Source organism: Balaenoptera acutorostrata, chromosome X, assembly GCF_949987535.1.
Source record: "Balaenoptera acutorostrata chromosome X, mBalAcu1.1, whole genome shotgun sequence".
Lineage (NCBI taxonomy): Eukaryota > Metazoa > Chordata > Mammalia > Artiodactyla > Balaenopteridae > Balaenoptera > Balaenoptera acutorostrata.
The window spans coordinates 15,721,608-15,936,761 of NC_080085.1; the positions used below are offsets into that span (position 1 = coordinate 15,721,608).

At 40.3% G+C, this 215,154-nt stretch overlaps 2 protein-coding genes and 2 non-coding genes across 12 annotated transcripts; 1 reads left to right on the forward strand and 3 right to left on the reverse strand.

Moving 5' to 3' along the window:
* Window positions 1-6,809: 6,809 nt before the first annotated feature.
* On the reverse strand, window positions 6,810-28,219 carry RS1 (retinoschisin 1). The gene is made up of 6 exons (XM_007173565.1): window positions 28,168-28,219; window positions 19,359-19,384; window positions 18,643-18,748; window positions 11,458-11,599; window positions 9,046-9,241; window positions 6,810-6,962 (listed from the first exon to the last, which is right to left on the reverse strand). The coding sequence occupies exons 1-6, from the start codon at window positions 28,217-28,219 to the stop codon at window positions 6,810-6,812; spliced, it is 675 nt and encodes a 224-aa protein (XP_007173627.1).
* Window positions 28,220-30,287: 2,068 nt separating this feature from the next.
* On the reverse strand, window positions 30,288-30,360 carry TRNAV-UAC (transfer RNA valine (anticodon UAC)). Its single transcript has one exon. It is a non-coding gene; the product is annotated as a tRNA-Val (tRNA).
* A 535-nt stretch (window positions 30,361-30,895) lies between these two features.
* Window positions 30,896-187,662, forward strand: PPEF1 (protein phosphatase with EF-hand domain 1). Of its 9 annotated transcripts, XM_057538891.1 has the most exons (24): window positions 30,898-31,307; window positions 31,537-31,644; window positions 32,246-32,433; window positions 32,543-32,595; window positions 33,714-33,754; window positions 57,085-57,171; window positions 60,463-60,562; window positions 66,510-66,673; window positions 94,245-94,372; window positions 110,581-110,641; window positions 115,616-115,642; window positions 120,221-120,381; window positions 129,436-129,550; window positions 133,859-133,905; window positions 142,979-143,145; window positions 145,705-145,741; window positions 146,713-146,862; window positions 151,110-151,256; window positions 159,233-159,418; window positions 160,835-160,977; window positions 177,779-177,885; window positions 185,209-185,372; window positions 186,460-186,544; window positions 187,448-187,662. In XM_057538891.1, exons 8-24 carry the CDS (start codon window positions 66,625-66,627, stop codon window positions 187,654-187,656), a joined length of 1,983 nt encoding a protein of 660 aa, XP_057394874.1. In that variant the 5' UTR covers window positions 30,898-31,307; window positions 31,537-31,644; window positions 32,246-32,433; window positions 32,543-32,595; window positions 33,714-33,754; window positions 57,085-57,171; window positions 60,463-60,562; window positions 66,510-66,624; the 3' UTR covers window positions 187,657-187,662. The 9 variants fall into 9 exon arrangements, with proteins under 9 accessions (XP_057394879.1, XP_057394877.1, XP_057394874.1 ...); XM_057538889.1 differs by lacking the exon at window positions 32,246-32,433 and having other exon boundaries at window positions 30,898-31,343; XM_057538890.1 differs by lacking the exon at window positions 32,246-32,433.
* Window positions 48,149-48,255, reverse strand: LOC114236659 (U6 spliceosomal RNA). Its single transcript, XR_003622542.1, has one exon. It is a non-coding gene; the product is annotated as a U6 spliceosomal RNA (small nuclear RNA).
* Window positions 187,663-215,154: the final 27,492 nt, after the last annotated feature.

Consider the following 215,154-nt stretch of genomic DNA (forward strand, 5'->3'; position numbering starts at 1 on the left):
ATGTACTATAAAATGTCATAGACTTTTGTGCCAAGTCAGTTACTATGTGAATATTCATTTCCCATAGTGCTTTGTTAATACATCAGTGTTAGGCCTGGTCCTGACTCCACCTTTCTCCACTCCAGGCACTGACCCACCCTTCTGTGTTATTTCCTATAGGCTATTAAATATGATCACAACCTGCCTTGTACTTCCATTCATTAACTGTTTACTCCCAAGTTTGAGGGAGGTTTGTCTTTTGTTTTGCCAGAAAAAAATTTGTAATAGTCTACACGTTGGATTTCTAGGGCCAGAGAACTGTGGCAGTGAAACTGGTATCTCTTCTAAGGCCCTTCATTACCCACGAGGTTAAGCCCTCTGAACCCCATTTGATCCTTGGGTTGTATTTTGATCTTCCTTTGGAATCTTAAAAATCGGTCTCCATGTTGTATGCAGATTAGAAGTTGCCTTGTTCACTACTCTTCCAGCGCAGAGTATCAGGGAGAAAGAGGCCTTATCTGTTCCTCCATCCCCTCCATTTTGACAGACTGCAAAGAATTCCTCAGGACTTCCTTTGGTTTGGGATTTTACTTTCCCAAAAGCCTGATCTGATTCATTTCAGGCATAGACAAGCTTGTCCTAGTGCTCTGCTTCAGGGCTAATCAGACGAAACCCAGGAATAGAAAAGGTAGATGCCTTGACTTTTGTCCCTGTTAGGGGATTAAAGTGTTTATCGCCAGAGTTGTCAAAAGCTCCAGTTACAACGCGTTCAGTTTCAAGGGAAAAAAAATGATGCTTTTACTTCTGGAGAACTTTTAAGTTCTCCACAGCAGCTTAGATTTTCCAAAATGGAAAGTAAAGCTTGTATAAAATCTGTTTTCACTAGAGATACACAATCGATTATTGTCACCTCAGTCCATTTCCCTCTCCTTGTTTCCTCCTTGGTCACTGATTGAGTCAGGCTGGAGGGGTAATGCTGTGATTGTAAGAAGTAAATCCTCACGTGAACGTGGACTGATTAACAGAAACAAACCAAACAAAATAGTTGCCCCTAATTCCTATCTCCAAGAATTGCTTTGTGCCATTTTGAATTCAGGTAGTTATTCTGTATATATTTAGAAGACTATTCTGAGCTTCTTCAATCTCTAGGAAGTTTGAAGGGGGTATCTGGGAAGACACAGGGCAGGGAGACTTTGAGAACCCTGCTTGTGCCTGAAAACAAAAATAGGGATAAGCCAGAATGATGTAACATCTAAGTTTGTGGTAGATGAAGAATCAGTTGAAATTCTTAATTGCACAGACTTTATAATCCATAATATAAAGTGTAATTCCATACTTTGTACTGTGGCAAGGGTGTGACGTGGTGTTAACCTTTTTAATTTTTGAATCCAAGCTGAATTTAAAGTGTTGAATATTTAAATTCCTCACAAGCTAATTATGAACCATTTGTAAAGTGTTTATATAACTCTTTGTATCTATCATGTATTGGTACATCTTATCAAGTTTTTTCTGGCATGTATTCCATTCTAAACTTCTGTAAAATTTCTATTGTTGCTGTAAATATTATACAAATATCTATTCCGTGGTAACCTTAATTATCAGCATGAAATGGTTAATTTTTACTGAGCACAATGTATTTTTGAATGGATCTTCCCAAATGTCTTTAATAAAATGCAGATTTTGCACTGACTGATGTGATTGCAGGCCTTCCCCATCTTGAGCACTTGTGGTCCCTCGTGTTTGAACAACAAGCAGCTCCGTGGTAGTTCCTTCTTTGTAAAGAACTCGTTTGAATTCAAATGAGGGATAATGGGCCTTTGAAGTTGGAATCAGTTTAAGGGACAGAAATTATTGTAAAGCAGGGCAAATCCTGTTATTTACTGATGTTGATAATTTTTTTTTTTTTTGTATTTATAAAGCTTTTTTCCCCTTCTGGCATTTTGAAAACTTTGGTTTCTTTTACACTTGAGTGTTGCCTCATTTGCATGTTGCCAGACGCTCACTTGGTGGTTTGGGGAAGATGGGAAGAGATGTCAACCTCCTGCTTAGTGCCATGGAGGAAGCAAAGATGAACAGCTTAATAAGGATGTCTTCATGTTTTAGAGCAAGGGGTTGGCAAACTCTTTCTGTAAAGGGCCAGATAGTAAATATTTGAGGCTCCATGAGCCATTGGATCTCTGACTACTCAACCCTACTCACCATGCAACTCTGCCATTGTAGTGCAAAAGCAATATAGATGATATGTAAATGAATGGGTGTGACTGCGTTCCAGTAAAACTTTATTTACAAACACAGGCAGGGAACCAGATTTGCCAGCCTGTTTCAGGCCCTCACTTTTGTCTTTAAGGATAAGAAGACCAACTAAGTAAATGGGGTGGCAGGGGAGAGCTTAAATTTTGTGATAACATGTATAAATATTCTCCAACTTTATCTTTCTAAACAAAGGATAGGAGCTAAAACCCTCTGTCACCAAAATCTTCACTCCAAGTTTCTCAAGTGTCATGGAAACTTGTGGCCTGTGATTTCAACTATACTGTTTATCAAGACTGAATCAAAGTAACTGGGGCGGGCTTCCCTGGTGGCGCAGTGGTTAAGAACCCACCTGCCGATGCAGGGGATACGGGTTTGAGACCTGGTCCGGGAAGATCGCACATGCCACGGAGCAACTAAGCCCACGAGCCACAGCTACTGAAGCCAGTGCACCTAGAGCCAGTGCTCTGCAACAAGGGAAGCCACTGCAGTGAGAAGCCTGCGCACCGCAACGAAGAGTAGCCCCCGCTCTCTGCAACTAGAGAAAGCCCACGCGTAGCAACGACCACCCAACGCAGCCAAAAATAAAATTAAATAAATAAATATTTTTTAAAAAACCGCACTGGCCGCCTCCCCCTCCTCCTCGCCTCCAGCTGTGGGTTGAGCACGCCAACCAGCACACACAGCTGTTTAAAAAAAAAAAAAAAAGTAACTGGGGCTTGTCATTTTTTTATGTTCATAGCACTTACTATGGCTGGGCACATTGCCAAGTATTTTACTTTTATTATTACATTTATTTTTTGGAAGACAGCAAAGTGGGTAGTATCCCCATTTTGTAGATGAGGAAACTGAGGTTTATGGACTTTATGTTAACCTGCCCAAGGTCACCCAGCTAGGATTTGAAACCAAGTATGTTCACTGGAAAGCCCATACCCTTTAACACTACTATACAGTGTGATCACTATGTCTCCATGTATAGAAACTGACATGGGTTCATGACATGGGGTGATTCATGTACCACCCTTCTTCCCATCTCCCATCAAGTGGTAATTGAACTGATTTGAGAATAGAACATTTCATTGAAACAAGTCACTAGAGGTACAGAGACTAGTGAAATGGCTGAAAGCACAGGATCTGGGGTCGGATTACCGAAGTGCAATCCTAGCTCCATCACCTACATCTTGTGTGGCTTTATGCAAGTTACTTAACTTTTCTATGCCTCGGTTTCCTTATCTTTAAATGGTAATAATAATAGTGCCTACTTCATAGGGTTGTTGTGAGGATTTAATGAGATGATAACCTGCAAAGCACTTGATAGATTCTCAATAAATACTAGCTGCTACAATATTTTTGCTATTATTTGTGCCCCAGTTGACAGCCCTATGAAGTTAAAAAGGAATGTCACTGAATCTTGACTGCCACTTAATACAGAGCTCATTAAGCACTTTAGGTGCGTTTATCTTATTTGATCTTCGCATCAGCCCTGTAAAGTTCTCATGATTAAGAACCACCCAGCTTAGAGCTACTCTTGGGATCACAGGGGAAGCAATAGCCCTTACAGGTGTGCATTTGTCAGCAAGCCTCAGCAACCATGCTCCAGGCAGACAAAAAGATGGGCTTCTGTCGGTGTCTGTTCAAAGGCTCAATTCAGGGGTGCAATCTTCTGGGCTCTGAGACTGGAATCATAGCAGTACCTTTATTTTGAAATACCTTTTACCTCGTCTAAGTAACCTCCTCCCACACTGAATACCAAAATCAGCTCAGACTTTTTCTTAACCTTGCCAACACTTAATGCTACTTCTTTGTTCATAGGATTTCATCTAGTTGTTTAAAAATCTCCTGCAGTATGTTACGTATATTTTAACCACAATTAAAAAAAAAATGTCCTGCAAGTATAGGCCACACTCTAGAATTTCTGAAAATATTCTTCAACCAAAAGTTTCCCCCACAAAAGAAATAGTACTGCAAACATAGTTCATGTGTTTAATGGCAAGATTCTGTTGGGCTTCAGATGTCCCTCAATAAAAGTTTTATTTTTTATACATTCTGTCATGAATTAAATGAAGTAAAAAATTCATATGCTGTCATAAAGAAATTACCTACAGATAAATGTTTTATGAATCTCACTGTTTATTAAATTCTGAAGTACTGAGCAATTTCCAATAGGAAATCTCAGCTGACTTCTTTGCAGAAATTGACAAGTTGATCCTAAAATTCTCACGGAAATTCAAGGGACTCAGAATAGCCAAAATGATCTTGAAGAAGAACAAAGTTGGAAGACTCATGCATTACAATCTGACAACTTCCTACAAAGCTACAGTAATCAAAACAGTGTGGTACTAGCATAATGATAGACATATAGACCAATGGAATAGAACTGAGTGTCCAGGGAATTCCCTGGCGGTCCAGTGGTTAGGACTCCATGCTTTCACCACTGAGGGCGCAGGTTCAATCCCTGGTCAGGGAACTAAGATCCCACAAGCTGCGTGGCATGGCCAAAAAAAAAAGAATTGAGTGTCCAGAAATATAAACCCTCACCTTTCTGGTCAATTGATTTTCCATAACGGTCCAAGGTCATTCAATGGGGAAGGAATAGTCTTTTTGACAAATGTGCTGGGACATTTGGATATCCACATGCAAAGAATGAAGTTAGACCCCTACCTCATATCATACACAAAAATTAACTCAAAATCAGTCGAAGATCTAAATGTAAGAGGTAAAACTGTAAAGCTCTAGGGAAAAAAAATAGGAATAAATCTTCATGATCTGGATTTGGCAATGGTTTCTCAGATATGACACCAATAGCACAAACAACAAAAGAGAAAAAATAAGTTGGACTTAAAATTTTAAAATATGTGTTTCAAGGGACTCCTTCAAGAGAGTGAAAAGACAACCTATGAAATAGGAGAAAATATTTGCAAATCATATATCTGATAAGGTAATTGTATATAGAATATATAAAGAACTCTTACAACTCAATATTTTTTTTTTCCCTACCCTGAATTGATACCTTTATATGTGAGAGAAGATTGAGCAGAGAAAAGCGTTTTTCCAGGTTTAAGTATACAGCATGGGGATTGGAAAGATGCTAGGTTAAATAAGCTGTTATAAGCCCAAAAACACCAGGGAAGAGATTTGGGGATTTTAGGAGGCTGGCCGTTCACAGAGAAGGTGAATACGATGTCCAGGATCGTGTTGGTGTGAGTCCATTCCCTCGGCTTGGCGTTTGAAAACAGAAAGTAACTCAGAGAAATGAGCTGCTAGCAGAGGCTGCACTGCCTCAGGACCAGGACAGTCTTGGATTCCCCAGTCTCGCTGGAGGGCCTTCATCCTCTGATTCCAGCCCTTCTCGGCTCCTGCTTTCAAATCCTCTCCTGCCCACCCGCCCTGTCATCAGCCTCTTCCAGGGAAAGGCCTGAAAACTCAGGCTGAGCTATAAACGACAAAGGCGGACTGTCCTTCCCCCGAGCTCCCTGCTTACGGAGCTCCTCCAGGAGGGGAAGGCCAGGCTGAGCCCAGATGTTACGAGGCAAGGGGGCAGAGGTTGGAAGGTTGGGCTCACCAGCGGCCTAGCCGCATCACGCTTCTCAGATTGTAGGGCCTGACCACTTCCTGCAGACTGTACTCAGCTGATGGGCCTCCTCTGTGTAGCCAGTGATAGCTCCTGGCCAACTGTTTTCCAAGTGTTAAGCTTGTTGAAAAATGGTAGCCCTAGATAAAAGGAAATTCTGGTGTGTTCTGGTCATTTGGGGTTCCTAAATACAGGGAAACTTTGCTCCTTACATATGCAGCCTGTCCCGTGTATTCACCTAAATGGTGACCACAGACTGGGATCATTTGCCTGAGGGGACTGCAGAATGGAGCTATACGTGATGAGAGCTCTGGACCTCCCCCCATCCCTGTGTTCAGGGTTAGGTGTGAGGGGTGAAAGCTCAAAGCAGGGGAGGCCCTCCTACCTCTGGGGTGTTTGGTCATGCACGGCTCTCACGAGACTGGGACATGGGCTCCCATCCACCAGACTCATCTGCGCCACCCAGTCACCCCAAAACTCTGCAAACGCAGTGCTCTAAAGTCCTAAAAGGCCATGATTTAATGAAAACTTAGGAGAAACCACAAGCTTGCTCCCCCTCTGCGTTCAAAGGGAGGCTTTATGAAACTCTATGTTCCTGTTTTGAACGTGGTAAAGCAAAAGAATTTTCAAATTATCAGGGCTGCTTTGCATTCCCCTGGGACTGCACCTTTCACGGTGTCACTGAGACCAAAAACAAAAACAAACCAAAAAAACCCGAGAGCAGCAAATTACTCCTGCTACTTAGGCTTTTGCTTGAAAATTGCTTTTAGGGACATTTTCTTTGTTCTTATTTTCTTCGGCCCTGAGTGGGGAATAAGTTCATTTTCTTTTCCTTTCACTGAAATTGGAAACTATATCTTACAAAAAAGAAAGAAGTATTCTCTGTCCAGGTCCTCATTGAAAGGAGCCTGTAAAATCCAGCCCTTTTGGTCACGGTGGTAAGTCAGCGTTCCCCCATGGGCCGCGCTGCACCCTCCACCCCCTGGCAGGTGCTGAGCTGAGGCGGGCATCAGGTACACTTGCTGACGCACTCCAGCAATTCCATCCGGATGGCAATGCGGACGTGCCAGCCCAGCGGGATGAGCCGGATGAAGCGGGAGATGATGGGGGGCCGCAGCAGGTTCTGGACTGTGGAGGTTCGGTCCGAGTTTCCATAGAAAACCTAAAGAGAGGGAGGAAATCCTATCACCATCACAGAAGGGGAGAGAAAAGGAAGACAGGTTCCTGTCTGGAGTTGGCCCCAACTTTTAACTATGGAAAATCTCAGTGCTGAAAGGGCAGAGAATTTGCTGATGTCCCCCAAAATCTGACCTTGAATGACTGTCAGCACCTACATGCTCCAGGCATCAACTTAAATGAATTAAAATTAGGTAACAATTCTTCCTCAGTAACACTAGCTGCTGTTCAAGTGCTCAATACTGTATGTGATTAGTGGCTGCCATATTGGGTACTGCAGATAATAACATTTCCTTCATTGCAGAAAGTTCTATTAGACGGCGCTGATAGAAAATGCTACTTGATTCTTATCACCAATTTTGTGATTTAATCCTTTGCATTTTGACAAGAATTTTGAAAAGGAGCACATCACACTTAAGAGAGGAATGTTCCCATGTTCCGAAGGTAGCCAAAGTGGGGCTCAAGTGAAAACTTGTGAGCTGGCTCTAAAGTTGTGAGCCAAAGCTTAACTGTGTGTATCTACATTGATACAAACGGCAAGTACTTTTTAGACTTGGAAAAAAATGTTTTTAAAAAAGAAAAAGACATAAAAACTAGAGAGAAGATTCTCGAAGTGGGAGAGCAGTGCCCAAAATAGAAAAAGGGGTTGCTTCCTGTTTTTCGGGATGTAACATAGCAATTACGCAGTGGCTGTAACATAAGGTACAGTGGATATTTGGCTATATCTTCAAAGAAACTTCTGTGCACTTTTTCCAGAGTCCTAGTGCTCTGCCCAATGACACTGGAACATTTCACTTCCTTCTGGGATTATCTCCTGAAAAAAAATCTGGCTGCCACATTGACCTCATCCATACACAAATCAAGAAGGACCTCAGCTGCCATGACCTTGCCTTTATTTCTTCCCAAGAGCAACACCCCACATCCCCTTCTCTAAGCTGTTTGCCCTTGAACCTCTTTAAGTCAGGAGCCCAGTGAAGAAGGAGGATGGAACAGGCTCCAGATCTCACAACTGCTGGAGTGGAGCGCTTCTTTGCAAAGAACTATCAAGGCCTTCAGAAACACAGATAGAGCTTGAAAAAGAATTTTCGTATCTTTTTGAAAAGCCAACTAATAAGAACAAAAATGAAATAAAATATCCAAGTATCAAGATGGTTTTTCCTATTGTGTTCAAACTCCTTGAAATTTCAACCCATGAATGTCTTGCTGTACAAATTGTCATCAAGAGAGTACAGAGCCTTCTGATGTTCAGCTGCACATGTCTACTTAACCTGATGAAATGTCCAGATTAGCTGGGGGAAGTCCTCTCAGACAAAAGGGCAGTTAACATTTCCAAACAGCTGGTGAGTTTTTAATTCACTGCAGATAACATTTTATATATATATATGTAAAATATTGATTATATATTTATATGTGTATATATGTGTATGCATGTATGAATATACATATGTGTGTATATATGTGTATATATTTATATAAAATATATAAAATCAAAAGCCTACTGTGTTCAGTCTGTGATGAGCAAGACTTGGGTGGGTCTCAGCCCTCAGAGGTTAGTAGGATATAAAGTTGCTCAAAGGTTTAAGTGACTGTTTCTTCTCAGCTGGACTTGTTTTAACCATTTACACAGTTTAGTGGCTAATTTGTTGAGATTGTCGGTCTCAGTAGTAAGGAGAGGCCATATCTACATAAAAGGACGAGAACCTAGCCACATCAGTAGTAGATCAAGCCAGACCCATGCAGCAAAGTGTTCAAGGTCCAGTGACTTTCGCAGAATCCAAATGGCCAGTCTTGATTATTCAAGCAACTCTATGCTGATGTGAGAATTCAAAGACTTCTTTTGCACATACGATGGCACTCATTCACAAACTGTGCTAGACATGAGGGATACAAGAAAAGACCCTTGCCTCGTCGTCAGAGAGCAGATAGTGTTGTGGGGAGGAAGCACGGATGATTCACCATACCGTGGGGTCAGTGTTCTGACAGAGGGTGGCGACAGGAACACAGGGACGGGTGGGAGGGGTGTCCCAGAGGGGCTGTGTTGAAGTTGGTTTGGGGTAAGCCCGACATACCCGGTTGTTTCCGGTCTGGTCCTTATAGTAAATCCAGTTCAAGCTCTCATCGGTCCTGTACTGCACACTGTACTTGGTCATCCACTCGTCGATGTCACAGCGCCCCTGGGTGAGGATCCCCGAAATCACCTTGACCTCCTTCAGATCTATCTGCAACCACTGGCTGCTGTCCTGGAACTTGGAGAGCCAGGCGCACCTGCCGCGGACACAGCGAGTCACCAGGAGCCTTTCCCCGTGAGCGCCTCCAAAGAGCTGGGAGGTGCTGTCTTTTGAGGGGATGCCAGCACCTGAAGAGACCCCACAAAGCTCGGGCAGTCTGAGCTGCAATCTGTTAAGCACCCAGAGGCTTGTCTCCGAGAAGTGTCCGGCCTCTGGGATACTTGTATAGTTTCTCTCTCCCTGCACCTCCACCGCCCAAGGAAAAATTGCCAGATTCAAATAATTTTTCAAAGAAATGCCTTCAACTGTAGCTGAAATCACCTTTGGGGTGTGGTTGAGCATGTTTTTCTTCAAAACATGCGAATCCCTGGTAATCGCACCTTCCAGCCCCCTTCCCTTTTCATTAGTCTCTCCTGATGTTCTTTTTCCGTAAGTCTTTTTTTTTTTTTCTTTAATTTCACTCTCTTCATACCTATCTGCGTCTCCTTCAGGTGCTGTCATCCACGCCATGGTAGGCAGCATGTGCAGAACATGGAACCAAGTGGCTCTGGAAGGGCTTTTCACAATTGTAAAGCAAAGCAACCACTGAAGGAACTGATTTATTTTTTGGTTATATCCTCATAAGTTGTGGAAACCTATAGTTTCCCTTTGTGATGTGTGCGTGTGTGTGCGTGCCTGTGCGCATTAATAAGCTTCTCGGGGACTCGGCCCTTGGCTGCCTTCTCTTCTAATTCTGGACTTGCTCCTTGGGTGGCTCCTAACTTTCAGGTCCATCTCAGACTTTTTCTAAATTCTAAACCCTAAGAATCAATTGCTAGCTAGACAACTTCTACTGGATGCCATATTCATCTCAAATAAAACATGTCCAAAAAGAGCTCCTAATTATCCTCACCCCAACCCCTCATTCCAGTGTTCATCTCTATGAATTCTACCCCCTTCCTCTCTGTCACCTCAAACATCTAATCCATCTCTTGGCTCCATCTCCAAATTTCTCAAAGTCATTTACTTCTCTCCATTTCACTGCCACCACTCTAGCCCACGTCACCCTCAGTTCTTGCCTGGACGGCTGCCATAGCTTACTTAACTGGTCTCCTTGGATTCCTCTCCCCACCTCACCCCCCACCCGTACCCCACACTAAACAGCTCTTCCCACAAGATCCAGAAGATTTTACTTAAAACATAAATCCGATTGTGATACTTCCCAACTTTAAATCTTCCTCTGATAGAGTCTGCTCATTGTCTCCCAATATCCTCTTCCCATTTCCTTTAGTAATAGAACCCCTGAGTTTTCTCTGGGCAAGTGGCCACCCAGCTAAGATCACATTTCCCAGTCTCCTCTGTAGCTGGGTGGGACAGTCGGACCAAATTCTGATCAATGGGATGTAGGCAGAAGTGGCCAGCAGGATTATGTATGTATCCTTAAAGGAAAAATATATGCACTCCGCTCTTCTTTTCTCCCTCCTGACTAGAATGTGGATGTGATAGTGGAAGCTAGAACAGCCATCTTGGACCCCAAGGTGGAAACTTCATGTTAGGGTGAGAGAACAAGGTAGAAAGAGTCTGGGCCCCTGATACCATCCAGCTGCCATAACAACCCTAGACTGCCTAATCACCTCCAAGTTAAGTCTCTGTATTTTGGGGCTGTTTGTTACAGCAACACAAACCTGTATTCTAACTAATGCACATTCAGGGTTCTCCCATTATCCCTAAAATAAGGACCACAGTCCTTAACATGACTTATAAGGCCTTGCACCATCTGATTTCTTTCTACATCTCCAGCCTCATCTCACCTGTGCGCTAACCTCGCTGGCTTTCTTTACAGTCCCCATCCATGCACTTGAGGGATCTTCCGAACTCAGGGCCTTTGCACCTGCTGTACCCTGTGCCTCTCTCCCCCTTCCCCCCACCTGGCCAACTGCAACTCTCAGGTCAAAGATCTTTTCCTTAGAAAGCCTTCCCTGGTGCTTCAAGTGGACCAGGTCTTTCTTCTCCTCTGCAGCACTCATCACACTTGGCAGATGGCCAGTTGTGTGACAATGTGCTTAGAGTCCCTCCTCTAAACTGCGTGCTTCTCGAAGACGAGGAGCTCATTCACCTTGTTCACTGCTGTATCCACTGTCCTTGGCAGGTGGAAGGCACTCAGTCAGTATTTGCTGAATAAATAAATGCATTCTGTGTTGTTCCTTTATTACAGAGACCTACTTTTTCAAATCACATGAAAAAAAAATCGCCTGAGCCTCCTGCTCTGCTTACCCAAAGCCTTGACTATTGAGTCGGGCCTTGTTGGCGGTCCAGGAGGAATACCAGCCCACGTACTGCTCCAGGTTGGAGCAGGTGATCTGGTCTGGTGTAACCTCTCCTGACTCGAAACCCAGGGGCTTATGATATGGGCATTCTGGGAAAGGAAAAACAATGCACATTAAAACACTCATATCGCATGGCAAGACTCAACAAACACGACATGATCGAAATGACAAATCCAACCCTCTCGTTCGCACTTTGTAAGGTGGAGGATGTTTTCCTTATCAGCGCCGTTCGCAATGGGTAGGACTGGGTCTTCATCCTCTTCACTGCTCTTGCGAGAAGAGAGTGAAGATGAAGTAAAGGGATTGCCATAGAGACTCACAACATTCATAAAAGCAGAGGGAAGTAGTTCCATGGCAACCTCGTGGAGGGGGGGGGGAGAATTTTGAGAAATACTTCACATCCTCCACAAACTCAGAGACCTAAAAACCAAGAGGTTCACAGGAAAATATCATACTTAAATGTCATACTCTTTATTTTCCTCATTAACACGGGTTAGCCATCCCACATGATGACATGAAGGTCCCTAATTGTCCTCAGGCAGCATATGATGCCAATTATAGGAACAAAACAATGGTGAGAGGCAAGAAGGGCAGTTATATATTGAGACTGACTTTCTACTTGTAAATTGCAGTTTTTCACTAGTCTAATGAAAAAAAGGAGGGGGGGAATGACATGCGTCTAAGTGACTGTTGAATAAGGAACAGTTGAAAGGAACTGCTTTTTCCAAATAAGAGTAGCCGAAGCTGGTTCTTGTATATTAATTGCTGCTTCTCACAGATTTCCTCTCACTAATATAGCATTCAGTTACCTGGTCAGAGACTGCCAATTGCCAACCCAGTATCCATTCTCCCCTGCTTTTAGACTAAAGAACCCTAATTTTGTTGGGTGCAGCAACATAGCCAGCTAAAAAAACAAAACAATCTTTCCCAGCCACCTTTGCAGTTAGAAGTGACCACGTGACACAGTTTCTAACCCATGAGATAGAAGAGGATGTCTGCTGGGGATTTCCGATCAGATTTTGCTTGCCCCCTCTTTCTTCCTCTTGCCTAGAAGGAAGACCTGATGGTTGGTGCAACAGTAGCCATCCTGCACCCTGGGGGTAAGGCCAAGAGAACTGAAGAGACCTCAGCCCTGATATCTTTAAGCTGCTCCTTACCCCTGGTCTTTTTACCGTGTGAGTCAAAGCAAAACTCCTATTTCAATAAGCCACTATTTAGGGGGTCTCTTATTTATAACCAAACCCAGATTCTAGCTGAATTTCTTTAGAAGACAAATGATAAACTTAGGCAAATACATTCTCCTAGTTTCCCAGTTGTGAATGGTAAACTTCAAGTAAGGCAGATCAAAATACTTTCTTTCCATGTATAAATGTGAGTTCAGATTGAAAAGCCAAGTGTATTTACTAGGGCATCATCACCTTCAGCAATGTGAGTGCTGAGGTCTTTCTGGCAGATAATTTTCAAAAGTCAGTAAAACTGAATGAGGCATGTAAAAACTTGAATGCCATCCTGAGGCTCCAGAATGCCTGCGGGGATAGTCATGCCCTGTCCCCAGAGGCTGAAGACAGAAGGACAGCTTCAGGCCTCTGGCCAGGGCGACTTAACTGCCTTTCTGCCCAGTGAACCAAAGAAATAGGGCCAACTCCCACCAGTAACTGCAGCTCAGCGGGGCTGGGGGTGAGGGGACAGCATTTGTAGTTTATCAAGTACCCGAAGCTTTGGGGGGGCCTATTAAAATAATGTCAAGGGAGAGAGAATAGGAGCGCTTTCTGAGCCACTCCATCACGCCTTGTGTGGCCAAATCATCAGGGGGGCTTGTTAAGAATGCAGTTTCCAGGATTCCACCCCCAGAGTGGCCACATTTTTAACAAGCACACTTTGAAAACCTTGGTCTACCAGGGAAGGCGTTGGCTGGAGAATTCAGGGGGCCTGGTGCCTGTGGCCTTGGGGGCTCCTCCACCTCCTCAACTCCCCTCTGACCTGGAAGACAAGCTCAGCCATGCCACTGGAAGGAGGGACAAGGCCCCGGCGTCAGAAAGCTGGGTTTCAGTTGGGCCCTCGGTCGCCACTTAAATTCTAACTGTGGATATCTCTAAAGACCCTCCATCCTGAACCTCCCTTTTCTTGCTCCAGGGCCACCAGCTCAGAGGCAAGAGGCAGAGGGGAAAGAAAAGCCATGGCCACCTCTCCCGATTGCTTTATTCTTGGCATTTTGCTCTTTCTCTATTTTCCCCTCACATCTCTTTTGCCATCTCTTCCCAGTTAGCCCATCTAACAGTTAAGAGTTACACTGAAGGGACCTGGCCAGTGGCAATGGTCTTGGAGGCCTGTGAGGGCTTGTCCAGACGTGGATCCTGCCCACACTTTCCAGGGGAGGCGATGAGCTCACCATCCCCATGGTTTCAGCCAGTGTCTGAGAGCCAGTGCCCAACCCCCAGGCCCCAAGCTCCATCCCACTGCCGCCTGGATATTCTCTAAGTGAACAGTTCCATCTGGGTGACCCAAAGATGCTTCACACTCGTATGTCCAAAACTAAGCCCTTCAGCGTCCAAGCCCCAAGCCTACCCCTGTCCAGTGCTCCTGTCTCAGGCATTGGCACCTCCAGCTACACAGCTGCTAACCCAGAAAACGCAGTGTTTTGGCCCAAGGCACAGAGCAGAGACTCTGTGATGGGTCTCAGCCTGGGCGTCACCTGGAAAGTTATAGAAGTGCTGGTGTTCGGGCCACACCCCCAGAGATTCTGATGTCATTGGTCTGGGGCATGACCTGGGCATGGGGTAAATCTTCAGGTGATGGTAATGGGCAGCCAAGGTCAAGAACACCTGCTTAGAGCCAATTCGACCTAGGATTGGATCCCACTCTCCCTCCGGTGAGCTTTGGCAAGCTGCTCAACCTCGCTGGGTCTCAATTTCCTCATCTGTGAAATGGGCACAACAGTAGTCCCTGCCTCCATAAAGTTGATTTGGGATTACATGAAGCAGTGTTTGTAGAGTGTAGAGCCTGTAGTGCCTGACCAAAAATAAGCAGCTATTACTGGTGTAATAGGGTGAATTTATGAGAGTATATTAATGTCTTGAGTTGTGTATGTTCGTTTTTTATGGTGAAGACTCACCAGGGGAAAAAAATCTAACACCCCTCTACCCCAGTCTGTCTTGCCCCCATCATCCTCTCTACATCACCCTGAGAAGGTCAGCTTCCTATTTCTAAACATTTGGAGTCTCCTTGCATCAGGAGGGAATAAGCTGTTTGCACACGCATGCATGTGATTTGAGAGAGGAGAAACCTGTTGACAGCCTAGCATCTCTCAGGCTTATGGATTTGGAAGGCCTAGGCCTCAACAGGAATTAGCTGACTGTCCCAGAGGAGGTGGCCAGAGGCTTTGGGCTTTGACCCTTGCTGCGGGGTGGGGGGCTCGTGGTAGGGGCCTGATCTCAGTGGGGAAATGGTTCCTCTGAGGGGGCTGGACCAGGGATGGGGGGGCGGGAGCCCTGAACTCTTGACACCCTCAGAGACTTGGGAAGGTCCCAGGACTGAGCTTGGTTCAGAGGGAGAAGGGCCACCAACAAGGTGTCTGCCTTCCTCTGGGGGCTGCCGGCCGGGCAGGGAGCTGCCCTCAGCCTGAGCCTGCCTTTGCAGGCCCCTGGGGTGCAGGGGGGTGGTGGGTGGGGAGGTGTAGTCCAAAGGGGATGGACAGGATCTTCAACAATCCTCCTGTCTTTAGACTCCTGACAGCCCATGATAAAGGGGGACTCAAACCGGAGTTATCTGAAAATTGGAAAAATAGAAAATGTAACATTTCTCCTGCTCTTTGTGCCCTGGAGTGAAGGGCACTCCAGTTACATGATTACTATTTTCCCTGTCTCCTCCTTTCCCCTTCACCTGGACACCTCTCCTCATCCTTTGGATCTCTGCCCACTTCCCCAGCTCCCCCGGTCTGTCTAGCTCACCATGCTTTCCTGAGCCGAGCAGAATGCCTGCGTGTGCTAGGCACTCAATAGATATTGACTGGATGGATGAATGGAGGGATAAACAAACTTCATCACTCCATCTCAGGTGGCCACTGGGGATAAGCAAAGAAAATGGCAGGAACAGGAAGCAGGGAGGTCAGGGAGGAAGTGGGAGTTGACTGGCCCAGAGAACTCCCACTGGCCTAATCAAAAAGAAACTGTCAATTGAGTCTAAACTAGTATCAAGCAACATAAATAATGTTGCTGGAGGAATTAAAGGGATCCTCTGTACACACACAGAATATGTCCTTCCCAAGTTTTCTGCTCAGTGGAGGTTACTGTAAGCTATTAAGCCTGTTTCTACACTCATTTTACTCTTAAGGAAACACCTGCCTCTTCTGTGGCACAAGTGTCTCTTCTGAGCGATGATTTGATAATGAGATCGATAAAGTCATAGTCATATGTGTTGTTAATCCAGGCTATGTACACTTAACATACTAGCCTTTCTTATGCAGTAGATAATTTCTCGATGTGTAGACATATAAAGGCCAGACGTGCTTTTAAAGAATATTAACCTAAAGGAACACAAAGAGAGTTCAGGGCCATTCTTGACAAAAGACATGTGAACATTATTAGGCACATGTGTTAGACTTGAATCTATATGACGATGTAGTGGAATACAGAATAATATTTGTAGGAGAATAGGGTATAAACTTGAATATAATATGGAAATATAAAATCCAGAATATAAGTAAAGCGTTGAGTCATTAGATTTCTTATGCTTTGATACCTTCCCTGCCGTATTTCCCCCTCTCAGAGTGACGGGGTAATCTTGGCTCAACTGTGGAAAGGACAGACCTTTGAATATAATAGTGTTAAGCTGAAGATTGGGAGGCCATAATGCACCTAGCTGGTCACCTTCTGTTCTGTGGGTAGGGCCCCCTGGCAGTAACAGCCAGTGTGCACTTGCGAGCGTCTCCTGGCAGCTCTGAATGACCCTCCTGTCCTGTGCTTTCTAGGGCCTTCTTCCGTGCTAAGGCGGGCTCTGGTGGAAGCGCTGAATCTCAGGATCCAGAAGGACCAGGCAGCGTTCTTGACGTTCCAATGAGGATCTGAGGCATTGACAGGCAAGTGAATTCTGGAAGGTTGTGGCTAGTCCTGCTGCCCTGAATCATCTCTTTCATGGAAAAACAAATGAACATTAATGAATCAACCATTTAACACTAAGGTTGCATTTTTTTTCCTTCCTGGGAATATCTGTGTTGTTAAAACAAAACAAAACAAAAATGAAAACCCCAGTGGGGAGAGGAGAACACTTAAGCTAAAAGAATTTCTGATTTCCGAACTTCAAGTTCATGGCAACTGTGTAGGGGAGAGAGCCTGGGCAGCCCAGGTCATCTTGCACATTCCTCAGACACACAGCCCTCCTCAGCTGCACAGTTGATCAGGTCAATGAAACCAATCCGCATAAATAATCTCTTTTCAATTTCTTCTTAGAAAGAGCTTCCGTGGACTGGAATTCCAGTACGTCTCATGTCTCTAGTGAAGAGAACATTTGTTTCCACTAAATGGTAAACTCCTCCAGGGTAGAGACAATGGTTCATTTTTGTCTCCCCATCGGCACATAATACGCACATGATGACAGGGGGTGGAATTGAATTCTAAATGGATTATCAAGGAGGGTGCCTCAGTCTTGACTGGGCAGATCACCCCAGCACAGAATGGCTGCGGGAGCTCACGCCGTGGAGCTCAGTGAGACGTCCCTCCCGTGGGAGAAGCCCGCTGAACTCATCAGCACTTACTGCTTTCCTCGCTACTGCGCCCCACTGTTCCCTTCCAGAAGGCTTAGTTCAGAAACCAATTCCTACCCCTTTAGTAAATAGGAAAACAGGCAGAAAAGCCTTTGTGGACGGCCCCCTCCCCCACATTTGCTATTTTAATGCAAATTTAATGAAATAATGCAGAGAAGCTCACACGCTACACACAGACCTCTCTCCTGGAGCTATTATTAGGCGATTATGTAAAGTGAATGACGCGCCGCCACATGGCACCATCATAACCCTGGAAAGGGGGGGCAAGGACAGTTTCAGCAAAAGAGGTTCCGAGCTGTGGTAAATACTGAGCATGGCACATGTGTGGTAGGCCGCCTGAGCCTCTGAAAGTCAGAGTGTGACCTCTTAGGAGGCAGGAAGAAAAGGAGCTGCAGTGTGCCAGGTCCAGGACAAGATGCTTTAACGCCTCATCCATTTTATTCCTCGTAACAACTCCTTACAGCAGGGTCCGTTTTTATAAATAACGTTTTATTGGAGCACAGCCATGCTCGTGCATTTACATTCAGTCTATGGCTGCCTTCCATTTGAGGTGTTGAGGCCCTATGGCCCACAGAGCCACAAAGATTTACCGCCCGGTCCTTCACAGGCTAAGTTTGCTGGCCCCTGCCTTAGAGGAAGTCATTCATATTGGTCAGGAGAGGCTGTTTATGCTGCAGAACGAATTGTCACAGAAATTTCAGAGGCTTAACACAACAAAGGTTGATTTTTCACTCAGGTGATTCATTGTGGGTCAGCAGGAAGTTCTACTCCACTTAACCTCCCCGGCACCCAGACTAAAGGAAAAGCCACTTTCTCAAGCAGGGAAATGGACCTCATTTCAGAAGAGACACGGCTCCCATCGGCTGGAACTGCTCCTGTGAAGCCACCTGACTGGGAAGGGGCTGAGAATGTGGGGAAGCACGTGGTTGTTTGGTGAGCAATAAATATCCGGGCACAGTAGTATTGCCTCCATTTGACAGAAAAAGGCCAAAGTGGGAGTCCCAGAGTTAAAAAACGATGCAGCCAAGATTCCAACTCTGGTATTTCTGGCTCAAAAGCCTGTGCTCTTCTCAAAATTGCTGCCTATCATTAGTTTATTTTCGATAAATTCCATTAGTCTCTTTCATTGAAAGTTAGGTCCCATCTTACCATCTCACCGAGGCCAACTAGAGATCCAGGAAACTGTTCTGAACAATGACATCAGTGCAGTTTGTTGGAGCAGTGGCCATTGAGATTTGAAGTTCAAAGGCCAACTGGAGAAAACCCAGAGCATGGCATTCAGGGAGTTTAATTCATCAGGGTTGAAAGAGGAGAAACAGGGTGTTCCCAAGGATACCCCAAGGATCTGGTGCCCCAAGGAGAGGGGACACTCACCCGGTATGCAGTCTAAGGGGGTGGAGCCTGCAGACCACAGGGCATTGGCACCTCCTTGGCAATCGCACTTGCACGCTTTGTGGTACCAGGGATCCTCACCCTCATCCTGTGGGAAGCCAGAGGGGCAGGAGCTTCAGAAAAGTCACAGTCAAAGGCAACTGTGGTCAGCACCACTGGAAAAGCTCGCATTCAAAAACCTTGCTCATTCATTTCCTATTGTCTGTGGCAGCTTTCACACTACAGCAGCACAACTGAATTATAAACCCAGTTTAACCCACACAGTTGCCACTCATCTTTGAGTCTAGATAAACAAATATTTGCCACCTTGGGTGACCAGCTAAAAATCTCACAGACACACCCACGTAGAGAGCCATGTCCACCCCATTATATTTATCTTCAGGGGCTTGAGGAGCCCCAGTCCGAGGTCAGGCGCCTTACATCTCCTGGAGGTCCCTTCTGGGGATACAATTTTAAAAGGGACTGGATTCAAGATTCCGCCATCTGATTTAAGACCTGGTTTACTTGCATTCACTCATTAAAAAAACCAGTCTTGGAGCTTGTCCAGATAAAACGTGCTATTGCCACCACCAGAAAAAAAAAAAAAAAACCTTTAAAAATACGTTTTAAAAAAAGTGATAATCCTATACATTGTTTTGGCTAGGAAAATCTTCAAAAATAGTATCCATATGAATTCCAGCCTTCTTACTGTAACATACCTCAGTAGACGATAATCCCAGCGTGGCTGAGCAAAAGGACATGAAAGGAAAAATCAAGTTATAAAAAGAAACAAAAATTCAACAAATGATTCATTACATGGAAAAGCGAAATGATCACAGTCACATAAAAGTTAACAAAGCCCCTTCTGGAAGAAGTCAAAGTAGGTAAATACGTGCCAGGAAAAACATCCACAGATGCTGAGGAAGTAGGGATGTGACACATTCAGGTGATTTAGAATTAGGACATTGTTAAAAAAAATTTTTTTTTAATTTTTTTTAGGTTTGTCTATTATCTACAGGAAATATCAAACCACAATCAAAGTGTAAATACCGTATAAATGATGTGGAAAAATTGAAAATGTGTAAAATTTAACCTAAGACTAACATTTAACCTATCTTCATAGAAGTATGAATAAATAGAATGAATGCACAATTTAATAGGAAAGGAGTTTGTCTATATTAGCATAAGCTGATTGTTTACAGCTGCACTGTCCATTGTGGTAGTCACTAGTCCCATGTGGCTATTTGAATTTAAATTCATTAAATTAATAAAATTAAAAATTCAGTTCCTCAGTCACACCAGCCACATTTCAAGTGTTTGCTGGCCACACGTGGCTAGTGGCTCCCGTACTGGACAGCACAGATACAGAACATTTCCATCATTGCACAAGGTTCCATTAGACAGCGCTGGTTTAACACACCAAGTTCCATTTCCCATTTTCAACAAAACAAATGCCTTTATTTATTTTCTGATTATAAAAGCAGCACATACCTATTATAAAAATCTCAAACAAAACCTGAGTGTAGACAGTAGATATAAAAGTCCCTCCTTAACCACTTCGCTATCTAAAAATTGAATCTGATGCCCACCAAAAATTTTCAGATTGTTTTAGAGAGTTAAAGGAATGGTCTCATCCTTTTCATTATAATTATAAAGCTATTTTTTCAAATTGTGCCTTTCTTTAAATAATATGTATCCATTTCACATACCACTTTCACGTGTCCACTGTGAGCCTGGCCCTGCACCAGGGCCTGGGCCTTCTGAAATGGAAGCCTCGCTCTCTGCCCACAAGGGACTTGAGGACTCAGGAGAAGATAGACCACTGGATGACACACATGGTGAGTCCTCTGCTGGGTTATGCATAGGCTGTAAGGGGAGTCAAGGGGGCATATCTTTTCGCCTGGGCGGATTCAGGGCCATCTCTCAGCTGTGGTCAGCAAACTGCTGTCTCTCCTGGTCCCTTGTCCACTGATGATTCGTTCCTAGAGACTCCTTGGTTCACTTGCTATGGGCAGAATTGACCGTCTCAGGTAGCAATGTAGACTAGGGAGCACCATCTTGGTAGGAGGCCAAGCCCTGTGCTGGCAAAGGAAGTGACCAACGACTTCTTTTTGTTTGTTTGTTTATAATTTTTATTGGGGTATAGTTGATTTACAATGTTGTGTTATTTTCAGGTGTACAGCAAAATGAATCTGTTATACATATATCCACTCTTTTGTAGATTCTTTTCCCATATAGGCCACTACAGAGTATTGAGTAGAGTTCCCTGTGCTATACAGTAGGTCCTTATTAGTTATCTATTTTATATATAATAGTGTGTATGTGTCAATCCCAATCTTCCAATTTATCCCTCCCCAACTCTTACCCCCCCCGCCACATCGACTTCTTACTTTCACATCCAATGGACTCTTCCCAACACTAACCTTACATCTTCATGCTGCAATGTTGGGTGCTGTCAGTTCCTCCCATCTTCCTTTAGCTTCCATCACACTACTCACCTGCTTCTCCCACCACTCTAAATAATCCTTCTTAATCTCTCTCAAGAGCTCTGCTTCCTCTACTCCCGCCCCCAAGATCCCGACATGTGCATTGAATGGCTTATTGGATATCTCCCCATAGATGTCTCTTACTATCTAAAACTGGACCCAACCAAGTGCTGGCCAGGTCATGAAGAAACCTGAACTCTCATATGTTGCTGGTGGGGGTATAAGTTGGTCTAACCTATTTTTAAAACTCTTTGGTAATTTATACAAAGGCTGGACATATATGTGCCCTATGACCCAGCAATTCCACTCCTAAGTATTTACCCACTAGAAGTGCATACATATGTTCTCCAACAAAGAAAAACATGTACTAGATTATTTGTAACAACAGTATTTGTAAAAAACCCAAACTGGAAACACTCATATGTCCATCACGAGTAGAATGGATACGAGTGGTAGATTTACACAGTGGAACACTATACTGCAATGAAAATGGATGACCTACAACTCCATGCCACAATATGGCCACATCTCACAAACAATGCTGAGTGGAAAGTCAGATGATAAAGTGGACATACTATATGAATCCATTTAAAATGTACACAAGCAGGCAGAAGTCATCTATGCCGCTAGACATTAGGGTCGTGGTCACACTTGGGGTGGGGACTGGCAAGGAGGAAGCCCAGGGAGGGTGTCTGGGGAGCTGGTAAAGTTCTGTTACTTGATCTGAGTGTTGGTTACTTGGGTGTGTTTAGTGGTAAAAATTTATTGAGCTGTACACTTACCTGTACTCTTCTGGATGTATGTTATACTTCAGGAAAAAAATTTTAAACACTGAACTCATTACATCCTTCCTCAGATTGTTCTCCTTTCTCTATTTCTTAGCCTACTGATGGCTCCACCATCCCCCTACTACCCCATCCAGAAACCTGGGACTCCTCCTAGTTACTTCTTTTTCCTAAACCCCCACATCCAGTGTCTACCAGGAGCCATCTTTCCTCTCTACCCACATTACCACTTCCTCTCTCCTCTGGATATTCTCCCTGCTAAAGAGAGACCTTGCCTCATCCATCCTCCGTACTGCCAATGCCTGACTGTGTCACTTTCCTGCTCCAGACCCTTTGTTGGGTCCCCATTACCATGGCCCCAGTTTCACCTCTGACATTTATTAGTTGTATGACTGCATCTCTCTATTTCCTCATCTCTAAAATGGGTATAATAATAATGTGTCCTTCAGGGGTTGCCGTGATGTATCTCCTGGCTACCTCTCCAAGTTTATTTTTTGCACTCTCCATTACTTATAATTCATCAAATGTGCCAGGCTGTTTCATGCCTGTATGCCTTTGTGCATATGCTTTCTTGGCCTCAAACGCCTTCCCCTCCCAACTTTTCTGCCTACTTATCCCCTTCCCTATGAAGAGGACTTTTTCTGTCCCTCACGTAGAACTCACCACTTGCTCTGGCCTTTGTATCCTATTTCTTTCTTATCCACAGGTTTATCTAAGCACCCGTGCAATAATAGAAATTGATATAAAAGATAGCTGATAATGACTGGTCCCAAAGCATTCATTCATTAATTTTCTTTGAGCATCTGCTATATTCCAGGCCTAGCTTTAGGTGCTGGGGAAATAGCAGTAAACAAAACAGAAAAAACACCTGCCCTCCTAGAACTTAGAGTCTAATGTGGGGGGGTGAGGGGATAGTGAATGTATGAATAAAATATATAATACGTAAAATAATGATGACTGCTATGGAGAAAAATAAAGCAGGGAGGTGGAGGGACAGGGAGTGGTACTTTGGGGCTTAGGTAAGGCTTCACTGAGAAGGTGATATTGGAGCAAAGACCTGAAGGAAGTGAGATACCTGTGGGCAGAGCCTTCTGGGCAGAGGTAATAGCATGTAAAGACCCCGAGGTAGGCCGGTGCTTGGCATGTCATCTAGGGGAGACATGATGGTGGCTTGGCCCTGGGGTGGTGGCAGTGGAAGTAATGAGAAGTGGCTGGATTCTGACTGTCTTTGGAAGGTAGTGCCAACAGGATTTGCTGACAGATGACGTGGGTGTGAAATAAAGAGAGGTTCAAGGCCTGAGTGCCTGGGAGGATAGAGCTACCATTTACTAGGGGAGGAGAAGATTCCAGGGGAAGCAGGGATTTAGGGGGGATGGGGTAGAGATATTCCGTTTGAGAGACCTACGGGACACCCAAGTGTTGAGGTTGAGTGGGCAGCTGGCTAGAAGCTACTAGAGCTCAGGGGAAAGGCCAGATAGGCTGGGTGGTGCCGCGTGCTTCTCACAGTTAATGTGTACATGAAGCCATAGTATCAGTCCCACAGCTGCTCCCCAAGAACTGCAAAGTAGATGAGCAATTGGCATCTAGATGGTTTAAGGGCTGTTAATGCAGAAGGCACTCGGCTCTGCCCCATCTTCCAGAGAAGCTGGGTTGGCAGAAAAGCAGAAAGGCTTTGTCAGCTGTGCCAAGACTCTCTTTTGGGGGGACCAGAGGTGAGGTGTGTGGGTCACTGACAGAGCGGCCTTACTAACCAGATCAAATTGGCCCAGAGGACGTGCCCTGGCACTGAAGAGGGTCTATGCAGCTGCAACTGAACAAACCCAGAGTTCACGTGAGGCCCTCTAAATTGCCAGGGCGCTCAGGGCCTTTGCATTACCTGGGTCCATGGGTGGGCCCCCAGAGAGGCTCCAAATTGTGCAGAAACAAAGCAGAAGGCAAAAAGGAAAGGGCGGGGAGGTTTCTACCTGTGGAGAGGAAGAGGCCCAAGAGGGAGACCTGGTTTCAGAACCACCGCCTGTGCTCAATCAGATTTCTGGCGTTGTTTCCCCTCCCGGGCTCCTCTCCCCAGAAAGCGTTTGTCTGTAGGCAGCCTGGGGTTGTGAGGCACCAGATCTTATGGAAATGAGCAGAGAGAGAAGGAACAACAAGCCTTTTACAGGAAAAGCTGTCACCAAGGGAGCAGCAACGTGGCTGCTCTCGTCCCTGAAATGATTTAATCACCCCAAAGCTGGCGAACAAAAGCAAAAATCGTGTTGACGACAACGTCTTATGATACCAGAAAATAACACTGTTGGGATGAGCAAAAGAAAACAGGTCAGCCTTTAAAGGAAAAAGGACAAGGTTTCGATTACATGGTTGCCTATTCTTCTCCTCACTCAGATCGTCTTCGTGATTCCTCCAGGTTACGGGTTTCCACCAGAGGGTCTGTGACGTCTGCCACTCACCAGCCTTAGATTTATGCAATAGGGGACGATTCTGCCCTTTTGCTCAAAGGGCTACTCCATAGGGAAATGCTTGTTACCGCAGCCAGAAAATTCAAGCATGCCTATTTCTCGAAATGTACCTTGCAAGCCCAGTAAGCAAAGTGTGCATTAGACACACTTAGGGAAGACTATTTCAGTCTGTTTGCTTGGTTGTCACTAAATACGGAGTTTTCCTTTCCATGGAAACAGGTGAAGCCGAGGAGAAAAGCATAAAATTATGAATGATAGAAACTGTCTATAACTACCTTCCAATCTATTTGAGAAACAAGAATAAGACACAGGAGAAAAACAGCAGGCTGCAATAATGTCTCTCTGGCGAAGAAGAAAGAAGGAAATTGCTTCTGGTGTGAAAGTGTTACTCTTTTAGGTGACAGGCATATTCATGGGTAAATCTGTTATCTGTACATGCTTCAACACAGGTGAATGTCAAAAATATATGCTAGGGGGCTTCCCTGGTGGCGCAGTGGTTGAGAATCTGCCTGCTAATGCAGGGGACACGGGTTCGAGCCCTGGTCTGGGAAGATCCCACATGCCACGGAGCAGCTGGGCCCGTGAGCCACAACTACTGAGCCTGCGCGTCTGGAGCCTGTGCCCCGCAACGGGAGGGGCCGCGATAGTGAAAGGCCCGCGCACCGCCATGAAGAGCGGTCCCCGCACCGCGATGAAGAGTGGCCCCCACTTGCCGTAACCAGAGAAAGCCCTCGCACGAACCGAAGACCCAACACAGCCAAAAAAAAAAATAAAATAAAATAAATATAAATAAATAAATAAAGTAGCTATTAAAAAAAAATATATATATATATATATATGCTAGGGACTTCCCTGGTGGCACATGCCAATGCAGGGGACACGGGTTTGATCCCTGGTCTGGGAAGATCCCACATGCCGTGGAGCAACTAAGCCCGTGCGCCACAACTACTGAGCCTGCGCTCTAGAGCCTGTGCTCCGCAACAGGAGAAGCCACCGCAATGAGAAGTCCGCGCACCGCAACGAAGAGTTGTTCCTGCTCGCCACAACTAGAGGAAGCCCGCGCGCAGCAACGAAGACCCAACGCAGCCAAAAATAAAAAAATAAATAAACTTATTAAAAAAAAATATGCTAAGTGAAAGACAAAAGACCATATGTTGTATGATTCTGTTTAAATGAAATGTCCACAAAAGGCAAATCTATAAGAGACAAAGCAGATCAGTGGTTGCCAGTTGCTGGGGGGAGGGGGAAGTGGGGAGTGAGTACTTAATGTCTACTGGTTTCTTTGGGGGATGATGAAAATGTTCTAAAATTACATTGTGTGCTCCACAAATCTGTAAATACACTAAAAACCATTGAATTACACACTTTAAATGGGTGAATTTAGTGGTATGTAAATTACATCTCAATAAAGCTGCTTTGAAAAAAAATCTGCTATCCCTGATGCTTGATACACCTGATGCTTGATACACCTGTGTATCACCTGTAAGATGAGGCTTGGTGATTTTTTTTTTTTTTTTTGGCTTGTTTTTATATAATAGCCATGACCAAGCAGTGGAACAATATACTTCAGTAAGGTGGATGTTTTAAAAATCATCATCGGTATGTAACCCAAAATGTACAATGCAAGATAAGTAGAAGCTTGCCTCAGTTAAGAGACAGAGGTAGTGCTTTACTATGATGATTTGTGTATACCCAATGACCCTTCATCCAACGCATAAGTGGAGTCAATCCATTTACCTTATTTCACTGTAGTAAGGATCCACTGCTGCCGTGGAACAGAAACAGCAAAGAGTAAATTAGACAAAGAACCTTTGTCTTCAGGTTCCCAGTTGTGCAGGATACATCTTTCCCCTGTGCGTTGGCCTTATTTCTCTATCTGGATTGTAAACTGATTAAGTGCAGCAATTGTATTCTGCCTTTTTTCTCTGCCTCCTGGCGTATCCCTCTAACTCAGGGTAGAGCACACCTAGGTTGCCAAGCCAAGTTTTGGTGTGGCTGCTTTCCTTTGGTGCCGCGTGAGGGTGGAGGGCCTGGGTTAGGTGGGTAAGAGAATTTAAGTGTTTCAAGCCTACCTGCTGGACCACATTCCATTCCACCAGGACAGATGGGATTCTCTGTTCTTCGTGGAAATTTCTGGAGCTCCCCAGCCATGCACAAAGATTGATAAGCTATAGAACAGGAAAGAGTGCTGTGCCCTGTGCCTCCTGACAGCGTGTCTTTTATTATAGTTATCCCCTGACTGCGCAGGTGTAATTGAAAAGTGACCTGATAACCTTTTCTAGGGCTTATTCCCATTTAGGGGTCACAGAACAAAGATTTTAGAGTTGGCACAGCGAAAACAAGAATCTGCCAGGTGTATCAAGTTCTTACACAGCATTTAGCCTGTCATAGCAGGAACTCAGTAATGGATTCTTGAACTGACATCAATGGATTCTTGAATGAATCAATGGATGAATGAATCTCAATGCCAATCACAAATAAGAGGAGTCTGAGGGTGAGCCCTGTGGATGTCTGAGAACCAAGGGTATTGGGATCTAAGCCTTGAAAGGTTCTGTTTAGATTTTCTTGCTGAGGAAGAGGCACGGAGTAAAGGGAAAACAACAACCCCCCCCCCCAAAGCATCTTAGAGTAGTAAGAGTTTCTGGGACGAGTTGCTGACTCTTAATTGCAAGGGGGGAAAAATCCCAGACAATTGGTCTAAATGAGCCTTACTTAGAAATATGTCTTGGGGGTTTGCAAAATAACCTTGGGGTTATATTTTTACAGGTCTTTCCAAATATTGAGAAATGTGACTAACAAAAGTTTTGAGATTGGGTAATCATGAAAGTGAGTATTCTACCAATAAAATATAATGACAGAGTAGAGAAGAGAATGATTTAAACCAGGGATTCTGACTCTGTGTGAGTTTTGTCATGTCTGTCTACCAGGTCATTGGCAGAGCGGAGAGGTCTCCTTCCTGCCCTCCGTATTTATTTCCTGTAACGCACATAAATACACAGTGACCACAAAGAACCAATTTCTAATGTCTGGAATGAACCTAAAAAGGAATTCTGAGTTGATGGGTCCTTAAGAGTTGAGAGAGGCATGGAAGAGCATGATTTCAAAGATTGACAGATAATTTAAATGTTGAATTGGATGACATTTTAGAGATTTGCCTTTAATTTCTCCTTAATTAAGCATTTCACTCCCGCCAGGGCTATATTTAGAAATTTTAAAATGATTGAGTATATTGAGTCTTTGGGGATTCCTGACTCTCAGTTGGATTATGCTTTCTATTAGTGTCCAGTGGTATTCGGCGTGCTATGTTAATCCATATTTAAACTAGGGTGACCTTACATCCTGATTTGCCTGGGACAGTCCTGGTTCACACCTGTTGTCCCAGCAAAATTATTAATAGCATCCTCCACCACTCTCAGTAGTGTCCTGGTTTGGAAGATTAAATTCTATAGTCACTCTAACTTTGACTCCCAAAAACTTTCAAGAATACACCACACTTTCTTATTAATTGTTGCAATTTATAGCTATTTTATACGATTTTTGAGACCCTTCTTTCTGTCCCATTTTAAGCATCCTTTGAACGTTAGAAGGCTCCTCACAGAACCAGAAAGCCAGTGGTGAGACAAAGAGGACTGCATCACACAAAGACAACTGTTGTTCATTAATAACACATATTAATTAATTAGCATGCTTTGCTAATTAATAATATTTTAATTATTCTGGTTGCATTTCTATTAATCAGCTGTATGATTAAGTCAGTTGTATTATTAGGTATTTAATGAGTGCTAATGGTTTGATAGCACATACCTTCAGAGCCAAAGAGAAGTAAAAACAAGAAGCCTTCTATCTTGCGTGGCATTCTCCCCTTGTCCTTGGCTGCTGCTCTTCCTTATCAAAGTGGAGAGCTTTCCTAGGAACAGCAGCTTAACTTGAGCACTGGCCTCATTAAGCATCTTATTTCATTTACTTCTTAGGGCTTTGGCCAAGCCCCACTAAGTTAACCCACATAGTTACCTGCCTCAATAAGAAGTCTCAGAGGAGAAGCTAATGTCAACTGAGGTCGGTTTAGCAAAGGAAGGTATTGGCTTTATTCTATCTTTAAATGTAAGGGAAGCAGTGGAGGAAAATAGAAACTAGAATCAGAAGACCCAGGTCTTAATCCTTTCTCTGCCATCATCTTCTAGGGGGTGACCTTGAGCAATTTCCTGCCAAACAAACACTAACATTCTCGAATTCTATGAAAATGACATGGATTCCCCCTCTCAGAAAGCAAGTTGGCATCATGTTTACACCTATTCACTCAGGAAAATACTAAATTGGGAGGGGGTGGTCAGTTACACACAAAGATTTACATTGCTGTGTTATATATAATAAGACAAAATTGGAAACAATCTACATAGGGGATTCAGGACAGCAGGCAGGGTTAAGAGCACAGATTCCCAAGCCAGACTGGATGCAAATCCCGGCTCAACCAGTTGTTATGTAGCCTTGAGAAAGTCACTTAAGGTCTCTGTGCCTCAATTTTCTCATCTGTATGATGGTGATAATAATGCCTATTTCATAGAGTTAGTTTGAGGCTTAAATGGGATGATATACATAAAAAATACTTAGAATAGTATTTAACATAATTAGCTATTATTATTACTATACAGCCAATAAGAATAAAGTTGATGGGGTGGGGAGGGGAGTTGTTTAATGGATACACAGCTTCAGTTTTCCAAGATAAGAAAGTTCTGGAGATCTTTTTCACAACAGTGTGACTTTACTTAGCATTTTGGAACTATACACTTAAAAACGGTTAAGAAGGTTTAAAAAAAAAGTTAATGAAGTGATTGTAATAAAAAGGACAATCATGTGTTATACTCCTGAGTTAGAAAAGGATACAAATTTACCCGCTGTATGAACAAAACTATGTGGAAAAACTCAAAGAAAAATACTGAGTTTCCCCTTCCCTTTTTTTTTTTCGTATACATATATATTGCAAAATGATTACCACAATAAGGTTAGTTAACACATCCATTATCTCACAAAGTAACCATTTTTTGTGTGTCTGGTGAGAAAATTTAAGATCCACTCTCTTAGCAAATTTCAAGTATACAATATTGTTAACTGTAATCACCATGCTGTACATTAATCCGCTTCCCTCTATAGTTCTTGGCCACCACTTTAGCTCTTGACCTTTTTCACCTCAATCCCCCAGGGTCCCAGAGACCTTTACTTCACTCCTGTTGTCAAAGATGAAAAAGGTCAATATTGAAAAGATAATAATAACCCCTCAAAGCGAAGCTGTAATGAACTAATACAGAGGAACAAAAAGGAACTAAAGTTTACTCATTCAATCAGCATTTTGGGGGTGTCCACAAGCCTGACGCTTATTCTATACTATGTATGGATTCTTCATTAAACAGACAAAGGTCTATTTAACAAACCCTACTGCGGTACTAGAAAGAAAAGAACTATTTTTTTCTCTGCTCTGTATTTTAGAGTTTAATGAAAAAATTAAACCTTTAATAATAATAAACCTTTAATAATTTAACTGCAGTCAAAGCACCGCTGTACTGCCATATTTTAGTTGGAGGCTTTGGAGGGCCGGCCTGCCCTGGTTTGTAAGGAAGGGGCCGTGCTGGGTGATCTTGGTTCCCACGAGCGCCGGATTTCCCGAGGTCCCCCCGGAGCACCGAAGGAGAGGTGGGGGTAGGACCCTGGCGGGGCGGGGTCGCCCTCGGGACTACAACACGGCCAGGCCCCCACTTCTGCTGTTTCCTAGGTCGGGCGAGGGCGGCGGGGATGGGAGGAGTGACTATCTGTCATTACGCTTCTGCGATAAAGACATTCCAAAAAGTAGGCAAAGATTAAAAATAATAATAATAATGGGAGAAAGAAAAGCACTTCTTTAAGTAAAGAGTGAAAAATCAGCTTCTTAAGCTTGGTTCCACTGGGGCTCGAACCCAGGACCTTCTGCGTGTAAAGCAGACGTGATAACCACTACACTATGGAACCCCCGCGAAAACGTTTTTTATCGTTACTTTATTCATAGTGTCACATGAGAACAGGCTCCTCGGCTGAAACCCCGCCCATCCGCCGTAACTCCACCCCCGCCGTAGCCCCGCGCCGCCCGCGAGATTTGGTGTTCGCGGCCAGGTGGTGGGCTTCGGCTCCGGCGTCTGGGTCGCTCGTCCTCCTTCCTCGCCGGACTCGTCGCCCCTGCGACCACGGGGAGGCCGGGGCGAGGGGTTACCCTCCTGGCGAGAGCGCCGCCCCACTAGTCACCCTTCCCCAAACTTTCCCGCAGCCGGGGCGTCGGCGAGGTCGGCCCGGTGGGCGGAAGGGGACAGTGCCCGGGGCGCGGCCCCTTTTGGCAGCTTCCCTCAGCCTGTGAGGGACCCGCACTTCCCCACTTTCCCCACGGGCACACTGAGCCGCTTCCGGCAGCGTTGGAAGCCTTGAGTCCGGAGCAGGGCGCACAGGAGCACCACAAGGAGCCGAAGATTCAGGCAGCGCGGGGCTAGGGGGGTGGGCTGGGGGGTCATTTTTATATTGGCCTTTATTTTGCCAGGGCTGGAAAAGGCAGCTGGTCAGTCTGCCTCTTCCCCGAGGATACAGGCTCTTAATGGTCCCCTGACCTTTTCCACAACATTCTTCCCCTTCCGAAGCCCCAGAGGGGCTAAAAATTACTGGGCTTTTGTTTGATCTTATTTGTCTGGGGTAGGGGAGGGGTGAGGAGGCCGGTATAAACAGGCCGTCTCTTTGGCTGGCGCGGGGAGGGGGAAGCAGGACCGGCCACAAGATTTGAGGGGCCCAATGCAAAATGAAAATATCAGGTTCCTTGATCATAAGTTATTGAGAATTCCACAACCATGACAGCAGAGCATTAAACGCAGCGCGGGCCCGTGAGAGTGCAGCCCATGAGCCTGCCCCTGTGCTTCCAGGACTGTGGTCCCGATAAGGTGCTGGGACCCTCCATTACGAAGGGCGCCTGTATGGTATCGTTTCTTGGTTTCCATTGTCGGTGCCGTTTGCCCTCCCCAGTGCTTCTGGATGGATCTTCGTCACCATCCTGGGATTGCTCGCCATCCTCAAGCTTGAAAACTCACTTGAAACCATTTGGGTGGGTGGGGGGCGGCTCTTTCAGTGGTGAGTTGGAGTGGCTGAAGGCTGCGGCTGTCCTTTTCCCAGGCGTCTTCCTTTGAGGCTGGCAGAATGATGGAGAAGTGATACTAATTGTCTGAAAGCAACCCCTTCAGCCAACTCCTGTCTTCCTGGGAAGGCCCCTGGAAGAAACAGGTGGGTGGAAGGCGCACTAATCTGGGGGTGGTGATGTGGATTCTAGCGCTGCCTTGGCTACTCACTAGCTGTGTATTCTTGAACATCAGTTCACTTTCCAAGCCTCTGTATACCCCTTTGTGAAATGCATGGGCTGGACTAGACACCCCCTTTCCCCTCTGGGCCTAAATGTTATCTCTACTTTCCGGGTTGGGAAAATGGAGGCACTTATCTGCCATGTAAATTTTTCCACAGAAATAGTTAGAGGCAGGCTGGCTTAGGTTCTTTAGTACCAGGTTTCCTATATCCTAGTTAGCTCCCTGTAATGTTCATCATGGACCCCTTCCAGAATGCCTTTTTGTTGATAGGTTTCGAGAGGCCTCTTGAGCACTGGACGCTTAGGTTGTGAGCCATGAGATGACCATGGGTGGACAGCCACTAGCCAGAGGGTGAATTCATGAAAACTCCATGTTTCCTGCTAGTCAGTGAGCCATAATGACTCCCATGATGCCCAGTAATCAGTACATTTCACCCGTTGCCAAACCCTTGTCAGTTCAAAACAAGGCTGTCAAGAATTGGGCCTAAAATTACACTCACCAGTCGTGTTTTGGTTTGTCTCTAGGGAATACTTTGCCCTTCCTCGAGCTTTCTGTCTGCCCTTGCTATAAGGGTGGGTTCGCCACGTGCAAGCTTTCGCCAGGTTCCCACACAAAGAAAAGAGGCTGGTACACCTCTGATGCACGCAACACAGGATTCTGCCTTTAGCAAAAAAGAGGGAGACTTTTGTTCCACTCCTCTGCTGCCTTCAAGGTGTATTCACAATCTCTGTTGCTAGTAAAGTGCAATATGGTTTACAAAGCACTTTCACATACATTCCTGTGAGGTAGCCATGGTAAGTATTACTATCTCCATTTTTCAGCTGAAGAACTTGAAGCCGAAGAGTTCGAATGCCTTGCTGAGACCATTCTGCTGGTGAGTGGCAGGGCTGGGCTCATACTCAGTTAGTTTTCTGATACCTAAGTGATGTGGGGAGGCCCTTGTTCATAGAGGCTACATGTTGTTCCCATAAGTGCCATTGGTCTCTTGTAATATTTTGTATGCATGCCAGTGGATACCTTTTTTGTCTTTTGTAATTTTTAAATGAAATCCCTAAAAGCCAGAAGTAAGAGCCTGTCGTAAACCGCTGTTGATGACTTTCACCTTGATACCACCAGCGTCATGGCTAGTGCCGCAGCTGGCCACAGTTTCCCTTGGCACTTTAGTCTGTTCAGTCAGATTTGTGAGGCCTGTCACCCCCGGGTCTGCCCATAATCATCTGAACAACTACCAGAGAAACAAACAAACTAGCAAATAAAGACTAGAAGTCACTTCAAACTTTTTGAGTCCTCTGATTTCTCAGGTGTTTAGTGTGGCTTTCCCCAGCGTTTGGCTTCACTGATGGTTTCCTCACTGATGGCTTCCTTCACTGATGGTTTGGCTTTCGTCAACCAAGGAAACCATGGCCCCAAACACCGAGCTGACTTAGGAAGCTCCATTGACCTGATTTCATTTAGAAATGATTGTACCTTGTCTTTCAGTGTATATTCAAGTATTTACTAAGGAAAGTGAGTGGTTACCTTAGTATGGCAGAGTTCACCTTATTTTTCCCCTTTTACGGCTCATCAAAACATTTGAAACTAGCCTGTTGGAATGGGTATTCGTTACTTTTTGCCCACCTACCTTTTCATAGTTAATTACATCCCTCAGTCTTCTTACCCAGTTCAAGTTCTGTGGTCATTTTTATCACTCCTTTGCCCCTTTGTTGCTTGCACTTGTTGGCAAAACTAGTCTGTTAAATCCACCTGTTTCCCCACTCCACCTCTGAATATGGCCCCAGGAGGAACACACCTTCAGGCCTACTGGTTTCACATTAAATTCTTGAGTAAGTACCTCAAATGTGTTCTTAATGCGGCCTAGAATCATGTCTACTTTCCCTGTCCATTCATTTTCCACCTCACTTAGAGGACAGGTTCATGTCTTCTCTCCCTAAACTTCCTGTACCTCCTTCCCCAACCTCACCTACAGCTGATGACCTTGCTTCCTTATTTCAGTGAAAAAAAAAATGCAAGCAACCTGAAGAGAACTTCCACAGGTAAGCCCCACATCTGCTCACCTGCCTGCATCTGTGCCCTCCTAGATCTAGACCAGGGCCCTGCCTCTAGATCAGGGATTTCCTACCACAGCCCTGTTGACATTTGGGACCGGGTAACTCTGTCGTGGGGGGCTGTCCTGTGTATTGTAGGATGTTGCACAGCATCCCTGGCCTCGACTCACTAGATGCCCATAGCACCATTCCCCGAGTTGTGAGAACCCAAAATGTTCCCTGGGGGAGGGGGCAAAATCTTGGGGGCTATCTGCCGATGTCTGGAGACGCTCTGGGCTGTCGGGGTTAGTGTGCTACTGGCATCTAGTGCATAGAGACCAGGGATGTAGTGAAACATTCTGCAGCGCACAGAACAGCCACCCACCACAAGAAATAACTGGGCCCCAAATGTCAATCGTGCCATGGTTAAGAACTGCCCTAGATGACTTGTTTGAGTTCCTGTCGACACCCAGCCCTCCACCTGCGCTTGCCTACTCAAGGAAAGCCCTGCAACAACTCCCCTCTTTCTCCTGCATCTTTATTTATTTATTACTATTATTTTTTAAAATTTTATTTTATTTAAAAAATTTTAAAAAATTTTTGGCTGCATTGGGTCTTCATTGCTGCACGTGGGCTTTCTCTAGTTGCGGCAAGTGGGGGCTACTCTTCGTTGCGGTGCGCGGGCTTCTCACTGTGGTGGCTTCTCTTTGTTGCAGAGCACAGGCTCTAGGCACGCCGGCTTCATTAGTTGTGGCACTGAGTTTCTGTAGTTGTGGCACTGAGGTTCCATAGTTGTGGCTTGCGGGCTCTAGAGCGCAGGCTCAGTAGTTGTGGCACATGGGCTTAGTTGCTCCGCGGCATGTGGGATCTTCCCGGACCAGGGCTCGAACCCGTGTCCCCTGCATTGGCAGGTAGATTCTTAACCACTGCACCACCAGGGAAGTCCCTCTCCTGCATTTTTATTTACCTCCTCTATTGGATCATTCCCGTCAGCATACAAACATGCTGTAATTTTTAAAAAATTTTTATTTATTATTTATTTGGTTGCACCAGGTCTTAGTTGCAACTGGTGGGCTCCTTAGTTGTGGCTTGCCAGCTCCTTAGTTGTGGCATGCGAACTCTTAGTTGCGGCATGCACGTGGGATCTAGTTCCCCAACCAGGGATTGAACCCAGGCCCTCTGCGTTGGGAGCTCGGAGTCTTAACCGCTGCGCCACCAGGGAAATCCCATATTGTAATTTTATTCTCATCATTAAAAAATAATCTCTTAATCTCATTGCTGCCTCAACTACTCCCATTTCTCTGCTCTCCTTTATAGCAAAACTCTTAGAAAATGTGTCTTTAGGTGCTCTCTCCGGTTCCTCTCCTCCTCTTGGAAGCACTTTCCCCTCCCAGCTTTTAGGATGCCACCCTCCTGATTTTTGCTTCCTACCTCACCAGTCACCCTTCTCAGTCACCTTTGCTTTATCTCATCTCTTTGACCTCTAAACATGGGTGTTCCACAGGTCTCAGTTCGTGGACTTTTCTATTCATTCTCACCACTCTGGTGACATCATTTAATCTAATGGCTTTAAATATGGTCTGTAACCTAGATGAATTCCAAATTTATATCTCTAGTCCAGACTTTTCTCCCAAACTCCAAATCTACCTGCTATACATGTCCATTTAAATGTCTAATAGGTATCTCAGTCCTATTCTGTCTGTGTCTAAACTCCCGATCTCCACCCCCTCTCCTTTCTCAGTCTTCCTTGTCTCAGATAAGGGCAACCTCATCTTTCCAGTTATTTAGGCCTCAAACATAGAGAAAAATGGGAGAAATCATACTTGATTCTTTTTTTCCCCTCACACTTCAAATCTAATCTCACTAGCGAATCCTATTGGCTACACCTTCAGGATCTATCTAGAATCTAATCACTTTCTACCATCTGCCCTGCTACCATACTAATCAAAGCCACCATCACTTTTTGTCTGGATCATTGTCGAGAACCTCATATTCTGGCCTCCCGGCTTCTGCCGTTTTCTCCCTACAGACTATTCTCCACACAGTAGCCAGTGATCCTTTTTTTTTTTTTAAACTTAGGAATTATTACAACTTTTTTTTAAAAATTTATTTATTATTTATTTATTATTTATTTTTGGCTGTGTTGGGTCTTTGCCTCCGTGCGAGGGCTTTCCCCAGCTGCGGCAAGCGGGGACCACTCCTCATCGCGATGCGCAGGCCTCTCACCATTGCGGCCTCTCTCGTTGCGGAGCACAGGCTCCAGACGCGCAGGCTCAGCAGTTGTGGCTCACGGGCCCAGTTACTCCGCGGCATGTGGGATCCTCCCAGACCAGGGCTCGAACCCGTGTCCCCTGCATTGGCAGGCAGATTCCCAACCACTGCGCCACCAGGGAAGCCCGAGTGATCCTTTTAAGACCTAAGTTAGATCGTGTCACTTCTGCTCAAAACCCTTCAATAGCTCCCCACCTTAACTAGAAAGAAAGCCAGAGCCTTACAGTGGCTTGCAAGGCCCTACATGATCTGATCTTCCATTTATTACCTCTCTGATCATATATCCTATTACATTGCCTTTACAAGACCACACTTGCCTGCTTGCTGTTCTTCAAACACAGTAGGACTCTTCTGCCTCAGGGCCTTTGCACCTGCTGTTCTCGCAGCCTTTACTGCTCTTTCCCTAGGTCGCCCCATTGCTTGCTGTCTCATCTTGCTCAGGTATTTGCCCAAATATCTTCTCAGTGAGGCCTTTCCTGACTGCCCTATTTAAAAATTGCTATTTTCCTTTCCCCTTCACCCTGGAAACTCAGTATCCCCCTTTCCTGCTTTATTTTTCTCTACAGTGCTTGTCGCTGTCTAATTTTCTAGATATTTACTTATTTCTAGATATTGTCTGTCCCCTATCATTCTCAACTAGAATGAAAGTTCCGTGAGGCATGGATTTGGTTTTGTTCACTGCTGTATTCCACAGAACCTAAGTAGCGCCTAGTACATAGTAACCACTCAATGAATATGTCTTGAATGTATCTGTTCAGGGTTGGGGAATGACTCACGCCAGGTCAGTCCCAATCACAGCTAATCCTGGGCCTTTGTGTGAATTCCTGAGAAGAGACATTTCCGTGTTCACCCTGGACTCAACGTGAGCTAATCCAGAGGCTGGAGGTTCTGCTGCCATCTGATTATTGCATTGTATCAGACGGGGCTCTGAGTTGCCTACAGCAGAACCTTCTTGCCCAAAATATTTACTGCTCTTCCCTACGTGGGATTTTTACACAGTTGCCCCACTGATAGTCTTGACCGAGTGACTGACTTTTGCCAGTTGGGTGTGGGCAGAAGCGATGTGCCTCACTTCCAAGCACAGGTGTGAAGAGCCAGCTTGTAGGGTGCTGCTTTGATGTTTCCCCTTTGTTATGAGTACAGCAGTGCCCCAGAGAGAGGTTGGCCTGAGTCTTACAGGGAAGACCACATGTTACAGAACTGCAGCCAACCTGCGCAGGAACAGGAGTGAAAAATAAACCTTGATAAGTGTAAACTACTAAGATTTGGGGTATAACATCACCTAAGCTGATTCAACATTCCTACTAGTTTAAGAAGAAAATGAGTTTATTAAAGGATATACAGTGGCCCACAGGCTCTCCGAGAAGGCTTTGGAGATTCCAAAGCCAGGAATAATGTCTAAATCTCACTGCGGGGCTGCACCATCAAAGATGCCTGCCCACTGCTGCCCCTCCTGAATACAGAGTTAGCAGTGCAAGCCAGCGATGGGGCCCAGAGTCTCTGTCACTGCTGTATCTGCAAACTGGACCCTTCTGCCACTAACTCTGGCAGAGGATGGCTTTCATAACCCATTGACTCCTTGTGTTGCCCTTTTCTAAATTTAGGTCTCTGGCAGAGCCTAGGTCACATACCTGTGCTCCTGCTATGAGAGAGGCTGGAAAAGCAAATTTCTTGTTTCTCCTTCGAGGACTCAGATGTGGGGAATTACCAAAACATAGGGAGGATGTTGAGAAGATAGTGTGGGTGACCACAAAGTCTGGAAGACATCGGCTGCCTGCCTGAAGCCTGAGAATGGAGCCAAGAGCGAGGGATTAGAGCTGAGAAACAGCTACCAGGTGCTATCATTTAAGGCCTCGACCAAGTCAGACCTAAAGTATACTTGTTGACTCTTCAGCTATTTGAAGGGTGCATTTCCAGTTTTGCTTAGGCCAGTGGGAGTCGGGTTTACTGACTCTTGCAACTGAAGGAGTCCTGATGGTTCATGTCTAAAATGTTGGGCATCACCGCAGTGGCTGGCAGTGCTTCCCTGGCTCAGACACTGGAAAGTTTTGTTGCCCTCAGTTCCCAGGAAATGCGAAAAGAGGCTGATGGTCATGGGAATCGTCGCTTTGGCAGGTCAGGGCTTTGGTTTTCCGACGTCCTGGGCAGCCGTCAGTTCTCAGATGCAGCAGGGCACTTGTTCCCACGTATTACAGTAACCAGGAAGGTTGAGGTTACAGAGTGGGCAACACATCTGTGGCAGATACTGCTAGTTGCTTATCCAATATCCATTCTTCTTTTTGTCAGTAATAAAAATAAGAAGAATAAACATTTCTATAATGCTTGCTATGTATTAGAGACTATTCAAACTCTTTACTCATATTAACTCATTTAATCCTCACAAGAACCCTGTGAGAAAGGTATTGTTACTATGCTTAGTTTACAGATGAGAAAACCAAAGCACAGAATAATTAGGTAACTAAGTCACACAGGTAGTAAATAAAGGAGTGGGGTTTTAACACCCAGGCCATCTGGCTCTATAGGCTGTATTTAACCTTTACACTGCACTCCCTGATTTTGTTTGACTCAGCAATGTGTCCAGCTAAAACAGTTTGATTTCCCAGGTTCGCTTACAGCTAGAAGAGACTGTGTAACACAGTTCTGGCCAATGACTTGTATGGAAGTAGTTGGGCTTACAAAACCATTTCTTTAAAAGGAGGTAGACTCAGCTGGTATGCCCCATTTTGCCCTTAGCTTCACTTTCTCCTCAGAATGCAAATGTGATGCTGGAGGGAGAGCAGCCATTTTGTGACCATGAGTTGACAGTTATGAGGAAGAAAGCTACATTGCTCAGCAGAAAGAAGGAAGGTACCTGGGTCCCAGCCCCAAATTTACTACTTCCAGACTCCTGGTTATATGTGAAAAGTAAAATCCCTAATCTTTAATGCTACTGTTTAGTGGGAGTTTCAGTTATATGAGGGAAAATACAATCACTACTGATTCAGCATTTCCACATTTCTCTCCTATACCATTTTGACAGTGTCTTTAATCTGCCCACCAGCTACTGAGGGACTGCTCCTCACTGTCCCAGTCCCTTGATTGAAGTTGTTTATTGTCACATACCTGCAGTATGTCTAGGAGCTCAGTGTTTGGTAGTGTGGGAATTTTTTGGGTTTTTTTTTAAGTGTATGACATGGCCCCATCTCAAGGAGTTTGAAGAACATTAATTAACCCAAAGGACTGATTTATTCCAAGATATTAATGGATGATAATGGCTTGATGTGGTTTTTCCTAACTTTGGATGTTACTGAATTTTAATTAGACCCTGTCTTCTTCTTTCTTAAAGAAGAAACTCAAAAGAGAAGGCAGAGGGGCAGGGTGATATGCAAAAGCCTGTCTAAAAGGAAAGATGGCCTCGTGTAGTATTCCCCTCAACACCAGCTATATATAATCTACAAAATCATCTGCAATCACATTCAATGAGCTTAGATTTGATAGCCGCTCAAGAGAGAAAGAGATCAGCTGAAAATACTTTGTCTCCCCCTCCCTTATTTATGTGACTTGAGATGCCTCCAGTTTCTAAAGTCACTCCCCTGGGACTATGCGTCCAGCCAATGCTAATTGGTGACGGAAATGAAATTTCACTCTACTTCACCAAACTTACTGTCTTTAGATTTAAGTGGATTCAGCTGTGCACACAATGGGACTTGCCTCTAAGCTTTCCTCATAGTCTGATGGGAAGATTTCAAGAATGGTGGAGGTGTTAAACAAAGATCATCTTATCTGTTTGTATTACTGATTTTAAGTGTTTGTGATTTTTTGGATACAGTTAGGGTACAGTCTGAAGGCTATATATAATAATAAAACCAAAACCAATTAATAGGTTGTTTAACTCAGTTAGAGGCTGTCTGCAGGCTAGCAGCTTTCCTTTGCTAAATCCCGTTAAAATGCAGTGAGTTCTATTTTGTGCAGAATGAGCAGGCTGCCATGACAACTGTCTGTGAATATTATTTCAATATTAGTCATAGGTTTCCAGTGTCTGCCTCCGGGTCCAACGTTCATTCTAAAACCCAGATGCACATCTGTTCTTAAAGGAGTTCTCCTGGACGTGTTTACAAAAAACAAAAACAAAACAGTTTCAGCCGGCTGGGGTTTTTTTCTTTTGGAAGAGAAATTTGAATGAATTCACACACTTGCAAATGGTAGATTTTATTGCTGTTTCTTTTCTTTGGGAAAGGCGATTTGGATATGAATTTTTTATTGTACTTGACTGTAGATTTGATTAAATAGATTAAATAGGAGCCCGGAGATTACTCATATTGCCTGTCTTTAGTTACATGCCCACCTGAACACTCCCTTTTGCCAGGAGAAGAGGATGTGCGAGCTGCCTAGGCCTGTGTTATGTGCCCAGCCCTGGGCAGTCACTGTTGCTTGGGAAGTGGGCTCATGCTGATTGAATTAAGCCAGTCAAGTCTCACACTTAGAGTGGAGGGTGGTGTCAATCCCATGCAAACCACAGGGCTTAGAATGGGGAGAGGGTTGATCTCATGAAGGAAAATTGGGGTACTATTGCAAGGGATCGAGGGGAATACTTGTCGGCCACCTGGTTAGGCAACAAAATGCTGAGCAAATAATAACATTTACTGAATACTAACTGTAAGCCAGGCATCACTCAAATAGCTTTACGAGTGTATTGCTTAGAGAATGTTTGGCTGCGTGTGATGAGGTAAATGATGAAATAACAGGGACTTAACACAGAGGGGTTGGCTTTTATCTCATGTGATACGAAGTTAGGAAAGAAGCAACTTCACATCATCATCTGTGTCCCAGGCTCATCCTTCAGTCTTTCTGCAATATCATTCTCAGCATGAGCCTCTCTTCCTAAGGCACTCAAGAGGGCTGCTCCTCCTCCAGGCATTATGTCATGGTTCCAGGCACAGTGGGGGAAGGGCAAAAAGGAAAGGGCTCATGACAGCTGAGTCTTGTCTTTTTTATCAGAAAAATTGCTTTTCTGGGAGCCTCAGCCAGTAGATTTCAGCTTATATCGTATTGGCCAGAACAGAGTCACATGACCACCCCTAACTGCGAGGGATCCTAGCAAATCAAGTTTTGGTGGCTGAGTCCATTGCCACCTAGAATAAAATTGGGACTTTATTGGTAAGGAAGAAAGGAGAATAGATACTAGCTAGGCAACTAGCAGTGGCTGCCACAATATGTATGAACCCATTTATTCCTTACATCAACCCAGTGTGGGTGGTGCTATTACTATCCTGGTTTTTAAGAAACAGGCACAGAGAGGTCATGTAATTTTCCCAAGCTCACACACAGCTGTTAAGTGGTGGAGCTAGAAAATTACCCCAAGCAATCTGACTCTGGAACTGAATTCTCTGATGCTCCCAGACACATCCCGACCCACCGGTCAGACCACATTTCTTCTCCAGGATGTGTAACCACTCAGGAAATTTAGGCCTCTCCTAGAAATGGTAGCTAATATCTGTTTAGCACTTTATAGTTTATGAAGAATTTTCCACTTAGATTATTCCATTTAAATATTATTATCCCCATATTAAAAATGAGAAGACTGAGGCCCAGAGAAGTAATAAAAGTTACCTAAGGTGCCCAGCTTGTAAGTGGCAGAGCTGATGTTTCCTCGAAATTACAGGAACTTACTCCTGGTTCCCTTTCCTAATCCTCCTATTCTTCCACGCACAGAGACTTCATTTTTAATTTTTAAAAATGACAGTAGTTTGCTCCAGACCCTATATTAACTTCGCAACCTTCTCAGGAAAAACAATGCAGAGAAATCTTGGCTGTCTCACCAACTGGTTTTCCTAGTGTCCTTTTCATGTAGCCATACCAACAGGATCATGGCGTATCAGCAGGAATTGTGTTTAGTAGTGAGAAACAGAGACCTAAGCAGGGAGGTTATTCTTATCTCATGTAATGTAAAATCCAGAACTTCATTCAAAATGTGAGAGTATTCATTACAAATAGCTCTTATCTACCTGTTAAAGTAAGAGTCATTAAACGTATAGAAATTGCCTGTCCTTAGTTACATCAGGTTAATTTGTATTACATTTCCTTAAAACCACTTTGTAAATCAAACTTATTACAAAATAAGAATAACAGTCCACCTCACTGGGGTAAATTAGTGAAGTTTTAGTACATTACTGATACCTCAGTTTGCTTATAATTGTTATTTCTCTCATTCTTTCCAAATATTTGAAATCTTTAGCTTATGGCATTGTTTGATTTATACATCACAACATTCTCTTGTTCTGGTGATACTACTGAATTGACCGTAAAAATCACAAAAGCATTGTAGAATATAGTTTGACTTTAAAAGTCATGAAAGAGTGGGTTGAAAAAGAGAGATTTAAACAAATATCATACTGTGTTATGAGGCAGTGCCTCTCAAAGTATGCTTTACCATCACTTGGGAATTAATTAGAAATACAGATTCATGAGCCCTACTCCAGACCTACTAAATCAGAACCTCTAGGGGCTGGGCCCAGGAATCTGTGTTTTAACAGGATCCCCAGGTTATCTATAAGTACATCAGAGTTTGAGAAGCACTGTTTTAGAGAGTTTTATGTAAATGACACTCACAGATTGTGCCCTCTTTGGGATATTGGTGAAGATACTAACTTCAGCTTTAGTAAACTAAGACCTATATTAAACCCTAGATTCTCCTTTGAAAATCTCCAAATCATAGAGTCCAGTTATGTACTCCCAGTCACTGAACCTTAATTCAAGTGTATGCTTGACTCCATTCCCCTATCAGCACTTTCAACTAAGTAATCAGTATTTGTCTTTCCGATGTCAGTTTAAAGATCAACCTCAGGGACTTCCCTGGTGGTCCAGTGGTTAAGACTCCACACTCCCAATGCAGGGGACATGGGTTCGATCCCTGGTCAGGGAACTAAGATCCCACCTGCCGTGCTGTGCGGCCAAATGAAATAAAATTTAAAAAAAAAAAAAGTTATCTTCAGAAGCTTTTGCTTGACCTCCTGACTCACTCTTATAATACATGTACTTCTCCTTTGCAATTTCACATTTATTTTTATGATTATTTGATTAACGTTTACTTCCCCCACAAGGCTATAAACTTCATGAGGGAAGGAACCAACCTTGTCAGTTCTGTTGGTAGTATATCCCCAGGGTCTAGAACAGTGCCTTGCACACAATAGATGCTCAACAAATATTTGTTGAATGAATGTATGAATAAAACCAAGACAAGAATAAGTTTTTGTTTTGTTTTGTTTTTGGCTGCGGCTTGTGGGATCTTAGTTCCCCAACCAGGGATGGAACCCGGGCCCATGGAAGTGAAAGTGCCGAGTCTTACCACTGGACCGCCAGGGAATTCCCAAGAATAAGTATTCTTAAACTAAAAACTTTTCCACAGTCTTCACCATAAACTCTTAGTCATCTGAGGCAATACTAACAAGTGTTTTGAAAAGAAAGCCGTGGATCTTTCCTCGGCCTTGCTTTAGGTAATAGTTTCAACATTCCTCTAAGAAACCAACTGTTGTTGTCTGTGTTCATAAAAACAAAAATGGTTGAAAGGGAGGCAACGGTTGGCAAAAAGAAAGCTTGAAGAACCTGGGACCTGCCTTCCCAGTACGCAGGAAGTGGTTCTCTCAGCCAGGTTGTGTTGTTCACATTCTGCTGGCAGGTACTGTCATACCTGCCTCCATCATTGTGGGGTTGCCAAGGCAACCTATTAAAGAATAATTCTAGAATCTACCTCTGGAAAATTCCAGATGAGCCTGAGGAATCCTCTTCAAGTAAATCTGCAAGCGTGACGATGGATTGTGTCCTGAGCCTGCAGGTCAGACTAAAAGATTCAGCAACCAGCAAAGTGAAAATCTAGGAGTCTGTTTTTCTTCAACCTGTGTGGAACTGGTAAAACTTAGAGGGAAGGATAAAAACTCTTAAAGTAGCAGATAAACTGAATGAAATCTGGGTAGACATGGAACTATATGTTTAAAAGTTAACCTTCCTCTGTCTAGTTGTTTGGCCAACTCTAGTAGAGTTAATGTTTTGTGTATGGAGTTTGTCATACTTTAATATATATTGTATTGGAGCTATCTTTTAGAAAGGTATTTATTTGTTATTATTATTTTGGTCACACAGTGCAGCATGCGGGATCTTAGTTCCCCAACCAGGGATCAAACCTGTGCCTCCTGCATTGGGAGCACAGAGTCTTAACCACTGGACTGCCAGGGAAATCCCTGGAGCTATCTTTATAGGGTGGAATTGGATCACCTTGATGTAATAGAAAGAGTACTGGCCACCAAGTTGTACAACTATGATGTTGGGGAGGCTACTTAAACTCTTTGGGCCTGGTTTCCTCTCCCATAAAATGAAGGGCTTTCTGAACAAGTCCAGAGGACCAGAGTATCTTACCATATCACAGGCTCACCTGTTACAGAGCTCTGGGCCAAGGCCCTCGTGATGATCTTGCAAGGGGACTCCGTTGTCTGTGCCTAGGTCAGTTTTGCCCAATTCACAGTGCTTTGACATGAGAGGGAATTGCATAAATGTGTATTCTTTGTTTTACATTTGTCTTGGAATGACATTATAGCTCCTGCAGAAGGAAAAATAGAAGGAATTACATTGCTCTGCCATTGACTCATGCTAGATGTCAAACTGAGGCGCCTGCAAAACGCAAGCACATGCAAGCTAAACGAACAGATTGTGGCAATATTTAAAAATATCACAACTCTCTAAATAAGAAGCAGTTCTGATAAGCCTATTTGGAATTCATGCAAAACACCCATAAACTCTGAAAATCTGAATTGTACATTGCCAAGGTAAATTACTCTGTGCAGTAATTATAGATAAAGGCATATTGGATTATATGATAATATGTCTCCCTTGGTTTACAGATACCCCTCTCTCCTGGGCCTCTACCTTTCCGGACTGTTGCTTTTTTAGTCTCCTTTGTTTGCTCCTTCCTTCTCATTCCCTTTAAATGTCCCTATTCCCCCGGGCTTCTGATTTTGCCCCTATAGCCTTGTGACTTTACAAGCTCTCCCTGCCTGTTTTATCTTCTCTAATCACTTTAGCTGTTATCGGTAACCTGATGACCTCTTTAATCAGAATCTGCAGACCTGATTTATTTTCTGGGCTTTAAAAGGAGCTTCTACTGGCTATGGGACATTTTAACTCGTTATTTTTCTCCACCATAAACACCCCTGTCCCCCTTCGTGTCCTACCCCATACCCGGTAACACTCTACCGCAATTAATGGCGTCACTCACTAGACCATAAATGACGAGAGGGCAGGGACCATGTCTGTCTTATCCACCACTGTACCCCCAGGGCCCAGTGCAGTGCCTGGCACCCAGTGAGCATTGCTGAAGAAGTGATGAATCCATCTGGTATTCCAAACTAGGAACCTTGGAATCATTCTGGATGCCTCTGTCCCCCTTGCTACCTGTACCCAGTCTGGGACCTGTGGGACTTATTACCTAAAAGACTTTCACATTAAAAAGCAAAAGGCCTTCACATTTGGCCCCTCGTCTCCACTGCCACCGCTTTAATTCAGCACTTATCATCCATCTCCTGGATCCTTGCAGGAGCTTCCTCATTGGTCTTTCTCTGGCTGGCTTTTTCCCAGGTCATCACATCTGACCTTCAGAGTGATCTTCCTAAAGTGTGAATCTAATCAGATTACTCTTAGGCTCCCCTTCACTTAAACAGAGTTTGCAATCTGGCAGCCTCACCCCAGAGTCTATACAGTGTTTTGAGAAAATGAGAATTACTGCATTTCATTGATTCTAAGATGCACATTTTTTCACATTTTAGCACCTCTGAAATTGGAACGTGCCTTAAAATCGATGGAGTGTCATTGTTTGATGGGTGGCTTTTTTCTTTCTTATTTGTACATAAAATAATAATACACCTTGTAATCGATGGCATCTTATAATTTGTAGAAGTATACTCATACTGACATTTAAAAATAGGGAGATTTTACAGAAAAGTATGTCAGTTTCTCTTGAAAAATTACACTGGGTAACACTGGGCCAGGATTTCTGGATGGCAGCCTAAGAGGGAGCTACTGGTAAGTAGCAGCTGCCTCATTTAGACAAGAACTCTCTAGAATGTCCCATCATTTCCACCCAGGCTGCTTTATTCATTTATATTATGTACTCCAGCTTATGTAAGCATTTGAAATTGCAATCCCTAACTGACAGATTAAAGTATGAATTCTTTGCTGCGATTTTCAAGAACAGTCACACTTGGCACCAGTCTGCCTCCTCAGGTTCACATCCCCATCCTCTGCTGTATACACCCTCTATCCCCTAGTCTAAGGAAACATTACTCAAATGTAACCTGCTCCCGAGTTCCCTGGAATGCCTTTCTCCACTTTGTATGCTCTAGGAAGCATTACCTGACTTGCCCTGGCAGGGCTCATATCCTTCTGGGCTCCAATAGCACATGGCATATCTCTGTACCTACACCTCCTGTCTTGAAATTATTTGTGGACGGGCCCGTGCCCCTCATTACACTGTGAACCTGGTAGGGAAATGAATCAGAATGTGTTCATTGTTGTATCCCTGCCTCGTAGCTAGAACTTGCTCAGTAAGTATCTGTTAAGTAAAGGATGGATGGGGTGCGTTTTCTCACTGGGATCTCTGTTTTTTGAGTTTTGCCCATGTATAGAGAGCTAAAAGTGAAGTCAGAGGGAAAGGCAAGTGTTTTCCTTAGTGCTCGTAGTTTACAGCAGCAGACACTGCTTCTGGCTGTGCTTTAAGAAGGCCCTTGGCAGTCAGAGTCAGCCCATGGACACTTTAATATCTACAGACCCAAAGGTGCTAAGCCAGAGCCAGCTCTGAAGTTTTTTAAAAAATTTATTTTTAAATTAGTGTACAGTAAAACCGACTTGTACAGTTCTGTGAATTTTAACACATGGGTAGATTAGTGTTACCACCACCATAATCAGGATACAGAACATCGCCTCCAAAACTCCCTCTTGCTATTCCTTTGTAGTCATATCCCCCCCCACCCCATAAACCTTGGCAACCATTAATCAGTTCTCCATTACTACAGTTTTGTCTTTTCGAGAATGTCATATAAGTGTACTCAACGTTTTAAGCCTGGCTTCTTTCAGCATAATGCCTTTGAGATTCATCCAGCTTGTGTGTATCAGTAATTTGTTCCTTTTTATTGGTAAATAATATTCCACTGTATGGATGTCCGACAGTTTGTGTATCCATTCACTCATTGAAGGACATTTGGGATGTTTTCGGTATTTGACCATATGAACCTGTGTACAGGTTTTTGTATGAATATAAGCTTTCATTCCTTTGGTGTAAATATCCACGGATGGGTAGGATTGCTATGTCATATGGCAAGTGCCATATGCATGTTCAACTGTATGAAAAACTACCAAACTATTTTTTCAGAGTGGCTGCACCATTTTGCATTCCCACCAGCAAAGTATAAGAGTTCTAGTTGCTCCATATCCTAGGCAGCACTGGATATTATTAGAATTTTTAAAAAATCTAATAGGTGTACAGTGTTAGCTCACTGTGCTTTTTTTTTTTTAACGTCTTTATTGGAGTATAATTGCTTTACAATGCTGTGTTAGTTTCTGCTTTATAACAAAGTGAATCAGCTATACATATACATATATCCCCATATCTCCTCCCTCTTGCGTCTCCCACCCTCCCCATCCCACCCCTCTAGGTGGTCACAAAACACCGAGCTGATCTCCCTGTGCTATACGGCTGCTTCCCACTAGCTATCGGTTTTACATTTGGTAGTGTATATAAGTCCATGCCACTCTCTCACTTCGTCCCAGCTTACCCTTCCCCCTCCCTGTGTCCTCAAGTCCATTCTCTACATCTGCGTCTTTATCCCTGTCCTGCCCCTAGGTTCATCAGAACCTTTTTTTTTTTTTAGATTCCATATATGTGTGTTAGCACACAGTATTTGTTTTTCTCTTTCTGACTTACTTCACTCTGTATGACAGACTCTAGATCGATCCACCTCAATACAACTAACTCAATTTCGTTTCTTTTTATGGCTGAGCAATATTCCGTTGTATATATGTGCCACATCTTCTTTATCCATTCATCTGTTGATGGACACTTAGGTTGCTTCCATGTCCTGGCTATTGTAAATAGCGCTGCAATGAACATTGAAAAATATGGAATGCTTCACGAATTTGCGTGTCATCCTTGCACAGGGGCCATGCTAATCTTCTCTGTATCGTTCCAGTTTTAGTATATGTGCTGCCGAAGCAAGCACTCTCACTGTGCTTTTGATTTTAATTTCTGCTTCCTTGAATCCAGTCTGGGGGAATTGGAGGGGGAAAAGTGGTCAACTCACCACCAGCGTGGTGGTACTTCAAACCCTGATCTTCCTCAGTATGGCTTCTGCTATTTACTTTCTAGAGTCCTTGTGTTACTTATTTATTGCTGTATAACAAATTACAAAAAACTTAAGAGGCTTAAAACGCTCATTTGTGATCTCACAGCTTCTGTGGGTCATGAATCCGGACAAAGCTTACATGGGCCCTCTACTTCAGGATCTCTCACAAGCTGCTGCAATCAAGGTGTTGGCTGGGCTGCAGTCATCTTAAGGCTTAATTGGGGAAGGATCTGCTTCCAAGCTCACGTGGTTGTTGGCAAGATTCAGTTCCTTGAGGTCTGACTGAGGGCCTCAGTTCCTTGCTGGCTTTTGGCCAGAGACTTCCCTCAGTCCTGTGTCATGTGGGCCTCTCCAACACGGCAGCTTACTTCATCAAAAGCACACGAGTTGTGAAGGCAATAGAGAGAGTCTGCTAGCAAGACAGAAAGTCACAGTCTTTCATAACTTAGTCACGGAAGTGACAGGACAACACATTTGCCATATTCTGTTGATTAGAAGGCAGTCACTAGGTCAAGCCTTATACTGAAAGGGAGGAGATTACACAAAGGCATGAACACCAGGAGGCAGGGATCATTAGGAGCCATCTTGGAATTTGCCAGTCTTCAAATAGCTGGCCCATGGATTCTGTCCAGGTTTTGTTTTTTTTTTTAAATAAATTTATTTATTTAATTTATTTATTTTTGGCTGTGTTGGGTTTTCATTGCTGTGCACGGGCTTTCTCTAGTTGTGGTGAGCGGGGGCTACTCTTCGTTGCGGTGCACGGGCTTCTCATTGCTGTGGCTTCTCTTGTTGCAGGCGCACGGGCTTCAGTAGTTGCAGCTTGAGGGCTCTAGAACGCAGGCTCAGTAGTTGTGGTGCACCGGCTTAGTTGCTCCGTGGCATGTGGGATCTTCCCGGACCAGGGCTCGAACCCTTGTCCCCTGCATTGGCAGGCAGATTCTTTTTTTTTTTTTTTTTTTTTTTTTAAACATCTTTATTCAAGTATAATTGCCTTACAATGGTGTGTTAGCTTCTGCTTTATAACAAAGTGAATCAGTTATACATATACAATATGTTCCCATTTCTCTTCCCTCTTGCATCTCCCTCCCTCCCACCCTCCCCATCCCACCCCTCTAGGTGGTCACAAAGCACCGAGCTGATCTCCCTGTGCTATGCGGCTGCTTCCCACTAGTTATCTATTTTACATTTGGTAGTGTATATATGTCCATGTCACTCTCTTACCCTGTCACATCTCACCCCACCCCCTCCCCATATCCTCAAGTCCATTCTCTAGTAGGTCTGTGTCTTTATTCCTGTCTTGCCACTAGGTTCTTCATGGCCTTTTTTTTTTTTTTTCCCTTAGATCCCGTATATATGTGTTAGCATACTGTATTTGTTTTTCTCTTTCTGACTTACTTCACTCTGTATGACAGACTCTAACTCCATCCACCTCATTACAAATACCTCCATTTCATTTCTTTTTATGGCTGAGTAATATTCCATTGTATATATGTGCCACATCTTCTTTATCCATTCATCTGTCGATGGACATTTAGGTTGTTTCCATGTCCTGGCTATTGTAAATAGAGCTGCAATGAACATTTTGGTACATGACTCTTTTTTTTTTTTTTTTTTTTTAAATTTTATTTATTTATTTATTTATTTATTTATGGCTGTGTTGGATCTTCGTTTCTGTGCGAGGGCTTTCGCCAGCTGTGGCAAGCGGGGGCCACTCTTCATCGCGGTGCGCGGGCCTCTCACTATCGTGGCCTCTCTTGCTGCAGAGCACAGGCTCCAGACGCGCAGGCTCAGCAATTGTGGCTCACGGGCCCAGCTGCTCCGCGGCACGTGGGATCCTCCCAGACCAGGGCTCGAACCCGTGTCCCCTGCGTTGGCAGGCAGATTCTCAACCACTGCGCCACCAGGGAAGCCCCATGACTCTTTTTGACCTATGGTTTTCTCAGGGTATATGCCCAGTAGTGGGATTGCTGGGTCGTATGGTAGTTCTATTTGTAGTTTTTTAAGGAACCTCCATACTGTTCTCCTTAGTGGCTGTATCAATTTACATTCCCACCAACAGTGCAAGAGTGGTCCCTTTTCTCCACACCCTCTCCAGCATTTATTGTTTCTAGATTTTTTGATGATGGCCATTCTGACCGGTGTGAGATGATATCTCATTGTAGTTTTGATTTGCATTTCTCTAATGATTAATGATGTTGAGCATTCTTTCATGTGTCTGTAGGCCATCTGTATATCTTCTTTGGAGAAATGTCTATTTAGATCTTCTGCCCATTTTTGGATTGGGTTGTTCGTTTTTTTGTTATTGAGCTGCATGAGCTGCTTGTAAATCTTGGAGATTAATCCTTTGTCAGTTGCTTCATTTGCAAATATTTTCTCCCATTCTGAGGGTTGTCTTTTCGTCTTGTTTATGGTTTCCTTTGCTGTGCAAAAGCTTTTAAGTTTCATTAGGTCCCATTTGTTTATTTGTGTTCTTATTTCCATTTCTCTGGGAGCTGGGTCAAAAAGGATCTTGCTGTGATTTATGTCATAGAGTGTTCTGCCTATGTTTTCCTCTAAGAGTTTTATAGTGTCTGCCCTTACACTTAGGTCTTTAATCCATTTTGAGTTTATTTTTGTGCATGGTGTCAGGGAGTGTTCTAATTTCATACTTTTACATGTTCCTGTCCAATTTTCCCAGCACCACTTATTGAAGAGGCTGTCTTTTCTCCACTGTATATGCTTGCCTCCTTTATCAAAGATAAGTTGGCCATATGTGTGTGGGTTTATCTCTGGGCTTTCTATCCTGTTCCATTGATCTATATTTCTGTTTTTGTGCCAGTACCAAACTGTCTTGATTACTGAAGCTTTGTAATATAGTCTGAAGTCAGGGAGCCTGATTCCCCCAGCTCCATTTTTTGTTCTCAAGATTGCTTTGGCTATTCGGGGTCTTTTGTGTTTCCATACAAATTGTGAAATTTTTTGTTCTAGTTCTGTGAAAAATGCCAGTGGTAGTTTGATAGGGATTGCATTGAATCTGTAGATTGCTTTGGGTAGTAGAGTCATTTTCACAATGTTGATTCTTCCAATCCAGGAACATGGTATATCTCTCCATCTATTTGTATCATCTTTAATTTCTTTCGTCAGTGTCCTATAATTTTCTGCATACAGGTCTTTTGTCTCCTTAGGTAGGTTTATTCCTAGATATTTTATTCTTTTTGTTGCAATGGTAAATGGGAGTGTTTTCTTAATTTCACTTTCAGATTTTTCGTCATTAGTGTATAGAAATGCAAGAGATTTCTGTGCATTAATTTTGTATCCTGCTACTTTACCAAATTCATTGATTAGCTCTAGGAGTTTTCTGGTAGCATCTTTAGGATTCTCTGTGTATAGTATCATGTCATCTGCAAATAGTGACAGCTTTACTTCTTCTTTTCCGATTTGGATTCCTTTTATTTCTTTGTCTTCTCTGATTGCTGTGGCTAACACTTCCAAAACTGTGTTGAATAATAGTGGTGAGAGTGGGCAACCTTGTCTTGTTCCTGATCTTAGTGGAAATGGTTTCAGTTTTTCACCATTGAGGACAATGTTGGCTGTGGGTTTGTCATATATGGCCTTTATTATGTTGAGGAAAGTTCCCTCTATGCCTACTTTCTGCAGGGCTTTTATCATAAATGGGTGTTGAATTTTGTCGAAAGCTTTCTCTGCATCTATTGAGATGATCATATGGTTTTTCTCCTTCAATTTGTTAATATGGTGTATCACATTGATTGATTTGCATATATTGAAGAATCCTTGCATTCCTGGGATGAACCCCACTTGATCATGGTGTATGATCCTTTTAATGTGCTGTTGGATTCTGTTTGCTAGTATTTTGTTGAGGATTTTTGCATCTATGCTCATCAGTGATATTGGGCTGTAGTTTTCTTTCTTTGTGACATCTTTGTCTGGTTTTGGTATCAGGGTGATGGTGGCCTCGTAGAGTGAGTTTGGGAGTGTTCCTCCCTCTGCAATATTTTGGAAGAGTTTGAGAAGGATAGGTGTTAGCTCTTCTCTAAATGTTTGATAGAATTCACCTGTGAAGCCATCTGGTCCTGGGCTTTTGTTTGTTGGAAGGTTTTTAATCACAGTTTCAATTTCAGTGCTTGTGATTGGTCTGTTCATATTTTCTATTTCTTCCTGGTTCAGTCTCGGCAGTTTGTGCATTTCTAAGAATCTGTCCATTTCTTCCAGGTTGTCCATTTTATTGGCATAGAGTTGCTTGTAGTAATCTCTCATGATCTTTTGTATTTCTGCAGTGTCAGTGGTTACTTCTCCTTTTTCATTTCTAATTCTATTGATCTGAGTCTTCTCCCTTTTTCTCTTGATGAGTCTGGCTAATGGTTTATCAATTTTGTTTATCTTCTCAAAGAACCAGCTTTTAGTTTCATTGATTTTTGCTATTGTTTCCTTCATTTCTTTTTCATTTATTTCTGACCTGATCTTTATAATTTCTTTCCTTCTGCTGGCTTTGGGGTTTTTTTGTTCTTCTTTCTCTAATTGCTTTAGGTGCAAGGTTAGGTTGTTTATTCGAGATGTTTCCTGTTTCTTGAGGTAGGCTTGTATTGCTATAAACTTCCCTCTTAGCACTGCTTTTGCTGCGTCCCATAGGTTTTGGGTCGTCGTATCTCCATTGTCATTTGTTTCTAGGTATTTTTTGATTTCCCCTTTGATTTCTTCAGTAATCACTTCGTTATTAAGTAATGTATTGTGTAGCCTCCATGTGTTTGTATTTTTTACAGATCTTTTCCTGTAATTGATATCTAGTCTCATAGCGTTGTGGTCGGAAAAGATACTTGATACGATTTCAATTTTCTTAAATTTACCAAGGCTTGATTTGTGACCCAAGATATGATCTATCCTGGAGAATGTTCCATGAGCACTTGAGAAAAATGTGTATTCTGTTGTTTTTGGGTGGAATGTCCTATAAATATCAATTAAGTCCATCTTGTTTAATGTATCATTTAAAGCTTGTGTTTCCTTATTTATTTTCATTTTGGATGATCTGTCCATTGGTGAAAGTGGGGTGTTAAAGTCCCCTACTATGACTGTGTTGCTGTCGATTTCCCCTTTTATGGCTGTTAGTATTTGCCTTATGTATTGAGATGCTCCTATGTTGGGTGCATAAATATTTACAATTGTTATACCTTCCTCTTGGATCGATCCCTTGATCATTATATAGTGTCCTTCTTTGTCTCTTGTAATAGTCTTTATTTTAAAGTCTATTTTGTCTGATATGAGAATTGCTACTCCAGCTTTCTTTTGATTTCCATTTGCATGGAATATCTTTTTCCATCCCCTCACTTTCAGTCTGTATGTGTCTCTAGGTCTGAAGTGGGTCTCTTGTAGACAGCATATATATGGGTCTTGTTTTTGTATCCATTCAGCCAGCCTGTGTCTTTTGGTGGGAGCATTTAATCCATTTACATTCAAGGTAATTATCGATATGTATGTTCCTATTCCCATTTTCTTAAATGTTTTGGGTTTGTTATTGTAGGTGTTTTCCTTCTCTTGTGTTTCTTGCCTAGAGAAGTTCCTTTAGCATTTGTTGTAAAGCTGGTTTGGTGGTGCTGAACTCTCTCAGCTTTTGCTTGTCTGTAAAGGTTTTAATTTCTCCATCGAATCTGAATGAGATCCTTGCTGGGTAGAGTAATCTTGGTTGTAGGTTTTTCTCCTTCATCACTTTAAGTATATCCTGCCACTCCCTTCTGGCTTGCAGAGTTTCTGCTGAGAGATCAGATGTTAACCTTATGGGGATTCCCTTGTGTGTTATTTGTTTTTTTTCCCTTGCTGGGCAGGCAGATTCTTAACCACTGCGCCACCAGGGAAACCCTTTGTCCAGGTTTTATAGCTTCATTCCATGGGAGAGACAGGGTAGAGTGGGTAGAGTGTCCTTATTCCCTCTTACTCTCTGTGAAGCTTTTTCATTTGATTTATGAACATTCAAGGTTAATGTAAGGAGTTTTTTTGTTTGTTTTGTTTTGCTTTGTTTTAAACTCAAGCCATCTAGGACATAGCTAGGGTTAGATTTTCAGTGGTCAAAATTTAAATCCTGGTATCTACTAATCTTGTATTTATTAAGTCACAACCATGGAAAGCTCAACTTTTGTACCCAAGATGGAGCCTTTCAATGATGAATTTATAAATTTCAACACAGGATAGCTATTTCAGCCTGCCATTGTGGCTGCTGACCAGGTGACCCCAATAGACAGATCTGCCCAGCCCTGGCCTTTATGAATTTCTTTCACCTGATAGTGACTTATAACCCACCTTTGATTTATTTTAATAACTTTCTAATGACTTGCCAAATATGACCTCTCTTTTCTCCTACTTAATGTGGTTTTTCAGTACCCAGAACTCATCCCTGGAAATATGCTTGATCCATTCTCTTTATGAAAATGTAAAACTACTTAGTATTCCTTCCCTCTCTTCAAAAGAAAGCAGGCTCTTTAAATCAAGGTTCTTCAAATGTTTTTGATCATGAACCTCTCGCAGTGAAAGCTTTTTGAGAATGGACTTCTGATAGAGTTATATTTATTTATTTACAACTACTACTACTGAACTCATATTTTGTTTACATTACCAAACATAAACGAAAATAGAAAATTCAGAAAGAATAAGAAAATATGAGTTCTAATATTTTACTTTCTATTGTCCAACACACCTTCTGTGTATTTACTGTGGGGCAGGTACCTCAGTTTGGAGACTGCTAGGTGCTAGGAAGCTGGGATTGGGTGTGACTGCTTACCACTGGTCCTGAAATGGAACAGGACCCTGTGGAGCCCTCCCGGGTACAAATCCTTTCTGTGTCCCCTGTTTCTTGTTTGTACGAAATAGGCTTCATTCAGTCTCCTTGACCTTCCTGGAGTTCCAGAGGGCAGATTCAAACAGTTGCTAATCAGAGAAGGGAGGGAATGCAGAAACAGGGAAGGAGCAGTCAAGAAACTACAGTGCAGCAGGGTCCTGGTTCCTCCTCAAGTAATACACTAACAATACCTTTGAGTTCTTCTGCAGGGAACTAAGGCCCCACCCAGGTGGAGGATGGTAACTTCAGGCTGAGCACAAGCTCCCAGGAACTCTGCCCTGTTACCTCACCACAGACTTTAAAGTCTGAACACATTGGAAGATAAGGAAGACTCTGACCACCCTCCCCAAATGATTCTCCCTTTAAAAACTTTCATGGTTGAACAGAATCTTCAGAGTTAGTTTTTGGACACTAGCCCACCTTCTCCCCAGGTTGCCGGCGTCCTGAATAAAGCAGCCTTTCCTTTCCAACCAACACTCGTCTCTCGAGTACTGGCTTTCAAGCAGGCAGCTGAACCTGAGTTTGGTAACAGCCCCAGCACCAGAGGGCTAGCTGAGAGTTGTCAGAGCTGGGAGGCCAGCCCCATCTGAGCTCCCCACTTTGGCGCTATCAGGTATTAAGGTATCAGGGGCCATGAGTGGGCAGACACCTTAAGTACTCAGCACCAAACAGATCTGCACACATCATTTCTTTTCTCAGTCTATTCCCAAGTCCAGCTGCTTTGCCTAGATTCTAGCATATTCCCCAGGGTGTGTCATGACCAATTATAGGAGCTGCCCATTAGAATGACTTTTCCTTGGTAGAAATTGGAACTGTGGCCAGCTTCAGGAAGCTTGTGAAATAGTAGAGGTTTGCCTGCAATGCCCAATTTCTCCCTTGTGAGGAAACCAGTCTTCTCTGTTCCTCTCTGTCTTTCTATAGCTTGCTACTACCATAGACTAACCGAGCATCCTGGTTTGGGTTCCCTCAGAAGCTGACCCTGAGACAAGCATTTGAGACCAAGTTTATTTGGAAGGTGAAGGCAAACCCAGTAGGGGAGTGGGGAAGTGAGAAAGGAAGGAGAGACCACCAAGACAGCCAAGAAAGAGTAAGTCCAGCCTGCAGAGGTGGAGAGGCCACCATTTGTCAGTCACAGCAGATGGACAGTTTTCTCTATCTGCTTATAAGTCTAATTGCAGCATTGTAATTAGGGACTCACTTCATTCTGATTTTTGTTTCATCTCTCCCATTTCACATCCTTGTTAAGTACATACCTACAAGAACACTCTCTTTTCTCCCTCACCTCTTTTCTTCTGGTTAACTCCTAACTTCTGGCTGTGAAATCATCAGGTCTCAGGGCATCACTTCTTCTAGAAAGCCTTGCTTCATCACCCTTTCTGGGGTAGGGCTCTTTCTCTGTGCCTCATACCTGTCCTATTAGAGACTCTGTCATACTGTATTGCTTTCATTTATTCATGTAATAAATATCAATTATGCGCCTGGCACTGTTTTAGGTTCCTGGAGCTTATATTCCAATAGGGGAGTTACTTTTTATTTGTAATTTTATTTTGATTTCTTATTTACCTATGTGTTTACCTCACCTAATCATACCCATTTTGTTCACCATTTATGTCCTTGCTTCTCAGCACAGTGCCTGCCACATAGAGGGAGCTCAATAAAAATGTGTGGAATTTAGTAGAAGAGCCCAGTGCATCTTAGTTCAGGATGATTTGATATTTCTATGGCCTTTTCCAAGGGGGAAATTGAACTCTCACCTTTCCTATTGGCTGTTTTCATATGACGATGTGCCCATTGACAGATAAATTGACCCAACTTGCCTGTTGGGGGTATAAATCTGTTATTGAGTGAGTTAATGGTATTTTGCCCATCATTTTTTCTTTTTTCAGGCTGGGAGAACATAGCCCTGCCTAGCTGGAGGAAAGTCAGAGAGCATCTGCGAAGAGGCTGGAAGCTTCATTTTGCAGACACACAAGGTGCTGACTGAAGCGGTATAGTGTAATGATCATAAATAGAGGTTCTAGAGTCAAAGTGCCTTGAGTTCAAATCCCAACTCTGCCACTCGCTTGCTGTTTGACTTTGGGCTATAGTTCCTAATACGTAAGTAGGGATAATAATAGTATATACCTCATAGGATGGTGTGTGAATTAAATAAGATTAACACCTTTAAAATTAACAAGTGACTAGAATATGGTAAGTGCTCAATAAATGTTATTATCATTATTGTGATTTGTTCCCATACATCAGTGCTGGTTCATTTAACAATTGGAAGCTGGCTACAGGACTCTTTGTGGTGCTCAAAGTAACATTTTAGTGTTCTTCATACAGTGGGAAAATATGGTGAAGTTCTTCATTTTAAGCAAATTCTAAATTTTAGACAAATCACATAAAGGTCACAGCCAATCCAATTCATGGTCCAGAGACTGGCTGTTAAAATAACCACCTAAATCATGAGTTCTTTCCGTGATTAAACAAATATTTAGTGAGTACCGTAGGGGCAGAAAAATTTTCCCTTCTTCCCTTCTAGGTTCTTTGGCTAGTCTAATAGTTAAATTGATATAAGACAGATTAACAGGAGAAAAACAAATTAATTATGTACACATGGGAATCCCATAAAGATATGAAGACTCAAAAGGTAGCCAGATAATTGGAGCTTATATAACGTCCTGAGCTAAGGAAAAGGGTGGGGGTCTGGGGATACAAAGAAAAGGAAAGCCATTCGCAGGCAGGCAGAGGAGAGGTTTGGAAAACAGAGGTTGCCCTGTAATACAGGTAAGTTTGTTAGGTAAAAAGGTATCTCTGGTAATAGTTCTCTTCCTGGCACAGGGCCCCTTTTCAATGTAAATTTAGGCAGTTGAGGGGGAGGTAAAGAACTTTTCCTGAATCTGTTGGGTTTTTGATTGCCTTTAGCTCAAAATAATTCTCATGCCAAAGTGGCATATTTTGGGTGGAAAAACCTGCTCCCCTTCAGTACCTCTTATGCATTTGGAACTGGAGATGCCAAGAGGAATGAAATGGATCCTTTTCCTTCAGGATTTCACATGTAAAAGGACAAATTACAGCACACTTTGGAAAGTTCTATAATTGGACACACACGTGGCTTTGAGAGCCAGAAGACAGAATGACTAACTCCCCTTTGGTGATTCAGGAAAGGCTTCACGCAGAGGAGGTGACATTTGAACAACTGTAACTAGACATAGCCATCATTTAATCACGTGGATTGAATAGGCATTTGGCTGGAAACCCAGCCATATAGTGACATTGTCCACTATTTTTGGGGAGCCTGGGTAATTATATTCTCATTTACAGTTTGTATGGCAGCCTCACATCAGGTTCTAGTCTTGGAGTCCCTGCCATGGAAACCTGTATGTTTGTATTACCTCATAATGAGGCCCTCTGATAATATTTAATATGCTAATAGGAGTACAGAAGCCCAGAACTGCCTTTCCAGTTATTTTTAAAGTGACTCCATTAGATTGAATAGTAAGCTAGGTAACCACTTTACTGGATCTCCTGTGGTTCTCAATTGCAGAAAGGAATTGACTAAAGACCAGCTTGGGTGGAGTTATGAAATGATTATGGCTGGAGACCTTTAAATCCTAGCTCATGATGCCTAAGGCCAGTAAGCTCAAAAATACATATGCTGTGTAACCAGTTAGGAAGAGTTTGGGAGGAATATTGCTGTTGGTGCAGCTGCAGTCAGCATGAGACTCTAGGAACAAGATCACTCACCTCTGGATTGCCTCAAAGGACAGCAGAACTGAGGCTGGTGACATCCAGTACTGACACTGGCACTTCAGTTTTTCAGTCGTGTCTTCCTCCTCTTCCTTCTCAAACTCAGCAAAAATCACAGGTCAACTTTCCTTTTCCGTTTTGCTGATGATGGGAGGTGAATCTTCCTCTCACAGATATATTTTTTACCGAGCAAGGGCTCATGTGCCCGTGGCGCAGAAAGCCAAACTCTGACAGTGGGTGTTTGTAGCAAAGTAAGGGTTTATTGCAGGGCGCCACGCAAGGAGAACGGGCAGCTTATGCTCAAAAGACCCGGACTCCCTGATGGCTTTCAGGCAAGGGTTTTTAAAGACAGTGTTAGGGGAGAGGGTCATAGGATGCATGATCAGCTTGTGGAGCTTCCTCTGATTGGTTGGTGGTGAGGTAGCAGGGTGGTGTTTCGGGAATCTCAACCTTCTGATTCCAACCAGTCTGGGGTCTACATGCTTGTGGTCAGCATGGAGTCACCATCCTCCACTGGGTGAAGGGTCTTAGTTTCTGCAGAACAACTCAGAGATATGCATTAGATTATCTGTATCCCTTCAGGAGGAGCTAGGAGTCCTGTGACTGTTGTCCTCATCATTAACTGCTTGTGTCTGCTCTTTGGAACTCAGTGAAGCCTAGGAGACTAACGCCTTTTTCTACAAACAAGAAACAGGGGACATGGAGGGGCTTTTGTACCTGGGAGGTCCCCTGCAGGGTCCTGCTCAGTTTCAATCCTCCCTTTTCTTTGATACTCCTCAACTTGAGGGGAATAGGTGCGGGGCAAGAAAGGGAATAAAGTTTGGGATAGAGAGTTTAATCATAAACTCCACAGAGGAACTCAGTGTTAGGGGGACTCCATTTCACCTTCTTCAACAAGCAGCTAATTGAATAACTGGAAGAATAAAAATGTCATAGAAATGAATTTGCAGTATGGCACCCAAAGGCTACTTTCTTAAACCCATGCCTTTTCAAATCCTAAGGAGTAATGTTTAGTGTTCCCACTTCCTTTTCTTAATTGTGCCCAGGTTACTATAATGTTTCCTAAAAATTATCCTCAGTTGACCTAAAGATCAGCTACTAAGTGCTTTTCTGCCCTTATTTACCAAAATTTATTTTGTATTTTGTACTGATCAGATTGTTTATGCAAACAGTGGCCTGGTCCCCTTGGAAGCAGTCATGTGACCACAGCGCATTACTTGAGTGCATCCCTTTATCTCTTCACTGGGAACAGGGCAGGGTTGGGGCAGACAGCTGCGGCTCACGGGCCAGCCTAGCCTCTCCTGGATCTGCGGCTCTGGGCTCACCTTCCAGGCTGAAAGGCAAAGTCTGTTCGAGTTATTTTTTTGTGTGTATGCATGTGTATTTGTTTTTTGATTTGTTTAAACAAGAGCTCTCCCTGCAGAGAGCTGCAAAAATGTGAGATGTATGGAGTGTGTGTGTGTGTGTGTGTGTGTAAGTATGTGTAGGGGGATGCTCCAGAGAGAGCTGGAATTGTACCTCTTTTCTTTCAGATCTCTGCATCCCTCACAGAGAAGTTTTTTTCTGATTTTGTTTCTCTTGAAACACCTGGGGTGAGGATAAACCTCTGCATCGGCCAAGCAGAAGAAACAGGTAATATGTTTGTTTGTTCTTAGGTATTTTGGGCAAGCAGAAGTCTACATTATAAACATACATTGTGTAGCAATGGAACAGGAAATGTGTACTACTTGAAGTTTATTTTATTGCTTTGCAATTTCTCAGAATGATTTTTCTCAGATATGCTGATTACAAATCAATTGTCATCAGCTTAAAAAGGTATACAGGTGACTTTGCATTCTGAAGGGTTGTAGCCTATTTCAGATGAACTCGATACTTGGGAAAACTCTGTGGTCACTTGGGTGAGAGCTAGAAAATGAGGGAGGGGATACTTTGAGAAACCCTTCCAGGCCCCTCATGGGTCATTGCCCACTATACAACTTCATGTTCAGAAAACTTCCTTTAACTCCCTTGCCCTCTTGTTGGCGCAGAGGACCACAGGATTTCCATCTATCTGTAAGAAATGGAAACAGAATTCCTTCCAATGTTCAAGAATTCTCTTTAGTGATTTAGTGCTTCTGTAGATTGATCAAATTGGATCCTGAAACCAAGGCACAGCTAACTTTTTGGTGGACAGACATTTTTGTTCTTTAAGCATGAAACAGAATGGGTCTTTAGTTCTGCCACTGTTCAGCTGTGCCATGGAGTCTGATATTTAATTTCTTAGTCTTAGTTTCTGCATCTCTAATACAGGAGTGATGATATCCCCTTGAAAGTTGCTGTGAAGATTAACTGGAATAATAGAAATATAAAGTACCCACTGTGCTGGGTAAATAGTCCCTTAATAAATAGTAGTGATTTTAGCTGTTACTATTATTACTGGTAAAGCATTTTCTCAGATCTTAGCGGTCTCAGGGGAAAAGAGTCCTTTTCTCTGTGAGTCTATAATTATCCCAGAACCAGTAGACAGACACCTGTGGGGTTTAACCTCTGGGAGGTCCCAGACAGTGCATTCTGAAGGAAGAGATGTGAGCAAACACGTTTTGTTTCAACACGTCAACCACAGTGGGTACCACCCGTGCATGGCTCCTCCTAACTCATCAGCTAAGAAGAATTGCTCTTTGTTCCAGTCGGTTTTTTCCACCATTGATCTTCTCATTAGCCTTTAATACAAGTCTGTAAGGTAGGTGTTATTATCCCTATTTTCTTATGAGAAAACTGAGGTGCAGAGGAATTAATGACTAGCTGAGAAGAATTTAAACTCTGGTTCGTCTGACTTCTAAACCCCAGTCTCCATTGGGCCAGCATTAGGCAGTTAGGAACAATAGATGTTCTTGAAATGCTTTACCTCAAAAGTGTCCCCTGCTAGGCTATTTGGGAAAGAGTGCACACTATAGGTCTTTCTTAGAGATTCGTATTAGAGATGCATATTAACATCCAGGAGGCTCTGAGGAGTTCTGCAGTAAAGGAACCTGTTTAATCCTACTTCTCCTGAACTTATTTGATGGTGGGACTTTTTTTTTGGGGGGGGGTCTTATTTCTAGAATCATAAACCACATAGAACTCCTCTTCCACAAACACACTTTGGAAAACCTGGCGCTAGGCCTAGCTGCCTCCTGATTACAATCCTGTCTGATAGAACAACACACACCCTCAGATACATTCTGGTGGTCAGTATCGTTTCCTCCTTTTTCTTAGCCTTTCATGGACCCAGGAATAATCACCAGCTCCATCTTACAGAACTCCCTTTATTCATTTAAGACCCCACACAGGAGCAAATGCTACAGTGTTCTACTGGAAGAGTAGTGGTGGAAGGGACCTCTCTAGAGCGGTCTGCCAGGGACTCCTCTACCCAGCTCTATGCCCATTCGTTATCTTTAGTCCACAGACATCAGGCTGTAGAACCTCCGTTTCAATGAATGCCAAAGAGAATGTAGCAGGGTAAGCCTGAAGAGACATCTGTCCTCCATGCTTGTGTCTCACAGTCCAAGGGGGAGGAATTAGACCTGCTCACCTCCCACTCTGGGGGCTGGGGTATGGTGCCATTTGAATGACTATGGGTTCTGGATTTGGGTTTCTTGGGGGCAGGCTGGAGTACAAACTTCTCACAAAAGTCAGCATCTGTAGGAAAAGCTGAGCTTCTAGCATGGGAAACTACACAAGTCACATCTAGAATGCCAGAGGCGGAGCAGAATCAAGGTCAAGGTGGCTGAGCCAAGGTGTGGGCTTTCAATAGAGATGCACTTTGAAAGAAAATCAAGAATAAATAAGAACAACTTGGGGAGGCTGGGCTAGCACTTGGAGGGTGCTTGGAGACCAAGGTTGGGTTGGCTCCAAGGGCCATCTTTTGTTCTTTCCTTGTATTTTCACCTTGGGAAATGAATAGTGGTTAAGATGAAAAGAACTGAACAACGTCAAACAGTTCTCCCCCACTTTACCCTCCCCCCCACCCCCCACCCCCCCCACGCACAGTGAAAACCTTTTAGCAGAAGCATCGGAAGACTTTCCTTTTGCAGATTATAAGTGAGTGCCAATGATGAGTCACTATTTTACGTTTATGCTTTAAAACCACCCTTGGTATATATTGGTAGGGGCAGCAGGACTGAGCAAGTTTCAAGCTGTTTTTTGCCAAGATCCACCTTTTAAGTGGTTTATGTCACTGACTGTGGCATCCTTGGGTCTTTGTGAATGCTGCAGAGACTACCCACCTTTTGAGCTGGAGAACTCCTTTCAGGCCCTAGGGAAATCATTTCTTCAGAGACCTCTTTAGCACACTGTTTATCTGATGCTGACAGAGGGCAGGGAGTGGAAGAAGCTTAGTTTGTCCCAAATAATGGAAAATTCCCAAATCATTTTTATCAGCTTTGCACCACCCAGGGTTGTCCTCAAAGGGACATACACTGCTTACAAACGTGCGTCCCTCTCAGCCTTTAAGTGGGTGATTGCAGTTTAGCTTGGGTAGTGTAGGGGAGTAGTAAGTGGCACCTGGCCTTAACCAGCTCTTGTTTTGGTGAGAATTAAAATGACCTGACTCTTTTGTTTTACCTGTTACCTAAGGAAATTAAATTATTATTATTTAATAATGTAAAAATTCTAACAGCAAATTATTTTTTCTAATAACCCAAGAATTCTAGAACAATGCTTATTTCTTTCTATCATGATTTAAAGTTTTTCTTTAAAAATGAATATATAAGTACTACCCATTTTCTGGTTTAATAAAAGGCTTTTGTGTAATCAAATAGCGTGTATCTGTGCACGAAATGATGGACTAATAATTACTTTTAGCATTAATTTTTTAAAGGACCCTGGCTTAGAAATATGCATTCCCTTATTCATTCATTCATTCATTCATTTGGCATTTATCAAGCACCTGCTATGTGAAATGCACTGTGTAGGTGCCAGAGATTCAAAGAGTATTTAAAAATAAAGGTATCCATGGAGCTTACAGTCTAGCAGAAATATATTCAAGTTTGATGCTTTTTAGTTCCTAGTGAATCTTTTATATGGACTTTTGTTTGTTGTGTAATGAATTGACTGAGTGGCTGAGAACCAAATGCCTTTGGAGAGAGATTGCTTTTTTTTTCTGGAAAAAAAATTGAGTTTGAAATATATCACTTCCTATCGTAGCATCAGTGTTGCCTACTCAATGCCTAACTCTTACGTATTCATAAAAAGGGGTAGAAAAAAATAGCATAAAGATGGAAGCAAAGCCCAAGGGAGATATGGAGAGCAGTGTTTCTCAAACTGAGATATGGGGAGTGCTTGTGTCGAAGTCCCATGAAGGGTGCACTTTTAATTGCACATTCCCAGGCCCCCTTGGACTGCTTGAATCCAAGCATTGGCAGTAAAGCCTGGGAGTCTGCATTTTAAAATAATCTCCCCTGGTAAGTTTTGTGGTACTCATATAGGAGAGCATGGATCTAGGCACTTGGAGAAACTCACCAGGACCAAATGAACTACTTCAAAGGGTGAGGAAGAACCCAGCAGACGTGTTCTCATAGGCACTGCAGATAACCTTTGAGAAATGTCTGAGAATGGAGAGAACAGAGGTGATGGGTAAATAATGCCCCAATTTCAAAGACAAGCAAAGAGTAGATGCCAGAAGCCACTGCCTTATAAGCCTGACATGACCTCTGGAAAAATTCTGTTCCAAACAGATGGAGTCAGCATTTAGAGGAAAATGTGATGATCACTAGGCATCACCATGGGTTCCCTAGAACATTGTTTCCAGTAGAGAATGTCAAACTTTGCTGCACATTAGAATCACCTGGGGAGCTTTTAACACCCCCCCCCCCCCCCCCGATGCCCAAACCCCACTCAATACCAATTACATCAGAATCTCTGGGGATGGGACCCAGGCATCACTGTGTTTTAAATCCCCAGAGACTAATTTGGTGAGGTGCCGTCTGAGCATTGGGAGTTTTAAAAGCTCCCCAGGTGATGCTAATATGCAACAGAGTTTGACAGCCAGTTTGTCTATATGACTTTAGACAAGGGGCTTGGTTTTCTTGCACTTTGTGTAAATTCTGGGTAATTTTAAAAGTCTACCACCTTTAAATGTCTATAATTATGTTATTAAAAGTAATGGCAAACTGATTTCCTTCCTTCCTTCCTTTCTTCCTCCCTCCTTCCTTCCTTCTTCTCTTCCTCCTCCTCCTCTTTTTCTTCTTCTGCTGCTGGCTAGCCTGGAATGTCAAGGTGTCAAATTATATATCTTAATTTCATTAAAATAGCGAAATTTACGAGGACGTCTCATAGATAAGTAAGTGGATGCTTCCGATGGGTAAATTTACCACCTAACTGAAGGAGTAGGAGAGTGTGAATGTAATGGTCTGTAGTAACCCTAGAGATTGGTCTGGAGTGGAATGCCACAAGGGTTTTCTGCCCTTGGAGCTGACCCTGTTGACATTTTTTACCCCTGATGTAGATAAGAGAGATATGTAAGAAATGCCTGTCAAATTTGGAAATAACCCAAAGTTTAGGAGGGTTAATTAATTCAATACATAATAGAATCAAGCCTAGCTCTGATCAGAATATGTTTATTAAGGTTATTGTTGTTTTAAAAATATTTCCATAATTCAAATATTTTGCTCATTTTGTTTTGCCCCTTTCTTTCATTGAATCGCAATCTTGCAGCGTTTAGTGTAGTACTAACGAAAAATAGGCATGCCTGGCAGAGTCCCAAGTCAGTTGTTCTTTGACTTTGTTACTATCAAGAAATGCAAATAGATTAGCACAGGCTGGTTTGGAGCATCACGAAATAAAAGAAACATCACCCCAAAAAGGCATGAGGTGGGATTACTACAGAAAGGAATTTTGTTGAAAACTCCCATGGAGTGATTGTGGAAGATCCAATGTAGCAGTCTCAGCTGAGCCATCGGAAGGCCTGGTGAGTGTGAGGGCAGACTTTGGACGGGCCTCAGAAATGCCTGGAGAGCTTGTTTGAAAAGGGAACTTCCTGGATTCTGATGCTTTAGTTTCTGGGGAGGCCTTGAAGCCTCCTCTTTTTTTTTTTTTTTTTTTTAAAATAAGTGCCCTGACTGATTCTGAGAAATAGTGTCAAAGAACTCATTTTGATTTGAATTTTGGCATAGTTGTATAAATATGTTGTTGTTGTCTCATAGCCATTCTCCAATTTGTGTTTTTAAAAGCCCAGATAGATTTAACTATTTTGAACTTAAAAGCAAAACAGTTAAATTATGTCAGATCCTTCATATCCCATTCCCTTTATTTCAATTAGAAAATTGTATGATCTTACATTTCCATTTTTCTTTTCATTTTAATGCTTTATTTTATAGAGTATTGATCTGACCTAGACACGGGGAAAATGTAATTTATGTGTTGCAGAAAAGCAATCTATAGCTGCTCTGTTGCTGCTTCTGTGTTTTGGAAAATAAACCAGGATTAGACTATGTCTGATCACTTTCCATATCACATGATGAACAGCAGTTGAGAAGAAGCGTAAAATGAATCTTGCTGAGCAGCCCTTAGATACCTTGTTAACGGCCGCTTTCCTCCCCCCCTTGTGTGTCCTCCTCATCAGGATCTGTGACCGAAGTGGATCAGTCAGGAGGGGCTCCTCGCAGAGTAAAGGGAAGCACTTTTTACCCTGTTTTAGAGTGAGAAGTTGATTCATGAACATACATGATTAACAAGACATGGGCTGTGGCACTTCGTGTTCAGAGAAAGACAAGCAATCTGAGACAGGTGAGTGCTAGGAGTGTGCCTGTCTTCCTGGATCAAAAGGGGAGAGTGAGCTGGGTTCACCCTCTGCCCCTTTCTCATTTACACACACAGTTCTCAAGCTGCCCAGAGTGATTTTGCATGAGGCATCATCACTTGAACTGAAGGTTAAATATTGGGATAACATTGGAAACTACCTTTAGGAAGATGTAGCTTTGAATTTATGATGTGCCATAAAGTATTATCTGAGAGATATTTTATGTTTGATTTGATTTCAGTTGAAAATGTACCAATATAAAATCTCAATTTAAAACTCAGTGGCAGGGAACAAGAAAGCCTCTCTGTAAATTTATATCTGTTTATTCAGTACGCTTATAAACAGCTCTATCCATACCTATGTGACATTTGGTAGCACCATTGAATTTTTTTTTTTTTTAACATTACTTCCAATTTCCAATGTACTTAACTTTTTAAAATTTATTTATTTATTTATTTATTTTTGGCTGTATTGCACCATTTTATATTCCCACCAGCAAAGTATGAGGGTTCTTATTTCTCCACATCCTCAGCAACTCTTGTTATTGTCTGTCCTTTTGATTATACCCATCCTAGTGGGTATGGAGTGGTATCTCTTTAGGGTTTTTATTTGAATGTCCCTAATGACTAATGATGTTGAGGATCTTTTCATGTGTTCATTAGACATTTGTAGATCTTCTTTGGGGAAATATCCATTCAGATCATTTGCTATTTTTTTTTTTGGCTGCGTTGGGTCTTCATTGCTGTGCACGGGCTTCCTCTAGTTGTGGCGAGTTGGGGCTGCTCTTTGTTGTGGTGCGGGGGCTTCTCATTGCGGTGGCTTCTCTTGTTGCGGAGCATGGGTCTAGGCGCGCGGGCTTCAGTAGTTGCAGCACACAGGCTCAGTAGTTGTGGCTTGCGGGCTCTAGAGCGCAGTCTCAGTACTTGTGGCACACGGGCTTAGTTGCTCTGCAGCATGTGGGATCTTCCCAGACCAGGGCTCAAACCCATGTCCCCTGCACTGGCAGGCAGATTCTTAACCACTGCACCACCAGAGAAGTCCCATTTGCTAGTTTTTTAATTGAGTTATTTATTTTTATATTTTTTTGTAAGAGTTTTTTTAATATTCTAGTTACAAGTTCCTTATCAAATGTATGATTTGCAAATATCTTCTCCCATTCAGTGGGTTGTGTTCTCATTTTCTTGATGATGTTCTTTGAAGCACAAAGGTTTTAATTTTGATGAAGTCCAATTTATTTTTTCTTTGGTTGCTTGTGCTTTTGGGCCAAACTCAACATTATTTGTGCTTATGTTTTCTTCTAAGAATTTTGTATTTTTAGGTCTTACATTTAGTTCTTGATCAATTTTGAGTTAATTTTCATATATGGTATGAGGTAGGGATACACATTTATCCTTTGCATGTGAATATCTAGTTGTCCCAGCACCATTTGTTGAAAAGACTATTCTTTCCCCATTGAATGATCTTGGCACTCTTGTCAAAAATCAATTGACCAGGGCTTCCCTGCTGGCGCAGTGATTAAGAATCCGCCTGCCAATGCAGGGGACACGGGTTCGAGCCGTGGTCCGGGAAGATCCCACATGCCACGGAGCAACAAAGCCCATACGCCACAACTACTGAGCCTGTGCTCTAGAGCCTGCGAGCCACAACTACTGAAGCCCGCGTGCCTAGAGCCTGTGCTCTGCATCAAGAGAAGCCACTGCAATGAGAAGCCTGCGCACCACAACTAAGAGTAGCGCCTGCTTGCCGCAACTAGAGAAAGCCCACACGCAGCAGCAGAGACCCAACCCAGCCAAAAATAAATAAATAAATAGATGAATGAATGAATAAATAAATAAATTTATTTTTTAAAAAAATCAATTGACCATAAATGTCAGGGTTTATTTCTGGACTCTTGAGTTCTGTTCCATTGATCTATATGTCCATCCTTATGCCAGTACCACACTGTCTTGCTTACTGTAGATTTTGTAGAAAGTTTTGAAATTGGAGGTGTGAATCCTTCAACTTTGTTTCTCTTTTTCAAGATTGTTTTGGCTTTCTGGGTCCCTTGCATTTCCATATGAATTTTGGGATCAATTTCTCAAAAGAAACCAGCTGGAATGTTAGTGTGGTTTACGTTGAATCGGTAGATCAGTTTGGGAAGTATTGTCATCTTAACAGTTAAGTCATCTGTTTCATGAACACAGGATAGCTTTCCATTTATTTAGGTCTTTAATTTCTTTCAGCAATGTTTTGTAGTGTTCAGAGTTTAAGTTTTACTCTTCTTTTGTTAAATCTAGCCCAAGTATTTTATTCTTTTTGATGCTATTATAAATGGAATTGTCGTTTTAATTTCATTTTTGGGTTGTTCATTGCAAGTGTACAGAAAAACAATTGATTTTTGTATATTGATTGATCTTGTATCCTGAGACTGCTAAACTCATTTATTAGCTCTAATAGATTTTTAGTGGATTCCTTAGGATTTTCTATTTATAAATCATGTCATCTGCGAATAGAGGAAGTTTTGCTTCCTCCTTTCTATTCTGTGCCTTTGATTTCACTTTCTTGCCTGACTATCCTGGCTACAGTCTCAGTCACTGTTAACTAGAAAAGCAAGAGTAGGCTTCCTTGTCTTGTTCTTAATCTTAGGGGGAGGGCATTCAGTCTTTCACCTTTAAGTGTGATATTAGCTGTGACTTTTTTGTGGATGCCCTTTATCAGGTTGAGGAAGTTCATCCCTAATACTAGTTTATTGATTTTTTTTTTAAATTAAAAAGTGGTATTTAATTTTGTCAAATGCCTTGTCTGCATGTATTGAGATGATCATGTAGTTTTTGTTCTTTATTCTATGATGTACTGTACATTAATTGAATTTCAGATATTGAACCAACTCTGTATTCCTGGCATAAATCCCACTTGATCATGGTATATAATCCTTTTTTTTTTTCTGTTTGCAGTTGCCACCTGGTTTTATTGAAGAGGTCTTGCATGTATTACCTTTATAAACTCTTTTTTTTCTCTTTAGTTGAAGTATAGTTGATGTATAATATTATATAAGTTTCAGGTAAATAATATAGTGATTCACAATTTTTAAAGGTTATACTCCATTTATAGTTATTATAAAATATGGGCTATATTCCCCATGTTATACAATACATCCTTGTAGCTTATTTTATACATAATAGTTTATACCTCTTAATCCCCTAAACTCTGTTTTTTTAAAAAAATTATTTATTTATTTATTTGGTTGCACGGGGTCTTAGTTGTGGCAGGCGGGCTCCTTAGTTGTGACAGGTGGGCTCCTTAGTTGTGGCAGGCAGGCTCCTTAGTTGCAGCTCGCCAGCTCCTTAGTTGCGGCTCACCGGCTTCTTAGTTGTGGCATGCAAACTCTTAGTTGTGGCATGCATGTGGGATCTAGTTCCCTGACCAGGGATCGAACCCAGGCCCCCTGCATCGGGAGCACGGAGTCTTATCCATTGCACCACCAGGGAAGTTCCTAAACTCTATTTTTTTAAACAAGCACTGTTTTACTTATTCCTGAATATAATACACCTATATTCATGATGCATGAAAATACTGAGAAAGCACAAATGCTCTGAACGATAAATGTGGTTTGTTTTTTTTTTTAAAGATTTATTTATTGATTGATTGATTGATTGCTGTGTTGGTTCTTCGTTTCTGTGCTAGGGCTTTCTCCAGTTGTGGCAAGCGGGGGCCACTCTTCATTGCGGTGCGCGGGCCTCTCACTATCGCGGCCTCTCTTGTTGCGGAGCACAGGCTCCAGACGTGCAGGCTCAGTAGTTGTGGCTCATGAGCCTAATTGCTCCGTGGCATGTGGGATCCTCCCAGACCAGGGCTCGAACCCGTGTCCTCTGCATTGGCAGGCAGATTCTCAACCACTGCGCCACCAGGGAAGCCCCGATAAATGTGGTTTTATATAACATGAAGTAATATGTACAATGGTTTCATTCATTCATTCTGCCAGAAATACTTACTGAGAACATAGCAGGCACTGGAGTCTCTGTTCCATGCTGAGAATTTACAGGGGAATATGAAGGACGAAATCTCTCCCATTTTAAACATGAATCCAGTTAAAAACATTGAGGGGTCTTCCTGGTTATGTGGAGATCTTTCTTGTAATTTTGGGTGTCTGATATCTTCTGCCAGTGTTCAGTAGGTATTCTGTGAGACTTGTTCCACAGGTAGATGGATTTTTGATGTATTTGTGGGAGGAGATGAGCTCCATATCCTTCTATTCTGCCATCTGATTCCTCTCCTACATTAGACTTTTGAATGTTGTGAGGGACAGACTTTATCTTAGATGATTCCTAGTTTAGGTTAACAGATAGATTATCAGAAATGGAAGCTGATTTCAGAAAATAGCGTATCCTTGATACTTTTGTATTCTGATCATATATGTTATGCATAGAGCTCTTATTATAGAGTGTAGCTTCTTTCATCCTTGACACAACATTGTTCCCATCATCTTGGGAGAACACCACAGGAAAACTTCGTATCATTTCATGAGTTGATCTTGTGGCCAAGGTTATCTGATGTTTCTGTGAGCTTGTTTTTCCTTGAATTCCTCAGTGGTCATAGTGAGATGTGATTGGCATTTATCCTCGTGCTTGGGTGATCAAATAGTCATGCACCTTTGAACGTCTTCGAGTGAGCAAGTGGCCAATGGTGCACGTTGAGGCATCATGGCGGATGGACACCAGCCTCCTCCCAGTGTTGGCAGGTGGTCTGAGCTTTGTGGCCAGTGGGAAGCGGTTTATGAGAAAACATGCTTAGGCAAGGCTAAAGGAAGGGTGCGAGCTTCTGTGCCCTCTCCAAGCCACCATGAGTTCACCAACCTGGAAGCTCTCTATGTAATCCTTTTTATATGTTACTGGATTCAGTTTGGTAGTATTTTGTTTCAGATTTTTACATCTGTATTCAAAAGAAATGTTGGTCTCTATTTTTCTTTTCCTGTGATGTCTTTGTCTGGATTTGATATCAGGGTAGTACTAGCCTAAATGAGTTGGAAAGTATTCCATCTCTTCTATACTTTAGAAGAGTTTGTGAAGAATTGGGATTAATTCTTTAAATGTTTGGTAGAATTTGTCAGTGAAGCCATCTGGGCATGGGCCTTTCTTTGTGGGTAGTTTTTTGATTACTTATTCTACTCTTTACTTGTTATAGGTCTATTCAGATTTTCTATTGTTCAGTCATTTTCAGTAGTTGGTGTCCTTTTGAGAATTGGTTCATTTCATCTTAGGTATTTATTAGCACATACTTGTTCAGAGTATTCCCTTATTCTTTTTATTCTTCCATTATCTCTTGTTGAATATATTAATGTTTATTATAATTTCATAATAATAAATCTGCTGAAAACTGATGTACTGTGTTTACTTACATTTACCATCAAAAGTTTTTCTCATTCAGAATATTGTAAGATATAGAAAAGCAGTTGGAAATAATTAATAATTACTCCTCAGTCTACTACCCAGTTTTTTTTGGTATAGTATATATATATATTTTTTAGTGTATATTTTTGATCACCCTAAATAATTTTTTTATAGCCTCGCTTTTGGCACTAAGACATTGTTATGTAAACACTTCTCAAGTTGTTATAAATGTTTTGTAAACATCATTTTAGCCATTACTAAATGTTTCATTAGTGGATAGGCCATAATATAGTTAATTATTCCTTTAATATTGGACTTTTTTTTTTTACTAATATAAATAACACATTGAAGAATTTCTTCATGTAAATATTTTTCCTTATTTTAGATTATTCCCATATTCAAGTGATTAGACATGAAATTTCTGTGTCAAGGGCTGTGAATGTTTTGAAAGGTCTTGATAGAAAATAATAATTATTATTTCCTTATTACTAACTGTATTCCAAAGAGTGTGCTATATATATTTTACTTAATCCTTACAGTAAACCTGAGTAAAGTGTTATTCCTTTTTGTACTGATGAAGAAGCTTGTGCTCAGTAAGGTAAGTACTTGTCAAGGTTATATAACTAGCAATTGCCGGAGTTGGGATTTGAACCCAAAGTGTTCTGACTACAGTGTTTTTTGCCGTCAACCATTACACGCTTTTATCGTGCCTTCCAAAGTTGCTGTTCTTGGAAACTAGCTTCAATTAAATGTACTTATGTAAAGTACCTTTTATTTGCATAGTGCTTTTATAGTTGGACAAATCCTTTCACATACATTTGATCTTCACAACCTGTGAAGGGTTGTTCTCAATTTGCAGAAAAGGAAACTGAGGCTTTGAAAGGCAAAGTGATTTGCTTAAGAACACATAGCTAGTAAGTGGCAGAGCCAGGCCTAGAGCTTACTTCTGACTAGTGTGAAGGGTTTTTCCCTACTTTGGTCATTCAGCTGCACCACAGTTCTCTGCCTCTGGAGTATCATGGCATTTTTGAGAAAGAGTAGCCTGCATATAAAATTGAGACTATCCCTTTCTTATGGGCTATCCCCCTTCCATGTAGAGAGGTAGCATTGTTGTTGTATTATTATTGTTATTGTTGTTATTTTGATTCTTTTGTGATATGCAATAGGGAAGAGAGTAATAACAGCTATCATTTATTGAGTGCCTCCTACATTTATTATTTCTATTTCTTGCCAAAACTCTTGGAGGAAGCTTTAATTAATTTCTTTTTCCACATGAAGAAATCGAGACTTAAAGAGCTGCCCAAAGTCATGTACTAGTTGATGGCTGAACCTGAATTGGAACCAGCTTTGACAGATTCCAAAGTTCATGCTCCTTTTGATATGCTGCCCTGACTTGTAAAATTGGAATTTATCCAACACCCAGAAATTAAGCATTGCAGTTTCCTTCTTTTGAACTTCACTTTACACTTAAAATTTTATACCGATGGGTTTTGAATTAATAATCTGTTGCCTTTTTTTTTTCTTGTAGACCACTTTGAGAACACTATATTTTCTTTTATTTTTTCCCTTGAGACCACTTAGAAATGAATGCATTTATTCATTTTCTCTAAGTGCTACAAAGGCTACCTAGCATTTTTGGCTTTGAAGTTTGATGCTTTAAGCTATGACAAATGGAAATTTTCTCTAATGGACATTGTTCTCCTAAAGAATATTTGTTCTGTATTTTTGCTTAAAAATTTAAAAATACTAAACAGCAATCTGTTAAAAAATAAAATTCAACATAGCAAATTTGAAGATCTAATTGACTTTATTGAATGATTCATGAATCAGGCAGCATTCCATCTAAAAAATAGAAAGGAGCTCCAAAAAGCTGCAGAAAAGGAGAGGTTTTTAAAGGCAGAAAGGGAGTGGGACAAGGAAGTCATAAATGAAAAGAACGGAATATTTCAGGCAAGTTCACCTTCCTTTGGGGGAAGACAGGGGTCTATCAGGTTGATTACCTCACTAGTGCTGGCCAGGAAATTCCCCACTGGATAAGATTACATTCCTAGGAGAGGCTGAAACTGCAATTAGGTTAGGTATTAAGTCTCAGTTTGACGACATGGAGCTTAGCACAAGTAACTCCATTTGGGGCCTGTTGTTTCTTTTTTAACAATTCCCCCTTTTTCATCAGACTCTCAGCCTGAAAGATATGATAAAAATGTAAGATGTTAGTGCCACTCCCAGCTACTGCTCTGAGTTCTCACAATTTTTGTTGATCTTTTGTGTGCTATTCACAGATCATAATGTTATTTGCTTAATCTCTGTGATATACACAGGCCACAACTTCAGGTTCACAATTGTTAAGTTGGTCATTCTCTTTATTCCTTTTCTGATGTTCCGGTGTTAGGGAGATCATTTGCTTGGTGGTGAGTGGCTACAATCATGCATTTAAAGCTTTTGAGAGGGGACTTCCCTGGTGGCACAGTGGATAAGAATCCGCCTACCAATGCGGGGGACACGGGTTCAATCCCTGGGCCGGGAAGATCCCACATGCTGCGGAGCAACTAAGCCCCTGTGCCACAACTACTGAGCCTGCGCTCTAGAGCTAGAGCCCGTGCTCTGCAACAAGAGAAGCCACTGCAAGGAGAAGCCCGTGCACCGCAACGAAGAATAGCCCCTGCTCGCCACAACTAGAGAAAGCCCGTGCACAGCAACAAAGACCCAACACAGTCAAAAATAAATAAAATTAAATCTTATTTTAAAAAAAAAAACACTTTTGAGAGAATACAGTGTAGCAGGGAGACTACTATGATTATGATAAGCAGGATAATTCCCAGTGTTTGGAGTGTACTTCGAAGCCATGGTCCCCAGGACCCAAACCAATCAAAATCAAATAAGTCAAAGAAAGACCCTATTGAAGGAGTCACCTTTTTAAGTGACTTGTTCAGTGATCGTATGTAGCTGAGTTTCAACTTCCCCAGAAATGTTAATCCAGGTGCAGCAGGTGGTGTTGGCCACAGCAGACACCTCCTTACAAAGCTAAAAGATAATCTAGGGCTATCCAATTATCAAAAACAACTTGGGCCAGAGAGTCTAAGAATTTTCACTGAGCAGCTATTGCTTTAGCAACAGATTCTGCAGTATCTTCAAGAGTTAAGGAGAGGTTCCTGATCATAGCCTCGTTTGCATTTACTTCTAACCAGGGCAGTAGGTACCTGCCAAAGAAAGCAAATCCTGGATCATGAAAGCCTCCTGGTAGGTTCTTTCTAACTTGACAGTGCAAATTCAGGAGAGTTGACCAATGAGGTGTCTCTGTGGACAGTTAGGGGCACAGTTAGGTAACCGAAGAGGCATTATTGCCCAGTTATGCGCCAGCCATCTAGGTATTCATAGGCCCAAGGAGAATGATAATCACCACAGACAAAGATAAATCCTGTCAGGGCACAAACCACTCCCACTAAGGTAATACTATAAATGGACAGATCAGTTTTTTTGATAATGACAAATCTAGCAGTGAAAAGTTACCCCCTTAGCAATGGGCTGGGAGATACAGGTGATGGTGTTACCTTTCCAGGCCAATGCCAGGGTAAAGGAAAAAAAGAGAAGAAGAAAGTGTTTCATGTTTAAAGTATGAAGTCTTGATCCAGCATCTTGGGAGGAAGCAGTCCACATTGATGTCAGCTACTTCTCTTTTTCGTCGATTTGGTTTGGAGGTCTCTACCATTTGTGCAGGGCCAGATGTCAGGCGGAGCCTTCTTCAGCTGTGAGATGTGTCCCCAAGGTTCAAGTTCCTAAAGTTTGGCTGCCATCTGGGTAGTGAGGAAGACCTGGTATAGTCCATTCCAAGGAGATTCAAGGGCAGTCTTTGTTTTTAGTGATTCCAAATCAGAAGGGTAGGAGAAAATTGGAAACATTAGTTTGGTGAGTTATAGCCAGGTATTTGAGGAAACTAGAAGAATTCAGGATCCGGTCTAATTTACAGGTATTTAACAAAATCTCAAAGACAATTACCAGGATTAGAATCTAATATCTACAAAGATGCAAACATAATCTTTATAACTACCCCCATTTTTAAAAAACAAAGATAATCACCGTAAAACTAATTTATTTGCATTATACTTGACCTGATTATTTACATAGGTGTAGCAAGAATAGTGCTTGACCATATGAGTTCTTTTTAAGACTGCTTTGCTAGAACCTTGTAAGTAAGGTACCAGGTCGATTTTTCCAAGGGGCTTTATTGGCTCCATAAAGTCAACCTTAGTTCTTTAAAGCTATCTGGTCATATCTGAGTCTATGTACATCTCTCTCAAATATAACATTCCAGTTAAAGTTTTGGTAATATAACCAGTGTTTCCAGTTGTGTCCTGTTGCAAGGAGAACAGATTCTCATTGGACTTATGTAAATAACTAACTATTTTGCCATAAAAAGAATATTCAAGAGTTTCCAAATTCTGGAGGGATCAGGTAGGGAGAAAAAGTAAATGTTTCATCTTTGTTTACAAAAGTATACTTTACCAAATTGTTGTAAGTCATAGATAGCTTAAGAGAAAAAGTTTCCTCAGATCTGGAAAAACAAAACATTAAAGAACCAGTAGTGCTTCAAGCAAGAAGGAATAAAAATTATAATCACCCTTTTCGGTTCATTCAGTCCCATGTTATTAATTCTTGTTCTGCTTTAATCCAGTTTTTTTCCATTAGTTCTAGAAATTCTTATCCAGTTCAGTTTATGATCTTAAAGTTATCAGAAATGTGTGTTTGCCAGAGTCCTTTCCATGAATCTCCTTGAAGATGAGGCACTTTTGCAGCAACATTTTTGCAAAAGCATCTGAGTTAAAACAATAACTGTCTGTAAATGACAGAAAACTTTAAAAAATGCCCATTGTTAGAGATCTGATGAGAGTTTATTATAATAGAATTAGCAAGGAAATTTGTTTATTTCTGTGACACTCAATATTGTAAAATGATAACTGGAATTATGATGATAATATTATACCAGGACATACATATCAGACTTTAGGAGTTGCATATAGTTTCTGGAACACTTATAACATATACCTGTACAATTACAACATAAAGGCTTAGTATTACTTTTTTTTTTTTAATAGATTATTTATTTATGCATTGGGTCAATTATGAACTCTCTTTTTATTTTAGCATTATATGGCCTGGCAAATTTATAAATACTTTTTATAATTTTTTATACTTTTTATAATTAAATTTTCTCTTAGTAAATTTCTCAGCGTGGCAGAAACCATGTTTACTAGGAGACCCAAATATCTTTAGTTTCCCTGTAAAAGGAAGCCAAAAGTGGATAAATCTATGTTCAATAATTAATACTTCAGTATTCTATCTTATTTGGAAATGATCTGGCTATTCATTGACTATCCATCTTTTAATTTAACTTAACTTGGCAAAACTTTAAGTTTTCAGGTTACCAAAAAGATTTGGAGAAACCGTTTAAAAAGTTCACCTAAAAACTTTTATTCCATTTACATCTATTCAATTTATTTATTTCACTTACTTTATATAAGTGCTTAATTTCTTTGTGCCAATTAAATAGAGCTCTTTTACAAATTAATTTTGGCAATACCCTCTGAAGGTAGAAAATACCGTACATCTACAATACATACATAGACACACATAAATAGACAGTTGCAAACAGGGACCTTATAGCTTCTGTTTTAAAATTACTGCCATGAATCAGGTACAGTAATTCACTAGCTGTAAAATAAGTTGAATGAATCTAAGTTGTTTTTCTGGTAGAGGGAACAAGTTAAGGTTATCTGCTCAGACGGCTAAAGCATTTTTACTAATATTTTTGGGGAACACACTTAAAAGATTTTTTACTTGCCTAGGTTTCAAACGACCATTTCCCCTTCCCTTTACATTCTGATAAGAATTACCTCCCTGAAGTCTGTAGAACATTTGTATCTCAAAGGTACAGAAAAAGAATGCGAGTTCCTCTAAGGAGTACTTTGGTTTCCTAAGGCCAGATTGTTTACAATACTTATAAGCTTTTTGAGATAAATAGGAGAGATTTGGGGATTGGTAAAAGGAATAGGTAGACTGTGAACTGCCTCTGGAGCTATATTTCTAGTTTTGCAAAGATTTGTAAGATAAGGATAGTTGCTCTCAATTCCCCAAAGAATTGGGTTGCAGCCTAAATGACATCATAGGTTGATCCTCCTATTCAGCTACATTATTCTTAATTTGCTTTTTCATATATATATATATATATCAGGGACAAGATTTCTAACCAAGATGGAAATTAAAAGATTTCTATGTTCTGGACTTAGAGCTGTTTTCCTTTGGAAGATTTTGGTAAATCCTTTCACAAAGGCTTTAGAAGGTTTTTCTTTCCTTCTGGGTACATAGTTTCATTTTGGTTTAGTGGAGGACACCTAAAAAAAAAATTCCTATCAGACTCTGAATATCAGCTTCCAATTTCTGACCAACTTTTGACCACAGAGCTACTTTAAAAAAAAATCCTTTTAAATATCTTGTCAGTTTTCAGTTGGGACAAACAGTAAATATTTCTGGTAGTATTGAACAACCCCGTGGACTTAAGAGGCATCCCCAAAGAAGGTGCAAAAACTATTTTATTTTCTTCTCTTTTTGGGTACTACAGACAGAGATCTGGGAGAGCTGACTCTGGTAAGAATTCTCACCCTTAGCTGGCTTCTGCCAGTTTTCCCAGGATCCCATTTGCAGGCTCCGAGGGGGGTTTAAAGTAGAGGGTGTAGCTCCAGTATCTACCAGATGTCAACGTTTTTCATTAATTTAATTTTAGTTTCCCTTAGCTGCTTAAGGGAATAACATAGCAGTTTACCATGAAGTCCCTCAGAGTCTCATCAACTCTGAGAGGGGTCCATATGGGGACCCTCCTTCAAGGGTAGATATGGGGGTATATGTAAGGCCTCTAACTTGGCAGACTTTCATTTATGGTCTTGTAGTCTCTTTAGGAAAGACAATTTAGACTGAGGATTACTAGAATTAGTACTCAAATAAAGGACGATAGAGGCGAGTAGTAAAAGTTGCGTCTGTCTTGCAGTCTTTTATTTTAGGTACCTCTTGTGTCTTTAATTTTTCATTAGACTTTTTCAATGAATTTTTCGATGAAGCTATTCTGGGGTCCTGAAGCCTTTTGGAAGGTTCTACGTACCAATTAAAATAGATGTCCCATTCAGTTTGTTTAATTTGGGAACCCTACTTTCAACTGCACTTCTTTTTTTTTTCCTTATTAGTCATCCATTTTATACACATCAGTGTATCCATGTCAATCCCAATCTCCCAATTCATCCCACCCCCACCCCCTGCCTCTTTCCCGCCTTGGTGTCCATACGTTTGTTCTCTACATCTGTGTCTCAATTTCTGCTCTGCAAACCGGTTCATCTGTACCATTTTCTAGATTCCACATATATGCGTTAATATACGATATTTGTTTTTCTCTTTCTGACTTACTTCACTCTGTATGACAGTCTCTAGATGCATCCACGTCTCTACAAATGACCCAAGTTCATTCCTTTTTATGGCTGAGTAATATTCCATCGTGTATATATGTACCACATCTTCTTTATCCATTCGTCTGTCGATGGGCATTTAGGTTTCTTCCATGACCTGGCTATTGTAAATAGTGCTGCAATGGACATTGGGGTGCATGTGTCTTTTTGAATTACTGTTTTCTCTGGGTATATGCCCAGTAGTGGGATTGCTGGGTCATATGGTAATTCTATTTTTAGTTCTTTAAGGAACCTCCATACTGTTCTCCATAGTGACTGTATCAATTTACATTCCCACCAACAGTGCAAGAGTGTTCCCTTTTCTCCACACCCTCTCCAGCATTTGTTGTTTGTAGATATTCTGATGATGCCCATTGTAACTGGTGTGAGGTGATACCTCATTGTAGTTTTGATTTGCAATTTTCTAATAATTAGTGATGTTGCGCAGCTTTTCACGTGCTTCTTGGCCATCTGTATGTCTTCTTTGGAGAAATGTCTATTTAGGTCTTCTGCCCACTTTTGGATGAGTTGTTTGTTTTTTTAATATTGAGCTGCCTGAGCTGTTTATATATTTTGGAGATTAATCCTTTGTCTGATGATTCATTTGCAAATATTTTCTTCTATTCTGAGGGTTGTCTTTTTGTCTTATTTATGGTTTCCTTTGCTGTGCAAAAGCTTTGAAGTTTCATTAGGTCCCATTTGTTTATTTTTGTTTTTATTTCCATTACTCTAGGAGGTGGATCAAAAAAGATCTTGCTGTGATTTATGTCAAAGAGTGTTCTTCCTATGTTTTCCTCTAAGAGCTTTATAGTGCCTGATCTTAACATTTAGGTCTCGAATCCATTTTGAGTTTATTTTTGTGTATGGTGTTAGGGATTATTCTAATTTCATCCTTTTACATGTAGCTGTCCAGTTTTCTGAGCACCACTTATTGAAGAGACTGTCTTTTCTCCATTGTATATCCTTGCCTCCTTTGTCATAGATTAGTTGACCATAGGTGCATGGGTTTATCTCTGGGCTTTCTATCTTGTTCCATTGACCTATGTTTCTGTTTTTGTGCCAGTACCATATTGTCTTGATTACTGTAGCTTTGTAGTATAGTCTGAAGTCAGGGAGTCTGATTCCTCCAGCTCTGTTTTTTTTCCTCAAGACTGCTTTGGCTATTCGGGGTCTTTTGTGTCTCCATACAAATTTTAAGATTTTTTGTTCTAGTTCTGTAAAAAATGCCACTGGTAATTTGATAGGAATTGCATTGAATCTGTAGGTTGCTTTGGGTACTATAGTCATTTTCAAAATATTGATTCTCCAATCCAAGAACATGGTATATCTCTCCATCTGTTGGTATCATCTTTAATTTCTTTCATCAGTGTCTTATAGTTTTCTGCATACAGGTCTTTTGTCTCCCTCGGTAGGTTTATTCCTAGGTATTTTATTCTCTTTGTTGCAATGGTAAATGGGAGTGTTTCCATAATTTCTCTTTCAGATTTTTCATCATTAGTGTATAGGAATGCGAGAGATTTCTGTGCATTAATTTTGTATCCTGCAACTTTACCAAATTCATTGATTAGCTCTAGTAGTTTTCTGGTGGCATCTTTAGGATTCTCTATGTATAGTATCATGTCATCTGCAGACAGTGACAATTTTACTTCTTCTTTTCCAATTTGTATTCCTTTTATTTCTTTTTCTTCTCTGATTGCTGTGGCTAGGACTTCCAAAATTATGTTGAATAATAGTGGTGAGAGTGGACACCCTTGTCTTTTTCCTGATCTTAGAGGAAATGCTTTCAGTTTTTCACCATTGAGAATGATGTTTGCTGTGGGTTTGTCATATATGGCCTTTATTATGTTGAGGTAGGTTCCCTCTATGCCTACTTTCTGGAGAGTTTTTATCATAAATGGGTGTTGAATTTCGTCAAAAGCTTTTTCTGCATCTATTGAGATGATCATATTGTTTTTATTCTTCAGTTTGTTAATATGGTGTATCACATTGATTGATTTGCGTATATTGAAGAATCCTTGCATCCCTGGGATAAATCCCACTTGATCATGGTGTATGATCCTTTTAATGTGTTGTTGGATTCTGTTTGCTAGTATTTTGTTGAGGATTTTTGCATCTATATTCATCAGTGATATTGGTCTGTAATTTTCTTTTTTTGTAGTATCTTTGTCTGGTTTTGGTATCAGGGTGATGGTGGCCTCATAGAATGAGTTTGGACGGGCGTCCCTGGTGGCACAGTGGTTAAGAATCTGCCTGTCATTGCGGGGGACACGGGTTCGAGCCCTCATCTGGGAAGATCCCACATGCCACGGAGCAACTAAGCCCGTGCACCACAAACACTGAGCCTGCGTGCCTGGAGCCCGTGCTCTGCAACAAGAGAAGCCACCGCAAGGAGAAGAGCCCGTGCACTGCAACGAAGAGTAGCCCTCGCTCGCCGCAACTAGAGAAAGCCCACGCACAGCAACAAAGACCTAACAAAACCAAATAAATAAATAAATACATTTATTAAAAAAGAAAAAAACGAATGAGTTTGGGAGTGTTCCTTCCTCTGTAGTTTTTGGAAGAGTTTGAGAAGAATGGGTGTTAGCTCTTCTCTAAATGTTTGATAGAATTCACCTGTGAAGCCATCTGGTCCTGGACTTTTGTTTGTTGGAAGATTTTTAATCACAGTTTCAATTTCATTACTTGTGATTGGTCTGTTCATATTTTCTATTTCTTCCTGGTTCAGTCTTGGAAGGTTATACCTTTCTAAGAATTTGTCCATTTCTTCCAGGTTGTCCATTTTATTGGCATAGAGTTGCTTGTAGTAGTCTCTTAGGGTGCTTTGTATTTCTGTGGTGTCTGTTGTAACTTCTCCTTTTTCATTTCTAATTTTATTGATTTGAGCCCTCTCCCTCTTTTTCTTGATGAGTCTGGCTAATGATTTATCAATTTTATCTTCTCAAAGAACCAGCTTTTAGTTTTATTGATCTTTGCTATTGTTTTCTTTGTTTCTATTTCATTTATTTCTGACCTGATCTTTATGATTTCTTTCCTTCTGTTAACTTTGGGTTTTGTTTGTTCTTCTTTCTCTAGTTCCTTTAGGTGTAAGGTTAGATTGTTTATTTGAGATTTTTCTTGTTTCTTGAGGTAGGCTTGTATAGCTATCAAGTTCCCTCTTAGCTCTGCTTTTGCTGCATCCCATAGGTTTTGGATTGTCATGTTTTCATTGTCATTTGTCTTTAGGTATTTTTTGATTTCCTCTTTGATTTCTTCAGTGATCTCTTGGTTATTTAGTAATGCATTGTTTAGCCTCCATGTGTTTGTGTTTTTTACGTTTTTTTTCCCTGTAATTCATTTCTAATCTCATAGCCTTGTGGTCAGAAAAGATGCTTGATATGATTTCAATTTTCTTAAATTTACTGAGGTTTGATTTGTGACCCAAGATGTGATCTATCCTGGAGAATGTTCCGTGCGCACTTGAGAAGACAGTGTTATCTGCTGTTTCTGGGTGGAATGTCCTATAAATATCAATTAAATCTATCTGGTCTATTGTGTCATTTAAAGCTTGTGTTTCCTTATTAATTTTCTGTTTGGATGATCTGTCCATTGGTGTAAGTGAGGTGTTAAAGTCCCCCACTATTATTGTGTTACTGTCGATTTCCTCTTTTATAGCTGTTAGCAGTTGCCTTATGTATTGAGATGCTCCTGTGTTGGGTGCATATATATTTATAATTGTTATATCTTCTTCTTGGATTGATCCCTTGATCATCACGTAGTGTCTTTCCTTGTCTCTTGTAACATTCTTTATTTTAATGTCTATTTTATGTGATATGAGTATTGCTACTCCAGCTTTCTTTTGATTTCCATTTGTATGGAAAATCTTTTTCCATCCCCTCACTTTCAGTCTGAATGTGTCCCTAGGTCTGAAGTGGGTCTCTTGTAGACAGCATATATATGGGTCTTGTTTTTGTATCCATTCAGCAAGCCTGTGTCCTTTGGTTGGAGCATTTAATCCACTCACCTTTAAGGTAATTATCGATATGTATGTTCCTATGACCATTTTCTTAATTGTTTTGGGTTTGTTTTTGTAGGTCCTTTTCTTCTCTTGTGTTTCCCACTTAGAGAAGTTCCTTTAGCATTTGTTGTAGAGCTGGTTTGGTGGTGCTGAATTCTCTTAACGTTTGCTTGTCTGTGAAGCTTTTGATTTCTCCGTCAAATCTGAATGAGATCCTTGCTGGGTAGAGTAATCTTGGTTGTAGCTTCTTCCCTTTCATCACGTTAAGTATATCATGCCACTCCCTTCTGGCTTGTAGAGTTTCTGCTGAGGGATCAGCTGTTAACCTTATGGGAGTTCCCTTGTATGTTATTTGTCATTTTTCCCTTGCTGCTTTCAGTAAATTTTCTTTGTCTTTAATTTTTGCCAATTTGATTACTATGTGTCTCGGCATGTTTCTCCTTGGGTTTTTCCTGTATGGGAGTCTCTGCACTTCCTGGACTTGGGTGGCTATTTCCTTTCCCATGTTAGGGAAGTTTTCCACTATAATCTCTTCAAATATTTTCTCGGGTCCTTTCTCTCTCTCTCTTGTCCTTCTGGGACCCCCTATAATGCGAATGTTGTTGCATTTAATGTTGTCCCAGAGGTCTTGTAGGCTGTCTTCATTTCTTTTCATTCTTTTTTCTTCATTCTGTTTCACAGCAGTGAATTCCACCATTCCATCTTCCAGGTCACTTATCCGTTCTTCTGCCTCAGTTATTCTGGTATTGATTCTTTCTAGTGTAGTTTTCATTTCAGTTATTGTGTTGTTCATCTCTGTTTGTTCTTTAATTCTTCTAGGTCTTTGTTAAACATTTCTTGCATCTTCTCTATCTTTGCCTCCATTGTTTTTCCGAGGTCTTGGATCATCTTCACTATCATTATTCTGAATTCTTTTTCTGGACGATTGCCTATCTCCATTTCATTTAGTTGTTTTTCTGGGATTTTATCTTGTTCCTTCATCTGGTACATAGCCCTCTGCCTTTTCATCTTGTCTATCCTTCTTTCGATGTGGTTTTTGTTCCACAGGCTGCAGGATTGTAGTTTTTCTTGCTTCTGCTGTCTGCCCTCTGGTGGATGAGGCTATCTAAGAGGCTTGTGGAAGTTTCCTGATGGGAGGGACTGGTGGTGGGTAGAGCTCTCAACTGCAGTTCTTAAATGATCTTTTCTAATTGGAATGTTCCTCTTAATGGCCATTGTAATTTCCCTGAGGGCCAGTAGTAGTTTGGTAAGATCCTTAGCTGCAAATGAAGTTCAATCCACATTTCTGTCCAGCCATATTTAGCTGCAAATGGAGTACCACCCACATTTCTGTTGGCCATATTTTGGGGCCCCTATCCTGATGGTTATCAAGCTAAGTTCCCAGGATACAAAACAATGATCTTGGATTTTGTCATTTTTGTAGATATTTATAACTTCCTGGATCACAGTTTCTTTTTTTTAATTAATTAATTAATTTATTTATTTATTTATGGCTGTGTTGGGTCTTCGTTTCTGTGTGAGGGCTTTCTCTAGTTGCGGCAAGTGGGGGCCACTCTTCATCGCGGTGCGCGGGCCTCTCACTATCGTGGCCTCTCCCGTTGCGGAGCACAGGCTCCAGACGCGCAGGCTCAGCAATTGTGGCTCACGGGCCTAGTCGCTCTGCGACATGTGGGATCCTCCCAGACCAGGGCTCGAACCCGTGTCCCCTGCACTGGCAGGCAGACTCTCAACCACTGCGCCACCAGGGAAGCCCTTTAATTTTTTAAATAATTTATTTTTGGCTGCGTTGGGTCTTCGTTCCTGTGCGTGGGCTTTCTCTAGTTGTGGCGAGTGGGGGCTGCTCTTTGTTGCGGTGCATGGGCTTCTCATTGCAGTGGCTTCTCTTGTTGCGGAGCACAGGCTCTAGGTGGGCGGGCTTCAGCAGTTGTGTCACGTGGGCTCAGTAGTTGTGGCTCGTGGGCTCTAGAGCACAGGCTCAGTAGCTGTGGCGCATGGGCTTAATTGCTCCGAGGCATGTGGGATCTTCCTGGACCAGGGCTCGAACCCGTGCCCCCTGTATTGGCAGGCGGATTCTTAACCACTGCACCACCAGGGAAGCCCTGGATCACAGTTTTTAGACATAAAATAAGCATATGTGTCAGAGTGTGGCACACTTAACTCCTTAGAACTTAAGGATCCCAGTTATTATTATTATTATTAATTTATTTTTAGCTAAACCTTTGGGTCTCTCAGAGCCAAACTAATAGCTAAGACGGATATGCTGCTGGGTTGGAGATTGTGTGGTGTTTTACAGTGTACCTTATTGCACAGAAATTTTCTTGAGGTTGGTGGGCAACGTAGTGTCAATCTGACCCATTCAGTGGCCACGTTATCCTAACACGGGAGTCTTTTAGAGTTAGGTGGCAAGCACTCTAACAGCTTTCAAAGTGCTAGACTCGTGTCCATCAATTTTTGCAGCTGTTTTTTGGCTTCCAGGATTCCCATTAGCAGTAGCCTTTATCTACACAAAACAAGACAAACATGTACTTCAACACACCAGCAGTAACCAAGAGATGTTACTGTGGACTGGCCAGGAGAAGGCGCTGTGTGCACCACCAGCAATTCCTAAATTGGAACTGGGGAAAGGAGTGAACCAGCAGCCCCCCAAAATGAAGACTGTGGACTGCACTGGGTTTCCAAAAAGGGGTAATATGTACTGGAAAGCCAGTTAGATCAGGAGCTTCCTGCAAAGAGAGCAGAACTCAGAATTGAGAGGAAATTACCCACAGCCCTCAGAAATGGTGAGAAAGACAGAGAAATCAGAAGTGTTCACGGGTACCACACCTTTGTTTCTCATTGTAGCTGAAGCCATCAGAAGTCTCCTTCAGTCCTGCCGGTGCTGCCACCAAATCTGTTAAAAAAACAAAATTCAACGGAGTAAATTTGAAGATCTAATTGGCTTTATTCAGTGATTCATGAATGGGGCAGCATCCCATCTAGAAAACAGAAAGGAGATTCAAAAAGCTGCAGAAAAGGAGAGGTTTTTAAAGGCAGAAAGGGGTAAGATAGGGAAGTCATAAACAGAAAGAAAGGAATATTTCAGGCAAGTTCACCTTCCTTTGGGGGAAGACAAGGGTCTGTCAGGTTGATTACCTCACTAGTGCTGGCCAGGAAATTCTAGACTGGTTAAGATTACATTCCTAGGAGAGGCTGGAAAATACAGTTAGGTTATGTATTAAGTCTCGGTTTACTGACATGGAGCTTAGCACAAGTGACTCCATTTTGGGCCTGTTGTCTCTTTTTTAACAAAACAAAATATTTCTTTAACTCTTGGAATAAAATCTAGTTAACCTAGCTGTTTAAAAAATCTAATAATCAAACCATTCATAACTGCCCGAGGGATCCCCTCCCTTCACCCCCGGCCCTGTGTCCCCCCAGCCTCCTCTTTCCTAGTGTTAACTCCTTTACAGTGCTGCATATTTAAATTTGGGACTTTCATGGAAAAACTATGGACACCACCATTTCCTTTATCTTTGTTGTTCTCTAAAGAATTTTCTGAAAGAAAATTTAGGGGAGCCCTTGCCATCCTTCTTGTTATTGTTGTTGGAGGATTCTTGGCTATAATTGCCATCAAACGGTCTTTACTGGCACTGTGTAGTCTAGCAGAAATCCCTGTGAGCTGGGACCTCCTTCATTTTCCTCTTCAGTGAAATGGGACATCAGATAAGATGTTCTTTAAAGTTCTTGTCCCTCAAAGGACTATGACTGTGCTCCGTAGCTGCAGGCGCATGTGTAGGAGTGAGGGGCACTGCTCTTCCCTTCTGCCTCCCCGCTCACTCCCTTAGCTCATACTTCATTAACATCTTAACAGCTTCTAGTGCCTTTCCTCTTTTTTCCTTTTTTTTTTTTTTGAGTAAGGGGTTTGACCATTCTGCTTTGTTTTTCCCCCAACATCTTATTTTAAAAAATTGCAAACCTTCAGAGAAGATGAAAGAATAATACAATGAATACCCCATGCACTTCACCTAGATTCACGTTGTTAACTTTACCATTCTCTCTCTCCCTCTCTCTCGCTCTCTCTTCCTTCTTTCTCTCCAGCTCCACTTCCCTCTCTATTTGAAAGTATTGGTAAGTTGCAGACATCAGATATTAACCTCTGTATACTTCAGCATTAATGTCCTAAAAAGAGGGATATTCTCTTCCATAACTACAATACTATATTACACTGAAAAAATTAAAAGAGTAATATTCTCTAACATATAGTTCATATTCAGAATTTCCCAGTTGTGCAGATTTGCCCTTCGTAACTGTGTTTTCCTTCCCTTTGGAAGAAGAGCTCTCCCTAGCCCTCTTGTCCCCTCCAGTCACCCTGCTCTTTCTCCTCCCTTTCGGAGAGCTTGCTCCTGAAGGGTGCATTCACACTGCTGTCTCCTACCTTCTCATTTATCCCATGCTGTGGAATATGATTTAGACAAGTTCTTGAATGACCTTGAAATCCCATGGAGCATTTTCAGTACTTACTTTGCTTGACTTCCTGGCAGCACCTGGCACTCCTGTACACTCCCGTCTTAAAATACTCATGGCCCTTAGCTTCAGTGACAGCATCTTCTCCTGGTTTCCTTTTATGTCTCTGTTTTAACTGTTTATGAGGGCTCCATTTTCTCCCAACTTTTAAATATTGGGGTTCCTCTGGGTTCCTCTTGGCCCTCTTATTTTGTCACTCTGATGCTCTCCTTGGGTGACTTTACTCCCATGGCTCTAATTATCATCAGTATGCCAAAACTGCCATATCTTTATTTTCAGCCCACGCCATATACTATAATCCCTAGTTTGTTGGCATCAATTGGGAATCATTTTAAACAAGTACTTTTCTTTGTAAAAGGAGACTGCTTTCTTCATCTGAAATTATGATCCCTCTCAATAACAATTTTTAGTTAATTACTCACTTTTTAATATGATAATGTGTTGGCCTTGAGGTTTATATAGGATTGATACTACAGACACATTTATTGCCTACATGAAACAGGCAAACAAAAAGCCAAACATCCTTTTTGTTCTTTATACCATTTAAATTCATCTTTATCTTTTTCTCTATTTGCTGTGTGATTAATCCACCTCTGCTTTAGAAATGTCAAGTATTATGAGACTCTGACATGGACTATTTAGATATCCACTCTAGAATCATGAGCCTTTAGAAGGTAGAAAGTACTGCTGAAAGGGTATGAAGTCCCACCTCTTTATTTTTTTTACCAGATTCCAGCCTTGACTAGATAATTCACAAAGAAGCCAGCCTTATAGTTGGATCCTGTTAATTATTAGAAAATCCTGTTACAGACAGACACATATCAATTCAGTGTAAGAAAGAGCAGTACCTCAGCCCCAATTGCCAGTTTTAGGTATGCCTTGTTTTATTGCACTTTGCTTTATTGTGCTTCACAGATATTGTATTTTTTACAAATTGAAGGTTTGTGGCAACCCTGTTGGCACCGTTTTTCCAACAGCATTTGCTCACTTTGTGTCTCTGTGTCACATTTTGGTAATTCTCACAGTATTTTCAACTTTTTCATTTTATTATATCTGTTATGATGATCTGTGATCAGCGATCCTTGATGTTACTTTTGTAATTGTTTTGACATTTTTTTAGCAATGAAGTATTTTTTAATTAAGGTATGTACTTTTTTTAGACATAATGCTATTGCACACTTAGTAGGCTACAATATAGTATAAACATAGCTTTTATATGCACTGGGAAACCAAAAAATTCATGTGACTCTTTATTGCATTATTCATTTTGTTGTGGTGGTCTGAAACCTAACCTGAAATATCTCCAAGGTATGCCTGTATTTCCCGTAATCAGAACACTTTTCTATATGATTATGGCTTTATACTGCATTATCTTTTTAGCAGCTGCAAAAGACAAAAATTTAATGCTCATTATATTTGATCTTGGATGAATGAATGTAGCAGTATAACTCAGATTAGTAATTAATAACAAGGGAGACATAAAACAGAATTGTAGTCAAGATATTTAATTTATTTTTCTGAGTGAGGATTAAAGGTCGTTATTGAATTGTTGAATAGAACATACTTCCTACAAGAAAATATTTCAATGATTTAAAATGATAGTAAATCTTTTACATAGCTAAATTTCTTATACAATAGTAATTTTTAGAAATTTGTATTTTCGTGATAATGATTGTTTTAAAACAATCATTCAGCTGCTCATTCCCATTTCCTGGCCTCTGTGGCCGCCTGGATCAGCTCCACCTCTGCCATCTTTATGATCATTATCCCATTCTCTGATCTCTCAATTTTCATTGAAACCTCTGGACTTTAGACCCTTCCCATGTGTCTCTGTATCCCCACCCCCTCTTGTCTTCACTTTCTTACCCATCCGTTTCTCCCCATCTTCTATTGGCTATCACTTCTACCAGTTAACAGAATATACACAGTAATCATGTTTTAGGCCATTTAAAGGAGAAGTAATAGGTGAAATGTTTGTTCCTAGACCAATTGCTAGCAAACTTTGGCTACGGTTCCTTGATGGGAAAGCCAAGGATATTAGTGAATTGACTTGGATTTTTTCTACAAGTATAATTCAGATTTTTTTTTTTTTTGAGTAGCCTTTACAATTTGTCTTTTGTATCCAGAAGCTTCTGATTTGAGTGTTCATATTTACACATCCTATTTTGTCCTTTAATGGTTATTTTCAGCTTTGCTATAGGCTAGGTAGGCTGCAGCTGGGGCATTAAAAAAATAGAGGGATGAATTAGAGTATTTTATAATTGGAAAGAATCTTAGAGGTCACATAATCCCAAGTTATCATTGTTCACATGAGAAACCGAGGACCAGAGAGGTTAAGCGATTTGCCTGAGGTTACACAGTTGGCACCTGGTTGAGTTAGGACCCAAACGGAAATCTCCAGATTACAAATTCGGAACTTATTTTTATTATCCCATGTGGATGGGTTGGTGGGTGGGCGAGTATGTGGGTAAATAAAAAGTCAAAGTAATGACCTCTATTTCTTGCCCTTCTCTGACTGGAAGGCCATATGTTTCCAAGAATGATAAAACTATGATCTCTTTTGTCATTTGGGAAAGTGATAGTTTTGTTTAAAATATCTGTCATTGTTTTGGAGGCTGGACCTCATGCTTTCCTCTCGTTTCCTTCTTGTTTAAGAAAAATACTTTCCAAGGACAAGGATCCTATGTTGTGCCCTTGCTCTGCAGGGATGTCAGAGTTTCTGGAGGAGCAAGCCTCATAGGGTCCCTGCCTTGCTGCTCAAGAAGCAGGCTTTGTGACCATCTCATGGCTGCTGGGCATGTGCTTTGAGCTGTTTTTCCAGTGAAGTTGAAAGTCTCTCTGGGACAGACACATACTCTAGCAGATGGCAGATATCTGTAAACAAAAGTAACAGTGAAAACTGTGGTCCCAGAGTTGAGCCATACCCTATTCTCATCGTGCTTTGAACAGCTGATGTAATAGATGCTTTTCCTCCTTGTTTAAAGCCTTTTGCCACTAAATGGTTCATTCTCTTTCCAGTTCATTTGAATTCATTTTAATCAGTTCTATCACACTTGTGTCTCTCTTCCTGCTTGGATATCAGACCCCTTAAAGTTACATTAAATATTCACTCATCCTGTTGCCTCCTCAGGAGGCCTCTGATAGCAGAATTTCAAAAGCAGAGTCTTTAAATGCCTTACCGTTCTAAATATAAAACTTCTTATTTAAAGGACTGTCAAATAAACTCCTATTTAAAAAACAAAACAAAAAAAACATAGGATTCACCAATTAGCATGAAGAGAAACGCAAGACAGGAAGTTTTAACTAAACAGTAATTTCATTCATTCATTCATTCAACAAATATTTATCAAGCATCTACTATGTTCCAGGGACTGTTCCAGACTCAGGGTACACAGCAGCTAACCCAATGGACCAAAATCCCAGCCTTTTTGGAGATAACATTCTAGTGAAAGGAGACAGACAGTAACAAATGAGTAAAATATATGCTATACCAGATGGTGATAAGTGCTGTGGAGGGAAAGAAGGAGATAGGCAATGGGGGATGGGTGCCATTTTACAAGGGGTGTTCAGGAAAGGCCTCACGGAGAAGGCAACGTTTGAGCCAAGACTGTGGACTCTAAGGAAGTGATCCCCGTGTGTCCTGGTTGGCATGGCTCTTCTGCTCCTGGCTCTTGGGTTCTGAGGTGGTAACCTGTTTGTTCACACTAGTTTGTGAATTTTTTAATGAAATATTATGTGTAATTAGGAAGTCTTTGAGGGTACTAGAAGTTGCTAACCTCTCTGAACCTGAAGTTTCCTTATGTGTAACATGGAGATGATAATACTTGTGGGGACTAAATGTCTTGTAGTAGACCATTAACGTATGGTAGCTACTTTGTTCTAATGTTAATTATAGAAATAACATTAAGCTTGATTTTTTTTTTTTTTTTTTGGTGTTGCTAATACTAAATAGAAGAGACTTTAGTGATCATTTATTCCACTACGTCATTGTGCGGACAAAGAAAGTGAGGCACAGAAAAAGATCAATAGCTCTATGGAGGTTAAGAGGTTGAGAGGTGGGTGCAATTCCTTGCTGTCCATTTCAACTTACTGGCTAAGTGCCCTTAAGTAAGTTAGTCTCTCCCAGCTTCACAGTATGGCGAGGACTGACTGCAGAGATGAGTCCATTGCCTGGCCCTCAGTAAGTGTTCAGTAAATAGCCCTGGAACAGTTCCGTTGTGCTTGGTGAACAGAGCCCCTGAGCTGAGCACTGGTTGGTCATGACAGTGACTGTCCCACAGAACAGACCTTTCAGGTGAACCTGGGCTCTGCATGATGATATGGTGAGAACACTTGAGATTTCAGACATGGTACTACCAATTATTCACTTTGTGATATTGAACATCACTTGATTTCTTCTCCCTGTGGTTTTTCCCTATAAAGATAACAGTACTTGACCTTATGCCTATTTCCTGGGGTTTTCTGAGAGCTGAATAATGAAACAAGTCTCTGGAACCCAACAGCCTTGGAGAAGCTCATAAACACAAACCCTCAGATGAATAGTGTATACTCGTTATACCACAGCAGTACTAAGCCGAGAGGCTGGATTGCTGCTTCAGAACTCAAATTGTTCTTGTTAGAGTTAACTCTTAATTCTTATGTGCTAACTGGGAAAAATTATGGCATGAATAAAAGGAGCCAGCTGGTGTTGGTTACTCGTCACTCTAAAAGTTGAGAAAGGCATAAGAGACTATATTTTAAATCTCATTCTCTCTCACCTGATTTCTTTCTTCAAAACTATGAAGCTACAGGATGGTTCAAAGGCTCCCAGCCCCAGAAGAGAGTCAGTGTGCCTGAATAATCCACAAACAAGACAATACTTGTCACTATAGTTGCCATTTATTTAGTAAATGCTTTACACTGGGCACTGGACTAAACTCTTCACCTGTAGTATCTCATTTCATCCTCATAGTAACTCTGTGAAGGAGGGAGGTGTGTTCATTTATTCATCTTTTATCAGTTGAATCACAGGTGGAGAAGGTGGAGTGAATCATACTTCTCAGTATGTTGTACATTGTCATCATTGGTCTGCGCAAGGCCCTTTCTTATGGTAGTTATTTCATTAGCTTATTCCCTTTTAACCATATACTCTATGCTCATTCATTCACCCACCCCCCACAGATAACCAATTTCTTATTTTTAGTATCTTTTCCTTTCCGTATATTCTTATGAAACGTATATTGTGGTTTCGTGTGCGTGTATTTTAAATTTATATAAAATGGTATCATTTTATTGTATTCCATTCTGTCTCTAACTTTTTTTTTTTTTTTAATTTTATTTCTTTCTTTATTTTTGGCTGTGTTGGGTCTTCGTTTCTGTGCGAGGGCTTTCTCTAGTTGCGGCAAGCGGGGGCCACTCTTCATCGCGGTGCGTGGGCCTCTCACTATCGCGGCTTCTCCTGTTGTGGAGCACGGGCTCCAGACGCACAGGCTCAGTAATTGTGGCTCACGGGCCCAGCTGCTCCGGGGCATGTGGGATCTTCCCGGACCAGGGCTCGAACCCGCGTCTCCTGCACTGGCAGGCAGACTCTCAACCACTGCGCCACCAGGGAAGCCCTGTCTCTAACTTTTTGATAACTGGTCTAACTGAAGCACTATATTTTGAAGACCCATCCACGTTGCTATATATCGCTTCCAGTTGTGGCATAATACTCCATGGTGTACACCCACCACAGTCACATCTTCTCCTTCCTAGCAGTGGACAGCCAGGTTGCGTTGGTGTCAAACTCCCTACGGCCGCCAGCAAAGAAGCATTGTATCCCCGTATGCCTCCTTTATGGGCTGTGTGAGAATTGCTTCGGGGTATATGATGAAGAATGGAATTGCTACTTCATAGGGCGTACATAGACTTCAAATAGTGCCAGACGAGGAAACTGAAGCTTTGAGAGTTCTAATAACTTTCCCAAAATCACATAGACAGTAGTCAGCAGAGTTGGGATTCAAATTCAGGCTCCAAAAGTGCTACTTTTGATGGCTGGGTCATCATTATTCCTGAGCATTTGAGACTTGAGGACATTGTACAAAAACATAAAGGAACATCTCGTTGTCTGTAGTTTTTATGTTCTTAGAACCTAGGAATCCAGGTGGACTGATTTTTTCTGAAGCACTTACCTTCCCCCCATAGCTCCATGGTTACTGTTTTTCTTTCCCTTTCGTATCCTGTGGGTCTGCAGCGCTAAAAGCCGCATTGATCATCCAGAACTGGTACCGAGGTCGTAGGGCTCAGCTGAAGACCAGACAACGCTATGCCCTCACCATCTTCCAGTCCATCGAATACGCTGATGAACAAAGCCAACTGCAGGTCTGTTTTGCAAGCTTGTCTCTTATTTTGGTAAAATGCTTCCCTTTACCCCTTTTATTGAAAGAATGAAAGTTTGAGTGCATTTTAAGCTGAGGAACCTTGGTGAAAGACTTTTATAGAAGATATAGTGACATTGTTTTGGAACTAGCTACTGAGAGAGTATGATTTGGGAAGAGGATGGTGTTTTTCAGTTCTGAAGTTCATCTTTTTAAGAGGGCTGCCAGATGTCTAGTTAACTAATAAAAAATGGTCTTATTCTGTTTTTTTGGTATGTGCCCTAATAGTAAAGTTGTTACTTTATGAAGTAAAAAAATTACTTTAAGGAGTTAAATAAATGGAAGAATTTCCTGGGAGCAGGGAGCAAACATATGAAAATTCTAGAAGAAAATATAGATGGGTGAGGAAGGACTTTGTCAAGCTTGCAAAAGTGGTATGTAAATCCAGCTTTAATGCTTATTAATAGAAAAAAAGTACTTTTAACAATAAAAAGATCTTGGAAAGATCTAGTACAACATATTTGTTAATGAAAAATTCAACTTGTGGAACAATATGAAGAGTTTTGTTTTTTTTAATTTTTTTTTAATTTTTATTTTTTATTTCTTTTGGATGACCACAACAAAAGCAACAATGATTGCAATTACCAAACACGAAACACACTCATACTATGTCATAATATTGACATTCAGTCCAGTAATCCTCCACTGTAACAGCTCCTTTACTTTGCAGTGAAAATTGATTTGTATATTCTTTGCCTCTGAGTTCTTGTGGGATTTTCTTTTTTTAATTCAAACAGAAAGTCACAAAAATTATAATCATCCTCATCAGTTCACTGAGTCCCATGTAATTAATTTTTTTTTCATCTTGATCTTTTGTTAGCACTTTTATGAGTTCATCAGTTTTTCATTAGAGTTCTGAAAATGCTTATTCATTCAGTTCAGCAGTATAGTCAGTTACCAGAAACCTGTACGTGTCAGAGTTTTTTCCATGAATTCCTTGAAGATGAAACCCTTTTATAGGAACATATTTGCAAAAGCATCAGAGTACACCCAGAACTGTCTGTAAATGACAAAAGACTTAAAAATGACCACGGTTAAAGATTTGATGAAAGTTCATAATAATGCAATTGACAAGGAAATTTAGTTATTTCTGAGATATACATTTTAAAGTAATAACTAGAATTATGACTTATAACATTGTACCAGAACATACAAGATTTTTAGAAATTTCATGTAATGTCTGAAACATTTATATTAACATATTTCCACATAAAAAACCCAATGAATTTTAGTATTAGTTGTTTTCTTTGTTTTTTTATACTGCAGGTTCTTATTAGTATCAATTTTATACACATCAGTGTATACATGTCAATCCCAATTGCCCAAGTCAGCACACCACCATCCCCACCCCACCGCAGTTTTCCCCCCTTGGTGTCCATATGTCTGTTCTCTACATCTGTGTCTCAACTTCTGCCCTGCAAACCGGCTCATCTGTACCATTTTTCTAGGTTCCACATACATGTGTTAATATACAATATTTGTTTTTCTCTTTCTGACTTACTTCACTCTGTATGACAGTCTCTAGATCCATCCACGTCTCAACAAATGACTCAATTTCGTTGCTTTTTATGGCTGAGTAATATTCCATTGTATATATATACCACAACTTCTTTATCCATTCGTCTGTCGATGGGCATTTAGGTTGCTTCCATGACCTGGCTATTGTAAATAGTGCTGCAGTGAACATTGGGGTGCATGTGTCTTTTTTAATTATGGTCTTCTCTGGGTATACGCCCAGTAGTGGGATTGCTGGATCATATGGTAAATCTATATTTAGTTTTTTAAGGAACCTCCATACTGTTCTCCATAGTGGCTGTATCAATTTACATTCCCACCAACAGTGCAAGAGGGTTCCCTTTTCTCCACACCCTCTCCAGCATTTGTTGTTTGTCGATTTTCTGATGCTGCCCATTCTAACTGGTGTGAGGTGATACCTCACTGTAGTTTCGATTTGCATTTCTCTAATAATTAGTGATGTTGAGCAGCTTTTCATGTGCTTCTTTGCCATCTGTATGTCTGCTTTGGAGAAATGTCTATTTAGGTCTTCTGCCCATTTTGGGATTGGGTTGTTTGTTTCTTTAATTTTGAGCTGAATGAGCTGTTTATATATTTTGGAGATTAATCCTTTGTCCGTTGATTCGTTTCCAAATATTTTCTCCCATTCTGAGGGTTGTCTTTTTGTCTTGTTTATGGTTTCCTTTGCTGTGCAACAGCTTTGAAGTTTCATTAGGTCCCATTTGTTTATTTTTGTTTTTATTTCCATTACTCTAGGAGGTGGATCAAAAAAGATCTTGCTGTGATTTATGTCAAAGAGTGTTCTTCCTATGTTTTCCTCTAAGAGTTTTAGTGTCCGGTCTTACATTTAGGTCTCGGATCCATTTTGAGTTTATTTTTGCGTATGGTGTTAGGGAGTGTTCTAATTTCATTCTTTTACATGTAGCTGTCCAGTTTTCTGAGCACCACTTATTGAAGAGACTGTCTTTTCTCCATTGTATATCTTTGCCTCCTTTGTCATAGATTAGTTGACCATAGGTGCATGGGTTTACCTCTGGGCTTTCTATCTTGTTCCATTGATCTATGTTTCTGTTTTTGTGCCAGTACCATATTGTCTTGATTACTGTAGCTTTGTAGTATAGTCTGAAGCCAGGGAGTCTGATTCCTCCAGGTCCATTATTCTCCCTCAAGACGGCTTTGGCTATTCGGGGTCTCTGGTGTCTCCATACAAATTTTAAGATGATTTGTTCTAGTTCTGTAAAAAATGCCATTGGTAATTTGATAGGGATTGCATTGAATCTGTAGGTTGCTTTGGGTACTATAGTCATTTTCAAAATATTGATTCTCCAATCCAAGAACATGGTATATCTCTCCATCTGTTGGTATCATCTTTAATTTCTTTCATCAGTGTCTTATAGTTTTCTGCATACAGGTCTTTTGTCTCCCTCGGTAGGTTTATTCCTAGGTATTTTATTCTCTTTGTTGCAATGGTAAATGGGAGTGTTTCCATAATTTCTCTTTCAGATTTTTCATCATTAGTGTATAAGAATGCAAGAGATTTCTGTGCATTAATTTTGTATCCTGCAACTTTACCAAATTCATTGATTAGCTCTAGTAGTTTTCTGGTGGCACCTTTAGGATTCTCTATGTATAATATCATGTCATCTGCAAACAGTGACAGTTTTACTTCTTCTTTTCCAATTTGTATTCCTTTTATTTCTTTTTCTTCTCTGATTGCTGTGGCTAGGACTTCCAAAATTATGTTGAATAATAGTGGTGAGAGTGGACATCCTTGTCTCATTCCTGATCTTAGAGGAAATGCTTTCAGTTTTTCACCATTGAGAATGATGTTTGCTGTGGATTTGTCATATATGGCCTTTATTATGTTGAGGTAGGTTCCCTCTATGCCCACTTTCTGGAGCGTTTTTATCATACCTGGGTGTTGAATTTTGTCAAAAGCTTTTTCTGCATCTATTGAGATGATCATATTGTTTTTATTCTTCAGTTTGTTAATATGGTGTATCACATTGATTGATTTGCGTATATTGAAGAATCCTTGCATCCCTGGGATAAATCCCACTTGATTGTGGTGTATGATCCTTTGAATGTGTTGTTGGATTCTGTTTGCTCGTATTTTGTTGAGGATTTTTGCATCTATATTCATCAGTGATATTGGTCTGTAATTTTCTTTTTTTGTAGTATCTTTGTCTGGTTTTGGTATCAGGGTGATGGTGACCTCATACAATGAGTTTGGGAGTGTTCCTTCCTCTGCAATTTTTTGGAAGAGTTTGAGAAGGATGGTGTTAGCTCTTCTCTAAATGTTTGATAGAATTCACCTGTGAAGCCATCTGGTCCTGGACTTTTGTTTGTTGGAAGATTTTTAATCACAGTTTCAATTTCATTACTTGTGATTGGTCTGTTCATATTTTCTATTTCTTCCTGGTTCAGTCTTGGAAGGTTATACCTTTCTAAGAATTTGTCCATTTCTTCCAGGTTGTCCATTTTATTGGCATAGAGTTGCTGGTAGTAGTCTCTTAGGATGTTTTGTATTTCTGCGGTGTCTGTTGTAACTTCTCCTTTTTCATTTCTGATTTTATTGATTTGAGTCCTCTCCTTCTTTTTCCTGATGAGTCTGGCTAATGGCTTATCAATTTTGTTTGTCTTCTCAAAGAACCAGCTTTTAGTTTTATTGATCTTTGCTATTGTTTTCTTTGTTTCTATTTCATTTATTTCTGCTCTGATCTTTATGATTTCTTTCCTTCTGCTAACTTTGGGTTTTGTTTGTTCTTCTTTCTCTAGTTCCTTTAGGTGTAAGGTTAGATTGTTTACTTGAGATTTTTCTTCTTTCTTGAGGTAGGCTTGTATAGCTATAAACTTCCCTGTTAGAACTGTTTTTGCTGCATCCCATAGGTTTTGGATCGTCGTGTTTTCATTGTCATTTGTCTCTAGGTATTTTTTGATTTCCTCTTTGATTTCTTCAGTGATCTCTTGGTTATTTAGTAATGTATTCTTTAGCCTCCATGTGTTTGTGTTTTTTACGTTTTTTTCCCTGTAATTCATTTCTAATCTAATAGTGTTGTGGTCAGAAAAGATGCTTGATATGATTTCAATTTTCTTAAATTTACTGAGGCTTGATTTGTGACCCAAGATGTGATCTATCCTGGAGAATGTTCCATGCACACTTGAGAAGAAAGTGTAATCTGCTGTTTTTGGATGGAATGTCCTATAAATATCAATTAAATCTATCTGGTCTATTGTATCATTTAAAGCTTCTGTTTTCTTATTTATTTCCATTTTGGATGATCTGTCCATTGGTGTAAGTGAGGTGTTAAAGTCTCCCACTATTATTGTGTTACTGTCGATTTCCTCTTTTACAGCTGTTAACAGTTGTCTTATGTATTGAGGTGCTCCTATGTTGGGTGTATATATATTTATAATTGTTATATCTTCTTCTTGGATTGATCCCTTTGATCATTATGTAGTGTTCTTCCTTGTCTCTTGTAACATTCTTTATTTTAAAGTCTACTTTATCTGATATGAGTATTGCTACTCCAGCTTTCTTTTGATTTCCATTTGCATGGAATATCTTTTTCCATCCCCTCACTTTCAATCTGTATGTGTCCCTACGTCTGAAGTGGGTCTCTTGTAGACAGCATATATATGGGTCTTGTTTTTGTATCCATTCAGCGAGCCTGTGTCTTTTGGTTGGAGCATTTAATCCATTCATGTTTAAGGTAATTATCGATATGTATGTTCCTATGACCATTTTCTTAATTGTTTTGGGTTTGTTTTTGTAGGTCCTTTTCTTCTCCTGTGTTTCCCACTTAGAGAAATACCTTTAGCATTTGTTGTAGAGCTGGTTTGGTGGTGCTGAATTCTCTTAGCTTTTGCTTGTCTGTAAAGCTTTTGATTTCTCCATTGAATCTGAATGAGATCCTTGCCGGGTAGAGTAATCTTGGTTGTAGGTTCTTCCCTTTCATCACTTTAAGTATATCATGCCACTCCCTTCTGGCTTGTAGAGTTTCTGCTGAGAAATCAGCTGTTAACCTTATGGGAGTTCCCTTGTATGTTTTTTGTTGTTTTTCCCTTGCTGCTTTCAATCATTTTTCTTTGTCTTTAATTTTTGCCAATTTGATTACTATGTGTCTCGGCATGTTTCTCCTTGGTTTTTTCCTGTATGGGACTCGCTGCACTTCCTGGACTTGGGTGGCTATTTCCTTTCCCATGTTAGGGAAGTTTTCCACTATAATCTCTTCAAATATTTTCTCGGGTCCTTTCTCTCTCTCTTCTCCTTCTGGGACCCTTATAATGCGAATGTTGTTGCGTTTAATGTTGTCCCAGAGGTCTCTTAGGCTGTCTTCATTTCTTTTCATTCTTTTTTCTGTATTCTGTTCCGCAGCAGTGAATTCCACCATTCTGTCTTCCAGGTCACTTATCCGTTCTTCTGCCTCAGTTATTCTGCTATTGATTCCTTCTAGTGCAGTTTTCATTTCAGTTATTGTATTGTTCATCTCTGTTTGTTTGTTCTTTAATTCTTCTAGGTCTTTGTTAAACATTTCTTGCATCTTCTCGATCTTTGCCTCCATTCTTTTTCCAAGGTCTTGGATCATCTTCACTATCATTATTCTGAATTCTTTTTCTGGAAGGTTGCCTATCTCCACTTCATTTAGTTGTTTTTGTGGGGTTTTATCTTATTCCTTCATCTGGTATATAGCCCTCTGCCTTTTCATCTTGTCTGTCTTTCTGTGGATGTGGTTTTTGTTCCACAGGCTGCAGTATTATAGTTTTTCTTGCTTCTGCTGTCTGCCCTCTGGTGGTTGAGGCTATCTAAGAGGCTTGATGGGAGGCTCTGGTGGTGGGTAGAGCTGACTGTTGCTGTGGTGGTCAGAGCTCAGTAAAACTTTAACCCACTTGCCTGTTGATGGGTGGGGCTGGGTTCCCTCCCTGTTGGTTGTTTTCCCTGAGGCAACCCATCACTGGAGCCTACCTGAGCTCTTTGGTGGGGCTAATGACAGACTCTGGGAGGGCTCACATCAAGGAGTACTTCCCAGAACTTCTACTGCCAGTGTTCTTGTCCCCACGGTGAAACAGAGCCACCCCCCTCCTCTGCAGGAGACCTTCCAACACTAGCAGGTAGGTCTGGTTCAGTCTCCCCCTGGGTCACTGCTCCTTCCCCTGGGTCCCAATGTGCACACTATTTTGTGTGCACCCTCCAAGAGTGGGGTCTCTGTTTCCCCCAATCCTGTCGAAGTCCTGCAATCAATTCCCACTAGGCTTCAAAGTCTGATTCTCTCGGAATTCCTCCTCCCGTTGCCGGACCCCCAGGTTGGGAAGCCTGATGTGGGGCTCAGAACCTTCACTCCAGTGGGTGGACTTCTGTGGTATAAGTGTTCTCCAGTCTGTGAGTCACCCACCCAGCAGTTATGGGATTAGATTTTGCTGTGATTGCACCCCTCCTACCGTCTCACTGTGGCTTCTCCTTTGTCTTTGGATGTGGTGTATCTTTTTTGGTTTGTTCCAGTGTCTTCCTGTCAATGATTGTCCAGCAGCTAGTTGTGATTCTGGTGTTCTCGCAAGCAGTATGAATAGTTTTATCCCATATATGTGAAAGAAAATGAAACATACCGTAAAAGTCTGGAAAAAGATATACAGAAAGTATTTACTGTGGTTATTTCTGGGGAGAAGCATGGTTGGTGGGTGGAAGTTGGTGGAAGGGGACTTCTCATTTTCATTCTGTATCATTTGTAGTTTTCAACAATCATATATTTATAAATTTATCACATAATAAACATAATTAAAATAAAAATAATAAATATAATAAATATTTAAAATAATTAAAATTTCAAAAAGAATTAAAGAAATTGCTGAATTTATTCATGGTAGCTATAAAAGTTATATACTATGATTCAGTCAGGTATTCCTTTAGCAGTTCACAGCATTGACTGTCCTTTTAAGTACTGTAGAATATAGTGATGGAGATAAAGGGAGGGTGAGCTCTCAAATTGATATGCTTTGTACACAAACATTCCAGTATTAGTACATTCTTTAAATATTGAATCTTCTTTAATAACAAATTTATTGGGATACAATTCACCCACTTAAAGTAGAAAATTCGAGCCTGAACCAAGATGGCGGAGTAGAAGGACATGCTTTCACTCCCTCTTGTGAGAACACCAGAATCACAAGTAGCTGCTGGACAATCATTGACAGGAAGACACTGGAACTCACCAAAAAAGATACCCCACATCCAAAGACAAAGGAGAAGCCACAGTGAGACGGTAGGAGGGGTGCAATCACAGCAAAATCTAATCCCATAACTGCTGGGTGGGTGACTCACAGACTGGAGAACACTTATACCACAGAAGTCCACCCACTGGAGTGAAGGTTCTGAGCCCCACATCAGGCTTCCCAACCTGGGGGTCCGGCAACGGGAGGAGGAATTCCTAGAGAATCAGACTTTGAAGCCTAGTGGGATTTGATTGCAGGACTTCGACAGGACTGGGGGAAACAGAGACTCCACTCCTGGAGGGCACACACAAAGTAGTGTATGCAGTGGGACCCAGGGGAAGGAGCAGTGAACCCAGGGGAGACTGAACCAGACCTACCTGCTAGTGTTGGATGGTCTCCTGCACAGGCGGGGGGTGGCTGTGGCTCACCGTGGGGACAAGGACACTGGCAGCGGAAGTTCTGGGAAGTACTCCTTGATGTGAGCCCTCCCAGAGTCTGTCATTAGCCCCACCAAAGAGCCCAGGTAGGCTCCAGTGTTGGGCTGCCTCAGGCCAAACAACCAACAGGGAGGGAACCCAGCCCCACCCATCAGCAGTCAAGCAGATTAAAGTTTTACTGAACTCTGCCCACCACAGCAACAGTCAGCTCTACCCACCACCAGTCCCTCCCACCAGGAAACTTACACAAGCCTCTTAGATAGCCTCATCCACCAGAGGGCAGACAGCAGAAGCAAGAACTACAATCCTGCAGCCTGTGGAACAAAAACCACATCCATAGAAACATAGACAAGATGAAAAGACAGAGGGCTATGTACCAGATGAAGGAACAAGATAAAACCCCAGAAAAACAACTAAATGAAACGGAGATAGGCAACCTTCCAGAAAAAGAATTCAGAATAATGATAGTGAAGATGATCCAAGACCTCGGAAAAACAATGGAGGCAAAGATCGAGAAGATGCAAGATATGTTTAACAAAGACCTAGAAGAATTAAAGAACAAACAAACAGAGATGAACAATACAATAACTGAAATGAAAACTACACTAGAGGGGCTTCCCTGGTGGCGCAGTGGTTGAGAGTCTGCCTGCCAATGCAGGGGACACGGGTTCGAGCCCTGGTCTGGGAAGATCCCACATGCCGCGGAGCGGCTGGGCCCGTGAGCCACAACTACTGAGCCTGCGCGTCTGGAGCCTGTGCTCCGCAACGGGAGAGGCCGTGATAGTGGGAGGCCCGCGCACCGCGATGAGGAGTGGCCCCCGCTTGCCACAACTGGAGAAAGCCCTCGCACAGAAACGAAGACCCAACACAACCAAAAATGAATAAATAAAAAAATTAAGTGAAGCTCTTTATAAAAAAAAAAGAAAAAAGGAAGGCATTCCTTTAAAAAAAAAAAAAAACTACACTAGAAAGAATCAGTAGCAGAATAACTGAGGCAGAAGAACGGATAAGTGACCTGGAAGACAGAATGGTGGAATTCACTCCTGCGGAACAGAATACAGAAAAAAGAATGAAAAGAAATGAAGACAGCCTAAGAGACCTCTGGGACAACATTAAATGCAACAACATTCGCCTTATAGGGGTCCCAGAAGGAGAAGAGAGAGAGAAAGGACCCGAGAAAATATTTGAAGAGATTATAGTTGAAAACTTCCCTAACATGGGAAAGGAAATAGCCACCCAAGTCCAGGAAGCGCAGCGAGTCCCATACAGGATAAACCCAAGGAGAAACACGCCAAGACACATAGTAATCAAATCGGCAAAAATTAAAGAGAAAGAAAAATGATTGAAAGCAGCAAGGGAAAAATGACAAATAACATACAAGGGAACTCCCATAAGGTTAACAGCTGATTTCTCAGCAGAAACTCTACAAGCCAGAAGGGAGTGGCATGATATACTTATCGTGATGAAAGGGAAGAACCTACAACCAAGATTACTCTACCCGGCAAGGATCTCATTCAGATTTGATGGAGAAATCAAAAGCTTTACAGACAAGCAAAAGCTAAGAGAATTCAGCACCACCAAACCAGCTCTACAACAAATGCTAAAGGAATTTCTCTCAGTGGGAAACACAAGAGAAGAAAAGGACCTACAAAAACAAACCCAAAACAATTAAGAAAATGGTCATAGGAACATACATATCGATAATTACCTTAAACGTGAGTGGATTAAATGCTCCAACCAAAGGACACAGGCTTGCTGAATGGATACAAAAACAAGACCCATATATATGTTGTCTACAAGAGACCCACTTCAGACCTAGGGACACATTCAGACTGAAAGTGAGGGGATGGAAAAAGATATTCCATGCAAATGGAAATCAAAAGAAAGCTGGAGTAGCAATACTCATATCAGATAAAGTAGACTTTAAAATAAAGAATGTTACAAGAGACAAGGAAGGACACTACATAATGATCAAAGGGATCAATCCAAGAAGAAGATATAACAATTATAAATATATATACACCCAACATAGGAGCACCTCAATACATAAGACAACTGTTAACAGCTGTAAAAGAGGAAATCGACAGTAACACAATAATAGTGGGAGACTTTAACACCTCACTTACACCAATGGACAGATCATCCAAAATGGAAATAAATAAGAAAACAGAAGCTTTAAATGATACAATAGACCAGATAGATTTAATTGATATTTATAGGACATTCCATCCAAAAACAGCAGATTACACTTTCTTCTCAAGTGTGCAAGGAACATTCTCCAGGATAGATCACATCTTGGGTCACAAATCAAGCCTCAGTAAATTTAAGAAAATTGAAATCATATCAGGCATCTTTTCTGACCACAAGGCTATGAGATTCGAAATGAATTACAGGGGAAAAACGTAAAAAACACAAACACATGGAGACTAAACACTACATTACTAAATAACCAAGAGATCACTGAAGAAATCAAAGAGGAAATCAAAAAATACCTAGAGACATATGACAATGAAAACATGACAATCCAAATCCTATGGGATGCAGCAAAAGCAGTTCTAAGAGGCAAGTTTATAGCTATACAAGCCTGCCTCAAGAAACAAGAAAAATCTCAAGTAAACAATCTAACCTTGCACCTAAAGGAACTAGAGAAAGAAGAACAAACAAAACCCAAAGTTAGCAGAAGAAAAGATATCATAAAGATCAGAGCAGAAATAAATGAAATAGAAACAAAGAAAACAATAGCAAAGATCAATAAAACTAAAAGCTGGTTCTTTGAGAAGGTAAACAAAATTGATAAACCATTAGCCAGAGTCATGAAGAAAAAGAGGGAGAGGACTCAAATCAATAAAATTAGAAATGAAAAAGGAGAAGTTACAACAGACACTGCAGAAATACAAAGCATCCTAAGAGACTACTACCAGCAACTCTATGCCAATAAAATGGACAACCTGGAAGAAATGGACAAATTCTTAGAAAGGTATAACCTTCCAAGACTGAACCAGGAAGAAATAGAAAATATGAACAGACCAATCACAAGTAATGAAATTGAAACTGTGATTAAAATTCTTCCAACAAACAAAACTCCAGGACCACATGGCTTCACAGGTGAATTCTATCAAACATTTAGAGAAGAGCTAACACCATCCTTCTCAAACTCTTCCAAAAAATTGCAGAGGAAGGAACACTCCCAAACTCATTGTGTGAGGCCACCATCACCCTGATACCAAAACCAGACAAAGATACTACAAACAAGGAAAATTACTGACCAATATCAGTGATGAACATAGATGCAAAAATCCTTAACAAAATACGAGCAAACAGAATCCAACAACACATTAAAAGGATCATACACCATGATCAAGTGGGATTTATCCCAGGGATGTAAGGATTCTTCAATATATGCAAATCAATCAATGTGATGCACCATGTTAACAAATTGAAGAATAAAACCCATATGATCATGTCAATAAATGCAGAAAAAGCTTTTGGCAAAATTCAACACCCATTTATTTATTTATTTATTTATTTATTTTTTTTTTTAAAGGATTTTCTTATTTATTTATTTATTTATTTATTTTTGGCTGTGTTGGGTCTTCGGTTCGTGCGAGGGCTTTCTCCAGTTGCGGCAAGCGGGGGCCACTCTTCATCGCGGTGCGGGGACCGCTCTTCATCGCGGTGCGCGGGCCTTTCTCTATCGCGGCCCCTCCCGTCGCGGGGCACAGGCTCCAGACGCGCAGGCTCAGCAATTGTGGCTCACGGGCCCAGCCGCTCCGCGGCATGTGGGATCCTCCCAGACCAGGGCTCGAACCCGTGTCCCCTGCATTAGCAGGCAGACTCTCAACCACTGCGCCACCAGGGAAGCCCTCAACACCCATTTATGATAAAAACTCTCCAGAAAGTGGGCATAGAGGGAACCTACCTCAACATAATAAAGACCATATATGACAAACCCACAGCAAACATCCTTCTCAATGGTGAAAAACTGAAAGCATTTCCTCTAAGATCAGGAACAAGACAAGGATGTCCACTCTCGCCGCTATTATTCAACATAGTTTTGGAAGTCCTAGCCACGGCAATCCGAGAAGAAAAAGAAATAAAAGGAATACAAATTGGAAAAGAAGAAGTAAAACTGTCACTGCAGATGACATGATACTATACATAGAGAATCCTAAAGATGCCACCAGAAAATTGCTAGAGCTAATCAATGAATTTGGTAAAGTTGCAGGAAACAAAATTAATGCACAGAAATCTCTTGCATTCCTATACACTAATGATGAAAAATCTGAAAGGGAAATTAAGGAAAGACTCCCATTTACCATTGCAACAAAAAGAATATAATACCTAGGAATAAACCTTCCAAGGGAGACAAAAGACCTGTATGCAGAAAACTATAAGACACTGATGAAAGAAATTAAAAATGATACCAACAGATGGAGAGATATACCTTGTTCTTGGATTGGAAGAATCAATATTTTGAAAATTACTATACTACCCAAAGCAACCTACAGATTCAGTGCAATCCCTATCAAATTACCAATGGCATTTTTTACAGAACTAGAACAAAAAATCTTAAAATTTGTATGGAGACACCAGAGACCCCGAATAGCCAAAGCCGTCTTGAGGGAGAAAAACGGAGCTGGAGGAATCAGACTCCCTGGCTTCAGACTATACTACAAAGCTACAGTAATCAAGACAATATGGTACTGGCACAAAAACAGAAACATAGATCAATGGAACAAGATAGAAAGCCCAGAGGTAAACCCACACACCTATGGTCAACTAATCTATGACAAAGGAGGCAAGGATATACAGTGGAGAAAAGACAGTCTCTTCAATAAGTGGTGTTCGGAAAACTGGACAGCTACATGTAAAAGAATGAAATTAGAACACTCCCTAACACCATACACAAAAATAAACTCAAAATGGATTTGAGACCTAAATGTAAGACCGGACACTATAAAACTCTTAGAGGAAAACATAGGAAGAACACTGTTTTTTTTTTTTTAATTTTATTTATTTATTTATTTATTTATTTATGACTTTGTTGGGTCTTCATTTCTGTGTGAGGGCTTTCTCTCGTTGCGGCAAGCGGGGGCCACTCTTCATCGCGGTGCGCGGGCCTCTCACTATCGCGGCCTCTCGTTGCGGAGAACAGGCTCCAGACGCGCAGGCTCAGTAATTGTGGCTCACGGGCCCAGTTGTTCCACGGCATGTGGGATCTCTCCAGACCAGGGCTCGAACCCGTGTCCTCTGCATTAGCAGGCAGATTCTCAACCACTGCGCCACCAGGGAAGCCCAGAAGAACACTCTGACATAAATCACAGCAAGATCTTTTTTGATCCACCTCCTAGAGTAATGGAAATAAAAACAAAAATAAAGAAATGGGACCTAATGAAACTTCAAAGCTTTTGCACAGCAAAGGAAAGCATAAACAAGACGAAAAGACAGCCTTCAGAATGGGAGAAAATATTTACAAATGAATCAACGAACAAAGGATTAATCTCAAAAATATATAAACAGCTCATGCAGCTCAAAATTAAAGAAACAAACAACCCAATCCCAAAATGGGCAGAAGACCTAAATAGACATTTCTCCAAAGCAGACATACAGATGGCCAGGAAGCACATGAAAAGCTGCTCAACATCACTAATTATTAGAGAAATGCAAATCAAAACTACAATGAGGTATCACTTCACACCAGTTAGAATGGGCATCATCAGAATATCTACAAACAACAAATGCTGGAGAGGGTGTGGAGAAAAGGGAACCCTCTTGCACTGTTGGTGGCATTGTAAACTGATATAGCTGCTATGGAGAACAGTATGGAGGTTCCTTAAAAAACTAAAAATAGAATTACCATATGATCCAGCAATCCCACTACTGGGCATATACCCAGAGAAAACCACAATTCAAAAAGACACATGCACCCCAATGTTCACTGCAGCACTATTTACAATAGCCAGGTCATGGAAGCAACCTAAATGCCCATCGAGAGACAAATGGATAAAGAAGATGTGGTACATATATACAACGGAATATTACTCAGCCATAAAAAGGAACGAAACTGGGTCATTTGTTGAGACGTGGATGGATCTAGAGACTGTCATACAGAGTGAAGTAAGTCAGAAAGAGAAAAGTAAATATCGTATATTAACACATGTATGTGGAACCTAGAAAAATGGTACAGATGAGCCGGTTTGCAGGGCAGAAGTTGAGACACAGATGTAGAGAACAGACATATGGACACCAAGGGGGGAAAGCCGTGGGGGTGGGGGGGGTGGGGGGGTGGGATGAATTGGGCGATTGGGATTGACATGTATACACTGATGTGTATAAAATTGATGACTAATAAGAACCTGCTGTATAAAAAAATAAAATAAAATTCAAAAATTCAAAAAAAAATTAGAAAATTCAATGGCCTTTAGTTTATTCACAAAGTTGTGCAATCGTCACCACAGTATATTTTAGAACATTTTCGTCACCCCCCAACCAAAGGAAAAAAAAAAAAACACCTCTATACTGATTAGCACTCACTCCCCATTCCCATCCTCTGCCCAGCCCCTGGCAACTTCTAACCTGCTTTTGTCTTTATCGATTTGACTTTTCTGGCCATTTCAAATAAATGGAATCACACAATATGCGATCCTTTGTGACTGGCTTCTTTCACTTAGCATAATGTCTTCAAGGTTCATCCATGTTGTAGCATGTGTCAATACTTCATTCCTCTTTACTGCTGAATATTATTCCGTTGTATAGATATAGCACATTTTGTTTATCCTTTCCTCAGTGGATAACTCATTTGGGTTGCTTCCACTTTTTTGGCTGTTATGAATAATGCTACTATGAATATCTGTGTGCAAGTTTTTCTGTGAACATATTTGTTCAGTTCTCTTGGGTATATACCTAGGAGTGGAACTGCTGGGTCATCGAGTAAGTCTGTGTTTAACTTTTTGAGTAATTGCGAAACTGTTTTCCAAAGCAGCTGTACCATTTTGCATTCCCACCAGCAGTGTATGAGGGCTTTAATTTTGCCACATCTTTGCCAACATTTGTTATTATTTGTCTTTTTTGATGATAGTCATCCTAGTGTGTGTGAAGTGGTATCTCATTGTGATTTCTGTTGACTCTTAATTGACAAATCCATCAATGGCGTTAAAATCATACATTTTGATATTTGTATGGAAGGTCTTCCTTCCCTCAACTGCCATATCTACTCCCAGATTGATAAGGTTCCTTAGTGTTCACTCTTCATGGGAGACAGGGCTTGGAAGTTATTTGTGCTGTATGCATGCAGGTCTTTGCAGGTAATTGGTGGGCATAGAGGCAGTATCTAGGTGATGGTTGGAATGCTGGTAGATTTCCATCTTTCCCTTCCTCCCTCCCTTCCTTCATTTACCAAATATTTTTGGCATTAAGAATATCCCTTATTCTCACCACTGAAAGGAATAGAAGAGATCATAATGAAAAAAATCTAGGAGCTGTCTTAAGTGGGTTTCCTAGAAGCAGAGTCTGAGATAGGGACTTCTGGTACAAGTGACTTCCTGAGAGAGTATTCTCAGGGAAAACCTATAAGGGAGTGAGGAAAGCAAGATAGGACAGGGAAGAAGCTAGGCAAAAATATGGTTTCTGGAGAAGTCTGACCTCAGCCTGATCCCATTGGGAGCTCTGAAGTGTGAAATGCATCAGTTTGTCCCACCCAGTGGCAAGGGAGGTGGGGGTCTGGGCTGTGATACTCTTGCTTCAGTTAGTCATTTTCTATGGGCATCCCCCTAGGAGGGAGGGATATCTGATATCCTAAGCAACTCTGGGGGAGGTGCTGCCCATCTGCCAAGGGCAATCCTGGGGAGGAGGAGGGCAGGTAGAAGCGATACCCATTAGCATCTATGGCAGCTGGGAGATGAGAACTTCAGAGGAGTAAAGGGGACTTGCATGGAACACCAACAGTACCTGTTTGGGATTCATTAATTGATCAATGTATTTTTATTTTGTCCAGCTATCCAACTTCTTCTCCTTCATGTTGGAAAACTATACACGTGTACTTGAGGAAGATTCAGGTAAGTAAAAAGTTTCGTCTTTTGAAAAGCAGTCATTAAATATTGAATTGTCTCATCAAGGAATGTAAACTCTGAAGATGAGAGAACACTAAGAAATTAAAAAGATGCCCATCTGTCTTGTCTGTGTGACACCAAGCAACTGGTGAAATCAGTTTAACTGGCTTTTTCCATCCTTGATTGCTGTCAACTAAATTGACCATTTAATTTTTTCATTTTCAAAAAACTGAATTAGATTTCATTTTACATTAGTATGTTGAATACCTTCTCTGAACCACAACATACTGATGTACAATAGTAGCTTAGTAAAGAGGATCTTATTTTTAACCTACAGAACTTTTGTGGTGAGAGATCAAAATATCTTGACTATTTCATGAAACAGATCTGGGTGAGGGATTAAACACAGTTGGCACCATCATGTCTCTGTTTTCTCCATAGCTAGCTAGCTGTCTGTCAGGCTGTCTATTTATCTATCCTTTATTTAGTCATTCTGAAATGACTAAGTAAATCATTTCGGATATATACAATATAGGTGTGATTCAAAATGATTTTAAAATTACAGTTATTGAGGGACTTCCCTGGCGGTCCAGTGGTTAGGACTCAGTGCTTCCACTGCAGGGGACATGGGTTCAGTCCCTGGTCAGGGAACTAAGATCTCACATGCCACACGGCATGGCCAAAAAAAAAAAAAAAAAATTATAGTTATTCACAAGTCATGTATTTCTCTGCAAATTAAGATCTGCCTGTTATCTTCAAGGTAGGCACTTGACTTAGAAGCTCATTTTTCTTTAATTTGGGCCAACCATTTTTGTTCTAGTTAAAAATGTGTATGGCATCTAAAGCATCTTTTAATCTAGTGAGCACCCTTCAAAGGGGTGAAAGAAGGGTGTTTTAATGGTATGCTCTGAGCTAAGTACATATGTGTGAAACTAATTAAAGCATTTAATGATCTGTAGAAGGTTTCTGAATGGTGGAATAGCGAAACCTGAGGAGTGGGGAGTGGGTGGGAAGTAGGTATTTTGCCATTTTTTTTCTTTTAGCTAATTACAATTTGAAGACAGTTGTTTGTGCTTCATGTTCTTTGGCAAAAATATTTCTGAGAGGAAATATAATAATAATGAAATGAAACAGCCCTCTTTCTGCTAATGACCTAATATTTTAATCTGAGCTATGCATCACAATCACTTATGGGTATTCATAGCCACAGATGGCTGGGTTCCAGCCCGAAGATATTTACTCAGGCTCTGTATTTTTAAAAATCTGCTTAAAAAAATTATGCAAGTGATTTAAAAATATTTAAAAAATTTTATCAGAGAAGGGGACAGTGGTTTAACTTTCTTATGTAAACTTTTCTGGAAGAAAAGTATACAAATTACAGGAAAGTACACAAATGATAAGTATATGACTTAATAAATTTTCTCAGAGTAACCTCAGCCTTGTAACATGCACCCAGAACAAGAAATAAAACATTATCATAGCCACAGAAGCCCCCTCCTGTTCTCCTCTACTCACTACCCAATCCCTGCACCCTCGTCACTACTTTCCTGACTTCTACCTCCTAGATTAGTTTTGCTTGTTTTTGAACTTCTCTGTATAAATGAAAACGTACAGTTTTGCTTCTTTTACTCAACTTTATATTTGTGAGAGTCATCCATTTGGTCATTCTTATTGCTGAATAATATTTAATTTTATGAATATACCAAAATTTATCCATTCTATTGTTTATGGACATTTGAGTTGTTTTCAGTTTTGGTAATTTAAACGGTACTACTATGCACATTCTTGTACTTGTCCTTTTTAGTGAACATATGTATTCTTTTCTTTTGCTATATACTCATTTTCAGTTATCTATTGCTGTATAACAAACCACCCCAAAATTTAGTGCTTTAAAACAACAACCATTTTATTGCTTGTGATTCTGTGGGTCAGGCATTTGAAGGGCTCAGTGGGGATGGCTTGTCTTTGTTGCATGTGGTGTCAGTTGGTCTCACTCAACTTAGCTGGGCTGGAGAGGGAGGTCCAAATGGTTTTCTCACATGTTTGGGACTTTGGTGTTGGCTATGAGCTTGGATACCTCAGTTCTCCTCATGCAGCCTCTCTGTCCAACAGGATATCCTGGACTTCTTTACATGGCAGCTAGATCCCAAGAGGGCAAAGGCAGAAGCCACAAGGCCTCTTTAGGCCTCTGCTCTGGAACTCACACAAAATCAGTTCTGCCATATCCTATTGGTCAAAGCAAGTCACAAGGCTAGGTGCAGATTCAAAGGGGTTAGGAAAGATCCATCTCTTGCAGGGAGCAGTAGCAGCAGCATTATCTTGTAAAGGGATATGAATACAAGGAGACGTGATTCATTGGGGACCATTATTATAAAGATGTACCACAACCCAGGAAAGGAAGTTTGGAGTTATAGGGCATACATATGGTCAGCTTTATTAGGTACTGATAAACAGTTTTACAAAATTGTTGTACCAAGTTATACTGCCAACAGTGTATGAGAGTTCCAGTTGTTCAGTATCTTTGTCAACACCTAAAATTATCAGTCCTTTTCATTTTAGCCATTCTGGTGGGTATGTAGTAATATCACATTTCTGCTTTAATTTGCATTCCCCTGGTGAGCAGAGAAGTTGCTCACTTGTTTGAATGTTTAGCAGTCACGTGGACATCCCATATGGCAAAGTGCCTGTTCAGGTCTTTTGCCCATTTTTCTGTTGGGTATCTGCCTTTTTCTTACCAATTTGTAAGAGTTCTGTAGGTATTCTAAATATGAGAATGTGAATCTTTGTTAGATGAATTTATTGCAAATATCTGCTCCTAGTCTTTGGCTTTTATCCATCCCCCTAGTCTTTAATCTTTAAATGATGTCTTTTGATGAGTAGACATTCTTGATTTTTTTTTAATTAATTAATTTATTTTTATTTTTGGCTGTGTTGGGTCTTCGTTTCTGTGTGAGGGCTTTCTCTAGTTGCGGCAAGCGGGGGCCACTCTTCATCACGGTGCGCGGGCCTCTCACTATCACGGCCTCTCTTGTTGCGGAGCACAGGCTCCGGAGGCGCAGGCTCAGTAGTTGTGGCTCACGGGCCTAGTTGCTCCGCGGCATGTGGGATCTTCCCAGACCAGGGCTCAAACCCGTGTCCCCTGCATTAGCAGGCAGATTCTCAACCACTGCGCCACCAGGGAAGCCCGACATTTTTGATTTTAATGTAGTACAATTTTTTTCTTTTATGGTTAGTGCTTTCTGTATCCTGCTTAAGAAACCCTTGCCTGATATGAGCGTACGCGCATGTGTGTGTGTCTGTGTGTGCTCATTTGTGCAAAAATAAATACAGGAGAAACCTACAGGGTAAATCAGAAACTAATGGCATTATTTACCTACAGGAAATGGAGGGACAGGTGGGAGCAGGGCAGAAAGAATGGGGAGAATGGGGTTTGGGTAGGAGGGATGAGGGGCAAGTGACACATCTCTGAGAATACCTTTCTGTAGTTCTGAATCTTAGAACCATGATAATGTTTCACATCCCTAAAAAAAATATAATAATTAATTAAAAACAGGAAGAGAGAGAGAATGTGATTCCCAAGTAGAATACACACTGTGACAAATGAACTTAATTGTATTACAAATGAATAACCATCACCCAAAGGAGGTGGGGAAGAAACAAAATAACCTAAGTGACATTGGAAAATAGCGTTTAACCATAATATGCCTTGATGAGGTTTTATTTTTATTTATCCTGTGTGGGGTTTGCTGAGCTTCTGTTATATCTAAGTTGATATTTTTGTCAGGTTTAGGAAATTTTCATCCATTAATTATTTAAAATATCTTTCTTTTCAAGTCTAAATATCTTTTTCTTTGTGAATCCTTGGCTTTTAAACTTAGAAGGCCCTGAAATATTTAAAATGTGGATTACCATGGCTGTTTTTCTAGATTTTTTATGATTTGACTTTTAAAAGTTTTAACATTTCATAAATTTTGAATTTTTGATATTAAACTAAAAAAGGAAATTTTGATGCCTAGTGGTTGAGAATAATTAAAAAACACACCTACGAAGAAAATGTCCAAGTAGTTAACCAAATTTTCCCCACGACATTTATTTCATAATGTATCTTTTCACCATGTTTTGTAGTGCCTCCTTCATAATATATTCATTAAAAAATGTGTAATAGGGCATATTTCCAGGCTGTCTGTTATCTTACACATCTCTCTATTGTAGAGTCCTAGTATCATACTGATTTAGTTATTATATGTATCAGAAAAAGAGATTTACAGATTATTGCTGTATGTTGATTTCACTTTCAAAATTTTTTCCAGCTTTATTAAAATATAATTAACATATAACATTATATAAGTTTAAGGTGTACAGTATAATGATTTCTTATATGCATATATTGCAAAATGATTACCACAATGTTAGTTAACGCATGCATCAATTCACATAGTTACAATTTTGTGTGTGTGTGGTGAGAGCTTTTAAAATGTACTCTCTTAGCAACTTTCAATATATAATAGAGTATTGTTGACTAGAGTCACCATACTGTACATTACTGTAGGTTGCTTTCTGATGGCCCTTTTTGGTGGGAAAGTTCCAGACAACCTCTACCTAGGCCTGTTTGGCAGAAGTGCTATGACCCCTAAGCAGGGTATATTTAGGGACCAGAAGGTCACTTAACATTTCCAGATACCAGGGCCAGTTTAATGGTTTTAACTCTGAGGCACAGAGTATGCTGAGACATTCTAGGTGTTCCAAAGGTGAGAGGTGACCTACATGTCCTACTGCTTGCTCAAAGCCAATTCATAGGACTTGATGGGGAGACGCTGCACATCCATTCCCCAGTCTGAGTTTTTACATCAGCCTCCTCCCACAGGTAGAAAGCCAAAGCTGCTATATACATAGCAACAGGTTTAAACAGAGTCTGGTGGAAGTGGGGAGTGGGATGGAGTGAGTGGAAGTGTTGTTTTGACTTTTCTTTCTGCTTTCCAGATCAATCAAAATGTGCTATCAAGCCAGGTATTTTATATTTTTTGTTGCTATGGTGAATAAGATATTTCCCCCACTGTATCTCCCTAATGATTATTGGTAGTATTTAGTAAAGCGTTTGGTTTATGTCTGTTTATTTTGTATTGTGATACTATTGAACAGTAACATTAAATAATAATAATAATTATTATTACTACTCATATTTATTAAATGCCATGTGCCATGTCTTTTAAGTGCTTTAAATATATCATTTCATTTAGTTTTCATGACAAACCAGTGGAATTAGTATTCCCACCCCCCTTTTGTGGATGAGAATACTGAGGCTTATAAGGTAACCTCCCAAGGTTATTCATCTTATCAGTGGTGAAGCTGTGATTCAAACCAGTGCGATTAACTGCTGTATTATTTTAATTCTCCTATCAGTTCTGGGAGTTTTTCAATTGATTTCCTTGAGTGTAGATATTTAATCACACTGGTCACAAGTAACTTTATATCTTTCTGTCCAAGAGTCACTGCTCTTATTTTGGCTTCATGTTTTATTATATTTGCTGGAGATAGCAGAACAGTGTTAAAATGAAACAGTGAAAGTGGGCATCCCCGTTTTGTTAATGATTTAATGGAAAAACCATTACCGTTGATTTAAATTTTTAAAAATACATTAAGGAGGTATCCTTCCATTCCTAGTTTTCTGAGTTTTTTAAAAAATCAAGAACAGGTGTTGAATTTTACAAAAGGTCATTTTGGCATCTATTGAACTTATTGTATGGACACTCATGATTTTAATCCAGATTCATAATTGAGAAATGAAGTAACTATAAACATGGTTCAATTTGTGCTTTTCTTTTTCCAGCAACGTCTGGAGCTTGTATTCAAAGTGACATGCGGGTGGTAGAGGCAGAAATTGTTTTTTTTAAAAAAATTATGAGCTTTAGATTTTTCCTAGTCCAGATTTTGAGTCTGTACTGGGCAAAAGAAAAGATTGTGTGTAGGGGGTATTTTTGAGGTATTTTCTTTAGAACAACTTGTTAAGGCATCATTCAGTTATAATTCAAGATTTTATTATATTTAATTGCTATAGATTCATGTTGACAGAATTAGAAACCAAATAGGTATGGATTAATTCTAATTACATGTTGCACAAATATTCTTATAGCTGGCATTCATTAAATTATTATTATTAGTTATAATAGTTACAGCCCACAAGGACAGTACATGCATTTGAAATGTTGACGCTTTTGATTGTTTTCACATATGATTCACGTTAGCTACCCACGTTAGGAAGAAAATCTATGTTATTCTTTATTATGTGGATAAAAACCAGCAGAAGGATTATGATTTGATGTTTATTGATATTTCATATTGAGTAGTTTTGATTAAGAATTGGTTTAGGGGGCTTCCCTGGTGGCGCAGTGGTTAAGAATCCGCCTGTCAATCCAGGGGACACAGGTTTGAGTCCTGGTCCGGGAAGATCCCACATGCCACGGAGCAACTAAGCCCGTGTGCCACAACTACTGAGCCTGTGCTCTAGAGCCCGTAAGCCACAACTACTGAGCCCACATGCCACAACTACTGAAGCCTGGGCGCCTAGAGCCCGTGCTCTGCAGCAAGAGAAGCCACTGCAATGAGAAGCCCGTGCACCGCAACAAAGAGTAGCCCCCGCTCGCTGCAACTAGAGAAAGCCCGCGCACAGCAACGAAGACCCAATGCAGGCAAAACTAAATTAAAAAAAAAAAAGAATTGGTTTAGGGAATTCCCTGGTGGCCCAGTGGTTAGTACTCCGCATTTCCACTGCAGGGGGCCCAGGTTCAATCCCTGGTTGGGGAATTAAGATCCTGCAAGCTGCGCGGAAAGGCCAAAAAAAAAAAAAAAAAATTGGTTTAGGGAAATGGTGCTTTTTCATATATTTATCACTGGACTTATAAGAAATGAGGGTCATCAAATGTATGAAAGGAAGGGCCAGACTGGACTTTTTTTTTTTTTTAAGAAGAAAAGCAATATTTTTATTACGGTCTTAAATAACAAGACTGAGTTTTAATAACCAGAACTGGTGGAATTGACTTGATGTGTCAGTTAGCTGATGAGAAAGGGAAAGTTGACAGCACATTGGTGAAGGCAATGGTCGAGAAAAGAAAATCAGTTCTTGTTTATACCTCACCAGTTGGGATTTCTCACTAAGGTAGTTATAAGATGATATAGTGTGGGAATAAAGACGCAGACCTACTAGAGAATGGACTTGAGGATACAGGGAGGGGGAAGGGTAAGCTGGGACAAAGTGAGAGAGTGGCATGGACATATACACACTACCAAATGTAAAACCGATAGCTAGTGGGAAGCAGCCACATAGCACAGGGAGATCAGCTCGGTGCTTTGTGACCACCTAGAGGGGTGGGATAGGGAGGGCGGGAGGGAGACGCAAGAGGGAGGGGATATGGGGATCTATGTATATGTATAGCTGATTCACTTTGTTATAAAGCAGAAACTAACACACCATTTAACACACAGTAAAGCAATTATACTCCAATAAAGATGTTAAAAAGAAAAAAGATGATATAATGCAACTGCTGAGGTTGTTTTTGGTTTTGTTTGTTTGGTTGTTGTTGTTTTCCCAAGTGAAGTTTTTCAGTAAGTAAAGCTGGGAAGAAGAAAGGGTTTTTTTTTTGGAGTAAGATGCTCTTCTAAGAAAGACTACCAAGTAGAAATGATCATTAAGATAGTCAAGTAGAATATTTTGGCTTTTCTGCCTACAAAATGAACCTGAGATAAAATTTACCAAGATGCTCTGCATTTCTAGTTTTCAAGCATAAAATGAAATAATTAAGTTTTCTCAAATCTCAAACCAAATCCAAATGAGAAAAATAACCTCTGCTGGACCACATTGAAGACAGACATTATTACTCCTAAATTTAACTTCTTTTAAAACATCATCAATTACCACCAAAAAATATTGGAGTACACAATAATTTAGAAAACATTTTAAAATTACCAAATATTATGACTTTAGAAAAAAATTTCAAGTTTAGTTTTTAATTGTAATCTCTCAGCATAACTGAATAATGAAAAACAATGTATTCTATCTATATCTGCTAACATCATACCTTCCAAACCTATAGAGAACTTCTTATTTATTTATTTTGGGCTGCATTGGGTCTTTGTTGCTGCATGCGGGCTTTCTCTAGTTGCGGTGAGTGGGGGCTACTCTTTGTTGTGGTGTGCAGTCTTCTCATTGCAGTGGCTTCTCTTGTTGTGGAGCACGGGCTCTAGGCTTGCGGGTTTCAGTAGTTGTGGCACGCGGGCTCAGTAGTTGTGGCACACAGGCTTAGTTGCTCCACGGCATGTGGGATCTTCCCAGACCAGGGCTTCAACCCGTGTCCCCTGCATTGGCAGGCGGATTCTTAACCACCGCGCCACCAGGGAAGCCCTAGAGAACTTCTAATTAATGAGCTTAGTAGCAATTCAGTGTTAATGAGCTGAAGAGTATGTCATTGTTCTATCAGTTATCTGTTACTGCAATAATACTGTGTATTAAACAACTATAATAGCTCAGTAGCATGTAATAAACATTTCTTTTTGCTCACAAGTGTACAGATCAGCTGAGCACTTCTGCTGATCTTGGCAGACTTGATTTGGCATTTTTTTGGGTCTCTCAAAAGAGAGAGCATGGAAGCATACAAGGCCTCCTGAGGCCTTGGCTTGGAACTGGTACATAACACTTCCACCATATTCTTTAGTCCAACTCAAGTCACAAACCCAACCCAGCTTCAAGGGCTGGGGAAGGAGACTCTTGATGAGAGTGGCTGCAAAATCACATTAAAAAGAGCATGACTAGAGGCTGGAGTAGAGAATTGGGGATACTTTTGCAATCAATCTACCATATCACTTTTCATCTTTCTCCAGCTGAATTGGCCAGATTTCTTTTCTTGGGCTGACCGTTTCATAGGCAGTCTAGCAAGAAAGAGATCCTGGGTCTCAGCACCTACTGAAATGGGCAGTGGAGGTAATCTGTTACACAGAAATATCTCTTCGAGAGAGAGAGGTCCTTTGGGAATTTCTGCCTATGGTTTGTTACCAAGAAGAAAAAGAAAATCATGTCAGAAAATTGGTTTTTATGTGACGAGAGAAACAAATCAATTACAGTTAAGTAAAATTTGAAGTGTTTAACAGGGAAAATTGAATGTTGCCATTTAATTTTCTGTAGATCCTGAATAGCCACAGATGTTTGAACCAAATACAATGCATTGTTATATTTCCAGCCCTATTTGTAAAAATCTGAGATATTAGAGTGGGCAAAAAAAAATGTAGAGTTAGAGCTTCCGAGCATCAAAATACCTTGATTGACCAGTTTTCCCTGTGCTCCTCCCTCTCCTCCCCACTGATGAACTCACTGCTTTGGTAAAATGTCCACCTGGGAAGGGATAATGATGATTCATGTGAATGTACCTACTGATCTCAGAACAAATCATTCCTCATGGTTATATGTGGGATATCTTGGTATTCATAACATTTAGCACAGTGCTTTACATGGGCTAGGTATTCAAGAAGTTATTTATTGCATTTTAAGTATGGAAATGTAGATTTTTTTCCCCCCCTTTTCTGTCTTTCCATTTCCAGAATTAGTAACTCACCTTCTTGGCAGCAACATCCAGGACAAGGATAGACAGGACTATTTGGGGTTGATAGACGTCCCAGACTCCTACTGTGGTCCTCGGCTGCAATTTCCTCTCACTTTTACTGATATTGATTTACTTATTGAGGCCTTCAAGCAACAACAGGCAAGTAGAAGCAGATACTGTCCTGATTCTTTTTTTTTTTTTAATTAATTAATTAATTTATTTATTTATTTATTTTTGGCTGTGTTGGGTCTTCGTTTTCTATGCGAGGGCTTCCTCTAGTTGCGGCGAGCGGGGGCCACTCTTCATCGCGGTGCGCGGGCCTCTCACTGTCGCGGCCTCTCTTGTGGCGGAGCACAAGTTCCAGACGCGCAGGCTCAGTAGCTGTGGTTCACGGGCCCAGTTGCTCCACGGCATGTGGGATCTTCCCAGACCAGGGCTCGAACCCATGTCCCCTGCATTGGCAGGCAGACCCTCAACCACTGCACCACCAGGGAAGCCCTGTCCTGATTCTTGTACATAACATGTGCTCACTGACTATCTGTTGAATAAATAGATGAAAATACTACAGCAGAAATGCATTCCCTTGGGAAAAAACTTCACATTAAGTGAGAGCTACCCTCTGCTTTGCTTAACCCATTAAATACAAGTCTCCTCAGGTGCACAGAAACCTCCTCTCTATCTATAGGCTTACAGTATTTCCTTGTTCTTTTTCTGAGGTATAATTCACGTACCATAAAATTCACCATTTTAAAGTGTACGATTGATTCAGTGCTTTTTAGTACATTCACAAGATTGTGCAACAATCACTAATATCTAACTCCAGAACATTTTCTTCACCCCCAAAAGAAGTGCCGTACCCATTACCATTCCCTCCTCCCCTACTCCTGGCAACCACTGTTCTACTTTCTGTCTCTGTGGATTTGTCTCTTCTGGATATTTTGTACAAACGGAATCATGTAATATGTTTCCTTTTGTATGTGGCTTATTTCCCTTAGCATAATGTTTTTAAGGTTCATGCATGCCATAGTATGTTTCATCACTCCTTTATTTTTATGGCTGACTAATATTCTATTATATGAGTATACCACATTTTGTTTATCCATTCATCAATGGATGAACATTTGGATTTTTTTCTACCTTTTGGCTATTATGAACAATGCTGCCATGAACATTTATGTGTAAGTTTTTATATGAACATATGTTTTCAGTCCTCTTGCGTCTGTACCTAGGAGTGGAATTGCTGAGTCATATGGTGACTCAATGTTTAACGTTTTGAGGAACTGCTAAATTGTTTTCCACAGTGGCTGCACCATTTTACATTACCACTAGTAATACGTGAGGGTTCCAGTTTCTCTACATTTTTTGCCAACACTTGTTATTTTATGTTTTTTAAAAATTTAAAATTTTATTTTTATTATAGCTATCCTAGTTGTGTGTAAAGTGATATCTAATTGTGGTTCTCATATGCATTTCCCTAATGGCTAAGATGTTGAGCATCTTTTCATGCTTACTGGCCATTTGTACACATTCTTTGGAGAAATGTCTATTCAGATCCTTTGCCCATTTTAAAATCAGGTTATTTGTCTTTTTACTATTGAGTTGTAAGGGTTCTTTATATATTCTGGATACAAGTCCCTTATCAGACATACAATTTGCAAATATTTTCTCCCATTCTGTAGGTTGTCTTGTCACTTTCTTAATAATGTCTTTTGAGTCACAAAAGTTTCTAATTTTGATGACGTCCAATTTATCTCCTTTTTTCTTTGGTTGCTTGTGTTTTGGCATCATATCTAAGAATCAATTGCTAAATCCAAGGTCATGAAGATTTACCCCTATGTTTTCTTTTAAGAATTTTATAGTTTTAGCTCTGACATTTAGCTCTATGAGCCATTTTCAGTTAAAATCTCTATATGGTATGAGGTATGGGTCCAACTTCATTCTTTGCATGTGGATATGCAGTTGTCCCTATACCTTTTGTTGAAGAATCTGTTCTTTCCCCATTGAATGGTTTTGGTTCCTTTGTAAAAAATTAATAGGCCATAGCTGTCTGGATTTATTTCTGGACTCCCAATTCTTTTCCATTGGTGTGTGTGTCTATCCTTATGCCAGTACCACACTGTCTTGATTACTGTAGCTTTGTGGTAAGTTTTGAAATCAGGAAGTGTCAATCCTTTGCCTTTGTTATTCTTTCTCAATATTGTTTTGGCATTTAGGGTCCCTTGCAGTGAATTTGAAGATCGACTTTTCCATTTATGCAAAAAAGCCCACTGAGATTTTGGTAGGGTTTGCACTGAATCTGTAGATTGCTTTGGGTAGTATTGTCTTCTTGACAATGTTAAGTCTTCTAATCCATGAACATGGGATGTTTTTCCATTTATTTGGGTCTTCTTTAATTTCCTTCAGCTATGCTTTATAATTTTATACTTTTCAGTGTACAAGTCTTTCACTACCTTGAATTTATTCCTAGGTATTTTATTCTTTTGGTTGCTATTATAAAACGAATTGCTTTCTTAATTCCCTTTTGAACTGTTCATTGCTGGTGTATAGAAACACAACTGACTTTTGTAGGTTGATCTTTTACTCTGCAACTTTGCTGAATTCATTTATTAGCTCTAATAGGTGTGTGTTTGTGTGTGTGTGTGTGTGTGTGTGTGTGTGTATTCTTTTGGATATTCTATATACAGGATCACATCATCTGTGAATAGAGTTTTACTTCTTCGTTTCTGGTTTAGATGCCTTTTATTTCTTTTTCTTGCCTAATTGCTCTGGCTAGGATTTCCAGTATAATGTTGAATAGCAGTGGTGAGAGCAGACATGCTTTTCTTATTCCTCATCTTAGGGAGGAAGCTTTTAATCTTTTCACCATTGAGTTTGATGTTAGTTATGGTTTGGTTTGGTTTGGTTTTTAATAAATGCTGTTTATCAAGTTGAGGAAGTGTCCATCTATTCCTAGTTTTCTGAGTGGCTTTATCATGAAAAGGTGTTGGAATTTGTCAAATACTTTTTCTGCATTAGTTGAGATGATTGTGTGTTTTTTTCCCTTCATTATAGTAATGTTGTGTATTACATTTATCAGTTTTCTTATGTTGAACCACTCTTACATTCCTGGAATAAATCCCACTTGGTTATGGTATATAATTCTTTAGAAATTCTGTTGGATTTGGTTTGCTGGTATCTTGTCAAGGATTTTTGCATTTTATTCATAAGAGATATTGGTCTGTATTGTCTTCTTGTGTGGTGTTTTTATCTGGCTTTGATATCAAGGTAATACTGTCCTCATGAAATGAGTTAGGAATTGCTTCCTTCTCTTCTGTTTTTTAGAAGAGTTTGAGAAGGATTGGTGTTACTTCTTTAAAGGTTTCATAGAGTTCACCAGTGAAGCTGTCTGGTCTTGCACTTTTCTTTGTTAGGAAGTTTATGATTACTGATTCAATCTCTACTTGTTCTAGATCTGTTCAGATTTTCTATTTCTTCTTGAGTGTTTTGATAATTTGTGTGTTTCCAGGAATTTGTCCATTTCATCTAAATTATCTAATTTGTTAGTATACAATTGTTCATAATATTCTCTTATAATTCTTTTTATTTCTTTGAGGTCAGTGGTAATGTCCCCATTTTCATTTCTGATTATAGTTATTTGCATTTTCTCTCTTTTTTTTCTTGGCCAGTCTAGGTAAAATTTTGTCAATTTTGTAGCTCTTTTCAAAGAACCAACTTTTGGTTTTGTTGATTGTATTGGTTTTCTGTTCTCTATTTCATTTATCTGCACTCTAATCCCTATCTTCTTCCTTCTGCTGGCTTTCCGTTTAATTTGCTCTTCTTTTTCTAGCTCCTTAACTCATTACTGATGGGGGGATTTTTGTAGAAACTAATGCCTGTGGCTGGCGATTTTTATTTTGGCTGGCCAAAAAGTCAATTCTGTTATTTCACTAACACTTTGTAGGTTATTACATTCAGTAGTTATATCTGACGCACCTGTAAAGTCTTCTAATTTTCGTGAAATGTTGTCTTCTATCCACTCTTCTGTAGAAGCAAAGGAACATTCTCCAGTACCACGAGTTTCATTTTCACTTTCCGTATCAGAATCAATCACTAAGGTTTTTTGTCTTTTTGTTGGTGTTATATTCACATTGTCTGAATCAGAACTATATTCTGAAGAACTGTCATCTTCTGGACGCTAGTATATATGTTGCTCAGACAGTCAGAGAAAATATCTGCATAAAGTTCACCGAACAGTTCTTCTTCACTCAGAATTTCACAAAGTGTCATTTTTGAAAATTTTACATTTATAATATACACAAGGTTGGAGCAAAACCTAATGGAGGAAAATGTGAATGATAATGACAATCATAAGTTATATAATGAACCCTTGATCAATTTTAAGCTCTAACAACTTTGCATGGTGATGTTAATTGTATCACTCTCTAAAAACGTATTGATATGTCTCTGGTCAATAATGTTCAGGTAACAAAAGACGTATTAATGTGTCTCTGGTCAATAATGTGTTAAGCATTAAGTCAGGCTTTTCATTCGAGATCTTTCTTCTTTCTTAATGTAGGCATTTACAGCCATACATTTCTCACTGAGCATTGCTCTTACTGTATCCCGTAAGTTTTGGTATGTTGTGTTTTAATTTTTGTTCATCTCAAAGTATTTTCTAATTTCCCTCATGATTTCTTCAACATATTCAAGAGTATGTTGTATAATTTCCACATATTTGTGAACTTTCCAGTTTTCCTTCTGTTATTGATTTCTAGTTTCATTCCATTGTGGTCAAAGAAGATACTTTGTATGATTTCAGTCTTTTAGAATGTATTGAGGCTTGTTTTGTAGCCTAACATCTGGTCTATCCTAGAGAATGTTCCATGTGCACTTATAAGAAAATGTGTAGTCTGCTGTTTTGGGTGGAGTAGTCTATCGATGTTTCTTAGGTCTAGTTGGGTGTGAGGTCTCCGAAGTTTCTTTTCTTTTAGGCTGTGTTCACCTAGTGTTTTGACAGAGGTTTCCTTTAACACCAAGAGCCATTAAGAAAGAAAGAGAGAGAGAGAGAGGAAGGGAGGGAGGAGTGAGGGGGAAGGGAGGGGGAGTGAGGGAAGAGGAAAGAAAGGAGGAAAGAGGGAAAGAAAGAGGGAGGGGGAAGAAAGAGGGAGAGGGAAAGAAAGAAGGGAAGGGAACAGAAGGGAAGGAAAGGGAAGGAAGGAAAATCTAGTCTTTGCTGATTGGCTCTGTGTTGGTACACTCCTTTACTGCTTAGCCTGGCTGTTTACAAATCCATCTTAGCCTTTACTTTCTGCTTACACTGTGCCATTTTTAAGTTGCCTCTTTCTTAATTCAGCATTGGTTGCTGTGAGCTTTGACTATTTTCCAGAGTTCTGACAAAGTTGGATCTGACAGGTTTTCTTTGTTTGTTTGATCTGGTTTTTTGGCTCTATTTTTCAGTGTTTCTGCAGAGGGATGGGATCTTGGAACTATCTACCTCCTTATTTTCTGACACCACCCCAGAACCCTCATTCTCAGGTTAGGACCTTAAGGGTGTACCCTAGGAGTAAAAGTGAATGAGAAGTACTGGCTCTGTAGGGACTGAAGCAAAATTTTGAATCATCTAATTCCTGAAATTGAATTGAGATCATCCTAGACAGCTAGTGCTCCTAGCCATCTGCCAAGAGAAAATTTAAACCCTCTCTGGAAGAAAATAGGGGCTTAAATTATTTCTTCAAGTTTTCATGTGCAGTATCCAGAACTTAACACAACTGTTAACCAGGCACAGGAGGATGCAAGATTCACAAAAGAAAACTGAGGCAAACAGCAAACAATGGAAACAAACCTATAGAGTTTTTTAGATAATGGCATTATCAGACTCAGGGTTGAAAATAAATATGCTTAATATGCTCAAGGACATAAAAGCTATGACAAAAATTCAAGGAGCTATAATAGAAAAGATAGACAATTTTGATTTTATAAAAATGAAAAAAATATGATGCTAAGGGAAGAATAAAAGGTTCAACATAGTGTACAGTGTGCTCCCATTTGTTAACAAAATTAATAAGCATTATATACTTTGATTTTAAAAAATTGAGATAAAATTCATATCACATAAAATTGATTGTTTTAACCATTTTAAGTAAAGTGTATGATTCATTGGTTTTTAGTATATTCACAATGTTGTGCAACCATCACCACTATCTAATTCCAGAACATTTTTATCATCCTCAAAACAAAACCCTGTACCTCATTCCCTCTTCTCCCTAGCCCCTGGCAACCACTAGTTTACTTTCTGTCTCTGCAGATTTGCCTAATCTGCGCATTTTATATAAATGGAATCATATAATATGTGCCTTTTGTGTCTGGTGGCTTCTGCTTGGTATAATGTTTTCAAGGTTCATTCATGTTGTAGCATGTATCAGTCAGTACCTCATTCCTATTTTTGGTCGAATAATATTCCTTTGTGTGAATATACCACATTTTATTTAAGGGATTATGTATTTATACATGTGTTTGCATATTCATATGTGGTTATATTGATTTTTTTAAAATTTATTTATTTTATTTATTTATTATTTTTGGCTGCGTTGGGTCTTCGTTGCTGCGTGTGGGCTTTCTCTAGTTGCAGTGAGCGGGGGCTACTCTTCGTTGTGGTGCGCAGGCTTCTTATTGCAGTGGCTTCTCTTGTTGCGGAGCACAGGCTCTGGGTGCGAGGGCTTCAGTAGTTGTGGCGTGCAGGCTTCAGTAGTTGTGGCTCACGGGCTCTAGAGCACAGACTCAGTAGTTGTGGCACACGGGCTTAGTTGCTCCGTGGCATGTGGGATCTTCCCGGACCAGGGCTTGAACCCGTGTCCCCTGCATTGGCAGGTGGATTCCTAACCACTGTGCCACCAGGGAAACCTGGTTATATTGATTTTTATATGCTGGCAAGTGCATAGAATATTTTTTGGAAAGATACTCAAGACACTCTTAACAGCAGCTGTTTTGGGGAATAGGGAAAGGAGACTGAAGTCTGGGGAAGAAGGAAAATTGCTTTTCATTATTATACTCCTTTTTGCTGTTTAAATTTTTATTTCAACTTTAGAAATGTGGGGGGTTTTTTTCATTTAAAAACTAGTTACTTTTTTAAAAAGAAAATCCTTTAAAAGTAATATTCTCCCTCAATGCCTTTAAAAGAATGTGAGTATTTTATTTAAGTTGCCATTTAATCTGAATATATTTGTAAACATAGAAATCAACTTCTGAGTTAACTCTTTTGAGTATTTAATATTGCTGTAAGCACGATTATAATGCTACTGAAAGAGAAGTAGACTGGCTCTGTAGGGACTAATAATACCAAAGTGATTTTAACCAACCGAAAAAGGACCCAGAAAAAACATTTTCATAGTAGGAATTTTCTGTTGTTGCAATATATCCTCAATGATTATTTGTTAATTTAACTTAATAAAACAACTGCCTTTTCAGACAGTAATTCCTCTGATTAGCACTACAAATGGTCCAGAAAGTCTACAGTGGCAACTTAAGGTAACACTGAAGCCAGTTTGGGGAATCAATAAATTAAATATGGAAATTAAAATAAATCATTCTATCGAAGTATTTTGCCTGTTCCTTTAAAATCTGGCTAAAGGAAAGTTCAAGATTTGACTCACGGATTTAGAACGCTTTTGTGGGGAAAATCCTTAGCAATCCATTAGGTTTGGAGAGACAGGAAATGTGGGTTGCTCCCCACTAATTAACATCCAGGGGACCTTCTCTTTCCTCCTAATTCTCACATTGCTTTCAATCCTGCTTCCTGGTTTTTTTTAAAAAATAAGTTTGGAGAATTTCATGATTAAATAATTTTAATGGGAAGTGGAAATGGAAAATAATTTCATCATTTTAATAGGAAGTGGAAATGGAAATTTCAGGGCACCATGAGATAGCATTGTTCCAAAGGGTTCCATCTGTCCTGAATCCCATGCCCAAAGCGTTATCTGAACAATATGTAGATATGACCTCTCTCTCAGCCTCCAATAATCTAAACCAGTGCTGTCCAATAGGAATATAATGTGATCCACATACATAATTTAAAATCTTCTAGTAGTCAATAGTATAAAGGCGAAAAGAAACAAGTGAAATTAATTTTAATAATGTGTTTTATTTACTCCAACATATAAAATTATCATTTTAATATGTAATCATATTAAAAGTTTTTAATGAGACGTTTTACTTTTTTTTTTCATACTAAGTCTTTAAAATCCAGTGTGTATTTTGTGCTTACATTACATCTCAATTTTGACTGACCCCATTTCAAGTGGTCAATAGCCCCATGTGACCAGTGTCTACTGCATTGGACAGTACAGGTACAAACAGTCCTGACTAGAAAGTGGTGTTAGCATCTGTTAAATTTGTATCAGCTACATCACTTTTTGAATTATGTATTTGGAATAGTTTATAATTTACAAAAAGAACAACACACTGTATTTAAAAACAAACAAACAAAAAAGCCTGGAAGAGAAAAACCCAGTAAATCTGTCCAAAACAATGCTGTCATCAACACTGTAACTGGAGGAGATCAAGGGATGAATAGTCATAATAGGAGCTAATCCGAATGGTTTATCTGAGTTGGCAATATGTTCTATACTTACACTTGTATATAAGTGTGCTTGCTGTCCTGTAAACTCATGTCTGTGCACCAAATATTGAGCCACACCTAGGACACCTGGCTCAGGAGTCCCTTGGGGCCTGTCTGGCTGCCTTGTGAGACCTCCTAACCCAGCACCCCCATCTAATTCCCAGCCCTGGGGCAGGAGGTCGCAAGCAAATGCAAAGCAGCTCCTCTTGAACAATCTCTCTCTGCTTCTCTCTTTCTTTCTACTTCTCTCTCTTTTCCTTCCTTCTCTTTTCTTTACTTTTTTGCCTGCACATTTCCTTAGGGCAAGGGAGTCTCCTTTTTTTCTTGTCACCTCTCTTGGGCTCTAAGGACCAAGAATAATAAGAAATGTTCTGTGAATGGGTGATGTCAATTAAGAACATGAGAATATAGACGTCCTAGGAACCATTCATTCATTCAACTTACACATCTCTAGTGAGGGCTTATTATGTGCCAGATACTGTGCTAGGATAATCTATTTAAAAATAATTTAGAGATTGTCATGAACTATAGCTACCTGAAATGTGCTCATATTGCTTTCTGTGCACTCATGCCTTTTCTCCTAATTCATTATATCTATTTCCTCTCCTTCGCCCTCACAGATACTTCATGCTTATTATGTCTTAGAGGTGCTATTTGAAACCAAGAAGCTCCTGCAGCAAAAGCCGAATTTCACTCACACAAAAACTTCTCCCTCCAAAGAGATAACAATCTGTGGTAAGTTTCAGAGCAGTGTTGCCAAATTAATATTTAGGAGCCTCTTGGTTCCACATCATTGGCCTAACTTGAAAACTGTGTAAATTGGACTGTATTAAGGGAAAAGTGTTAATATAGAGTTTTCTATCATGATAATACTGTTTCCTATCTTGTCTTTGTTTTGCATACCAGCTGGCAGGAATTAATTATGTGAGAAATTAAAGAACTCATAGCTTTTTATAAAGGCAGGCAGCATTTTAATACAGAAAACCACCCATGGGTGGAATAAGTGTTCTTTGCCCTCCGTCTGGCTCTCATTATCTTTGTTCAATGCAGTTTTTTCTAGGTGGGCCTCTGCATGCCACTTATGCTGGGAAGAGAAAAGCCCAAGGCAGGGTGGAGACTAAACTCTTCTCTGCCCTCGGCTGCTGTTTTAGATTTTTCCAACTGGTCTCTGCAGCTTTTAGAAGAGTGGGAATGTCCCAGAAATCTGTTACTTGTTCTTCTAAATAACAAGAGCTGAGATTTTGTTATCATATAGGCCAGTCTGACAGGATATTGCTTCAAGAAGCAGTACACATTGAAATTCAACACAGTTGGTGCTCAGCATGCTTGCAACTGTCTGAGAATGGAGTGCGTGGAAGGAACAGCAATTCCCTTAACTTCTAATTAAGCCTTTAGGTTACAAAACAGTGATTGTTATCTTCCAAATCAATTTTTAGCCCATGTTTCTTTTACTCTGGCAGGTAGAATGGATTTGACAATCTAATTAAACTATTTCCAGTCTAGCATCTGATAGTGGTGACAGGGACTTGATGTAGCAGTACATGCTCCATGACATGTCCTGACTCAGGCTTTTGAAGAGTCCTTAATGGTTCAATTCCAACCTAATCAGGCCACCACATCTCTGCCTTCCAGATGATGCATCTCAGCAGTGGGGACCTTTTATTCAAGGCCTCATCAGCTCTTACTTTTCATGGAGATAAAGAATTTTGGGTCATGAGGCTCAGGAAGCCATGCCAACCCATGAAGCCTCTGGAGCCAAGGCGAGGTTTACTCTCAGAGTGTATATAATAGGCCAAACAGAGAGTGTGATCTGCTCCCATATGTTTCCAGTATACCTCCAGTTGCCATTGGAGACTTATCTTTGCATAAAAGGATCTGGAAGAAGACATGAATTAATTAGAGGGCATGTAAGTCCTGGAATCACGCAGTGTAAGAACTGAATGGTTCTTACAGAGACCATCTAGTCTATCCCTTGCTCTTACGGATGAAATTGAGGCCCAGAGAGAAAAGTGTATTGCCTTCCATGCATTTCTATGTAGTAACTTGTCCCCCTCTCTCCACCTCAGCTTACTCAGCTGGTTAGTGGCAGAGTCAGAATTAAAAATCAGATCCTCTGCATCCCAGGTTAGAGCCAACTCCATATCTGCTATCCCAACTCCCATCATGCACTGCTCTGACTGATGTTTCATTTTCCATCATGAGACAAGGACTAGGGAATGGATTGATTGGACAGTTCCATTATTTTAAAGATACCCACATCTTGGGCATTTATTTCCAGACTTTTTCCATGTAGCACCATTGATAAAAGGAAGAACCAAGGCCCATAGGTTCCCATAGCATAGGAATTATTATTTTCTGTCTTTAATAGCCCCATTGAACTTAGAAAAATTTGGTCATCATTTAAAATAAAATTAAAAATCAGGGCCATATTTTCATAAACATCCTCTGTTTAAGACAGTATTAGGAAAGGGGGAGAAATTATGATGAACCTTTACCATTATTTTAATTTCCAGATGCATTTTTTTTACATGCACATCTAAACATGCTACATAGTTCTCAACGTGCATGAAATATAGTAAGTGTTTTAGTTTATGTTATAAATGATAACCAGTTATGCACTTATATTTTTGTATGCAGTGGAAATATCTTTCTGTGGCTGTCTTTCCATAATACATTGAGTTTTATCTCTTGCTGTCCAACTAGAAGTTAAAATATTTTTAGGGACTTCCCTGGTGGTCCAGTGGCTAAGACTCCGTGCTCCCAGTGCAGGGGGCCCAGGTTTGATCCCTGGTCAGGGAACTAGATCCCATGCCTCAACTAAGAGTTCGCATGCCGCAAATAGAGACCCTGCATGCTGCAAGGAAGATCCCACACGCGGCAACGAAGATCCCACGTGCCGCAACTAAGACCCGGAGCAGCCTAATTAATTAAAAAATAATAAAGCAGCTTATGAAAAAAATGAAAATAAAAATACTTGTATAGCCTCAACTCTTAATATGCTGAAACCAATTCATTTATTAGCATACCAGCTGCAACAGTTCTGACTACCCAAATCTTTGGGTTTCTTTGTTTTTTGTTTTTTTTTTTAATTGGAACCAAAGCTGCTAATAGTAGCTTGTTTTATTGATATGAAGTGAAATACTTTGTCCATTAAGGCATTGCAGATATTCTAAAGCTCCCAATTAACCAAATTCAACAGAATACCTGACTCACAACATTTTTATTATTATGCTTGTCTCCCTCTCAGAAATTCCTCCCTGCCATCAGAACTCATATTTTTCTGATGTGGCCTCGGAAGCACTAACCACACACAGATTTGGCAAACATATACATGCCTCTGCTCTGTCAGCCAGAAAGGCACCTTTATTCTCAATGGTGTACATTGGTGCCTCTCCTTCAAGGCAGCATAATGTAGTGGGGACCGTTTATTGAATGAGCTCATATTTTCTTAGCTAAAGTTTTTTTTTTTTTTTTTTACCATCTTTATTGGAGTATCCTGAAGAAAATTAGGAAAACAAAATAATTTTAAAAATATATTTAACTGATAAGTAAAGTCCTTCCATTTTTATTTCCTTAGATTTGGAGTGAGAGCAATGAGATTTAAGTATACGGTAGTATTAATATGCTCTTAATATTGTAGTCATTTTATAAATAAGTGCTGGTGACGTAGGATTTTAATTTTATTATTCCCATTATAATTGGGGTCATCTCTTGTATATATTTGGTTAATTTTGGTTGTAGCCTTTTAAGCAAACTGAGGAAAAGTATTCCTAAATTAAATTATATTTGGTAATTAAGTTGGATATAAGGAATAAAAACTTATGATCAGGGCTTCCCTGGTGGCGCAGTGGTTGAGAATCTGCCTGCTAATGCAGGGGACACGGGTTCGAGCCCTGGTCTGGGAAGATCCCACATGCCGCGGAGCAACTGGGCCCGTGAGCCACAACTACTGAGCCTGCGCGTCTGGAGCCTGGGCTCCGCAACAAGAGAGGTCGCGATAGTGAGAGGCCTGCGCACCGCGATGAAGAGTGGCCCCCGCTCCCCGCAACTAGAGAAAGCCCTCGCACAGAAACGAAGACCCAACACAGCCATAAATAAATAAATAAAAATTTAAAAAAAAAAAAAAAAAAAAACTTATGATCAGAGGTTATGAAAGTCAAATATTTACCTAGAAATAGTTATCCAAATAGGGCTTTTGAATATTCACATATTTACTCTTGTTTTTAAATTAATGGCTTCATCTATTTATATGGTTTCCCTTAGTTGGCTGAGTTTTATAAAGCCATGCTTTCATTTTTATTTTCTCTAATAGTCTCATCAACAGAATGTCAACTATCTACTCAAAATTTTTAAGTTTCAGATGCTACTGCTGGAGCATATTCTTGAAAATGTGGCTTTAAAAAGCTTTGCATTTAGCAATTAAACTTAATTATTGAGTGCCTACTATGCAACAGGTACTATGGGAGGCATTTGGGGTTTAATGCCAAGATAGATGATACTGCTGTTCTCCTAGAGATTACAGTGTAGGTAGCACAGAACAATCACTAAGAGCTTCAGTTTTGAAGAGAGATAAAGTTGAGTTTGAATTCCAGCTCTGCTACTTGGTAGCTGGGCAACTTTGCATAAGTTACTTAACTACTCTGAGCCTCATTCGTAAAATGAGTATGATGAAAACAATACCCATCTCATAGAGTGGTTGTAAGGATTGAACAAGATAATTCACGTAAACCCTTAGTCTAGCACTTGGCACAGAGTGAGCTAAGAACAGCATAAATGGCAGGAGTGAATAGGTAATTGCAACATTGGATGCTGTCCCCTATAGGAAAGGGGACAAAGTTTCCGTAGAGTGCTATGGAAACAAATTGTCTGTTGAATTAATATCATCATAGGGTAAAAACCCGATGTCCTGAAAACGCTTGGAGTATATCAGTAGTGTTTCAGTTTTTAAATTCTGTTACGTATCTTTTCAAATTAGAGTTTTTGTCTTTTCAGTTTTTAAATTCTTGTTTCCTACTGAATAGCGATTTTTCATTTCATTTCCAGGTGATTTGCATGGGAAACTGGATGATCTTTTTTTGATCTTCTCGAAGGTAAATGATTATTTGGTAAATATTTATATTTTTGTTGGGGGAAGGCAGCCCTAGGACAAATAACAATATTAGTTTCATTAGGGATAGGTACAAATACAGATATAATAGGACAGTTTTTATCCAAGAAGTTGAAAGATTTGTTTTTTTTCACACGTTTCACAAAAAAATTTTAAAGATTTAATTTGGGTCTTTGTTTAATATTATTGTTATCTGTAGATCCATTAGGATTTGTACCTGATTGTATTTATGTTCTTTATTACATCATAAATGTCTAGATGGCACAGGAAGGGGAGGGAAACAGTCTGTTTTATTTTATTGTTATTTGGTTCAGAAGTGAGCATGCCACAGCAGTCTTCTCCTCCATTGTGCACTAATGATGCATGAAAGGAATCCCCCATAGCAAGTTCCAGACTGCTCTTCTCTTCTCCACCCTGATTCATCATTGCCAGGCTCAGCTGCTCTTCCAGTGCTATGACTCCTCTTCGTTGGTTGGGTTTTGTTTGCGGGAGCCCGCACAGAGGGCACAAAGCAGCTTGGCCAGCATGGAGTTTCTCTGCATCTCTTTGATTGGATTCATTTCTTTCTCTGGGCCAGCAGTTGCAACCTAAATGTTTGCTTCTGGGATGATTGCATATAGAAAATTGATCCTGAGGTGACCTCTGCCTTCACAGTGGTACCCGTTTGTCTCTCTTTTTGATTAATACATCATCCCCACAACTAGCATGTTGAATAATTGGGCACAGCATAGGTGTCTCAGATGGCCTGAAAGAAAATATATTCTGATTATTATGATGGAAAATCAATTTTACTCTTTGGGGACTGTGAGAGCTTGAGTAAGCTACATAACCTCCATGACCCTTAATTTCTTTTTTGGCTGCAATATTCTTTTTTCTTTTTTTAAATAGTATTGACATATAGTTGATTTACAATATTGTGTTAGTTTCAGGTATACAGGAAAGTGATTCGGATATCCGAATCACTTTCCTGTACACCTGAAACTATGCTATACAGTAAATCCTTTTTATTTACCTATTTTATATATAGTAGTGTGTATCTATTGATCCCATACTCCTAACTTATCTCTCCCCCACTTTCCCCTTTGGTAACCATAATTTTGTTTTCTATGTCTGTGAGCCTGGCTCTGTTTTGTAAATAAGTTCATTTGTATTATTTTTTAGATTCCACATGTAAGTGATATCATATGGTATTTGTCTTTCTCTTTCTGACTTACTTCACTTAGACGATAATCTCTAGGTCCATCCATATTGCTGCAAATGGCATTATTTCTTTTTTTATGGCTGAGTAATATTCCACTGTATATATATGTACCACATCTTCTTTATCCATTCCTCTGTCGATGGACACTTAGGTTGCTTCCATATCTTGGCTATTGTGAATAGTGCTGCTATGAACATTGGGGTGCACATATCTTTTCAAATTAGAGTTTTTGTCTTTCTCGGATATATGCCCAGGAGTGGGATTGCTGGATCCTATGGTTACTATATTTTTAACCTTTTTTTTTTTTGGCTGCGTTGGGTCTTCGTTGCTGCATGCGGGCTTTCTCTAGTTGTGGCGAGCGGGGGCTACTCTTCATTGTGGTGTGTGGACTTCTCATTGCGGTGGCTTCTCTTGTTACGGAGCGTGGGCTCTAGGTGCGCGGGCTTCAGTAGTTGTGGCGCACGGGCTTAGTTGCTCTGCGGCATGTGGGATCTTCCCAGACCAGGGCTCGAACCCATGTCCCCTGCATTGGCAGGCGGATTCTTAACCACTGTGCCACCTGGGGAGTCCCTATTTTTAACTTTTTAAGGAACCTCCATACTGTTCTCCATAGTGTGGCTGCACCAATTTACATTCCCACCAACAGTGTAGGAGGGTTCCCTTTTCTCCACACCCTCTGCAGCATTTATTATTTGTAGGCTTTTTGATGATGGCCATTCTGACTGGTGTGAGGTGATACCTCACTGTAGTTTTGACTTGCACTTCTCTAATAATTAGCGATGTTGAGCATCTTTTCTTGTGCCTGTTGGCCATCTGTATGTCTTTTGGATAAATGTCTATTTAGGTCTTCTTTGGCTGGAGTATTCTTTTTTTTTTTTTTTTTTAAATAAATTTATTTATTTATTTATTTTTGGCTGTGTTGGGTCTTCGTTTCTGTGCGAGGGCTTTCTCCAGTTGTGGCGAGCAGGGGCCACTCTTCATCGCGGTGCACGGGCCTCTCACTGTCGTGGCCTCTCCCGTTGCGGAGCACAGGCTCCAGACACGCAGGCTCAGTAGTTGTGGCTCACGGGCTTAGTTGCTCCGCGGCATGTGGGATCTTCCCAGACCAAGGCTTGACCCCGTGTCCCCTGCATTGGCAGGCAGATTCTTAACCACTGCACCACCAGGGAAGCCCGGCTGCAGTATTCTTGAGCTTCCACCCCATAAGAGGTTGTCTTGTGAATAAAATAACATAAATATCCAAAAGCATTTTTTAAAGTACTAAATTATAATAGAAATACAAGGTTTTCATTTCATTCATTCAGAATGGGAGCTTGGAAGGGAATGGAGGAAGCCAAACCAGGAGTGGATGAATGGAGCTAGCACTTAGGAAGAGATTCGGTTGAGACTGCAGGAGGCCTAAGCAAAGGTCTAGGAGCTGGTAGCCAGAGAATGGGGTCAGGAGAAATAGAAGACCATCCAGGTAGTGAGTTGGTGTCAGGAAGTCCAGCCAAAGGTTTGCCGGCAGGGAACTGAGGGTTCTGGTAAATAGGGCAATTCTGGAGATCAGCTACGGAATCCAGTCTGGGCAGGGAAGGAAGAGAGTCCAGGATGGCAACCAACTGGGAGAAATGGGTGGAATGAAGGATTGCCATGCTCTCTGAGGTCAGGGCAGGAGGCCCAGGAAGCAGGATGGGTGGGAAGTTGCAAGGGGAGTAGTCCTAGGGGATGAGTGGGTCCAAGGTGGAATCCAGAATGTGGGTGGCTGAAGTGAGTGAAAGAGAATATTAGGGATGAGGATGTCAAGCAAGTGGAAAGCAGATGTGTTAAGTGGGTTTGCCACAGGACTGAGAGATGAGATGCAGAGGAAGGAAGTTTGGTCAGAGCTCATGGGCCTGGAAGGAGGAGAGGCTGGCAAAGTGTTAGTCTGTTGGTGGCTCTAAGGAGCAAGTGGACCCGCCCCAACTCCTGACCCTGAGGTCTCCATCCTGTGGAAGAGTGGGTCCTTTCCTTCCAGAGGGCTGCACGAGTCAGGAGTCTAGCACCATCCCGAAGGGAGGCCCAGATTTCCAGAGGGAAGTCTTTCTGAATGAGTTGAAGGCAAAAGGGAGTTTATTTATGCAGTTTGAGGAATGAGATTTGTTTAAGTCTACATAGCACCATATAAATGTTCAGAAGTACAGTCCTGCTATTTTTGACAATTACAATCTGAGGAAGGAGAAGGGGGTGGAGGTATGTGGGGAATAGCCACAACAGAAAATCTGGTAATTATTTCTCTAGAGGTCTTGGAAAATACAAAAAAGGGAAAATAGTTGAGTAAATTAAATGTGAAAAGTGACTTCCTAGGCAATTAGAAAATTTCTCAAGAGGTAGTTGAAGATATTAAGGTGCGATCAGGGAAAGGACTCTGGAGTAGATAGATGCAAAAAGAGAATGTTTCTTTAATTCCATTGGCAAAACTAAATGGAATATATAAAACTGGAAGGTGCTAATGTAAAGATTGAACAGGAGGAGGTGGGTGGTAAGAAGTACTATAAAAAGGACTAAAGGTGAAATTATAGCATTCACATGAAAGCAAGAAATATTTTGAGTGTTAACCAATGACGGTGTTCAGGAAGTGGAGATTGAGAGCCCAGCGATGAAAGAGTATGGAACTGTTTTTGGCCCCAAAGATATCACAGTTTAGTGGGGTAGGTCAACCAATGAAAAATCAAGACAGTTCAGGGTGAGACATGTTATAACTGGGGTAAGCGAGTTTCCAAGGGAGCACATTGGAGGGGCACCTAAGTCATGGGAGACTTCTTGGAGGAGGTGACATTTAAGACAATCCCTTCAAAGAGTTTTAGTAATTTAGTAAGTGCCTAAATCATGAAGGAAAGTTTTGAAGGATCAGAAAAGATTTTATTCCCACACCCTTTTTGTGGTGTGCTGCAATAAATGTTGGAATCCGTACCAGTGATCGTTTTTGATTGTTTTGACATTTTTGGTTTCTTTAATATTTGGTTGTCCTTACAAATTGTATCATTTAGCACCTTAAGACTAAGCTAGACAGTTTCAGCTCACAATCCTATCTGGGTTTGAAGGGAATTCTTTCCTCTGGGTGCCACACGGTTAACCATGGCACACCTTTCCTAAGAGGGCATCCCAACTTTATATGGCTTCAAATATCATCAAGTGAAGCAATTTACATGGCATTAGTTAGGTCATATTTTTAGACTTTATTTTCTGCAAAGGTTAATTTTAATCAGCCACTCTTGCTTAATTAGAGTGACCAATTTGGAATACTTCGTTCAGAGCCTTTTCCTCATTGACTAGAAAGCTTGAAATTTTAGACCAAGTATTGGCAAGTTAGTTTGTTAAATTGATGCTGTGTGTGGAAACCTCCTACAGTTGAAAAAGAGCTGCACATGGACAGAGAGAAGCTAATTACCTCTCAACCCTGTGGGTGTCATACTGATTCTGTCCATGGAAGCCACGCAGCCTTGTTTTCCTTTTCTTTCTCTCTTCTCCACCATCCTCCACCCCACCCCCTATGCCCCAAATTTTCCAGCTGTGAAGGTCATTAAATATTTTCTTTTTTCTCTATTGCTGATATGCTTCCCACTGCCACAGTAGTCAATTTTTTACCTTTTGAGATTAAGGCAGTGTGTTATAATCAGAACAGATCTCTAAAATAGAGTTTGCAAAAGAAATAAAAATTAAAATAATGTGGAGTTGAGATCCAGAGGTTATTGTTTGATGTGCCTTGGGGAAATGTCCAAAAAATATTGTGATAACTTCTAGATGTCTTATGTAAAATACTTCAGTGGGAAATAGGTCTCCTTATCTCTACTCAAGTTAATTAATTGTGATCTGCTATTTTTTCCTCCTGAAGGTCATCTAATGCTGTTCAGAGTTGTAGTTACCCCAGGTTTTCTATATTTGTCAACTTGATCACCATGTCATAGATGGTTTGTTGTGTATCAGCTGCAGAATAAGCCAGAGAGTTTGATTTACTGGAACTGAGTGAAGGATGGGTTCCCTCAGCAGCAGTGTTTCCTTCTTTGAAGGAAATCCAGAGAAATCTCAGTAGCGTAGCTAGAAGCCTAAATATCCTAGAGACCCATGTCCCAGAAGACTTAGCTATACTTTTTATCTGTTTTCCAATTCTCTTATTATTCTAAGACTAAAACGTATTTGAACTCAGACTATATAGAGTAATACAACTAGTCCTGGATCAACAATGCAGTTCTTATACATCCAAATAAGTCTTGCCTTTGCCTTCAGAGGCTCAACACTTACAGAAGTTCAGTATATATTTAGGACCCCTTTTAGAATCACTTTCAGAGACAGTGACATTTTCTACTGAACGAGCTTCATTATCACAAATCAATCTTTTGAAGACGTGTGATTTTTTGAAAAGGTTAAAACTTATTGGGTGTCAAGCGTGCCATGTAAGGTGGATGGCTTAGCTGACCCTTACTATTAGGGGCTTAAAATTAGGTTTGACTAAAGAAATTCAGTATTCATTGCTCATAGTAGAGGTGAAATACCTATAAAGTTTGTTTTAACTGGGGATGAGTTCTACTACCAGAAAATTGGTCATCCCAGTGGAAAATATGTTTACATATTTTCTCAAGTTTTGACTGTTGTACTTTTCTCAAATTTTGATATTAAGGTTTTATTGATCTTATGAAATAAATTGGAGAGATTTACATATTATTGCTATTGATTTATATTTAATTATATATTGCAAGGTTCATTGTTCACATCTGTATTCTTTCCTCTTAGTCTTTCCCTGGCTTAAGGACTTTTTATGGTTACTGCTATTATTTGGTTAGAATATTGTCTTGAGTATGTTCCTCTATGGGGCATGTGGGTGTTAGATTCTCTAAATGCAAGCTGCTTGAATGCAGGGACTTTGTATTGTTTACTTCTGTGTTTCTAACACCCTAAAGCTGTATCTAGTACATAACAAGCAATCAATACATGTTCATTGAGCATAGGAGTCATGAGCTCTTTCAAACTTCAGTCTGAAGTCTCTTTTTAACCATAGAAAATTCCCTCTCTTATTTATGTAATTATTGCCTCTTCTCCATCTGTTCCTTTTTCCTGATTCTGGAATGCTTATTATTGGCACATTAGTTCTCTTGGCTCTGAACTCTAATCTCTTACTCATTCCTCATGATTTCCATCATTTTGCCTTTTGCTCTGTGTGAGCGATTTTTTATCTGCTTGCTCTTTCAGGTCAGTAATGTATTTTTCAACCCTTCTTTCTTTTAGTTAGCGCCAATCTATTGCTATTTTAAATTTGAATAGCATATTTTTCATGCCAAGAATTATTAACTTTTTGTTCTTTATTTCATGGTACTCTTTAAAAAAAAAAAAAAAGTGTCCTCTGTCTCCTCCAGCGGTCTTGTCTCATTAGGGGATTGCACTTTGGCAGATCTGATTGGTCTGCCTCTCTCTGGTTACTGGATCCCCTTAAGTACTAGGTTATTTCCATTTTTACTTTTCTGCTTAAGCTAGGTTAAGCCTCTCCATAGTGGGAGGCACAACACTTTCTACTCCTGCATCAAGAGCGTGAGAGGAAGTCTCTATGTTCCTAGGTGTCTCTAAATATAAGTATTAGTATTCTTTTAGCTTCAGAGATGTAAAAGAAGTTCTCCTATACTTTTTCTGGTAAGATCCAGATCCCTCTCTCCCAACCAAGACCACACACATGCTCTGAGGCAGAGTCTCCCCTTAGTCAAGGCGTCCACATGTCCTCTCAGACCGAGTTCTTCCATGGCTCTCTGCTGCTGCTCCTTGAGCCCCCTTCAGTCCTGGACATCCCAATAGAACCTATAGCCTTCAGCACCTCTCAGACTTCTCCAGCTTACTCATCCCAGCCAGCTGAAGGCTGAGGGAAGGAAGTGTATCAGAGGTGCAGAATCATTCCCCTTTTCTTTAAGTTTTGATGACCAATAGCCTATATTTTTATAACTGGCTCACACTATCTAAGCCCAGTGTGAATAAGGTTATGTGAGTTAATGTATAAGAAAATGTAAAATAATGGGATCTTAAAAATAGAAATAACTTGGAGGCCATAATAAAACGAATCTCTTAATTTGTATGGTGCTTTATGGTTTTCATGAAATTTTATACACACAGTCTCATTTGAGTTCCAGAGTAGCCCTGTGTGATAAGTATGGAAGTTATCATTCTCATTTAACAGATGAGGGAACTAGAGTTCATAAAGATCAAATAACTTGCCCAAGGACAGACACATGAGTAAAAGTGGAGCTGAATTAGGGAATAAGTCTTCTGGCCCAGAACACTACACCAGTGCTTGCTTGTTTGTTTCCAGTTGCCTTCAGGACATGTTTCATTGCATAATGATTTCTGGAATCCCTAAGTTATTTGCTACAACTTATATTTTTTCAACTATTTCTATCATATTGATATGAAAAATTTTAAATGTATATAAATACTAGGTGGTGAGTATAAAGTAATAAGATTTTCTTGTGTAATTTGAAATCTAACAAAAAAGGAATTTGAAAATCATTTGAGAAAGACTAATATAACTAGAATACGTGAATTATTTCTTGAAGGTAACTTTTTTGAAGGAGGACATATATTAGGATGTATGAGTACATAAAATTTTCTCTTTGTAATGTATTTTTTAAACATTTGAATTTATCTTACTATGCAATAGAAATGCACTCAACCATTTCCCTACCAGGCATGACGTGTTTTATCTTGGAGTTGAGTAGTACAGAAGTAAACGAGTGAATAGCTGCTCTAAAGACCAGACCTTTGTCCTGATCCCAGTCCTTTTTTGTGCTAAGACTGTATTTTAAAGTATTATCTCATACTCAGGAGTGGTAATCAAAATATTTAACAACAAATATGGCCCCGGTCAGTGAGAAGTCAAAACACACGCCTGCAACACCTGGTGTGATTGTATCGGAGTGTACTGATGGTGTGTTAGCCCTGCTCACAGTTGGGCAGTACCTTACACTTTCCTGAGTGCTTTCATACCCGTTCTCTCATTTGATCTGGGGTGGGGGTGTGTGTGGAGAATATGGTGTCATTCCCTTTTTTCAAATTGAGAGAATCACAGTCCAGAGAAGTTAAATATAGGGTCCCTTAGAATGAACGACATTTGGCTCTTAGTTTAGTGTTCTTCCTTGGGTAGAAGTTTCCCTCTTCTACCTAAGGAAGAGATGAGAGTAACCATTTTTATTTTATTTTATTTAAATTTTTTTTTTTGTTTTTTTAAATTAATTAATTTATTTTATTTATTTATCTTTGGCTGTGTTGGGTCTTTTTTCACTGCACGCGGGCTTTCTCTAGTTGCGGTGAGCGGGGGCTACTCTTCGTTGCGGTGCGCGGGCTTCTCATTGCCGTGGCTTCTCTTGTTGCAGAGCACAGGCTCTAGGTGTGTGGGCTTCAGTAGTTGTGCCACGCAGGCTCAGTAGTTGTGGCACACGGGCTTAGTTGCTCTGCGGCATGTGGGATCCTCCCGGACCAGTGATCGAACCCATGTCCCCTGCACTGGCAGGCGGATTCTTAACCACTGCTCCATCAGGGAAGCCCGAGAATAACCATTTTTAATAGGACAAATATCAGGTTCTCTCAGAGAAAACTCATAGTAGGTGGTGGTGAGTAGAATGAGCAATCCCCATCCCCCTGGAGTCTTCCTGTCCCAAGCTAATCCTTCACTTCCAAGGTCCCTTGCAGGAGATGCCTGCCCTGGAAAGTGAAACTGGCTTGAGTGAGTGAGCAGATTTTTCCCAGTGGAAGAACTGACTCAGCCTCTTTTCTCCATATCCACATGGACATTAAGTACAAAGCGTTACTTTTAAAAGTACATTCTTTTAACTGCTTGTTTTTCTCCTTCTTCCTTCCACAGAATGGTCTCCCCTCAGTGAGCAACCCATATGTTTTTAATGGTGATTTTGTGGATCGAGGAAAAAATTCCATGGAGATCCTAATGATCCTGTTTGTGAGTTTTCTGGTCTACCCCAACGACCTGCACCTGAACAGAGGCAACCATGAAGATTTTATGATGAATAAGAGGTAACCTAGGCCTGGGGATTTCCTCTTTTGTTTCCTGTTCTGGAAAATGCTGCCATGTTTAGCTCCTAGCGGAGAGTTAGAGGTGAGTGTAGAGAAGCAGGGATGAGGAGAATCTCAAGGAAGAGCTCAATTCTTACAGCGGTTTACCTCCCCCAATCTTCTGCTGTGTGAGTGAGTATAAATTGCTCTAAAGTTCCCTTCCTATCTTTTCTTCCCGTTCTTCCTTCACCCTTCTATTATGTTCTTCTTCCCGTGCCCACCCTTCACAAGCCAAATTGTGTGCTGAGTAGACGTGTTAGGCCAGGTTTGGAGGTGTGGTAGGTTCTATGAGCAGGTTTAGATGGACTCATTCTCTTGCTACTCTTTTGGCTTGCATCACATGTTGTCTCAGAAACTAGTACTGTGTTTTTCACTGATGTGTATATTTTTTATGACACGGTGATTGCTTTTGGCATAGTTGTTGATAAACATATTTGAGAACAGCTGTAACATAGCATTTCAACTATCTGACTCACTGGAGTTTTGGGGAATAAAGATTGGTTAAATGGTTTACCAATTTTTGTTGAAAGGCACAGTAAGTGACAAATGTTCTCCTTTCTCTTCTTTCCTCATCCTCCTCCTCTTCCTCTTCCCCTTTCCCTTCCTCTTTTTCTTCCTCTCCTTCTCCTTTTGTTTTTCTTGTTTCTTGTTTTATGAAAAACAGAATCCAGTTTGCTCTAGGGAAGTAGAAGGCATGGCATGTTTCATGCTTTGGTCCTGGGCTTTTGGGTGCCTAGATCAAAGCTCAGCAGCTGATTAGTTTTGTCTTTGGGGCAGTTTTGGCACTTGGCCTGAATACAGTTTCAATTCTAATTCTCAAGTACAGAAGCAAATGATAAGATTATGAAGAAAAAAAAATCCCAAAATCTCAAGGCTACTTTCAGAGACCCATTATATATAATATAGCTCAATATGTTTATTTGGGCATGCCATTTATCCTTCCATTTGTTTAGCTAGTCAATTGTATTTATCTAGTGCCTGCAATGGTTAGTAAAAGAGACATGGCCCCTGCCCTCCTGTAGTTTACATCTAGCAGGGAAGACACGAGTTGAGCAGGTTTTTCAAGCGTGATGAGTTTGTAAAGTGGGGGATCCAATCTGTCTGAGGGGTGATTGGAAGGTTCTCCCATAGAAGTATGGCATTAGCCTGAGACCTGGAGGATGAATTAGGCGATCAAGAGAGGACCATGGCAGGGGGGATGAGAAACTGTTCCACAGTGAGGAGACAACTTATGCAGAACTTGAGAAAGGACTTTTTAGACTTGAAAGAAGTTCAGGATGGGAGGAACATAGACTGAAGGACAGGATGGTACCTGATAGGGCTGGAGACGTAAGAAATGATTGCAAAGAAATTTGGGCTTTCTCCTGAGGATAAGAGAAAATCATTGAAGAGTATTATACAATTTGTGTTTTAAAATGCAGCAGGAAGATTAGTTTGGAGAGGGACAAGAATAGATATGGGGAGGCCAATTAGGAAGTAGTTGAAGAGATAGATGATGGAGTCTCACTTAGACTTGGGTGGTAAAGATGGAGACGCAAAGCAGTAGATATATTCAGGAGGAAGTTTAGGCAATGATTTAAGGCTTGGTAACGTGATATGGGGGACTTGAAAGGAGAGAGAATCAGGGATGACCTCCAGGTTCCTAGCTTGAATTTGCAAGATCACTGTTATTGGGAACATGATAAGTGGAGAAAGTTGGGATGAGGGAGAAGGATGAGTTCAGTTTGGGGTAAGCTGATTCAAGGTGCTGTTGAGTAGGCAGGACTGAGTTCATCTTGGAAAACATAACGTTACACTGTAGAAGCTTCACATGACATGATTTGCATGGAAACCTGGAGTGAGTATGCTGTGTTCTGACTTCACTGTGTTGGGTGTTAAAGGTATATATTATTATCCTAAGGCAAGGAAAGTAATTGAAAAAAATTTTTCATCATTAATTCTCCCTTAGTGACTGCTATTCAGGCATTAAAATTCCTGACACTTTCTATTAAAACCCTCAATACCATTACATGAACTATATCAGAGAGTATAAAGACCCAACTTGTTATCTTCTAGGCTTTTCTTTGTCTTTATTTAGTCTTTTTGCCCCCTGATCATTCATTTGCTATAAGATATAGGATGTCTGAGAAATTCTATCTAAATGAAAAGCATTCTCCCACACACTGTCCCCCAGTGGCCACAGCACGCGTCTCTGAATACTTCCAGTACTTACACACCTGTGCATACCATGTATTTCTTAAGTTGTCTTGTAATTGTTTCATGAAAATTTATCTTCTTTTCCCAGCTATACTCTAAGCTCCTTGAGGATAGGGACAATGTCATGGGCTGCTTTTGTTCTTTCCCATCGTGCCTAGCAAAGTCTTGGATAAGTAATAGTTCCAAATAAAGTCTAGTTTCTTGAATTCTTGATACTTGTGGTAGTGAGATGTCAAGGGCTCCCTTTTTTGCATGACTTGACTCATGTAAGTAGGAGTTCTCAACATTCAATGAAAGAGTTGAAATCCCATTGTTTTTTTTCAGGTATGGCTTCACAAAAGAAGTTTTGAATAAATATAAGGTAAGGCTCTTTTTTTTTTTGCATTTTCTTTGCTGTTTATACATAGAAGTTAAAAACAAAAAAGCTTCAAGAAGGGTGATGGGAGAACTAGTCAGAATTCATGCCAATAAAATAAAAGCACAAAAGGAAGCCCTGGCCATAGTGAAGACCTGTTTTTCTTTCTAGACACAAGCTTCTTCATTGTGACTTCTGTGTAAGTTTTAGCATAGATACAAACATATTCCATTGTTTTAAAGGTACCTGGGACTTGTTTTACTCAGGTATGGTAAAACATGCAGACATGGAAATGACTGTCATGAAGGAAAAGGTTTTTACGCACAGTTCCTTAGAAACTGGAGGCATGGCACACCACACCGGGCGGCCACACGGGGAAGCACTCTGGGGGTCAGTCAGAGGCAGAGGGAATGCGGGCAAACATGGACAAGAGCCTTTACTGTGGTTTCCTTGACATGGACAAAAGCCTTTATTGTGGTTTCCTTGGGAAGAAATGGGTGAGGCATTGTAAACAGGTTTAGGATTGGCTAGTTTGAATAGTTTTAGCAGGCTCTGGGGCTTAGGGCTTGTCCAAGGTTGTCTGGTATCTGGCCCTGGGGTGACTGGAGCTGAGAATAGTGACCCTGGCTGTGAGAATTCCATAAAGGACTAGTTGGGAGGATAGGCTCTGGATAGGTTGGTTTGCATATGAAAGGTAGCCTCATTTACATACAAAAGGCAAGTCCTTTACTACCTCTAGGAATTAACTAGCCCTGGGAGGGGCAGTCTCTTCTCAAGGGTCAGCAAGGCACCAAAATGTCAAAGTATCAAAAATACAGACTAAAAAGACATGATTAATGCATGCTTGTTGGTTAGTGACTCCATCCTGACCTTCTTTGGGTGGCATGAAAACTGTGGTTTTTTTGTCCATATGTTGGGACTATTCAATCAACTTGAACCTATCAGAAAAACAAACTTATTCAAGCTCTTACTTACAGCTACATGGGAAAAAAATCTTACAAATCTTGGAAGACATCTATACCTGGCTCCCAATTGGTACAATCATTGACAATGAAATCCTGGTCGTACACGGAGGGATATCAGATTCCACAGACTTGAATTTACTCCACCGTATAGAAAGAAACAAAGTAAGAAGCAGTGTTTGCATGAATGTTTTCTCAGAGATTTATAAAGGGATACGTACCTCCCTTCATTTATTATTTTGTATTGATTCGTGTTTTAGTGGTTGCTGTAACTCTGAAAAGATTAGTACAAATTTTAAGAAAATCTATGATTGCATGATAAGGAACTAAATGGATAACTTCTATATATGGAAAATGCATTGTTAAAAATTCATGGTGAAAGTGGAAAAATGAGGAAATATCGGCATTTCGTATAGTTTCTAAAAGTGAAAAATCCTGATTTTTGAAAAGTTAAAATTTCTACTTAATTAAAGTTGTGGTAAAATATACACAACATAAAATTTACCACTTTAACCATTTTGAAGTGTATAGTTCAGTGACATTAAGTACTTTCACATTGTCCTGCAACCATCACTACTGACATCACCATCCATTTCTAAAACTTTTCATCTTCCCAGACTGAAACTCTACCCATTAAACACTGACTCCCCATTCCACCTTCCCCAGCCCTTGGCAACCACCATTCTACGTTCTGTCTCTATGAATTTGACTGCTCTAGGTGCCTCACAGAAATGGAATCATACAGCAATTTATTTCTGAATTGGTGGGATTTCCCTTATATATTCCAAATGGCTCAGGGTAATCTGGGGGGGGAATATTTTAATATTTCAACTTAAGCAATCATATTCAATACAGCAGAAGCAGAGCAGGAATATGTATTGACGCTCTGAGGGTAGTGGGTGTGGGGGGCCTGTGAAGCTTCCAGCCGTAGTGAACAGCGTCTTTGGCTGGGCCTTGCAGAGTGACTGCAATCGTCTTCCGCCTGTACCAGAGCCCAGCCAACACTCCCAGACTAGGGGGTAGACAGGGTGCCAGGTGGGCATGAGGACCAGTGGCAACTCTGGAGCCAGGTGATCTTGTACGGTCCTAGTGAGAAACCTAAACCCTTACTCCTCAGGACTGATAATCGACTTCCAACCAATCTAAGCAAGTGGGGTCTAGAGCCAGAATTTAATTTGATATGGACAGAAATGTGATTCCTGTTCACCTTGAGTTTTTTTTGTTCTTGTTTTTAGTATTTATTTATTTATTTCTGGCCGCGTCGGGTCTTAGTTGTGGCGTGCGGGCTCCGGAGTGCGTGGGCTCTGTAGTTGCAGCACGTGGGCTCTGTAGTTGTGGTGTGCGAGCTTAGTTGCCCCGTGGCATGTGGGATCTTAGTTCCCCAACCAGGGATCGAACTGGCGGTGCCTGCATTGCAAGATGGATTCTTAACCACTGGACCACCAGGGAAGTCCCATGTTGAGTTTTTAGAGCCCTTATACCTTTATACACATATGAATGATAATATTGTTGCTAACTCCTTCTCATCCTTTTAATTTCAGCTTAAATATACACCCCTCCTCTGGAAAGCCATCCATGACCTCCACACTAGATCAGGTCCCCTTCTGTATGCTTTCAAGCCCCTTGTACATATCCTTCATAACAGTTACCAAAATTAAATAAGCAGTTGTGGTACTGTTTGTTTACCATCCTCCCCTGCTTCTCTAGTTCACTGATACAGCCCCAGCACCAAGATGTAGTTAAGTATTAATTAATGTTTGTTGAATATCTCCTAAGAGATTTAAGACCAAAGTAGGGCAAGTATAAGATAAAACTGGATAAAAATCTTTTTACAACCCCTTTCCTGATTCTGTGGTGATTTTACATACCCCAGTCCCCAGCCTCACCCAGTGATGACCATACTTCCTGGTTTACACCTGTTGTCTTGGTGTAGTTATTAATAGCACATCCCTTTACTCTCAAAAGTATCCCAGTTGCAGTAAATTTTAAGGCACCTAGTTCAAGGCACCTTCCTTATAATATCAGCAAATAAGCCAATAAGACGTTTCAGTCAACATGGGGTAGTCACTGTTAACATAATGAGTGGATATGATTCTAGCCAGGAGCAAGGGAACATGATGTTTTTGTCAGTCAGATATTGGCCAGCACATGGCAGAAATGCAACACTCCACCACCACTTGCCCTGTGACAACAGCGCTAATCAGCCATGGCAGCCAGTACCAATTGATCAGATTGAAAACTTTTCCTTTCCTGAGGTTAGCCTGAGAAGCCTGGCCTCTCTAGGGCTATTTGAAATATTAAGAGCATGTGTCTGGAATGCCCATAACTTTCTCTGTGGAGACCCTAAATTGAGAGCCACCTTAACCTAGGCAACACCATGGAGCTCTGATATCAGACAGGTGTAGCTAGCATTACATCCATTACATCCTGCTTCTGCCACTTCCTGGCTGGGTGACTGGGCAAGCTGCCAACGATTTCTAAGCCTCAGTTTCCACATGTATACATTGAAGCTAAAAATACCTACTGTACTGAATTGTTGGGAGGATTAAATATAATTACCTAGATGAAGAAAATGGCATAGAGTAAGCTTTGAACATAACTCTCTTCTGCAACTCTCTCCTCTTTTTCCTGATACTTAAAACTAAGGTTTGAATTTCAGTCACCAAGACAGACCCTGGGGAGAAATTTTGGGGCCAGGAATTTTACCAGGATACCTCAAATTTCACCCCCTTTGGGGATCATTGTTCCACCTACTGAAAAGACTGGCTTTAAAGGTAGAAATTTGACTTGTGTATTTTTTGTCTACCCTGCCTAGAGTGAAGTTGAACTGGTAGCACGTGCTTGTTGTGTGAAACGTAATTGAACTGTAATGAAAGTAGTAGGTTCAAGCCTTTGGAACTCTACCAGATGAGATACAAAAACAGGTTTTCAAGTTCAGTTTTATAACCCCCACTTACCCATCTGTTAGGACCCTCCAAGTGTAGGGGTGACCATGCTTCCTGGTTGATACCTGCTGTTGCGGTATAATTGTTAATAGGAGAGGGGTAGGGTTGGGGGAACCTGATGACAACCTCCATTCTAGGTTCATTAAAGGTATTTTGTAAGGTAGGCAGGTTGGGGAGGAGGGTGAATACAGAGGGACAGAGAAGGAAGACTCTATAACACTAAGACTCTGGTTTAGTATTTTTCAAACTCCCTGGCAGGGGTTGTGGGAAGGGATGGCTAGTAGGACCCCCAGGAGAAAATGATGATGTGGTACCTTAGCAGGGGCTGGACAAAGTATCCTGATCCCAAGTGGCCTTGAAAACGGTGGAGCCACATGTACTTAGTCTTGACCATGTGGCTTTGCCCTGCCTGATGACCGTATCAGAAGTGAGTTGTGTGGAGCCACGTCCGGGGTGTCCTCCCAGAATATTCTGCTCTGCCTAAGACCTGGCGACATTTGCTGGTGGGGAGACAGGGAGGGTAGGCTGTGAACTCACTAATAAGAGCTGAAATTGAACTCCAACCATCTCAATGAGACAGGACCTCAGAATAAGGTTCAATTTTATTTTTGAAAAACAAAGGTAAGCTTTTATATACACCCTAGTTTATAGAAGAAACTTAAGTGCCTACCACAGAGAATTGTCCATCACTGAACTAAGGTCACCAATGTAATAGAAGTATTATTTCAAATTGTTTTGTATAAAGGTATGGTACTACAAAGAAACAAGTATAAAATTACAGTCTCAAGTTATGTAAGGGAATGTAGAAGGGATTATAGTAATTGATGTACTATCAGAGAGATATTTTATTTCCAAAGAAATACATTGCCTTTGTTACTAGGATTAGAGAATGTAATCAATTGCTGGCAGGTCAGACTGAGAACCCAGTGCATTTAAGTCGAAGGGCTTCCGAAGTTTTCAACTTATGTCCCCTCTGTGCACTTTCCTGGGCACAGATGTACTTCCTCTCATTTCTCCTGGAAAACACAACAAAAGGAAAAGCAACCATCCTCTTAAGAGGTGTTTCTGAACTCTAGGCCTGTTAGTTCTCTCTCTTAGCCCCATGTATAGATAAAGGCTCAGAGGGAGACTAGTTTTCCCTTAGCATCTTCTTTTTCCTGTCAGGACACCACAGAACATGTCTCTACTGACATCTGTGCCTCTGGGGTCTTTTAGAAACTCTAATGGGAAACTTTCCCTTAGAACAGTATCTCTTTTTGAAAAATGTACAAACAGAACTTAACAGCCCCACTTTTAGAGCTCAGTGGATCAATAAGATGAAGGAGGTAGGTGAGATGGAAAAGGGGACCATGTGTTTTCCATTGGGTCGAGGCACAACAATATAGACAGAATAGCAACTAGTGCTGAAGTTTCTACATGCAACACCCTGAGCATAGGGTTTGGCTAAAGCATAAATTTGTTTTGTAGTGGAAATCTGTGCTGATGCCACCAATTCCAATAGATGGAGACCGTGCTACTGAGAAGGAAAATAAAGTGGGTACAACCATTACAGCTCGGGGAATCAGAACAAATGGATCCCTTTCTGAACAATTAACAAAGCATGAATGGGAACAGGTAAGTAATCAAACTGTTCACTGAAGTGGCAGTGAAGATGCAGCATAGATGATGTTGTTCTAATAATATATAAAAAGTGACTTACCTTTCTAAGCAGATCATATCCTTCTCTCTAAATTCATTACTATATTTTTAATAGCTTAATTGAAATATCATTCAAATACCATATTTAAATGGTATTTAAAGTATATAATTCATTGGGTTTGGTATATTCACGGTGTTGTACAACTATCCCCACAATCTAATTTTAGAACTTTTTCATACCTGAAAAAGGTACTTCACATACCTATTACCAGTCACTTCCCATTCTCTCCCCACCCCCGACCACCACCATCCCTGCACACTTAGACCACCACTAATCTCCTTTTTAAAAAAAAAAAAAAAATTATTTATTTATTTGGTTGTACTGGGTCTTAGTTGCAGCAGGCAGGCTCCTTAGTTGTGGCACGTGGGCTCCTTAGTTGTGGCACATGGGCCCCTTAGTTGCAGCCGGCAGTCTTCTTAGTTGTGGCATGCGGACTCTTAGTTGTGACATGCATGTGGGATCTAGTCCCCTGACCAGGGACCAAACCCGGGCCCCCTGCACTGGGAGCGCGGAGTCCTATCCACTGCGCCACCAGGGAAGTCCCACCACTAATCTCCTTTTGGTCTTAATAGATTTCTCTATTCTGGACATATTATAGAAATGGACTCATACAGTATGTGATCTTTTGTCTCTGGCTCTTTTTACTCAGTCACAGTAAAAGAAGTGCTTTTGCTTTGTGCTTTTGGTGTTGTATCTAAGAAGCCATCGCCTAACCCCAAATCATAAAGATTTATTTCTATGTTTTCCTCTGAGAGTTTCATAGTTTTAGTTCTTACGTCTAGGTGTCTGATCCATTTTGAGTTAATTTTTGTGTATGGTGTGAGGTAGGTGTGCAAATTGATTTTATTGCATGTGGATATCCAATTATCGCAGCACCATTTGTTAAAAAGACTTCCTCTCCTTGAATTTTCTTGACACCCTTACGAAAAATCAATTGACCGTAAATATGAAAGTTTATTTCTAGACTCTTAATTCTATTCCATGATCTATATGTCTGTCCTTTTATCAGTACTACACAGTTTTGATTACTATAGCTTTGTAGAAAGTTTTGAAACTAGGAAGTGTGAGTTCTCCACCTTTATTCTTCTTTTTCAAGATTATTTTGATTATTCTGGGTCCCTTGAATTTCCATATGAACTTTAGAATCAGCTTGTCAATTTCTATCAAAAAAGAGCTGGGATTTTGGTAGGGATTGCCTTGAATCTGTGGATCGATTTAGTTACTGTTGCAATCTTAACAATATTATATCTTTAATTTCATGAAGGTGGGATGTCTTTCCATTTGTTTAGATCTTTAATTTCAGCAGTGTTTTGTAATCACTGTACAGTGAGGCACTTGTTAAAGTTATTCCTAGTTTATTCCCAAATATTTTTGATGCTATTGTAAATAGAATTGTTTTCTTAATTGCATTTTGGATTGTTCATTTCTGGTATATATTGACTTTTGTATACTGTAGACTTTTTGTATACTGTTCACAATACTCATGTTGTGAACCTTGATAAACTTGTTTGTTCATTCTAATGGTTTTTAGTGGATTCCTTGGGACTTTGAATAAACAACAGCATGTTATCTGTGAATAAAGATAGTTTTGCTTCTTCCTTTCCAATCAGGCAGCCTTTTATTTCTTTTTCTTGCTTCATTGCCCTGTCTAGAACCTCTAGTACAGTGTTGAAAAATAGAAGTGGTGAGAGTAGACATCATTGTCTAATTCCTAATATTAGGGGGAAGCATTCAGCCTTTCCCATTAAGTATATTAGCTGTTTGTTTGTATATTAGCTGCCCTTCATCAGATTGAGGAATTTCTCTTCTGTGCCTACTTTCTTGAGTGTTTTTACCATGAAAGAGTGTTCGACTTTGTCAGTGCTTTTCTGTATCTATTAGGATGATCATGTATTGTTTGTCCTTTATTCTACTAATGTGGTGTATTACATTGGTTGATTTCCGATGTTAAACCAACCTTACATTTCTGGGATAAATCCCACTTGGTCATGGTGTATAATCCATTTTGTATGTTTCTGGTTTCACTTTGATACTTTTCGAGGCTTTTTTCTTTGTAGGCAATTTAAAAATTACTAATTCAGTCTTCTTTCTTGCTATAGTTCTATTCAGATTTTCTACTTCTTCTTGAGTAGTTTGTATCTTGGTATCCTTGATAGCTTGTGTCTTCCTTGAAATTTGTCCATTTCATCTAATTTATCTAATTTGTTGGCCTAAAGTTGTTTGTAATATATACATATATGTGAAATATATATATATTAAAAATTTTTTTTTTAATTTCTGCAAGGTTGGTAGTGATGTCTCCTCTTTCATTTCTGATTTTAGTAATTTGAGTCTCTTTTTTTCTTGGTGGGTCTTGCTAAGGTTTGTCAATTTTATTGGTCTTTTCAAAGAATCAACTTTTGGTTTTATTGACTTTTCTCTATTGTTTTTTATTCTCTCCTTCACTTATTTCTGCTCTAATCTTTATTATTTCCTTCCTTCTGATTTAGATTTATTTTGCTCTTCTTTTTCTAGTTTCCTAAGGTGAGAGGTAGTGTCATTGATTTGAACTCTTTTTCCTTTGCTAATGAAGCTGTAAGTTTCCCTTAAGTACTGCTTTAGCTCCATCTTGTAAGTTTTGCTGTGTTGTGCTTTAGTTTTCAATCATCTCAAAGTATTTTCTAATTTCTCTTGTGATTTCTTCTTTAACCTATATGTTTTTTAGGAATGTGTTGTTTAATTTCTGTATATTTGTGCATTTCCCATATTTCCTTCTCTTAATTATTTCTGCTTGAATTCAATTGTGGTTGGAGACCATACTTAGAATGATTTAAATCCTTTTAAAACTTATTGAGGCTTTTTTTTTTTTAATGCTCTAGCATATGGTCTATCTTGGAAAATGCTCCATGTGCTCTTGAGAAGAAAATGTATTCTGATCTCATTCAGTGAAGTGTTATATATATATAGCTGTGTTTTAGTATAATATTTATAATAATTGGTTTGAAATCCTTGTCTGCTAAGTCAACTTCTAATCCCCTCAAAGGCAATTTCAATTGTCTGCTTATTTTCCCCTGTATGTGTGTGTGGTTTTTTTTTTTTTTTTTGCATGTCTTGTAATTTTTTGTTGAAAACTGGATATTTTAGGTAATATAGTAACTCTAATTATTTCCATGCTCCTCTGGGGCTTGTTATTATTTGCTTTCTTGCTCATTTATTTGTTTAGTGGCTTCTCTGGACTAGTTTGGTGAAATCTATTCCTTCTCAGGGTGTAGCTTCTGATGTCATGCCTCACAGAGTGCTGCCTTGGGCATGCACACAGTTTCCCTACCAGGGATGGTTGTAGCTTTAGCTAGGCTTTCTTCAACTATCTCTTTCCCTGATTTCCCCTTTAAGCTTTGGCTCATCTGCCTCTTTTTGTATCAGACACAGCTATTAGCCTTCACTAATTGCTAGCTGATTGCGCTATTGTTTTTAATAATGCCCTGGGGCTCACAAATAGCTTCACAATCTGATCCCATTAAAGTTGGACTCCTTTGCAGGGGGAGGGTGTTGACAATCTTCAAGGCTTATTCTGGCCTTAAGAAGGTTCTTTCTCATCTTCCTTTCCCTGATTCTATCAATTAAACTTCTAGCTGAACTACTCTTGCTACTAGTATTATGAAACCACTAGCCTTTTTCTAATTGCTTACCCCCAAGAAGCCTTCATTTCTTGATTCTGTACCCTTATACCTTGATTGCTGAAAATGTTGAACTAATGTGATTTCTTTTCTTTTTTTCTTTTTTGGCTGTGCCACGCGGCATATGAGATCTTAGTTCCCTGATCAGGGATTGAACCCACGCCCCCTACATTGGAAGCGTGGAGTCTTAACCACTGGACTGCCAGGGAAGTCCCTAAAATGTGATTTCTGATGTAAAATAATCTCTAATCAATGAGGAGAAAGAGAGGCGGGAGGATAGAGAGGGAGAGGAAGAGGTAATAAGAGAGAAATAGAATTCATCACTGGCTTGTGCATTCAAAGTATTTAAAAATCAAAGAAGTATAAGAGGCATCCTATAGCAAGTAGGAAAAGATGCCTCCTTAAATTTTGATATCCAAATTGCAAAGACCAAAGGTTATAGTGAATAAAAAGGATGATGTCAAAAAGATTGGAGTTGCACAAGAAGAAAATCAGGGAGTCTGGAAGCTTGGATGAGTTAGAATTGTAGAGAGATGGAGCCTTACGAAGTGGGAGGGAGGAAACTGGTGGTCATTATTCTGTAATAGAACCTCCCCTCACCCCAACAATGTAGATGAGGCATCTTACAGACTCAGTGTACATGACTGGAGCTGGCGCAGGGTAAAATTGACCAGAATCTCATTCCCAATATTTTAATAATTTCAGTTGTACCTTTAATTTTCTTTCCTCATTTCCTGGTACATCATGGACATGCACACTTTAGTTAGCTAGAGTTGAAATTTCCAGATAAAAACAGGTTTCACAATTACTTTATTTCTTAATATCTGTGAGCTGTGTTGCAGTAAAGATCGTAGGCTATTTGTTCCATACTCATGGAAGTGCATGATTCTTGGCAAAGCGCTGTAATTTAAATTTTATCTTATATTCCCTGAGATGTGGGGGATGTATGTATTCATAGCTGAGTCATCGTATAGAGACAAGCGTGACCTCTTCCTTCAGGACAGACTTGAAACAACAAAGAGGCCAGAAAGGTTTAAAAAATAATTTTAATTATTTATGTCCTGAGTGACTCCCTTCTCTTAATCCACTTAACAAGTAAAATTTATTGAGTACCTGCGATGTGTCAGGCACTGTTCTAAGCTTTTGAGAAAGTAAGTGACCTAAGATCTATTCCCTCATGGAGTTTATGTTTTAGGGGGAGGAGCTAAGTAATATGTATATATGAAGTTATATTATTTATATAATATTACATATATAATTATATAACAATAACAAGTAACTATGTTAAGTGAGAAGTTCTATGGAAAAAATTAAAACTAGAGCAAGGTTAGGGGAAACAGAGAACTGGAGGTAGGGGACAGAGTTGCAATTTTAAATAGGGTATTCAGCTTCATTGAGAAGGCTCCCAAGAGTGAAATGGCTTTTTTGTAGTCACTTGGCTAGTCACTGAATGATAGAGCAGGATTTGATCCCAGGTCTGACTTTAATGCCCATGCTCTTTTTCTGAAGGGAAAGATGACTTAAGAGTGATAGGAGAGCTCAAGAAAGTAATGAACTACTCTAGTCTCCCCTCATCCAATGAGGCGATGGGTAGGCAAGGAGTAGGCATCTAAAGCCATCTAGGTACCTGGCTGGAAGGTTTGGGCTGAGCACAGCTTTTAAGACAACATGTTCACAAGCTGGAAGGAGGACACATAACTAAGGGAAAATACAAAAGTGAATCTACAGTATTAGTGTCTTAGAAGAGAAGCGTTTAGATACATCTTTCAGAGCTATTATCTCTCCCCAAAAGCATACTTTTGAAAACTGGATTACTTAAAACTGTAGGCAAGCATGGGACACTTGCAGGATTTATTTCGGATTTAGGAGGTGTAAAGGCTGAGACACAAATAGATTTTTGTTGACCAGGTCATACAAAAGTTGTCATTCAATAAAAACCTTTCCAATCTTTGGTTTGAAATTTTTCAGAAAGGAATGTTGTAAATACTTATTCTTTCATGCACTCCCAAAGGCCCTTGCATTTCAGTGGAGAGGATGTTGTTGAGAGGAAAGAGATTGTCTCTGCTGAGGAATTTGTTTCACCAACAAAGTGACTTTTATAGCATTTTTTGTTTGTGAGCCTCAGAATTAAATCTATATTGTGGTCACAGTCTCTATAAAGTTTATGAATGAATGAATTCTGGACAGAGAAAAGAAATGCAGAACTCATTGAATGGATGGTTCTGAAGAAGCTCACTTCTATAAAATTGATACCCCTTATGACCTTGAACCAAAGAAAAATGAATGTTAGCTATATCTTCCTCATTTCATTGAGGAGTCAGCTAAGGCCCGAATAGGTTCCATGTTGACATAGGTGACACTTGAAGAGCTAACTCCATGGCCAGTGCTTATTCTAGTTTAACCGGGTCCCATCATATGTACATTTAATTTATGTAAATTTCAAGTATATACATATGGCAAAAAGGAGAAAAAGTGTAAAATTTTAGTTTCATATAATTTATCATATGTTCTACATTATCACATACATAAAATATTCACACATCCATATGTCTGTATAGGGTTTTATATACAAAATCATGTATACTGTGCTTTAAGAGTAATTTAGAAGGTTTTCCTGGGGTAATTTTGGCTGTAAATGACTTGCATCTCATGTAGGAATTTAAAAGTTAATCCCCTCCTTATAAAACACGCTTCCTTGTGTTCCATGTTTTCTCCTTCATTATACTAAAGGTCAGATCATGTCTCCCAGACATGAATTCATGGTGTAAGATTCAGATATGGCTCAGTTTCAAATGCAAGTGTTATTTTCATCATAATCACCAGCAAAGTAAATGGGTTCTATTATATTTATTTGTAGGGTAGGGTTGTGCCAGTGTTGGAACTCAGTGGGGGAGAAAGGAGAATCCTGATCTGAATCTTCTTAGGTGGTTTTAATTCTCACTTCAGTCAGTCATCAAAAAATCAATCATCTGCAAGTGTCCGGAATGTGCCTGGTGCACAGTTTCTCCAGTTCTGATGAGGTGCTTAGCATTCCAGAGAAGTTCTCCTACCAGTTCTGTTCTCTCCACCTCACTGTCTTTCCCCTCACTTATTTCTAGCTCCCCTTCAATACCAGACCTATAAATGGGTGTACAGTCAGGTTTAGTGGGACAACCATTTCTGGTCTTTTTAAGATCTGATTTGGACCCACTAGAATAACTGCACAACTTAAAATACATGCTTCTTCATGCCCTTCAAAGAAACATGTGGAAAATACAGTCTATTAGACTATGAAAAATTAGAAAATAAAGTCTGTTAGAACTTTGAGATACTTCACAAGTCATCTGGCCCAAACCTCTGATTTTAAAGAAAGTAAAACCCAAAGACTTTTCTCAAGGTTGCATAGCTTTAGCTACAAAGCTAGTTTTTCACACTACTGCTGAAGCTCCCATAGGAGATGTTTGAATAAAGAAGCATTATATGTAGATCGGAGCTACAAACAGGGAGCCCCCAATTTTTTATGAAAAAATTCTTAGAAACTTGGGTCTTCAGTCCTGAGCATCATGCAGCGTGCACTTGCCTCTTTCATCCCCACAAGGAAATGTTATGCTAATAACATACTTGTGGAAAACCAGTCAATGGCTAAATGTACTGCTGAAGCTGAGAATGTGCTTATCAAGGGGGGCAAAAAGTGAAGGAGATGGTTTACAAGATATTCTTGGATGAACAGTTGCCTATATTTGTGATGGGGAAAAGGCTTTATCATGTTATGTACTCAACAGGAAAAAAACCAGGGCCAAAACCATAGCTGGGAGACTTACCTTATCTCTTTGAACATATTAAAAACACCAAGTGCCTGTATGTTCACTGTGGGGAGCTACTTTCTCCTTTGAACATGGCAGTGAAGTTCTTTTTAAGAGAAAAGACCCTGTAGGTTAAGCAATTGTGAAGCAATTGCGATGGAATTAAAAAAAAAAAGAAAAAGAAAAAGCCCAAGGGCTGATCCTTCATGGTTACTAAGTATTACTACATTGGTTATTGGGGATGGGTAGAAAGGGATTGTGGTGGCTATGGGCATTCAAATTATTCTGGAAAAGATTCATGGAGGAGATGAGTGTGAAACAGTTTTGAAGGAGGAATGAGAAATAGTGAGACTTTGGGATAACTTGGGATAATATTTCTGGAAAAGAAGTTGGAATCTAGAAAGATAAACTCTCACTTCTAAGTGGCAGCCTAATCTGATTTGTTGTTCCAAGGTTGTCGACATTCTGTGGAGTGATCCCAGAGGCAAAAGAGGCTGTTATCCAAATACAAGTCGAGGAGGGGGCTGCTATTTTGGACCAGACGTTACCTCCAGGATTCTTAATAAATACCAGTTGAAGATGCTAATTAGGTCTCATGAATGTAAGCCCGAAGGGTATGAAATTTGCCATGATGGGAAGGTAAGCTAACAGTGTTGGTGACATCATCACAGACATCCTTCCCCCAAGCCTAGTCTTTCTTCACAGGATGTGTCTGACCTCAAAGCCCATGGGAAAATGTCTTCCCTAGGCCCAAAACAGAACTCCATGCTTTGGTAGACAGAAACAGGAGACTGTTGGGTTCACAGAGGTTGTTTCAGGGGGCCTCACTGTCCCTCACCCTAAGAGATATTTGGTTTATTTCTCCGATCTTCCCTAATCCCAGAGATAGAAACTCTGACACATGGCACTAAGTACACACACAGAAAGGCTTTGTTCTGTGCTAATCACAAGGCAAATCTCCAGTAGTGGGGTTAAGAATGTACTTATCCTCACTGAGCACAGAAAGGCAGCAGTGAATCCAGTTTGCTCTCTTTCACCTTTTGCACTTTCCCTGTGCAGAGCAGAACCACAAAACATACTTCTCTTCTATTCACTGAGTAGGTGAGCTCTAGCAAGTCCCTGGCTGTGGGCAGTTTCGCTGCGGCCACTAAAATGGAATGCGTTGTGCTTCTCGGTGGTGTCTGATAGGCTAGAGAGGCGAGGCCTGAGGAGCTGGTTTCTGGTCCCAGGTTGTCCTGGGCTGCCCCCTTTTCTCGTAGTGAACAGCAATAATTAAAAAGGAATACCAAATTGCATGGCCTTTCCTTCTATCTCAACACTTTCACTTTTCCTAACTCTTTTAGTTAATTGGAGGCTCATACTGACATTGCGAGATGGTAAGGCAAGTATCATTTAGGGTTTATTTGTAATAAGAAAACGGGGAGAAAATAGCAGTGGTTTGTCTGAAGTGACCTGCTCATTAGGGCAGGACTGGGCCTAAACCAGCTTTCCTGTCACTGACAAGTATTACCCTCCCAAGGCTCCCCATCCTCCACCACGCCCCCAAGGCTGGTTCCTTCCCGACAGAGTGGTCATGGTCCCTTATCTAGCCACTATTTCTCTGACCTTAGAGCACTGGTTTTGTGGGGGGCCCTGAACCCTCTAAATCAGTCAGCTATAGACAAAAGAAAAGGACTGTGATACTAGACAAGTTTTATTTTGAATGGTCAAATATCACAAGGAAAGAAAATAAAGGCTTTACCCCCTTGGAAAATTAGAATTTACAAAACTGAGCATTAAGGAGGATTGTAAGATACAGAACTGAAACTGTACACAAGATTGCAAGGCCATGCACTGTGGGGATGAGTGGCTAGAAGTTAGTGCTCCTGGAGACAGTGATTTAAAAGCCTTGTTTCTCTTCAGTGGAATCACAGGAAATCCCATCAGACTTGGATGATTTGTATGGATTTTGAACTTTGATTTTTGCTTTTTAAGAATTGAGCTGTTTCTGACTTTATTGAAGGACCTTTTGAGAACTAACTCTATGTGAACCTGACACTCTTTCTCTTTAACCAGGTTATTACTCTATTTTCTGCATCTAATTATTATGAAGAAGGTAGCAATCGAGGAGCTTACATCAGAGTGAGTTCTGGTACGCCCCCCCGATTTTTCCAGTACCAAATGACTAGGGCAACGTGCTTGAGGCCTCATTACCAAAGGTGTGTATACTCTAAGGAGATTTTTGAGCTCTGGTACTAGTGACCAAGTAGAACCAGTCCAGAGTGACTAAGAGCAGCCATGGGAGTGAAGAAAATGACTTACTCGTTACTCATTGGTATAAACAAAATGGAAATAATTCCAGAAGCCAAGTGGTGAATGCGCTCATATTTGAAACCAAGAGCAGCAATTTTCAGTGTATACATCTCTTTAGATGGATAAAGCAATCAGCATCCACAAACAGTCCCTAATTGAATATAAGGAAAAGAAAGTCTCTGCACCCACCCAGTCCTGTAACCTCCAGCCTTCTCTGCCCCAGACAGCCCAGTCTGCTCTTGCCTCTTTGTCTCTTCTCTACCCAGAAGTGTATATGACTGAGTTGAGTATGTGTCTCTGTGTGATGGCATTCATAGCTTATCTCCCTTTCCTCCCTTTGACATTATCTTTTTAATATTTTGTATATTATAGAATGAATATGTTTATTGTTAACAAGTGAGACAAAACAAAGATGTATAAAGAAAATGTTAATGATCTTCTCTCCCAGTACTTCTCAGCAATTCTTTTCCCCAGAGGCAACTGAAATTAATAGCCTAGAGAGGATCCTTCCGCCCTCTTCTCCTTGCTCCTACAAAAATAGACAAGCAATTACTCATTCATTGAATTAAAAAAATGTTGAGCACCTACTATGTGTCAGACACTGTTCTAGGCACAGATGATATTGAAATAAACAAAATAGGCAAAAGTCTTTTCCCTCATCAAAGCATATCCCTGTGGGAGGAGAAAGGCAGTAAACAACATACATACATTTTTTTTTTAAAACAAAGATAGAATCACACTGCACAGTCTATTCTGCAACTGACTCTTTCCCTAAAGATTATATCGTGAACATTACTCCAAGTTCATACATATAGACCTAACTCATTCTTTTTGGTAGATGTATAATATTCTGTAGTATATGTATACCGTAACAATTATGGATAGCTAAATCGTATTCAACTGATGGCCATCCAGATTGGTTCTAGGGTTTTGTACTTAAAAGCAATACTATAACAAACATTCCTCTGTGTGTGTGTGTGTGTGTGTGTGTGTGTCTGTCTGTCTGTCTGTCTGTACATATATATATATATATATATATACACACATATCCATAAGTTTTTAGTGCTTTTTTTTTACATAAGATTTCAAAATATATGATTTATAATGTTTAAAATTTTGCTAGATACTCCAAAAGAGTTATAACAATTAACAATCTGGAAAACAACATATTAATTTCTCCACATCCTCATTAGTCTCATAAGTTATTACCCTTCTTAATTTTTGCCAAGCTGATGGATAAAAATGATAAATCTCATTGTTTTAATTAGCATTTTTTAGACAGCTGAGTTTACCCATCTTATATTTTTGAACATTGCATTTTCTTTTCTTTGAATTTCCTGTTTATAATATTCCCCTATTTTATATTGGGCTGTTTGTCATTTTCTGATAAATTTTTAGGAATTCTTTGCATAGGAGGGATAGAGGATTTTTATGGGCATGATGCATATATTTTGTTGGTGTCTTGATTTTACTTTATTCTATGAAATCACATTTTATAATTTCATTATAACTTTTGGATTTTCCCCTTCGGTAGAAAAATGTCTCCACATAAATTTTATACACACACACACACACACACACACACATACACATATATATATTACATATATATATGTAATTTATTTTAACAGCTTTGTTGAAAGTTTACCAAGTTAAAGTATACAATTCAATGATATTTAGTATATTTACAGAGTTGTGTAACATCACCATAAACTAATTTTTGAACATTTGTTCCATCCTAAAAAGAAAACTTATATCCATTAGTAGTCACTCATCATTATCACCTCCCCATCCCTGGCCACCCCCCCCCCCCATCACAACTCTAGTTAACCACTAATCTACTTTCTGTCCCTATAGATTTGCCTGTTCTGGACATGTCATGTAAATAGGATTACACAATATGTGGTCTTTTGTGACTAGCTTCTTTTTCTTAGCACAGTGCTTTTGAGGTTCATTCATGTTGTAACATGTATCAGTACTTCAGTCCTTTTAATGGCTGAATAACATTCCATTGTATCAATAGACCTCATTTTCTTTATCCATTTATCAGCTAATAGAAATGTGGGTTGTTTCCACTTTTTGGCTACTATGAATAATGTTGTTTTGAACGTTGGTGGACAGGGTTTTGTGTATACATTTGTTTTCATTTCTCTTGGGTATATACCTGAAAGTGGAATTGCTGGATTATATAGTAACGCTTATGTTTAACATTTTGAGGAACTTGCAAGCTTTTTTCCCAAGGCGATGCACAATTTTACATTCCCACCAGCAATGTATGAAGATTCCAATTTCTCCACATCCTTGACAACCCTTGTTATAATCTGTCTTTTTGATTATAGCCATCTTAGTGGATGTGAGTTAGGATCTCTTGGTTTTGATTTACATTATGACCAATGACTTTGAGGATCTTTTCATGTTCTTATTGGGCATTTGTATATCTTCTTTAGTGAAATGTCTCTGTCAGATCCTTTTTCCATTTTTAATTGAGTTACTACTCTTTTTATTATTGCATTATAAGAGTTATTCATATATCCTATATTCATGTCACTTATTAGATATATGATTTGCAAATAGTCTCTTCCATTCTATGGGATGTCTTTTCACTTTCTTGATGTTATTATTTGCAGCACAAAAGTTTTTAATTTTGATGAAATCCAATATATCTGTTTTCTCTTTTCTGCTTGTGATGGGGTATCTAAGAACCAACTGCCTAAGTCAAAGTCATGAGGCTTTATTCCTATGTTTTCTTCCGAGAATTTTATAGATTAAGTTCTTATATTTGGATATCTGATCCATTTTGAGTTAATTTTTGTGTATAGTGTGAGGTAAGGGTCCAACCTTATTCTTTAAAATGTGGATATTCAATTGTCCCAGCAACATCAGTGGGAAAGACTATCCTTCCCCGATTTGACTGTCTTGGCACACTTGTCAAAAATCAATTGGCCATAAAGGTATGGGTTTATTTCTCAACTTTAAGTTGTACTCCATTGACCTATATGACTCTCGTAATGTGAGTAACACCCTGACTTGATTACTATAGCTTTTTGGTAAGTTTGAAATTGGGAAAGGTGAGTTGAATTTGAGTCTTCTTTTTTAAGATTGTTTTCCATGTGAATTTTAGAATCAGCTTGTCAACTTCTGCAAAAATGCCCACTGGGATTTTGATAGGGATTATTTTGAATCTGTAATATCAATTTGGGGCTATTGCCATTTTAACAATATTAAATCTTCCAGTGCATATTGTTCTATTTATTTTGATCTTCTTTAATTTCCTTGAAAAATATTTTGTGCTTTTCAGTGTGCAAGTCTTGGACTTCTTTTGTTAAATTCATTTCTAAGTGTTTTATTCTTTCTGGTGTTGTAGTAAGTAGGATTGTTTTCTTTTCTTTTTTTTAATTTTTAAATTTAATTTTATTTATTTTTTTATACAGCAGGTTCTTATTAGTCATCAATTTTATACACATCAGTGTATACATGTCAATCCCAATTGCCCAAGTCAGCACACCACCATCCCCACCCCCCCGCCACGGCATTCACCCCTTGGTGTCCATACGTTTGTTCTCTACATCTGTGTCTCAGCTTCTGCCCTGCAAACCGGTTCATCTGTACCATTTTTCTAGGTTCCACGTACATGCGTTAATATACGATATTCGTTTTTCTCTTTCTGACTTCACTCTGTATGACAGTCTCTACATCCATCCACGTCTCAACAAATGACTCAATTTCGTTCCTTTTTATGGAATATTCCTTTTTATTCCTTTTTATGGAATATTCCATTGTATATATGTACCACATCTTCTTTGTCCATTCGTCTATTGATGGGCATTTAGGTTGCTTCCATGACCTGGCTACTGTAAATAGTGCTGCAATGGACATTCGGGTGCATGTGTCTTTTTGAATTATGGTTTTCTCTGGGTATATGCCCAGTTGTGGGATTGCTGGGTCATATGGTAGTTCTATTTTTAGTTTTTTAAGGAACCTCCATACTGTTCTCCATAGTGGCTATATCAATTTACATTCCCACCAACAGTGCAAGAGGGTTCTCTTTTCTCCACACCCTCTCCAGCATTTGTTGTTTGTAGATTTTCTGATGATGCCCATTCTAACTGGTGTGAGGTGATACCTCGTTGTAGTTTTGATTTACATTTCTCTAATAATTAGTGATGTTGAGCAGCTTTTCATGTGCCTCTTGGCCATCTGTATGTCTTCTTTGGAGAAATGTCTATTTAGGTCTTCTGCCCATTTTTGGATTGGGTTGTTTGTTTCTTTAATTTTGAGCTGCATGAGCTGTTTATATATTTTGGAGATTAATCCTTTGTTGATTCATTTGCAAATATTTTCTCCCATTCTGAGGGTTGTCTTTTTGTCTTGTTTATGGTTTCCTTTGCTGTGCAACAGCTTTGAAGTTTCATTAGGTCCCATTTGTTTATTTTTGTTTTTATTTCCATTACTCTAGGAGGTGGATCAAAAAAGATCTTGCTGTGATTTATGTCAAAGAGTGTTCTTCCTATGTTTTCCTCTAAGAGTTTTATAGTGTCCGGTCTTACATTTAGGTCTCAAATCCATTTTGAGTTTATTTTTGTGTATGGCTTTAGGGAGTATTCTAATTTCATTCTTTTACATGTAGCTGTCCAGTTTTCCCAGCACCACTTATTGAAGAGACTGTCTTTTCTCCATTGTATATCTTTGCCTCCTTTGTCATAGATTAGTTGACCATAGGTGTGTGGGTTTACCTCTGGGCTTTCTATCTTGTTCCATTGATCTGTGTTTCTGTTTTTGTGCCAGTACCATATTGTCTTGATTACTGTAGCTTTGTAGTATAGTCTGAAGTCAGGGAGTCTGATTCCTCCAGCTCTGTTTTTTTCCGTCAAGACTGCTTGGGCTGTTCAGGGTCTTTTGTGTCTCCATACAAATTTTAAGATTTTTTGTTCTAGTTCTGTAAAAAAATGCATTAGTAATTTGATAGGGATTGCATTGAATCTGTAGGTTGCTTTGGGTAGTATAGTCATTTTCACAATATTGATTCTTCCAATCCAAGAACATGGTATATCTCTCCATCTGTTGGTATCATCGTTAATTTCTTTCATCAGTGTCTTATAGTTTTCTGCATATAGGTCTTTTGTCTCCCTAGGTAGGTTTATTCCTAGGTATTTTATTTTTTTTGTTGTTGCAATGGTAAATGGGAGTGTTTCCTTAATTTCTCTTTCAGATTTTTCATCATTAGTATATAGGAAAGCAAGAGATTTCTGTGCATTAATTTTGTATCCTGCAACTTTACCAAATTCATTGATTAGCTCTAGTAGTTTTCTGGTGGCATCTTTAGGATTCTCTATGTATAGTATCATGTCATCTGCAGACAGTGACAGTTTTACTTCTTCTTTTCCAATTTGTATTCCTTTTATTTCTTTTTTTATCTGATTGCCGTGGCTAGGACTTCCAAAACTATGTTGAATAATAGTGGCGAGAGTGGACATGCTTGTCTTGTTCCTGATCTTAGAGGAAATGCTTTCAGTTTTTCACCATTGAGAAGGATGTTTGCTGTGGGTTTGTCGTATATGGCCTTTATTATGTTGAGGCAGGTTCCCTCTATGCCCACTTTCTGGAGAGTTTTTATCATAAATGGGTGTTGAATTTTGTCGAAAGCTTTTTCTGCATCGATTGAGATGAATTATGGTTTTTCTTTTTCAATTTGTTAATACGGTGTATCACATGGATTGATTTGTGTATACTGAAGAATCCGTGTATCCCTGGGATAAATCCCACTTGATCATGGTGTATGATCCTTTTAATGTGTTGCTGGATTCTGTTTGCTAGTATTTTGTTGAGGATTTTTGCATCTATATTCATCAGTGATATTGGTCTGTAATTTTCTTTTTTTGTAGTATCTTTGTCTGGTTTTGGTATCAGGGTGATGGTGGCCTCATACAATGAGTTTGGGAGTGTTCCTTCCTCTGCAATTTTGGAAGAGTTTGAGAAGGATGGGTGTTAGCTCTTCTCTAAATGTTTGATAGAATTCACCTGTGAAGCCATCTGGTCCTGGACTTTTGTTTGTTGGAAGATTTTTAATCACAGTTTCAATTTCATTACTTGTGATTGGTCTGTTCATATTTTCTATTTCTTCCTGGTTCAGTCTTGGAAGGTTATACCTTTCTAAGAATTTGTCCATTTCTTCCAGGTTGTCCATTTTATTGGCATAGAGTTGCTGGTAGTAGTCTCTTAGGGTGCTTTGTATTTCTGTGGTGTCTGTTGTAACTTCTCCTTTTTCATTTCTAATTTTATTGATTTGAGTCCTCTCTGTCTTTTTCTTGATGAGTCTGGCTAATGGTTTATCAATTTTGTTTACCTTCTCAAAGAACCAGCTTTTAGTTTTATTGATCTTTGCTTTTGTTTTCCTTGTTTCTATTTCATTTATTTCTGCTCTGATCTTTATGATATCTTTTCTTCTGCTAACTTTGGGTTTTGTTTGTTCTTCTTTCTCTAGTTCCTTTAGGTGCAAGGTTAGATTGTTTATTTGAGATTTTTCTTGTTTCTTGAGGTAGGCTTGTATAGCTATCAAGTTCCCTCTTAGCACTGCTTTTGCTGCATCCCATAGGTTTTGGATTGTCGTGTTTTCATTGTCATTTGTCTCTAGGTATTTTTTGATTTCCTCTTTGATTTCTTCAGTGATCTCTTGATTATTTAGTCACGTATTGTTTAGCCTCCATGTGTTTGTGTTTTTTACATTTTTTTCCCTGTAAGTGATTTCTAATCTCATAGCGTTGTGGTCCGAAAAGATGCTTGATATGATGTCAATTTTCTTAAATTTATTGAGGCTTGATTTGTGACTCAAGATGTGATCTATCCTGGAGAATGTTCCGTGTGCACTTGAGAAGAAAGTGTAATCTGCTGTTTTTGGATGGAATGTCCTATAAATATCAATTAAATCTATCTGGTCTATTGTGTCATTTAAAGCTTGTGTTTCCTTGTTAACTTTCTGTTTGGAAGATCTGTCCATTGGTGTAAGTGAGGTGTTAAAGTCCTCCACTATTACTGTGTTACTGTCAATTTCCTCTTTTTTTTTTTTTTTCCACACACACACACTGTATTTTATTTTTACAAGAGATAAATAGACTGACACCAAGCATTGTACATGGATGACCACAACAAAAGCAACAATGATTGCAATTACCAAACATGAAACACACTCATACTATGTCATAATGTTGACATTCAGTCCAGTAATCCTCCACTGTAACAGCTCCTTTACTTTGCAGTGAAAATTGATTTGTATATTCTTTGCCTCTGAGTCCTTGTGGGATTTTTTTTTTTTTTAATTCAGACAGAAAGTCACAAAAATTATACTCATCCTCATCAGTTCACTCAGTCCCATGTAATTAATTTTTTTTTTTCATCTTGATCTTTTGTTAGCACTTTTATGAGTTCATCAGTTTTTCATTAGAGTTCTGAAAATGCTTATTCATTCAGTTCAGCAGTACAGTCAGTTACCAGAAACCTGTACTTGTCAGAGTCTTTTCCATGAATTTCTTGAAGATGAAACCCTTTTATAGGAACATACTTGCAAAATCATCAGAGTACACCCAGAACTGTCTGTAAATGACAGAAGACTTAAAAATGACCATGGTTAAAGATTTGATGAAAGTTCATAATAATGCAGTTGACAAGAAAATTAGTTATTTCTGAGATATACATTTTAAAGTAATAACTAGGATTATTACTTATAACCTTATACCAGAACATATAAGATTTTTAGAAATTTCCTGTAATGTCTGAAACATTTATATTAACATATTTCCATACATATTTCCATACAAATACAAATATAAGATTTTTAGAAATTTCATGTAATGTCTGAAACATTTATATTAACATATTTCCATACATATTTCCATACAAATACAAATATAACATTTTTAGAAATTTCATGTAATGTCTGAAACATTTATATTAACATATTTCCATACAAATAACCCAATGAAAGTTTAGTATTAGTTGTTTTGTTTGTTTTTTTATACTGCAGGTTCTTATTAGGCATCAGTTTTATACACATCAGTGTATACATGTCAATCCCAATCGCCCAATTCAGCACACCACCATCCCCACCTCACCGCAGTTTTCCCCCCTTGGTGTCCATATGTCCATTCTCTACATCTGTGTCTCAACTTCTGCCCTGCAAACTGGCTCATCTGTACCATTTTTCTAGGTTCCACATACATGCATTAATATACGATATTTGTTTTTCTCTTTCTGACTTACTTCACTCTGTATGACAGTCTCTAGATCCATCCACGTCTCAACAAATGACTCAATTTCATTCCTTTTTATGGCTGAGTAATATTCCATTGTATATATGTACCACAACTTCTTTATCCATTCGTCTGTTGATGGGCATTTAGGTTGCTTCCATGACCTGACTATTGTAAATAGTGCTGCAATGAACATTCGGGTGCATGTGTCCTTTTGAATTACGGTTTTCTCTGGGTATATGCCCAGTAGTGGGATTGCTGGGTCATATGGTAATTCTATTTTTAGTTTTTTAAGGAACCTCCATATTGTTCTCCATAGTGGCTGTATCAATTTACATTCCCACCAACAGTGCAAGAGGGTTCCCTTTTCTCCACACCCTCTCCAGCATTTGTTGTTTGTAGATTTTCTGATGATGCCCATTCTAACAGGAGTGAGGTGATACCTCATTGTAGTTTTGATTTGCATTTCTCTAATAATTAGTGATGTTGAGCATCTTTTCATGTGCTTCGTGGCCGTCTGTATGTCCTCTTTGGAGAAATGTCTATTTAGGTCTTCTGCCCATTTTTGGATTGGGGTGTTTGTTTCTTTGATATTGAGCTGAATGAGCTGTTTATATATTTTGGAGATTAATCCTTTGTCAGTTGATTCATTTGCAAATATTTTCTCCCATTCTGAGGGTTGTCTTTTTGTCTTGTTTATGGTTTCCTTTGCTGTGCAAGAGCTTTGTAGTTTCATTAGGTCCCACTTGTTTATTTTTGTTTTTATTTGCATTACTCTAGGAGGTGGATCAAAAAAGATCTTGCTGTGATTTATGTCAAAGAGTGTTCTTCCTATGTTTTCCTCTAAGAGTTTTATAGTGTCCAGTCTTATATTTAGGTCTCTAATCCATTTTGAGTTTATTTTTGTGTATGGTGTTAGGGAGTATTCTAATTTCATTCTTTTACATGTAGCTGTCCAGTTTTCCCAGCACCACTTATTGAAGAGACTGTCTTTTCTCCATTGTATATCTTTGCCTCCTTTGTCATAGATTAGTTGACCATAGGTGCGTGGGTTAATCTCTGGGCTTTCTATCTTGTTCCATTGATCTATGTTTCTGTTTTTGTGCCAGTACCATATTGTCTTGATTACTGTAGCTTTGTAGTATAGTCTGAAGTCAGGGAGTCTGATTCCTCCAGCTCCATTTTTTTGCCTCAAGACTGCTTTGGCTATTCGGGGTCTTTTGTGTCTCCATACAAATTTTAAGATGATTTGTTCTAGCTCCGTAAAAAATGCCATTGGTAATTTGATAGGGATTGCATTGAATCTGTAGATTGCTTTGGGTAGTATACTCATTTTCACAATGTTGATTCTTCCAATCCAAGAACATGGTATATCTCTCCATCTATTTGTATCATCTTTAATTTCTTTCATCAGTGTCTTATAGTTTTCTGCATACAGGTCTTTTGTCTCCCTAGGTAGGTTTATTCCTAGGTATTTTATTTTTTTTTGTTGCAATGGTAAATGGGAGTGTTTCCATAATTTCTCTTTCAGATTTTTCATCATTAGTGTATAGGAATGCAAGAGATTTCTGTGCATTAATTTTGTAACCTGCAACTTTACCATATTCATTAATTAGCTCTAGCAGTTTTCTGGTGGCAGTTTTAGGATTCTCTATGTATAGTATCATGTCATCCGCAAACAGTGACAGTTTTACTTCTTCTTTTCCAATTTGTATTCCTTTTATTTCTTTTTCTTCTCTGATTGCCGTGGCTAGGACTTCCAGAACTATGTTGAATAATAGTGGTGAGAGTGGACATCCTTGTCTCGTTCCTGATCTTAGAGGAAATGCTTTCAGTTTTTCACCATTGAGAATGATGTTTGCTGTGGGTTTGTCATATATGGCCTTTATTATGTTGAGGTAGGTTCCCTCTATGCCCACTTTCTGGAGAGTTTTTATCAGAAATGGGTGTTGAATTTTGTCAAAAGCTTTTTCTGCATCTATTGAGATGATCATATGGTTTTTATTCTTCAATTTGTTAATATGGTGTATCACATTGATTGATTTGCGTATATTGAAGAATCCTTGCATCCCTGGGATAAATCCCACTTGATCGTGGTGTATGATCCTTTTAATGTGTTGTTGGATTCTGTTTGCTAGTATTTTGTTGAGGATTTTTGCATCTATATTCATCAGTGATATTGGTCTGTAATTTTCTTTTTTTGTAGTGTCTTTGTCTGGTTTTGGTATCAGGGTGATGGTGGCCTCATAGAATGAGTTTGGGAGTGTTCCTTCTTCTGCAATTTTTTGGAAGAGTTTGAGAAGGATGGGTGTTAGCTCTTCTCTAAATGTTTGATAGAATTCACCTGTGAAGCCATCTGGTCCTGGACTTTTGTTTGTTGGAAGATTTTTAATCACAGTTTCAATTTCATTACTTGTGATTGGTCTGTTGATATTTTCTGTTTCTTCCTTTTTCAGTCTTGGAAGGTTATACCTTTCTAAGAATTTGTCCATTTCTTCCAGGTTGTCCATTTTATTGGCATAAAGTTGCTTGTAGTAGTCTCTTAGGATGTTTTGTATTTCTGCGGTGTCTGTTGTAACTTCTCCTTTTTCGTTTCTGATTTTATTGATTTGAGTCCTCTCCCTCTTTTTCTTGATGAGTCTGGCTAATGGCTTATCAATTTTGTTTATCTTCTCAAAGAACCAACTTTTAGTTTTATTGATCTTTGCTATTGTTTTCTTTGTTTCTATTTCATTTATTTCTGCTCTGATCTTTATGATTTCTTTCCTTCTGCTAACTTTGGGTTTTGTTTGTTCTTCTTTCTCTAGTTTCTTTAGGTGTAAGTTTAGATTGTTTACTTGAGATTTTTCTTGTTTCTTTAGGTAGGCTTGTATAGCTATAAACTTCCCTCTTAGAACCGCTTTTGCTGCATCCCATAGGTTTTGGATCGTCGTGTTTTCATTGTCATTTGTCTCTAGGTATTTTTTTATTTCCTGTTTGATTTCTTCAGTGATCTCTTGGTTATTTAGTAACGTATTGTTTAGCCTCCATGTGTTTGTCTTTTTTACGTTTTTTTCCCTGTAATTCATTTCTAATCTCATAGCGTTGTGGTCAGAAAAGATGCTTGATATGATTTCAATTTTCTTAAATTTACTGAGGCTTGATTTGTGACCCAAGATGTGATCTATCCTGGAGAATGTTCCGTGCGCACTTGAGAAGAACGTGTAATCTGCCGTTTTTGGATGGAATGTCTTATATATATCAATTAAATCTATCTGGTCTATTGTGTCATTTAAAGCTTGTGTTTCCTTATTTATTTTCATTTTGGATGATCTGTCCATTGGTGTAAGTGAGGTGTTAAAGTCCTCCACTATTGCTGTGTTACTGTCAATTTCCTCTTTCAGAGCTGTTAGCAGTTGCCTTATGTGTTGAGATGCTCTTATGTTGGGTGCATATATATTTATAATTGTTATATCTTCTTCTTGGATTGATCCCTTGATCATTATGTAGTGTCTTTCCTTGTCTCTTGTAACATTCTTTATTTTAATGTCTATTTTATGTGATATGAGTATTGCTACTCCAGCTTTCTTTTGATTTCCATTTGCATGGAATATCTTTTTCTATCCCCTCACTTTCAGTCTGAATGTGTCCCTAGGTCTGAAGTGGGTCTCTTGTAGACAGCATATATATGGGTCTTGTTTTTGTATCCATTCAGCAAGCCTGTGTCCTTTGGTTGGAGCATTTAATCCACTCACGTTTAAGGTAATTATCGATATGTATGTTCCTATGACCATTTTCTTAATTGTTTTGGGTTTGTTTTTGTAGGTCCTTTTCTTCTCTTGTGTTTCCCACTTAGAGAAGTTCCTTTAGCATTTGTTGTAGAGCTGGTTTGGTGGTGCTGAATTCTCTTAGCTTTTGCTTGTCTGTAAAGCTTTTGATTTCTCCATCAGAATCTGAATGAGATCCTTGCCAGGTAGAGTAATCTTGGTTGTAGGTTCTTCCCTTTCATCACTTTAAGTATATCATGCCACTCCCTTCTGGCTTGTAGAGTTTCTGTTGAGAAATCAGCTGTTAACCTTATGGGAGTTCCCTTGTATGTTATTTGTCGTTTTTCCCTTGCTGCTTTCAATCATTTTTCTTTGTCTTTAATTTTTGCCGATTTGATTACTATGTGTCTTGGCGTGTTTCTCCTTGGGTTTATTCTGTATGGGACTCGCTGCGCTTCCTGGACTTGGGTGGCTATTTCCTTTCCCATGTTAGGGAAGTTTTCGACTATAATCTCTTCAAATATATTCTCTGGTCCTTTCTCTCTCTCTTTTCCTTCTGGGACCCCTATAATGCGAATGTTGTTGCATTTGATGTTGTCCCAGAGGTCTCTTAGGCTGTCTTCATTTCTTTTCATTCTTTTTTCTTTATTCTGTTCCGCAGGAGTGAATTCCACCATTCTGTCTTCCAGGTCACTTATCCGTTCTTCTGCCTCAGTTATTCTGCTATTGATTCTTTCTAGTGTAGTTTTCATTTCAGTTATTGTATTGTTCATCTCTGTTTGTTTGTTCTTTAATTCTTCTAGGTCTTTGTTAAACATTTCTTGCATCTTCTCGATCTTTGCCTCCATTCTTTTTCCGAGGTCTTGGATCATCTTCACTATCATTATTCTGAATTCTTTTTCTGGAAGGTTGCCTATCTCCGTTTCATTTAGTTGTTTTTCTGGGGTTTTATCTTGTTCCTTCATCTGGTACATAGCCCTCTGCCTTTTCATCTTGTCTATCTTTCTGTGGATGTGGTTTTTGTTCCACAGGCTGCAGGATTGTAGTTCTTCTTGTTTCTGCTGTCTGCCCTCTGGTGGATGAGGCTATCTAAGAGGCTTGTGTAAGTTTCCTGATGGGAGGGACTGGTGGTGGGTAGAGCTGGCTGTTGCTTTGGTGGGCAGAGCTCAGTAAAACTTTAATCCGCTTGACTGCTGATGGGTGGGGCTGGGTTCCCTCTCTGTTGGTTGTTTGGCCTGAGGCAGCCCAACACTGGAGCCTACCTGGGCTCTTTGGTGGGGCTAATGACAGACGCTGGGAGGGCTCAGGCCAAGGAGTACTTCCCAGAACTTCTGCTGCCAGTGTCCTTGTCCCCATGGTGAGCCACAGCCACCCCCTGCCTCTGCAGGAGGCCCTCCAACACTAGCAGGTAGGTCTGGTTCAGTCTCCCCTGGGGTCACTTCTCCTTCCCCTGGGTCCCGATGCGCACACTACTTTGTGTGTGCCCTCCAAGAATGGGGTCTCTGTTTCCCCCAGTCCTGTTGAAGTCCTGCAATCAAATCCCACTAGCCCTCAAAGTCTGGTTCTCTAGGAATTCCTCCTCCTGTTGCCAGACCCCCAGGTTGGGAAGCCTGACGTGGGGTTCAGAACCTTCACTCCAGTGGGTGGACTTCTGTGGTATAAGTGTTCTCCAGTCTGTGAGTCACCCACCCAGCAGTTATGGGATTTGATTTTACTGTGATTGTGCCCCTCCTACCATCTCATTGTGGCTTCTCCTTTGTGTTTGGATGTGTGGTATCTTTTTTGGTGAGTTCCAGTGTCTTCCTGTCGATGATTGTCCAGCAGCTAGTTGTGATTCTGGTGTTCTCACAAGAGGGAGTGAGAGCTGGGATTGTTTTCTTAATTACATTTTTGGATTATTCATTTATAGTGTCTAGAAATACAGTTGATTTTTGTATGGTGTGCAATCTTAATGAACTTTTTTATTAGTTCTAATAGTTTTTTTAATTTATCGTTTTAATTGAAGTGTAGTTGCTGTACAAAGTTCTAATAGTTTTTAGTGGAATCTATGGGATTTTCTACATACAAAATCATATTATCTGTGAATGGGGATAGTTTTACTTCTTCCTTTCCAATCTGGATGCCTTTTACTTCCTTTTCTTGCTTAACTGCCTGGCTAGAACCTCCACACCAATATTGAAAAGAAGTGGTGAGAGCAGATACCCTTGTCTTCTTCCTGATCTTAAGAGGGACATATTCAGTCTTTCACCATTAAGTATGTTAGCTATGTGTTTTTTGTAGATGCCCCTTATCAGGTTGAGGATGTTCCCTTCCATGCCTAGTTTGTTGACTGTTTTTATCATGAAGAGTGTTGGATTTTGTCAAATACTTTTTCTGAATGTATTGAGATGATCATATGGATTTTGTCCTTTATTCTATTAATATGATGTGTTACATTGATTAATTTCAGATGTTAAACAAACCTTGCATTCTTGGGATACATCCCACTTGTTAATGGTATATGATCCTTTTTATGTATTGCTAGATGCAGTTTGCTAGTATTTTGTTGAGGATTTTCCATCTATATTCATAAGAGTTATTGGTCTGTCATTTTCTTGTGATCTTTGGTTTTGGTATCATGGTAATACTGGCTTTATATAATAAGATGGGTAGTATTCCCACCTTTTCTATTTTTTGGAAGAGTTTGTGAATGATTGGTATTAATTCTTCTTTAAATGTTTGGTAGAATTCACCAGTGAAGCCATCTGGCCCTGAGCTTTTCTTTGTGAGAAGTTGTTTGATTACTTATTCAATCTTATTCCTTGTTCCAGGTATGTTCAGTTTTCTATTTCTTCCTAGCCAATTTTGGTAATTTGTATCTTTATAGGAATTTGTCCATTATCTAATTTGTTGGCATACAATTGTTCATAGTATTCCCTTATACTTTTTATTTCTGTAAGGTCAGATGTGATGACCCCTCTTTCTAAAATCATTTGATTTTAGAAATTTGGGTCTTTTTTTTTTCCTTAGCCAGTCTAGCTAAAAGTTTGTCAATTTTATTGATCTTTTCAAAGAACCAATTTTTGGTTTTGTTAATTTTCTCTATTGTTTTTTTATTTCTCTATTTTATGTATTTCTCCTCTGTTCTTTATTATTTCCATCCATGTACTTGCTTTGGGTTTTAGTTTAATCTTTTTTTTTCTAGCTTTTGAAGATAGACATTATGCTATTGATTTGATATCTTTCTCTTTTAATATAGGTATTTATGGATATATATTTTCCTCTAAGCACTGCCTTAATTGCATCTCATATGTTTTGGCATGTTGTATTTACAGTTTCATTCATCTTAAAGTATTTTCTATTTCTGTTGTGATTTCTTCTTTGACCCATTGGTTATTTAGGATTGTATTGCTTAATTTCCTTACATGGTGATTTTCCCAATTTCTTTGTTATTAATCTCTAATTTATTTATTTATTTGTAGTCAGGAAAGATACTTTGTATGGTTTTAATCATTTTAAATCTATTGAGACTTACATTATGGCCTAACATGGGGTCTATTGTGGAGAATATTCCATATACGCTTTAGAAGAATATATATTCTGCTGATGTTGGGTGGAGTGTTTTATACAAATCTCTTAGATCCAATTGGTTTATAGTGCTGTTCAAGTCTTTTCTATCCTTTTTGATTTTCTGCCCAGTTGTTCTATCTATTATTGAAAGTAGAGTATTGAAGTCCCCAACTATTATTGTTGAATTGTCTATTTGCCCCCTCAATTCTGTCAGTTTTTGTTTCATGTAGCTTTGGGCTCTGTTGTTAGTTTCATATATGTTTTATAATTATTTCATCTTCTTGACTGATTGGTTCTTTTATCATTATAAAATATCCCTCTTTATCTCTAGTAATAGCTTTTGTCTTAAAGTCTATTTTGTCTACTATTAGTATGGCCACTCTAACTGTCTTCTGGTTGCTGTTTGCATGGTATACTTTTTCCTTTCAAACTCTTTGTACCTTTGAAACTAAAGTGTGTCTCCTGTAGACAACATATAGTTGGATCTTATTTTTTTAATTCAGTCTCACAATCTCTGCTTTTTTATTTAATCCATTCAAATGCGATGTTATTATTGATATGGTTGGATTTACATCTGCCATTTTGCTTTTTTGGGGTAACTCATGACTACTTTGTTCTTCTGTTCCTCCTTTATTTTGAATTTATTTTTGTAAATGGTCTGAGGTAGAAGTTTAACATCCAGACATTAATTGTGCTAGCACTATTTTGAAAAATCGTCCTTTTCTACTGAATTTTAATACCTCCTTTGTCATATATATTGTTGCCATATATATTATAGTTCACTATATTTATGAAAATTCTATTCTATTCATGTATGTATCTGTCTTCTCTTGTGTCAATACCTGCTGTTTTGTTTAAGTAACTTTAAGGTAAATTTCAACATCTGCTATAGCAAGTCCCTCTTTGTTTTCCTTCTTGTCTTGGATATTCTCATACACTAATTGTTCATGTGAATCTTTGAAATCAAAAAGAAAATACCAGTGATAATCCTTTTAAAATTTCACACACACATACATATAAACACATTCACCACCTAGTAATATGTTATGTGTTAAGTTAGACAGTTCATTTTAATGTAGAAACTGGTGAGTGGCAACAAATCATATTAAAATGAAACAGAACAGGATGACTTATGTAACTTTCACCTAATAATTATTTTCTTAACATAGGGTGAATGCTCTTGAAAGTAGTGCCATCAGGATGTTAAAAGAGAGAATGATTTCACAAAAAACTGACCTCATTCGTGTTTTCCAACTTCAAGACTGCAGTAAATCAGGTAAAAAAATTATGTAATGCTTACCATTTCTTAACATACCAGGTTACCTACAAATTAGTTTTCATTTTCTTTGCTTCCTTAAGATTTCAGTTTTCTACTTTTACCAGCAAGGAATGATAGAGATAAAAATGAAATATAATCCATTATATGCTTGGACAAAAGCATATTCCTCCTTTTCAGTAAGCTTCTTTCAACTTAAAAAAACAACAACAACCCAGAATTAGACTTCTCTTCTGGTAGTATTTTGACTAGACACTCTGGAAGGTCCTCCTGTTAAGAAACAGCTAGATTCTAGAGGATACAGAATTTTAATGCATTTACCAGCCTCACAGTAATTAAGATAAATCTCTAGGCTGCATTTCCTCGCCCCATTAAAGGATTTTTAAAACCACATGTTGGAACATGGAGCAGCAAGCAAGCACAAAAGGCTAGATTGTCCTGGGGGCAAATGCTAATATTGGTGTAGCAGTCAATCCTGAGACTAAACCGTAGGATAGTAGAAAGATGGATAAACTGAATTTGAGACTTACAACATTAAGCCTAGATCCTCAAAGTGACTAAAGTAGTCCTAGGTCTGTAGTGCCCCCAACTCCTGGCAAGCAAATGCAAATCCATCTTCATGGGAAGCATCCCTAATTTGGGCCACTAGTATATCCAGAGATTAGGATCAACTAATATGAGGTCACAACCGAAGATCACTAAACAAACAAGGGGACAAGCTACCATGAGGGAGAGTCAGCAGAAACAATAAGCAACAGATTAGTTTCCCAAGGACATCATATATTGGAATTATCAAATACAAAATAAAAAATTACTGAGAAAGAAAATGTTTAAAGAAATGAAAGATGGAATCACAAATATGCATTTGAAAATGATTTAAAGAAGAACCATTTTTATTTTATATAGATATAAAAACTCATTAAGAAAACATAGTGAGTGGGTTAAACAGAAGATTAGACATTGCTTAAAAAAGAATTAGAAAGATTAAGAATCAAATGTGTAACATACATCTAATCAGGGTCCCAGGAGGAGAGAATGTAAGAGAGAATATATTTGACATGATAATGGCTGAGACTTTTCCAGAACTGTCAAAAGACTCAAATTCACAGGTAAAGAGGAACAGTGATTCTCAAATAGGATAAATAAAATTAAATTCACACCTACACACACTTGTGGTGAAACTGCAGAGCACCAACAGCGAAGAGAAAATCTTAAAAGCAAGCAGAGGAAACACACGGTGCTACAGAGACAACAATTAGAGTGATGTCAGACTTCTCAACAGTTGCAACAGAAGCCAGTAGACAATAGAATCATATATACAGGTGGTCCCCAATTTATGGTGGTTCGACTTACAATTTTTCAACTTTAAATTGGTGTGAAAGCCATATGCATTGAGTAGAAACCATACTTCGAATTTTGAATTTTGATCTTTTCCCAGGGTAGCAATATGTGGTAAAGTGCTCTCTCATTATGCTGGGTAGTAGTATTGAGCCACAGCTCCCAGTCAGCCACAAGATCACAAGGGTAAACAACCGATACACTTACAACCATTCCATACCCATACAGCCATTCTGTTTTTCACTTTCAGTACAGTATTCTATAAATTACATGAGATATTCAACACTTTACTATAAAATAGGTTTTGTGTTAGATGATTTTGCCCAACTATAGGCTAATGTAAGTGATCTGAGCACATTTAAGGTAGGCTAGGCTAAGCTATGCTGTTCAGTAGGTTAGATGTAAATATTAAATGCATTTTTTACTCACAATATCTTAAACTTATGATAGGTTTATTGGGATGTAACTGCATTTTAAGTCAGGGAAAATCTGTACAAAACATTGAAAATAAAATTTATGAAAAGAGGCAACATGAAAACACTAACAAAAACAAAGTGGGAATAGCTGTATTAATATCAGACAAAGTAGACTTCAAGGAGATATACATTACTAGAAAAATAAAGGGACACTTTATGATAAAATATTCAGCTTTCCAACTAAATCCATTCTAAATGTGTATGCACCTATTAATACAGCCTCCTTCAAAAATATGTAAAACAAAAATGCACTGAACAAGTAGAAGTAGAAAAACCTACCATCATAGTGGGAGATTTTAACACTCCTCTCTCACAGGAACCGAAAGTATAAACAGACAAAAAGATTAGCAAACTTTCCCTAAAAGACATATTGAATATGTAGAACTCTGCATCCAACATTGCAGAATATACATTGCTGTCAAGCACAAATGGAACATTTACAAAAATTGACCTTTAAATGGAACATAAAGTAAATCTCAACAAATTTTGTATTGGAAACGTATAGAATAAATTCTCTGACATAGTGAATTGAGCTACAACTCAATTACATAAGGTAGCTAGAAAATCCCCTTGGGCTTGGAAATGAGAAATACACTTCTAAATAACCCTTGGATCAAAGAAGAAATCACAGTGGAAATTAGAATGCTGAAATTGAGTAATGAAAATACAACATATCAGAACTTATGGGATGCAAATTAGAGAGGCATTGATATCCTTCAGTGTATATATTTTAAAAGATGAAACTGTGATCAACAAAGTAACAAAAAGTGGTTCTTTGAAGAAAATGTTGATATAACCCTCATAAGGAGAGAAAGAAAGAGAGACCAAATAACTGATGCCAGAATTGAAAGGGGGGACATCACTACAGACTTTACAGATATTAAAAAGATCATAAGATATATTTTGGAAATTCTTATGCTAATAAATGGAAACTTTAGATTAAATGGACACATTCTTAAAATATATATATGTACACACACACTTATAAAAACTGACACAAAAAGAAATAGAAAATCTGAACAATCCTATAACTATTAAAGAAATTGGATCTGAAATTTTGAAACTTTCCACATAGAAAGCTCTGAGCTCATATAGCTTCATTAGCCATTACAGTATGCATATTTAATATTTTAAGGAAGAAATGAAACCAGTGTTACAGAAACTCTTCCAGAGAATAGAAACAGAGGGAACACTTTCTTTTTTTTTTTTTGGCTGCGCCACATGGCTTGAGGGTTCCCAGACCAGGGATCGAACCCGTGCCCTTGGCAGTGAAAGCACAGAGTCCTAACCACTGGACCGCCAGGGAATTCTCAAGGGAACACTTTCAAGATGATTTTAGGAGGTCAGCATAACCTTGATACCAAAACCTAACAAGAACATTATGGAAAACGAAAATTAAAAGCTAATATCACTCATACATTTAGATGAAAAAAATCCTGGATGAAATAATAGCAAAAGGTTAGTGTATCACAACAGAGTTTAGTTTATTCTAGGAACACTAGGAATTCTAGGTTGTTTTAGCATTTGAAAATCAATCAGTGTAATTCACCACTTAACAAAACTTAAAGAAGTAATATAATTCTCTCAAGAAAAAAATTGTTTCATGTATTTTGCCCTGGTTTCATGGGTTTAAAAAACATTTAGAAAACTAAAAATGGAAGTAAACTTCCTTAATCTCATCAAGGATATCTACCAAAGCCTATAGAAAATAGCATACTTAATGGAGACATGTTGAAACCTTTCCTTCTAAGTTTGGGAATGAGGGAAGGATGCTGTAGCAGACTGAATAATGCCCCTTCCCATAATATATCCACATTCTAATCCCCAGAATCTGTGACTGTTACCTTATTTGGCAAAAGGGACTTTGCAGATGTGATTAAGTTAAATATCTTGACCTGAGGAGATTATCCTGCATTATCTAGGTGGGTCTGATGTAATCACAATGGTCTTTATAAGAGGCACATAGGAAGAGTCAGAATCAGAGAATGTGATGTGATGATGGAAGCAGATATTGAAATAATGCACTTTGAAAAAGGAGGAAGGTGCCCCAAGCCAAGGAATATAGGCAACCATTAGAAGCTGAAAAAGGCAAGGAAAGAGATTGTCCCTTCAGAGCCTCCAGAAGGAACCAGCCCTGCTGACACTTGACTTTGGCCCAGTGAAACTGATTTTGTACTTCTAACCTCCAGAACTGTAAGAGAATAAATATGTGTTATTTTAAGCCACTAACTCTATGGTAATTTGTTCGAGCAGCAATAGGAAACTAATACAGAGGCCCCCTCTCAAGACTCTGTTCAACTTTGTACTAGGGATGCTAGCCAGTACAACAAGGCAAGTTAAATAAAATGATAAGGATTAGAAAGAAGAAATAAAATGTCACTATGCATAGACAACATGCCAAATAAATCCACAGAAAAACTGTTAGAATTAATAAGTGAATCTAGCAAGTTGTAGAACCTCAAGGTCAATAAACAGAAATTGATTGCACTTCCATATACTAGTGTATCAGTCAGAATCTATTCAGGAGACAGAAACCACATCAGTAATTTGAACGAGGAAACAATATAAAGAATTATAAACTAGTGAAAGGTGATTAATTACTAATAGGAATAAAAGAGAAATCTAAAGAATACAAGAACAGAAAGTGTAGGGAACAACTATTGTCTCTAAGGCTGAGAGAGAGTATCCAAGGAAGGAACAAACTTGGAAGAGTCCCCTACTTCCAACCAAGGCTAAGATTCAGACCTCATTGGAGAGGGTGTCACTGTGGCCCGCTGGATGGGGTGAAAGTTCACTGAGGTGTCTCAGGTCAGAGTTGGTCTGTAGCTAGTGGGCTAGGAAGAGAATGGAGCCGCCCACTGTGGTGCCATCAGAACTCTCTTTGGGCTATGCACCACTGTGTCGCCCACACACCGCTGGCAAGGGAACCACCCACTGTGGTGTCCATGAAATTCACTAGAGAGTGGGTGCCACTGCATTTCCCACACACCTCTAGCAGCCATGCTATGCTGTAGAAGCAAGAAGCAAAGTACACCAGAACCGTTTCTTCTGCTATGTCTTAGAGCATTCTTCCTGCACCCTCTGCTGACAAAGCCTAACATTATGCCAGCTGCCAAAGGAGAAATATTTACAGGGTTCAGCTCCAATATCACAAAATAGGGCAAAGAAAGGTAGATTTTTAAGTGGGTGGAAGTAAATTGATAACTGGTATAGGCAGCCATTAACTTTTAGATAATGAAAATCTTAAAAGATACCATTCACAATAGATAATCAAGTACCGAGAAGGAAACCAAATGATTGATGTGTGAGATTTCTAAAATATTATTAAAAGAAATAAAAAAGAACTGAAACACATGGGTGGGTATTATGGGTGGGTATTATGTTCAAGGGCCAAAGTTGTCAAGATATAAATTGTCCCCAAATTGAGCTATAGGTTTAATGCACCAAAGGGGCATATACAGAATGTTCTTAGCACTGTTTGTAATAGCACCAAACTGTAGATAATCCAATGTCCACCAACAATAGAATGGGTATATAAATTTTGAATATGTGGAATACTATACATCAATGAAAACGAAGACACTACAACTAAATGGAACAACATGGCTGAATCTCATGAACTTAGTGTTGAGCAAAGGAAGTAAGATTCCTCCCAAAATATTTACTTTATGATTCTGTTTATATATAGATCAAAAAAGGCAAAAAGTAAACTATAGTGTTAGAAATCAATATAGTGACTCTCCTTGGGAAAGTGGGAGGTGATAGTAATTATGAGGGGCCACAGAGGGGGCTTTTGGATATTGGCAGTGTTCTATTTCTTGTCCTTGGTGGTGGTTGCATAAGAAACCCCTTTGTGATAATTCACTGAGTTCTGTATTTGTTTTGTGAACTTTTCTGTATGCGTTAAACTTCAATTAAAAAAAAAAAGAATTATGTCCTTAGCAGGTAAGTATGTGGGGAATCGTCTTGGTGGGAGTGTAAAATGGCTACTCTTTTTTTTTTTTAATTAATTTATTTTTGGCTGTGTTGGGTCTTCGTTGCTGCGTGCGGGCTTTCTCTAGTTGTGGCAAGCAGGGGCTACTCTCCCTTGCGGTGGGTGGGCTTCCCATTGTGGTGGCTTCTCTTGTTGCGGAGCATGGGGTCTAGGTGCGCGGGCTTCAGTAGTTGTGGCATGCAGGCTCAGTAGTTGTGGCTCGTGGGCTCTGGAGCGCAGGCTCAGTAGTTGTGGTGCATGGGCTTAGATGCTCCACGGCACGTGGAATCCTCCTGGACTAGGGATCGAACCCGTGTCCCCTGCATTGGCAGGCAGATTCTTAACCACTGCGCCACCAGGGAAGTCCCTGGCTACTCTTTCTTTCTCTTTTTTGCTTTTTAAAAAATGTATTTATTTGTTTGTTTGCGTATTTATTTATTTATGGCTGCATTAGGTCTTCGTTGCTGCACGCGGGCTTTCTTTAGTTGCGTCGAGCGGGGGCTACTCTTCATTGTGGTGCGCGGGCTTCTCTTTGCGGTGGCTTCTCTTGTTGTGGAGCACAGGCTCTAGGTGTGTGGGCTTCAGCAGTTGTGGCTCATGGGCTCTAGAGCACAGGCTCAGTAGTTGTGGCACATGGGCTTAGTTGCTCCGCAGCATGTGGGATCTTCCTGGACCAGGGCTCGAACCCGTGTCCCCTGCATTGACAGGCGGATTCTTAACCACTGCGCCGCCAGGGAAGCCCCCTGGCTACTCTTTCTTGAAAGCAGTTTGGCAATATATATCAAAAGCCTTAAAAATGTACATACCCTTTGATCCAGCAATTCCACTTCTAGGAATGATCCTAAGAAAATAATGGAATAGTTTCACAGCCATTAAAAGAATGATGTAGATCTATGTTTATTAACATAGATGCATGTCCATGATTTATTGTAAGTAAAAAATCAGGTTAGAATATATATGTTTGTTATGTGTGTGTGTTGCCATATGTAATACACATATGTAAAACATATGGTATAAAGTATATTTGGCTTTAAGATAAAATATATATACATTTATATATACATGTTTATATACATGGAAAAACATGAACATATCTTTAAAAATCAGAAAAAATAAAGGTATTTAGACTTCAAAAAACTACATATAATTTTAGGAGATGAAAGGATATTACTTGGGAAAATGAGACATGAACAATATGCCCAAATGCTAAAAATAAAAGTAATCTTTTATCCTTTATATCCTTTTGTGTTTTCAAATCTTCTATTATAAACATACCTTACTTTGTTAATGAGAAAAAGGGGAAAAAATCTAGTATACCCAAATTCTGATTGCTTACCCATAACAGTAAGGGAAAGATCTGCGGAACCCCAAAGGTTATTCCTCCCTCAGAGTCGGGGGTCTGGTAGGACAGATCATAAAGGGGAGCAGAGGCACCCAGGCCTCAAAACTGAGGCTGTCTGCTTGCTCCATTGATGAGGTTGCATTTTTAATCAAATTATCAACCAATTATATGAGCTTTGTTGCTGTTGTTGTTAGGAAAACTTTCTGTGGGCCAGTGGGCTTTTTCCATGGAGAACGTTTTGGGGCTGAACTTGCCATGGAGATCCCTGAGTTCACGTCTGGTAACCATAGACAAAGATGGAAATATTGACTACATGTCCAGCTTCCAAGATATCCACATTCAGAAACCTGTGAAAGAGGTAAGTGAAACACAGCCCCCGGCTAAAACCTGGCTGGCGTCTAACAGCCTTTGGACAACTTATAAGAGTTCCTTAGTTCTTTGAAAAGTTGGGAGTGGAATCGTCTAATGGGTGGGCGTGGCACTCTTAGGAAAGACCTAAGGGGGATCTTCCAGATACATTGTGATCTGTTCAGGAAGTTTGTGTGTTCTAAGGATAGGCAAAAAGAAAAAAGAAGAAAAGGCTTCTGCAAGCAAATCTGTGTCAAATATGTGATTCTTCTCTTAAGTGCTGTCCAGCAGAAGGGCATATATGACATCTATTCTTTCATATAATACTCTTTAAAATACTCAACATACTCCTATTAACTGTCAGTAAGTATAGACTTACTGATATGACATCTTATACCTTAAAGAATTTTAAAATTTAGAATTTCTTATTAAAATGGGGATACCCCAGGAAGAGTTGTCAGACCCCCAGTACTTATTAGTTAACAACTCATCAGCAATTAGTTATAGTATTGGGCTGAAAGTGAGCTGATGGGAGCTAGGACTGGGGTGATTGTTTGCAGGAGAGTTGAGAAGTTGAGCAGGAAAAGGGAAGTAAAACTGCACGTGGGAAACTAAAATACCCACAGAAAGGAGGCTTTTGGCTTCACTTGAGAGACAGTTTACCATGGTGGCTAAGCTCCCAGGCCTTGGCTTCAGGCCAAGATTCAAATCCCACTTACCAGCTATGTGAACCTTGGGAAACTTACTTTACCTCTCTGTCTTCCAGTCTGTAAAATGGGCATAATAATAGTTCTGTTCCTTGGGGCTATTGTTGAGGACTGAATGAAATAATCCGTAGAAGCTGTCAGTGCAGAGCCTGGCACACAGATTCGCTTTGGCCCAACCCCTAAGGAACAGAGACTGCAGGCGCTACAGAACACAAGAGCATGGTCTTTTATCTGATTCAAGAGGGTTGGGCCTCCAAGGAAGGCCTGCCTTCTCAAATTTCTATCTAAATCACATACTTCGAATTGGTGACCATGTTGTGTGTTTGTTACTTTTACTAAAATTGATCTGTTATAAATTCTATATGTCTTAACACTTAGTCTTTATTTTAGGCTCAGTATACTCTGATTGAAACAGTGTACAGATACCGATCTGACCTGCAAATCATCTTTAATGTCATTGACTCTGATCACTCAGGTAGGTTCACTTTGATTGGTTCAGTAGCAATAGAAAGCAAAGGCTAGTCTGTTTCTTTTAAACCAGAATTCTGTTTTCATCTATTGCATTCTTCATCCAAACTTGATTTAACTCAGGGGTGGGGGGTAGGGATAAACTCATGTTTAATATTATTGTTTTTTTTAGTTTGGCCACAGACTCTCTATTCGAGTCCATATGGTATAGGCTTATATATCCATTAGTCAGACAAGAATAGCTCCTTTTATAAATCACCAGCACAGATGAAAAGATAATCCACTGTCCATTTAAAAATTGTAGTTATTCCTGGCAATAAAAATCATTCCTAGAGTTCTGATTCTGTTTTGGTGACTAAGAACTCATTTTCTGCTTAGCTTTGATGCACAATTATTTATTTTCAAACTTAAAAAAAATCATCAGATAATCCCCAACTGCAGAGACCATTGAGTACCAAAAAATCAATAATCAAAACACAAAAGTAAATTACTCCCTATAGAAAATGGCAGAGCCACTGTTTGCAATCCTCTTTTTGAGTCCCAGGGTTAATTCTCCCTCTGCTTTGATGTAGCTCTCCTCTCTGCCCTCCTTCCATGTCCCTCTCCCTTAGATTTTAGATCTTGTAATTTCTATACTACATATAGTACCACATCTACAATCTCCCCCACCCCATTCCTTCACTGTTCACTTATTCCAGCTTTAGAATAATCTCAGGATCACTTGGTAGTTGAAAGTGACATATTGTTTCTTATATTTACAATCTTACTTTTCCATTTCCTTCAGTGTCTCGATGGTCAGGCATGTTAGTGAGCTGCTAATTGGGACTATTCAGTCAGTATGGCTTTCCGCACCCCTCCCTAAGGTGGGTCTTAAAATGAACACTCATGACCTTCTCCTATATTCTTTTAGGCCTGATCTCCATGGAAGAATTTCGTAGCATGTGGAAACTTTTCACAAGTTACTACAGTGTCTGTATTGATGATTCCCAGATAGATGAGCTCGCCGAAAGGATGGACTTAAACAAAGATGGAAGCATTGACTTTAATGAGTTTTTAAAGGCTTTCTATGTAGTGCATAAATTTGACAAGTTGAATAAATCAGACACCAAGTTTGCTTAACAAGAATTAGGGCTTTCCCTCCTTGTAAACAGTTGGCCCAAATCACTGACAGAATCTTTGCCACGACCCTTGAAATTCATAGTCAGTAGTAGAGAAAAGTAGACCCCAATTCACACCATGAGCAGATGTATAATGTGGGTATTGGAAGTCTCTCGTAAACTGCTATTGGTAAGACTAGGTTAAATGTCAGCTGATAGGATTTGGCTCCAGTGGCGGGACTCACACACTGCCAGGTAGAAACTGGATTTGAGCCTAGTGTTGGTCTCTTGGATGCCACCTAACCAGGAGACCTGAGCAGTTTGTAAACATATTGAAAAGAACCCACAGAATACCAGAGGAAAGTACAACATCTGTGAGTGGTTGAGGAATGGGAGGAGGAATACCGAACTATTAAAAATATTTCCATCTTTAAACTGTAATCTTCTTTGGAGATATCATAAACCAGTGATTTTCAGCTGTGGGGGAACCACCTTCAGGGATGGGAGCCATATCAGAATCTCGGGGGAAGCTGTGGGAGTGTATTGTTTGAAAAAGCGTATTTTTTTCTTGTCTGTTGGAGATAGAAAGTGAGTACATTCAGACTGAGCCCTATAATTAATATGGTTTGACACCTTCACTGGTAAGATGGGGCCTTGGTGATGCATACATTGTGCAATTTATTCTGCCATTCTGATTGCCTATCAAACACAATAAGAGATTTCTGTTTGAAGGTGAGTATATGTTTCATTTTTTTCTTGAAGTTTGAGAACTTCAAGATCTATGAATATGCCAGGTTAGATATCCTGCTACACACACCAGAAATAATGGATCACATATAATAAATATCTTTTAAAAATGCATAGCTGAGCTGGCAAGTAAGTAAAAGAAACCCCAGGGGCTGGGGGGTACTTCCCTGGTGGCACAGTGGATGAGAATCTGCCTGGCAGTGCAGGGGACACAGGTTCGATCCCTGGTCCAAGAAGATCCCACGTGCCGTGGAGCAAATAAGCCTGTGCACCACAACTGCTGAGCCCGTGCGCCACAACTACTGAGCCTGTGCACCACAACTACTGAAGCCTGTGTGCTGCAACTACTGAAGCCTGCACGCCTAGAGCCCATGCTCCACAACAAGAGAAGCCACCACAATGGAGAAGCCCGTGCACCGCAACAGAGAGTAGCCCCTGCTCGCCACAACTAGAGAAAGCCTGTCTGCAGCAATGAAGACCCAACACAGCCAAAAATAAATAAAATTTAAAAAAAAAAGAAACCCCAAGGTTAGGAAAAAAAAGAGCATAATTAAAATCATAGCAATATTAACTTTGGACAGGATAGACTTTAAGGCAAAGAATAATATCATTAGGGATAAAAAGGTCATTACTGAACGCTAAAAGGAATGATTCACCAGGAAGATATAATAGTTTTTAAACTGATATGCATCTAAAAACTTAGAGCTTTAAAATTGATAATGCAAAAATTGACATAACTACTAGGAGAAATTGATAGAGGGAGATTTTTAATATACCTCTGTCAGTAATTGAGCATGTAAATAAAAAGCTTGTGTATAGAAAATTGGACAACCCAGTTAATCCACCTGATCATGTATGTATATGTATACTCTGCAATCAGTTTTAGAGAATACACATTATTTCCAAGCACTTATGGAACATTTATAAAAATAGATCATGTATTAGACCCCAAAAGATATCTCAAATACTAAGCAATCAGTTAACAAAGATACTACATTTTCTGGTCATTGTGCATAATTTTCCTGGGGAAAAATATAATTTACTAATGCTAACTCAAGAACAATAGGAGGGTCTAAAGAGACACATAACCATTAAAGAAGTGTCCGTTTGGCTAGGCTGAACTACATTTCTCAGAATTCCCTTTCTTGTATGTTTCTGGTTAAGGTGGGCCACAGTGGAGATTCCTGAGAGAGTTGGAAGGCAAAGAGAAGCAGCAACCATTGTGTAGCTCCCACACACTCTTGCTGAGCTGCCGATTCACCTTGTGGGTGTGAAGCAGCAGCTAGGCCTGCAATTGCTCTACATTCCCCTGGATCCCCTGTTAGCTGCTCTGATTCCCGGGACCACTGTGTGTGTTTAGCTCCGTGATGGGTGCCCGGGCCAGGTGTGTGTGTTTAGCGCCATGATGCGATTCTCGGGCCAGGTGTGTGTGTTTAGCTCCATGATGAGGTTCCTCGGGCCCAGTGTGTGTGTTTAGCGCCATGATGAACGGCCCTGGCTTCTTCAGGTCGCCGAGGCCTCAGGCTTTAGTCCGTTCTTGCGGGGTGCCAGCTTGTGCCTGTGGGTTTTAGACTGCTCCGGATCTTCCCTGACTGCCTGCCCTGTGGACTTCGAGCTCCGGAATCAGGTATGGTGTCAACAGCCTTACGGAGCCTGCTTAGCCAGCTCCCCCATTTGCACAAGCCACTTCAACTGTTTATATACACACAGACGTATATATATCTCCTACTGGTTTGGCCTCTGGGTGAACCCTGATTGATACAGAATTTGGTACTGAGAGTGGTTCTGGAAAAACAGAATCTTAAAAAAAACGTGTGCTCTGAATGTGTATAAGCTGACGTGTGCAGATCTTCTGCTGCATTATCTCACGTGAAAATCCACTGCTCATCCCGGAATAGTTGTTTTAAGAAACGTCCAATCTCTGGCAGAACCAGATGAGTCTTTTTTTGTTGCTTCCTGAATGTCATTTGGTTATTTATTCTCGGGCTTCCTTCTGCAACTCTCATTTTCTCCCTTGGGTTTCTAATCCCTGGAATTAATTGTATGCCTGTGTTGGAAATTTTACCTAAAAACGTCCTTTGATTTTACTAAAGGTTATCATTTAATGTTGTAAACTTATGCCTGACACGAGTTGTGCTTAACCACACTTCAGTTTTACAAAGTATGTATATATACGTATATGTATATATTTTTAAAATTTATACGTATAGAGTTGTGAAATATCATTTTTAATTTATATTTCTTAATTGCAAATGAGATTGAGCATTTTTTCATTAGTTTGTTGGTCAGTCTGTTTTCTAAGAAAATGCTTATTCTTATCCTTTGCTCATTTTTCTAATAGCTATTTGTCTTTTTCTTACTGATGTCTAGGAACTTTAAAACCCTTCTTGGTACTAATTCTCTGTTCTTGATTTGGGAAGCAGATATCTTATCCCAGTCTGTGACTTGATTTTTCACTTTCTTTCTGACATATGTTTTCAAGTAAGTTTTAAATTTCAATTTATTTTATTTCAATTTATCACTCTTTTCCTTTATAATTCGTGCTTTTTGCATCTTGTCTAAAAACAAAAATATCCTTTCCAACTCTGGGAATACCATAAAGATACAGTGGATCCTTATTTGCGGATTTTGTATTTGCAAATTCACCTCTCTAAAATTTATGTGTAACCCAAAATGAATATTTACGGTGGTCATGTGCAAAGGAGTGAGTTTATTTTGAGTTGTACACATTTCCAGCTGTGGTGGGACAAGGCGACGTTCTGCCTTCTTGTGTCTGCTCTCATACTGTAAACAAGTGACCTTTTTGAGCTGTATTTAGTGCCTTGTTTTTTGCATTTTTATGCTTTTTGTTGGCAATCTCAGTGTTTAAAATAGCCCCAAATGTAGTGCTGAAGTACTATCTAGTGTTCCTAAATGCAAGAAGGCTGTGAGGTGGCTTAAGAAGAAAATACGTGTATTAGGTAAGGTTCACTCAGGCCTGAGTTACAGTGCTGCTGTGAGTTCAGTGTTAATGAGTCAACAATATATATTAAACGAGTTGTCTTTAAACAGAAGCACACATAAAACAAGGTTATGTTATTGCTCAGCCGACTGAAATGTTGTGACCATAGGCTCGCAAGGACCAAACCCTGTATTTCGCAAAGGAGCAATGCTTCAGTATTCACTAATTCATTATACAGCGATTATGTAGAACATAACTACGGCAAATAATGAGAATCAATTATATTCTCTAAAAGTTCCATATATTCCCTAAAAGTTTGTAATTTCATAGGGTTTAGTTCTCTTCTTAAGATCTGATTGCTTCCTTTCTAGTCTTCAGTCATTTTATGTGTATTTCTTTTATAATCTCTTTCTGTTTCTCTCTCTGTATTTGGAGCTCATGGGGAAAGAAATGGATGTTTCTTGTATTTGCAGACTTGAACAAGTTGGATTGTTCACTCAGGGGCTTTGACATTTTTTATTGTGAACTCATTATTAGCAGGGCTTATATTTTTTTCTGTGAAAATCCTGTGGTATTTGGGTTGTGGGAGCATCTCTTCAGAGAAGTTTTTTGTTTGCTTCTGCTTTGTGTGTCAGGAGTATCACTGCTTGAGGAATAATTCTTCCATTACTTTTTCGTCTGCAGTTTCTGCACTATGTGGGTAGAGTAAAAGTGATGTGAATTCAGGTCCTGTGGTTTTGAATTCTCGGAGAGCTTTTCTTTTTTTATCTCCCACCCAAAGCCCTGTGTCCTGTGGTCTCTCTTGTTTTTAAATCCTTTCATAAACAGAATAGTCTTTTGAGGGTCTTGGCTTTATATAAAGTTCTCAGTTCCAATTCCCTACCTCCCAAAGCCCAAAGCTTCATTTGCTACACCTGTGTGGGAATTAACACCAAACCCCTAGGTTCTAGAGACAAATACCCCCTAGTAGCTCAAGCACTTACCCCTGTGCTTTTTCACTTCACTCTTTGTCTTTGACACCTGGGGATTTGCTTTTATTTTTTTGTGACCTTAGCTGTACTTTTTAATGTAATTATGTTACATTTTACTCAGTACTTCTAGGTGATTATAGTAAAAGAATGTTCAGGTTGTCTGAGTCCACCATATTGCTAAAAGCTGAGAAATAGACTTTTTGTATCCACTGCTATTTGTTAATAATCTTGAGACTTCATATTTTTACCTGGACAGTGTTCATAATATGCCATGGGGCTTGAATTATGCAACATGTGTCATTTACTGGGTCTCAATTTTTAAACTTTGTTAGAACTTATTTCTAAATAATTTTCTTCTTTACTGTTTTTTTTTAACATAAATGGGATCATATTATACAATCTTTAAAAAACAGGGGCACACTTTTTTTTCCTTCTACCTTTCCTCCCCCAACATAAGCATGGCCCTCACCTAGGGAAGTCATATTAACTTCCTATATGGCCTTCCATATTTTTATCTGTCCCATATAGACCTATATAGAGCTAAATATGTCCTCATATGTGCATATATTTACATATACAGTACTACATAATCAAGGTGGTTTATTGTTATATGCTCTATAAAAATGGTATTTTAGTATACATAATTTTCTGCATTCTGCTTTTCTCAACCAACAATACCTAGTTGAGATCCCTGTAAACTGTTATTCTTTTTCTTTTTTTTAATGTACAAATCATGAGTGTAGTGCTTGGTGAATTTCCACAATGAATACACCTATGTAACCAGCACCCAGATCAAGAAACAGAACATTACCAGTGTCCCAGAATCCCCCTCATGCCTCCTTCCATATACCCCCCTCTACCCCAACCTGGCGGTAACCACCATCCTGACTTGTAACAGCATAGATTTTCTTTTAAGCCTGTTTTATGCTTTATACAAACGGAACCATTCAGTACATACCCCTTTTTAATGATATATTTATGACATTCGTAATGTATGTAGTTACAGTTTGTTCATTCTGGTTACTGTATAATATCCTATTGTGTGAATATACCAGAATTTATCCATTCTACTACTGATAGGCTTTGGGGTTATTATGGACAGTGCTGCCATGAATGTTTTTGTCCATTAATTTATTCTTTTTAATGGCTATTATAATTCAGTGCTATGAAGGACAACCCTTTATTCAGCCATCCTGCTTTTTTTTTTTTTTAATACAATTTTTGTTTTCCCGGCCACACCATGAGGCATCCCTGATCAGGGATCGAACCCGTGCCCCCTGCAGTGGAAGGCAGAGTCTTAACCACTGGACCACTGGGGAAGTCCCTGTTTTCTGTCTTTTAATAGAATATTTTAAGTTTCCTTTTATGAGACTGTGTTTCTCATATTAAATTTATTCCTAAATATGTTATCATTTTTGGCCACTATTATAAATGAAAAACTTATCCCCGTTTGCATTTCTAGGTAGTTATTGTTAGAGTAAAAACTTCTATGTTTCGTTGTAATATATCTGATACCCAGCCTTCTTACCAAATATTGTTATTAATTTTAAAAGTTTTTTAATTGTGTTTCTTGGGTTTCCGGTGTAGGCAGTTATAGTATCAGCAAACAGATATAATTTATAGATCTTTCAAGGCTACCAGAGATAGGAAACAAAAATACAGAATGCCCAGTTAAATATGAATTTCAGATAAACAATAATTTTTTAGAATAAGGATGTCTGGAAATATATATTGCATGGGACATACTTATCCTGAAAATGTATTCATTGTTCATTTGAAATTCAAATTTAACTGGGTGTTCCATATTTTATCTGGCAACCCTACACTTCTTTCCCAAAGATTATACCTGTCTTATTTTCTTTACATGTTGCATTCGATGACACCTCTAAGACAGCAGTTCTTACCCCAGGTTGCATTAACATCGGCCAGAAAGCTTTTAAAAAAAATTCTAGTGCCAAACCCCTATGGTCAGAGATTGAATTGGTATATATTTTGGAAAGCTTTCCAGATGATTCTTATGGGCATCTGGGGTTGAGAACTACTACGGCCTTAAAGTAATGTTAAATAATAATGGTGTTAGTGTGCATTCCTGTCTCCTCCTTGATTTTAATTAAATATTTTTAGTGTTTTGACATTTAAAATAATTTTTGTTGTTGGTTTTTGATGAATATCCTTAGTTTCCATCTATTCCTATTTTCCTTAAAGTTTTAATTAGGAATGGCTGCTTTTAGCATCTATTAATATGCTTATATTTTCTCTTAGTTTTTTGATATAAAGACTCATATTGTGGGCTTCCCTGGTGGCGCAGTGGTTAAGAATCTGCCTGCCAATGCAGGGGACACGGGTTCAAGCCCTGGTCCGGGAAGATCCCACATGCCGCGGAGCAACTAAGCCCGTGCGCCACAACTACTGAGCCTGCGCTCTAGAGCCCGCGAGCCATAACTACTGAAGCCCATGCTCCTAGAGCCCGTGCTCCGCAACAAGAGAAGCCTGGGCACCACAACGAAGAGTAGCTCCCACTCACCACAACTAGAGAAAGCCCACGCGCAGCAACGAAGACCCAATGCAGTCAAAAATAAATAAATTTTTTTTTAATTAAAAAAAAAAGACTCGGGGCTTCCCTGGTGGCGCAGTGGTTGGGAATCTGCCTGCTAATGCAGGGGACACGGGTTTGAGCCCTGGTCTGGGAAGATCCCACATGCCGCGGAGCAACTGGGCCCGTGAGTCACAATTACTGAGCCTGCGCCTCTGGAGCCTATGCTCCGCAGCGGGAGAGGCCCGCGCACCGCGATGAAGAGTGGCCCCCACTCGCCGCATCTAGAAAAAGCCCTCGCACAGAAACGAAGACCCAACACAGCCATAAATAAATAAATTAATTAATTTAAAAAAAAAGACTCATATTGCTAGGTTTCTTCATACTGAAGCACTTTCTAATTTTTTAATTTCATATCTGAGTCTATTTGCTACTATGTTTTTAGAATTTGCATCTATATTTATAAATGAAATTGAGGTTGAGAATTTGTTATTGTTGAAATTAGCTTTGTCTGGTTTTGGTATATAAGTTATGCTGGCCTTGTGGGGAACTGGAGAACCTTATATCTTTCTTCCTACTGCCTGAAATAGTTAAATCCTTGCTACTCAAAGTGGGGTCCATGAACCAACAGCATCCGCCTCCCCTGGGAACTGGTTAGAAATGCAGAGTCTTGGGCCCATCTCAGACCTAATGGATCCAAATCGGCATTTTGACAAGAGCCCCACATCACTTGTGTACACATTCAGTTTGAGAGAAGCAGGTGCAAAGAGCGTCAGACTCATTTGTCCACAAAAGGTTAGATAAAATTCAGCTGTGGGCCTAGGTGGTCTTGGTGCCTTTTTCATGGTGGACAGCTACTCTCCTTTTCAATCTCGTCCATGGTAAATGATCTTGATATGTTGGTCTATTTTGGTGGCTTCAGTTTTGCGAAGAAATCATCCATTTCCTGTATATTGTTCACATTTACTTGTTGCTGTTTTTTTTTTCTATGCATTACTGTATTTTTTATGTCAATGACTCATAAGTTTTCTAATGTCATAACATGGGCGTTTTTATCATCCCCAGCTTATAAATAAAGAAGCTGATAAGTTAAAAAACCACTAGGTCCCATTTTGTTATAATATGCTATGGGCAAGACATAGCATGGTTTTTCATATTCTAAACTCTGGACCCCTAGACACTTGTGTTCCATGGCTGGCCATCTTTTTGTTGTTGTTGTTGTTGCTAGTTTCTGCTTTATAACAAAGTGAATCAGCTGTACATATACATATATCCCCATATCCCCTCCCTCTTGCGTCTCCCTCCCTCCCACCCTCCCTATCCCACCCCTCTAGGTGGTCACAAAGCACCGAGCTGATCTCCCTGTGCTATGCGGCTGCTTCCCACTAGCTATCTATTTTACATTTGGTCGTGTATATATGTCCATGCCACTCTCTCACTTTGTCCCAGCTTACCCTTCCCCCTCCCCGTGTCCTCAAATCCATTCTCTAGTAGGTCTGCGTCTTTATTCCCGTCCTGCCCCTAGGTTCTTCATGACCCTTTTTTTTTTTTTTTGAGATTCCATATATATGTGTTAGCATACTGTATTTGTTTTTCTCTTTCTGACTTAACTTCACTCTGTATGACAGACTCTAGGTCCATCCACCTCACTACAAATAACTCAATTTCATTTCTTTTTATGGCTGAGTAATATTCCATTGTATATATGTGCCACATCTTCTTTATCCATTCATCTGTTGATGGACGCTTACGTTGCTTCCATGTCCTGGCTATTGTAAATAGAGCTGCAGTGAACATTGTGGTACATGACTCAGTTTGAATTATGGTTTTCTCAGGGTATATGCCCAGTCGTGGGATAGCTGGGTCATATGGTAGTTCTATTTTTAGTTTTCTAAGGAACCCATACTGTTCTCCATAGTGGCTGTATCAATTTACATTCCCACCAACAGTGCAAGAGGGTTCCCTTTTCTCCACATCCTCTCCAGTATTTATGTTTGTAGATTTTTTGATGATGGCCATTCTGACTGGTGTGAGGTGATATCTCATTGTAGTTTTGATTTGCATTTCTCTAATGATTAATGATGTTGAGCATTCTTTCATGTGTTTGTTGGCAATCTGTATATCTTCTTTGGAGAAATGTCTCTTTAGGTCTTCTGCCCATTTTTGTATTGAGTTGTTTGTTTTTTTCATATTGAGCTGCATGAGCTGCTTGTAAATTTTGGAAATTAATCCTTTGTCAGTTGCCTCATTTGCAAATATATTCTCCCATTCTGAGGGTTGTCTTTTCATCTTGTTTATGGTTTCCTTTGCTGTGCCAAAGCTTTGAAGTTTCATTAGGTCCCATTTGTTTATTTTTGTTTTTATTTCCATTTCTCTAGGAGGTGGGTCAAAAAGGATCTTGCTGTAATGTATGTCGTAGAGTGTTCTGCCTATGTTTTCCTCTAAGAGTTTGATAGTGTCTGGCCTTACATTTAGGTCTTTAATCCATTTTGAGTTTAGTTTTGTGTATGGTGTTAGGGAGTGTTCTAATTTCATTCTTTTACATGTACCTGTCCAGTTTTCCCAGCACCACTTATTGAAGAGGCTGTCTTTTCTCCACTGTATATGCTTGCCTCCTTTATCAAAGATAAGGTGACCATATGTGCGTGGGTTTATCTCTGGGCTTTCTGTCCTGTTCCATTGATCTATATTTCTGATTTTGTGCCAGTACCATATTGTCTTGATTACTGTAGCTTTGTAGTATAGTCTGAAGTCAGGGAGTCTGATTCCTCCAGCTCCGTTTTTTTCCCTCAAGACTGCTTTGGCTATTCGGGGTCTTTTGTGTCGCCATACAAATTTTAAGATTTTTTGTTCTACTTCTGTAAAAAATGCCATTGGTAATTTGATAGGGATTGATAGGGATTGCATTGAATCTGTAGATGGCTTTGGGTAGTATAGTCATTTTCACAATATTGATTCTTCCAATCCAAGAACATGGTATATCTCTCCATCTGTTAATATCATCTTTAATTTCTTTCATCAGTGTCTTATAGTTTTCTGCATATAGGCCTTTTGTCTCCCTAGGTAGGTTTATTCCTCGGTATTTTATTCTTTTTGTTGCAGTGGTAAATGGGAGTGTTTCCTTAATTTCTCTTTCAGAGTTTTCATCCTTAGTATATAGGAATGCAAGAGATTTCTGTGAATTAATTTTGTATTCTGCAGCTTTACCAAATTCATTGATTAGCTCTAGTAGTTTTCTGGTGGCATCTTTAGGATTCTTTATGTATAGTATCATGTCATCTGCAGACAGTGACAGTTTTACTTCTTCTTTTCCAATTTGTATTCCTTTTATTTCTTTTTCTTCTCGGATTGCCGTGGCTAGGACTTCCAAAACTATGTTGAATAATAGTGGTGAGAGTGGACATCCTTGTCTTGTTCCTGATCTTAGAGGAAATGCTTTCAATTTTTCACCATTGAGAATGATGTTTGCTGTGGGTTTGTCGTATATGGCCTTTATTATGTTGAGGCAGGTTCCCTCTATGCCCACTTTCTGGAGAGTTTTTATCATAAATGGGTGTTGAATTTTGTCGAAAGCTTTTTCTGCATCTATTGAGATGATCATATGGTTTTTCTTTTTCAGTTTGTTAATATGGTATATCACATTGATTGATTTGCGTATATTGAAGAATCCTTGCATCCATGGGATAAATCCCACTTAATCATGGTGTATGATCCTTTTAATGTGTTGCTGGATTCTGTTTGCTAGTATTTTGTTGAGGATTTTTGCCTCTATATTCATCAGTGATATTGGTCTGTAATTTTCTTTTTTTGTAGTATCTTTGTCTGGTTTTGGTATCAGGGTGATGGTGGCCTCATACAATGAGTTTGGGAGTGTTCCTTCCTCTGCAATTTTTTGGAAGGGTTTGAGAAGGATGGGTGTTAGCTCTTCTGTAAATGTTTGATAGAATTCACCTGTGAAGCCATCTGAGCCTGGACTTTTGTTTGTTGGAAGATTTTTAATCACAGTTTCAATTTCATTACTTGTGATTGGTCTGTTCATATTTTCTATTTCTTCCTGGTTCAGTCTTGGAAGGTTATACCTTTCTAAGAATTTGTCCATTTCTTCCAGGTTGTCCATTTTATTGGCATAGAGTTGCTGGTAGTAGTCTCTTAGGATGCTTTGTATTTCTGCGGTGTCTGTTGTAACTTCTCCTTTTTCATTTCTAATTTTATTGATTTGAGTCCTCTCCCTCTTTTTCTTGATGAGTCTGGCTAATGGTTGATCAATTTTGTTTATCTTCTCAAAGAACCAGCTTTTAGTTTTATTGATCTTTTTTTTGTTTTCTTTGTTTCTATTTCATTTTTTTCTGCTCTGATCTTTATGATATCTTTTCTTCTGCTAACTTTGGGTTTTGTTTGTTCTTCTTTCTCTAGTTCCTTTAGGTGTAAGGTTAGATTGTTTATTTGAGATTTTTCTTGTTTCTTGAGGTAGGCTTGTATAGCTATCAAGTTCCCTCTTAGCACTGCTTTTGCTGCATCCCATAGGTTTTGGATTGTCGTGTTTTCATTGTCATTTGTCCCTAGGTATTTTTTGATTTCCTCTTTGATTTCTTCAGTGATCTCTTGATTATTTAGTCACGTATTGTTTAGCCTCTATGTGTTTCTGTTTTTTACATTTTTTTCCCTGTAATTCATTTCTAATCTCATAGCGTTGTGGTCCGAAAAGATGCTTGATATGATGTCAATTTTCTTAAATTTATTGAGGCTTGATTTGTGACTCAAGATGTGATCTATCCTGGAGAATGTTCCGTGTGCACTTGAGAAGAAAGTGTAATCTGCTGTTTTTGGATGGAATGTCCTATAAATATCAATTAAATCTATCTGGTCTATTGTGTCATTTAAAGCTTGTGTTTCCTTGTTAACTTTCTGTTTGGAAGATCTGTCCATTGGTGTAAGTGAGGTGTTAAAGTCCTCCACTATTGCTGTGTTACTGTCAATTTCCTCTTTCAGAGCTGTTAGCAGTTGCCTTATGTGTTGAGATGCTCTTATGTTGGGTGCATATATATTTATAATTGTTATATCTTCTTCTTGGATTGATCCCTTGATCATTATGTAGTGGCCTCCTGTGTCTCTTGTAACATTCTTTATTTTAAAGCCTATTTTACCTGATATGAGTATTGCTACTCCAGCTTTCTTTTGATTTCCATTTGCTTGGAATATCTTTTTCCATCCCCTCACTTTCAGTCTGAACGTGCCCCTAGGTCTGAAGTGGGTCTCTTGTAGACAGCATATATATGGGTCTTGTTTTTGTATCCATTCAGCAAGCCTGGGTCTTTTGGTTGGAGCATTTAATCCATTCACGTTTAAGGTAATTATCGATATGTATGTTCCTATGACCATTTTCTTAATTGTTTTGGGTTTGTTTTTGTAGGTCCTTTTCTTCTCTTGTGTTTCCCACTTAGAGATGTTCCTTTAGCATTTGTTGTAGTGCTTGTTTGGTGGTGCTGAATTCTCTTAGCTTTGCTTGTGTGTAAAGCTTTTGATTTCTCCGTCAGAATCTGAATGAGATCCTTGCCAGGTAGAGTAATCTTGGTTGTAGGTTCTTCCCTTTCATCACTTTAAGTATATCATGCCACTCCCTTCTGGCTTGTAGAGTTTCTGCTGAGAAATCAGCTGTTAACCTTATGGGAGTTCCCTTGTATGTTATTTGTCGTTTTCCCCTTATGATTTCAATAATTTTTCTTTGTCTTTAATTTTTGCCAATTTGATTACTATGTGTCTCGGTGTGTTTCCCTTGGGTTTAGCCTGCCTGGGACTCTCTGCGCTTCCTGGACTTGGTTGGCTATTTCCTTTCCTATGTTAGGGAAGTTTTTGACTATAATCTCTTCAGTATTTTCTCAGGTCCTTTCTCTCTGTCTCTTCTCCTTCTGGGACCCCTGTAATGCAAATGTTGTTGCATTTAATGTTGTCTCAGAGGTCTCGTAGGCTGTCTTCATTTCTTTTCATTCTTTTTTCTTTATTCTGTTCTGCAGCAGTGAATTCCACCATTCCATCTTCCAGGTCACTTATCCGTTCTTCTGCCTCAGTTATTCTGCTATTGATTCCTTCTAGTGTAGTTTTTTTTTTTTTAATTTTTATTTATTTTTGGCTGTATTGAGTCTTCATTGCTGGGCGCGGGCTTTTCTCCAGTTGCGGCGAGCGGGGGCTACTCTTTGTTGTGGTGCACGGGCTTCTCATTGTGGTGGCTTCTCTGGTTGCGGAGCACGGGCTCTAGGCGCACGGGCTTCAGTAGTTGTGGCACGCGGGCACAGTAGTTGTGGCTTGCGGGCTCTAGAGCACAGGCTCAGTAGTTGTGGCGCACGGGCTTACTTGCTCCGCGGCATGTGGGATCTTCCCGGACCAGGGCTCGAACCTGTGTCCCCTGCATTGGCAGGCAGATTCTTAACCACTGCGCCACCAGGGAAGTCCCCTAATGTAGTTTTCATTTCAGTTATTGTGTTGTTCATCTCTGTTTGTTTGTTCTGTAATTCTTCTAGGTCTTTGTTAAACATTTCTTGCATCTTCTCTATCTTTGCCTCCATTCTTTTTCCGAGGTCCTGGATCATCTTCACTATCATTATTCTGAATTCTTTTTCTGGAAGGTTGCCTACCTCCACTTCATTTAGTTGTTTTTCTGGGTTTTTATCTTGTTCCTTCATCTGGTACATAGCCCTCTGCCTTTTCATCTTGTCTATCTTTCTGTGGATGTGGTTTTTGTTTCACAGGCTGCAGGATTGTAGTTCTTCTTGCTTCTGCTGTCTGCCCTCTGGTGGATGAGGCTATCTAAGAGGCTTGTGCAAGTTTCCTGATGGGAGGGACTGGTGGTGGGTAGAGCTGGCTGTTGCTTTGGTGGGCAGAGCTCAGTAAAACTTTAATCCGCTTGACTGCTGATGGGTGGGGCTGGGTTCCCTCTCTGTTGGTTGTTTGGCCTGAGGCAACCAAACACTGGAGCCTACCCCAGCTCTTTGGTGGGGCTAATGGCAGACTCTGGGAGGGCTCACGCCAAGGAGTACTTCCCAGGACTTCTGCTGCCAGTGTCCTTGTCCTCATGGTGAGACACAGCCACCCGACGCCTCTGCAAGAGACCCTCCAACACTAGCAGGTAGGTCTGGTTCAGTCTCCTATGGGGTCACTGCTCCTTCCCCTGGGTCCCGATGCGCACACTACTTTGTGTGTGCCCTCCAAGAATGGGGGTCTCTGTTTCCCCCAGTCCTGTCGAAGTCCTGCAATCAAATCCCGCTAGCCTTCAAAGTCTGATTCTCTTGGAATTCCTCCTCCCGTTTCCAGACCCCTAGATTGGGAAGCCTGACGTGGGGCTCAGAACCTTCACTCCAGTGGGTGGACTTCTGTGGTATAAATGTTCTCCAGTTTGTGAGTCACCCACCCAGCAGTTATGGGATTTGATTTTATTGTGATTGCGCCCCTCCTACCATCTCATTGTGGCTTCTCCTTTTTGTTTGGATGTGGGGTATCTTTTTTGGTGACTTCCAGTGTCTTCCTGTCGATGATTGTTCAGCAGTTAGTTGTGATTCTGGCGTTCTTGCAAGAGGGAGTGAGAGCACGTCCTTCTACTCTGCCATCTTGAACCAATCTCCTGATTTATTACTCTCTTACTCATGGAAATTGTTACTAAACTTTAAGAGCTTTCAAGACAAGAAATTAAGTGGGAGTTCCCTGGTGGCCTAGTGGTTAGGATTCTGGGCTTTCACTCCTGTGACCCAGATTGAGTCCTTGGTCTGGGAACTGAGATCCCTCAAGTGCACGGCACAGCCTTGGGTCCTTGGGTTGTAGATAGGCACTTTTCCACTGTGTGCTCCAATGACCTTCTTTTTAAGTGCATGGGGCTGGGGAGCAGGGAGGTAAAAGGAAGGTGGAAGGCCTGCTTTCTTCTTGTTGGCATTTTTTCTGATATCTTTTTGGCATCTTATTTTCGATCTTTGTCAGTTTATGTTTTTCCTCTGAGCAGCATACACCTGGATTTTTATTTTTAACTTTGACAGTCTTTGTATTTTATTGGGTGAATTCAGTTTAATCAACTTTGGTGAATTGACCGATAGACTCAATTTTACTTTACTCATCTTACTCTGTGTTTATTTATTAAATTGTTGTTTTATTCATTTTTTCTAGTTTAAGTTGCCATTCATTACATTTTCCCCCTTATTAATACCTACTATGAATAAATCGACTTCTAATGGAACCTAAAGTTGTATAGGTTTTGTTTTATTTTTAAGCCTTTCACAGAGTTTGAAGTGACAAAGTAGCAGAGATAAATTCATGGAATTGAAAATCAAAATGATGTCCCTTTGACTCTAATCCAAGTGGTCTTTCCACAATACCAGAGATTTAGAACAAAGCCAAGAATTTGTAACTAAATAAACATGGCTCATGCTCAAGTCAGCTTAGGGTCAGGGTCTGTCCCTCTCTCTTGGGGTACATCCGTGAGGTATGTGCATGTCTAATGAGCGAGAACCGAGCATCTCAGGTGGAAAGGGTGGCTCCACAGGGGACACAGGTTCAAGCCCTGGTCCAGGAAGATCCCACATGCTGCGGAGCAACTAAGCCCATGTGCCACAACTACTGAGCCTGTGCTCTAGAGCCCATGAGCCACAACTGCTGAAGCCCACACACCTAGAGCCTGTGCTCCGCAACAAGAGAAGCCACCGCAAAGAGAAGCCCGCGCACCACAATGAAGAGTAGCCCCCGCTCGACGCAACTAAAGAAAGCCCGCGTGCAGCAACGAAGACCTAATGCAGCCATAAATAAATAAATACGCAAACAAACAAATAAATACATTTTTTAAAAAGCAAAAAAGAGAAAGAAAGAGTAGCCAGGGACTTCCCTGGTGGCGCAGTGGTTAAGAATCTGCCTGCCAATGCAGGGGACACGGGTTCGATCCCTAGTCCAGGAGGATTCCACGTGCCGTGGAGCATCTAAGCCCATGCACCACAACTACTGAGCCTGCGCTCCAGAGCCCACGAGCCACAACTACTGAGCCTGCATGCCACAACTACTGAAGCCCGCGCACCTAGACCCCATGCTCCGCAACAAGAGAAGCCACCACAATGGGAAGCCCACCCACCGCAAGGGAGAGTAGCCCCTGCTTGCCACAACTAGAGAAAGCCCGCACGCAGCAACGAAGACCCAACACAGCCAAAAATAAATTAATTAAAAAAAAAAAAGAGTAGCCATTTTACACTCCCACCAAGACGATTCCCCACATACTTACCTGCTAAGGACATAATTCTTTTTTTTTTTAATTGAAGTTTAACGCATACAGAAAAGTTCACAAAACAAATACAGAACTCAGTGAATTATCACAAAGGGGTTTCTTATGCAACCACCACCAAGGACAAGAAATAGAACACTGCCAATATCCAAAAGCCCCCTCTGTGGCCCCTCATAATTACTATCACCTCCCACTTTCCCAAGGAGAGTCACTATATTGATTTCTAACACTATAGTTTACTTTTTGCCTTTTTTGATCTATATATAAACAGAATCATAAAGTAAATATTTTGGGAGGAATCTTACTTCCTTTGCTCAACACTAAGTTCATGAGATTCAGCCATGTTGTTCCATTTAGTTGTAGTGTCTTCGTTTTCATTGATGTATAGTATTCCACATATTCAAAATTTATATACCCATTCTATTGTTGGTGGACATTGGATTATCTACAGTTTGGTGCTATTACAAACAGTGCTAAGAACATTCTGTATATGCCCCTTTGGTGCATTAAACCTATAGCTCAATTTGGGGACAATTTATATCTTGACAACTTTGGCCCTTGAACATAATACCCACCCATAATACCCACCCATGTGTTTCAGTTCTTTTTTATTTCTTTTAATAATATTTTAGAAATCTCACACATCAATCATTTGGTTTCCTTCTCGGTACTTGATTATCTATTGTGAATGGTATCTTTTAAGATTTTCATTATCTAAAAGTTAATGGCTGCCTATACCAGTTATCAATTTACTTCCACCCACTTAAAAATCTACCTTTCTTTGCCCTATTTTGTGATATTGGAGCTGAACCCTGTAAATATTTCTCCTTTGGCAGCTGGCATAATGTTAGGCTTTGTCAGCAGAGGGTGCAGGAAGAATGCTCTAAGACATAGCAGAAGAAACGGTTCTGGTGTACTTTGCTTCTTGCTTCTACAGCATAGCATGGCTGCTAGAGGTGTGTGGGAAATGCAGTGGCACCCACTCTCTAGTGAATTTCATGGACACCACAGTGGGTGGTTCCCTTGCCAGCGGTGTGTGGGCGACACAGTGGTGCATAGCCCAAAGAGAGTTCTGATGGCACCACAGTGGGCGGCTCCATTCTCTTCCTAGCCCACTAGCTACAGACCAACTCTGACCTGAGACACCTCAGTGAACTTTCACCCCATCCAGCGGGCCACAGTGACACCCTCTCCAATGAGGTCTGAATCTTAGCCTTGGTTGGAAGTAGGGGACTCTTCCAAGTTTGTTCCTTCCTTGGATACTCTCTCTCAGCCTTAGAGACAATAGTTGTTCCCTACACTTTCTGTTCTTGTATTCTTTAGATTTCTCTTTTATTCCTATTAGTAATTAATCACCTTTCACTAGTTTATAATTCTTTATATTGTTTCCTCGTTCAAATTACTGATGTGGTTTCTGTCTCCTGAATAGATTCTGACTGATACACTAGTATATGGAAGTGCAATCAATTTCTGTTTATTGACCTTGAGGTTCTACAACTTGCTAGATTCACTTATTAATTCTAACAGTTTTTCTGTGGATTTATTTGGCATGTTGTCTATGCATAGTGACATTTTATTTCTTCTTTCTAATCCTTATCATTTTATTTAACTTGCCTTGTTGTACTGGCTAGCATCCCTAGTACAAAGTTGAACAGAGTCTTGAGAGGGGGCCTCTGTATTAGTTTCCTATTGCTGCTCGAACAAATTACCATAGAGTTAGTGGCTTAAAATAACACATATTTATTCTCTTACAGTTCTGGAGGTTAGAAGTACAAAATCAGTTTCACTGGGCCAAAGTCAAGGGAAGAGGGCCCCAAGTTATCAGAGTGGGTAGTCTCTGCCTTGGGCATAGGCTCGAGGCCCTGTTCCCAGCATCAGCAATTAGGTCCCTTCCTCTTCCACACTGCTGCCTCCTTGGGTCCTTGCCCAGCCATTATCCTGGGGGGCTTAGACTGCCATGGTGGTGGGATCAGAGGACATGGCTCTCCTCCCGGGGTCTCTGGACCTCTTGGGAGGGGAGTCATCTTAACAGGAGTCCATGAGATGTTGTCATTTTATAAAGCCTTCCAGAGACTGTTCATGGAGCTCTGATAAGTCATCTTGGGCCAATAAAAATGTCACACTTCTTTGCTTTGGGCAGGAATCCCAGCTCCTCATCTTGGGAACAGCATTTATCCCTTGCACAGAAACTTCATTTGGCCGTTATGTTGGTCTCCAATTAATAAATTACAGAAGAAAAAATTAATTTATTACTTGCAGCATGGTAGATAAAATCTTTCAAAGCATAGGGAACATGGGGTGATAATAAAAAGATCCCCATTGGAAAAAGTTGGGGATCCCTGAGGCCACTTACATGTTGGGTCTGAGTAGATGAAATAGCTCTTCATTCAAAAGCTCCCAGGGAATCCACAGAGCGGGGCACCCGCTCCCTCCGCCACTAGCCCCCTGCGTTTGGTGTGAGGATCCGAATGAGGTGGCAGTGTTGGAACTTGCTGTAGCCTGAACGTGTGCTGAGTGATGAGGGTGGTTGCCTCGTGGTTGGGGGGACTCTGTCTACACAGGCTGGTGTGGTTCAAAGTGGCAGGTGGTCCCTCTTCACCTGCCTGCACTGCAAGTCTCCCAAGGTGCGAAAACTGCTTCCCTCTCCAGCAGTGTCAGTGCAGCAGGGCCCCTAAGGGAACACACGGAAGAGCACTGGACGGGGAGTCAGATGGCTCTGCCGCACTGGGTTGCTAACGTGTGTGAGATGCATTTCCTCACCCGCAACCAACTTGACCGGACAGGTTGCAGGGGAAGGCTCTGTGGCTCCCACAGCCTGTGACTTCTACCTCTGCCAGGTCTCTGGCCTGTGGCTGTCTGTAAAGCACGTGTGGCCCTGCTCCCCCAGTGCCCGGCAGTGCCACCGAGGGTCCGCTGCTGGGGGGCGTGGTGGCGGTGATGGTGATGAAAGCTCGCACGTTAGCATTTCCTCTGAGCCAAATGCTAAGTGCTTCACGCATATTAGCTCAGTGATCTTCGCAGCCACCCTAGAGGTAAATATTATTATCATCACTCCTATTTCACGGACACAGAGAGAGGAAGCCAGTTGCCCCGCGTCATGCAGCTGGTAAGTGGTCTGTGGAGACGGCTGTGAGGCAGTGAGCGTGTGCTCATTGGGCTGCGCTGTCTGGAGGCTGAGTTAACCAAAAACTGCACAAGGACCTGGCAAGTTCATTTTAACCTGGAGTTTCAACCTCTTGCCTCTCACCGAATTTCACTTAAAAAAAAAAAAATTGAGATGCTAGCATTCATCGAAATGGCCAGATGTCCCCACCTTTTCTTTCCTGGTGGCCCCGGGGCATCCACCTCTGGCGCTGGTGAGCTGATTCCCTTGGTACCTGCCAGGTGCCCACCCCTGCTCTGCTTCCTGGCTGCCCAGCTGGACCCTTAGCCACCATAGGCTTGAGGCTTTCCCCCAAAGAGGGAGAATCAGTGCGGGGCGGGGGAGGGGAGAGGAGCAAGGGATCCTGAGCCAAAGTATAAAGACCCCAAATGAACCTAATATAAATGGGAATTCTGAGAGTGTGTGATGCACTTCACCACCGTGACTCATGCTCTGCTAAGGTTTCCGCGAACAATATGTTCACAGTCTGATTTAATTTTAGCCTCGCTTCACGGCTGCCTCGGTGAGCCGCCGGAGCACACCCCATCCCTCCCTACCGTGGTGCTCCACAAGCTGAAATGCCTCTGGGGGGGAGTGGGAGAGGGCACTGGAAATGGTTTGCCGTGGGTGCCATTGGTTACATCCGGCGCGGCGGGTGGCTCTCGAGGGGACGTGGGCAAGGAGGGCGCCTCCTCCACCAAGCCCGCAAAGCTTTGTGCGGTGTCTGCGTCAAGGGCTTCCCCTTCGTGCAGAGGCTGGAGTTGAGATGCACGAGCGTCGGGGCCGGAGTGTCTGGAGTGATCGATGGAGGGGGAGAAACAGGATTTAGTCAGGGCTCCCTCGCGCCGAGGTGGAGGGAAACCGAGGCTGCCTTCTGGCTGGCTCGTGCAGGCGCCAGAGCTTCTGCGTTGGAAGGGGATCGCTTCACACACGTGGGGATGAGCCCACAGTTACATCCCTGATCGCAGACAAAACCAGTAGCTCCCCTCCCCTGCAAAGCGGGAAAGCACTAGTGTGCATTTCAACTGAACATGGTGCATCTGCCTCCACTGCCTGGCATTCTGCGTAATTCACACCAACTGGCCTCTGTTTTCTTGAGTCACCAATGGTGGCAGAGGGCGGCCTGATACCGCGGGCTTCAGGGTTGCCAGACAAAATACAGGGCACCCAGTTAAAGTTGAATTCCAGATAACAAACAATTTTTTAGTATAAGCATGTCCCAGATATTAGCCGGGACACGCGTGTACTAAAAATTGACTCTTTGTTTACCTGGAGTTCAAATTTAACTGGCCATTCTGTGCTTTTATTTGCTAACTTTAGCAACCCCACCCGGCCTTTGAAGTCACACAACTTCTGCCCCTCTGTCTTTCTGCCAGGAGCAGAAGGAGCTCGGAAACTCTGGGGAAAAAATGACTTGAGTATTTGGAGCTTCTGTTTCTCCTGCAGAATGAGAGTAAGTGCGGCCACGATGGCACAGGTCAAAGAGAATGCAGCCGAGCGCCTGGCACACGAGGCAGAGGCAAGCTGCAGTGGCCGCCCACATCCCGGTCAGCGGCGCAGCCCTCCCCCGCACCGTCACTAAGTACTCACAGCTGCACTGCTTTCCCCTGAATTGCCCTAGGTTGATGGACCCCCTGTCTAGGAGGTCATAACCCGCCACCCTCAGGCACCTGCAGCAGCCAGTGGCCCTTGACGTTGAGAGACACCTGAATGATGTTTCCAAGGTCTCTGTGGCCTGTCACCTGGTCCTTTTGCCTTCAGGCTAACCGTGCCATCTCAGCAATCCTCTCCTCTTTGGTTAGTTTTGTATCAGGGAGGGTCAAGACATAATCCTCAACGGTTGCTGGTTCCTGTCAGAATGAAGAGCTGACCTCAGCTGCTCTAAGTGCCACCCTACAGCGGCTCACTTTCCCTGTGTCCCTGTCTCCTCCACATGGCACGAGAGGTGTCAGCTGCCGGGGCTGAGCTGGGGGAAGCTAAGAAGCAGACCCACAGCAGTGGCCCAGGCAAAGACCCCCGCTCAGCTGTGTTAGCTCTGTCTGTCCCCTAGATTGTGGGGAAGAATAATGATGATGATTGCCAACTGAATACCTTTTCTGCCTCTTTCTTTTCTCCACTCAACCTACTCTTCATCACTGGTCCAGCATGACCTGCTCCTATTTATTTAGTTATTTAGCTCGCTATTTTAATTTTTTTTTATTTTTTAAATAAATTTATTTATTTATTTATTTTTATTTTTGGCTGCATTGGGTCTTCATTGCTGCGCACGGGCTTTCTCTAGTTGCAGCGAGCAGGGGCTACTCTTCGTTGCGGTGTGCAGGCCTCTCATTGCGGTGGCTTCTCTTGTTACAGAGCATGGGCTCTAGGCGCGGGGGCTTCAGTAGTTGTGGCATGCGGGCTCAGTAGTTGTGGCACACGGGCTTAGTGCTCCGCGGCATGTGGGATCTTCCCGGATGAGGGCTCGAACCCGTGTCCCCTGCATTGGCAGGCGCATTCTTAACCACTGCGCCACCAGGGAAGTCCCTGGCTCGCTATTTTTTAACAATAAGCACATGCAAACCCACTACCCCAAACAAAAGTCAGGACCCTGACACTAACTTCAACCTGGTCACCTGGTTCTCACCCCATCTCATGCCTGTCTCCCCAGCCAACAGAATCTTGTTAAAGAAGACTGTGTGCCTTGTTCTTCTCTCCCTTGCTTTTCTATGGTTTCATATGCATCTGTATATGTTCCTAAAATGTGTGTGTGTGTTTAGTTTTATAAGAAGGGTGTCATGCTGTTTGTAATCTTTTTGATCATCCTGCTGTATTGCTAAGATTCATCCATGTCGTTGCATCTCACAGTGCTTCATTCTTTCTGAATCCCTCAGAAAATCTGACCAGGTGAAGATATTCCCACCTGCAGACAGGTGAAGCCCTTGCAGGCATTTGCTGTCGTGAATAGTGTGCCACAAGCATCACCGACACTTCTTGTCTCACTTTGAAAATTGCTGCCATATTGTTGAATTTGCTAGTATTCTTTTATTATCTTTTTATTAACATGTAGTTCTTCTGTAGTCATGTCCCCCTTTTCATTCATAATACTTTTTGTTTCTTCTGTTTTCTTGAGCAAACTTGTTGAAGGTTTACCTATTTTGTTATTTTTCCTAAAAAGGTCACCTTAGGCTTTGTTGATCTCTCTTGTATCTTTGTTTTCTATTTCAGTAATCTGTGCTTATTTTATTATCTTTGTTGTTCTTTCTCTAATTTCTTAAAATGGAAACCTAGCTCATCAATCTTGAGGTTCTCAACTTTTCTAATACAAGTATTTAAGGTTATAAATTTCGCTCAAAGCATTGTTTTTTCTGTATCTCACAAGATTTGATATGCACCAGTTTCATTTTCATTCACCTCTGGAGATTTTTTAAAGTTTCATATGAATTCCTCTTTAGCCTGTGAGTTACTTAGCAATTTTAAAAACATTTGTAAATGTCTCAGGGTTATTTACATTTTTAAAGGCCAAGGATTGTGGTCTGCATATTTCTTTCTTTATTGAAGTATACTTGATTTTACAATATTATATTAGTTTCAGGTGTGCAACATAGTGATTCAATATTTTTATAGAATATAGTCCATTTATAGTTATTATAAAATATTGGCTATATTTCCTGTGCTGTACAATATATCCCTGTAGCTTATTTTTATATGTAGTAGTTGGTGCCTCTTAATTCCTTACCCCATCTGTCCCTCCCCCTTCCCTCTCCCCACTAGTAACCACTAATTTCTTCTCTATAGTTGTCTGTTTCTGTTTTTTTTAATATACATTTATTTTATTTTTTAGATTCCATATATAAGTGATAACAGAGTATTTGTCTCTGTCTGACTTATTTCACTAAGCATAATGCTCTCTAGGTCCATCCATGTTGTTGCAAATGGCAGAATTTCATTCTTTTTATGGCTGAGAAGTATTCCATTGTGTATATATATACCACACCTTCTTATCCATTCATCTGTTGATGGACACTTAGGTTGCTTCCATATCTTGGCAATTGTAAATAATGCTTCTATGAACATTGGGGTACATGTATCTTTTTGAATTAATGTTTCGTTTTCTTTGGATATATACCCAGGAGTGGGATGGGGTGGGGACCACATGACCAGGATCGTAGGGTGGTTCTATTTTTAGTTTCTTTGAGGAACATCCATACTGTTTTCCACAGTGGCTGCACCAATTTACATGCCCATCAACAGTGTACCAGGGGTCCCTTTTCTCCATATCCTCACCAACATTTGTTATTTGTGTGGTTTTTTTTTTTTTAATTTTAAATTTTATATTGGAGTATAGTTGATTTACAATGTTGTGTTAGTTTCAGGTATACGGCAAAGTGATTCAGTTATACATATACATATATCTATTCTTTTTCAGATTCTTTTCCCATATAGGTTATTACAGAGTATTGAGTAGAGTTCCCTGTATTTGTGTTCTTTTTGATGATAGCCATTCTCACAGGTGTGAAGTGATATCTCATTGTGGGTTTGATTTCTATTTCTCTGATGATTAGTGATGCTGAGCATCTTTTCATGTGCCTTTTGGCCATCTGTATGTCTTCCTTGGAAAAATGTCTATTCAGACCTTCTGCCCATTTTTTGATTGGGTTGTTTTTCTGATATTCAGTTGTATGAGCTGTTTATATATTTTGGATATTAACCTCTTACTGGTCATATCATTTGCAAATGTTTTCTCTCATTCAGTAGGTTGTCTTATTTTGTTGATGGTTTCACTTGCTGTGCAAAAGCTTTTAAGTTTAATTAGGTCCCATTTATTTGTTTTTGCTTTTGTTTATTTTGCCTTAGGAGACAGATCCAAAAAGATACTGAAACAATTTATGTCAGAGTGTTCTGTCTATGTTTTCTTCTAGGAGTTTTATGGTTTCCGGTCTTACATTTAGGTCTTTAATACACTTTGAGTGCATTTTTGTACGTGGTGTGAGAAAATGTTCTAATTTCATTCTTTTACATGATGCTGTCCAGTTTTCCCAACACCACTTTTTGACGAGACTGTCTTTTCTGCATTGTATATTCTTGCCTCCTTTGTCCTAAATTAATTGACTATAAGTGTGTAGGTTTATTTCTGGGCTTTCTATTCTGTTCCATTGACCTATGTGTTTTTGTGCCAGTATCATACTGTTTTGATGACTGTAGTTTTGAGTATAGTCTTAAGTCAGGGAGTGTGATTCCTCCAGCTCTGCTCTTTAAAAAAAAAAAATTTTTTTTATGGCTTACTATATAATCAAAATTTTACTGTTCCACGTGTGCATGGAGAACCCAGAGTGTATTCTCAAAATGTTGCATTGACTTGTCTATCTGTCCATTTGATCAAGGTTAATTGTGTCATTCAGGTCTTCTATGTCCTTGATGATATTTTGTTCTGCCTAACTTGTCACTAGTCAAGATATATGTTGAAATCTCTCACTAGGAAGATGGATTCATTGGTTTCTTCTTGTAGTTCTGTCAATGGTTCCTTCATATATTTTGGAGTTATTTTGTTGGGTACATACATGTTTAAAATGGAAGTCTCTTCTTGGTGAATTTGCTTTTTTATCATCACATAGTCACCTTTTTCATCCTTAATACTGCTTTTTGTCCTGAAGTCTATTTTACCTGTCATGAACACAACGATACCAGCTCTCTTTTGGTTAACATTTGCCTGACATGTCCTCTTTCATCCTTTTCCTTTCAACCTTTCATGTTTGTATGCTCATAAACAGTACATATCTCTCCATATTAACCTAATTTGTTGACATTTGTCTTTTAACTGGTGAGTCTGGAACATTTAATCATGATTCTCTTGTAGCTTTTTTCTAACACCTTCACCTATATTGTGGCTTGTCTCATCTTGTCTATGTTTCTCTGCTTTAATCCACCATGTAGGGAGGTTGGAAGGCAGGGGGAGGTGGTTACAGTTATGGCAACAAGTAGAAGCGCCCAAAGTATTTAGTGAGCAACACCTTTCCTACAGCTGCAAAGGGCCCTGGACAAGGCACAGGAAATTTTAAGAAACATGAAAGAGGCCAAGACAATGACCCAGGGGGTTAAGTGTTCAGGACAAGCTCCAGGTTGCCCATCCAGCAGCCATCCCTCCCCTTCCTTGCTAATAGGACCCCAACTTTGTGTCAGGTATTTGACAGGTGATGTCTCAGAAGGTGGCTCCTTCCCCCAGGGCCACAAATAGTTGTATATTCAAAACTATGGTAGCTCTAAAGCTCTCCTGTTAATCCTTATTGTCTTTGCCAGTGATCAGTCTAAAACAGGCATGTGACTCAGTTCTGGCCAATCAGAATTATGAGAAAGTCTATTAGAGGGCTTCTGGGAAAGATTTCCCTGCCTGGAATGGGTTGAGGGAGAGAGAAAGAGGGAGAGAGAGAGACTCAAGAAGAAAGCCCTGCCCCTCCCTTTCTGGTTGTCTTTTAAGTGTGTGGTGCTTGGTGCTGTGGCAGCTGTCTTGTAACCATGAGAGAAGGAAACAACACATTCTGAGGATGATAGAGAAGGAAGATGGGAAGGGCATGGATCATTCATGACATTACTGAGCCACTGAACCAACCCTGCAACCTCCTGGCTCCAGACTCCTTGTTAAATGAGATGATGATTATCTTTATTGTTTAAGCCACTGATAGCTGGGTAGCCTATGATGTACAGCTGAAAGTATCCGGAGAGATTACTGAAGAATCTATCCACTAGTATCATCCTGCCTTTTAGAGTTCTGGGAAGAGACAGGTCTTCAGAGCACATGTGTCCCCCCACCCACCCGCCACGGCCCCGGGCAGTGCCAGCCCATACTTAAGCAAAAAACATGACGGGAGGGGGTTGAGGGCCTTTTACTCTCCCATCTCCTTTCCCCTTTAGCTCCCCATCACACTCTCTAGTTCAGAGGCTGAGATTCCACAAGTTATTGCTTTCACGGAGGCTAAAACATGACTTATGAAAGGCAAACACCCGTGAAAAGGCTGGGAATGGCCAATGACCATCAAGGTTTCTTTCCTCTAATACTTCAACAACATGAGTCTCTCAGAGGAAACAGAAGACTGGCTGGAGTGAGGACAGTGGGGGAGAGAAGGCATTTGGGGGCTGTTTTTAAACAGGAATTCTTTGAATGTTTGCTAGGTTCCAGGAGTTTTATTCTATCTAATTTTTTCAAAAAAATTCAAACAAACAGTTACTTAGCACTTACTATGGTACCAAGTGATATCCAAGGACTTTAAGAATTAATACATTTAATCCTTGTAACAATCATATGAGATGGAGGTGCTATCACAGGCCCCACTTCACAGAGGAGTTGGACCCCAGGCAGGCAGGCGCCAGCTCAGGGGCGGTGCTCTGAACCATTCCCAAGCAAGGCAGCTCTTGTGGTCTCAGCAAAGCAACGCCATGTCCTGCTGGCTCCCTGGCTCTGCCCCTCAGCTGCTGCCTGGCCTGCGCCCATCCCAGATGCTCTCTTCTCCGAGAGCAGCAATACTTCTCCCAAGTAAGGGAGGAGGCTCCAGCCCTCTCTTGTCACACCAGGCCCTTGGTGACAAGTTCCAAGAGGAAGGAGGAATTCAGAGGTTGAAGATGAAGATAGGGCTTTGAAACTCTTTGCTCCTTCTCCCCAGAGTGCCATCCCCTGCCTCTGTCTGCCCTGCTTTGTCCTTGGTCCACGGCAGAGAGCCCTGCTCAGGGCGGAGAAGAGGGCAGTGACCTTGGCCTCTCTAGAGTGTAACTAACACCTGAATTGGGCTTAACCCAAGGTTTGCCAGGTTGCAGTCTTTTTTTTTTTTTTTAATTTATTTATTTATTTATTTTTGGCGGTGTTGGGTCTTTGTTGCTGCGCGTGGGCTTTCTTTAGTTGCGGTGAGCGGGGGCTACTCTTCGTTACGGTGCGCAGGCTTCTCATTGTCGTGGCTTCTCTTGTTGTGGAGCACAG

What these genes read in the sequence shown, in the direction of transcription:
- PPEF1 (XM_057538892.1), top strand. Translation starts at nt 66,625, where the DNA reads ATGGGCTGTGGCACTTCGTGTTCAGAGAAAGACAAGCAATCTGAGACA. An exon ending in TTGAGGCCTCATTACCAAAG is followed by an intron (nt 160,978 to 177,778) that starts GTGTGTATACTC and finishes TTCTTAACATAG; the next exon opens with GGTGAATGCTCTTGAAAGTA. An exon ending in TCAAGACTGCAGTAAATCAG is followed by an intron (nt 177,886 to 185,208) that starts GTAAAAAAATTA and finishes TGTTGTTGTTAG; the next exon opens with GAAAACTTTCTGTGGGCCAG.
- RS1 (XM_007173565.1), bottom strand. Translation starts at nt 28,219, where the DNA reads ATGCCACGCAAGATAGAAGGCTTCTTGTTTTTACTTCTCTTTGGCTCT. An exon ending in TGGGATTATCGTCTACTGAG is followed by an intron (nt 18,749 to 19,358) that starts GTATGTTACAGT and finishes GGCTTCCCACAG; the next exon opens with GATGAGGGTGAGGATCCCTG. An exon ending in CCCCTTAGACTGCATACCGG is followed by an intron (nt 11,600 to 18,642) that starts GTGAGTGTCCCC and finishes TTCCTTTCCCAG; the next exon opens with AATGCCCATATCATAAGCCC.